This window comes from Mustelus asterias, chromosome 13, assembly GCF_964213995.1.
Source record: "Mustelus asterias chromosome 13, sMusAst1.hap1.1, whole genome shotgun sequence".
In the NCBI taxonomy this organism is placed as follows: Eukaryota; Metazoa; Chordata; class Chondrichthyes; order Carcharhiniformes; family Triakidae; genus Mustelus; species Mustelus asterias.
Window position 1 is genome coordinate 88,044,433 of NC_135813.1, and position 288,358 is coordinate 88,332,790.

General features: G+C 46.4%; 1 protein-coding gene across 4 annotated transcripts in view; it reads right to left on the reverse strand.

The window, feature by feature from the left end:
• tbx1 (T-box transcription factor 1) overlaps positions 1 to 6,775 on the reverse strand; it is a 25,134-nt gene extending 18,359 nt beyond the window's left edge. For 2 of the 4 annotated variants that reach the window (XM_078227239.1, XM_078227237.1), the window contains exons 1-5: positions 6,085 to 6,775; positions 4,601 to 4,775; positions 3,770 to 3,925; positions 1,107 to 1,223; positions 1 to 38 (exon numbers count right to left, since the gene is read on the reverse strand). The exon at positions 1 to 38 is cut by the window's left edge and continues 329 nt beyond it. In XM_078227239.1, coding sequence (XP_078083365.1) covers positions 1 to 38; positions 1,107 to 1,223; positions 3,770 to 3,848 — 234 coding nt within the window. In that variant the 5' untranslated portion in view covers positions 3,849 to 3,925; positions 4,601 to 4,775; positions 6,085 to 6,775. Of the gene's footprint in view, positions 39 to 1,106; positions 1,224 to 3,769; positions 3,926 to 4,600; positions 4,776 to 5,743; positions 5,756 to 6,084 lie in introns of those variants that run through there. The other 2 variants (XM_078227238.1, XM_078227240.1) reach the window with 2 other exon arrangements.
• Positions 6,776 to 288,358: the final 281,583 nt, after the last annotated feature.

Sequence of the window (288,358 nt, forward strand, 5' to 3'; positions counted from 1 at the left end):
GGACGAGTTCAAGCTACTGATACTGTTGGCCGTGAACGCTGCAACATCACAGAAATGGGAGAGTTGCGTTAACCAGGGGCTGGAGATGGCGGAGATCATTTCCCAATATTAATTCCGGGCTTTCTTTAAGAGGGAGAAAGAGAGAGAAAAATGTATTTCCCCCTTCTTCTATCTCTTCTTCTCCCCTCCTCGTCCTTTCTCCCTCTCTGTGTCCTGTACAACTCCTCCGCCTCGGGACCTCTCAGAGCCTAACCCCCGGGGTGACAGCGAGCTGAGCTCTGAGTTACTCTGCTCTGAATCAAGCCCCTGTGTATCGCTCTTATCTTCAGCAAAGGGCCTCCCCTCACCATGAAACCGGTTCCTTTTTTTTCCCTCTCTCTCTATTTAGATAAGGGCCTACAGGTAATGTGGATTTGGTCGCCCTGGGACAGAGGGGTCCCGATGGTTGTGATTGACAGAGCACAGCGCAGCTTGGAGAGGAAAAAAAAACATTGCTTTTTGGGACACCCATTACTTAAAAGTGGGAGGAGGGGGAGGAGGGAGGAGGGGGCGAGAGACTTGGGTCACACCCGCTACCAAAGAGAGAAAAAAACAATTTAAACAATGGGGATCCACATTTGCATTGGAACCTCGTCCCTGCAATAACAAACAGCAAGCTCCCATCAGTAAATAAATGTCATCAGGCAAATTAACCCCCAAACATCCACACTTTTCACACATGGGGTGGGGAGGTGGGGGGTAGTGAGGGACGTTTTCCACACTTTCCATACCCCAGGCTAAGGAGAGGATGGTGGGGGTGGAGGAGGGGTGGGGGGGGTGGGGGGTGGAGGAGGTAAATAAATGACAGACATTCACACACACCAGATCCAATGTTCATATCGGGACTAGTCGGTGGCACACGGTTCGCCAGCGAATGGCAGCGCTGGGGGCTGGAGCCCCTAGTGTCGGCGGGCAACACGTCCCTGAACATTGCGTAACCGGGAAGGGGGGGGGGGGGGCGGCGGTTTGGGGGGGCTTCGGGGGTGGGGGAGGGGAGGGGAGTTCAGCCTTTCCTCTTAGTTAAAATGAAAGGGTTTTGCGAGAAGCGCGCTTGGTCTAGCACCTACCTTCCATGTCTCTTGTCACCGTGCTAAAATGCATCCTACTGCAAGTCAGACTGGGGTCGAAGTGCTTGCCGAAGGCTGGGCTTTGGAGAATGGCTTCGTTTCCTGGTTGCTGGGCCGCTGTAATCAGAGAGGCAATACTGAAAGCGTTTGCCTTGGGAGAGAGAGGACTGTTTGCGTCCATAGGAGCAGAGTGTAAAAGCGCTGGGATTCTCCCTTCCTTCTTTCTTGCCTCCCTTTTTACAACTGCAACCAAACACAACAAGAGATCCCAGTTTAACCTGGTGCTTTCTTTCAGCCACGGATCTCTCTGAGATTTTTCGTTTTGCTTTTAAAAGCTTTCTCGTCTTTCCCCAGAAAGACAGACGGGACAGGTCCTCAATGTCCGAGAGTTATTTTTTTTTTGCCAGGCCAGTTTTCTCTGGTTTGTTTTGTTGCTATATGTTGGTCGATTCGCCGACAAGGATGTGTTCATTTTGGGGAGGGGGTTGTAGGGGGAGGGAGGGGAGTGCATTTTTAAACTGCTTCATTCCACACGGTTAATTCTGCCCCCCCCCCCCTCCTCCCCTCTCTCTTCCCCGAAAGCCGGGGTTGTGGATCGGGGAACTCTCTCATTCACAGCTCCGGGGTAATGTCAGCAGCCAGTGGTTGGGCCCTATCTTTAACGCAGGAGGTGACAGCGAGAAGAATGTCAGAAGCGGCTGATCCCTCCCCGCCCTCTATCTGCCCCCCTCCTCCCTTCCCCTCCCCCCCCCCCCTCCCCCGGGCAGTGCATAGCAATGTGCTTCCCATGTGATGTTTTATTTGAATAAGTTGCAGTCAATCAGAGGGCAAATATATTTTTTCATATTAAATCCCGGCTATCGAAGACCCAAAACGGGGAAGAAAATTACGGGGGATGTCCCCGCCTGGAGAGATTGATTCGAGTCCTGGCTACCTCCACTAAAACACCTTTGTCATGTTCCCGCGCTGGGGAGATGTGGGGGGGGTGAGGGGGGGGGGGTCGTTTCACCTCTCACTCAGAAACGCCAAGCACGTTGATGCATTTGGGGGAAGAGAGCTGGATGGGGGTGGGTAGGGGGTGGGAGGGGGATGGGGAGATGGGGCTGGGGTGGAGGAGAGGGGGGGGGGGGAGGGTGTGGCAGCGAAGATTCGGATCTCGCTTCACCCGCAGTGTCTGCAATGCTGGAGACGAATTCAGGACAGAGTCTCTACCAATGCGAACTCATACCTAAAATGTGACACTGACACATTCACCAGTGTGGAACCTGTCCTAGCTCAGACTGACTTTAGCCACCTCGTGTTTGTTTTTCACTCAATCCGCTTCAATAAGCTATCGAAATCCAACATTTTCGAGGCGGGATGTCCTGTTTTGCACAATTCTCAATGGAATCGGACCTCCCCCCCCCCCCCCCCCCCGCCCCCGCCGCCAATTCCCTGATAGAAAACTCAACTCTGATTCTAACAGGAATCCGGACTGTGTACTGAAGGAGGGCACACGGCAAAGGCGAGACATGTTCACGACGCTCTCCCCCACTCCCAGACAAATACCCACATTACCTCCTGATTGCCACCAGTATCTGGAGAAATGTCAGCACCGCGCTTTTCTTAAAGTAAAGGGAGGGGGTTGCAGACAGTACATAATGCACCACGATCTTATATTAAACTGTCAGCACGCAACCTGGCGTTAACTCCAGCGTTCACATTCCAGAAAATCGTATTTAATTAAAATAACGGAGGCAGTTGCGAGATTTCACGCCTGCCTTAATGCAGAGTTTGCACAGTTCTCCCGTATGCTCCGCGAATTTGAAATCACCAGCGCTTGTTTCATTATCAAATTAACACCGGCTCAAAATTACTGTAAGCTTTGGGCTACTGTGCAGTCAGCTGTTAGAGATGGGCTCAATTTCAATCGGTGAAGGTGGAATAATAACACCCTCCAGCCCTACCCCAGAGCAGAGGGATCCCCAGTGCGGCATCTCCGAATCCCATTTTCTGATTTACTTCCATTTACGCCCATTCACCCCTGGCATAAGTTGGGTCGAGAGGATTGAGGGAGGTGTAGGACTCGCTCCCAGGTCAGGAGATTGCTTGTCTGGCTGTACCGTGAAAATGAACACGGTCAGTTGAACGGGAAAAACCTCTTAATATATGTTTTGCACGCTCACTCAGAATATGTTAACGAGTGTAAGTTGTGTGCTAACATTGTTTAAGGACTCGGGGCGCCCTTAGCGTTCTCCCTTGCGTTGTACAGACCACATAGAACCGCCGGTCGGTGCAGCAATTTAACCATGCAGGGCTAGAATGTTCCATCTCTTCCATACGACCTTCGGGATGAACATACCCCACTTTTCTTTTTGAACAGATCGGCGTGTTTTTTCTGTTTTATGGTAGACATGTTATGGCAAGATATTGTCAACAAAAAACACCACCGGGCCTGCATGAGTTAAACCATGTTTGTTAAAGCACCTCCAACTCTTAATAAAAGGGGACTGCAGGAGGCACCTACACCTGAAGCGGGACATTCCCTCTGCCAAGCCGTTTAAAACTACCGGAGCCGACTCCCTTCCATGGTCGAATATCCTGCTGTGAGTCCCATCTGTGTGTGTGTGTGTGCGGTGCTGAGCCCCGAAGCACAGAATTATGTAGACACATGTTAAGATCACCTTGTGAAAAGGTCTCATCTGCTTTAAGCATCAATTGGTAGATGTTCATCGTGGCTTCCACTTCCCTCAATCCCTCCATCCAGATTTATTCGGGGTTTAGGAAAAGGGCGGTTAATCTGCTCGAGGTTTGACTGAAGTATTTATTCCTTAAAGTAGCTGAAAGCAAAACCGTACAGATAAGAAAGACACGGTGATCCATGTTCTGTCTGTGTAATGTACGAGCCAATTCCGACGCTTTTAATCATTGCCACGTCGGAAGTGCCTTTTTTTTTCTGACTCTGAAGGCGTTAAAAGATAAAATGCATTGCCCGGGTACAGAGGAACTGCTTAACTAGTCTCTTTATACGGGACTTCCCAGAGAGCAACATAGCCGGGGCCGAACCGCCGCAGACCGGGGCCATACAGTAAATGCGAGCCGGGTCGAGCGACTACTGTCCAGACCCAGAGGCATTTGGCACAGAAACTCGTGTGGTTTTGTTTTGCTCAGAAATTCGGAACTTTTAAAGAGAGAGAAAAAACCCTACACAATTAGTCCATGCAAACTATTCTCTCTCTCTATTTGGGTCTGGATCAGTCTTCTAGTTGAAACCACCACCAATCCTGCACTACATTCAACCCTAAATATAATTGAGTGAAATCAACATGGAAAAACTCCAGGCCAAAAAAAAAATCTTTAAACACAAGAGATCCTATTGGAAAAGTAATACATTTAAACTACATTCTAAAGGCTATTGTCAATTTCTGCCAATGCAATTGTCACAAATGATTAATGAAAACCTTTCTTAATTCAGAACTAGTTGACATTATTGTTCAGAGTAAAGGAGTACTTACATTGCAACTGGTGATAAACAAACATTTCTTTCGGCACAGATTCTTGCCAACCTCTCTTGCAACTCCCCAAGGTCTCTGCTCAAGAATGCCCTTTACATTCTCATGTTTTTTTCGCCGTCCTTGCTATTGGCTGTGCGAGTGCCTCGGGTCTCTGTCAATGACGCATCAATTTTACCTTAACCATAAAGTTTTAATTGACTCATTAACGATCAGTCGAATAGTGTGGTGCGTCATGTTGCATTATATTTTAGCCTTACACCTCCCCTGCATATCCAATCGACGAGCGCGTTAAGCAATCGTTGTTTTCGAACGCTAATATCCATCGAACACCAGTACACCAGAGCGCCTGAACACTATCCGTTTGGTACATTTAATATGCACTTCAAGATATTAATTTAAGATGGCATTATTAAACTAGACCTGACATTTTCATTGGATGTGTCCATTGTAAATGGTCCAGTATTGGTACACGCGTGTTCTTCTTTATGCAACACGCACACAATCTGTCTAAATTTGTCTAAATGTAAACCCTTCGCTGTCTACAAAAGCAGCCATGGAATAGAAACTCCCATTGTTGACAAGGGACCTTTATAAATGAAATCTTTAAACTGAAAACCGAGCTTGATTAATGGGCCAGTGCTTTTTTTTTTACTGTCACGTTGAAACTGGGAACCCTCAAAACCATTCAAATAAACAGAGGTTTTATTGTGAAAAGGCAAATTTGTAACATTCATTTCTCGTGGAGGAGAATAGCAGAGATTTGGAGGGGGGAAGGGGGGGGGGCAGCAATGTGGACAGTAGGATCATTCCAAATACCTGAGAGGTTTCTATATTGTGCAGTTGGTGAGGGGTCTCTAACACGATTAATTAAAGCCTGGCCATCCCGTCCTTAGGCAGGAACTGAGCGAGAGGTCCATTTGAAAGGCCGCTCTGGATATACATTAGACTTTTAAACAATCTCTATCATATTGCCAGTTTACTGACAGCCCATATCAGACTCTGGGCCCGATTTTATTTGGTAAGGCCGTGCAGGGATTTCAGAAATTTACATTCAAACTCCACGGGCAAGTCTAAACACAACATGCCTCTGTCGCCCATTCTCCTGAATGTACACAGGCACCTCTCTCGGCAGCAGATACATACCCAGCCATGAACTTCACATGCGAATGAAATTGACCCAGTTTCGCAAGTCAGCAACCACTTATTTAACTCGGGATTAACCCATGCATCGACCGCTCTGTCTGTAAACACAGGATCTGCCTAGGTTGCAGAAAATCGTTCGGAGATCGATTGGAAACACCTCGGCTACTGCCCCTCTCCACCCCAAGCTTGTTAATTTTAGGTTGAATTTACGACCCGCATGTCAGACAGCCCGCGATCTTCCATTGCTATGTTTAAACCATATTCAAATACACTGAATAGACACCGATTCGCCCGTTTGGAAGTATAGAAGCAGCAAAGGTTTGCAAAACGGCGACACTTACATGGGGTTAAAGCACTTGAAGATTCGCGCGATCTCGCTGGAAGGTTTGGGGGTCAAATGCTTTTTAAATTCTCTCTGCAAGATGACAGATGCTCCATCTCCTGCTGACTCAGCGCGGTGCTTCCATGCGGCCCCGGAGCCGTCCCTTTGTTTTCAGAATGGCCAGCAAACTCCCATCCCTTCTTCAGAGCTCCAGATCTCCCAGCTGAGTGTCCAGATGCAGACTGCGAGAGTGTTCTGCCCCTCAGCCACCAACACCCTCTCACTCAATCATTCACTCACACACACACACATTCACACTTCACTTCAAGGCTATATTCTGATCCAATATCAGAGGAATTTTCATCCGAAGAGAATTAGCATTGTCTGTGACTTCCTCCAGACTCCCAGCTATGTAAGAAGTGACATCATTACTTACTGACCCAGAGGGTGGTTGTAACTTGCAATGAGAATTATGTCATCATTCGGTAGAATGAGACATTCCTGATTCCCTTAACAGTGGCGAACATGTCAAATGTATACATTCACTCTAATGTTCGCTCTCTCTCCTTGTCCTCTCTCCTCCTCCTCTCTCTCCTTGTCCTCTCTCTCTCCCTCTCTCTCCCTGTCCCCCTCTCTCTTCTCTCTCCCCTCTCTCTCTCCCTGTCCTCCCTCTCTCTCTCCGTCCTCTCTCTCTCTCCCCCTCTCTCTCCCTGTCCCCCTCTCTCTCCTCTCTCTCCCCCTGTCCTCTCTCTCTCCCTCCCTCTCTCCCTGTGCCTCTCTCTCTCTTCTATCTCTCTCCCTCTCTCTCCTGTCTCTCCCTGTCCTCGCTCTCTCCCTGTCTCCCTCCCCCCTCCCTTTCTCCCTCCCTCCCTCTCTCCCTCCCACCCTCTCTCTCTCTTCCTCCCCCCTCCCTCTCTCCCTCCCGCCCTCTCTCTCCCTCTCCTCTCTTCCTCCCTATCCTCTCTCCCTCTGTCTCCCTGTCCGTCCTTTCCCTGTCCCCCCTCTCCCTCTCCCTACTATCTTCTCTCCCTCTCTCTTTCTCAATCTATCCTGCTTGCGTTCCTGTGCCACTGGCTTGTCCGCACCAGGTGTTCGCGTTTAGTTTGAATGCAATCACCGTAACATTGTTTGTCTTTTACTTTAATTGTTATTTCCTCACTCCCTCCGCCCCACCCCCAACTCCCACCCTATCTGTTTTTATCTGTTTAATAAAACTCCAATGTAAACATAAGACGGATTTAACTGGATGAGCCAGGAATCGCAGTGACAAGTACCCAAAACGTCAAATTCCTCACGGTTACCTATGTAAAATAAACAGCAAAAGGCGAGGCCGCCTTCACATTCTGTTTTACAGGCGGAAGCGGGAAAAGATAATAAAGTGAAATAAAGCGCTTAAAGGCGCGCTTGTCCCGTCCCCAGGCTTCTGGGAGATGGCAGCTCATGTCCGAATATTGGAGTGGTCCAGTGACTTTCAGACCTGAATCCAGAGAGAACCAGCTTTCTGTATCCAACTTGTGTTTGTGTTTTTTTTAAACTGAAAAGTCATTGGCATGGCGGGATTTTAAAACGGAGGAGGTAATGAATAACAGTGCTAACAAAAAGTATAAATTTTAAAATATACATTTTAAAATTGTCTTTTCGAATTGCTGGTGGCTACACTGCCTCTCTCTCTCTCTATAAGCCCTGGGTGATCTTTGCAACTTCGGTAAGATTATTTCCCTATATCTCACGTTCTGCCTTTTTTTTTACACTGTCTACTTTTCCAATCAGCGCCCATTCTCGCAGTGAATTACAACTGTTTTTGCTATTCGTTACACAAAGGCAACACACACACGCTCACACACATATATGTATATGCGTGTGTGTGTTGCCTTTCTGTTATCGAGGGAGAGAATATATGTGTGTGAGCGTGTGTATGTTACCTTCGAGTAACGAATAGCCAAAACAGTTATAATTCTCTGTGAGAATGAGCGCTGATATGCTATATATATATATATATATATTTATATATGTATTTATTTATCAAAGTATTGTAAAATACCGTTCTTCACTCAATTATTTATTATAGAAACTAGATGAACTAATAGATTTTGTAGCATTAACTTTGTATCTAATATTGCTGATCACTTCTCACCACTATCCACTTGACTGGCCAGAGAAGGTTCACATTGCGATACTCGGGACGTGAGTTTGGGGCAGATTTCAATGTGTTTTCGATCCGATCAGGCGCAAGAAGCAATTTGCATTTATATAGCGCATTAAACACAATCAAAAGTCCCAAGGCGCTAAATGTATGTCATTTATCCTGACACTGAAAGTATTATGGCAGATGTAAGGTGGCCAAAGGCTACCTGATAACAATCTAACACATGTAGAAAGAAGCGATCGGCAGTGCTGACAGGTAGTGGAGTTGACGTGTTTACCTATTAAAGAAAGATGCCGTTTCCTTCCCCTAAAGGGGGAAAAAAGACTCAAGATGCGAAAATAACAACCCGGGCAAACGGATCATCGGATCAGATCACTGACATCACTTTATGAAACTGCAATGTGAAATCGGGAACTGTTCCAATTGCAAGCTAAGGTATTTAACATCGGCCTTCCAGCATATTTAACATAGGTGGGACTTGATTTGAAACGTTGCTCTTTTCCTGAATGCTTAACAGTCTTTAAGATAACTTGGGCGCAGGGAAAAATGGTGGGGGTAGGGTTGGGAGGGGGGGGGGGGTACTACTGAAATTAATCGGCTAGCAATGGCAAGAGAGAAATCAGAACCGCCTAACCTTTTATGAGCAGCTATTTTCCACCGAATTTCTTAGCGAGGAGATTGCAAGGAAAAGCCGGGCGCACTCGGGGCTTTGAATATGAAACTGCAACCGAGTACTTCACACGCAGAGGCTTAACCAGCCCAGCGCCACGACTTGCTCCTTACCTCTGGTCACTTGCAAAGGCAACAAGTACATTTTGAGTGTGCATTTTTTTTTAAAAAACGCCTGTTCTGCTGTTGCTGTCACGCCGCAAAGACAAGGAAGACAATACTCATCAGAACGCAGTGGGCAGGATTACCAATCTGGGTGGGCACTCGCTTTTTCCTTCTTGCCTTAATTCAGTCTTGAGGAGCCGCTGATCTATTCAATTGCACGCTGCAAAATCGCGTTGGAATTTCTCCCAATCTTCCATTCTCATCTCAAATGAAATACACTCCGGAGTAACAATAAATGCCCGCCAGTTAAAATCGCACCCATTTCACTCACCTTTGTGCCCACGAAAAACGCTGTCAGTCATTGAGTGATCTATTTTAGTCCGTCTTCACAGGGGACTGCCACAGTGGTTAGCATTGCTGCCTCACAGCGGGTTCAATTCCAGCCTTGGGTCACTGTCTGTGTGGAGTCTGCACGTTCTCCCCGTGTCTGCGTGGGTTTCCTCCGGGTGCTCCGGTTTCCTCCCACACTCCAAAGATGTGCGGGTCAGGTGCCATTGGCCGTGCCCCTTAGTATCAGGGAGACTAGCTAGGGTAAATGCATGGGGTTATGGGGATACGGCCTGGATGGGATTGTGGTCGGTGCAGACTCGATGGGCTGAATGGCCTCCTTCTGCACTGTAGGATTCTATGATTCTGATGCCCATATGATATTAGAGTTGCTGTCTGTTTGCAGTGGGCAAACTCTCTGTAAAGCAATGGAAAGGCGCCGATTCTAATATGGCCCCACTCATAGCACGTTCGCAATCGATATTGGCGATTCTGGCTGTGCAATCGTGGATTTGGGGGCGCTCACCCTTCAGTAACTTAAACAATCCATTCAAAATAACACTTTCCTAAGATCAGTCCCTTTCGCAATGCCTCGGTGCCAATTTCTTCCCAGACTCTGCACTTAAGGCAAATCAAGACACCCCCGCAGGCGAATTCATTTAATATCAAAACCACACCAGGAAAAATATCAGATCTCCAGCCGGCAAATTGCTAAATGTTTGTCCAGCTCCTCCTGAAAGTGTTGAATCCTCTTTCTTCGTAATTGACATTTATTTAAAAAGTCATTTTCAAGATGCAATATTTAACAAGTCCCGATTATAAATATTACCCGAGGAACTACCCCCTCCCCCCCTGCCCCCCTCCCCCCCCCCCCCCCCCCATCACAACATGGTACCAAAACCCAGGAAGAACTTGGAATCTCACTTATACTATTTTACGCGTTGCTTTCATGGCGGATATTTTCCGATGCTTTTTGTCGTTACAGAACAATACAAAACAGAAGAGGCCACTCGGCCCGCCGTGCCTGTGCAGGCCTCACAGTAACTCTTAAAATTTAATCTATACCGTCGTTGCGTGCCAGTTAGAGGCTCGCTGCAATTCATATTTTTTTGTAAAGATTACTATTGTAGCCGCTCAGATAATTGGAAAGCGCTTCGCTCCTTCTGACCACAAAGACTGGGAGCACTTATAACAATTATCACAGGACGCATCCTGTAAAGGACACAATAATTCCTCGTCTGGAAGTTCTTTATTCTTAAATAGAAAGGTGGCACGCTGGCCCATCTTTGTCGCCAGTCCCATTGTCCGTCTGCTAAAGATGCCTGGGTTAAAAAAATAACCTTTTCTTTGCCGTGAAGCCTTTCCCATTGAGTCGCACTTCCTAATTAAGCAGGTGTGTAGATACACGCGATTTGCTACAGTTAATGTGCCTTTTATTAAGTGTTTGTTGTGCCTGAACATTTTAATAGGGCAATCAACAGCACCACTCCAAACTTTTCTTTACCCATTCACGTGTCCACTATCAAGAATGATTCATGACCCTCTAAGTTTCCTGAGGAGACTGATAGCTTAATCAGATAAAGAAATCACCTGAAAGGTGGCCTGACCTCAAATAAACTCAATTTAACTCCAAGTTTGGTATAAGGAAGACAAACAAGGGAGACGGAGGGGATTGAGGAGGGGGGGGGGGGGGTGGAGTTGGGGGCGGGGGGGGGGGGCGGAATGGTGGGGAGGTGAGTTAGCCAGGTCACTGAAATCGCCTAATAGGCAGTCTGATTTAGTACCGATTTGTTGATACGATATTTCGATGGGAAAGGTAAGACAGGGTAAAAGTTAACTGCAGCACAATTGTCTCAGAGTGCAGTGGAGGCTTTTAAAAGCCACGCGGCGGTTAAATCAACAGAAGACAAACTATTGGGGGGTGGGGGGTAGGAAAAAAAAGGTACATCTTTCCTCGTCCCAGAGTTACCCGGCGGATCAACTCCCATCTCTCACGCACCATTTTAGGATGTTAATCCTGTTTTCAGAGGACAAAAGGAGTTCGCAGTCTTTGTGAGCGAACTTCTTGTGTGTGTGTGTGTGTGGGGGGGGGGGGGGGGGGTGGAGAATGGAAGGAATCTTTTATGGCTATTTAGTGTGTCTTTCAGCGTCAAGTCACCTGGAAATATAAATGACCACTAGAAAAGATTATCGGTGCTCCTTGAGAGTTTAAGATTTCCAGCAGCTAGTACACTTGAAACAAACGACTGGTGGATTTCCTTTCTGTATAAGCAATGCACTATCTGTCAGTGAGTGTTTATCTACGCGTCAAGAGAATAAAAGTTCAAAATAGTAAATATCTCGACGTCTCCGAATTGGAATAGTTTGTTAGATTGCTTTATCCTTCACTGTATATGTTAGTATTTCTGTTTGAGGGCATTGTTATATTTACAGACGCTGTTTTGTGTTGTTCCATATTATGTCTGCTAACAACAGCAATGATTTAACTTTCTGATTGTATTCGCCGCTGAGGTTCTTTGTAGTTCGTGTAAACATCAGCACACAATCGCAAGCAGGAAAACGCTGCCGTATCGACCATTATTCTCCGAGGAAGCCATCAATGACAATTAACCAAAAAATGTTTCAAATCTCAACTTGTCCGTTATGCAGAATTAACTATAAGTTATGTGAGCGTGGTATAGCTTAAATGTGTTTTACTGGATTACTACAGGACAGCGATGAGAAACTGGTTGTTGACTCTCGTATGAATTGATGATTAAATAGTTACCGTATCTTGCAATAAATAAGGTGCAATTATGTCAACAATTAACAATGCATAATGTTGGGGAAATCACTTCCCAATTTTTTTGAGAGTGCTTCACTATGTACAATTAATTCTGGCAGTTTTGATTCTGTATAAAATTACATGTAATAACTATTAATGTTTTTTGATTTGATTTATTATTGTCACATGTATTCGTATACAGTGAAAAGTATTGTTTCTTGTGCGCTATACAGACAGAGCATACCGACGGAAAGGAGAGAATGCAGAATGCGTTGTTACAGGCAGAGCTAAGAGGTAGGTCCATTTGTGAAAGCAGAACTGTATTCAAAAGCCCGCTGATATTACCAGCAATATTAAAGCACACACAGTTTGGGTGCATCCTGATCACTGCCTCCTGACTCCTATCGGAGTGCCCAGTTTTAACGGCCACCTTTCCTCCTTCCGTACTTTCGAGTACAAACAGTTATTTTAAAACCTTTTTCGTTCCCCTTTGGCGCAAAAATAAAGGCAACCCATTAAAAGCACAAAACCAGGCAGGACTCAGACACAAAAGTTGCCGAAAAGCACTCCACGCAAAAACACTCCGCGCAGTTTCCAGAGATATTCGGAGATATTTCAAAAATGATTGTTAATTCGCTTTGGTAAGTACCTCCAACCTCCCTTAATTTGTAGTCTTGGAAATTTTCAGCCCAGCGAAATGATACACAAAGTGAAATAGAAGGTCTTCCCTGGGATGTATGAACATGCATTCTGAAGCCAGCGCATCAACACATCGAGTGTGAAATCATTTCATCAACTGAAATGTGTTCGGAGGCGCCAGTCAAATTCAAGGGAGCAGAGATCTGGGAAATGTTAATTTTACACATTTCATTATCAGGTATCCCTCTCTGCGTTATGTACCCAAATTACACATATAGCCGAAAAATGTATGTGCAGGTATATGGGATGGCACAGTAAGAAGTCTCACAACACCAAGTTAAAGTCCAACAGGTTTATTTGGTAGCACGAGCTTTCAGAGCTTTCGGAAAGCTCCATGGTACCAAATAAACCTGTTGGACTTTAACCTGGTGTTGTGAGACATCTTACTGTGTTTACCCCAGTCCAACGCCGGCATCTCCACATCATGTATATGGGATGTGAAGCGAAAGGCGGTGGTGCAGCCTTTGCCTGCAGACTCCATCTTGGCGAAGGAAATTCGATAAAATCTGTGTTTATTCTAAATATTAAGGCGGCGTACGTCGTTCTTGCACATTAATTCCGCCTCAAATAACCCCCCCATTTCATGTTTCGTTCGATTACTCCGATGTATGCTTTAACCTGTAGACATGTCACAAGCTGTTTGTAGTGTTAGACATCTAAGGGTTCAATATTGCCATCCAAGGATCTCTTCTCTTTATTTTATTTGTTATTTATTAGTCACAAGTAAGGCTTACATTAACACTGCAATGAAATTACTGTGAAATTCCCCTATTATTTCGGCTGTTGCTGATTTTATCAGGTTAAAGTGCGCGGTTTTAAATACCTTCCAATGTGAGTGAATGTTAATACGGAGGGTGATCTATATATTGTGAAGTCTGCCGCAATCATTTAATCTCCATTTCTATGTTATTGATGCGTGTACAGGTTTCTTATTTTTCCTGTTTGCTCTCGCAAACCTTAACTTTAATTAAAAAAAACGAAAACCGTTTAAAATGTGCGTCAAACCATTATTTCTGACCATCTATCAGTCAATATATGCAGCATCTGAGAGGCGTGCCTTCATTATCCGTCCCATTATTATATATAGTATCACATCGTATTATGCAACATATTACAATATCATATATGATATATTACATCATGATAATATGTAATTATATATAGGTACATGTGTGATATACATGGTTTATATATATTACATATACACCATATATATGATATCATAGAATTCCTACAGTGCAGAAAGAGGCCATTTGGCCCATCGAGTCTGCACCAACCACAATCCCACCCAGACCCTACCCCCATATCCCTACATATTTACCCGCTAACCCCTCTACCTACGCATCTCAGGACACTAAGGGGCAATTTTAGCATGGCCAATCAACCTAACGCGCACATCTTTGGACTGTGGGAGGAAACCGTAGCACCCGGAGGAAACCCCGCAGGCACGGGGAGAACGTGCAGACTCCACACAAACATATGGCCCATATGTCTATATGGGTTAAGTAATCTTTCCGTATTTTCTAAAATAAATGTAATTTGCTAGTTTAAACTTTGTTTTACTTTAGAATCGTTGGTGAATATCCCATTGGCCCTTCCAGCAAGGTTTTATTCTATTTAAACACGTCACAGTCATCCATTGCACCGACGAAATGAAGTTCACGCCATTACTCCGAAATTCCTCTCGGCTCCTATTTTAGCGCAGGTATTAAATCTGCCCAGGGTATCAGCGCGCACGCGAACATTTTGAGCTATCTCCGCTGCTATGGGACGGTATGATATAACACGAACGTTATTTCTCCGACTTTCGCAGAAGCCTGTTAATTAGATATTGTAACCAGAAGAACAGGGAGATCAAATACTGAGGCCAAGTGGATTGAAATCGAATTTTATGGCTCCTTACCGAAATGTCACAAAACAATAAACCGCGGCTTGCTGCTGGAATTTTTATTTAAATAAGCACCACCAACAGATAGTTTAATAAAACGGATCTAAAACTGCAATAACCATGATATTATTCAAATCAGCCTCAAACTCCTAGGATATGTTGGGCCACGTCATGATTCCAATATTCCAAGATAGAATATGTTGTGAGATTACTTATTGGAATCATATTAGAGTTAGAGTAAGGCAGGACTTCTGTATTTCTTAACATATTGAGTTAGTCATTTCCTTTCCAACCTTTCAGCTGCTAACTGTGGGTTCAACCAGCACCTGAGGCTGGCTCTTTTCTCAGCCGAATAACAGGAATTTCTGTCCAGCTGTGGGGCAGTCCTATTATCCTCAACAATTAAAATAGACGAGTTGTGTTAAGGTTTAAAGAGATGTTCTGGCTTTTAGCGTTGCTATTAAAGATGAACTGTAGAGGAATTGAGAATCCTGCCCTTTTCGTTCCCCCCCCCCCTCCCCCCTCCCCTCTCCCCTAGGCACAGTAACAATTTCTTAGGTCTTTCACCAGCCCATTCTTTCATTCTCGTTGATTTGGGGAGGGAATGCTTTTGCATCATTTAAAAGTTAGAACGGGGCAGATTGAGTCTGACTCCCAGACAGACTGGGACTCGCAGAGAGTGGAGTAGAGCAGGAAAGCTGATCCCGCCTGGGATTTGGAGACTGGGATACATTGACACTTTTTCAGACATCTCGCAACCGCTTCAGCATGCGCTAAATTTACAACCAACCGGTAAACGTTAGCACACATGCCTATTTCCAGTTTATGTCCGTCTGCTTATTACAGTAAGAGTTTTAACAACACCAGGTTAAAGTCCATAAATGGACTTTAACCTGGTGTTGTTAAAACTCTTACTGTATTTACCCCAGTCCAACGCCGGCATCTCCACATCATGACTACCGTCCTCTGCTTATTAGGCAGAGGTAGGTGCGGGAGGCGAGAGTGTGAAAGATATATATCATATTCAGCAAGATAACGGACTCATCCTTTCCCTCAAAATTCGGTCTATACCGAGGATTTGATTGCAAAACAAAATCCAAGAATAGAGCACTTCGTTCGGACTGTTTACAGCAAACAGGTCGATTTGACAATTTATTAAATAAACACGCACGCTTCCAATTCAATTCCAACTCACTGAGGACTGTTGGGATATAGGAAGTTATGGAACAGGGAGCAGTATGCATTTTGCTGCGAAAATGCACACGAATAGTCAATTCCAGCCTCGGGTCACTATCTGTGTGGAGTTTACACGTTCACCCCGTGTCGGCGTGGGTTTCGTTCGGGTGCTCCGGTTTCCGCCCACAGTCCAAAGATATGCAAGGTTAAAGTTTTAAAGATTATTTATGGGTGTCACAAGTATGCTTACATTAACACCGCAATTAAGTTACTGTGAAAATCCTCTAGTCACCACTCTCTGGCGCCCGTTCGGGCACACTGAGGGAGAATTTAGCATGGCCAATGCATCTAACCAGCGTGTCTTTCAGACTGTTGGAGGAAACCGGAGCACCCGGAGGAAACCCACGCAGACACGAGGAGAACGTGCAGACTCCACGCAGACAGTGATCCAAGCCGGGAATCAAAGGTCCCTGGAACTGTGTAGGTGGATTGGCAATGCTAAATTGCCCCTTAATGTCCCAAGATCTGTAGGTTAGTGGGATTAGGGATAGGACAGGAGAGAAGAGGATAAGGACGTCAGAGACTCAGTGCAGACTCGGGTCGAATGGTCACTTCTGCACGGCAGGGATTATATACAATTCTATGAAAAAAATACTTTGAAACGACCTTTGTTAATTAGTTGAGAAAGGCTTACAGTGTGTGGTTACTGTTTAAACACACACATTTTATTGAAGACTCGTTCCATTTTAGGTCCTATCTTTTCGAGAAAGAATTCTATCATAAAGCATCACCCTATTATAGCAATCGGTGTACGAGATTACACCTAACGCTCCGCTAGTAAAATACTGAGCTAAGTATTAACCGTGAGTCTGGCATGCTTCATGGAACATTCATGTGTACATTTCAGTGATTTATGAGACATTCAATTTATATAGACATTAACGAGGTGCATAATCAGACATCACACTGACTCAAAGCAGGAGACTTTAGGACAGGTGACCAAATTGTTCCTCAAAGAGGTAGGTTTCAAGGTGGGTCCTAAAATAGCAGAAAAGTTCAGGAGGACATTTCAGAGCTGGAGGGGTGTGCTGGCGGAAGGGACGGAGGTGCCTCGGCAGTCAACGCCATGGCAGAAAGGCGAGGTGAAAGAAATGATGGATGCATAAGCATCCCAGGACTGGAGCAAGCAGAAATCTCGGAGAATGTTGGAGGAGGACTTAGAGATGATGATAGAGACATATAGTTTTACAAGAGGCCGTTCGGCCCATTGCCAAGGCCATGGAAGGATTTGAACACGAGAATGAGAATGTTAAAATAAAAGCAAAATACTGCGGATGCTGGAATCTGAAACAAAAACAAACAAAAAAAATGCTGGAAAATCTCAGCAGGTCTGACAGCATCTGTGGGGAGAGAAAAGAGCCAACGTTTCGAGTCTAGATAATCCTTCGTCAGAGCTCTGACGAAAGGTCATCCGGACTCCAAATCATAGAAGCCTATAGTGCAGAAGTAGGCCATTTGCCCCATCGAGTCTACACCGACCACAATCCCTAAAACCCCATGTATTTACCCTAACTAGTCCCCCAACACTAAGGGGCAATTTAGCATGGCCAATCAACCTAACTCGAACATCTTCGAAACGTTGCCTCTATTCTCCCCCCACACATGCTGTCAGACCTGCTGAGATTTTGCAGAGATTCTATTTTTTGTATGGGAATGTAAAAATTGATGCATCTGGAGTAGGGTGTGTTGAACATCCCTCTCCCCTTTTACCCTTCCGACTTGAGTAGGGACTAGCTCAATAGGCTGCCGCGAGAACAAAGTGGAATGAATAGTTAATGGGCCGGCTCAAATTGGACCTTCATCCTGTTAAGCGGGAAACTCACCTGCTTTGAACCAGTAAACATTCCCACCAAGCAACTCGCCCCATTTACACTTTAACTCATTGTTTTAGGTTGATTTTCACGGACAGGTGACCGCATTAGACTTGAGGTCGTCAGTTTAATAAAGAAAATATGGCGCTCATTGCTTCCTGATGGAAAGCATTTGCAGGAAATATCCGATTAGTAGCAAGTCCTGAGGATCAGTTGTGGATTTCCCGTGGTCTCAGGGTCAGTTTGAGTAGGTCAGCGAGGAATGAAATATATTGAAAATTCTTGTCTGTAAGCCACACATCTCCCTTTTAATCGATACACTGTTCCACAGACCAGTAGAAGGAGCAATGCTTTAACTGGGAAAGAATTTTCTAATTCTAATTTCTAATCTACTTTTGGAATGTTTTAGAAAATTAGATCTCCTCATCTCTGAGTGCAAAGGTGGTTCGAGTCCCACTCCAGAGATGTGAATACACATTCTCGGCGAACACTCAAGTGCAGTACTATCCGAGGGTGGAGTCTTTCGGATACGATTGTTAACACTTTTCTGCATTGTTATTTAGACATGCGATGCCTTAGTGGTGTTATCGCTACACTATTAATCCAGAAACTCAACTAATGTTCCAGGACCCTGGGTTCGAATCCCGCCACATCATATGGTGGAACTTTTTAAAGGGCGTCTTGACAAATACATGAATAGGATGGGAACAGAGGGTTAAGGTTCCCGGAAGGGTAGGGAGTTTTAGTTCAGCCAGGAATCATGGTCAGTGCAGGCTTGGAGAGCCGAAGAGCCTGCTCTTGTGCTGTAATTTTCTTTGTTCTTTGGAATTTGAATTCATTAAAAAATATCTGGAATTAAGAATCTACTGATGACCATGAAACCATTGTCGATTGTTTGAAAAACCCATCTGATTCGCTAATGTCTTTTAGGGAAGGAAATCTGCCGTCCTTACCTGGTCTGGCCTACATGTGACTCCAGAGCCACAGCAATGTGGTTGACTCTCAACTGCCCTCCAAGGGCAACTAGGGATGGACAATAAATGCTGTGATGTGGAGATGCCGGCGTTGGACTGGGGTAAGCACAGTAAGAAGTCTCACAACACCAGGTTAAGGTCCAACAGGGTTATTTGCAGGTCAAAGCTGGACAAAGAGTCATCTGGACTCGAAACGTCAGCTCTTTTCTCCCCTTACAGATGCTGCCAGACCTGCTGAGATTTTCCAGCGTTTTCTCGTTTGGTTTAACATTTCGCAGTTGCTGCACCCGGATACTGATCACTAACCTTAGGCAGACTGATCGCTGCACGCCTGTTGTGTCTTTCACCGCTCACTTTGTTGATTCAGTTGCGAGAACCGGCGGTAAGAATGAATAATAATAAACACCAATCAATTCACAGCCTCCACTTTTTACAAAAAAATCATTTGATATGCGTACAATTCGGGACCTTTGGATTGCCTGAGGGTTCGCCAGCACCTTGCTGGTGCGTGTGCTGTGGACACGCGACACGTGCAACGTTGGGGAAAATCCGTTTTATCGAGGCTGGTTTGTGAATTGAAGGGAATGCATCGCAGTGAATCCACCCATAAATCAGCCCCCCCTCCCCTCCCTCACTTACTCACATTCACTGGCAATCTATCGATAGTGAATGCCAACACAAGTTGCGTGGCTGAGCAAGGGAATAAAAACACCAGAGAGAGAAAAAAGCATAATTCTCGGAGATAATGAATGTGTATGGAATATACCAGTAAATGTGTTATCCGTTATTGAATGCATTGCAGGAAAATCTTCCACTTTGCAGAGATTTATAAATAAATTGTCTCCCCTACAATAACAATGTCATGTTACGATCTAGTAAGAAGTCTTACAGCACCAGGTTAAAGTCCAACTGTACACAGCCCTGTTGGACTTTAACCTGGTGTTGTGAGACTTCTGACTGTGCCCACCCCAGTCCAACGGCGGCATCTCCATATCATGTTACGATCTAACTTATTTTCCAAGGCATTGCTCTCATTACAACAGATGATATCTGTCCTCACTGCATTAATCTCTGATCTCTAAGTTGCAGTGATCTGTGCCAGTTGATTCCCGCTTTCTGTCAGATTGCGGGTAAACATTGCTATCGACGGCCTAATTTGAAGAATTATTGACATTGTTTAGTTATTAAGCAAATTAATGTTTCTGGTTCCCTGCTTGCGAAGATATTGGGGAATGGTGGCTGGTTTGTAAGTGTATAGAATAAACTGAGCACAAATAAAGTGAACTCATATTTCGAGGTTGGGTCAAGAAGGAACTAAATCTCTCCCTGACCTCGACGGGAGGAAGGGGCTAGTCTATAGCGGGTTAACAGGACTATTGCTACGACCCAAACACTGAACAATTCTAATTCTAATTCTATCTTTTACTCTCGTTTTATGCTTCTAAAACTTAATTCTAACTCTTTTAAACTCTCTAACAATGCTCACATCCTAGCTATGACTGCAATACTACATTCTGCACTCTCTCGTTTCCTTCTCTATGAACGGTATGTTTTGTCTGGATGGCGCGCGGGGAACAATACTTTTCACTGTATGTTAATACATGTGACAATAATAAATCAAATCAAATCAAATCAATGGGGCTTTCTTTAATCCTCAGGGTTCAGAGTCCACCCCAAACCCTAGGAAAGGGGAAAACAGACACAGAAGGTCTGCTCCAGCCGGGACAAATACAGAAACTGCAGGAAAAACTCAGCAGTCTGGCAGCATCTGTGTGGAGAGAAAACAAAGTTATCGTTTCAAATCCCAATGACTTTTCTCCAAAACCTATTCCCGCAGTTGGATTTGACCCCACTCACTATACACCATTGCCCGGGAGAAAGGCAAAACCTCGGGTGCACATTTTTAGTCACATTTCAGAAACGAACTACCCGGAAGCACCCCTCCGTGGTTAATAATAGAACAAGGTTAACAGTCCTTGACACCAAAGTGGTGACACCGGTGAGTACCAGCCGTTAGGCAGGAAACAGGGGGTCAAGTTACAACAACACTTTTATTTCCTGAGTGATTTTACTAACGATATGTGGACTGGATAGAGTCAGTAATTCCTCCATTCCCACCCAGACAGCAGGTTGCAAGCTCTGTAACCCATGCAAACCAGTAGGGTTGACAAAATTCGAGCGCAAAATCGGCATCCAGAGAGAGAACAGAACAGTTTGATATTATTTGCAGAGTTCCACATTAAAATTCGTGGGATGAGCGCGTCACCAGCGTTTGTTGTTCGGCCCCAGTGACAACTAGTAAGGTTCTTCCCAGCGCGTGAGCCACCCCAGAGCCGTTCATTTTTGTTTAGCTATTCCAAGTAAAATTCAGGAACTTGAAATCGAAATATATATCCAAATGCTTTGCCTTCGTTCACACAATATGAAAAATAATTGGTGTTAAATTATTACCAGTCCCGGCACATGCGGAAGGCACTATTTGATTTCTAAACTCCAGAATGTAACAATAATGCTGTTTTATATTGAAACCGCTTTGTTTAGAATCAGAGGCGATGTTTTGTTATCACTGAACACAGCAGAACCCATGAAGCCAACTCATTCGTTTATTACAGTGTGAATTTCTGATTTAATTTGCTTTATTATTGTCACAGGTATTGGTGTACAGTTAAAAGTATTGTTTCTTGCGCGCTACACAGACAAAGCATGCCGTGAGAAGGAAAGCTGGTTCATTATCTGGAGTTCTTTTAACAGTTTCGCTCACTATATCTGGAATCACATTCGTTCAGTAAACACCCAAAGGGACTCACTTTGTTCTGTTTCCTTTCTACATCACTTTCTCTAAGCTAGTGAATAGAAATTCGATCCGCTCAGTGTAACAAAGCCCTATCAATCATCTCAGCACCCAAATTTGACCCGTTGGATGGAGAAAGGTTGACATTTTGAGGAGACACCATCACCCTCTTACCCCCACACCCCCTTATCCCGCACTTCCTCTGTGGCACTGTTGCTTCACAGCGCCAGGGACCCAGGTTCAATTCCAGCCTTGGGTCACCGTCTGTCTGGAGTTTGCACGTTCCCCCCGTGTCTGCGTGGGTTTCCTGCGGGTGCTCCGGTTTCCTCCCGCAGTCCAAAGATGTGCAGGTTAGGTGGATTGGCCGTGCTAAATTTCCCCTTAGTGTCAAAAGATGACTAGGTTAGGTGGATTAGCGATGGTAAATTTAATATGCGTAGTTACGGGGATGGGGGGGTTGGATGCTGAGTAAGATGCTCTCTCAGAGAATCAGTACAGTCTCCATAGGCAGAATGGATTCTATGGATTCTACAGTTACTCCCACATCCTGTTAGCCCGATATCCTGTTACTCCAAGCCCGGTTTCCGCCACACCCTGTTACCCTCACATTCTGTTCCCCTCACGTTCTGTTACCCCACGCCCTGTGATCTCACATCCTGGCTGATCATCAGGTCAGGGAATCATGGGGTGCGGGGACGGAAAGGGAGGGGGGGGGGATGGGGGTGGTGCTGGTGGGGGGGGGATGGATTTCTGATAAAAATGCCCCGTCACCGCAGGAAGTGATGAAGGTTCAGCGGATGATGACTAAAAATTTTAATTGTTTTAACCACGAGAAGCAATCCATTAAAATGCACTTTTAACATTTAAGAAAAACTTGGGCAGGTACATGGATGAGAGGGGTGTGGAGGGATATGGTCCAGGTGCAGGTCAGTGGGACTAGGCAGAAAAATGGTTCGGCACAGCCAAGAAGGGCCAAAAGGCCTGTTTCTGTGCTGTAATGTTCTATGATTCTAAAATGACAGAGATCCATTTAGCATGGGCTTGGAATATAGAAGTTGAACCCCCCCCCCTTTGCATTTATATAACACCTTTTACCACCTAGAGTCATAGAGTCATAGAGGTTCACAGCATAGAGCGCCCCAAACAGCTTTTCAATGTTCTCTGCGGTAATATCATGTGTTTGATATTCCCCCTGAACGGTCTTGGGCAATTAAGCAAATAATATCCGCCAAGCAATAAATAAATAGTTTCCCAGGCCACCTTCAAAAAATACCTAAAATCTCATTGAATTATGTGAAGTTTAAGGACCATCGCAACTGCCACTTACCGATCTGGCAACCCCAGAGGTAAATAGAAATAAAACTTAGGAAACGAATGGTCTATTCAAGCCATCCTCCATCTCTTACATACACCCCCTCAAAACAGATTCAGACACACAGTGGTGAGAATGGGGGCGGTTAAATCCTCTCACGGCCAGACTGGAGCAGCCCGGTGGAGCTGAGTTTGTTTGGCCCTGGCTTTCTATGGGAGATGGGAGTGTCTCCGCGGCGCATAATGTCCCCGTTTTATTTATAGAGTGTTAGCCAAGTCACCAATGATTCTATCATCACCGCAAAAAGCCCTGTCTGCGCCTTACACAATAATGCGAGGATGTTCCCTCCCAGTGAGTTCTCATCCTGATGTTTACTGAATACTTTCACAATGAACCAATCCTCACAAAAATAAAACATTAAAATAGGGATGCCACCGTTTCCTGTATCAAATTGGCTGATCTTTAGGAAACTAGCCAATGGCTTTACAGTCCCGGTATCGGTTACAATATTGCAGCGAATGTGTTAAAAATGCTAACAAAACTAATCGTTTGGGCCTAGTTGAAGGATCTGTGTCCTTGGATAAAACATCAGAGCGATTTATTTTATTTGGGAGGTTGCCTGTCGGTACTGTTTCACAAGAGGGAGAAAGTTTAGGATAAACTGTACCATAAATCGGCCGGGAAGTTCCAGAAAGAATTCAGCCAGTCTGAATCCCCGGCTCCTCGCCTTAAAACTACCCCCCCTCCCAACCTCCCCCAACCTCCCCCCCCCCCCCCATCCCTCACTCAGGGAACGGCATTATTCCTTATCTATTTATGGGATGTGGGCTTCGCTGGCCATTTATTAACCTCCCTGTCCCTCCCCCTCAGTCCCTTCGCAACAATTGCTCCCTAGAGGGGCTTAAATCAGGTGGATCTGGTTTCTCAGGTGGTCAGTGGAGTGAAAGGATGTGGAGTGACTCACCTCATGGCCAGGGGCTGAGTTTGGATTTTTCTGAAGAGTTGAATCTAAAATATTAGGCAAACAAAATATCCGATTTATTACTTCGTAAAGTAAGTCGACCTGTTGCTGGATTGAATAACACGGATTGTTTCATAATGTGTCGGTGCGGACTCGATGGGCCGAAGAGCCTCTTCTGCGCTGTATGATTCAATGATTGAATAAAAACTAGACTGATAGACATGTGTTCACCTTTTAATTAGGGGTTATTTAACACACATCAATTTCAGACGCTGCATTTATTACTTTGGAGAAATTCCCACCCACTGATCAAACTAATATCTTGAATTGTTTTTGATTATGGGGGTTGTTTTGCACATATTATTAACCCTCGGATTAAGATGTTTTTAAAAAAGTGCGAAATTGACAATAATGGTAGTTTGATGTCGGCCGCGCGTCTTGCTGCTAATGTGTAAAGTGCCGGCAAGGCAAACATCGCAAATACTGGAAACCTTCTGGAATATTCTGGGTCCAGCCACCTTCCCCCATCCCCTCTCCCCCCACAGCCTTCCCTTTCTCTTTTTAAGATACCGTTACCTATTCTGGCCTTAAGTGAATTGGAATGCGTTAAGGCAAGTAACTATTGAAGGGGAATTACACAAGCACCCGAAAGGAAAGAAATAATGATGGAAAAGATGTCAGAATATGTGATTCCGAAGCTAACAGTAACAATAGAGTGAATCGCCTCTAATGCAGCAATCAGCTATTTCAGTTTTGCATTATTTGCCTTCATCTATGTTTTAAAATATTATTTAAATCATCATTGCTCTTTTGCCTGGGTCAATAATCTCCCATCCATTGACTCGGTCTACACTTCCCGCTGCCTCAGCAAAGTAGTCAGCATAATCAAGGACCCCACGCACACCCCGGACATTCTCTCTTCCACCTTCTTCCGTCGGGAAACAGATACAAAACTCTGAAAACAGGGACCAAAGGACTCAAGAACAGTTTCTTTCCTGCTGCCATCGGACTTTTGAACGGACCTATCACATATTAAGATGATTTCTCTCTTCACCCTACCTGTAATTGCAACACTATATTCTGCACCCTCTCCTTTCCGCTGTGTACTTTATGAACGGTATGTAATGTCTGTATAGCCCGCAAGAAACAATACTTTTCACTGCATCCCAGTACATGTGACAATAATAAATCAAATCAAACCAACCAGACAATTGTGCTATTTATTGGGGAGAGATTTCTCATTGGGTTGAAGTAAAAATTAAACCAGTTCGCCAACGGGAGTCTATGGAAAGATTATCGTGGCCCCTTCCAGTTTAGGAAGGTCATAGAAACATGTGACTTTAATTTTTTTAAAAACTCATTTGTGGGACATGGCCGTCGCTGGCTGGCCAACATTTATTGCCCATCCCTAGTTGCCAGAGGGCAGTTGAGAGTCAACCACATTGCTGTGGCTCTGGAGTCACACGTAGGCCAGACCAGGTAAGGACGACAGATTTCCTTCCCTAAAGAACATTAGTGAACTAGATGGGCTTTTCCAACAATGGTTTCATGGTCATCAGTAGATTCTTAATTCCAGATATTTTTTATTGAATTCAAATTCCACCAGCTGCCGTGGCAGGATTTGAACCCGGGTCCCCAGAACATTAGTTGAGTTTCTGGATCAATAACCTAGCGATTATACCACTAGGCCATCGCCTCCCCATTGCCTGATCATCGCCTGGCTGGTAGTTTATACACGGGTTTTCTGCCGAATCTCAGGTATTTCTTAGTGAATAACCTTATCTTCAAAGGGCACAGTCCGTGTGTGTGCGGAATATGACACACTGCCTCGTTTCTGACATCGAAAGTGTCGCTTTGCGTGTGGAACATTTGTAACAGAGCCTGGATGACAGGTCGGGGGCAACGCGAGGGTTAAAAGCCACTCTCAGTTCCACGCTCTGCACAGAGCAGAACTCGCTGAGATGTGGCTCTTCCATCTAAGGAATGTCTAAGGATCTTTCCCTCCCCACAGGCTCCAGGTTCGGTTACTCCGAACAATGATCTACAATCATTACTGTCTGCGATCGATTTCTCCCGTCCCAGCAATGTTATTCAGCAGAATTATCATCTGAGTGCAGTGAGATGTGGCCCTCCTGGAATGTTTTAATTCCCTGCATGGACAGAGAGTGGATCGCGGATGGTGCAATGTGTTGAGTTTATTTTTAGGATCGATTACGCACTCACAACCCAAAGCAGCTGGATCCCCAGGTTACCAAACCCTACACCCCACCGAAAGCTTATTTATTTAATTGCCACTCTAAAGAAAGCTGGTTACTGCAGTTATCCAAAACACCGTTGATCTTAAATACTGTGCAAGTCAGCCTGGTTTCTCTAACATGTTAAGCGGATGGACACCGAGTTTCATTGCTGCCTAGCCGGCACATGCCCCTTTTCATTTCGGCAGTAATTTATCTGCGTTTTTAGAATGTCTCACCTCTTCTCCAGTACCTATTCTGTCCTTAAATGAATTGGGAATGGTTTAAGGCAAGTATCTATTGAAGGGGAATTACATAAGCACAAAGAGTCACAAACTCTTTCTGTAAGATTCAAACACAGTCTGTCCGTCAATCCCCCTCCCTCCTCAAACCCGCCTTATCAGCAGCAATATTTCATCCTGGAAGTTTGTAATACCCCCCCCCCCCCCCCCCCCATTCGTGCATAGAGAGAGAACTCCCCCCCCCCCCCCCCCTCGCCCCGCTACCCGATACACCCGCTGTCTCTCGGGGAATGAGTCAGTCAAGCATTCAATTAAAAGCCACTGCGCTATTTTGTGACGACCCTCCATCCACTTACATCAAGGCTGCCAACAATCTAATGTTACCAATCCCTCCCCCTCAACCCCCTCCCTCCTTCCCTTTCCGAAGGTAATGAATAGTCATGGGTCTATGGTGCGGCAAAGCGACATCCTGCAGTGGACAGGCCTTGTCAACGGAGGATAGCTGAGCGATAACTTCCCTTGGTTCAGTGGAAGAGGCGATGTATTGTTGCTCTGTCCAAAAAGGGCACGGCACTCTGAACGGACTGACTTCTTGCTTAGAATAGTTCAGTGAAAAGTTGATGTGTTACAGCCCGGTGTAACGACGGCGTGATATAAATAAATTGTAGCAAAACACACCTCAAAAGGATGGATATATTCTTGGAATATAGAAGTTGTGTTTTAAATTCCCTCAGAACGGCGTTAAGCAAATAATATCCGCAAAGCAATGACTAAATAGCTTCTCAGGCCACTTTCAAGAAAATATCTAAGAATCTCATTGAAATATGCGAAGCTTAAGGACCATCGCAAAAGTGACTTATATATTTGTGTAGGCAATCCCAGGTGTAAATAGAAATAAAACCCAGTAAAAGAATGGTTTATTCAGGCCATTCTCTACCGGGCTCCTCCAGTGTGGGCGTGAGAGAATTTAACCGCCCCCCATTCTCACCACTGTATATCTGAATCTGAGATGAAAAGTGGAATGAAACTCGGTGTCTATCCGCTTAACATGTTAGCGGAACCAGACTGACTTGCAAAGAGTGTAACATCAGCGGTGCTTTGGATAACTGCAGCAATCAGCTTTCTTGAGAATGCTAATTAAATAAATAAACGTTCGGAGTTACCAGGCAGGCAGGCAGCATTTCCCATTTCTTAGACGAAAATTTTCACAGTGACTTCATTGCAGTGTTAATGTAAGCCTACTTGTGACACTAATAAATACACTTAAAAAAAAGTAAGCAGCCCACACACACATTTAAGATCATTGGCAAAAAACCCCCCAGAGATTTTGTTTTCTGAATGAAATTATCTGCAATTCGATATTTCGGAGAGGCGATGGGAGCTGATTCAATCTTAACTTTCAAAAGAAAAATAATACGGGATGGGGGTGCGGGGAGAGGGGCAGGTATGTGACTAATTGTCCAACTCTTTCAAAGAACAGGCACAGGTACGATGGGACGAACGGCCTCCTTGTGTGCTGTAACATTTCACAACTGGAACCTTACGGCATTTGAATGATAATTTAAGAGGCTTTTTCCGGATTGCAGAGTTTCGCGGGGATTCGCTTTGCAGCTGACAGTCAGAATGTGGGCAATTGTCTGGAGCAGATTTCTGTCTGCTATCTGAAGTGAGTTGTACCTTCGGCTGCAAACGATCGCGGACCACCCTCTTATTTAACTTAAACACTGCCTTGGTAACCTGGGAACTCCGTTTACACAACACTGAGTTTACGTAAGTGTAGCAAGCAAAGTTTAAGTTTATTCATTAGTGTCACAAGTAAGGCTTACATTAACACTGCAATGAAGTTACTGTGAAAATCCCCTAGTCGCCACATTCCGGCGCCTGTTCGGGTACACTGAGGGAGAATTTAGCATGGCCTATGCACCTAACCAGCATGTCTTTAGGACTGTGGGAGGAAACCGGAGCACCCGGAGTAAACCCAGGCAGACACGGGGAAAACGTGCAGACTCCACACAGATTGTGGCCCAAGCCGGGAATCCAATCCGGGTCCCTAGCGCTGTGAAGCAGCAGTGCTAACCACTATGCCACCCTGCCGCCCTATAACAAGCTACCATTCCTTGTCTGCATGTGTGGAGTATTTCAATACTAACCTGTATTTTCCAAAATATCACTAACCAATACTTTTCCAATAGAGGTGACCTAATTCAGTCGTCACGTGACACGTTATGATTGGCCGGTAACCTGCGTTACAACCGGTCCCTCGCCATGTGCCATCCTAGATATCTGGTTTGCCCAAGTTTCCACCACTTGGCAATGGAGTTGGATATACATAATGCATTCGAGTCCAATTATTAACAATTCTCACAGAAAATGTTCGGAATCTCAGGATCCAAAGTCCAAAACATTTTTACCAGGAATGTTTCCTGGTTAAAAAAAACATTCACAGGAAATCCTGTAATCCCATGTCATAAAAATAGGAATTCGACTCATTCATTGGACCGGACTTTAACTCAATCACATTTATTAATTTCGAGGTAAAACTGGGCCCAATAAACCAGTGGGAATAATTCAACAAATCACTACCGATGCTGGAATCTGAAACAAAAACAGAAAATGCTGGAAAGTCTCAGCGGGGTTGACAGCATCTGTGGAGAGAGAATAGAACTCTTGGTCAGTGAATTAATTTGAGATTTGCGAGTCCCGTAAAAGCCAAGGGTTCCACGTAATAAAGACAGATTCAGCCCCTTTAGTCGGGTAGTCTAATTGGCAGAACATGCTGGCTCTGGGAATTGGAGAGAATTTTCCAGATTCGCCTCGCTAGGATGTCATCAGCTATGACACGGTTGTGCTACGGATTCTGCACATGACGCCGGGAGCAGAGATAACGAGGCCAGTTAGACTGCAGACAGAGAAAAAAAGAAATCCTATCTGAAAGAAATAATTATCAAAAACTTCTTCCTGGGAATGAACGCAATTCCATTATCTTGGTTTACTGGGAAGGAAAACGTTACAGTTGGAGGCTGCAGCAACTCTCAACTGCAGGTAAGAAGCTCAATGATCATTATTCAGGCATCAAGTTTAAATTTGACACTGGTTAGAAGGTTGGCATCTGTAACAAGCGGAGTGTCTCCCTGCTTCCCCTATTTAATTATGCTCAGAATATGAAGTACAATAGACTTCTCCTTTTCTGACTTGGCCGCAGTGAATTAAATTGTTAGTGAACTAAACTGGGATAAGATTGTGCGCTGATGGGGATAGGATAAGGGCTGGGCAGTGTGTTAAGAGCCAAATCAAAGGCGCATTGACGTGAGGAGGAAAAAAAAGCCTTCCTGACCTTTCGACACGTACCGCGTAAGCGTTCTGGAAAAATCCAGTCATTTCTAAGTGAGCAAGTTCAGCTTCCAGCTCAGGGATGGCAGTGCATCCAGGATAATCTGACATCATTCATTAAGTTTAGGGAAATAAATAAATTTAACTCTGACTTTGCATGGACTCTGTTGAACCAGTCAATATCGTTGCTTAGACTATGTTATAATTGTGCCATGTCATATTCAACTCTACAACCTTGGGTTGGTTAATTTAAACAAAAAAACTTTTGACCAGTCAATATCTTTGCCTGGACTCAGTTGTAATATTAACATGTAATATTCAACTCCACAATCTCGGGATGATTAATTAAAAAAATAATAACTTCTAACCAGTCAATATCTTTGCCTGGACTCTGTTGTAATATTAACATGTAATATTCAACCCTATAATCTTGGGATGATTAATAAAAACACAAACAATATTTAAATTTCAACGTCAACTTTCACTCCAGACATTTTCTTAAGAAAAATATGATCAATCCTCTGTCATATAAACAACTTCCATCACCTTCATTTAGTTCCTAGGCGAATGATTACAGAGAGAATAAAATATTAAGGTGCTTTAAAATGAAACAAAAATTCACACCTTCATCATTTCTAAGTCAGCGAGGCAGCCACAGACCTGGAGGTGGTTACCATTGCTCTTGCAGCACGGTCTGTCCATGAACAAGGCGTTAACTGGAGTGGGAAAAAAAATGAAGGGTTACATGATGCAAAAACTCACCAATATTTGTGCCAAATTCTTGTTAAGATCAGTGGCCAGCTCACTCCAGCATTCCGATTCTCAGAAACAATCGCATCCATTCTTCGGGGGAATCACAGGTGCAATGCTGAAAAATAACACTAGCTCTCTTACAGTTTGCAAACAAATCTCAAATTTATAAAACTCCAAAATAATTCGATGGAATAAGAAATATATCCCCCACCCTACTCCCCACCGCGAACTTGTTAAAACGTTCTCAGAATTTCCTGAGGGTTGTTTTCCAACAATTATAATTTACAACCACGCTTTTGTACTCGTTGCTTTAAAAAGGCGAACGAGTATTTATTCATAAATGGTTATTAATGTAATTATTGTGATTGTTTGAAATTTGCTTTGTCCAGTTGAATACCAGACCGAAAGCTTCAGTGACATGTCTCTCTCGTCTCTTGATTGGCCATGCTAAATTGCCCCTTAGTGTTCCAGGATACGTAGGTTACAGAGGTAAATACGTGGGGCGACGGGGATAGGACCTGGGTGGGATTGTTGTCGGTGTAGGCTCGATGGGCCGAATGGCCTCCTTCTGCACTGCAGGGATTCTACGATTCCATGATCTCTTCAGTGAGATTTTTATCCACTCGAAAGCTTTGAGAAACCCAGCTGACTAACCAAAGTCAGTTTCTCTGTGCTGGTGAACTGAAGTGGATTTTTCAGGTTTCAGAGCACGTAGCGTTCAACGAATGATGGAAGTGGGGAGGAATTCTGAGCTGGTGGAATTGGAGAAATGCAGAGAGACACAGCGACCACGAGGGTCTTCAAAAAATCTCACCCACCATTACCCTCTTCAGCTCTTGCCATCTTCCGCAATGTCGTCCTCATCACAGTTAATCATTTAGCCAGTTATTTACTGCAGGGGCACTAACTCACCACATTCCTTGTTACCATAGAATAGAACCACAGTGCAGAAGGGGGCCATTCGGCCCATCGAGTCTGCACTGACTCTCCGAAAGCGAGTTGTTGCTGCCGACTCTCCCTCAATTCGAGGATGATGTTAAGTTTATTTATTAGTGTAACAAGTAGCCTTTATATTAACACTGCGATGAAGTTACTGTGAAAATTCCCTAGTCGCTACACTCCGGACGCTGCTCGGGTACATTGAGGGAGAATTTAGCACGGCCAATGCACCTAACCAGCATGTCTTTCACACTGTGGGAGGAAACCGGAGCATCCGGAGGAAACCCACGCAGACACGGGGAGAACGTGCAGACTCCACACAGACAGTGACCCAAGCCGGGAATCGAACCCGGGTCCCTGGCACTGTGAGGCAGCAGTGCTAACTAGTGAGTTTCAGCCAATGGGTTTTCAATGGGACGGTACGATGGCACAGTGGTTAGCACTGCTACCTCACAGCGTTGATTGGTCATTAGGTTGATTGGTCATGCTAAATTGCTCCTTAGTATCAGGGGGACTAGCGAGGGTAAATGCATGGGGTCTGGGTGGGATTGCGGTTGGTGCAGACTCGATGGGCTGAATGGGCTCCTGTATTGTAGGATTCTATGAACTATCTATCTATGTGACTGAAGAGCCTTCTTCTCAATCTGACCATCTTTGGACATATGGGGCAGAATGTCCTGGGAGGTCATGGAATCCGGGGTGCATTCCTCAGTCCCTTCCCTTTGCTGCCATGGAACTGCTCCATCTCATCACTAAGCTGCTGTGAAATGTGATGGAGCTGAATGAACAGGTTGGTGCCATTTTGACCCAAACAATGACATTACCCAAGGAGATGCCAATACATTGCTCTTGGATGCTTTCACGTGGTTTTGTATTTTTTCTTCTGGTGGAAGGGGCTGTTTGTTGTAATGGGGCCATGCTGAACACACTTAGGAGGACACCTTTTACATTGACTTTTCCTACCCTATGGGCGGAACAGTGGCACAGTGGTTAGCACTGCTGCCTCACAGCACCAGGGACCTGGGTTAGATTCCTGACTTGGGTCACTGCCTCTGTGGAGTTTGCACATTCTCCCCGTGTCTGCGTGGGTTTCCTCCGGGTGCTCCAGTTTCCTCCCACAGTCTGAAAGGCGTGCCAGTTATGTGCATTGAGCCAAAGAGGCGCTGGAGTGTGGCGACTAGGGGATTTTCACAGTAACTTCATTGCAGTGTTAATGTAAGCCTTACTTGTGACTAATAAATGAACCTTACCCTATTTCGCGCAGTGGTCCCTCTATAGACATCAGAGTCCAGTCAACTCTGGCATGAAGACCTCCCAGAAAGGTAACCTTTTCTTCCTTGGGGATGGCAGTGGGGACTTCCTCAAGGCCAGAATAGAATCTTTCCTTGATGTCGCCATCAGGGAGAAGGGTGTGTTGATGGGGCTGGCACATTGGTTACGGTTGAGCTGTAGGTGGAGAGTCATGAGCCTTTCATTTATACAAATCATGTGAGACAGCAATGCCACCCACTGGCAGTGCATGCATGATCCGGTCCTGGGTGACAAGGCTAACTCCATGGATGCAAGGGTCGCTATCAGCCTTTCCATCAGAAGACACACTTCTTTCCTTCAGCTGCTCCCCGCCCCCACCCCCCAGGAATCTCAATGGGGCGGGCATGCCAATTTGGAGTCTTACTAATGGAACTGATACAATTCATTCTTCTCCAGTCATATCTGAGATAACCCATGAGTGTTCTAACATTTCAAGTTGCAAAATGTAAAGTTTTCTTTCTTTGATCGTGAAGGTATGCCGCTCCCCACAATGGGAAAGATTATTTTTAGGGCATTTTTTTTAGCCTCCTCCCTATCTTGGGCGAGTAGAGGATATCCTGAAAGACTCAGTCACAGATGCTGCTACCCAAAGAGACCTCTGTCCCAACACAGGTCTCCAATGGCCTGCCTGAATGCAGAATCTTGACCAGAGATTCCCATGTTCACAGCCCTGTCCCCTGTTACTGCTGCTCCATCCCCACAGGATTGGCAAGTCGACCTCTTAGAAGCCTGTGCGTGACTTTATTTAATGTGGGGACATTGGGGGCACTGTGATCATCATAGAATCCCTAAAGTGCAGAAGGAGGCCATTTGGCCAATCGAGTCTGCACCAATTCTCTGACAGAGTATCTTACCCAAGCCCACCACCCCATGGTAAATCCCCCTAAACTACATACCTTGGGACACTAAGGGGCAATTTAGCATGGCCAATCCACCTAACTTGCAGATCTTTGGACTGTGGGAGGAAACTGGAGCACCCGGAGGAAACCCACACAGACACGGGGAGAACATGCAAACGCCACACAGACAGTGACCCGAGGCCGGAATCAAACCCAGGTCCCTGGAGCTGATTTGATTTGATTTATTATTTTGATTTGTGATTTTTATTTTGTGATTTTTATTTTTCACTATTTTGATTGCTGTGAGACAGCAATGCCACCCACTGTGCCACCATGCCACCCACTGTGCCACCATGCCACCCACACGATCTTGACCGGTTGCTGATCAAAATTTGGTGAAGCGTCAAAGTACAATGACTGGGACCATCTTGCCTCTGCAACCTTCTTCTGCCTTCCAAGGTGGGCGAGAAGACACTCTTCCTTACCCTGTTCTGCACTTGAGGACTTATTGTGCTGTACTTTCTATGGCACGACCCCCCCTGCCCCCACGCCACCCCTCATCCTTCCCCCCTCCCTCTCCTCCACAACTCCCCCCCCCCCCCCCCCACACACACATACTCGCACCCATGGCTGACCCTAACAGGAGTATGGAGCCTCCGGACAGCATCACTCAAGGGATCGCTAAGCTCCTTCATCAAGTCAAGGTGACAATGTAGGTTAAAAACAGGCCGCACATTCCGACAATAGACTAATAGTGCTGCCTCCTATATTATAAATATTTCCCTAGAGGGAGGTCATGCAATTATGATGATCGTTTGTGAAAATAATGGTCAGTAATTATTTAACGGGAATTGTTACATCATTTCAGGGAGCGGGGAGAAAGATCACCTGGCAAGATTTCCACTCCTGCTATTCTGTAAATCTTGTCAGCAGTTCTTAAGGAGTTGTTGATTATCTTCCAGAATGGTGGCACCGAGATCTGAGGCAGGAGTTCAGTGCGAATTGTTTCTTCTCAAGTCTGATTTATTCTTTGTTTAGACAAGCTACAGATCCACTTGAGACAAACCGTTCAAATTCCGCTGAATATCAAAAGGAAATTTCTCCTGACTCTGGCAGTGTGGAACTCACAGCTGACCCCTGTAATGAGATGGCGAGTTTTAGCGGAGAGGAGAATATAAACAGGTGCCTTTTAAAAATGTTAATCTGTTTGGTGGGATTTACATTTTCCCCATCGCAAGCCTCCACCAGTTTGCAGCAGAACCAGGAAATAATTGCCTTAGAATGATTGACAAATTGCGCCCGACCCCAACCTGTTTTCATACAGTGTCAGAACTATGCTGGTTCCTCTGCCTCCTTATGGACGGTGAGAAGTCTCCACAAAGTTAATTTGCCAGATTTGCTGAGGCTATTAGTCTGTTTTTAACCAGGATTTCCCCAGTAAACCGACTGGGTTCCCCTGGGCTAACCATAGCTCCCCAAGACCAGTGCGTTGGGAATTAGTGGCATTGGGGCGGTTCTTAACCCCAATATCATTGCAACTTTACAATGGCTGCGATCGAGGGAGACTCATGTCCAAAGTGAGGCCCCGCATTTATCCGGGAATGGTCAGCCCCTCCCCCCCGACCCCTCGCGTCCGGGCAGCAGAATTAGAGAGGCCTCATCTCAACATTTTTGTGATTCTATTTCTAAGTCGAGGAAGCTGGATGCGATGGTGGCAGCTCGTTCGGTCCCAGTGTCTCGCAAGCTAAACCGACCTCAATGTGAAATGTGTTGGTAGAGTAGACTTAGCTTTAACCCTAACGGCCGAGATCAGGAAATCACATGGAGTCAGTATCTGGTTCCTAACACCCACCACACTGAGCATTGAGGGAAAGGTCACGTCTAAGTATCGAAACAACTTATAGACTAAAGCTTCAAATGAAACAGAGAGGTGAGAACACCTCCCTTCCAGGACAATATAGTCCATTATTAATAACTAATATCGATAAATGATCATACTGCACCTAGATTCTTATTGCAGTTTATTTATTCTTCGGGAGTTTAATTCTCTGTGAGATACTGGTTACTGTAGGTGTGTTCCCATCTATACAATTTCAGCCAGCAATAACTTGCATTTTAAACCAACAGAACTGCCTCCACTCCGAGTCGTCAGTGAAGCTATTTTAAAATCAGGGTATTATCGGCAGAGTGTGAACGGATAGGGAAAGTGTGAAAGTGTTACAGGGAAAGTGTGACAAAGTGTTACAGGGAAAGTGTGAAAGTGTTACAGGGAAAGTGCGACAAAGTGTGAGAGGGAAAGTGTTACAGGGAAAGTTCAACAGGAAATAAATTTGACATTTACAGAGAGTAGGCAATATTTTATGTAATAGTTACCCTCATAAATAACCGGGATATGATATATGCATAGGCAAATAAACGGTCAACTAAACAGGACAGGAAGGATCTAAATTTCCCCAGAGTAACATGCGGCTGTGAGGAATAGCTACCAGTTGATTATTATTCATAATAGGCACCAACAGTGGCTCTAGGTATTGGCGTATACTGTGAAAAGCAAACTCTCTGCTCCTTTACTTCCAAATGTAATTAAGTTCAGAACTGGAAGTGCAATAATGCAATTTCCAGAATCACAAAATGTACACTTTGATGATGAATTTAAAGGACTTGAGGACAACCGGGAGGCTATCAAACTCTCTGGTCAGTTTCTGGGTTGTATTTGGATGCAAGCCGAAACCGGAAGTTTGAAAATAAGATTCTCCCATATCACACTTTTGGAATCCTCGCCTGCAAAGGGTGGCCCAGATCTGGAACTGGATTCTTCATTCACCAATCAGAGATTCCAGTAGGGTTTGAGATCTATCTTTGCAAAGCTCTCAGTGGCATTTTCTTATTGGACTTCAAGCACAAAATAAAAATTTTGCTCTGTTCCCAAAATGTACGCGTTTCTTTGAGCTGAGTAATGACATTGCATTGAAGAGCAGAACAGACGTTGACCTCAAGGAGATTTCTTTTATTCATTCATGGGACATGGGTGTCGCTGGCTGGGGGGCCAGCATTTATTGCCCATCCCTAGTTGCCCTTGGAAAGCGGTTGAGAGTCAACCACATTGCTGCGACTCTGGAATCACATGTAGGCCAGACCAAGTAAGGACGGCAGATTTCCTTCCCTAAATGACATTAGAGAACTAAATAGAATTTTTCAGAGAATCAACAATGTCTTCATTGTCATCAGTAGATTCTTAATTCCAGATTTTTTTTGTTGAATTCAAATTCCACCATCTGCCATGGCAGGATTCGAACCCGGTCCCCAAAACATCAGCTGAGTTTATGGATTAATAGTTAATACCACAAGGCCATCGCCTCCTGATGTTGCCGCAGCCCAGCAGACCCTTATCACATTGCAACGGTACAGCCCAGTGTGTAGATATTCAGGCAACTGTGCCTGATGGATACAATAGGAAACACGAACACTTCACATTGTAGAATCATAGAATCCCTACATGCAGAAGGAGGCCATTCGGCCCATCGAACCTGCACCAACAACAATCTCACCCAACTCTTATCCCTGTAACCACACTAATTTACCCTGCTAGTCCTCCTAATCTACACATCTTGGGACACTAAGGGCCAATTTAGCATCGCCAATCGACCTAACCCGCACATCTTTTGACTGTGGGAGGAAACCGGACCACCCGGAGGAAACCAACACAGACACGTGGAGAATGTGCAAACTCCACACAGACAGTGACCCGAGGCTGGAATTGAACTCCAGTCCCTCGCACTGTGAGGCAGCAATGCAAGAGATCAGCTTAGTTAAAACCACAGGGCCGATTCAGGGTAATAGTTTTACACATTTTCATTTTCAATTACCTGCAATTGAAAGGAAATGTGTTTAAGAAGCACTTTTTGGGGGGAATGGGTGAACTTTGATGGTCAGTCTTAATGCTTTAAAAATGGGGTGTAACAGATCTCTGTGTTTGGCACAGATTTCTCCCTCTAGTTCTGCTGGTGTGAGTTCGGGATGACAGGAACCTCTGAGCACACAATTCTTTCAGACAAGAAAATAATCTAAATCCACCTTGGGCAAGGATTTCCCCACAGAACACAAACTCAATGGCACATCTGAGGGCCTGAACTATCCTTAGATGATACAATTTACAGTGATCTGCTTAAGTGACCATTCAGTTAAAGTCCTGCAAATGGATTTACATCGGAGTAACACATTTCTGTAGAAGAAAGCTTCTTCCACAACCTCAGGACATCCCAAAGCCTTTACAGCCAATGAATTACTCCTGATGTGTAGTCACTTTTATAATGTCTGAAACACTGCGCAGAGCAAGATCTCACAGAATGTAATGAGATACATCAAGAGATTACCTCCTTCGCTAATGTTGGTTGATGGATAAATATTGACCAGGAAACAAGGATGAATTCGATTGTACTTGTGACAATATCCCCATGCGATCATTTACATCCACCTGAGTTGGGGCATGAAAGACGGGAGCTCTGACAGTGCAGTACTCCCTCAGCACTGCACTGTCAGCCTAGATTAAGTACTCATGACCCTGGGGAGGAGGGACTTAGAATCCCTACAGTGCAGAAGGAGGCCATTCGGCTCATTGAGCCTGCACTGACAACATAAGAACATAATAAGAAATAGGAGCAGGAGTAGGCCATCTAGCCCCTCAAGCCTGCTCCGCCATTCAATAAGATCATGGCTGATCTGATAGTGGGTTCAGTTCCACTTACCCGCCCGCTCCGCATAACCCTTAATTCCCTTAATGGTTAAAAATCTATCTATCTGTGACTTAAACACATTTAACAAGGTAACCTCTACTGCTTCATTGGCAGAGAATTCCAAAGATTCACTACCCTCTGGGAGAAGAAGTTCCTCCTCAACTCTGTTCTAAATTGACTACCCTGTATTTTGAGGCTGTGCCCCCTAGTTCTTGTTTCCATTGTAAGTGGAAATAACCTCGCTGCTTCTACCCTGTCTAGCCCCTTCATTATCTTATATGTCTCTATAAGATCTCCCCTCAACCTTCTAAACTCCAATGGGTACAGGCCCAGTCTACTCAATCTCTCCTCATAAGCTAACCTCCTCATCTCTGGAATCAACCTGGTGAACCTTCTCTGTATCCCCTCCAAAGCTAATATATCCTTTCTTAAATAAGGGGACCAAAATTGTACACAGTACTCTAGGTGCAGCATCACCAGTACCCTGTACAGTTGCAGCATGCCCTCCCTGCTTTTATACTCCATCCCTCTCACGATAAAGGCCAACATTCCATTTGCCTTCTTGATTACCTGCTGCACCTGCAAACTGAGTTTTTGTGATTCATGCACAAGAACCCCCAGGTCCCTCTGCACAGTCGCATGTTGTTATTTTTCACCGTTTAAATAATAGTCCATTTTACTATTATTCCTTCAAAACTGGTAACCTCACACTTACCAACGTTCTACTCCATCTGCCAGATCCTTGCCCATTCACTTACCCTATCCAAATCTCTGCAGACTCCCTGTGTCCTCCACGCAATTTGCTTTCCCACTCATCTTTGTGTCATCCGCAAACTTTGTTACCCTACACTCGGTCCTCTCCTCCAGATTGTCTATGTATGTAGTAAATAGTTGAGGCCCCAGCACCGATCCCTGCGGCATGCCACTCGTCACTGATCGAACAATCCCACCCAGGGCCCTACCCCCGTAACCCCATATATTTATCTTGCTGATCCCCTGACACTAAGGGTCAATTTAACATGGACAATCAACCTAACCTGCACATCCTTGGGCTGTGGGAGGAAATCGGTGTATCTGGAGGAAACCCATGCAGACACAGGGAGATCGTGCAAACTCCACACAGACAGTGACCCGAGGCCAGAATCGAACCCGGGTCCCTGGCGCTGTGAGGCAGCAGTGCTGACCACTGTGCCACCATGCTGCCCATGAACGCACAACTTCCTAACTCAGACATGGTTTTCTCTGATGGGCTGGGGTAAGATGCTCTTTTGGAGAATCGGTGCAGTCTTGATGGGCCGTATGGCCTCTTTCTGCACTGCAGCGATTCTGTGTAAAGGGAAGCAAAGTCGTGGTTCCATGGAGCTCCTGGAAATGAGGTTGTCCCAATTCGTCTCTTAAAAAAAGCTTTGGTTTCTTTACAGATACTTAATATATTGCACCTTGGATCCACCAATTGTATCCTTCAAGGGAGGTGGCAACCAATTCCAATTCGATTCCAGTCTTTAGGGGCACACACTAAGCCAACATGGAATGGAAGCAATTGTGATGTGGTTATGGGTCCTTTTTGTAATGTTTAACAACACAAGTAAATTATTGAACTTTTCACACTTAAACGGACATTTTTGCCAATGAATGCGACCTCCTTTGCTAGTTTAAAGTTTATATATGTTGTCACAAGTAATGCAATGAAGCCACACTCCGGCAGCTGTTCAGGTGTACTGAGGGAGAATTTAGCGTGGCCAGTGCACCAAACCAGCATGTCTTTCGGATTGTGGGAGGAAACCGGAGCACCCGGAGAAAACCCACGCAAACTCCAAACAGACAGTGACCCAAGCCGGGAATCGAACCCAGGTCCCTGGCACTGTGAGGCAGCAGTGCTAGCCACTGTGCCACCATGCCAACGCCTGCTAGGGGGATTCCAATTGATCCTGCCCAGTTAGAAGTAATTTAATGGTTAGGCTGAGTCTCCCCATTCACAGGTAAAAACTCCCTCTGACTTGATTCCAGAGATCCGAATATTTTACTGATCTCTTTACTCTTCATGGCAATATCTTCCCTTTTTGATTTCACTGTGAAATATTAACAGATGTTATGCCGCAGAACATATTTCAATCGCCATTTGAGATACTTGCAGCCACACATGCATTCACTTCATGTTGAATTTATTAAGCATTTGCAATGGGAAGGAAAAATTAAATTTCGCAGTTTGTGCTGCTGACATTTTTCAAGCCCTGCTTCTTCCGCTAGAGTTTACATAGACACGTTGGGGACAAACGGAGGCCATTCAGCCCCTCTAGGTGGTTCCGCCACTTCAGTAGGTGATCTGTACCTTAACTCTATCTAAATACCTTCGTTTTCTTAATAGTCTCGCCCAAGAAAACACGTTCCGCTGGCTCAAACAGTTTGAGAATCACAAAGATCTCGCAACTGCGATAGAAATGAGTAGTCTCAATGCGGTGAATCTGGCAAAGTGTTGAAAGTAGGGGGCATAGGGATGACACGAGTGCTTGGAAATGTTTATAACTTGACTTCGAGGAATCTGTCATACGTTTGGAGGCCAATTCGCTGCTGACAGTGTCAGCATCGGGAAGGCAGGCAATGGCAGGAAGCTTTATCACTGCTATTTGGATTAGCAAAGAGAGTAGGAGGTGCCCCTATTGACACCCATCTTAATCATCCCTTCAAAAGCCAGGCGCCGTTGCTGCTTTCAATGGGAGCCAGCTTTCCGTTGCTGTCAACAGTGTTGCTAATAACTTAATGCCTAATATTTCACAAAGGAATTAAATGAATTGGCAGACCCTCAGAACGACCTTTCACAGTGTGATCACACCCCACCTTTAGCATTCTCACCCTGGTTTTGTAGTTAAGCAGAAGGTGCGCACATACAGACTTCACTGTCGAAACGCAGCCAGTTTTTTTTTACATTTCTCCTCTTCAGTTTGGGCTCATGATCCAAGGAAAGGTTGACCTAGAAGAAAAAAAATCCTTACTGAAATGCTCCCTTAAATATAATGTCGAACCAAGGTTTTGCATCCTTCAGATACAACCATGTAAATCATATATTTGGTGTTTAAGCAGCGGGTAATTAAGAAGGCAAATGGAATTTTGTCCTTCATTGCTAGAGGGATGGAGTTTAAAAACAGCGAGGTTATGTTGCAGCTGTATAAGGTGCTGGCGAGGCCACACCTGGAGTACTGTGTACAGTTTTGGTCTCCTTACTCGAGAAAGGATAAACTGGCACTGGAGGGGGTGCAGAGGAAATTCACTAGGTTGATTCCAGCGGTGAGAGGGTTGGCTTATGAGTAGAGACTGAGTAGACTGGGACTATACTCATTGGAATTCAGAAGAATGAATAGGATCTTATAGAAACATATAACATTATGAAGGGAATAGTTAAAGTAGAAGCAGGGAGGTTGTTTCCACTGGTGGGTGAAACCAGAAGTGGCCTCAAAATAGGGGGGAGCAGAGTTAGGACTGAGTTGAGGAAGAACTTCTTCACCCAAAGGGTTGTGAATCTGTGGAATTCCCTACCCAGTGAAGCAGTTGAGGCTACCTCATTGAACGTTTTTAAGGCAAAGATAGATAGATTTTTGAACAGTAAAGGAATTAAAGGTTATAAGAACAGATGGCAAAACTTTCTACCAATATATAAAACAAAAAAGGAGTGGCTAAAGTAAACATTGGTCCTTTAGAGGATGAGAAGGGGGATGTAATAACTGGAAATGAGGAAATGGCTGAGGCATTGAACAGGTATTTTGTGTCGGTCTTCATAGTGGGAGACACAAATAAAATGCCAAAAATTGATGATAGGAAGGCTATGGCAGGTGAGAACCTAGAAACTATCATCATCACGAAAGAGGTAGAGTTGGGCAAGCTAATGGGGCTAAAGGTAGACAGGTCTCTTGGTCCTGACCAATGGAATGCATCCCAGGGTACTAGAAGAGATGGCGGGAGAAATAGCAAATGCATTAGTGGTAATTTACCAAAATTCGCTGGACTCTGGGGTGGTTCCCGCAGATTGGAAAACAGCAAATGTGGCGCCACTGTTTAAAAAAGGAGGTAGACAAAAGACAGGTAACTATAGGCCGGTTAGCTTAACTTCTGTAGTAGGGAAAATGCTTGATTCTATCATCAAGGAAGAAATAGCGAGACATCTGGATATAAATTGTCCCATTGATAAGACGCAGCATGGGTTCATGAAAGGCAGGTCATGTTTGATTAATTTGGTGGAATTCGTTGAGAACATTACATGCGCAGTGGACAATGGGGAAGCTGTGGATGGTGTGTTTGGATTTCCAGAAGGCATTTGACAAGGTGCCGCACCAAAGATGCTGCCTAAGATCAAGGTGCACGGTGTTACGGGTAATGTATTAGCATGGATAGAGGATTGGTTAACTAACAGAAAGCAAAAAGTGGGGGTAAATGGATGTTTTTCTGGTTGGCAATCAGTGACTAGTGGTGTGCCACAGGGATCAGTGTTAGGACCGCAATTGTTTATGATTTATGTAGATGATTTGGAGTTGGGGACAAAGTGTAGTGAGTCAAAATTCGCAGATGGACTAAGATGAATGGCAGAGCAAAGTGTGCAGAGGAGGCTGAAAGTCTGTAAAGGGATATAGATAGTCTAAGTGAGTGGGCAAGGGTCTGGCAGATGGAGTTCAATGTTGGTTAATGTGAGGTATAACAGCAAAATGGAGTATTATTTAAATGTAAAAAATTGCAGCATGCTGCCGTGCAGAGGGACCTGGGTGTCCTTGTGCATGATTCATAAGAAGTTGGTTTGCAGGAGCAGCAGGTAATTAAGAAGGCAAATGGAATTTTGTTCTTCATTGCTAGAGGGATGGAGTTTAAAAACAGTGAAGTTGCAGTTATATAAGGTGCTGGTGAGGCCACACCTGGAGTACTGTGTACAGTTTTGGTCTCCTTACTTGAGAAAGGGTATACTGGCACTGCAGGGGGTGCAGAGGAGATTCACTAGGTTGATTCCGGAGTTGAGAGGGTTGGCTAATGAGGAGAGACTGAGTAGACTGGGGCTATACTTATTGGAATTCAGAAGAATGAGGGGAGATCTTATAGAAACATATAAGATTATGAAGGGAATAGATAAGATAGAAGCAGGGAAGTTGTTTCCATTGGCGGGTGAAACTAGAACTTGGGGGCATGGCCTCAAAATAAGGGGGAGCAGTTTTAGGACTGAGTTGAGGAGGAACTTCTTCACACAAAGAGTTGTGAATCTGTGGACTTCTCTGCCCAGTGAAGCAATTGAGGCTACCTCATTGAATGTTTTTAAGGCAACGATAGATACATTTTTGAACAGTAAAGGAATTAAGCGTTATGGTGAGTGGAGCTGAGTCCACGAAAAGATCAGCCATGATCTTATTGAATGGCGGAGCAGGCTCGAGGGGCCAGATGGCCTACTCCTGCTCCTAGTTCTATGTTTTTATTAAGCAAATATAAACTAGGTAAAGTAAACAAAAAGGAAAAGAAGTTGCATTTCATGAAAGTATCTATCATGAGGACAATGCTTTCACAGCTCTTGCTGTGTTGACGTAATGTTACAGTTCCACATAACAGGAACGCTAAACAACAATGTGTTAATCGATTTCATGGGATAAATATCTACCAGGATATCAAATTGGACCTCAAAATAGTGCGATGGGGTCTTTTATAAATAAAGGAGAGAGCAGGCAGGACCTCAGTTTTACACTTTACTCCAAGGACTATTCTCAATTACGTGAAAACAGAAAATGCTGGGTAAACTCAGCATGTCTGGCAGCATCTGTGGAGAGAGAAATAGAATTAACATTTCAAATCCAATGTGACTCTGAAATCTGCTACCCTCATTGTACTGAATAGAGTCACGGACAAAATCCTGTGTTGAAACCTAGAGTGCAACTTCCTGTGTTTAGTGTAAGGTCACAGTGGTGAGCGCCAGGGACCCGGGTTCAATTCCAGCCTCGGGTGACTGTCTGCGTGGGGTTTGCACCTTCTCCCCGTGTCAATGTGGGTTTCCTCTGGGTATTCCAGTTTCCTCCCACAATCCAAAGATGTGCAGGTTAGGTGGATTGGTCGTGCTAAATTACCCCTTAGTGCCCCAAGATGTGAAGGTTAGATGGGATTAGCCATGGGAAATGTATGGGATTACGGGGATAGGGTGGGGAAGAAGGCTTGGGTAAGATACTCTGTCTGAGAGTCAGTGCAGACTTGATGGGCCGAAAGGCCTCTTCTGCACTGCAGGGATTCTATGAAAGAAAATACATGGCCACTGGTTTCTCGTGAATTTCCTTTACATTTTTCACCGAGGGAAATATACTGAGTGAAAGTGCTACTCTGTTTTCAAGCCAGTATTACTTCTGTTGATGTATAGTTTTCAGCTACTGTTGATGTTGAATGCAGTAATTTTAAACTTGATTTAGATTGAACAACAGCTGGAAACAAGTTGCACCGAAAGATTGCAGCTATTTTAACTTTGAAAAGTAAGGTTGTGTTGGACATTGCAGCATTAAAGACCCTGGGACAAAGCTTTGCACCTTTGGTGCAATCAGGAAATTGCACCCAAATTGCATTTGGAATTGTGCTGATTAAGTTGCAGTTCATTAATTTTAAAAAGTTTGCATAATTACAGATGGAAAACCTTCCATGAACCAACAATATCCTACCCCCAATTCCTATGGGGGTAGGAATTCTGTTTCATTTTAAAAACATTCCTTGATGTTTGGCTGAGAATCCAGTGCAGCAAATTGGGTTAATTACCAAAAATATATTTTTAATAATGATATCCAGTCCTCCTTCATCTGTGAGTAACCTGGTTTAAAATCACTAACATGATATTTAAAAAACTATTCCAAACAACTTCTTACATTAGTCAGTGTGTGCTAGCCAGTGTCTTAAGCAATTACATATTTTGAATATGAAACGCTTCGAGGGTAAATACATGGGGTCAAGGGGATAGGGCCTGGGTGGGATTGTGGTCAGTACAGACTCGATGGGCCGAATGCTCTCCTTCTGCACTGTAGGGATTCTATGAATACCGATTGAGCTTCTGAAAATGAAGCCTCAGTTTGAAGATCCTTCCCAAACCAACTCAACCGGCGAAATCTCTCTGTCCCCTCCCTCCCCCCGAGCATGGCCAGTTTATGGAGGGGCTCTGACTCGGGTGATCAAAATCTTGAACCAGTGCAAAAAGATTGTGGGAAACACAAATGGAAGGGTTTAAGGCGTAACACGCTTACGTTTAAAATCCCCTCATCTTATTTTTTGGTGGTTTGGCCACTTGCTTTGGAATATAGCAGGAGAAAGTGGAAACCCGACAAACTCCCTCCCTTTTTCGCAAGAAGGTGGCAAAATGTTGCAACCAAGTTCAAAAATAAACCAAGGTTGCAATTTGATTTATCTACAGAACAAATAGACTAATAAATTAACTAATAGACTAATAAATAAACTTTACTTAAATAAAACCTATGTATTTACATAGCGCCTTTCTTGGTTGTTCCAAAGCACTTCCTGAAGTGCAGTCACTTGTAATGTTGGAAACACAGTAGCCAATTTATGCACAGTAAGATCCCAAAAAGTAACAGTGGGATCAATTGCCAATCATCTGTTTTGCGATGTTGGTGGATGGATCAATGAATTCACGCTCGTATTCAAAACATGTGTTGGGATTTTTAAAAAATCCATGGAAGGCAGGGCTTCGGTTCAATGTCCCATCCCAGAGATGGCACTTGAGACAGGGTGGCACTCCCTCGGTACTACAGTGTGATACTGTGACCAATCCCTTTCGGATGAGGGTGCTACTCCTAATCACAGCAGACAAACAGATGTACAACAAATGTATGTATTTGTGGGATCTATCACAGAATGTAACACTGCCTTCAAATCTATCATTCATTCAATAATTTAATCATATCTTTCGTTCTTGCTCCGTATGATCTCTGCTCCACCAAAAAGTAGCTCAAGTTGTTAAAGGCTCATGAACAAATTTCGGCAGGAAATTGTCAGCTTTTGGCATGAAAAATCTTCATTTTGTCGGTTGTATTTTGCAACTCAAAATATGTTCATTTTTGTAAAAATATGCAAGGAAACCAACAACTTGGATGTTGTGTTTGCCGGTTCCACTCCCCAACAATTAAAATAATTGTCGAGTGAAGCACAGCAGGGCACCAGAAAAACACGTTAATAACCAGTTCGCAAATCAGATTCCAGTTGGATGATAATATTTATAGACTGGAGAGAGTTGTTATGAATGGATGATTCAGATGCGGTTCAGAGTGTTGCCGCAGGTGTTCTGGGCTCCTTGCTGCAAACAACTTCGCAATCACTTCCGTGGAAGCAGAATGCATGGTGCAGGGAGGGCATTTCAGCTGTCCTGGGTGCAATCTCCTAAAAAAGTTGTTTTTCCAAAAACAGGAACCTTCCCATAAATTGTGACAGATTGAAACCGTATGATGTTTGCAGACTGACATATTGCTTTAGATAGGGCAACATAAATGAACCTCCAACCAGGCTGCCTTCATTGAAGGTCCTTCCACTTTGTGAATTGGATGTGTTCAGGCAGTTTGTATGTGCGAATGAGACGTTTCATTTAACCCTTTCACCGACTCATTCGCTCATTCAATCCATTCTCTGCTATTTCGCGAGAATGGCACGGTGGCACAGTGGTTAGCACTGCTGCCTCACAGCGCCAGGGACCCGGGTTTGATTCCCGGCTTGGGTCACTGTCTGTGTGGAGTTTGCATGTTCTCCCTGTGTCTGTGTGGGTTTTCTCCGGGTGCTCCGGTTTCCTCCCACACTCCAAAGATGTGTGGGTTAGGTGCACTGACCATTGCCCCTTACTGTCAGCGGATTAGTAGGGTAAATAAGTGGGGTTCTGGGGATAGGGCCTGGGTGGGATTGTGGTCGGTGCAGACATGATGGGCCGAATGGCCTCCTTCTGCACTGTAGGGATTCTATGATTCTACTTGGTGCCACCAGAGCCCCACCTGGGCGCAACGGTGTCTATCTCACGCAGCAACACAAGGTGAACAACATGGCTGCGATTAAACATTGTCAACTTTATGTTGGAGATGGGGCTTTCCAGGGAAGGTGACCTCGCTCAGCTTTCCGGCGCCTGCTGAATAATTCTGAATGTTTTGTAACTGGGCAACATCGAAGAAGCCATTTAACAGCCCAGTCTATATATTCAGCAAAAGGAGAATAAAATCTCATTAAACAGTGCACTCTTTCACAGGAAACAGACCATCATTCCAACAATTAAAAGAGTCTCTGTGAACTACAGCAAAGTTGCCCAATAGGAAAGAAGTAATTTATTTGGCAGAAAGGAAGTGAGTGAATGAAATTACATTAAAATGCATGCGGAAACTCGAGCCTGGTCTCCAGTGACAGGTGGTTGTAGAGGCAACTATCTAATCATTCCCATTCTGGCCAAGTATAGTGGTGTCACTTATCATAGAATCCCTACAGTACAGAAGGAGGCCAAACAGCCCACCGAATCTGTACCAACCATAACCCTACCCAAGGCCCTATTCCTGCAACACCCTGCTAATCCCCCTGACACCAGGATCAATTTACCATGACCAATCAACCGAACCTGCACATCTTTGGAGTATAGGAGGAAACTGGAGCACTTGGAGGAAACCCACACAGACACGGGGATGTGGGCATCCAGAACTGATTTGCTTATCCCTAATTGCCTTTGAATTGAGTGTCTTGCTAGCCCTTTTTGGAGGGAAATGGTGGTGTAGTGGTCATATCACTGGGCTGGGCTCAGGCTAATGCTTTGGAGACATGGGTTCAAATCCCACCACGGCAAATAGTGAAATTTAAAATAAGTTAATAAATGTGGGATATAAAACTAGCGTCAGTAATTGTGACACTGGGAACTATCATTGATGCCAATGCAAACCCATTTGGTTTACTAATGCCACTTTAGCTAAAGGAAATCTGCTGCTCTTTCCTGGCCCACATGTAACTCCAGACTCCAATGTGGTCAACTTTGCAATGTAGTGGTTATGGCATTAGCCTCACATGGGTAAAATCCCCAGTTTGAACCTGGGCAGAAACATTTCCAAATGCATTTGGTTTAAGAGTAAGGGAAAAGTTCAGAGGGCAGTTGCGTCAGGAGTCACATGTAAGCGAGGATATCAGTGAACCTGATGAGCTTTTACAACAACTGATGATAGTTTAGATGGACTAACTTTCAACTCCAGAAGTATTAATTGAATTTAAATTCCACCAGCTATCTGTGACTCCAGGGTGTGAGCTTGGGTCTTTTGATTACTTATCCAGTGGCATCATCACTACACCATCATCTCCCCAATATATGCACCCCCTTGCAATTGACATCCTTACATTTCTTGCAGTAAGTATTTCACTGATAATCACATTCGTGTTCATAGAGATCACTGATCGAATTAATAGAGCCTTTTTTCTGACCCATGGGTGTTGCAACTGGGACAATTCATTTTGAGTTATTAGGAGAGGCTGGATAGACTGGGACTTTTTTCTCTGGCGTGTAGGAGACTTAGGGGTGATCTTATAAAGGTCTATAAATTAATGAGGGGCACAGATCAGCTAGTCAATATCTTTTCCCAAAGGTAGGGGAGTCTAAAACCAGAGAGCATAGGTTTAAGGTGAGATGGGAGAGATACAAAAGGGCCCAGAGGGCAATTGTTTCGCAGAGGGTGGTGAGTGTCTGGAACAAGCTGCCAGAGGTAGTAGTAGAAGCGGATACAATTTTGTCTTTTAAAAAGCGTATAGACAGTTACATGGGTACGATGGGTATAGAGGGATATGGGCCAAGTGCGGGCAATTGGGAATAGCTTAGTGGTTAAAAAAAGGGGCGGCATGGACAAGTTGGCCTGAAGAGCCTATTTCCATGTTGTAAACCTCTATGACTCTAATCAAACTCATTGATGTTTGCCTGGAGCATTTAAAATCAGAAATGTTCTGTTGGTCAGGCATCTATAATCTAATTCATCAGACATTACTCTGCAACATACCTTTTCTTTGGTTTTTGTTTATCTTCTAGGCTTTATCTGTCTGATTGTAGTTTTTTATGGGGGGGGGGTATAAACATTGGCTATCCTCAGCATACCTTTTCATAGACAATTCATTCATCCACCGTGATGTCCCACAAAATCCTTCATTCCAAGAACATGGAGATTTTCAAATTAGTGTAAATCAAATTCTTAACCTGAATAGGTTTACCAGGCTGATTCCGGGGATGGCGGGACTATTGTATGAGGAGAGATTGACTAGGTTAGGATTGTTTTCGCTGGAGTTCAGACGAATGAGGGAGGACCTCATAGAGACTTATAAAATTCTAACAGGATTGGACAGGGTAGATGCAGGGAGGATGTTCCCAATGGGGGAGTCCAGAACCAGGGGTCACAGTCTGAGGATTCAGGGTAGACCATTTAGGACGGAGGTGAGGAGATATTTCTTCACCCAGAGAGTGGTGAGCCTGTGGAATTCATTACCACAGGAAGTAGTTGATGCCAAAACATTGAATGTATTCAAGAGGTGGTTGGATATAGCACTTGGGGGTGAATGGGATCAAAGGTTATGGGGAGAAAAGCAAGATTAGGCTATTGAGTTGGATGATCAGCCATGATTGTAATGAACAGTGGAGCAGGCTCGAAGGGCCAAGTGGCCTCCTCCTGCTCCTATCTTCTATGTTTCTATTTGGACCAAAGGAGATAATGGTGCCAGAACGTGTGTTTACTGCACAATGTAAGCAAGGAAGCCTTAGTGGCTGTGAGGTGATTTCAAGCAAGCCTGTGACCTCTTTAAACACTGATTATGCTTTATTGTTTGTTTCTATTTTGGCAACTTATCAAACACATGTGCGCCTTGTGTTATTTTTCATCTGCCAACAAGACTTTCTGTGAATATTGAATGCTACATAACACAAAATAGAATAAGAGGAATGTTCAGAACACAACACCAGATTTATGAGAAATGTCTGGTGGAAGATGAAAAGAATGGAATAGTTGGAAGGATAGTGTTAAGAACCAGATCAGAAACTCCAAGGTATGTTATGAAGTTAGCCTACACCCCAACATTTTTTTCTTCTGGCATTAATGAGAGCATAAGATGCTTCACTCCAGATGTGATTCTATTGATCCACGAGGAAGCTTTTATTAAAACAAACTTTATTGAAGAATATGGTTAGATATAACAAAAATAATTAGCTTAATTTTTACCAATTAAAAGGCTTAAACATCACAAAATATAATTCTTAACAGCTGGCTATCTCTATGGTTCCAATTTAAGCAATATCCCCATAACATATATCCTTCTTCAGAACCAATTAGCATCAAAACAGATATGCTCACGTGGATGCTTGATCTCCAGCCTTTTAACCCTTCTGGACAGATACAAAAATGCACCTGCCTTCTGACTCCCATTCAGCAGTTTCCAGAGAAAGATCTACCTTCAAGCAGTAGAATTTCAGAGAAAGAGACCTATTTTCTGGCAGATCTCAGTCTCCAACTCTAGGGAGAGAGAGACAGACAGAGAGCTATTTCTTCTCTTTACAGATTCCAAACACCAACTGAACTGGGCTTCTCTCTGTGAGCTTAGCCTTATCTAGTCACATGACCTTACTTGTCAATCAACCTAATCAAGCCCCACTCTGAAAAATCCCAGGGGAAAACACAAAAATAACAACCCTGCATTAGTCCAGATTAAAACAAACATTCCAGCAATAAGATCAATTATGCTGCTGCAGTAACAATGGGGGCCGTTGGGTACAGACAAAGCAGCACCAATAATAAAAGAGACTGCTAAAGCAAATTCTGCACAAGAAAGATGACACAAAGACATTTCTTAAAGACACAGTGTCACCACAATAAGGACTGAATAGAGATGGGGCCAGCATAAGGGTAGATTGTGTCTGGCCATTTTGTCAGGTTCCTTTGAGGATGACTCAGATTTGATGGACAAGGGTGCAGTTGTCGATGCTATCTATCTACCTAGATTTCAGGAAGATCTCTGTGAAAAAACAGCAAGGCGCGTGCCTATGGGATAGGAGGCACAGTATTATATTGGATTGATATGTGGTAGAAAAGTAGATAGCAAAGAGAATGCAGATTAAATGTTTATCAGTGCTGTAAATGTGTCAGAGTGGATTCCAGGAGGAAGTGGAGTCTCAAGGGTTTACTGTTTGGGCAATTGATTTATTATGTAAAAGATCGCGAGAATGAAATATTTTCAGTTGCAGATAATGTCAAAATGGTCAATGATACTGACCAACATTCAATATTCTAAATGGACTTGGATACCTAGTCAGTGGTGTTAAATATAAATAAGTGCCAAGTCATTCTATTAAATAGGACATTTTCCACTGGCTGTTGACCAGAAGGCACAGACTTAAGTTAATTGGCAAATGAGCCAGACTTGAGATGTGAAAAAATCTACACAACACTGGCCGGAATTTTACCGGCACGTCCAACCCGATTCCGGGGACGGGCGAGGCTCAGAGAACGGCATTCGAAATTCGGGCCGGTAAAATTCCGCCCTATGAGTTGTTATGATCTGGAATGTCCTGCCTGAAAAGTTAATGAAAGCAGATTCAATAGTAACTTTCAAAATGGAATTGATCACATACCTAAAGGGAAAATAATGCATACTCATGGGGAAAGAAACTTCAAAGAATTGGCACAGGCCCAATGGGCTGAATGGCCTCCTCCTGTTCTTTATGATTCTCTGGTTCTTTGATAAGCAAAAAAAGGGATTTGTATCTTAAATGCGTTTGAAGTAACAGCGCGGGAGTGAAGCCTGCAATTAATTTAAGTTAAATTGTTGTTGCAAATGGAAATTTGAAAATTGCCCTGTGCACATGGATTTCCATCCTGGGTCTGATGGAAACCTTCACAACTGACAATGAATAACCAGCCCCTGTCAGGAAAGTATTGACATTATTAATCTTTGCATCTATTATTAGTTTTTAGATTGTTGGAGACAAAACATGGAACGTCCTGGTTGGAAGCTCAGTAAGGAGAGGGGGTGGTGCAGTGATATTGTCACTGTACTAGTAATTGAGCGATACAGAGTAATGCTCTGGGTTCTGGGTTCGAATCCCATCACGGCAGATGGTGAAATTTTGAATGCAATAAAAAACTGGAGAAGTCCAATGATGACCATTAAAGGATTGTTTGTGATTTATGCACGAAGACTCCCAAATCCCTCCGTGCTGCAGCTTTCTGCAGTCTTTCTCCATTTAAATAATATTCAGCTCCTTTATTCTTCCTACCAAAGTGCATAACTTCACATTTTCCTATATTATATTCCATCTGCCAAATCTTTTCCCATTCTGGTTCATGACTGTCCTTTAGGGAAGGGAAGGAAACCTGCCATCCTTACCTTGATGTGGTGACTATTAAATGCCCTCTGAAATGGCCTAGCAAACCACTCAGTTCACGATGGGCCATAAATGCCGGCCCAGCCAGTGATGCCTCCATCCCCTGAACAAACAAAAATATAGAAAGAGTGTGCATTCATATTGCTTCTTTTATGACTGTAGGACATATCAAATCAATGTGAAAATGTAGTCAGTGTACACTTCAGACATTCTGCACACAGTAAGAACCAATATGCAAAAGCAGAATAAATGACCAGCTAATCTGTTTAGACATTGCATTTGACCTAGGTGAGGCTGAACTTAAAACACTGGCTTCAGCTTTGGTCTCCATCTCACAGAAGAGCGGTAGAATTGTTGAGCGAGAGAGGAGGGCTGGGAAACTGATTCCTGGAAATTGCTCACTGTTTATGAAGAACCAACAAATTGTGGAGTGTCACAGGGTTCAGTGCTGAGGCCACAATTATTTACAATACACATTAATGACTTGGATGAGAGAAGTGAATGTACTATTGCCAAGTGTGTGGATGACACAAAATGGTGAGGATGACTCAGAGTCTACAGAGGATAGAGACAGGTTAAGTAAGTGGCCAAAAACTTGGCAGATGGAATTTGATGTAGGAAAATGTGAAGTTATGTACTTTAGTAGGAAGGATTAAGAAGCTGAATATTATTAACGTGGAGAAAGACTGCAGAAAGCTGCAGCGCAGAGGGATTTGGGAGTCCCCATTCATAAATTACAAAAAACTAGCATGCAAGTTCAGCAGGTAATAGCATCTGGAATGTTGGCCTTTATTTCAAAGGGAATGGAGTATAAAAATAGGGAAGTCTTGCTATAGCTACACAGGCATTAATTAGACCACACCTGGAATACTGTGAACAGTTTCTTATCTAAGGAAAGATATACTGGCATTGGAGGCAGTCCAGAGAAGGTTCATTAGGTTGATCCAGGGTTTGGAGGGATTTTCTTATGAGGAAAGGTTGAGTAGGTTGGGCCTTTACTCATTGGAGTTTAGAAGAATGAGAGGCGATGTTACTGAGACATAGTATTCTCAGGGGGCTTGGCAGGGTAGATGCTGAGAGGTTTTTCCCCTTGTGGGAGAGTCTAGGACCAGAGGGCATAATCTCAGAGTAAGGGGGTCACCCATTTAAGACAGAGATGAAGAGGAATTTCTTCTCTTGGATGGTAGCGAATCTGTGGAATTCTTTACTGCAGAGGCTGTGGAAGTTGCGCCATTAAATAGGTTCAAGGTTGAGATAGATTTTTAATCAGTATATGAATCAGGGTTATGGAGATAAGGCAGGAAATTGGAATTGAGCATTATCACATCAGATCAGTCATGATCTTACTGAATGGCAGAGTCGACACGATGGGCCAAATGGCCTACTCCTGCTCCTATGTCTTGTGGTCTTATGGTCTTATGTAATTCAAAAGTCCTAAACATAAAGTAGGTGGAAAGATAAATGAAGTCAGTGATTCTCTGACATGGTCAATTGCTGGTCTTTCAGGAGAAATATGCATCTGGCAATTTGCTACCTATGGTCAGGACTGGCAATTAAACTCTAACTGACCAACTGAAACATAGACATTCCTTCGCACTTGTACATGAAATGATATAATTTTCCTGTCACAAAGCACTGCAAAATTTGAATTTTTTTATTCATTCATGGGCGTCACTGGCTGGCCAGCATTTGCTGCCCATCCCTAGTTGCCTGGAGATAGTTAAGAGTCAACCGCATCATTGTGGCTCTGGACTCATGCGTAGGCCAGACCAGATAAGGGCAGCAGATTCCCTTCCCTAAAGGATGCTAGTGAACCAGATGGGCTTTTCTGACAATGGTTTCATGGTCATCAGTAGATTCCTAATTTCAGATATTTTTATTGAATTTAAATTCCACCATCTGCTGTGGTAGGATTCAAACCTGGGTCCCCAGGACATTAGCTGAGTTTCTGGATTAATAGTCCAGCGGTAATACCACTAGGTCATCACCTCCCACAATTAACCTGAGCATTGCCAGCGGAGATTTGTTAGTTTTTAGTTTCTCTCTCATATCCCATGTCACAAATGTGACGCAAAAGAGCACATATAGTCAGAAAAAAACAGCAATAATAATGAACCTGCACAGAAATGCCCACAGCAACTAAACCTTATAATTAATCTCAGAGCTCAGGATGTGGCTAAGAACAATTGATTACAGGATATCATGCAATTAGATTGTTGGTCTGTTAGACAGGTTAAGTTCCATACAGTTGATTAGCAGCAGAATAATACATTACAATATAATAGCCCGACTTACCATACCATACAATCCCTACAGTGCAGAAAGAGGCCATTTGGCCCATTGGGTCTGCACCGACTCGCCGAAGGAACATCTAATCCAGGCCCATTCAAGTATTTATCCCATTCCATTTTTGAAGATAGTATTGCATCTGCTTCCATCATCCTTTCAGGCGCATTGCATTAACATTTTCTATGTTTGTTGGGCTGGATTTATTGGAAGTGACGGGAGTCTCGGCCGCTAGCTGGACAGCTGGCAAGACCCCCGCGTCACCTCTTATAGAGAGGACCTGCCACATCATGCGTCACTCAAGTACTTGACAGGCTAACGGTTGGTTTTCCCTAGGATCATGTACCCTGAGGGTGGAAGTCCCACCCGCTTAGAGTTACTCTGGGGATGGGGTTGCCAGCAAAGGCAGGGTATGGCTCTCAATGAGTCCTCTCTATTCCTGATGCTGGGTGCCTCAATCAGGCACCAAGAGGCTTTGAGTGTGGGATATACCCCCCCTTCTACTCCACCCCAGGAGCCCACAAGCAATGTGGCAGCATTAACTTATCACACTCCCTGTATGCCCGCTGCTGAGTTAATGCTAGCAGCAGGATCTGACTCTTCAGTGGGCATTAATTGGCCAATTAAAGTGTCAATTGGTGTTGGGTCAAGAAGGCTGTCCACAGGCTTTCCTGTCATGGATTTAAGCAGGGTCCAGGTCGGATGGCGGTGAGGTCCCCATCTACCATCCTCCCACCTGATTAACTGGCCCTGCCACCAAACTCACTGTGGGGGAGGGCACTAAATTCTGCCATTGCCTCTGGTTTCTTATGCCCTCTGTGTCCTCAGGTTACCGGCCTTCTCCCTCTTTGGAAGTGTTTCCTTATTTGCTCTATTAAAACCCTTCATGTTTTTGAACAACTTTATCAAACTCCCCTTAACCTTCTCTGCTCCAAGGAGAACAACTCCAGCTTCTCCAGTCTCTCCACCGAACTGAAGAGGCGGCATGGTGGCACAGTGGTTAGCACTGCTGCCTCACAGCGCCAGGGACATAGGTTTGATTCCCGGCTTGGGTCTCTGTCCGTATAGAGTTTGCACGTTCTCCCTGTGCCTGCGTGGGTTTCCTCCCACAGTCCAAAGATGTGCAGTGTAGGTTGATTGGCCATGCTAAATTGCCCCTTAGTGTCAGGGGGACTAGTTAGGGTAAACGCATGGGGTCAAGGGGATAGGGCTTGGGTGGGATTATGGTTGGTACAGACTCGATGGGGTGAATGGCCTCCTTCTGCACTGTAGGGATTCTAAGTCCTTCATCCGTGGGTTCACTCTGATAAATCTCCTCTGCTTTAACATTGTTATTGCTGATAATCCTCCATCAGTGCCCAGATTGTAATCTGACTCATTTCCCAATAAACTGGTTGCAACTTCTACACAACACTTCATTCATATAAAATTCATCTCTACAACAACATGCCCAGGGCAAATTTTTCTTGCTACACAACACGCAACCCAGGTTTCAGCTGTAATTCAAAGCTATAATAAGTTTCCGGTTGGTGAAAAGGGCTAGAATTGTGATGCAAATTTTATTGATGAAAGATATATAGATAGATTTTATTTCTCAGCAGCAGTTCCCGGCAGTATACAAGAAGTACATGACCCTTCAAATATTTAAGAACATACTCAACACTATATCTGTGGACTTTCTCTACCAAATGATAACTAATGAAGAGGGAATCTTTTTTATTTTGCTGCCTGTTCTATCACCATTCAGTTCATTAAGATTTGTAGCATGTTCCATACTAATCTGTTCGAAAGTATGGCCTAAGGCTTGACTTGAGGTATTTGCACTAAGTAATAGGGGCAGCACGGTGGCACAGTGGTTAGCACTGCTGCCTCACAGTGCCAGGGATTTAGGTTCGATTCCCGGCTCAGGTCACTGTGCGGAGTCTGCACGTTCTCCCCATGTCTGCATGGGTTTCCTCCGGGTGCTCTGGTTTCTTCCCACAGTCTGAACGATGTGCTGGTTAGGTGCATTGGCCATGTTAAATTCTCCCTCAGTGTACCTGGACAGGCGCTGGAGTGTGGCGACTCGGGGATTTTCACAGTAACTTCATTGCAGTGTTAATGTAAGCTTACTTGTGACTAATAAATAAACTTTAAACTAAAATAAAATCAAATGAGAAGAGGATGAATCAACTGAATGGTTATCTGCTTCGACAGGTTAGGACAATGAGTATTGTGTGATGAATCCCACACACAGTGCTGTCACTAACATATTTCTGCAGTACTGCTTTACATATTAAACCCGACATAGATTCTTACAGCAGAGAAGGAAGCCATGTTTCAAATTAATATTGCAACTTTCATTTCACCGCCATGAGTTACGCAACATAGAGCTTTAACAGACATTTTCTGTGTCAGCCATGGTGCAGCACTCTTGCCTCTGAGTCACAAGGTTGTGAGTTCAAATCCTACTCAAGAAACTTGAGCAAAAAGTCCAGGTAGACACTGCAATGCAGTACTGAGGGAATGCTGCACTGTTGGAGATGGGATCTTTCAAATGAGATGTCAAACAAAGGCCCTGTTTGCCCTTTCAGGTGAACATCAAATATTCCGTGGCACTTCAGTGCTGGTCAATGTTTGTCCCTTAATAATCACTAACACAAAGCAGGTTACTTAGAATCATAGAATCCTTACAGTGCAGAAGGAGGTCACTTGGCCCATCGAGCCTGCACCGACAACAATCCCACCCAGACCCTATCCCCGTAACCCCACACATTTACCCCACTAATCCCTATAACCTACACATCCTGGGACACTAAGGGATAATTTAGCACGGCCAATCAACCTAACCCGCACATCTTTGGACCATGGGAGGAAACCGGAGCACCCGGAGGAAAGCCACACAGACACGGGGAGAGTATGCAAACTCCACGCTGACAGTGACCCAAGCCGGGAATCGAACCCGGGTCCCTGGAGCTGTGAGGGAGCAGTGCTAACCACTGTGCCACCATGCCACTCCATTGGTCACTTGGTCATTACATTACTGTTTCTGGGAGCTTGAGATGTGTAAATTGACCACTGTGTTTCCTATATTACAACTGTGACAGCTCTTCACAAAAGACAAAATGCTGGAAAATCTCAGCCGGTCTGGCAGCATCTGTAAGGAGAGAAAAGAGCTGACGTTCCGAGTCCAGATGACCCTTTCCAGCATTTTGTCTTTTGGTTTCAGATTCCAGCATCCGCAGTAATTTGCTTTTATCCAGTGTGACATCTCTCCATTGGCTGTAAAGTGTCTTTATGAATGAAAAAAAACACGCAATTTGAAAGCAAATAATTTTTCAATGGGTCTCAAAGGTAATGTATCAGGGCACACCTGACATGGAAAAGCATTTCAAACTCCTCCAGTGGTTCTGGGATGTAGAGAGCAACTGAAGTATAAAATTCCAAGTCAGACCTGTGTGGAGTTCAGCTGATTTTCAGGAGGGTGATGGTAAGAGAGCCAACATTCAGGGACACAAGACTAACATTTATCATTTACCATTAATAATTTAAGAAGTTTTTTCCCCCCCACTCCTGTGTGTTAAACCTGATGTGGAGATGCCGGCGTTGGACTGGGGTAAGCACAGTAAGAAGTCTCACAACACCAGGTTAAAGTCCAACAGGTTTATTTGGTAGCAAATACCATAAGCTTTTGGAGCACAGCTCCTTCGTCAGATGGAGTGGATATCTGTTCTCAAACAGTGCAAACAGACACAGAAATCAAATTACAGAATACTGATTAGAATGCAAATCTCTACAGCCAGCCAGGTCTTAAATGTACAGACAATGTGGGTGGAGGGAGCATTCAACACAGGTTAAAGAGATGTGTATTTTAACCTGTGTTGAATGCTCCCTCCACCCACATTGTCTGTACATTTAAGACCTGGCTGGCTGTAGAGATTTGCATTCTAATCAGTATTCTGTCATTTGATTTCTGTGTCTGTTTGCACTGTTTGAGAACAGATATCCACTCCATCTGACGAAGGAGCTGTGCTCCAAAAGCTTATGGTATTTGCTACCAAATAAACCTGTTGGACTTTAACCTGGTGTTGTGAGACTTCTTACTGTGTTAAACCTGGGACAGTGTCAGACCCTAGCAGCAGGACAAATGAGTGGCCAGCATGTGGGCAGCATGGCCAGGGGCGGCACAGTGGTTAGCACTGATGCCTCACAGCGTCAGGCACCTGGGTTCAATTCCCGGCTTGGGTCACTGTCTGCGTGGAGTTTGCACGTTCTCCCTGTGTTTGCATGGGTTTCCTCCGGTGCTCCTGTTTCCTCTCACAGTCCAAAGATGTTAAAGTTTATTTATTAGTCACAGGTAAGGCTTACATTAACACTGCAATGAAGTTACTGTGAAATTCCCCTAGTCGCCACAGTCCGGCGTCAATGCACCTAACCAGCACGTCTTTCAGACTGTGGGAAGAAACCCACGCAGACATGGGGAGAAAGTGCAAACTCCACACATACAGTGACCCAAGCTGGGAATCGAACCCGGGTCCCTAGCACTGTGAAGCAGCAGTGCTAACCACTGTGCTATCGTGCTGCTCTCACGTGTGGGTTAGGTGGATTGGCCATGCTAAAATTGCCCCTTAGTGTCAGGGGAACTAGCTAGGGTAAATGCATGGAGTTATGGGGATAGGGCCTGGGTGGGATTGTGGTTGGTGCAGACTCGATGGGCCGAATGGCCTCCTTCTGCAATGTAGGGATTCTATGATTCTATGTTTCTGAGTCTCACTTGGCAGCCTTTAGTCACTGACCATGAGGCAGTGTCCAGCTGCAGCGCGCTGAATGATTAAATATCGATTGAATACGCCTGTCCATCTTCTAAGCTGAGGTGGGCCACTTGGTTAAAAAGAGCTGTGGGCATTATCAATGAACCTCTTAACAATGTTTTCTAGAGGGCGGGGGAGGGTGGGGGCGGGTATGCCAGCGAGGGTGCAATTTCAATTTACAAAGAGTGATGGATCGGCATGTGTTGCAGTGTCATGTTTGAGGCATCCTCCTGAATCCTCGCTCTCCTACTGTTAATGTTTGTTTACAAGTGATGACTAAAAAGGATCTTGGCCCGAGTCAGCCATTAGGGAACAAACACATTGGTGACAGCTGCCAAGTTTCCATTTGACATGCCTGATAGATATCTGAGCAGCAAACCTGCTATCACAGCAGATCAAGTACAGTGCTTAAAATAAAGTGAGCATGATATACCTCTCGCGTTAACTCCCCTGTCTATTTAAACACTTATAGCTGCATATCGGCAAACTTTACACTGCTTCACATAGAGTGACAGAGGATCTACAGCACAGAGACCAGCCACTTAAGCCACCTGATTCAAGCTTCACCCTACTCCCACTTTACTCCATCCCTCCATCTTTTTCTTTCTTTCTTCCTCCTACATTTATCATTTGATTTGATTTGATTTTGATTTATTATTGTCACATGTATTAGCATACAGTGAAAAGTATTGTTTCTTGCGCGCTATACAAACAAAACATGACGTTCACAGAGAAGGAAAAGAGCGAGTGCAGAATGTAGTGTTACAGTCATAGTTAGGGTGTAGAGAAAGGTCAACTTAATGCAAGCTTCCTCGGAAAGGTATCTATGTTGTTTGCCTCGATTGCTCTATATGAAAAGGATCATAGACTCGTCGAATCAAAGAATCCCTACAGTGCAGAAAAAGGCCATTCAACCCATTGAGCCTGCATCACCAACAATCCCACCCAGGCCCTATCCCCATAACCCCACGTATTTACCCTGTTAATCTCCTTGATGCTAAAGGGCAATTCAGCATGGCCAATCAATCTAACCCACGTGTCTTTGGGAGGAAACTGGAGCAGCCAGAGGAAACCCACACAGACACAGGGAGAATATGCAAACTTCACATAGACAGCCACCCAAGGCCAGAATTGAACCCAGGTCCCTGGTGCTGTGAGGCAGCAGTGCTAACTATGGTACCACCGTGCCGCCCATGATTCACATTCTAATCACTCACTGGGTCAAGAAATATCTCCTGAATTATTTTTGGAGTGTATTCATAACTGTCTTAGACTGAACTCGCTCACAAGTGGAAACAGCTTGAATTTGCACTGCAGACTCCTTACAACCGCAGCTTCCCTCTAATCTTTCTAAAGACTATCGTGAAAAGTGCATTGCTACATCAAACTGAAAGAACAGGGTTTTAAATTTATTTTAAGAATTTGACAAATGATGCTTCCTTGGCTCAGCACATTTTGCTGATTCCGATCATTAGCCATCCCCCCTTTTCTGATCTTGTTTGAAAATGAAAACAATACCAGAAATCTGAAAAGGTCGGACACTTTCAAAGAGTTACCAAGTAAAGGAAGACTTGCTTTGCGATATCACCTTTCACAAACTTGGGATATCCCAAAGCACTTGGCAACTGATGCCGTAGTTTTGAAGTGTAGTGACTGTTATAATGCAGGAAACACAGTAAGGAGTCTAACAACACCAGGTTAAAGTCCAACAGGTTTATTTGGTAGCAAACGCCACTAGCTTTCGGAGCGCTGCTCCTTCGTCAGGTGAGTGGGAGATCTCCCACTCACTGACGAAGGAACTGTGCTAATGTGATAATGGACAGATAATCTGTTCACGTGATGTTTTGATTGATGGATAAGTATTGGTCAAGATACTGGGGATAACTCTCTTCAAAATAATGTCATGGGATCTTTTAACTTTGGCTCTGCGCTTTGCTGTGTCGAGTTTCGAATTTATGACGTTGACCTCATATTGACAAGAGCAAAGTTGAAAATGCAGCATTGCAACAATGTGCAATTTATAGCACTTGTAATGGAATAAAACAGGGGTGGCCAAACTCTCCAAAACTTAGAGCTACATATGATAATCTTTAGAAATTTGAGAGCCGCAAGACATTGACAATCTTTACAGGCACATTTTTGTTATCATAGAATAGAATCCCTACAGTGCAGAAGGAGGCCATTCAGCCCATTGAGTCTGCACCGACCACAATTCCACCCAGGCTCTATTCCCGTATCCCCACATATTTACCCTGCTAATCCCCTGACACTAAGGGGAAATTTAGCATGGCCAATCAACCTAATCTGCACATCTCTGGACTATGGGAGGAAACCGGACCAACTGAAGGAAACCCACGCAGACACGGGGAGAATGTGCAAACAGTGACCTGCGGCTGGAATTAAACCCGGATCCCTGGCACTGTGAGACAGCAGTGCTAACCATTGCACGCACTTACATGAGGAAATATATTTAACAAATATCTAAGTGCACAAAGTATCTGTCTCTTGTTCTTAAATTTGCTACATCCTTTTGGCAATCTCTCCCAGCCACAACGCAATATAAAAAGCAGTTTTCCCTCTCTTTTAGTTCTGATGCGGAGTCAAATGGACTTGAAATGTTAACTCTGTCTTCACTCCCTACGGATGCTGTCAGACATGTTGGCAGGAAGTTTACTGTCTCACCCGCCACGGGAATCGGAGCATTTGAGGGGGCGGATCATGGACAGGTCCATTGACCTTGGGCGGGATTTTACAGTTTTGGGACGAGTGAGGCCATAAAATCCCACCCGCGGAGCTTTTCCAGCATTCTCTGTTTTTGTTTCAGATTGCAGCATCTGCAGTATTTTTGCAGTACGTGCATGCGACCACATTTTTGAATATATGTATTGATTTATCTCTCTACCCTTTGCAACTTGCTTACTTGCAATCCAGCATTCCTCCCCTCAGCTCAACTTTAATCTCTGCATCAACCTTAGGCACAATGACAACTTCCTTCTTCTCCAGCCCACTGATTGTAACTCAGTGCCCTGTTCTGCAGCTGGAAGGTCCACTATTTTCAGCAAGAAATACATTGTGTGTTCAGGTAGCAGCAAAGGTTTTGCATGCAGTTGCCGAATGGTTAATTACTGAACGAGAAAACAACAAAGACAGGAAAGGGGAGGATCCCAGACGTGGTCACAAGCAGAGGCTGGTCACCAATCAACTCACCAGATCCATGTTACAGTGCGAGGCTGCTTCACCAATTGTCTGCCCAACCCTCTCGCCCTGTTCATGATGCCGCCATCTTCAGTACTGCCATGCAGCATGGGCCTGCTCACTGAGCCACACCTTATAAGGAAAAGTGCTGAATGTGGCTCATGGGCCATGCTTTGGTCACCTCTGGAATAAAACATCTCAAGATGTTTCACAGGAGCAATGACAAATAGAATTTGACACTGAGCCGCATATTGAGAGCGTAGAGTAGATGATCAAAAACTTGGTCACAGAGATTGGACGGCACGATGGCACAGTGGATAGCACTGCTGTCTCACAGTGCCAGGGACCTAGGTTCGATTCCCGGCTCGGGTCACTGTCTGTGTGGAGTTAGACACATTCTCCCCGTGTCTGCATGGGTTTCCTCCGGGTGCTCCGGTTTCCTCCCACGGTCCAAAGATGTGTGGGTTAGGCGGATTGGCCATGCTAAATTGCCCCTTTGTGTCAGGGGGACTAACTAAGGTCAATACATGGGGTTATGGGGTACCGGGATAGGGCCTGGGTGGGATTGCGGTCGGTGCAGGCTCGATGGGCCGAATGGTCTCCTTCTGCACTGTAGGATTCTGTAAGTTCCAAGGAATATCTTAAAGGCGCGCGAGATGGGGAGATGTTTAGCAAGGGAATTCTAGAGCTTAGGGCCCAGATGGCCTAAAGTACGATCACCAATGATGGAGTGATGAAGATCAGGAATGTGCAATAGGCTAGAATTAGAGAAGCACAGAGATTTCAGAGGGCTGAAGGATGTCGAGGAGATAGGGATGGGGTGAGGGCTTGGAAGGTTTTGAACACAAAAATGGGAATCTTCAAATCCCATGGAGAGAACGTTTGTTTTGAAGGTGTGGAATCTGAACAATATTGATAAACCCTCCAGCAGAACATGTATGAAAAATGCAAAGCTCCCATCCATAACATTCATAACTATCATTACAGTGACATTGTTTTGTGGAGGTATGAGTTCTGCTGATGTATTCTTTGGCTTGTGGAATGTTGGCAAAAGAATTGGAATGCACAAGTTGGAGTGTATGACAGACAGGGTTAAAATATTAACCAGCCTCAGAGAACAAACTGACAGATTGAATCTTTCAAAACATATTTCAAAATGAACTTTTGAAAAATTTGTAAATATCCCTCCCCCAATTTCAGAGCATTTGATTGGGTAACATCATTGTGTAGCCGATTTCCGGCTTGGGTAACTGTCTGTGCGGAGTCCGCACGTTCTCCCTGTGTCAAAGAACAAAGAACAAAGAACAATACAGCACAGGAACAGGCCCTTCTGCCCTCCAAGCCTGCGCCGCTCCCTGGTCCAAACTAGACCATTCTTTTGTATCCCTCCATTCCCACTCCGTTCATGTGGCTATCTAGATAAGTCTTAAACGTTCCCAGTGTGTCTGCCTCCACCAGCTTGCCCGGCAGCGCATCCCAGGCCCCCACCACCCTCTATGTAAAATACGTCCTTCTGATGTCCGTGTTAAACCTCCCCCCCCACCTCACCTTGAACCTATGACCCCTCATAAACGTCACTACCGACCTGGGAAAAAGCTTCCCACCGTTCACCCTATCTATGCCTTTCATAATTTTATACACCTCTATTAGGTCACCCCTCAACCTCCGTCTTTCCAGTGAGAACAACCCCAGTTTACCCAATCTCTCCTCATAACTAAGCCCCTCCATACCAGGCAACATCCTGGTAAACCTCCTCTGCACTCTCTCTAAAGCTTCCACGTCCTTCTGGTAGTGTGGCAACCAGAACTGGACGCAGTATTCCAAATGCGGCCGAATCAACGTTCTATACAACTGCAACATCAGACCCCAACTTTTATACTCTATGCCCCGTCCTATAAAGGCAAGCATGCCATATGCCTTATTCACTACCTTCTCCACCTGTGACGTCACCTTCAAGGATCTGTGGACTTGCACACCCAGGTCCCTCTGCGTATCTACACCCTTTATGGTTCTGCCATTTATCATATAGCTCCTCCCTACGTTAGTTCTACCAAAATGCATCACTTCGCATTTATCAGGATTGAACTCCATCTGCCATTTCTTTGCCCAAATTTCCAGCCTATCTATATCCTTCTGTAGCCTCTGACAATGTTCCTCACTATCTGCAAGTCCAGCCATTTTCATGTCATCTGCAAACTTACTGATCACCCCAGTTACACCTTCTTCCAGATCGTTTATATAAATCACAAACATCAGAGGTCCCAATGCAGAGCCCTGCGGAACACCACTAGTCACAGGCATCCAGCCGAAAAAAGACCCTTCCATTACCACCCTTTGTCTTCTGTGAGCAAGCCAGTTCTCCACCCATCTAGCCACCTCCCCCTTTATCCCATGAGATCCAACCTTTTGCACCAACCTACCATGAGGGACTTTGTCAAACGCTTTACTGAAGTCCATATAGACGACATCCATGGCCCTTCCCTCGTCAACCATTCTAGTCACTTCTTCAAAACACTCCACCAGGTTAGTGAGGCATGACCTCCCTCTCACAAAACCATGCTGACTATCATTAATGAGTTTATTCCTTTCTAATTGCGCATACATCCTATCTCTAAGAATCCTCTCCAACAACTTCCCTACCACGGACGTCAAGCTCACTGGTCTATAATTTCCTGGGTTATCCTTCCTACCCTTCTTAAATAACGGGACCACATTAGCTATCCTCCAATCCTCTGGGACCTCACCTGTGTCCAGTGACGAGACAAAGATTTGCGTCAGAGGCACAGCGATTTCATCTCTCGTCTCCCTGAGCAGCCTTGGATAGATTCCATCAGGCCCTGGGGATTTGTCAGTCTTTATATTCCCTAAAAAACCTAACACTTCCTCCCTTGTAATGGAGATTTTCTCTAACGGGTCAACACTCCCCTCCGAGACACTCCCAGTCAACACATCCCTCTCCTTTGTGAATACCGACGCAAAGTATTCATTTAGGATCTCCCCTACTTCTTTGGGCTCGAAGCATAATTCCCCACTTTTGTCCCTGAGAGGTCTGATTTTTTCCCTGACAACCCTTTTGTTCCAAACGTATGAATAAAATGCCTTGGGATTTTCCTTAATCCTGTCTGCCAAGGACATTTCATGAACCCTTTTTGCCCTTCTAATTCCTCGTTTGAGCTCTTTCCTACTTTCTTTGTATTCCTCCAGAGCTCCCTCCGTTTTTAGCTGCCTGCGTGGGTTTCCTCCGGTTTCCTCCCACACTCCAAAGATGTGCTGGTTAGGGTGTATTGACCATGCTAAATTCTCCCTCAGTGTACCCGAACAGGCGCCAGAGTGTGGCGACTAGGGGATTTTCACAGTAACTTCATTGCAGTGTTAATGTAAGCCTACTTGTGACACTAATAAATAAAATAAATAAAAGTAAATCATACTTCTGAACATTTCCAAAGGTGTGCAGGTTAGGTTGATCGGCCATGCTAAATTGCCCCTTAGTGTTGTGGGATGTGTATGTTAGAGGGATTAATTAGCAGGGTAAATATGTGGGGTTTCAGAGATAGGGCCTGGGTGGGATTGTTGTCGGTGCAGACTCGATGGGCCGAATGGCCTCCTTCTGCGCTGTAGGGATTCTATGATTTCTATGATTTCTGGCAATCTTATTTTTCCTTTATCTCCCTTTCTTCCCTCTCCTTCAATCCAATTTTTCTTTCTCTTTCTCTTTTACTTCTCTTCCTGTGCTGGGTTGACATTGAATTCACCGCCAGCTCCTGTCTTCCCTCCCTTCCTTGCTCAACCCAGAAATCTCACTGCTTTAGAAGGCAGTCGCATCATTCACAGATGTCCCGCCGTTCTTGCGTTCACCTTCATACTTCCAGGATAACACGGTGCAAAGGCATTTCAAGCTGAAGGGTGCAGGGAAATATTAGCTCACGGGGCACAGGGAAAGATGCCCTGCTCCAGAAATCCTGGGCCGATGTTTGGCAGGAGTTAAAACGTTTGAGACTGTGGAGTTGAGTTGCACAGGGTGGGGGAGGGGGGACTGGATTTCCTTCATGTTGGCTTGTGCCAGTAAAAACACTGTGCCTGCTATTTGAAAATAAATTACCGAGGCAAGCTCAAAGGACTCCGAAAGTTGTGAGGACTGAGCAATGAAAAAAAACAAGATCTATTACCTTGGTAGAGTTCACTTCTCAATTAATACGGGGTTTAAAGTCCAATATTTAATTTTTAAAAAAGCATGAAAAGGGCTTCTTTTTTCCAGCGTGCCTTAATTAAATTGGAAGCTTACAAAGCCCTCAAGTCCATATCATCGAGTCTCTGCGCCTGGAATGCAAACTATTTTCAGGGAGGCCAGTCAAGAGAATGGCAAGTTGAGGTGTTGATGTTCGTGCGATGTGACTGAAGATGGGGCAAGAGATCTCAGGGTAACAGAAAGTGATTCCTTAAGTATCATGCCCGGTGATTTACTTCTTGTCAAGGGATTAAAATCATTGAGTTACCAGCAACTTAAAAGATCTCATTAACTGAGGCTTTTTTTTTGCATCCTTGATTGCAAGAAATGTTCAGAAGTATGTCGGTACCCGATCCGACTGCTCTAACATTGAGGAGGGAAGTGGGGAGTGACATTTACAGATATAAATATGATGAAAGTAAATTAATTTAACATTAAAGGAGACAATGTTCTGATTGTGCAATACCTAATGCCCAGGAGTATTGCCAATTTGTTTCGGAGACGATTTATTATGGTAACACAAAGTGTGGACTTTGCCTATCATTCATTATCAGTTTGTTTACTACTGGCTGTCAAGTCACTTTCTTTAGAACTAAAAATATTGCCTTGTATAAGCCGACGCATTGAACACATTCAGTTGAAATGAAAAACATGGAAACAGCCAGCAATCAAAACCGACACAGAACTGCAGATCATGACCAATTGGAAACATCGTGGCTTCTGAACCCATCTGGTTCGCTGATGTCCTTCGGGGAAGGAAATCTGCTGTCCATACCTGGTCTGGCCTCCAGAGCCACAGCAATGTGGTTGACTCTCAACTGCCCCCGGGCAACTAGGGATGGGCAATAAATGCTGGCCCAGCCAGCGACGTCCCATGTCCCACAAATGAATAAAGAAATGTCTCTTCAGTTTATTCAACCGCAAAACAGAATGGAGAGCTTGCGACGCTGTTTGTCTTGACCCAAGTTTGTAAATATGAACATTTAAAAACATAAAGCTAGATATTATAATATCATTGTATGAATCATAGAATCTACAGGGCAGAAGGAGGCCATTTGGCCTATCAAGCCTGTACAGACAACAATCCCACCCAAGCCCTATCCCTGTAACTCCATATATTTACCCTGCTAATCCCCCTGTCGCCAAAGGGTAATTTATCATCGCCAATCGACCTAACCCACACATTGTTGGAGGAAACCGGAGCACTCGAAGGAAACCCACGCAGGCACAGGGAGAACGTGCAAACTCCACACAGACAGTGACCCGAGGCCAGAATTGAACCTGGATCCCTGGTGCTGTGAGGCAGCGATGCTAACCACTGTGCCACCGTGCCGCCCCTCGACAAGCATTTTGAATGCTTTGTGTATTCTTATGAAGTTTGGTTCTCAACAGAGACCTAAACGTACTTAAAATAAATGGGCTAACAATTCTGTTAAAATACATAACGGAAGAAGGGCGGCATAGTGGCGCGGTGGTCAGCACTGCTGCCTCACAGAGCCAGGGATACTGGGTTCGATTCCCTGCTCGGGTCGCTGTCTGTCTGGAGTCTGCACGTTCTCCCTGTGTCTGCGTGGGTTTCCTCCGGGTGCTCCGGTTTCCTCCCACAGTCCGAAAGACGTGCTGGTTAGGTGAATTGGCCGTGCTAAATTCTCCCTCAGTGTACCCGAACAGGCGCAGGAGTGTGGCGACTAGGAGATTTTCACAGTAACTTCATTGCAGTGATAATGTAAGCCTTACTTGCGACACTAATAAATAAACTTTTCAATTTGACTGTGTTGTACATTCATAGGACGTGAATTCAAAAGCTCATTTTGAAACCGGTTTTGAAGCACTCAATCTTTCAGTTTGTTCTCTGAGGTTCATTAATATTTTAACCCTGTCTGCCACACACTCCAACTTGTGCATTCCAATGCAATCCACAAGCCAAAAAATACAGAGACAGAGCTCCTAATTTCACAAAACAATGTGACTGTATTGGTAGCTGTGAATGTTACAGACAGGAGCTTTGCATTTTTCCGACACGTTCTGCTGAAGGACTTATCAATATTGTTCAGGTCTCACATATTTGAATAATTTCTCTCCGTGGGATTTGAAGATTCTCATCTTTTGTGTTTAAATCCTCCCCTGGCCTCTCTGTTGCTGTAACATCCTCTCGCTTTACAACCCTCAGATCTTCTCTCGCTCTGGCCCTTCGTCCATCCCTGATTTCGATTGCTCCACCATTGTCTCTGAACAATTTATTACCAGCAGGAATGAGACTTCATAGTTTCAGTTCCTCCCTTTCTGAGACCGAGAGGTCAAGTGCCTTTGCAAGGTTAGAAATCCCATCATAAACTGGTCCTTACGTCATTAAATACTAGCCCTATCTCACTGCAGTGAGGTTCATTCCTATTTACAATGCAAATGCAAACATTTATTTGCAATCCTGAGGTGTTTCTTATATTCATTCTTAGGATGTGAGCGTTGCCGGCATGGTTCATATAGGTGTCCCTGGGGGTGCTCCGGTTTCCTCCCACAGTCAAAAGATGTGCAAGTTAGGTGGATTGGCCATGCTAAATTGCCCCTTAGTGTCCCAAGATGTGTAGGTCAGATGGATTAGCCATGGGAAATAGGTGGGGATGGGGGAAAGGGCGTGGGTGAGGTACTCTGTCAGAGAGTTGGTGCAGACCCGATGCATTGAATGGCCTCTTCTACATTGTAGGGATTTTATAATTCTCATTGCTAATTGAGAAAGTGGTGATGAGCTGCCTTCTTGGACCGCTGCAGTTTATGTGGACTCCCACATAAACACAGTGGCTACAAAAGCAGGTCAGAGACTAGGAATACTGCAACGACTAACTCACCTCCTGACTTCCCAAAGCCTATTCACCATCTACAAGGCACAAGTCAGGAGTGTGATGGAATACTCCCCCCTTGCCTGGATGGGTGCAGCTCCAACAAGACGTTTGACACCATCCAGGGCAAAGCAGCCCGCTTGATTGGCACCACATCTACAAATATTCAATCCCTCCACCACCGACGCTCAGTAGCAGCAGTGTGTACTATCTACAAGATGCAATGCAGCAATTCACTAAAGATCCTTCGACAGCACCTTCCAAACCCACGACCACTTCCATCTAGAAGGAGGAGGGCAGCAGATACATGGGAACACCACCATCTGCAAGTTCCCCTCCAAGCCACTCACCATCCTGACTTGGAGATATATCGCCGCTCCTTCGCAGTCGCTCGGTCAAAATCCTGGAATTCCCTCCCTAACGGCATTGTGGGTCAACCCACGGAACATGGACTGCAGCGATTCAAGAAGACAGCTCACCACCACCTTCTCAAGGGCAGCTAGGGATGGGCAATAAATGCTGGCCAGACAGCGATGTCCCATGAATGAATTTTTAAAAAATGTCCATGTGGTGTAGGTGCACCCACAGCACTGTTAGGAGGGGAGTTTCAGGATTTTGACCCAGTGACAGTGAAGGAACGGCGATATATTTCCAAGTCAGGGTGGTGAGTGGCTTGGAGGAGAACTTACCATCCGAGGTGGGCAGAGGTTGTGGGTTTGGAAGGTGCTATTGACAGAGGCTCGGTGAGTTCCTGCATTGCCACCTCATGCTGACTGCTGCCAAGATGCATCAGTGGTGGAAGGAGTGAAGGTTCAAGGTGATGGAGGGGGTGTTGATCAAGTGGATTGGAGGGCATTCCCCTGCACCCATCCAGACAAGTGGGGAGTATTCCATCACACTCCTGCCTTGTAGATGGTGATGATGTGGAGTTACCAAATAAACCTGTTGGACTTTAACCTGGTGTTGTTAAACTTCTTACGTTGTAGATGGTGGACAGGCTTTGGGGAGTCAGGAGGTGAGTTGCTCAATAATTCCTAGCCTCTGACCTACCCCTACAGGCTCTGCAAGTTGCTGTTTGTTTTTGACAGAGTAAGAGTTTTAACAACACCAGGTTAAAGTCCAACAGGTTTATTTGGTAGCAAATATGGTATTTGCTACCAAATAAACCTGTTGGACTTTAACCTGGTGTTGTTAAAACTCTTACTGTGTTTACCCCAGTCCAACGCCGGCATCTCCACATCATATTTTTGACAGGCCAGAGGTTCACAGCTCACGGTGACCGTGTCCCCCCTTCCTGACAACCAGTATTTTAATGTGCCGATTAAATGTCTCTCTTATACCCTGCCAGTGGGGGAATCCCCACGGTTCTCTGAAAACCTTTCCACCCCCACGGAGATTAACCAAACAGACTGCGGGGGAGCTCTCAGCAACCCAGAGGGAGTAGGTCCACAGGTGAGAGAAACTGGTGAAAATACAGCAACTTCTGACCAAACGAGTCTCTTTTGGGCTGCAGTAAGGGGGGAAGCTGCCTCCAGATGTCCCAGTGTTGATAATGCTAGCAGGGTGCAGGAAATAGATAACTTGTAAATGTTAAAAAGCCTGCGAAGCTCCAAACCTAATATGGTGCAGCCTTCACTGTGTAAGTGCAGCAGATGAAGGCATTCCATCTCCCCATGGAGCACAGATGCCATCGGAGGCAGGAAAATAAAGTGCAATATGGGTTTTTGTTTTTTACATTAAAATTGAAAAAGGAAGGAAAAAATTATATACGTCCCCCCCTCTTCTACCACGCGATCATGCGAAAAGGCAGGAAGCGGCGCACATTAAGAACAATGTGCAGAATGAAGCTATTGTGAAAAACTCAATATTATTTTCCCTGGTGAACTTGGCAGGATTCCATCCTCAGATGGATCTGCTGTGATCAAGGGGAGAGCGCTGCCCTTGCTTTTCATTAGGGCCCCCAAGGTGTTCGCGTTGATTCAGCCGTCACGGCTCAGTGCGTTCACAAGCGGCTCAGCTGTGCTGGGAAACATCCCCATGTTAGGGCTCGGGAACCCACAGCATTCGCCTCAATGTCCTCACTGTGCTTCTAATAACTACGGTTGTTATTCCAAAGGCTGCACTGAATTTCCGCTGTTTGGTAGGTAACGCTTTCAACTCTGAGTGCCCCCCCCCCCCCCCCCCACCTCTGTTACACCCGCAGCCAGATGTGAAATTGGATTTCAGGAAACTCGCATTGCAAGCTCAAGGCATAACTTTAACTCACACACAAAAAAAAACCTCCCCCGATCCTATCAGCTTGGAAAGGATTACTGTTGCACAGTGGGCGGGCACGGTGGCACAGTGGTTAGCATTGCTGCCTCACAGCACCAGGGACCCAGGTTCAATTCCTGCCTCGGCTCACTGCCTGTGTGGAGTTTGCAAATTCTCCCCGTGTCTGTGTGGGTTTCCTCCGGGCGCTCCGGTTTCCTCCCACAGTCCAAAGATGTGCGGGTCAGGTTGATTGCCAGACTAGCTGGAGTAAATGTATGGGGTTATGGGGATAGGACCTGGGTGGGATTGTGGTTGGTGCAGACTCGATGGGCCAAATGGCCTCCTTCTGCACTGTAGGGATTCCATGATTCTATGAAGGGCAGGGGAGCTGACCAATACCTATCCCCCAGGCGGCCACATTGTTAAAGCAGATTGTCTGCCTCACTTGCTGTTTGTGGGTGCTTGCTGTGTGCAAATTGGTTATTGTGTTTTCCTGCATTACTGTGCTTCGAAAGGATCTCATTGGCTGGAAAGCACTTTGGAACATCCTGAGGCCAGGATAGGTGCTATAGAAATGCAAGTCTATATTTCTCCATGTGGTACGGAAGTCTGTAGCGTTGATCTACAAATATCGCTAAGCAGTAACATTTGCATTTGGATATTTTTGAGACTATTCTGTTTAATGGAAATTAGTATATGGCAACATTGGATTCCCACCATGTGGTTGGAGAAATCCTCCTTAAAAACCCATTTCCCACTGAGATCAAGTTTTGAATTGTAAAATGCAAAATCTTTCTGGAGATAGGAAGGAGCTTTTCCCCTGAGCAGAGGGGTCAATAACCAGGGGCGCAGATTTAAGGTAAGGAGCAGGAGATTTAGAGGGGATTTGAGGAAAATCCTTTTCACCCAGATGTTGCTGGGAATCTGGAACTCACTGCCTGAAAAGGTGGTAGAGGCGGGAATCCTGACAACATTTAAGACGTATTTAGAATCTTTACAGTGCAGAAGGAGCCCATTCGGCCCATCAAGCCTGCGCCAACAACAATCCCACCCAGGCCCTATCTTTATAAACCCTCATATTTACCCTGTAAGTCCCCCTGACACTAAGGGTGCAATTTATCATGGTCAAGCAACCTAAGCTGTACGTCTTTGGAGAAGGATAACATACAAAGCTATGGATAAAGTGCGGCAAATTGGGATTAGAATAGATAGGTGCTTGATGGCCAGCATGGACACGATGGGCCAAAGGGCCTTTTTCCACGGTGTAAAACTCTCTGTCTCTATATTAATATTTACAGAGTTAGCTAACAGGGCCTTTCAACAAAAATTGACCTGGTTTCTGTAACTGCCTGTTGGTCCACTTCACGAGGTGTTATGGTTCAGGTTAGAAACTCCAAAGTGTTTTATGAAGCCTGCCTGAATCATAACTTTTGCATTTTGAATTTGGCCAAGATAAGCATGAGATGTTTACCTTCAGGTGTGATTCAAATGACCCACTAGAGAGCTTTGATCAGACAAATTTTGTTTCAGAATATAGTTAACATGTACAGTAAGAAAATTAGCAGGATCTTTAATCAATTACAAACAAGAAACAAAACAATCACTATAATGTATCACTCTTAACAAATATCTCTAACATGTTCCAATTAAAACCCAAATCCAATAAACAAAACCCTTTAAACAGATCTATCACCGCACAGGCTAAAGCTCACTTGATACTGGAATCCAGTTCTCTGGGTTGAATGCTGATTTCAAATGATCTTGAAAATTCAGAGCAGCTTGTAGTCGCCAGCTCCCCAAAATATTGATTCTTTACTGCAGCATGGCAACAAGCCTTTCTTTCAGCTAACTGACAAAACTTTCAAAGCAAAACAGAGAGAGAGAGAGATTTCTTCCAGAAACGTTTCTAACACTGCAGCCAAAACAAAACTGAAAACAACCCCTGGTCACCTGAGCTGCACACAGTTTTAAAAAATTTCTCCTCTCACCAATGACATCACCTAAGGCTGTGAGCTGCAGAGATCATGATTTTAAAAAAACATCTCCTAAAGGGACACTAACATCATGCTAGGCCAACACCCAAGTGGTGAGATTAAAATTTAGCCGAGCTAACGCTTGGGGATGGAAGCTGGCACTCTGCTCGGTCTGAGCATTTTAGCTCCACATTGGATAGCATCTGTGTCAGGGATGCTGCATGCCCACAGCATCCTCCTATCATCTCCTTTCCATTGACCCCATTTTTACATTGGCCTCGATTTGAAATTTGACCTAATGGGGAAGCAGTTTAGTTTAAAATTTAAATAGAGACTTTATTCATTCTATTCCCGCCCCAATCTGGCTGACCACAATTTTAACCTGTGGGTGGTGAGGACGCCACCCCTGAAACCAGCCGACTCTCCTGCACATCAAGTTCTCATAATTTAATTGCTACCACCCTTCCACCATTTGAGGTTTTAACCTCATGCCTGCGCATTGGGAGGGCAAGTGAGGTGCTGGGTGGAGGACAGGGTGGAAGAGCAGTTGTAGCTTTCCCCAGTGTAACTTTTCCACCTGAGAAAACCCACCAGAAAGCTGGATTAAGGGCCGGGGGATGTTCCTTGGACAGCACCTTCCAAACTTGTGACCTTGTTAACATCTAAAAGAATGATGACAGCAGACGCACGGGAACTCTGCCACCTGGAAGCTGGCCTCCAAGTCACGCACCATCCTGACTTGGAAATATATTGGCCATTCCTTCATTGTCGCTGGGTCAAAATCCTGGAACTTCCTCCTTAACAGCAGTGTGGCTGTACCTACACCATGTGGACTGCAGCGGTTCAAGAAGGCAGCTCATCACCACCTTCTCAAGTGCAATTAGGGATGGCATGGCAGTCTGGCCAGCAATACCCACATCAAGGAGAACAGGAATGTTTCCTTCAACCACACAAGGAATCTTCAAGACTTTCTTGCATAGGGGCTCCACCTTCCTCCTACCCCTGGCATTCATTGATTGCAATTCCCCACTCCGAGTGCCATGGGGATCATTTCCATTCATCACCAGTGATGACCTCCTATACCTGCATCCCCATTCTCTCCCACTGACTAAGCAGTGATATGGCTGTAGAGATTTGCATTCTAATCAGTATTCTGTAATTTGATTTCTGTGTCTGTGCCCTGTTTGAGAACAGAGACCACTCCATCTGACGAAGGAGCATTGCTCCGAAAGCTTATGGTATTTGCTACCAAATAAACCTGTTGGACTTTAACCTGGTGTTGTGAGACTTCTTACTAAGCAGTGATACACAGGAACTGCTGGATGAATAAAGACACAAGCTCACCTTCTATCATCCTTTCAATTGCTTGATTTGCAACAACATGGCAATCCATCACAATCAACTCAGCATCAACATAGAAACGTGGAATCTAGAAGCCGGAGGAGGCCATTCGGCCCTTCGAGCCTGCTGTACCATTCATTTTGATCATGGCTGATCATTGAATTCAATATCCTGATCCCCCCTTCCCCCAATATCCATTGATCCCTTTGCCCCAAGAGCTATATCTAATTTCTTCTTGAAATCACACAACGTTTTGGCCTCAGCTACTTTCTGTGGTCGTAAATTTCACACATTCACCACCCTCTGGGTGAAGAAATTTCCCTTCACCTCAGTCCTAAAAGGACTCCTCAAACTATGACCCCTAGTTCTGGACTCCCCCACTATTGGGAACATTCTTTCTGAATCCATCCTGTCTAACCCTGTTGGAATTTTATAAGTTTCTGTGAGATCCCCCCCTCACTCTTCTAAACTCCAGTGAATATAATCCTAACCGATTTAGTCTCTCTTCATATGACAGACCTGCCATCCCAGGGATCAGCCTGGTAAACCTTCACTATACTCCCTCTATAGCAAGGACATCCTTCCTCAGATATGGACACCAAAACTGCACACAATACTCCAGGTGTGGCCTCACCAATGCCCTGTATAATTGCAGCAAAACATCTCCACCCCTATCAACAGGCCCAGGCGTGAGGTGAGGAAAGCACCCTTAGTAGCTGAGAGAAATGACTCATTAACTGTGTCCCTTGAGGGTCTTTCCATGATCTTGAACTCATTAAAAATCAACTTGTCCATATTTTCAACCCTCTCCACCTATCACATATACATTCCTTGTCTGGAAGTGTGTCGATGTTAAAATTCTCAAATCTCTCCATGTCCTGTCCCCTCCTTATTTCTGTAACAATTTCCAGCCCCACGACATTTTTGCAATCTCTGTGCTCCTCCAATTCTGGACTCCGGTGCATCACAGATTTTAGTCACTGCCCCAATTGGTGGCTGTGCCTTTAGATGTCTTGTCTATAAGCTCTGGAAGTCCATTCTGCTCTTCCTCTCCAAACCCCACTCTTTTTTAAGAGACTCCCTAAAACCAATTTCTTTGACCAAGTTGTTGACCACCTGCCCCAATATCTCCTTATCTGCCCCAGTGTCAAATTTCACCTGATTATGCTCTTGTGACATATCCAGGGTGTGATGTGAGTGTGAATGAACTCTGGCTCAGTTTGTAGCTCTCTGACTCGCAAGATTCTGGGTTCAAATCCCCCTCCAGGGTTTGAGCACAACAAGCAAGGCTCACATTCCAGGGCAGTACTGAGGGAGTGCTGCACTGTTCATAGAGTCATAGAATCATACAGCACAGAAACAGGCCCTTCGGCCCATCATGGCTATGCCGACCATCAAATACCAATCTATATTAATCCCATTTACCAGTACGCGGACCATGGCCTACTATGCCTTGGCAATTTAAGAGTTCATCCAGAGGCTTCTTAAATTTTGCAAGAGTACCTGCCTCCACCACCCTCTCAGGCAGCTCGTTCCATATTTCCACCATTCAGATCCCCCTAAACCACTTACCCCTCACCTTAATCCTATGCCCTTTGGTCTTAGACCTCTGCCATGGGAAAAAGATTCTTACGTTCTACCCTATCTATGCCTCATAATTTTGGATACCTCTATCAGATCCCCCCCTCAGCCTCCTCTGCTCCAGGGAAAACAAACCCAGCCTATCCAATCCCTCCTCCTAGCTGAGACTTTCCATCCCAGGCAACATCCTGGTGAATCTCCGCTGCACCCTCTCCAATGCAATCACATCCTTCTGATAGTGTGGCAACCAGAACTGCACACAATATTCCATCTGTGGCCTCACCAATGTTTTATAAAGTTGTACCAAGACCTCCCTGCTCCTATCTTCTGTGCCCAGGCTAATGAAGGCAAGCATCCGTATGCCTTCTTCAACTCGCTATCTACCTGTGCTGCCATCTTCAGGGGTCTATGGACTTGTATGCCAAGGTCCCATTATTTCTAAATACTCCCTAGGAACCTGTCGTTCATTGTGTATATTCTACACTTATTAGACCTCCCGGTTGGAGGTGCTAATTTTCTGAAGAGATGGTAAACTGAGGCCCCACGTTCCTGCTCAAGGTGGATGTAAAAGTTCCTACAGCGCTATTTTGAAGAGCAGAGGATTTCTTCCCTGTGTCCTAGGAAATATTCCACTTGTGGGAGTTTGCTGTCTGTAAATTGGCTGCTCTATTTCCTCCATTACAACAGCACCTCCACTGCAGAAGGACATAGTTGGTTGTAAAGTGATTTGAGATGTCTGCTTGTTGTGCAAAGCATTATGTAAATATAAGCCTGTGAAAGAAAAGCTCTCATTTCTGTTTGAATGGATGTAGGATCCATTCATTCCTCCAAATAGACCAAGGGCACTTGGTATGATTTTAAAAATGATTTATTGAATATAACTTGAAATTAAAATAATTCCAGAAAGCGGAAAAGAGAGAGAGCGAGAGAGAGGACCCAAGCAGTTGGTCCCGATTACAGACTTGGGGCGGAATTTTCCAGCCGCGCTGGTCTAGAAGCCGGAAATTCCCGCTCGACCATCAATAGGGTTTCACATTCTTCGCAACCCACCCGCTAAAATTCCAGTGGCAGGCGGGATTGGAGAATTCTGGCCTTGAATTCAAACCTTGCAGCATTCGACTGAACAACAATTGAACTGCAGATAACTGTTACCACAATATAGCTTTCTATCTTTTGTTATTAAATCAGCAGGCACACACAGTCCCCAACTTTCAAAAACAATTCACAGCTGTGCGATCATGAAAACGTGTTTATGGCAAAAAAACATTTCAGATAACATTGCACTTTCAAATGTCATCAATTTCTAAGCTAAACCTGGAATTTCAAGCTGAGTTTTAAAATGTGGTCAAGTTAGCGTAAGTTAGCTTTAAAGCTTAGCATAATAAGGTAAAATAAAGTTTATTTATTAGTCACAAGTAAGGCTTACATTAACACTGCAATGACGTTACTGTGAAAATTCCCCTAGTCATCACATTCCGACGCCTGTTTGGGTACAATGAGGGAGAGTTTAGCATGGCCAATGCATCTAACCAGCACGTCTTTCAGACTGTGGGAGGAAACCGGAGCACCCGGAGGAAACCCACGCAGACACAGGGAGAATGTGCAGACACTGCACAGACAGTGACCCAAGCCGGGATTCGAACCCGGGTCCCTGGCGCTGTGAGTGCTAACCACTGTGCCACCGTGCCACTAGTTGCATAGGCAGAAATACCTTAAAATGAAGTCTTTTAACTAATGCAAACCATATAGTGGATCCCACAATGGATCAACACTAACTATCTCCTCTGTCTTCCTTAGGATTCCCGGGACTGACCACATGCTGAAATATCATTTCAGCAGATTAGTTTGGAAGTCATTCTCCTGACAAGTTCCAGTTGTGGGCCCTGGTGCTACTGTTGGGGTCAAGATGTGGGTGTGATTATCTAGTTCTGCATGGCTCGGGCGGGCGTCTGAACCCGCATACGGAGACCAGTCCCAGGAGTTAAAATCTCTCCAGGCCTCAAATGTGTTGCTCACCCTAATCCCTCCCCACATCAGAGGGACTGACTCCTTCCTTTGACGTTGCATTCATACAGTACTGGAGCATCAACAGCTCAGAGAGAGAAGCTTTTGCTGGCACACTGCCATCAAACCGGCAACAGCTCGTTTGAAATAGAAACCGGTTACTATTGAGTCAGTGTCCGAAAATAGGTTGATATCTGTGCTGAGATCATCCAAAGGCAAATGAAAATTTAACTGAGACATGGCCAGGTAAACTCTGCCAAGTAATGATGTCTGCAGCCAGAGCCAATGCAACATGTCTGGGTGGCTTTGATTAGTGCTGAAAAACTCAAATGGGCGGCATTGAACATTCTGTGTTCGCACCTGTTATTCTCCAAGTCTGATAAAAAAAAATGGGTGAAAGGGAAATGGGGAACTGGTAGAGAGGTGGAATTGAGAACAGGAAGAGATCAGCCATGATCTGATTGAGTGACAGAGCATGCTCGAAGGGCTGAATTGCCGATATAAGTCACCTTGTTCTCATAGAATCCCTACAGTACAGAAGGAGCCCATTCGGCCTATTGAGTCTGTGCCGACCACAATCCCACCCAGATCCTGCTAATCGTCCCAACATTAGGGTCAATTTAGCATGGCCAATCAACCTAACCCACACATCTTTGGACTGTGGACGGAAACCGGAGCACCCAGAGGAAACCCACGGGGACAATGTGCAGACTCCCCACAGACAGTGACCCAAGCCAGGAATTGAACCCAGGCGCTGTAAAGCAACAGGACTAACCACTGTGCTACCGTGCCATCCGTTCTGTTCTCAGCAGATATTCTGTGTCATTATTTTCCTATAAGACATAGCAAAAAATAAGAAAGATTGGCATTGATAGAGTGTCTTACACAACCTCAGGATATCCCAATGCCTCACAACCAATGGAGTACTTTTGAAATGTTCACAGTAACACAGTAAGGGAATTTTCACAGTCACTTCACTGCAGTGTTAATGTAAGCCTACTTGTTGACACTAATAAATACATTTTAAAACTTTAAATGTTGTCCCTCTTGTGATCTAGGAAACAATACATCCAATCCAAGCACAGCAAACTCCCCCAAAAGGCAGGTAATCCGTTTGCAATGTTGGGAGAGGGACAAATGTTGGACACTGGAGTGAACTCCCTCCCCCACCTACTCATTTTCAAAATAGTGCCATGGGATCTTTCACATCCGCCTGAGATGTGGACATCTCACCCGAAGGAGGGCAGCTCCGACAGTGCAGCACTCCCTCAGTGCTGCACCAGAGTGGGGACTTGAACCCATGGCCTCCTGTCTCAGAGGTGAGAGGGCACTGAGCCACCAGGAGGTTAAAAACAAAATGAAGGTGGAGGGAGAGAAATGTGGAACGAAAAACGCCGGTAAAGTTTTGGAAGAGTTAAAAAGCAAATGATGCTGTGTACAAATGAAGTCCAGCTATGATAACACCAGTGGAATCTGCTCCTGGAGGCTTAGATCCTTGTTTTGAGATCTGTACATGGTGCTCGGGGCCTCAGAACAAAGCAGGAATTCTTAATGATTTTTCTTTCCCCTTCGCCTCTCCAGAGGAAGCAGCACGTGACTGCAGTTGCGTGCGGGTTAGGGAAGCTCATGCGAGGAGAAACTGTTTTGTATCTTGAGCAGAGGGGCAGTACAGCTTGCAGCTGGTGTCCTAACGTGACAGTGACTAATGGAGAGAGGATTGAGGCTGATGATGTCGGGTACATGTTTTCGGAGGTTGTTTTTTTCTCTTCTCCCCCTAGGTGTAAACAGAGGAAGGAGCAGGCTATCCTCAGTTGTATCTTTGTCCGCTATGATTGAGTGGCTTTGCATACCATGTTTGACGAAAGCAGGCATTCGCTCATCAGCATTCCTGCTTCCATCGTTTGGTCAAATCCACTTCACGTCCAAAGGTTGACCCAATCAAATCTTTGTGCTACCAGACTTCTTTTCAAAGCCAGTCTCCATTTATTTTACATGTTGTGGAATGATCCTCCAACAATTCCAGTCATCTCTCCCAGTGAGTTATTTTTAGGAATGTATTTTTGGATCTGAGTCTGAACGTTTCGGGAAAGTAGAGACTTCAAATCCTGCTCCAGGACTGGAGCTCATAATCCTCCAGTGCTGAGGGCGGGCTGCAGTGCCAGCGGTGCAGCTTTGATCTTCAGCTGAAGTCCTGCTGGTCTGTTCTGGAGGATACTGAAGTGATACTGGGCGGCACAGTGGCACAGTGGGTTAGCACTGCAGCCTCACAGTGCCAGGGGCCCCGATTCAATTCCGGCCTCGGGTCACTGTTTGTGTGGAGTCTGCACGTTCTCCCTGTGTCGGTGTGGGTTTCCTCCGGATGCTCCGATTTCCTCCCACAGTCCAAAGCTGTGCGGTTAGGTTGATTGGCCATGCTCGATCGACCCTAGTGGCAGGGGGATTAGCTAGGGTAAGTATGTGGGGTTACGGGAGTAGAGCTTGGGTGGGATTGTGGTCGGTGTGGCTTGATGGGCCAAATGGCCTCCTTCTGCACTGTTGAGATTCTTTGGGATTCTATCCCACGATACTCCAAAGAGAATTTGCTTCCTCTGGTTGGAGGGTTGGTTAGATTGGACATAGATTTAAGATAATTGGTAGTTCAGACAATTGTCCCAAACCTTAAGGCTATGTTTTATGCTGCCCAACATTCATGGTTTATTGGACAGGATTTGCTAGAGATGGGTATCTTGTGGCATGTTAATTATATTGTCCTTTCCTGGGATGTGGCATCGCGGGCTAGGCCAGCATTTGTTGCCCATCCCTAATTGCCCTGGAGAAGGTGGTGATGCGTTTTCTTGAACCACTGCAATCCATGTGGAGGATTAACACTGGTACAGCCACAGTACTGTTAGGGAGGGGGTTCCAGAATTTTGACCCAGCGACAGTGAAGGAACACTGATACATTTCCAGGTCAGGATAGTGAGTGACTTGGAGGGGTAAGCCAATCAGACATTTCCACTCACCCTGTAGTTTGAAATTACAAGTTGCTAAACTTTGTGCAGCATCAAAGCTTCAGGGGGTTTGTTGAGTCATGTGACCAACACTCCCGCACTTTAACTAATGAGACAGAACGAACCTGTTTAAATCCAGGGCAGCTGAAAGTTTTCATCACCGAGGACTGTCCTCTGGATTTGTGGAAAGAAACAACTTGCCCTCTGGCTGGTTGTGAACTTGTTCATCTCCACCCTTTGATTTGGCATTCCAGCTTCAGGGAGAAAGTTGCCCTAGCACTGGATCTCCCTGTGTTTGGAGACACAGAAGAATGAACGGGAGTCAGTGTGACATCTCTCGCACTTTATTCAGCTGGAGTTACCATCATAGAATTCCTACAGTGCAGAAGGAGGCCATTCGGCCTATCGAGTCTGGCTCTCCGACAGAGCCTCCCACCCAGGCCCCAAAACTCCGACAGAGTTCCCACCCAGACCCTATCCACATAACCCTACATATTTACTGCACTAACCCCTCTAACCTACACATCTTGGGACACTAAGGGGCAATTTAGCATGGCCAATCCACTTAACCTGTACATTTTTGGACTGTGGGAGGAAACCGGAGCACCCGGAGGAAACCCACGCAGACACGGGGAGACTCCGCACAGACAGTGACCCAAGGCCAGAATCGAACCCGTGTCCCTGACGCTGTGAGGCAGCTGTGCTAACCACTGTGCCACCATGCCACCCATGAACCACATCTGCTTGAGGTACAAACCTGCCACCCTCCCTCCCCCACCTCAGTGCAAATCCCAGAAACACTTCGAGCAACACAACTGAATGGAGACTTGCTACCAATTCTCTCTGCTTTTACCCCTCAGCCGTGCCCCAGAGGGGGACACTTGTGTTCAACTCAAAATAGAGAAAAGTCACTCACAAACAGTCACAAGCATTCTCTTTACTTCAATCTGTAGTGCTTTAGTAACAAACTATCAGGCATCCAACGAGCAGGAAAATAAAATAGTTTCTTCAGAACTCGGCACGGTAGCGGCACGGTAGCACAGTGGTTAGCTCCAGGGACCTGGGTTCGATTCCCGGCTTGGGTCTGTGTGGAGTTTGCACATTCTCCTCGTGTCTGCGTGGGTTTCCTCCGGGTGCTCCGGTTTCCTCCCACAGTCCAAAGATGTGCGGGTTAGGTTGATTGGCCATGCTGAAATTGCCCCTTAGTGTCCTGGGATGCGTAGATTAGAGGGATTAGTGGGTAAAATATGTAGGGATATGGGGGTAGGGCCTGGGTGGGATTGTGGTCGGTGCAGACTCGATGGGCTGAATGGCCTCCTTCTGTACTGTAGGGTTTCTATGATGATTTTGTTAATTGTCAAAGGTATCAATGATATATGATAACGAATAATAATTCTGTCAATTAGAAGTAACATATCTTGGCTGAACCCGCGTTACCAGCTTAGGGGAGATGGTGGTGGAGTGGTAGTGTCACTGGACTGCGAATCCACAGGCACCAGGCTGGTGTTCTGGGGACAAGTGTTCAAATCCAACCCATGACAGCTGGTGGAATTTAAATTCGACAAATAATTCTGCAATTGAAAAGCTAGACGAACATTGAATCAAGAGAGGCCATTTGGCCCACTTAGCCTGCACCGACAACAATCCCAACCACATAACCCTCCTCATCCCCATGACACGAAGGGGCAGTTTAACATCTTTCAGGCTGTGGGAGGAAACCAGAGCATCTGGAGGAATAGCAGACATGGGGAGAATGTGCAAACTCCAAGACTGATCCAAAGTCAGAATTGAACCCAGGTCCCTGGCGCTGTGAGGCAACAGTGCTAACCACTGTGCCACTGTGCCACCCCTTCTGCACTCTCTCTTTTCCTTCTCTATGAATGGTATGCTTTGTATAGTGCTCACAAAACAATACTTTTCACTGTATACTAAATAATAGCGAACCCAATTGCTATAAAAGCCCATCTGATTCACTAATGCCCTTTAGGGAAGGAAATCTGCCATCCTTAGCTGGTTTGATCTACATGTGACTCCTAACTGCCCTTTGAAATAAGTGGCAGAGGAAGTTACTCAGGGCAACTAGGTATGAGCAACAAATGCTGGCCTTGACACTGACACCTGCATTCCTCGAAAGAATATTTTTTTAAAAAGCTGCTACGAGTTGCTATCTACTGACCAAGGAATAGAAGCAGGAGTGGCCACCAGGCCCTTCAAGCCTGCCCTGCCATTCAATAAGATCATGGCTGATCTATGCCGGCCTCAGCTCCTTTTCTGTGCCATTTCCCCGAAGCCCTCTATTCCTCGATCTATCAAATATTTCTCCAACTCCACTTTAAATACTTCCAATGATCCAGCCTCCACTCACCCTTTTGGGGCAGAGAATGCCAGAGATTCACCGCCCTCTGCAAGAAGAAATTTCTACGCATCTCAGTTTTAAATGACCGGCTCTTTATCTTGTAGTGATGTCCCCTTGTTCAAGACTCTCCCACGAGTGAAAACACCTCACCCTCTACCCTGTCAAGCCCCCTCAGGATCTTATGTGTTTGAATAAGGTCACCCCTCACTCTTCGAAACTCCAAGGAATACAGAGCCAGGCTATTTAGCCTCTCTCGATAGGACAACCCTCTCATCCCAGGGATTAGCTGGGTGAATCTCATTTGGACTGCCTCCAATGTTACTATATCCTTTCTAAGGTAACCATACAATCCCTACAATGCAGGGCCAGTTGGTCCATTGAGTCTGCACCGACCACAATTCCACCCAGACCCTATCCCCACATATATACCCCAGCTAGTCCCCCTGGCACTAAGGGGAAATTTAGCATGGCCAATCAACCTAACTCGCCTATCTTTGGACTGTGGGAGAAAACCGGATCACCCGGAGGAAACCGATGCAGACACGGGGAGAATGTGTACAGTCCAGACAGTCGCCTGAGCCAGAATCGAACCTGGGTTCATAAGAACATAAGAACATAAGAAATAGGAGCAGGAGTAGGCCATCTGGCCCTTCGAGCCTGCCCCGCCATTCAATAAGATCATGGCTGATCTGAAGCGAATCAGTTCCACTTACCCGCCTGCTCCCCATATCCCCTAATTCCCTTATCGATCAGAAAACTATCTACCTGTGATTTAAACATATTCAACGAGGAAGCCTCCACCACTTCAATGGGCAGAGAATTCCAGAGATTCACTACCCTCTGAGAGAAGAAGTTCCCCCTCAACTCTGTTCTGAACCGGCCCCCCCTTATTTTGAGGCTGTGCCCTCTAGTTCTGGTTTCCCTTCTAAGTGGAAAGAATCTCTCCACCTCTACCCTATCCAGCCCCTTCATTATCTTATATGTCTCTATAAGATCACCCCTCATCCTTCTAAACTCCAACGAGTACAGACCCAATCTGTTTAATCTCTCCTCATAAGCTACACCCCTCATCATAAGCTACACCCCTCATCCTAGCGCTGTGAGGCAGCAGTGCTAACCACTGTGCCGCCCCAAAGGTAAGGGGACCAAAACTGTACAAGAATACTTTGATGATACCTGGGTGGTGGTTAAGCTGGGACATTGCCCGTTGGTGCTGACCCTGGCTGCAGGATTAGGCTGAACTTTATTTGTATGGGGCTGGTTGATGCCTACATTAACGAGAGTGCCTGCCAATCTCGAGCAAAATCCAGTGCCCACCGCCACCATCTTCACCACAGTGAAGTAAAGACTGAATCTGTGCAAAACTCACTCAAGAGGCTCTAAAAGGTGCCATATAAATGCAGGTGCAAGAACAGCTTCTTCCCTGTTGTCATCAGACTTTTGAATGGACCTATCTATAGTGACTTTTAAGGGGCGTCTGGACAAATACATGAATAGGATGGGAATAGAGGGATATGGTCCCCCGAAGGGTAGAAGGTTTTAATTCATACAGGCAGCATGGTCGGTGCAGGCTTGGAGGGCTGAAGAACCTGTCCCTGTGCTGTAATTTTCTTTGTTTTTTTGTTCTACCTTGTATTAACTTGATCTTTCTCTGCACCCTAGCTAGTCTGCACTCTCTTGTTTCCTTCTTTGTGAACGGTATGCTTTGTCCATGAGATGTCAAGAGGAATGCAGGAGGAATGTGGGGGGGGGGGGGGGGGGGGCGGGGGGAGTGGGGGGTGGGGGGGGAGTGGGGGCTGCGGTGGGGGGGAGTGGGGGCTGCGGTGGGGGGGAGTGGGGGCTGCGGGGGGGGGGAGTGGGGGCTGCGGTGGGGGGGCTGCGGGGGGGAGTGGGGGCTGCGGTGGGGGAAGTGGGGGCTGCGGGGGGGGGAGTGGGGGCTGCGGTGGGGGGGGGAGTGGGGGCTGCGGGGGGGGAGTGGGGGCTGCGGTGGGGGGAGTGGGGCTGCGGGGGGGGGAGTGGGGGCTGCGGTGGGGGGGAGTGGGGGCTGCGGGGGGGGGGGGAAGTGGGGGTTGCCGGGCCGGGGGGGGGGAGGGGGGGCGGGGGAGTGCGGGGGCACGGTGTGGGGGGGGGGGCATGGAAATGCCAGGATCCTTTAATTTTAAAACCAGCAAAGTCGGAATGACCCCCACATGGGGATGAGTTACTCGGGACCACTTTACCCTGGCAACGCCTCAACTCAATGGGAAGCTGGTTTCTGGTGCAGTTGCTAATCGAATGCAGTTTCAAGAACATGTTTTTGAAGGTGGCAGTCTTTCACCATCTCATGCTTGAAATTGTAAGAAAAAAACAAGAGAACTGTGAGTGCCACTGCGGACTCGAATCGCCACATCGTGTTTTATGAAATGAACACAACCCTGACTTGCTTTTGTGGCAATTTTGCCGACATCCCTTTGCTATAGATGCCAACTGTAAGTTAATATTTGAAGCCTTGAAGAATCCCTCCAAAAACAGGCACCAACCTATATGCTGTGTGTAAAAGTGAACCGCCCGTGCAGGTGGGGGTGATTGCCATTTTGAAATGTCATCATCTGATATAAAGTGGGGGGAACGGGGGTGGTGGTGGTGGTGGTGGTGGGGGGGTGCGGTGGGGCGGAGGGGTGGGGGGGTGGGGGGCGGGGGTGGGTGTCTCAATCTCCTGCGCATCTTCACAACACAGTCCATATCATCTGCTTGATCCCTTGCATCCAGTTAAAATGTAGCAATAAGTAAAACATTGAACAATTGAGGCTGACTATTAACGCGAGTGTAGCAAGCCGTGGCTGAAAGAGGGGGTTGAATTATACACCAAGTATATGGAAAAGCAGAAAATGCTGGATAAACTCAGCAGGTCTGGCAGCATCTGTGACGAGAAACAGAGTTAACGTTTCAAGACTAGATACCCTTCTACAGAACTGATGTAAGGTAGAAAAGTGAAGAATTACAGAATAGGAAAGGGAACGGAGGAAGTGGGGCAGGATAGATGAACAAGGATAGGTCGGGGCAAAGGAGAGATTGACAAATTGGTCATAGAAATTAGACAAAAGGGAGTGTTAATGGTGCCCATTAAGGAATGAAGAGTTCTCATAGCAGCAAAGGTGAGATAGCAGAACGTGTTAATGGGAGCGACTGAACAGCCAGGGACAGGTGACCGAGTTGGGGAAGGGGTGGAATTGTGTTGGGGCTGGCCAGTCAGCTGAAAAAAAACTAACAACAAAGTACAACAGGGTGGTGGAGGAGAGGGGGAGCGGAGTAAGATTTAAGATTGAGGGGGAAGTTTACTATTTAATGTTGTTGAATCATAGAATCCCTACAGTGCAGAAAGAGGCCATTTGACCCAAGAGTCTGCACCGTCTACAATCCCACCCAGGCCCTACCCCCATAACCCCATGCATTTACCCTAGCTGACACTAAAGGGCAATTTAGCATAGCCAATCCACCTAATCTGCACATCTTTGGACTGTGGCTGGAAACCAGAGCACCCGGAGGAAACTCACGCAGACACGAGGAGAATGTGCAAACTCCACACAGACAATGACCTAAGCCGGGAATTGAACCGGGGTTCCTGGAGCTGTGAGGCAGCAGTGCTGACCCGCTGTAACATGCCCAATGTGCTTAATGTGCTGAACATATTACAGCCTTCGGGACACATTAAGTTCAACAACTTCGCTACCTCACCTTTTTCCACCATTAGCACTCTTCATCCCCTAATGGCCACCATTAACACTTTGACAAGAGCTTTGACAAAGGATCATCTGGACTCGAAACGTCAGCTCTTTTCTCTCCTTACAGATGCTGCCAGACCTGCTGAGATTTTCCAGCATTTTCTCTTTTGGCCACATTAATACTCCCATTTGTCAAATGTCCGTGACAAATTTGTCCATCTCCCTTTCTTACTCTATAATTCTTTACATTTCTACCTTGCTTCAGTTCTGTTAGGAGAGTCATTTAGATCCGATATGTTAACTCTGTTTCTCTCTCCAGACGCTGCCAGACCTGCTGAGTTTATCCAGCATTTTTCGGTTTTCATTTCAGATTTCCAGCATCCGCAGTATTTTACTTTTATCTGGAAAAGCACAATGTTTGGGGCTGGAAAATTGGGTTGTCCCGCGACTTTGAAAAATGCAACCAGTGGCAGGATTGATTTTACTTTTCCAGCACTGTCGTGATCTGATCCAGCAAGTCGAAAGCGTGAATAATATATTACAAAATGCCCAGATCACTGGATGCTTGGGTAAATCTCTTTTCCCACGCTATTACCTCCAGCACACACTGTTACTCTGCGCACCTGAAGAATGCTCTGATGTGCAGTGAGTCCAGCCTCTGATTTCCCACCCTCCAAGCTGTAACATTAGCTTTCTCCGACCTCTCTCCTACATACACACAACACACACAGGTATTTGCTGCTATTTGTTCAAAACTCCCTCCAGTTCAAGGTTGTGTTTACTGTGCTGTGTCTTCAGCCTCGGGAGGGTGCCCTCTAATGTAGGATCATGTGTCCTCATCATTACTACCCCTGTCTGGTATGAAGAGGGATGACTTGGGGAGAGTTTTCTGTTCTTTGATTATGTACCACAGAACATGCCGTCTACCTGGGTGGCAGCCTGTGTACTTGTTCCACTGCCATGACAACACGAGGGTTAGACCAACACACCTATGGCCTCCTGCATTCCTCTTGACATCTCATGGGCAGCAGTCTTTGAAGATTCTGCAATGATATTTACCAATGCAAATTAATCAGTAAGTTCATGCCCAGAAGTTAAGAGTTCTTTCTTAAAACTGCCAGGTAATAACATGAAAAGTAAAAGGTTTTTTCTTCTGTTGAAAAAGAATTCTCAGAAAGCTGAAACCACTGCAGTAGGTAGCTGACACGTTGCTCCTTTTTAGAGGCCACTCTTTATTCTGTTGGGTAAATTCAACATTATTCACCCTTCAGGCTGTGCTCCATGGATCTCAAATACTGTCACCTCCTTTTATTGCCTTAATTTTATCAATATAACGATAGGTATTATTTCTCTTACATTCCTCTAGATTCCAAAAATGCCCTCACTTTCCCTCAGTATCTTCCCTGTATAGTTATAGCTCTGAAAACAGGCACTCACCTGATGAAACAGCAGTGCTCCAAAAGCTTGTGCTACCAAATAAACCTGTTGGACTTTAACCTGGTGTTGTGAGACTACTTACTAATTATAGCTCAACACTGCACACAACACTCTTCCTGTGACCTAACCAATTTTAATTGAAATTTATCATTAATTCTTTACTCTTGTACATCAGGTACACAGCAAACTCCCAGAAGCAGCAGTGAGATAAATGACCAGATATCCTGTTTTAGTGACATTTATTGTGGGATAAATATTGGCCAGGACATTGGGGGGGGGACTTGTTGCTTCTTATGGGATTTGTTACATTCACCCGAGGGGGCAGAAGGAGGGTGTCCATTTGATGTATCATTGCAGCTATGTCTGTCTTATCTTTTACCCATGATGTGGAGATGCCGGCGTTGGACTGGGGTAAGCACAGTAAGAAGTCTCACAACACCAGTTTAAAGTCCAACAGGTTTATTTGGTCGCAAATACCATAAGCTTTCGGAGCACAATGACGAAGGAGCAGCGCTCCGAAAGCTTATGGTATTTGCTACCAAATAAACCTGTTGGACTTTAACCTGGTGTTGTGAGACTTCTTACTTATCTTTTACCCCACGGTTTCTCCATCTTGGGGAGGTCAGCTGACCTCTGCCATTTTCCGAAAATAAAAAAATCGTGCACCGTTTCAGTCACCCGAAGACAGGCCGATAATGACAGGAAGTGACATCAGCAAATGTGCCCCCAAGTTTTCCCACAAAGCTATCAGTTACAAAGCTTCATTTAAAAATGAAGCATAAGTATTATTTCTCAGTCCTGTGTAATCGCTGAAAATATGTTCGAGGAGGATCATAGAAACATAGAAACTAGAAGCAATAGTTGGCCATTCGGCCCTTCGAGCCTGCTCCGCTATTCACTTTGATCATGGCTGATCATCAAATTTAATACTCTAATCCTGCCTTCCTCCCATATCCCTTGATCCCTTTAGCCCCAAGAGCTATATTTAATTTCTTCTTGAAATCGCACAACATTTTGGCCTCAACTACTTTCTGCGGTCGTGAATTCCCCAGATTCACAACTCTCTGGGTGAAGAAATTTCTCCTCACCTCAGTCCTAAAAGGTTTACTCCTTGTCCTGCACAGTGGCACAGTGGTTAACACTGCTGCCTCACAGCGCTGGGGAGCTGGGTTCGATTCCTGGCTTGGGTCACTGTCTGTGCGGAGTCTGCACGTTCTCCCCGTGTCTGCATGGGTTTCCTCTGAGTGCTCCGGTTTCCTCCAACAGTCTGAAAGATATGCTGATTGGGTGCATTGGCCATGCTAAATTCTCCCTCAGTGTACCTGAACAGGCGTCAGAGTGTAGCGACTGGGGGATTTTCACATTAACTTCATTGCAGTGTTAATGTAAGCCGACTTGTGACACTAATAAATAAACTTAAACAAACTATGACCTTTAGTTCTGGACTCCCCCACCATCGGGAACATTCTTTCTGAATCTACCCTGTCATACGAGAAATGAAGGGTGGAGGTGGGGGATTAGCAGGGTAAATGTGTGGGTGGTGGTGAGGTTTAGCAGTTGCGGTCCTCAGGTGGAGCCTCTTCATGTCCTAATAACTTATTGTATGTAGAATAAATCTCTATACCGTCCATTACTATTCCACCCTGTTAACCCCAAATCCATGAAAGCCTTAACAAATTCTTAAAACATGCCGCTGATCTTTGAGGGATTAAAGAAATGGTTTCTAAGAAAGGTTCCAGTTGCATCATTTTCAAAAACAGTATTTGTAAAAGGGCATAGTTACTGAACGCAATAAGAGACACTCTGTTCACTTGCAGGGGAAGGGAAGGGCTTGAATTGCTAGCTGATCCAGTGTGAATATGCTGCTATAATCTCATAACAATTGAATTCTTCAGTTTTAAAATGGTTGATACTCTGTATAACGCAGGCGGTGGTTCATAAGCTGACAGTTGCTCATCAATTATTTAAAGGGAAATATGAAACCTGTAAGCTTTCACTTGGCGAATAAAGACTTTCCAAAATAATGAACCTGGACCAGGGTGGGGAAAGGAATATTGGAAATGGGAGGAGGACTAATTCCATCCCTTCAGCTTATTTCAACATTCAATGAGATCATGGCTGACCTATATCTCTCTTTTATCCACCCAACTTGGCTCTATATTCCTCAATATATATGTCTAACAAAAATCGTTGATCTCAGATTTACAAATAGCAATCGAGCCAGCATAGAAACATAGAAACTAGAAGCAGCAGAAGGCCATTCGGCCCTTCGAGCCTGCTCCGCCATTCATTATGATTATGGCTGATCATCAAATTCAATATCCTGATCCCCCCCATCCTCCCATATCCATTGATCCCTTTAGCCCCAAGAGCTATATCTAATTTCTTCTTAAAATCACACAACGTTTTGGTCTCAACTACTTTCTGTGATCGTGAATTCCACACATTCACCACTCCCAGGGAGAAGAAATTTCTCCTCACCTCAGTCCTTAAAGGTTTACCCCTTATCCTCAAACTATGACCCCCTCGTTCTGGACTCCCCCCACCATTGGGAGCATTCTTTCTGAATCTACCCTGTCTAACCCAGTTAGAAGTTTTAAAGTTTCTATGGGTTCCCCTATCACTCTTCCAAACTCCAATCTCCAGCACCTCCAGCATCTACTGCTTTGTCTGGGAGAGATTCCCTGCACCCCTCAGCATGGTGGCACAGTGGTTAGCACTGCTGCCTCACAGCGCCAGGGGCCTGGGTTCGATTCTCGGCTTGGGTCACTGTCTGTGTGGAGTCTGCACATTCTCCCCGTGTCTGCGTGGGTTTCCTCCGGGTGCTCCGGTTTCCTCCCACAGTCCGAAAGATGTGCTGGTTACGTGTATTGCCTGTGCTAAATTCTCCCTCAGTGTAACCGAACAGGCGCTGGAGTGTGGCAACTAGGGGATTTTCACAGTATCTTCATTGAGTGTTAATGTAAGCCTACTTGTGATAACATGAGAGTCATAGAGGTTTACAGCATGGGAACAGGCCCTTTGGCCCAACTTGTCCATGCCGCCCTTTTTTTTAAACCCCGAAACTAGTCCCAATTGCCCTCATTTGGCCCATATCCCTCTATACCCACCTTACCCATGTAACTGTCTAAATGCTTTTTAAAAGACAAAATTGTACCCACCTCTACCACTACCTCTGGCAGCTTGTTCCAGACACTCACCACCCTCTGTGTGAAAAAATTGCCCCTCTGCACACTTTTGTATTTCTCCCCTCACCTTAAACCTATGCCGTCTAGTTTTAGACTCCCCTACCTTTGGGAAAAGATATTGACTATCTCGCTGATCTGTGCCCCCCATTATTTTATAGACCTCTATAAGATCACCCCTCAGCCTTCTACGTTCCAGAGAAAAAAGTCCCAGTCTATCCAGCCTCTCCTTATAACTTAAACCATCAAGTCCCAGTAGCATCCTAGTAAATCTTTTCTGCACTAGATAGATAGAATAGATAGAAACCCTACAGTGCAAAAGGAGGCCATTCGGCCCATCGAGTCTGCACCGACCACAATCCCACCCAGGCCCTACCCCCATATCCCTACATATTTACCCACTAATCCCTCTAACCTACGCATCTCAGGACTCTAAGGGGCAATTTTTAGCATGGCCAATCAACCTAACCCGCACATCTTTGGACTGTGGGAGGAAACCGGAGCACCCGGAGGAAACCCACGCAGACACGAGGAGAATGTGCAAACTCCACACAGACAGTGACCCAAGCCGGGAATCGAACCCAAATCCCTGGAGCTGTGAAGCAGCAGTGCTAACCACTGTGCTACCCTGCCGCCCACTCTTTCTAGCTTAATAATATCCTTTCTATAATAGGGTGACCAGAACTGTACACAGTACAGTTTAGTAATAAATGAACTAAACTAAAGCCCTCCCCAACTGTCTATCAGTTTGTGTGTGAAGGAATGTTACCCATCCGCAATTCTGAATGAAATAGGAATACAATACCACAGATGCTGGAAATCTGAAATAAACAACAGAAAGTGCTAGTATTACTCAACAGGCCTGGCAGCGGCTGGAGGGAGAGGAACAGAGTAAATATTTCGATTCGAATATGACTCTTCCTCAGAACTGATGGAGGGTAGAAATATGATGGTTTTAATGCCGTCGAAAGCAGAGAGGTGGGAGGAAGAACTAAAGGGAAGGTCAGGGGTAGGGCAGAGGGCGGGAGAGACTAAATGACAAAGATGTCCTGGAACTGGGGTTAGGTGTGTTAAGGAAGCAAAACCTTGGTCCAGGATGAATGCAGATGCCAGAATAATGAGAATTATGCAAAACACATTCGGCACGGTGGCACAGCACCAGGGACCCGGGTTCGATTCCCGGCTTGGGTCACTGTCTGTGTGGAGTCTGCACATTCTCCCCGTGTCTGCGTGGGTTTCCTCCCACAGTCCAAAAGATGCGCTGGTTAGGTGCATTGGCCATGCTAAATTCTCCCTCAGTGTACCCGAACAGGCACCGGAGTGTGGCGACTCGGGGATTTTCACAGTAACTTTATTGCAGTGTTAAGCCTACTTGTGACACTCATAAATCAACTTTTTTTTCAACTTTTTATTTCTCCTGAACAGCCAGGTTCCGATTTAAGTTGATATGTTACACTTTCAGGTTATATTCCTTTGTCTGAGACTATCCCATCAGCAGTAAATGAGGGCAATTTTATAGCCCCAACCCCCCACGCGCATATATGCAGACAGAGGGATGTCAACAGAATGGGTGGCTAACCCACTGCCATCTGTCAGTACAGGCCCAGTGAGCCAAATGGCCTCCTTCTGCACTGTCAGGATTCTATGGAGTGTGGAGTTGAAGCCACAATCAGCTCAGCCATGACCTTATTGAATGGAGAAGCAGGTTCTAGAGGCCGAATAGACTACTGCTGCTCCTGTTCATTTTACCCTGCTGAAATTGAAATGCTGAACACATTCCTGGGACATTCCTCTGGCCACTATTTTAAAGAAATCATTAACCTGTTTCTGCTGAATGATTTTTCAACTGATTTTATTTAGAAACATAGAAAGAAACATAGAAAAACTACAGCACAAAACAGGCCCTTCGGCCCCACAAGTTGTGCCGAACATATCCCTACCTTTTAGGCCTACCTATAACCCCCATCCTATTGAGTCCCATGATAGAAACATAGAAAAACTACAGAAACATAGAAAAACTACCATTTGGTGGCACAGTGGTTAGCATAGTGGTTAGCACTGCTGCCTCACATCTCCAGGGGCCCGGGTTCGATTCCCAGCTTGGGTCACTGTCTTTGTACGTTCTCCCCGTGTCTGCGTGGGTTTCCTCCAGGTGCTCCGGTTTCCTCCCACAGTCTGATAGTGTGCGGGTTAGGTGCATTGGCCATGCTAAACTGACCCTTAGTGTCCCCCCGGGATGTGTAGATTAGTGGGGCAAATATGTGGGACTACGGGGATAGGGCCCAGGTGGGGTTATTGTGGGTGCAGACTCGATGGGCTGAATGGCCTCCTTCTGCACTGTAGGGATTGTATGATTTCTATGCTTTGTGTTCAAAGGAGCATTGGCAGGAGGCATTAAAGATCTGTGCAGTAATGCTGTCTGCAGGAAACTCTAGCTTCTGCAAGTTTTCACATCCACCGCATTTTGTACTAAATTTGGGTTACACAGAAACAAAAATTATACAGCTGATCTTCTAAAAAAACAGGAAATATTTACAAGGTGCAGGCAGAAAAGGGCTAATTGTTAACCTTTGTGTTCCTGGCTTGTTAGATGTTAAACTGTGATCTCCGGGCACCGTGTGGAAGAGCTGCTGTGTTCCCCCTGAGGTCCCGGCCACTAATTATACCTCCACAAAGATCAGAAAGAAAACAAAATATAATCCAGTCACCGTCGCTTTGTCGCTTGTGGGAGTTTGCTGTGAGCCGTGAAGAACTTGCATTTATCTAGCACCGCTCATGATTATTGTCTTCGACTGTCCCTCGAATTTGAAGGTGGCACCCACTCAGCCGTGGGTCTTCACCGGACTGAATCGGCTGATTGTTGGCCCGCGGACGTTGGCCACTTGGGAAGGGACGTCCCCCTGAGCTCCCACAAACAGCAAAGTGACAATGACCAAGATATTCCGTATTCGCGATGCTGATTGAGGGATAACATTGGTCAGATCGCCAAGGGGCATGCCACTGTTCTTCTTTGAAACTGTGCCATGGGATCATAGAATCCCTACAGTACAGAAGGAGGCTATTCGGCCCATCGAGTCTGTACCGACCACAATCCCACCCAGGCCCCATTCCCCTAACCCCATACATTTACCCTGTGAATCCCCCTGACACTATTTGGTCAATTTAGCATGGCCAATTAACCGAACCCGCACATCGTTGGACTGTGGGAGGAAAGCGGAGCACCCGGAGGAAACCCACGCAGACACGGGGAGAAAGTGCAAGCTCCACACAGACAGTGACCCAAGGCCGGAATTGAACCTGGATCCCTGGTGCTGTGAGGCAACAGTGCTAACCACTGTGCCACCGTGCTGCCTTGAGTCTTCCGCCATGGTGCTGCCATGGATCTTCTAGTCCATGCCAGCAGGCAGATGGGACCTCAGTTTAACGCCTCAAAGATGGCACCATGGTACAATGTTCCCTCAGTTCTGCACTGCAGTGTCAGCCAAGGGTTTTAGGCTCGAGCGAAAGCAGAAAGTGCTGGAAAAACTCGGCAAGTCCAGTCACACCTTTTTTTTATTCTTTCACGGGATGTGGATATCATTGGTGAGGCCAGCATTTTTTATGCCCATCCCCTCACTCGCCCTCTGGAGGGAGAACCAGAGGGCAGAATCTTCCCGTCGGGCCCACCACAGGAATCATAGCGGGTGCTACACGGATCATGCAAAGGTCCGTTGACCCCAAGCGGGGTTTTCCGGTCTTGGGGAGAACATGGCGGGAAAATCCCACCCCAGCTTCTTTGTTTCAAGTCCAGTGTGAACCTCCTTCAGAACTGGAGAGGAGTCGAAATGTTGATGGGTTTATATGCTGTTGAAACAAGAGGGGAGGGATAGAAGTGAAACAAAATGGAAGGTAGGTTCGAGGGTGGGCGGAGGTTAAATAACAAACGTGTCAGAAGACACGAGGAGTGTTAATGATTGTGTTAAAGACGGAGGAGGGATTTTCCACTCCCGTTTTCAGGGGGTGAGATCAGTGGCGGGACTGGGAAAGCCCACACGAGAGTCCGGAAATGCAATTTACACTGATGGGATTTCCCACATTGCTTGTCCCTCCCCACCGCATAAGACCATAAGACATAGGAGCAGAATTAGGCCACTCGGCCCATCGAGTCTGCTCCGCCATTCAATCATGGCTGATATTTTTCTCATCCTCATTCTCCTGCCTTTTCCCCATAACCCCTGACCCCCTTATTAATCAAGAACCTATTTATCTCTGTCTTAAAGACACTCAATGACCTGGCCTCCACAGCCTTCTGCGGCAAAGAGTTCCACAGATTCACCACTCTCTGGCTGAAGAAATTCCTCCTCATCTCTGTTTTAAAGGATCGCCCCTTTAGCCTGAGGTTGTGCCCTCTGGTTCTAGTTTTTCCTACTCGTGGAAACATCCTCTCCACGTCCACTCTTTCCAGGCCTCGCAGAATCCTGTATGTTTCACTAAGACCCTCCCTCATCCTTCTAAACTCCAACGAGCACAGACCCAGAGTCCTCAATCGTTCCTCATGCAACAAGTTCTTCATTCCAGGGATCATTCTTGTGAACTGCCTCTGGACCCTTTCCATGGCCAGCACATCCTTCCTTAGATACGGGGCCCGTCAATGTTGTGACGGGAATCCTGATGTTCAATGCTGGGATCTCAATTAGAATGCATCTAAATGTAACTATCAGATCTCAATGCCCTATATTCCCCTTCCCCTGTGACATTGTCCATTTATATTGGCGTGAGGGCATGCCAACAACAACGACGTCGGGTCTCCCACGGTGTGCACCAGGGGGCAGTGCCCGGAGGCATTGACAGGGGGCAATGCCAGGGACAGTACTTCGAGGCAGTGACGGGCGAGGGGGTGTTCGGTTGGGGAGTAGAGGATTCTGTGGAAGGGGGTGTTTGGGGTTGGGATTTTTCGGTGGGGGTGGTTTACAGGGGTGTTTAATTTTTGATTTTTTTATGGGGATGTTAAAACTGAAGTTGCTAGGGTCATGGGATCAAACAAAGCTCACCTCGTCAGCGTGATGTCATGGGACCCAATCCTTGGAACCATTTTGCTACGTTGCTCTCAATACCGCGGAGCAAACTGCAGTTGAGTCTGGTGGCTTGCGCGTCGTTTTTCCTTCCCATTGCCAAACTCTGGAGAAAATAGCGGAGGCCATGGTGCAGTGGTATTGTCAGAGTAATGCTCTGGGGACACGGGTTCGAATCCCAACACGGCAGTTGGTGGAATTTGAATCCAATAAAAGATCTGGAATTAAAAATCTAATGGTGACCATGAAACCAATGTCGATTGTCATAAAATAAACCCATCTGCTTCACCAACGTCCTTTAGGGAAGGAAATCTGCTGTCCTTACCCGGTCTGGCCTACATGTGACTCCAGACGCACAGCAATGTAGTTGACTCTTAAATGCCCTCTGAAATGGCCCCAGTTAAAGGTCAATTAGGGATGGGCAATAAATGCTGACCCAGCCAGTGACGCCAAACCCCCTGAACGATTAAAAACAAAATGAGTAAATTCCGCCCAACAGCTTTGGTCCAGAGTAGCAGGTCAGCAGGGTTTGCTTTTTATTTTATGTTCAAGTGGGTCTTGAACCCATGATTTTCAACCAACTGAGCCATTGGCTGCCTCTGGCTCATGGCCGCTGCATAGCTGGTGGCTTCAACCTGTTTCAGGAGCAACTTTTCCTGTCCAGATCCTGGCTTTCTGATTTTAATCAGACCCTGCTGAACCTTGGTGAAGGTCTGAACCTGAATTGTTAACCTGTCCTTCTCGGCTTGTGCTGCCTGCATTATAAATGATGACAGGGTGATTTAAAAGTTTATTTATTTATTGTCACAAATAGGCTTACATTAACACTGCAGTGAAGTTACTGTGAAAATCCCCTAGTTGCCACACTCCGGTGCCTGTTCGGGTTACACTGAGGGAGAATTTAGCATGGCCAATCCACCTAACCAGCCCGTCGTTCGGACTGTGGGAGGAAACCGGAGCACCCGGAGGAAACCCACGCAGACACGGGGAGAACGTGCAGACTCCATACAGGCAGTGACCCAAGCCGGGAATCGAATCTGGGTTCCTGGCGCTGTGAGGCAGCAGTGCTAACCCACTGTGCCACCCATTTAATTTAATTGAGGTGTTTAAAATGATTTGTGGAATTGAAAGGGTAACTGTAGACCAGGCAGCCATGTGGACGCTGGGATGATGCGGGTACAAAAGGGGTCATGCGCCATACATTCTCTCTGGAGCTTGGGCAGACACATGGGCCCGATTTTATCAAGTTGCGCCCGTTTTTGGGCGCGAAAACTTGGTCAAGTCGGGCGTGAGGCGAGTGGGGTGATCCGCGCCTTCCTCTGCGATGGCTCCCCCTTTACCAAAGGCCAAAAATGGCCGCCATCAGGACCGCACCTGAAATGGGCGTGACAGCTATCTAAATGTATTTGCATACATTTAAATTGACTTAATGGGCTGCACGTCCAACCTTACCGGCACTTTCCTCTTTACCACCGTGTTCGCCCATCCAGATTCGGCACGAAACAGACATGGTCCACAAAGGTCCGATTCGGGTGCTCCAGCTTCTGAGGAGGTAAGTTCCAAGCTTCCAGCAGCTCTCTGACCCAGATAGTTGGGGGGGGGGGGGGGGGGGGAAGGTGGGCCAAATGACTCTCTGACTCAGATCGTTGGGGGGAAGGTGGGCCAAAGACTCTCTGACTCAGATCGGGGTGGCAGGGAGGGGCGGGGTCAGAGGGGACAGGGGGGTCTGCTGCCACTCTGCGTGTGATCAGTGGTGGGGAGGGGGAGGGGCGTGCGATCGGTCTGGGTGGAGGGGAGGTGGGGGGATAAGGGGGTCAGTAATGTTGTGGTGGTGGGGCAATGTCAGTGGGGGCCGGAGGGAGGCATTATCTGGCCCGGGAGCGATGTGGCAGGGGAGCGTTTCTCTATTTTTTTTTCTGTGCATGCGCAGTTGGAGGTGCCGATCGGAGTTGCAGGATTTCGGGCACGTTAAGCCGCGCCCACAAGCTTGTGCAGCGCGATTCAGAATCGCTGCTATTTTTTCAGGCAGAGTGTGTACGGGGGCACCTGAAAACGGGTCTAAAAGTCGGATCTGAAACACTCCCAGATTCAAGTCCGCCCAGCACTTAGAATGAAAATGGTAAAATAGGGCCCAGAGCGTGTAAGAGCCACTCAGTGTTATCCACAAACCTTTGGAGAGAAGTTATATTGTCTCATGGGCGGAGGGGGGAGGGGGACATGGAATTCCTGCACAAGGGAAATTACCCTGAAAATGTGAGCCAGACTGTTCAGGAATGACATCAGCAAACATTTCTTAATACAAAAGGTAGTAGAAATCCAGAACTCTCTCTTCCAAAAAAGCTGTAGAGGCTGGGAAGTGAATTGAAAATTTCAAAACTAAATTTGATTTGATTTGATTTATTATAGCCATATGTACTGGGATACAGTGAAAAGTATTGTTTCTTGCGCACTACACAGACAAAGCATACCGTTCATAGAGAAGGAAAGGAGAGAGTGCAGAATGTAGTGTTACAGTCATAACTAGGGTGTAGAGAAAGATCAACTTAATGCAAAGTAGGTCCATTCAAAAGTCTGACAGCAGCAGGGAAGAAGCTGTTCTTGAGTCGGTTAGAAGTTTGATCATTTTCTGTTAGTTAAAAGGCACGATGGCACAGTGGTTAGCACTGCTACCTTGCAGTGCCAGGGACCTGGGTTCAATTCTGGCCTTGGGTCACTGTTGATGTGGAGTTTGCACGTAGTCTGCTTGGGTTTCTTCTGGGTGCTCCGGTTTCCTCCCACACTCCAAAGATGTGCGGGTTAAGTTGATTGGCCATGTTAAATTGCCCCTAGTGTCAGGGGGATTAACAGGGTAGATGTGTGGGGTTACGGGAATAGGGCCTGGGTGGGATTGTGATCGGTGCAGACTCGATGGGCCGAATGGCCTCCTTCTGCACTGTAGGGATTCTCTGACAGCAGAGCCTAGGGTAAGCTAAAGATCGCGGAGAGTTGAGGCTGGAACAGCATTGGAATCAAGACGGGTGGATGGAATCAAGATGCAGATCAGCCATGATCTAATTGAAAGGCAGAACAGGGCCTGATGGGCTGAATGGTCTCCTCCTGAACCTACGCACCTTTTTCCTTTCAGTTGCGAACCAGCCTGCGCCACTTTCTATTTTTATTTTAGACTCCTTGATGCCGTGATTTTGTTTGTCCCCCTTATTATCACGACAGTGGACAGCACAGTTTGGGTAAACATTACTCATGGACCTTGATTGTTTTGAAGTCACTTCCAGTTCTTATTTGAGCAGAAGTCTCGCAGCACGAGACGGGCACAAAGAGGCAGGATCGAGCTGCATGTTCAAACAACGTGGAACTGGAAATGCAGTTATCAAACTTTCCACATTACTGTGAGAAGAATGCGGTGTGTGTGTGTGTGTGCTCTTTGCAGTGAAGAGCTGAAAGACACTGTGAACAGACAACTCTCGGGAGGAGCCGCTGTGGAACAGGGTCTGAATAGGGGTGTGAAAGGTGATCAGAACAACAATGACGTTGGGAAGGTGTCAAAAGACATTGCTCCGTCCAGATTAAGTGTTAAAAGGTGATGAATACTTTGCATTTGAAGTTGATGAAATTGGCACATCTGGAGATCAGGATACCGCCCTGTTATAATCCAGAGCTCTATCCAAAGCAGCTGCCTGTTTTTGCTCCATGGTTAACACCATGTCAGGTACGGTGCGGGCTGCTTTTACCAGCAGAAGGTGACCGTCACGGACAAAATCATGGCTGCTGTCAATGGGGCGACCGAAACCCTTCTACAGAAAGAAAGACTTGCATTTACGCAGCAACTTTCATAAGCTCGGGATTCGTTGACTCTGAGTACACTTCCCGCTGCCTCGCAAAAGCAGTCAGTATAATTAAGGACCCCACGCACCCTGGACATTCTCTCTTCCACCTTCTTCCGTTGGGAGAAAGATACAAAAGTCTGAGGTCACGTACCAACCAACTCAAGAGCAGCTTCTTCCCTGCTGCTGTCAGACTTTTGAACGGACCTACCTCACATTAAGTTGATAAAAGCAAATTACTGCGGATGCTGGAATCTGAAACCAAAAGAGAAAATGCTGGAAAATCTCAGCAGGTCTGGCAGTATCTGTAAGGAGAGAAAAGAGCTGATGTTTTGAGTCCAGATGACCCTTTGTCAAAGCTTATTAAGTTGATCCTTCTCTCCACTGGAGCTATGACTGTAACACTACATTCTGCACTCTCTAGTTTCCTTCTCTATGAATGGTATGCTTTGTCTGTATAGCACGCAAGGAACAATACTTTTCACTGTATACATGTGACAATAATAAATCAAATGAAATCAAATGTCCAAAAGTGCTTTATCGATACAAGAACAGAAAAACCCAAAGGACATCTAGACTTGAAGTGTTGGCTCTATTCTCTCTCCACAGATGCTGTCAGACTTGCTGAGATTTTCCAGCATTTTCTGTTTTTGTTTCAGATTCCAGCATCCGCAGTATTTTTCTTTTTTCCTAGTGTTTTGTAGACAATGGAATACATTTTAAGTGCGGTCACTGTTATAATGTAGGAAGTGCAGCAGCCATTTTGTGCACAGCAAGCTCCCATAAACCGCAACGTGTTGATGTCCAGATAATTTGTTTTGTGATGTTTCTTAAGGGATAACTATTGTCCAGGACACTGGGAATAACTCCTCTGCTCTTTGATATAGCAGTTTGAGATCTTTTACATCTACCTGCAGGGTTCTTTTTCCCAGGGTGGAAGTGCCGACTACAAGAGGGCTCAGGTTTAAGGGGAGAGGTGGTAAGTTTGGAACTCCCACCTACCTGACGAAGGAGCAGCGCTCCGAAAGCTAGTGGCTTTTGCTACCAAATAAACCTGTTGGACTTTAACCTGGTGTTGTGAGACTCCTTACTGTGTTTACCCCAGTCCAACGCCGGCATCTCTACATCAAGTTTAGGGGAGACATGGGGGAAAGGTTTTTCACACAGTAGGTGGTGGGTGCCTGAAACGCGCTGGAAGCGCGCACATTAGTAACGTTCAAGGTCCATCTTGATAGACACATGAATGGGAAGTGAACAGAGGGATAAAAATCGCGTATGGGCGCAGGCTTGATGGGCCAAAGGGCCTGTTCCTGTGCTACATTGTTCTTTGTTCTTTGTACCTGAGGAAATACATAGGTTCTCAGTTCATTTCATTAAAAAAATTTATTTGTTCATGGGATGTGGTCGTTGCCGGCTAGGCTGGCATTTGCTGCCCATTCATAATTGCCCTTGAGAAGGTGATGCTGAGCTGCCTCTTGAACTGCTGCAGTCCCTGAGGTGTAGGTAAACCCACAGTGCTGTTAGGGATGGAATTTCAGGATTTTGGCCCAGCGACAGTGCAGGAACAGTGATATGTTTCCAAGTCAAGATGGTGTATAGCTGGGAGGGGAACCTCCAAGTGGTGGTGTTCCCACGTGTCTGCTGCCCTTGTCCTAGGAGGCTGGACATCACGGATTTGGATAGTGTTGTCTAAGGAACCTTGGTGAGTCACTGTAGTGTGTCTTGTAGATACGTGGCTGTCACCATGCATTGGTGGTGGAGGGATTGAATGTTTATGGATGGGAAGCCAATCAAGCAGGTCTGCTTTGTCCTGGATGATGTCGAGCTTCTTGAGTGTTGTTGGAGCCGAGCTCGTCCAGGCAAGTGGAGAATATTCCAGCACACTCCCGACTTGTGCCTTTTAGATGCACAAGACAGACTTAAAAACAAATCAGAACCGTCACGTTGAAAATTCTGATTTCTTTTTAAAGCTGGTCTGTCAGTAGCAGCTTCACTCATTGCTGTGCTGCTGCATCTCAACCTTGGGCAAATACCTTGCTCCTATTGTTTTTGAAAAGCCTTCCAGAAGAAATAAGGCCTTTTAAGACAGAGGCGAGGAGATTTATTTTCCCTCAGAGAGTTGTGAGTCTTTGGAATTCTCTCCCACAAAAAGATGGTGAAAGTAGAGTCAATGAATAAAAGGGGGGGGGGGGGAAAGTTTTTTGAGAGTAGGTTGGTATATGGAGTTGAAGTCGCAGGTGGGAATATGGGGTTGAGACCATAAACGCGCGCGCGTGTGTGTGTGTGTGTATACATGTGTGTATGTGTGTACACATGTGTGTGTTTATGTGTGCACACGTGTGTGTACACATGTGTATGTATGTGTACATGTGCATGTGTGCGTGTGTGTATACATGTGTATATGTGTGTATACATGTGTCTGTGTGTTTATGTGTGCACACATGTGTGTGTGCACACATGTGTGTGTGTACACATGTGTATGTGTGTGTACATGTGCATGTGTGTGTGTGTGTGTGTATATATGGATGCGGCGTGAGGTTGGAAGGAGCTTGGAAAGGAAGGGATGGAAGGCGAAGGGGAGGTCAGGGGAATGAATGTTGGAGGGAGTGTGGGGTTGGGGGAATGGGGGGTTTAGAGTGGGGTGGAGCTTGGAGCAGGGTGGGGAATGTTGTGGTTGGGGGGGTAGTGTTGAGGGTGGGGGGTCACTTTTTAAGTTTAGTTACACAAAATTAAATACTATACACTTCTCAAAATTCTCTTTTGAATTTAAATTAAGATTTAAATAGCAGTCTAAACTTTTATTATGCCCTAAAGTAGACACCATTCTGATGACATGCTGTGCTGATGTTCCAGAGGTTTGAGAATCCTGGGCCTTAGCAAAAAAAGGAAGGAACTAAGACCTAGGAGTGATGCAGAAACTCAGGGGTAACTCACGATCGCTTGTTTTATTGTTCTTGCAAAGTCTGGCAATGAAATCCCTATTTGTCACTAACAGATTGCTTAGAGAAATGTTTCACAAATCTCGATTCCATCCTAGGTTTCCCCCACTGCACCATCCTCTTTACAATCTAGCAGTAGGTGCTCACACTGTGGGACTGAAATTTCTCTGAGGGTCAGAATTCCCGATTATCAAAGAACAAAGAAAAAAGAACAAAGAAAATTACAGCACAGGAACAGGTCCTTCGGTTCACCAAGCCTGCACCGACCATGCTGCCCGACTGAATTAAAACCTCTTACCCTTCTGTGGGCCATATCCCTCCATTCCCATCCTATTCATGTATCCGTCCAGATGCCGCTTAAAAGTCACTGTTGTATCTGCTTCCACTATCTCCCCCGGCACCGAGTTCCAGGCACCAACCACCCTCTGTGTAAAAAAAACTACCTCACACATCTCCTTTAAACCTTGCCCTCACACCTTAAACTTATAGTAATTGACTTCCACCCTGGGAAAAAACTTCCATTGTAACTTTGGCAAAAAACATCTATTGAAATCTTAGAGAAACAGCATAAAGGGCATAAAGTGACTGTGTGAATCCCAGGCCTTTGACTAAGTGTTTTTAGAAATTATTTCTCTTGGGATTTTGCAGTCACAGGTTGGAGTTGGAGTTTTTTATTTATTTAAATACATTTTTTCACTTAATTTGCCTGTTTCTCTCACACCTCGAATAACAGTTAGAATAAAAAAATCTATCTCCATGTTTATTTAGTATAAATGTAATGTAGCATCATATAGAGCCTGTGTGCAGGCTGTAAATTACAACACAATTGTATGACAATGACTTGGTGTCAGAGAAGTCAGAATGGTAAGGTTGTATTAGCTACAGAGTTGAATTGTTTTGTAAATGCAGTGATTCCTTTCTAGTGACTTTCCTAAAGTCAGTAGATTGCTCGGTGATTAATTATCCTTCAAAAATCAGCATTGGGCCTCCAATTCCACAACTGCTTCAGTCACTTTGCCTCCTAGATGCAGATGTAATGAAAGAAAGATAAAAACCTACATTTATGCAGTACCTTTTTTGGTGACCTTAGCCAATTAAGTCCTTTTGAGTTGTAGTCACTGGTATGTTTCAAGCAATTAGGGTAGCATAAGTTGCAAAGTGGTTAGCACTGCTGCCTCACAGCGTCAGGGTCCCAGGTTCAATTCCGGCCTCGGGTCACTGTCATAGACTCTACTTCCACCATCTTTTGTAGAAGAGAATTCCAAAGACTGACAACTCTCTGAGAGAAAATAAATCTCCTCGACTCTGTCTTAAAAGGCCTTATTTCTTCTGGAAGGCTTTTTAAAACAATGGGAACCAAGAATTTGCCCAAGGTTGAGATGCAGCAGCGCAACGATGAGTGAAGCTGATACTGGCTTTAAAAAAAATTGGAATCTTCAGCATGACAGTTTCGATTTGTTTTTAAGCCTGTCCTGTGCATCTACAAGGGACAAGCTCACAGCGCCAGGGACCCGGGTTCAATTCCAGCCTCGGGTCACTGACTGTGTGGAGTCTGTACGTTCTCCCCGTGTCTGTGTGAGTTTCCTCGGGGTGCTCCGGTTTCCTCCCACAGTCCAAAGATGTGCGGGTTGGATCGATTGGCCATGCTAAATTGACCCTAGTGTCAGGGTGACTAGCAGGGTAAATACATGGGGGTTACGGGAATAGGGCCTGGGTGGGATTGTGGTCGGTACAGACTTGATGGGCCAAATGGCTTCCTTCTGTACTGTAGGGATTCTATGATTCTATGAATATGTTGCAACGCATTGGTGCTGTGGGGTGCGATAACAAGTTACATAAAGGTGGCACGTGAGGAACAGAAACAGCAATCAGGTTTTATTCCAGAGATGTTCACTGTACAGGGTTACAATCTAGATTGCCCGCAAGCCTCCGGAAGGTCCAATGACATCCCAGTGTGAGCATGTGGCTGTCTTCTTAAAGGGACCATGTCTCAACACAGTAACTATCCCAAATATAGAAACAGTGTTATTAAATAGTGAAGCAGGCTTGAAGGACTGAATTGCCTGCTGCTGCTCCTAATGTTTCGATGTGATTTGGATGGATGAGCTGAGCTGGGTTTGATTGACTTTGTCATCGATAATCATCTTGCAAACAGAGGGTGAAATCATGGCTTGAGTTCTGTTTAATTTGTTGTTAATAATATTTTCTAGTGAGCAAGCTTTGGAGGGTGGTATCAACAAGATGGGAGTGTATAATGGGCTCACAGTGAATCAGTAACCTGCTTTACACTATGCATGATTCTTAAGAGTCTCTTCCATTGACTTCAATCTTGTCCTTCTGTCTACTTACATATTATCCCAAACTATCTTGGTGTTTTAATGAGTATTTGGGGTGTTGAAATATCATGATAAAGTTGTGTTACGCGGTAGAAATTGAAAATATATTGTATGAGGAGCAATAGTCTTCAGTCTTGTTGATCAAAAAAAACACAAATACAATTGTTAGCCATTCAATCTTTGTCCTCTGATCTTTTCAAAGTTGTGTCACACAGAGACACCTGAGGGCTCCAACGCTTCTCACCGACAATGGAGACATATGTTGTTCAATCACTCCACTTGATTGCTCAGGAGGCGTTTGATCTGTGAGATTACTGATAAAATAGAATCCAATTTCACCTCTTGTATGATATAATTATATGGAATGCTATCATACTCCCAGGCTGTCGAAGTCTTCTAGTCTTACAGGATGGGAAAGATGTTCAGTTTATCTGGGTTACAAGTATTGAATCTTTCCCCAAGGGTATATCTACACCGAGTCCACATGGTGGAATGTGCAGAATATATTAATGAGGGCTGAGGCAGTCACCAAAATCAGTGATTATTATCAGCACAGTGTTAGAAATAACTAATGGATATTTTCCTGTCAAATTAACAACATTGCACAATGCTGTTAAAATGAAATCGTTACACTCTGGTTTGTTTAATAGTCACGGTGCGATCATCTAGAGAGTGCACACAATCTATTACTGCATTATAACAGAATCATAGAATCCCTACAGTACATAAAGAGGCCATTCGGCCCATCGAGTGTTTACCGACCACAACCCCACCCAGACCCAATTGCCGTAACCCCATACATTTACCTTGCTAATTCCTCCATTGCTGCTCTCAATATTAATGGCCCACACTGCATTTACATATCAGACAATAACCAAGTGCCAGCAATAGGCATTTCCAATCTAACGGGACCTTTCTGTGATTGTTTCACAAATTGATTGGTGAATCTTGAGGGAGTGGGTGAGGAGGGGAGGGGGGAGAGAGAAATAAGGGACCCAGAAACAGGGAAAGCGCCAGGGCACTGGTGACATTAGAGACCATGATATCTAATACAGGAAAATTCCCAGATTATTTAATGCTGAGGAGGATACAGAACCACAGGGAGCGGGCGGGAGAGTGGGATTCGTTTTGGGTGGTTTTGCAAATGAGACCCCTTTTTGCCTGCCTGGGTAAATACAGAAGATCCAGTGGCACTGAGGCGATGGGCTGAATGGCCTCCTCTGCTGTATGTTCTATGTGAAGCAATGATGCATTCATGCCACAGCAATGTGACAGGTACTCAAACATGTCATTGGCCCTTCCCTACACTGCGACATAGTGCTTCTGAGGAAAGGTTTGTTCTGTGTGCGCAAAGCTATCCCTGACTTCCTTCAACGGTACTGGATTCCTGAAAACAGCACTCAGTCCTCTAATAAACAAAGCTTGATTTTGTTGTTCCAGTGTAGAGAAAGGTAGACTTTCATTTGTATAGCACCTTTCACAACATCAGGACATCCCAAAGTGTTTTACAGTCAGTACTAAGTACTTTCTTTGCACAGTCGCTGTTGTAATGTAGGAGAGGCAGCAGCCAATTTGCACACAGCAAGCTCCCACATACCACAATGAGCAGATAACCAGCTTTATTGATGTTGCTGAGGGATGAATGTTGGCCAGGGAGACCGGAAGAGCACCCTTACTCTTCTTCAGAATGGTGTGCCACTGGATCTTCTGTGTTTACCCGGGCGGGCAAAAGGGGCCTCATTTTAACATCTCATCCAAAAGACAGCTCCTCCAACAGTGCTGCACTCCGGTGACTGGTTAGATCTTGTTCTTATGTCATTGGATTGGGACCTTACCCGTTACCCTTCTACATTCTAAAATTAAGACGGTCATAGATAAGGTGAACAGTTGGAAGTTTTTTCCCAGGGCAGAAATGACAATTACAAGGGGGCACAAGTTCAAGGTAAGGGGGGGAAAGGTTCAGGGGAGATGTGCGGGGGAAGTTTCTTTACACAGAGGGTGGTGGGGGCCTGGAATGGACTGCCAAGTGAGGTGGTTGAGGCAGACACGTTAGCGAGATTTAAGACTTATCTGGATAGACACATGAACAGACAAGGAGGAGAGGGATACAGGCGGCTAGTCTAGATAGGACAATGTGATCAGCACAGGCTTGGAGGGCTGAAGGGCCTGTTCCTGTGCTTTACTATTCCTTGTTCTTTGTTCTTATTAAAAGTGAGAAACCCATAGCTAACTAAGAGTAAAGACTGGGGGCTTCAGTAAACTGTACAGCCTCCTTAGTTCATCAAAGGGTTAAATCAGCTCCCGCTCGATTTACAGATCTTTCCAGGTGAACATCACGCTAACACGTGGCCAATCAGGTCAGTACCATCGTGTCATGGGCCAATAATGGAAGCTATTGACCCATTCAGCATCCTGGGTCAGACAGGGAGAGCACCTCTTCAGGAGAAATGCCTCTCTGACTCACTAACCGCACACAAGCTAATCTTCACAAATCCTCACACAATCTGAGAATCCTGCGGCACCAAAAGAGGTCCTTCGGCCCATCGTGCCCGTGCTGCCTCTTTGAACAATCTATTCAATGAGTTCCACTCCCCTCTGCTCCCTTCCCATTGTCCTGCACTTTTGTCTCCTTGAAGTATTTATTCAATATCCTTTTGAAAGTTGATTTGATTTGAATTGATTTATTATTGTCACATGTATTAGCATACAGTGAAAAATATTGTTTCTTGCGCGCTATACAGTCAAAGCATAACGTTCATAGAGAAAGAAAGGAGAGAGTACGGAGAGTGTTACAGTCATAGCTAGGGTGTAGAGAAAGATCAACTTAGTGCGAGGTAGGTCCATTCAAAAGTCTGACAACAGCAGGGGGAAGAAGCTGTTCTTGAGTCGGTTGGTACGTGACCTCAGATGTCTGTATCTTTTTCCTGACGGAAGAAGGTGGAAGAGAGAATGTCTGGGGTGCGTGGGGTCCTTAATTATGCTGGCTGCTTTTCTGAGGCAGCAGGAAGTGTAGACAGAGTCAATGGATGGGAGGCTGGTTTGAGTGATGGACTGGACTTCGTTCACGACCCTTTGTAGTTCCTTGCGGTCTTGGGCAGAGTAGGAGCCATACCAAGCTGTGATACAACCAGAAAGAATGCTTTCTATGGTGCATCTGTAAAAGTTGGTGAGAGTCGTAGCTGACATGCCAAAGTTAGCCTTGAATCTGCTTCTATCACCCTATCAGCTGGTGTGTTTCAGATTAAGACTATTTATTTAAATCGCTGAGGGGAGCCCGGATTTGTGCATCACCGGTCTGAGGACTGATACCAACGGGTCGAATGGCCTTTCCATATTTCTTGATGCTTTGGCTGATAACAGCCACAAGATTTACTTTCTATTTCTGATTCGAGTCTGCTTTTTAAATCAGTGGCTCCTGAAACATGGTAAATTTAGCCATACTGTGCAGCACGGTGTGACACTAGAAGCTGGAAGGTCGGGGTGGCATTTCCTCTGTAACCTGCCCTGTGTTTCATGGTGATAGAGGTAGCCTGCCATTGGCCTGTGACGGGATTCTCACATCCCGCCATTGGTAATGGTGTTGCCGTGAAACCCACAGCAAGGTGTGCCAACAGCGGCACAGGAAGATCCCATCGGCGTGATTGGCCGCAAAGTTCCGGCCCACATTTGCACATAGCACTGCACATAAATCTGCTATCTGCCTGTTCCGTGTCTTTCTCTCTCTCTCTGCCTGTCTAACCTGCTCCTGCACTGTCTGTTCCAATGTGCCGTCTCAGTGTCAGTTCTGGCTCAGTGTCTGTCTATTCTGCCTCTCTCTCTCTCTCAATGTCTGCGCTTTCCATCCCTCTATATGTCCGCCCTGCCTCGATGTCTCTCTGCTCCATTCCAGCATTATCTGCTCTGTCTCTCTCTGTCTCTCAGTATCTGTCTGCTCACACGCTCTGTGTGTCTGCTGTCTGCTCTCTCTGTCTGCTTTCCTGCTCTGTGTGTCTGCTCTCTCACTCTCTCGGTCTGTTTGCTCTCTCACTCTGTGTGTCTGCTCTCTCTCACTCTGTGTGTCTGCTCTCTCACTCTCTCTGTCTGCTCTCTCACTCTGTGTGTCTGCTGTCTCACTCTGTGTGTCTGCTCTCCCACTCTCTCTGTCTGCTCTCTCACTCTGTGTGCCTGCTCTCTCGCTCAGTGTATCTGCTCTCTCACTCTCTCTGTCTGCTCTCTCGCTCTGTGTGTCTGCTGTCTCACTCTGTGTCTGCTCTCTCACTCTCTCGGTCTGCTCTCTCACTCTCTCTGTCTGCTCTCTCGCTCATAGAATTATCATAGAAACCCTACAGTACAGAAAGAGGCCATTCGGCCCATCGAGTCTGCACCGACCATAATCCCACCCAGGCCCTACGCCCATATACCTACATATTTTACCCGCTAATCCCTCTAATCTACGCATCCCAGGGGCAATTTTAGCATGGCCAATCAACCTAACCTGCACAGCTGTGTGTCTGCTGTCTCACTCTGTGTGTCTGCTCTCTCACTCTCTCTGTCTGCTCTCTCGCTCTGTGTGTCTGCTCTCTCACTCTGTGTGTCTGCTCTCTCACTCTCTCTGTCTGCTCCCTCACTCTGTGTGTCGGCTCTCTCACTCTGTGTATCTGCTCTCTCACTCTCTCTGTCTGCTCTCTCGCTCTGTCTGTCTGCTCTCTCTCACTCGGTGTGTCTGTCTGCTCTCTCTGTGTCTGTCTGCTCTCTCTCACTCTCTCTGTCTGCTCTCTCTCTCTCTCTGTCTGCTCTCTCACTCTGTGTGTCTGTCTGCTCTCTCTGTGTCTGTCTGCTCTCTCTCACTCTCTCTGTCTGCTCTCTCACTCTCTCTGTCTGCTCTCTCACTCTATGTGTCTGCCCTCTCGCTCTGTGTGTCTGCTCTCTCACTCTGTGTGTCTGCTCTCTCACTCTGTGTGTCTGCTCTCTCTCTCTCTCTGTCTGCTCTCTCACTCTGTGTGTCTGTCTGCTCTCTCTGTGTCTGTCTGCTCTCTCTCACTCTCTCTGTCTGCTCTCTCTCACTCTCTCTGTCTGCTCCCTCTCTCCCAATGTCCTTTATTTCCTCTCACACTTTAGCCGAATTGGACTAAGTCAGTTGCCGTGTGAAGAAGGCTGTTTGTTTGGAAGCAAGCTGGCCGGGTTTATAACTAAATGATTGGACATGGTTTCTGGTGTAAATGTGCACTGATAAAATCAACTGCAGTTGACCTGAGAAGTTTGGAAAGCCCACGTGTGTACGGGACCTTTGATTCTTCCAGCAGATGTGGATTTAGAGTTTCAGTGGGAAGTGGGGAACCAGTTTGATTGCGGATTTGCTGAACAAACAAGGTGCTGAGTGAAGGCCGGGGTCTGCAAAACGAGGCACAGTCCAGGGACATGATCCCAGCACCGGGGGCAGGCCGATGATCGACATCTGTCTGTATCAGGTTCATCCTTTGAAATGAAAGAAAGTGCTTTCTGCACAGACAGCTGCTTATTGACTGGAAGTCTGGCCGTGTCAAAACGCTTCTTGGAAGCTAAGCTCAAACAAATCACTTCAACAGATGTTCCTCGGAGTCATTGGGAATCCTACTGCTGCCACCTATGGGCCTAAAGCCACGAGCAATGTTAATCACAATTCTTTCCTTGGTACGATTCTGGAGCTTGCTCCGAATGGGCTGTCAGTTTATGGTAATGAGATGCTAATCTCCCTATCTCCGTAACCCCCTCCAGCCCTACCACCCTCTGAGCTCTCTGGAGAAAGCCGAGGCACGGTGGCACAGTGGTTAGCACTGTTGCCTCACAGCGCCAGGGAACTCGGTTCAATTCCGGCCTCGGGTCACTGTCTGTGCGGAGTTTGCACGTTCTCCCCGTGTCTGTGTGGGTTTCCTCCAGGTGCTCCGGTTTCCTCCCAAGTCCAAGGTCAATTGGCCAGTTAAATTGTCCCTTAGTGTCAGGGGGATTAGCAGAGTAAATACATGGGGTTACGGGGATAGGGTGGGATTATGGTCTGTGCAGACTCGATGGGCCGGATGGCCTCCTTGTTGGGATTCTATGACTCTAACTCTCTGTGTGGAGTTTGCACGTTCTCCCTGTGTCTGAGTGGGTTTCCTCTGGGTGCTCCGGTTTCCTCCCACACTCCAAAGATGTCCGGGTTAGGTGCATTGGCCATGTTAAATTGTCCCTTAGTCTCAGGAGGATTAGCGGGGTAAGTACATGGGGTTGCGGGGATAGGGACAGGATGGGATTGTTGTTGGTGCAGGCTCGATGGGCCGAATGGCCTCATCCTGCACTGTCGGGATTCTATGACTCTATGCCATCTTCTCAGGGTTGCTGCGCTACAGGAATAAATCGAAACGGCCTCACCAATTTCACCCACTTCTCAGGAATTTTTAAAAAAAGTTGCCAAGGATTAAACTAATTAAGAGAAGGAAATTTGCAGCATTTGGGGAGCTGCACATTGTACGGATTCTTGGTTGCAGCTCCAGGTTTCGGTGAAGTTTGATTCAGGGAGTTTATACTCTCAAATTGCAATTCCCTAATCCACTCAGTGGTCTCCAAGACTCCAGATTCTCCCAAGACCTCTCTATCCTATTCCAATTCTGGGCACTCGCCCTTCCCCTGTTTTCTCCTCCCCAACATTGGTGGCCATTTTTTCAGCTGCCAAGGTTCTGAATGCCAAAATGTCCTCCCCTAACCTCTTTACCTCCCTTCAACCCCTTCTTAAAAATCTTGGGCGGCGCGGTGGCACAGTGGTTCGCACTGCTGCCTCACAGCGCCAGGGACCTGGGTTCGATTCCCAGCTTGGGTCACTGTCGGTGCGAAGTCTGCACATTCTCCCCGTGTCGGCGTGGGTTTCCTCCGGGTGCTCCGGTTTCTTCCCACAGTCCGAAAGACGTGCTGGTTAGGTGCATCGGCCATGCTAAATTTTCCCTCAGGGTACCCGAACAGGCGCCAGAGTGTGATGACTGGGGGATTTTCACAGTAACTTTAATGTAAGCCTACCTGTGACACTTATAAACTTAAACTAAACTTCCTCAACAAAGAGCAGTAGTTCTCGGTTGAAAGATCCCCTTCTTAAGTGGAATGGCCATTCTCTTTAAAGATTATTTTGTGAAGGATCCTGAGGGTTCCCATTGGCTGGAAGAATTGAGAAGGATTTCAGATGAGTGACAGTGGAATTTGAGGTGATGTGAGGAAAACGTTTATTCACATACTGAATGGTTGGGATGGGGACTGCTCTGTCTGAGAGTGCGGTGGGGGCAGACTCGATCTTGGCTTTCAAAAGAGAATTGGATAATTTCATAAAGAGAAAAAAATATTGCAGGCCTACAAGACAAAGGTGAGGGAGTGGGAGTAACTGAGTAACTCTTACAGAGAGCCAGCATGGAGATGTTGGGCCGATTGGCCTCACTCTGCTCTAACCGTTCTTTGGTTCAATTCTATATACTTCCTATCTAAATTATAATATTACATCATACCTATAATATAACAGTGCCGCATGCAAAGAGTGTGTTAACAATACCTTTTAGAGATATACTTACAGATCTCAGTGAGACCGGGATGCCTATTTCTTACTACATGTAATACTTACATAGAAACATGGAAAATGGGAGCAGAAAAAGGCCATTCGGCCCTTTGAGCCTGCTCCACCATTCATCACGATCATGGCTGATCATCCAACTCAATTGCCTGATCCTGCTTTCTCCTCATAACCTTTGATCCCGTTCGCCCCAAGTGCTATATCTAGCCGCCTTTTGATAGAGGAAGGTTGATCTCACCTAACCTAAAGGACCTCTTCGCTATGCTGGGGATTGAACCCCAGAAAATTATGTGGCTGCTTTGCCGATTGTTGACTTTCCTGCCATTTTCAGTTTTTAAATTCATTCATGAGACATGGGCGTCTCTGGTTGGCCAGCATTTATTGCCCGAGAGCAGTTGAGAGTCAACCACATTGCTGTGACTCTGGAGTCACATGTCGGCCAGACCAGGTAAGGACGGCAGATTTCCTTCCCTAAAGGACATTAGTGAACAAGATGGGTTTTTCCAGCAATCAACAATGGTTTCATCGTCATCAGTAGATTTTTAATTCCAGATTTGTTTTATTGAATTCAAATTCCATCATCTGCTGTGGCAGGATTTGAACCTGGGTCCCCAGAACATTAGCTGAGTTTCTGGATTGATAATCTAGCGATAATACCACTAGGCCATTGCCTCCTGAATGCTCTACCATGTGGCTTGCCTTAGGAGGTGAGCAAGCCCCCTTTCATAGAATAGAATCCCTACAGTACAGAAAGAGGCCATTCGGCCCATCGAGTCTGCATCGACCACAATCCCACCCAGGCCCTACCCCCATATCCCTACATATTTATCCACTAATCCCTCTAACCTACGCATCTCAGGACACTAAGGGCAATTTTAGCATGGCCAATCCACCTAACCTGCACATCTTTGGACTGTGGGAGGAAACCGGAGCACCTGGAGGAAACCCACGCAGACACGAGGAAATTACACACAGACAGTGACCCAAGCCGGGAATCGAACCCAGGTCCCTGGAGCTGTGAAGCAGCAGTGCTAACCACTGTGCTACCGTGCCGCCCTTTGCACGGCAGATATGACAACCACACTCGCTCTTACTTCTGGCTCACACCATTTCCCTGTCAGTTGGGGCTCAATTATTCTGTGGATCCCCTGGAAATTCTCCTTAGACCCCAGATGTTGTATCCCAGAAAACCAGTTGGTGAAAGATAGAACAAGGACAGCCAATTGCTACACACTTTTATAAGCATTCATTTGCAGGGTTATATCTTACAAGCATACAACTCCGAACACAACCACCACAGATTCTGTTTGTGTCAATAATCGGAGAACAAATGAATCCTCAGTTAACGCTGCATACATTAAACACAATTAATATACAGTTAGCACAAGAAGTCCATGGATCTGGTTTGAGGTCCACAGCACTGGGAAGGGCAATAAAAAAAATGGTCTCATCAGTTCCACTCACATTAAAAAGAAAACTGACGTTGATTCAGAAAATAATTTCAAGGAAACTTCATTTCTTGTAAATGGAGCACATACACGAACGGGTTCCGGGTTTCTGGGATTGAGTGAAGTTTGATTCTGTGGACATGCAACTCGCATGATGTGATCCTCTCTGTGTTTTAGCTCCACCTCATCCCAGAGAGGGAAGGTACTTACATAAAAACAAGGTCAGGGCATCAAGGTGGCACAGTGGTTAGCATTGCTGCCTCACAGCGCCAGAGACCTGCGTTCAATCCCCAGCTTGGGTCACTGTCTGTGTGGAGTTTGCACGTTCTCCCCCTTTCTGCGTGGGTTTCCTCCGGATGCTCCTGTTTCCTCCCACAGTCTGAAAGACGTGCTGGTTAGGTGCATTGACCATGCTAAATTCTCCCTCAGTGTACCCGAACAGGCATCGGAGTGTGGCGACTCAGGGATTTTCACAGTAACTTCATTGCAGTGTTAACGTAAGCCTACCTGTGACACTAATAAATAAACTATGGGATTTTCAGAGTGATTTCATTGCAGTGTTAATGCGAGCCTACTTTTGACACTAATAAATATCAATAAACTTTATAGGAAGGTGAGATCTTGCTCATTGTCAAACAGGAACTTAGAGGGGAGTTGCTCCGACCAGATTTGCATTGGCCATGCTAATTTTTCCTGGAATATGTAAATTAGAGGGATTAGCGGGGTAAATAAGTAGGATTATATGGATAGGGCCTAGGTGGGATTGTTGTCGGTGCAGGTTCGATGGGCTGAATGGCCTCCTTCTGCATTGTAGGGATTCCATGATTCTATCTCAAAAGCTGTTTTCAGCCAATTGCTGGTCACCGTTATAATGTAGGAAACATGATTTGCGCGGTCAGTGCCTCAGAACAGGAACATGGCGATGTCTGCCTCAGCTGTCTTTCTTTTGTAACTGATAAATGTTGCACATGAAACCAGGGAGAACTGCCACACTCTTCATTGCAATATAACCATGGGATCTTCCACCAGGACAACATGGCGCTTCAGGTTAACAGCTCCTCCAACTGGCTGCGATTTTCCCAAGAAATTACTTATAACGGCAGTAAAACCGGAACGATCAGCGCCGATCTGTCTGGCGCGTTCCGGACTGCAATCGTCCCTCGCTTAGTAATTTTTTGGGAAAGTGGCGAGTTGTTTGCTGGTTCTGCGAGGGGTGGGGCCTAAACATGCCGGTTACTCTGGCTACAAAGCGATCGGATGCTGTTTTGAAAGGGCGCCCCGATCTCACAGTGAACTGAGAGCTCCCTCCCTCCCCCCACGAACATCGGGGCTCCCCTATCATCAGCAGCAGGTTTTCCCATCCCCTCTTGGGCCTGGATCGCTGGCGTTGCAGGGCATTGGGGCCCTCTGAATGGGTCCAATGGGTCCCCCTTCATGACCCCTGACACGCCCCTCTTCATACCGTTTGGCGCTGGGCGTTTAACTGATTTTTAGTTCAGCACGCAATTTTCTAGGATCAGTACGATCCACGCCAGTTGTGGCGGGGCTGGAAAATCGCCCCCCAGTACTTCTGACACTGCAGCACTCCCTCAGTTTAGGGTGTCTGCCTAAACCTGGTGCTCAACTGACCCCTGAGCCACAGGTTGTTAAAATCCAGTCTTGTGGTGTGGGCATCACTGGCAGGGGCACTATTTTTGCCCATTCCCTTAAACTATGGTTATGAAGTAATCATATTGCTGTGGTTCTGGGTGATAGATTTCCTTCCCTAAATGGCGTTAGTGAACCCGATGGGAGTTTTTAACAATCACTGGGCATTTAATTCCGGATGGTGATTGAAGTCAACTTTCACAATGGTGGGATTCAAACCTTAGACATTAGGGACTCTGGGTAAATTAGAGCCATAGAGTCATAGAGGTTTACAGCATGGAAACAGGCCCTTTGGCCCAACTTGTCCATGCCGCCCTTTTTTTTTAAAGCCCCTAAGCTAATCCCAGTTGCCCGCATTTGGCTCATATCCCTCTATACCCATCGTACCCATGTAACTATCTAAATGCTTTTTAAAAGATAAAATTGTACCCGCCTCTACTACTACCTCTGGCAGCTTGTTCCAGACACTTACCACCCTCTGTGAAAAAATTGCCCCTCTGGACACTTTTGTATCTCTCCCCTCTCACCTTAAACCCATGCCCTCTAGTTTTAGACTCCCCTACCTTTGGGAAAAGATATTGACTATCTACCTTGTCTATGCCCCTCATTATTTTATAGACCTCTATAAGGTCACCCCTCAGCCTCCCATGCTCCAGAGAAAAAAGTCCCAGTCTATTCAGCCTCTCCTTATAACTCAATCCATCAAGTCCCAGTAGCATTCTAGTAAATCTTTTCTGCACTCTTTCTAGTTTAATAATATCCTTTCTATAATAGGGTGACCAGAATTGCACACAGTACTCCAAGTGTGGCCTTACCAATGTCTTGTACAACTTCAACAAGACGTCCCAACTCTTGTATTCAACGTTCTGACCAATGAAACCAAGCATGCCGAATGCCTCCTTCACCACTCTGTCCACCTGTGACTCCACTTTCAAGGAGCTATGAACATGTACCCCGAGATCTCTTTGTTCTGTAACTCTCCCCAACACCCTACCATTAACTGAGTAAGTCCTGCCCTGGTTCAATCTACCAAAATGTATCACCCCGCATTTGTCTAAATTAAACTCCATCTGCCATTCGTCAGCCCACTGGCCCAATTGATCAAGATCCTGTTGTAATTGGAGATAACTTTCTTCACTGTCCACTATGCCACCAATCTTGGTGTCATCTGCAAACTTACCAACCATGCCCCCTATATTCTCATCCAAATCATTAATATAAATGACAAATAACAGTGGGCCCAGCACTGATCCCTGAGGCACACCGCTGGTCACAGGCCTCCAGTTTGAAAAACAACTCTCTACAACCACCCTCTGGCATCTGTCAAGAAGCCAATTTCGTATCCATTTAGATACCTCACCCTGGATCCCATGAGATTTAACTTTATGCAACAACCTACCATGAAGTACCTTGTCAAAGGCCTTGCTAAAGTCCATGTAGACAACATCAACTGCACTGCCCTCATCTACCTTCTTGGTTACCCCTCCAAAAAACTCAATTAAATTTGTGAGACATGATTTTCCACTCACAAAGCCATGCTGACTGTCCCTAATCAGTCCTTGCATCTCTAAATGCCTGTAGGTCCTGCCTCTCAAAATACCTTCCAACAATTTATCCACCACAGATGTGAGGCTCACTGGCCTGTAGTTCCCAAGCTTTTCCCTGCAGCCCTTTTTAAACAAAGGCACAACATTTGCCACACTCCAATCTTCAGGCACCTCACCCGTGACTATCCATGATTCAAATATCTCGGCTAGGGGACCCGCAATTTCCTCCCTAGCCTCTCACAATGTCCTGGGATATACCTCATCAGGTCCCGCAGATTTATCTACCTTGATCCGCTTTAAGACTTCCAACACCTCCTTCTCTGTAATATGTACACTCCTCAAGACATCAATATTTATTTCCCCAAGTTCCCTGACATCCATGCTTTTCTCAACAGTAAATACTGATGAGAAATGTTCATTTAGGATCTCACCCATCTCTTGTGGATCCGCACATAGATGACCTTGTTGATCCTTAAGAGGCCCTATTCTCTCCCTTGTTACTCTTTTGCCCTTTATGTATTTGTAGAAGCTCTTTGGATTCTCCTTTGCCTTATCTGCCAAAACAATTTCATGTCCCCTTTTTGCCCTCCTGATTTCTCTCTTAACTCTACTCCTACACCCCCTATACTCTTCAAGAGATTCACTTGATCCCAGTTCATAGAAATCATAGAAATCATAGAAACCCTACAGTGCAGAAGGAGGCCATTCGGCCCATCGAGTCTGCACCGACCACAATCCCACCCAGGACCTACCAGTTGCCTATGCACGTCATGTGTCTCTTTCTTCTTCTTGACCAGGGCCTCAATATCCCGAGTCATCCAGAGTTCCCGACTTCTGCCAGCCTTGCCCTTCACTCTAAGAGGAACGTGTTTACCCTGAACCCTGGTTAACACAATTTTGAAAGCATGCCACTTACCAGACGTCCCTTTGCCTTCCCACAGACTCCCCCAATTAACTTTTGAAAGTTCCTGCCTGATACTATCAAAATTGGCCTTGCCCCAATTTAGAATTTTAACTTTTGGGACAGACCCATCATTCTCCATAGCTATCTTAAAACTAATAGAATTATGGTCACTGGTCCCAAAGTAATCCCTCACTAGCACTTCTGTCACCTGCCCTTCCTTATTTCCCAAGAGAAGGTCAAGTTTTGCCCCCCCTCTAGTCGGGCCATCCACATACTGAATGAGAAATTCCTCCTGAATATACTCAACAAATTTCTCTCCATCCAACCCTCTAATACTATGGCTGTCCCAGTCAATGTTGGGAAAATTAAAATCTCCGACTATTACCACCCTATTTTTCTTGGAGCTATCTGTAATCTCCTTACATATTTGCTCCTCAATTTCCCGCTGACTATTTTGGGGCCTTTAGTACAACCCTATCAAAGTGATTTCACCCTTCTTATTTCTTAGTTCTACCCATATTGACTCAGTAGCCGAACCCTTGGATATATCCCCTCTCAGTACGGCCGTGATGCTTTCCCTAATCAAAAGTGCAACTCCCCCTCCTCTCTTACCTGCTGTTCTATCTTTCCTATAGCATCTGTACCCTGGAACATTGAGCTGCCAGTCCTGTCCCTCCCTTAGCCATGTTTTAATCATTGCTATAATATCCCAGTCCCACGTACCCATCAATGCCCTGAGTTCATCTGCCTTGCCCGTCAGGCCCCTTGCTTTGAAATAAATGCAGTTTAATCTGGACTTCCCTTGCTCTCTGTCTTGCTTCTGTCTGATCTGTCTGGTACTAGGATTACTGACACTGCCTTTACTAATTACTGTGCTCTCTTTAACTTCTGTTCTGTCCTCAAACTTCTCTTCTGTCTCCCTACTGCTTTGGATCCCACTCCCCTGCCAAACTAGTTTAAGCCCTCCCGAGTGGCTCTAGCAAATCTCCCCGCCAGGATGTTAGTCCCCCTCCAGTTCAGATGTAACCCATCCCTCTTGAACAGATCAGCCCTTCTCCAGAAAAGATCCCAATGATCCAAAAATCTAAATCCCTGCCCCCGCACCAGCTCTCAAGCCAGGCATTCCTCTGCCTAATCCTCCTATTTCTACTCTCACTAGCACGTGGCACCGGTAGTAGTCCTGAAATTACTACCTTCGAGGTCCTGCACATTAGCCTTCTGCCTAACTCTCTATATTCACATTTCAGGACCTCATCCCTTTTCCCACCTATGTTGTTGGTACCAATGTGTACAACGACCTCTGGCTCCTCACCCTCCCCATTAAGAATGTCCTGCAATCGCTCAGAGACGTCCTTGACCCTGACACCAGGGAGGCAACACACCATCCTGGAGTCTCGATTGCGAACACAGAAACGCCTGTTCGTGCCTCTAACTAGTGAGTACCCTATTACTACTGCTCGCTTGCTCTTTGCCCGGCCCTGTCCCACAGCAGAACCAGCTGTGGTGTCACAGGCCTGGCTGCTGCTGGTATCTCCCGCTGACAGGCTATCCCCCTCAACAGCATCCAAAATGATATACCTGTTTGAAATGGGAATAGACACAGGAGACTCCTGCACCACCTGCCTGCCTCTCCTGGCAGTCACCCATCCACCAGCCTGAACCTGTGGTGTGACAACCTCCCTGTAACTAGTGTCTATCACACTCTCTGCCTCCTGTATGCTCGTCATGATGTGGAGATGCCGGCGTTGGACTGGGGTAAACACAGTAAGAGTTTTAACAACACCAGGTTAAAGTCCAACAGGCAAATAAACCTGTAGGACTTTAACCTGGTGTTGTTAAAACTCTTCCTGTACGCTCCGCAGTGCGTCCACCTGCCGCTCCAACCGAACAATGCGGTCTGTGAGGAGATGCAACTGGACACACTTCCTGCAGCCAAAGTTGTCAGGGAGACTAGATTGCTCCCATCTAGTCTGTGACAGTTTTACTATGCCCTCCTTGACACGATACCTTCACTCAGAAAGGAATGACTACTTCTCTGAATCAATCAGTCAGAAGACTGATGCGCGATTGATTCACACGGGAGGCTAGGACGTACCCGGGAATAAAGGCTTTTATTCACAACAAGATTGGAGCACACTACTTAACAATACTATCCCAGACTAAGGGCTACTAGGAAGTAGCAGTGACCTTTATACTCCTGTAAGAAGGCGGAGCCGAACGGAGTGTACCACATAAACAATAATAACAGGTGGAACACCCAAACCCTAACCCCAACAGTAACAAGAGTAACATATGTACAAGTACCCATAGTGGTAACCATCTATGGTTCACCACAAAGACATTGCTGTCATTTTGGCCTTGGTGGTTCATTGTGATTCCTTTCATAGAATCATAGAATCCCTACAGTGCAGAAGGAGGCCATTCGGCCCATTGAGTCTGCACCGACCACAAACCCACCCAGAAGCTATTCCCATAACCCCACAAATTGGCCCTGCTAATCCCCCTGACACTAGGGTCAATTTAGCACGGCCAATCCACCTAACCTGCGCATCTTTGGACTGTGGGAGGAAACCAGAGCACCCGGAGGGAACACATGAAGACACGAGGGGAATGTGCAAACTCCACACAGACAGTCACCCGAGGATGGGAATTGAACCCAGGTCCCTGGTGCTGTGAGGCAGCAGCGCTAACCACTGTGCCACCGTGCCGTAAGGAGGAAAAAATAATTGAATCAGATGTACCGAAAAACAGTAACATCACCACCACAGTGGATAAGTATTGCTGTAAAAGGTAACATTTTCTGTCCCGGTTAGAGCACTAAAGTGCTTAACCTTAGCTAAGGGCGGCACGGTAGCACAGTGGTTAGCACTGCTGCCTCACAGCTCCAGGGACCTGGGTTCGATTCCCGGCTTGGGTCACTGTCTGTGCAGATTTGCACATTCTCACCGTGTCTGCGTGGGTTTCCTCCAGGTTTCCTCCCACGCTCCAAAGATGTGCAGGATAGGTTGATTGGCCATGCTAAATTGACCCTGAATGTCCCGGGATGCGTAGGTTAGAGGGCTTAGTGGGGTAAATGCGTGGGGTGACGGGGATAGGGCCTGGGTGGGATTGTTGCCTGTGCAGACTCGATGGGCTGAATGGCCTCCTTCTGCACTGTAGGGATTCTATGAATAAACTATGGCTCACCCTCAAATCAATGGTAGTATTCGAATTATGTGGCGGTGTTTCTGAACTATCTTTGACTCAGTCTTAAATATAAAATTTAGAATTAGGCTGCTGGGGTCTCCTGGGGGAGCTGACCCCCCAGCGACAGCACCCCTCTTGTAGGATGGAGAGGGACAAAGAGTTGGCATTAAAGTGGGATTTGTGTCCTGTGACCATTAAACCTCAGTAAAATACTCTGACCTCCTGGGAAATGTTATGCCAACAGCTCCCTCTGCACTTGCAAACTGGAATATTCTCATTGAACCATTGTGACCTGTGGCACATTAAGCTGGCAGTATTATGTTGTCAAGTAGGGAACCATATACTGGTGCACGTAAGGGAATATTCAGTAATGTCACTCCAGTAACAGTGAGATGCATTTGGAGAGAGCATGAGTCAGAGATTGGACTAAACCCTATGTCCCCAACACTGTGACTTCAGCCCTCCTGAGTGCAGCTCCTGTTGGAAGGAGTAAATATACCCTAAAGGACACAGTGGACTAAAATGTGAGCATATTGCATCATTTTAAGGGGGAGGCAATGGCCTAGTGGTATTATCGCTAGACGATTAATCCAGAAACTCAGGTTATGTCCTGGGGACCCAGGTTCGAATCCCGCCACGGCAGATGGTGAAATTTGAATTCAATTAAAAAAGAACATCTGGAATTAAGAATCTACTGATGACCAATAAACCATTGTCGGAAAAACCCATCTGGTTCACCAATGTCCTTTAGGGAAGGAAATCTGCTGTCCTTACCTGGCCTGGCCTACATGTGACTCCAGAGCCACAGCAATGTGGTTGACTCTCAACTGCCCTCTGCAATGGCCTGGCAACCCATTCAGTTCAAGGGAACTGGGGATGGGCAATAAATTCTGGCCCAGCCAGAGACGCCCACGTCCCACGAATGAATGGATACCTAGTCCATCATTTTTACAAAGAATCCCAGCGGAATAACAGGCCCTTCTGCCTAACAAGTCTTTGCTGCAGGAGTTCCTCAGAGTAGTGTCCTAGGTCCAACCACCTTCAGCTGCTTCATCAGCGACCTTCCCTCCATCATAAAGTCAGAAGTGAGAGTGTTCGCTGAATATGACACAACATTCAGCACCATTCCTCAGACACTGGACACTCAGACGTGTCCAAATGCAGCAAGACCTGGACAATATCCAGGCATGGGTTGCTAAATGATGATTAACATTTGTTCCACACAAGCAACAGGCAATGACTATCTCCAACAAGAGACCCCTTTTGATATTCAGCAACATTAAGTAAAATAAAGTAAAATTAAAGTACATTTATTAGTCACAAGTAAGGCTTACATTAACACTGCAATGAAGTTACTGTGAAATTCCCCTAGTCACCACACTCCGGCGCCTGTTCGGGTCAACGCACCTAACCAGCACATCTTTCAGATTGTGGGAGGAAACTGGAGCACCCGGAGGAAACCCACACAGACGGTGACCCAAGCTGGGAATCGAACCCGGGTCCCTGGCACTGTGAGGCAGCAGTGCTAACCACTGTGCCACCGTGCTGCCCCATATCTGATTACCATCGCTGAATTCCCCCACTGTTAGCATCCTCTGGGTTATCTTTAACTAGAAGCCTAACTGGACCAGCCATGTAAATACTGTGGCAACAACAGCAGGTCAGAGGCTGGGAATTCTGCAAAGTGTAACACACCTCCCGACTCCCCAAAAGCCTGTCCACTAGCTACAAGCCAGGAAGGTGATGGAATACCTTCCACTTGCCTGGCTGAGTACAGCTCCAACCACACTGATGAGGCCGGCACCATCCAGTACAATGCAACCCACTTGATTGGCACCCCATCTACCATCTTTAGCATTCAGTCCCTCCAGCACAGGTCCACATTGGCAGCAGAGTGTACCATCTACAAAATACACTGCAACAACTCAACAAAATTCCTTTGATAGCATCTTGCAAACCCACAAACTCTACCACCTAGATGGCGGCATGGTGGCACAGTGGTTAGCACTGCTGCCTCGCAGTGCTCGGGGCCTGGGTTCAATTCTGGCCTTCGGTCACGTTCTGTGTGGAATCTGCACGTTCTCCCCGTGTCTGCATGGTTTTCCTCTGGGTGCTCCAGTTTCCTCCCACAGTTTGAAAGAGTCATAGAGGTTTCCCAGCAGGGAAACAGGCCATTTGGCCCAACTTGTCATACCATCCTTTTTTTAACCACTAAGCCAGCCCCAATTGCCCGCATTTGGCCCATATCCCTCTATACCCATCTTACCCACGTAACTGTCTAAATGCGTGCTGGTTAGGGTGCATTGGCCATGCTAACTTCTCCCTCAGTGTACCCGAACAGGAGCCAGAGTGTGGCGACTAGGGGATTTTCACAGTAAATTCATTGCAGTGTTAATGTAAGTCTACTTGTGACACTAATAAATAAACTTAAGCTTGAACTTAGATGTGTAGGTTGGGTGGTAAATGTGGTAAATTTACCATGGTAAATGCGCAGGGTTACAGGGATAGGGTTGGTGGGCCTGGGTGAGATGCTCTTTTGGAGCTTCGGTGCAGATTTGATGGGCTGAATGGCCTCTTTCTGCACTGTAGGGCATTCTGTGAACAAGGGCAGCAGTTGAATGAGAACACCACCACCTGCAAGTTCTTCTCCAAGCCGCTCACCATCCTGACTTCCCACACCGTCGCTAACAGCAGTGTGCATGTAACTGCACGATACAGATTGCATTGATACAGGATGGCAACTCACCAACACCTTCTTCAGGGCAACTAGGGATGGGCAACAATCGTTGGCTTTGGCAGCAACACTCACTTCCCCAAAATAAATCAGAAAATGCTCTGCACAAACCTCCTCCCATCTCACTTCATATCCACCCAATCAACATATCCTTCTCTTCCTTCCTTCATTATCAGCTTCTCGAGCTTTCCCTTTTCTATTTAGAATAAATTTCCAATCCCTGGCTTGTTGTTTTATATTCGTTCACAGGATGTGGGCGTCGCTGGCTGGGCCAGCATTTATTGCCCATTCCTGAGGGCTGTTAAGAGTCAACCACATTGCTGTGAATCTGGAGTCACATGTAGGCCAGGCCAAGTAAGGACGGCAGATTTCCTTCCATAAAGGACATTAGTGAATCAGATGGGTTTTTATGACAATCGACAATGGTCATCATTAGACTTTTAATTCCAGCTTTTTAATTAAATGGGCAGCACGGTAGCACAGTGGTTAGCACTGCTACCTCACAGCTCCAGGGACCCGGGTTTGATTCCCGACTTGGGTCACTGTCTGTGTGCAGTTTGCACGTTCTCCCTGTGTCTGCGTGGGTTTCCTCCGGGTGCTCCAGTTTCCTCCCACAGTCCAAAGATGTGTGGGTTGAGTTGACTGGACATGCTCAATTAACCCTTAGTGTCCCGGGGTGTGATAGGTTAGAGTGATTAGCAGGGTAACTAAGTGGGGATAGGGCCTGGGTGGGATTGTTGTCGGTGCAGACTCGATGGGCCGAATGGCCTCCTGCTGCACTGTAGGGATTCTATGAATTCAAATTTCACCATCTGCCGTGGTGGGATTCAAATCCGGGTCCCCAGAGCATTGCCCTGAGTCCAGCAACAATACCACTATACCACTGCCTCCCATACAGTTAAATAGCCTTTTCTTAAATTCCGCCAGTAACTTTGACTGTTCAGGTGAGGGCATGGAACATCAACTGACACTCGCAGGATACTACCCAGTGCCAGCCATGGTTCACTGGCTGGCAGTCTCATCTCTGAGTTAGAAGGATATGTGTTCACAGTGCAAATATCTCAGAGATTTGAGCTGACACCCCCACTTCAGCACTGAGGGAATGCTGCACGATTGGAGGTGCTATCTTTCAGATGAGGCCCTGCTTGCCTCTCAGTGGGATGTGAATAATTCTGTAATAATATATGGAAGAAGGGCCAATCTTACCTCTCAGCCAGCATAACTAAAACAGATTATCTGCTCATTATTTCATTGCATTCCTCACACTGCATCACTTCAAAAAGTAACCCATTGGCTGATAATTGCTTTGGGACACCATAGAATCCCTACCTTGCAGAAGGAGGCTATTCGGCCCATCAAGTCTGCACTGACTCTCCAACAGAGCAAGCCAGCCGCGGAGTTGATAGTGTAATGGTAATGCCACTTGGTTAGTAATCCAAAGAACCTGTTCAATGCTCTTGTGACGTGTGTTCAAATCCTGTCACGGTAACTTGTGGAATTTAAATTCAATTGATAAAATATAATCTGCAATATCATGTGAGTCTCAGTAATAGATACTATCAATCATCCTTGATTGCTGCCAAACTCCATCTGGTTCACTAATGTCCTTTAGGGAAGGAAATCTGCCATCCTTACCCGGTCTGGTCTACACGTGATTCCAGGCTCCACAGCAGTAGGGTGGTGAGGTGGCGCAGTGGTTAGCACTGCTGCCTCACAGTGCCAGGGACCCGGGTTCGATTCCTGGCTTGGGTCACTGTCTGTGTGGAGTTTGCATGTTCTCCCCGTGTCTGCGTGGGTTTCCTCCGGGTGCTCTGGTTTCCTCCCACTGTCTGAAAGACGTGCTGGTTAGGTGCATTGACCCGAACAGGCTCTGGAGTGTGGCGACTCGGGGAATTTCACAGTAACTTCATTGCAGTGTTAATGTAAGCCTTACTTGTGACTAATAAATAAACTTTAAAACTTTAACTTTTAAAAACGTAAAAAATTTAGTGTGGTCGTCTCTTAACTGCCATCTGAAATGGCCGAGCAAGCAACTCAGCTCAAGGGCAACAAAGGATGGGCAACAAATGCTGTCCTTGCCAGTGACTCCCATGTGTTATGAAAGCATTAAATAAAAAAAGACCTGGAAAATTATTTTGTGGGTGTGATTTTCCAGCCTCCCCGTGGTGTGTTTCTGGCAGTGGAGGCGACTCATCATTGGACGCCACTGGGATCTTCCAGTCCCGTCGATATCTGTGGTTTTTTGTGTGGCTCGTCCGTCCTGCCATTGGGGAGCCTGCCATGGGAAGGGGTGAGGGTGGGGGAGGAGCGTTGCCCTCAGCGGGACTGGAAAATCTTGCCAGTGGGAAGGACTGGAAAATCCAGTCCTTTGTTTTCTCCAGGGTGTTTCACCAGCAACAGCATTATCATCCGAGCGTGCAGTGGCAATAGGGTCCATGGATGGGGTGTGGATGAGTGAGTCTAATATTACTCCTGAACTCCATTCAAGATCAATCCAAAGACCCAAACAGCAAGGTGCCAGCAGCTAGTCGCAGGCGCTTGGTGCCTGTTGTTTAAAGAGGGGAATAGCATCCGCCAACATACAGAAACTCTCCTATGAAGACTGTACTGCACAAAGTCTTCAAAACGCTCCGAAGAGATTGGATAATTTTATCTCAAGCCTGTATGCCAGGTAGTTGCACCTGCCCTTTAAAGTAAGGGACCGAATCTTCCTGCTTCCCGCTGACTTCCCGCTGCCTCGACAAAGCAGCCAGCATAATTAAGGACCCCACGCACTCCAGACATTCTCTCTTCCACCTTCTTCCATTGGGAAAAAAATACAAAAGTCTGAGGTCATGTACCAACCGACTCAAGAACAGCTTCCTCCCTGCTGTCATCAGACTTTTGAATGGACTTTCCTTGTATTAAGTTGATCTTTCTCTGCACCCTAGCTATGACTGTAACACTACATTCTGCACTCTCGCCTTTCCTTCTCTATGAACAGTATGCTTTGTCTGTATAGCGCGCAAGAAACAATACTTTTCACTGCATGTTAATACATGTGACAATAATAAATCAAATCAAATCAAAGAATCTCAGGGTCGTTTCAAGACTAACTGGCAAAGTAGACAAGCCTGAGAAAGCACAAAGCATTCAGGTGACTGCTGATCTGTGATGGTGACACTCAGTTTTATTAAAGGAAAAGTCATAATCGAAGGAATTCAAATCACCAGAGACACAAATGCAGTATTGATAACAGTACTGAGGCTATTGAGGGGCGGCACGGTGGCGCAGTGGTTAGCACTGCGGCCTCATAGCACCAGGGACCCGGGTTCAATTCTGGCCTTGGGTCACTGTCTGTGCGGAGTTTGCACGTTCTCCCCGTGTCTGCGCGGGTTTCCTCCGGGTGCTCCGGTTTCCCCCCACAGTCCAAAGATGTGCAGGTTAGGTTGATTGGCCGTGGCAAACTCCCCCTTAGTGTCGAGGGGATTCGGAGGGCAAATATGTGGGGTTACAGGGATGGGACCTGAGTGGGATTGTTGTCAGACTCGATGGGCCAAATGGCCTCTTTCTGCACTGAAGGATTGAATGATTCGATTCACAAACATCTGTTACATTGTGCTCTTCACAATGTGGCGATTTCCAGCTCTCTTCCGGGACACCAATATAACTAAAAATGGGAGAGGTGTTAAAAGGGCTGTTGACTTGTTATTGTCTATAAAAAATACCAGCTCCCATCTCTGCAAACTCCTCCAGTCGCGCAACCCTCCAATGTCTCCACACTCCACAATTCTGGCCTCTCAAACAACCCCGATTTCCTTCACAGTGCCATTGACCATCATGCCTTCAGCTGCCCAGGCCCCAGTCCGAGTTCAGGAATTCTCTCCTCAAACCTCTCCACATCTCTTTCCCCCTTTATAAATCTGTTTTTATGATGTTGGTTGAGGGATAAATATTGTCCCAGGACACTGGGGAGAACTTCCTCTTGCTTAGAGTGACTGTTTGTTCAGACTCAGATCCAACTGTTCTCTCCCCAAACCTCTCCGTCTCTCTTCCCCCCTTTGTGCCACTTCTTAAAACCTACCTCGTTGATCAAGGTTTTGGTCACCTGACCTAATGTCTCCTCATGTGACTCAGTCAGCCTTTTTCGGAAAGCACTCCTGTGAGAACTTTGCGATGTTTTATAATGTGAAAAGGGGGCTATATAAATGCAAGTTTCACAAGTGAGTTATAGGTTCCATGAGATTCATTGGCCAGAATTCTCTGACTGTTCACACCCTGCCCTGCTGCCAGCGAGGATGGAGAATTTGGTGTTCCGCCAAGTCTCCGTCTACTGCAACGGGACCAGAGAATCCCACTGGCATGAATGGCTGGAGAATCCCACCTGTTGTATCCAATTTGCATACATAAATGTGCTGATAAATGATTCGGAATTTTGCATCATTGCCTCATTGCAAGAGCAATACAAGTGACCATGATAACAGAATCTTGACTCAAAATGATCCTATTTCCTGATGGTTAAGTAGGTATCTTCAAAGCTTCCTCTTGGTCAGATCCCATGCTGCAGGCATGAACATAAGAACATAAGAACTCGGAGCAGGAGTAGGTCATCTGGCCCCTCGAGCCTGCCCTGCTATTCGATAAGATCATGGTTGATTTTTTCATGGACTCAGCTCCACTTACCCGCCCGCTCACCATAACCCTTAATTCCTTTACTGTTCAAAAGTTTATCTATCCTTGTCTTAAAAACATTCAATGAGGTAGCCTCAACTGTTTCACTGGGCATGGAATTCCACAGATTCACAACCCTTTGTGTGAAGAAGCTCCTCCTCAACTCAGTCCTAAATCTGTTCCCCTTTATTCTGAGGCCATGCCCCCTAGTTCTAGTTTCACCCGTTAGTGGACACAACTTCCCTGCTTCTATCTTATCTATTCCCTTCATAATCTTATATGTTTCTATAAGATCTCCTCTCATTCTTCTGAATTCCAATGAGTATAGCCCCAGTCTACTCAGTCTCTCCTCATAAGCCAACCCTCTCAACTCCGGAATTAACCTAGTGAATCTCCTCTGCACCCCCTCCAGTGCCAGTATGTCCTTTCTCAAGTAAGGAGACCAAAGCTGTACACAGTACTCCAGGTGTGGCCTCACCAGCACCTCATACAGCTGCAGCATAACCTCGCTGTTTTTAAACTCCATCCCTCCAGCAATGAAGGACAAAATTCCATTTGCCTTCTTAATTACCTGCTGCACCTGCAAACCAACTCCTTGTGATTCTTGCACAAGGACACCCAGGTCCTTCTGCACAGCAGCATGCTGCAATTTTTTACCATTTAAATAATAGTTCATTTTGCTGTTATTCCTACCAAAATGGATGACCTCACATTTACCAACATTGTACTCCATCTGCCAGACCCTCGCCCATTCACTTAGACTATTTTTATCCCTTTGCAGACTTTCAGTGTCCTCTGCACACTTTGCTGTGCCACTCATCTTAGTGTTATCTGCGAATTTTGACACACTACACTTGGTCCCCAACTCCAAATCATCTATGTAAATCGTAAACAATTGCGGTCCCAACACTGATCCCTGAGGCACACCACTAGCCACTGATCGCCAACCAGAAAAACACCCATTTACCCCCACTCTTTGCTTTCTGTTAGTCAATCAATCCTCTATCCATGCTAATACATTACCCGTAACACCATGCACCTTTATCTTATGTAGCAGTCTTAGGTGTGGCACCTTGTCAAATGCCTTCTGGAAATCCAGATACACCACATCCACAGGTTCCCCATTGTCCACTGCGCATGTAATGTTCTCAAAGAATCCCACCAAATTAGTCAAACATGACCTGCCCTTCATGAACACATGCTGCTTCTTACCAATGGGACAATTTATATCCAGATGTCTCACTATTTCTTCCTTGATGGTAGATTCAAACATTTTCCCTACTACAGAAGTTAAGTTAACTGGCTTATAGTTACCCGCCTTTTATCAACCTCCTTTTTTAAACAGTGGCGTCACATTTGCTATTTTACAATCTGCGGGAACCACCCCAGAGTCCAGCGAATTTTGGTAAATTACCGCTAGTGCATTTGCTATTTCTCCTGCCATCTCTTTTAGTACTCTGGGATGCATTCCATCGGGGCCAGGAGACTTGTCTACCTTTAGCCCCATTAGCTTACCCAACACTATCTCTTTTGTGATAATGATAGTTTCTAGGTCCGCACCTGCCATAGCCTTCCTGTCATCAATTTTTGACATGTTATTTGTGTCTTCCACTGTGAGGACCGACACAAAATACCTGTTCAATGCCTCAGCCATTTTCTCATGTCCAGTTATTACATCCCCCTTCTCATCCTCTAAAGGACCAATGTTTACTTTAGCCGTTTTATATATTTGTAGAAACTTTTGCTATCTGTTTTTATATTCTGAGCTAGTTTACTCTCATAATCCATCTTACTTTTCTTTATAGCTTTTTTCGTGGCCTTCTGTTGACATTTAAAGATTTCCCAATCCTCTTGTTTCCCACTAATCTTTGCCACTTTGTATGCAAGCCTTCTGACACCTCACTCAAGTGACTATGCACTGTGTTTCTGACTGTGGAGGTAGCTCGCCAGTGGCTGCCAGTGGGATCTTCCAGTCCCACAGATATCTGTGGTGTTTTGCGGGCTTGCCTGTCCTGCCACTGGGAAACCTGCCATGGGGGGGAGGCGGGGGGGGGGGGGGAGCATTGCCCACAGTGGGATTGGAAGATCTTGCCGGTGGGAAGGACCAGTAAATTCGACTCTTTGTGTTACTGAGTCTGGATGGGGATAGAAGCTTGATGTTACAATTGTGGATCAACTTGCTTGGGTTACAGACAAAAGAAGAAACTAACATTGAATGTAGCATCTTCCACAATCTCAGCATATCCCAAATACTTTCTAGTCAATAAGTGCTTTTGGGAGAAATCTTTCCATTCCGCCCACCACGGGTATCGTAGCGCGCGGGGGTGGGGAGGGGGGTGCGGGGGGAGCGGACCATGTAACGGTCTGTTGACCTCAGGTAAGATTTTCCAGTTTTGGGGTGAGCGCGGCTGGAAAATCCCGCCCTTGAAGTGCATTATTGCAATTTTTTAATGTGTTCGTGGGACATGGGCATCGTTGACTGGTCAGTATTTATTATGATGTGGAGATGCCGGCGTTGGACTGGGGTAAACACAGTAAGAAGTTTAACAACACCAGGTTAAAGTCCAACAGGTTTATTTGGTAGCAAAAGCCACACAAGCTTTCGGAGCTGCAAGCCCCTTCTTCAGGTGAGTGGGAATTCTGTTCACAAACAGAGCATATAAAGACACAAACTCAATTTACATGAATAATGGTTGGAATGCGAATACTTACAACTAATCAAGTCTTTAAGAAACAAAACAGCATGAGTGGAGAGAGCATCAAGACAGGCTAAAAAGATGTGTATTGCCTCCAGACAAGACAGCCAGTGAAACTCTGTGGGGGTTACAAATAGTGGGACATGAACCCAATATCCCGGTTGAGGCCGTCCAATTGCAGCCAATTTGTGCTCAGCAAGCTCCCACTATCAACTTTGTTAGAAGGAGCCTGTGGATAATCTGTTTTTATGATGTTGGTTGAAGGATAAATATTGTCCCAGGACACTGGGGAGAATGTCCTCTTGCTTAGAGTGACTGTGTGTTCAGACTAAGATCCAACTGCTCTGAGCTCAGTAAACGGAAATCAACTATTCTCTGAATCCAGCAACCCCCTATCGTAAAGTTTGTGTGTGGGAATGTCCTGAGGGCAAGCAGTGAGGCTCGACATACTGGGTTTGGCTGCTGACACCAGAACCGAGGCTATTGCATAGTCACTGGAGTGAGGTGCCGGAGGACTTCCAGTGCCTGCAGGGCGGGATCCGACCCAGAGGAAGCTTGGGAGAGCAGGAGAAGGAATGGCCGAGGGGCACAGGAATGGACTGGAGGGAAACAAAATCGCCTCTCTTGGTAACGGGACAAGCCTGAGTTTTCGGACACCCTTGGACAAACATCGCTCGAAGCCTTCAGACGCAACAATGTTAAATCTCTGGCCCCTCCTGGTATAAACACGACTGCGGTGGGACTAATGGCTTTTACGGAGAAACTGAGTAGGGCAGATCGTGTCTGGGATCAAGGTAAAATATTTACTGCTAAAATAACAAAGCAAGAAGGTTTGTAAATAGCTTCAAAACATTAAAATACCACTGACATTAATGAGCCATTCGAATAGTTCAGTTCTCACATTTATTTTATTTTTCTGACAAAATAAACTCCAACCTTTTCCCAATGTCTCAGAGGAGTGTCAAGAGTCATTACTCACCGAGACTGAAAGCAAGTTCAGCTGTAGGATATACACACACAACATCATTTCTCAAACTCTCTTGGCGGCCTCATGTTTTGCACGATACCAACAAATGGTGCAAGAGTTTTTACTGTTGAGTATAGCTGGGGTGTCACTCAGCTGCACAAAAGATTAAAAAGAACAGTTTTATCCTTAGCTTTTGAACTGACCTTGTTCAGGGAATCTGTATTCATCACGACTGTCGAGGAGTTCTTACATGGTATAAAGTTGAGATTTGTGTGCAATGTATCGGTCTCATTCTGCCACCCCTGTCTTACGCACAAGCGGCTTTATAAATGTGAGGCCATGCCCACAGCTCCATCAACTTATTCATAAAGGCGTCAGATGCGGCTCAATGAGTAGCACTGATGCGCAATGAGTAGCACATGGGGCGGCACAGTGGTTAGCATTGCTGCCTCACAGCGCCAGGGCCCGGGTTCGATTCAAGGCCTCAGGTCACTGGCTGTGCGGAGTTTGCACGTTCTCCCTGTGTCTGCGCGGGGTTTCCCCTGGGCGCTCCAGTTTCCTTCCACACTCCAACGATTTGCAGGTTAGGTGCATTGGCCATGCTAAATTGTCCCTTGGTGTACCCAAATGGGTGCCAGAGTGTGGCGACTAGGTGATTTTCAGAGTAACTTCCTACAGTGTGAATGTAAGCTTACTTGTAACTAATAAATAATTTTCTTTTGATGCAGAACGCTGTGGGTTTATGTCCACGCCGGTGACATATGTACAAAGTCGAGGTTGACGTTCTAATATTGAGGTGCATAAGAACATAAAAGCTAGGAGCAGGAGTAGGCCATCTGGCCCTCGAGCCTGCTCCGCCATTCAATAAGATCATGGCTGATCATTTCGTGGACTCAGCTCACTTACCCGCCTGCTCACCATAACCCTTAATTCCTTTATTTTTCAAAAATCTATCTATTCTTACCTTAAAAACATTCAATGAGGTAGCCTCAACTGCTTCACTGGGCAGGGAATTCCACAGATTGATAACCCTTTGTGTGAAGAAGTTCCTCCTCAACTCAGTCCTAAATCTGTTGCCCCTTATTTTGAGGTCATGCCCCCTAGTTCCAGCTTCAAGGTAGTAGTGTGGTTACACTTCAGGTAAGACTATGGTAACTATGGTAAAAAAATAGAAGACGCTGTAACTAGTCAGCAAGTCTGGCAGCATCTGTGGCGAGAGAAACAGCGCGTAGACCGAGTAGTCACTTGAGAACATGATGACGTGGCTACAAAAGATGTGGCTGGGCAGGAGCGTGGGAGTTATCCCCGGGAGCACAGGCAGAGCACAAGTGCTGTATATAACTTGATTTTGATTTATTATTGTCACAGGTATTGGTATACAGTGAAAAGTATTGTTTCTTGCACGCTGTACAGAAAAAGCATACCGTTCATAGAGAAGGAAAGGAGAGAGTGCAGAATGTAGTGTCACAGTCATAGCCAGGGTGTAGAGAAAGATCAACTTAATGCGAGGTAAGTCCATTCAAAAGTCTGACAGCAGCAGGGAAGAAGCTGCTTTTGAGTCGGTTGGTACGTGAACTCAGACTTTTGTATATTTTTCCCAACGGAAGAAGGTGGAAAGAGAGAATGTCCGGGGTGCGTGGCAAAGTCATAGCAGACATGCCAAATTTCATTAGCCTCCTAAGAAAGTAGAGGCATTGGTGGGCTTTCCTAACTATAAATTTGGCATGTCCGCTACAACTCTCACCAACGTTTACAGATGCACCGTAGAAAGCATTCTTTCTGGTTGTATCACAGCTTGGTATGGCTCCTGCTCTGCCCAAGACCGCAAGAAATTACAAAGGGTTGTGAATGAGGCCCAGTCCATCACGCAAACCAGCCTCCCATCCATTGACTCTGTCTACAGTTCCCGCTGCCTCGGCAAAGCAGCCAGCATAATTAAGGACCCCACGCACCCCGGACATTCTCTCTTCCACCTTCTTCCATCGGGAAAAAGATACAAAAGTCTGAGGTCACGTACCAACCGACTCAAGAACAGCTTCTTCCCTGCTGCCATCAGTCTTTTGAATGGAACTACCACGCATTAAGTTGATCTTTCTCTACACCCTAGCTATGACTGTAACACTACATTCTGCACTCTCTCCTTTCCTTCTCTATGAACGGTATGCCCTGTCTGTATAGCGCGCAAGAAACAATACTTGTCACTGTATGGCAATACATGTGACAATAATAACTCAAATCAAATCAAATCAAAAATGTCATTCTGGTGGGTTCAGAACAGGTGGTTGGTGATCTGGACACCTAGAAAGTTGAAGCTTTCGACCATTTCCACTTCATTGCCATTGATGTAGACAGGGGCATGTTCTCCACTACGCTTCCTGAAGTTGATAACTATCCAGGGTACAAGATTTGCACTGCCAGGTTGGCACTGCCCAAAGGGCACCCCCACTTGCCCCGACCTCCTGGGGGGGCCTCAATGGCTTCTGTCCTCACCACTGGGGTGAGGACGCCTGTTCCCCATTAGTGGGGAGCTATTGTAAACCCTGCCGGAGTGAGCCACTCCCGATGTGGGGGGTGGGGCAGAGCGGGGGGGGGGGCGGGTATGGGGATGCTAGCGGGCCCAGAGAATACCGAACCTCGCAAAATGCCTCCCGCTGTTGTCTCCCAGTCCACTGTGCTGCTTGAGTAGCACAGCAGGCTTGGAGAATCCTGGCCTGAAGGTTCTGATGAAGTGTTGTCTCAACTCAAAGTGTTAGCTCTATTTCTCTCCCCGCAGATGCTGCCAGGCCTGCTGAGTTTCTCCAGCATTTTCTGCTCGGGGTCTCACAGATTATTATGCTGCTGTCCTCAGCCTGTGAAACACTCCCACGACAGGACCTGCCCTCACCAGCGCAGAGACTCTTTTCCAGGCTGGCCAAGGCTCTACGGCAGCCCAAACCTGAAACCAGCATGAGTGATGCCCTCCTGCAAAGCAGATTGAGAAGCAAAAGGCATTATGATTGAGATGTCCACCAGAATCAGCCCTCTAAAGCCAGGCCAAATGGTCAGGATTCAGACTGCACGTGGTCATGTTCAGTTGGCGGTCCCACAACTGACCAGTGACATTGTAGCCTCAGACGGTGCCCAATATGTACGCAATTCTGTCACTTTCTGCATTTTTCAGAACCAGCACCAACGGATAACACAGCATGTCAATTTACCAGGCTGATTCCGGGGATGGCGGGACTGATGTATGAGGAGGGATTGACTAGGTTCAGAGAATCATAGAATCATAGATTAGGGTTGTTTTCGCTGGAGTTCAGATGAATGAGGGGGGATCTCATTGAGACTTATAAAATTCTAACAGAACTAGACAGGGTAGATGCAGGGAGGATGTTCCTGATGGTGGGGGTGTCCACAACGGGGGGTGGCGGGGTGGGGGGGGGGGGGGGGGGTGGGGTGTCACAGTCTGAGGATTCGGGGTAGACCATTTAGGACGGAGATGAGGAGACATTTCTTCACCCAAAGAGTGGTGAGCCTGTGGAATTCATTCCCACAGGAAGTAGTTGGTGCCAAAACATTGAATGTATTCAAGAGGCGGCTGGATATAGCACTTGGGGGGAATGGGATCAAAGGTTATGGGAAAAAAAGCAGGATTAGGCTATTGAGTTGGACAATCAGCCATGATCGTAATGAATGGTGGAGCAGGCGCGAAGGGCCAAATGGCCACTTCCCGCTCCTATCTTCCATGTTTCTATGTCACCAGCCTATGGCACCAGCCCCCTGCACCAACTGACATGCCAATTCCTACAGAGGCCTCAGCAGGGAATCCTGCACCTGACAAATACACAAATAAAACATCCCATGTTGTTAATAGAGAGGACGCAGGCCACAGAAAGACTCCAACGGCACCAACCAATGTAATCACACACTCAGGGAGTCAAAGCAGGCCCAAACACAAGATTCCTGGGCTTTATTACCGATTAGCTTTGAACTGACTTTTGAATTTCAGTTTTCCTTCCACAGAAAGGCAGGGTGAAGAGGGGAGACACAATGGGCTATGCACCAGCCTAACCTGTGCCTCAATATATTTGTGTAACTAGTTCTGCATTGTCAGTTTGCTTCGTTGTATACCACACAATGGTCCATTGTGCACACTGTTACATCTCATATCACTGGACGTCCAACTAAATGGCGTAGATGTGGTCATGTGAGACCGGGAGTGCGGCGGTTATCCCTAGAAGAGTGGGGGTTATCCCCGGGAGAGTGGGAGTTATTCCCGGGAGTTATTCCCGGACGTATGGGGGTTATCCCCGGGAGAGTGGGAGTTATTCCCGGGGGTGTGGGAGTCATCCCTGGGAGTGCAGGAGTTATCCCCAGGAGAGTGCAAGTTATCCCCGGGAGTGTGGGAGTTATCCCCGGGAGTGTGGGAGTTATTCCCGGGAGAGTGGGAGTTATCCCCGGGAGAGTGGGGGTTATCCCTGGGAGTGTGGGAGTTATCCCCGGGAGAGTGGGAGTTATCCCTGGGAGTGCGGGAGTTACCCCCGGGAGTGCAGGAGTTATTCTCGGAAGTTTGGGAGTTATCTCTGGGAGTGCGGGAATTATTCCTAGGGAGTGCGTAAATTATCCCCGGGAGTGTGGGAGTTATCCTGGGAGAGCGGGAGTTATCCTTGGGAGTGTGGGAGTTATCACTGGGAGTGCGGGAGTTTTATCCCTGGGAGAGTGGGAGTTATCCCAGGGAGTGTGGGAGTTATCACCGGGAGTGCGGGAGTTATCCCTAGGAAAGTGGGAGTTATCCGTGGGAGTGTGGGAGTTATCCCCGGGAGAGTGGGGGTTATCCCTGGGAGTATTGGAGTTATCCCCGGGAGAGCGGGAGTTATCCCCGGGAGTGCGGGAGTTATCACTGGGAGCGTGGGAGTTACCCCCGGGAGTGGGGGAGTTATCCCGGGAGAGTGGGAGTTATCCCCGGGAGAGTGGGAGATATCACTGGGAGCGTGGGAGTTACCCCCGGGAGTGTGGGAGTTATCCCCGGCAGTGTGGGAGTTATCCCTGGGAGTGTGGGGGTTATCCTTGGGAGTGTGGGAGTTATCCCCAGGAATGTGGGAGTTATCCCTCGGAGTATGGGAGTTATCACTGGGAGTGCAGAAATGTTCCCTGGGAATGCTGGAGTTTTCCCCGGGAGTGTGGGTGTTATTCCTGGGAACGCGAGAGTTATTCCTCAGAACACAGGAGTTATTCAAGGAGCGTGGGGAGTTAACCTGGATCTCAAGAGCAGTACAAATGTTGTATGCAACTGTTGAGTTCAATAATAAACCAACTTTGCTAGAAGTCCTTGATGTCGGTTACTTAAGGAACACTCAACATGGAGTTAAAGTTTTGTATTGAATATGATTCTTCTCATTAAATGATGGCCCTGTCTACCCTCTCTGATAATCCATGACATTACTTTCTTGATATTCAGCTGTGTCCTGACCAATATTCATGCCTCCGGTAGCGTCACTAAAACAAATGACTGGCTCATTATCCCAGTGCTGTTTGTGAGAGTTTGCTGTGTGTAAATTGGCTGCTGCAATGTTTACATTACACCAGTGACTGCATTTCAGAAACGCTCTGTTGATTGGGAAGCAAATTGGGACGTCAGAAGGTGGTGAAGTCCTTTCTTCAAATGTTTGGACAAAGTACTCTGTCCAAAAGGATTTCCAACAATTTTGGGGAGGTGTAAAATATGTGCAGGGGGTCTACGAGGCCCCAAGGACTCACTTGAAAACTGGCAAACGACAACTTTAGTGCTTGCATGAAGCAGAAACATACTAAAAGATGAAAGAAAGAACAAGGCCAAGAGTGCAGATACGACCCTGTAAAAACACCTCACATTCTGACAAGTTTATTTTCAATGCAAATAAAAATATCAAACACATGTAATGTAGATTAACCTGAAATAGCTGTGCGTGTCGCGTTGCGCACAGCTCATGCTGTCTTTGTAAGTGCTCCCATTGTCCATACCTCTGTTATCTCATTTTAAGATAACACTTCTGCCCTTGAATTAATTGAATTTGATTTCCTTCGAAGTTCCAAATCAGAAAAAATCTCGACGTTTAGGTCATTGCTGGGCTTGAACCAAATAAATTTGACAGCGCGAATCACGATTGGGCAGTTTGTAAATTGTGGGCGGGACTTTCTGGCCCGCACTCGTCCCGAAACCGGAAAATCCCGCCCGAGGTCAACGGACCTTTCCACGGTCCGTCCCTCGCCCGGTACGATTCCCGTGGCGGGCGGAATGGGAGAATTTGCCCGCTTGCTTCACATCAGATTCTGATTCATTTATTTGTGTTAATAATTTGCAGCATGTTCAGTAACTCTGCTGCACTACAGGAATATAGGCTCAGTGTTACCAATCAATATGAAGTGTATATTTTTATGACCTATGATGCCTCTGATATATATACAAAATTAGCTCTGCCAACCCAGTCTGGTTAACCGTCCATCGTGAAAGTCAGTCCAAACAAACTCCACTGCATGCACTAACTGAACAAAAGATAACTTACACAAGAGTGATAAAATGTCTCACTGCTGACAAAACGTATCACTGAAATATCAAAATTTACCACAGAGAGTGACTCAGGGATTTATAGGATCAGGACAGAAGGAGGCCATCCAGCCCACTGTGTCCATGCCAGCTCTCTGTCAGAGCACCTCGGCTAAACCCAACTTTCTCTTGTGGGGCCTGCAATTCTTTTCCTTCACATAATCATCCTATTTTCTTTTGAAAGCCAAGACTGAATCTCCCTCAGGCCCAGGCACTGCATTCCACATTCTCACCACTCGCTGTGTAAATAAATTGCTCCTCGTGTCTCCTCTGCTTCTTTCGCCAATCATCTTAAATCAATTAGTCCTGTGTTCCTCGAAGCTTCTGCCTTCTTTCAGTTTCCGCCGATCTCCTCTTGTCTAAACTCCTCGAGATTTCAAACATCGAATCTCCTCTTAATCTCCTCCCTTCCAAGGAAGATTACCCCAGCTTCTCCAATCCATCCACGTTACTGAATTTCCTCATCCCTGGAACCATTCGCATCGACCCTCTTTTACGCCTCCACTTCCTTCCTGAAATGTGGAGCCCAAAATTGGACGTATTTCTCCAATTGTGACCGAACTAATGTTTTGTAAATGTTCACCAGAACTTCCTTCCTTCTGTTACTATTGCGAAAGCCCAGGATCCACTCTGGTTCATTCATTGCTTTCTTAACCTGCCTCGCAACTTTCAATGATTTGTGCACACATAGAAACATAGGAGATAGGAGCAGAAGGAGGCCATTTGGCCCTTCGAGCCTGCTCTGCCATTCATCGTGATCATCGCTGATCGTCCAACTCTATAGCCTAATCCTACTTTTTCCCCATTACCTTTGATCCCATTCACCCCAAGTGCTATATCCAGCCGCTTCTTGAATACATTCAATGTTTTGGCATCAACTACTTCCTGTGGTAATGAATTCCACAGGCTCACCACTCTTTGAGTGAAGAAATGTCTCCTCACTTCCGTTCCAAATGGTCTACCCTGAATCCTCAGACTGTGACCCCTGGTTCTGGACTCCCCCACCATCAGGAATATCCTCATAATGGTTACATTGGACGGGATTTTACAGCCCTTCCCACGGCATGTTTTGCGGTGATGGAGGCAGCTTGGCATTGGCCGCTGACAGGATTTTCCAGTCCCACCGATGTCTGCGCGCTTTGCGTGGCTCACCCATCCCACTGCTGAGGAACCAGCTGCAGGGGTGGGGGTGGGGTCATTTTCAGCGGGACTGGAAGATCCCACCGGTGGGAAGGGCTGGAAAATCCCAGCCATTAGGTATTTTTAGCAAACTACTTTTATGCTCTGATTAGGAGTCCCACCTGATGTAAATTAGATAGGAACGCTCGTGCTTTGACCAGAATTACAGCTGGAATAGGAACACACCTTTTCCGGGCAATCAGGCAGGTGAAGTCACCCAGTCAATTCACTCTAAATCTTAAGTATATCGTTAGCCGCTCAGTTTGATGGGTTCACTTAGAAAAATGCCAGGCTTCTCTAGGTCCTGTGAGATTGCCCGTAAGCGTGTATTCTCAAGTGTTGACACAGAAGTGAGGACATATTGGGTTCATCTAGACCATAGAAGATCATAGAAACCCTACAGTGCAGAAGGAGGCCATTCGGCCCATCGAGTCTGCACCGACCACAATCCCACCCAGGCCCTACCCGCACATATTTACCCGCTAATCCCTCTAACCTACGCATTTTAGGATTCTAAGGGGCAATTTTTAACTTGGCCAATCAACCTAACCCGCACATCTTTGGACTGTGGGAGGAAACTGGAGCACCCGGAGGAAACCCACGCAGACACGAGGAGAATGTGCAAACTCCACACAAACAGTGACCTGAGCCGGGAATCGAACCCGGGACCCTGGAGCTGTGAAGCAGCAGTGCTAACCACTGCGCTACCGTGCCACCCATCTACTCTCAGAAGAAGCTCTGTACAGTTACGCTAACAGAATGTCAAGTCATCACTGGGTGAATTGAATAGGGCGCTTGCTGCCCAGCTGAAACAGGAACTGCAGCATAACTGTGTGCTTGTGTTCACCTCCTACTCACTTTCGTCAATATTTGCTGGTAAACCCAATAAGGAACTCAAAGACAAAACTGCTTTTCCCAGAGAGGTGGAACTGTAGGGAGTAGTGGAGCCATATAGCACGGATGTATTTCAATGATAGCTGTATGACTTGTGGTTTTAAGGTGGCAGTCCCCATTCCAGGCCTCCATGTCCACCCTCTACCCCAATCTTGCCCTTATGAGAGCCATCGATGTGGCTGCAGAGCCCATGAATAAAACTGTCCTTCCGCCTATGTGGTGATCAGTTGGAAGCAGATTTCCCCAAAGGCTTGAAATGGGCGTAAGGCCCCTGATTCCATAAATGCTCCAGTTTAAGTTTAAGTTTCAGCAGGTCTGGCAGCATCTGTAAGGAGGGAAAAGAGCTTTGAGTCCAGATGACCTTTCGTCAAATCAACAGGGGCGAAGCCGAAAGGGTCGAGAGCTTCAAGCTTTTAGGTGTCCAGATCACCAACAACCTGTCCTAGTCCCTCCATGCTGACATTATAGTTAAGAAAGACCCACCAACGCCTCTACTTTCTCAGAAGATGAAGGAAATTTGGCAGTTCAGCTATGACTCTCACCAACCTTTACAGATGCACCATAGAAAGCATTCTTTCTGGTTGTATCACAGCTTGGTATGGCTCCTGCTCTGCCCAAGACTGCAAGGAACTACAAAAGGTCGTGAATGTAGCCCAATCCATCACGCAAACCAGCCTCCCATCCATTGACTCTGTCTACACTCCCCGCTGCCTCAACAAAGCAGCCAGCATAATTAAGGACCCCACGCACCCCGGACATTCTCTCTTCCACCTTCTTCCTTTGGGAAAAAGATACAAAAGTCTGAGGTCATGTATCAACCGACTAAAGAACAGCTTCTTCCCTGCTGCTGTCAGACTTTTGAATGGACCTACCTTGCATTAAGTTGATCTTTCTCTCCACCCTAGCTATGACTGTAACACTACATTCTGCACTCTCTCCTTTCCTTCTCTATGAATGGTATAGCAATATAACAATACTTTTCACTGTATATACTAATACATGTGACAATAATAAATCAAATCAAATCAAATCTGAACTCAAAACGTCAGCTCTTTTCTCTCCTTAGAGATGCTGCCAGACCTGCTGAGATTTTCCAGCATTTTCTCTTTCGGTTTCAGATTCCAGCATCCGCAGTAATTTGCTTTCATTTATTAAGTTTAAGTTTATTTATTTGTGTCACATGTCGGCTTACATTAACACCGCAATGAAGTTACTGTGAAAATCCCCAGGATATTTAACAAACAGCATAATCCCATAATAACCATGAGGTGGAGATACCAGCATTGGACTGGGGTGGGCACAGTAAGAAATCTCAGAACACCAGGTTAAAGTCCAAAGGTTTATTTGAAATCATGAGCTTTTGGAGCGCTGCTCCTTCAGCAGGTGACCTGACGAAGGAGCAGTGCTCCAAAAGCTCGTGATTCCAAATAAACCTGTTGGACTTTGACCTGGTGTTGTGAGACTTCTCGCTATAATCTCATAAGGCAGGGGAATGGACTCTGATGCACCCATTTTATGTCCCTGTAATTGATTAAGGGGAAACGAGATAAACACATGAGAGAGGGAGGAATAGGGGGTTCGATCAAGAAGGATCGGAGGACACTCCAGTGAAGCATAAATACCAGCATGAACCAGCTGAGCAGAATGACCTCTTTGTTTGTAAGAAGTTTAACAACACCAGGTTAAAGTCCAACAGGTTTATTTGGTAGCAAAAGCCACACAAGCTTTCGAGGCTCTGTCGAAAGCTTGTGTGGCTTTTGCTACCAAATAAACCTGTTGGACTTTAACCTGGTGTTGTTAAACTTCTTACTGTATTTACCCCAGTCCAACGCCGGCATCTCCACATCACTCTTTGTTTGTTACAGAGACTGCAAACCTATGTAAATTATTATGAGAATTTCTAGTCGTCTAACTTCTAATGATTATCTCCTGTCTCTTTCAGTCTCCCTCTCTTGCGCTTGTGACACGAAGAGCAGGTAACTTGTGGTTAAGACTTGAGGCTCTGCCAATACTGGTTGTAGCCAGACAGTGGAGCAGGTTAAACTTGCCCTCTTGTTTTTCCCTTCTGCCTCTTGCCAAATGTCTCATTGCACATTATAGAAACCAACGCATTGTCTGTCACAGGCCTAAGGGAGAATTACTGAGGCAAAACTAACCTACTTTCTTTTGGATCTCGGTTTAAAAGCCAACACAGACTGCTTGAGTGAAAGACTCCTTTCATTGACAATTGTCAGAATCCAAAGGTAAAGGCACTCAAACAATTGTATTGTGTATGGATGTGTACACCTGCCCTAATTGAACAATCTCACAATAGATTATACACTGGTGGGTGCTACTTAGAGGTGCATACTTCGCTACCCCAAAGTGCGGTGGATGCTGGGACAGTGCCTTGGTTGAGAATGTAGCCCAATCCATCAAGCAAACCAGCCTCCCATCCATTGACTCTGCCTCGGCAAAGCAGCCAGCATAATTAAGGACCCCACGCACCCCAGACGTTCTCTCTTCCACCTTCTTCCGTCGGGAAAAAGATACAAAAGTCTGAGGTCACGTACCAACCGACTCAAGAACAGCTTCTTCCCTGCTGCCGTCAGACTTTTGAATGGACCTACCTTGCATTAAGTGGATCTTTCTCCACACCCTAGCTATGACTGTAACACTACATTCTGCACTCTCTCGTTTCCTTCTCTATGAACGGTATGTTTTGTCTGCATAGCGCGCAGGAAACAATACTTTTCACTGTATGTTAATACATGTGACAATAATAAATCAAATCAAATCAAATCAAAACAAATCAGTGAGTAAATTTAAAGAGGAGTTAGACAGATTTTTAATTGGTAATGGGTTGAAGGGTTTTGGAGGGAAGGCAGGAAAGTGGGGATGAGGAGCGTATCAGCCATGATCAAATGGCGGAGTGGACTCAATAGGCCAAATGGCCTAATTCTGCTTTGATATCTTATGAAGTTATGAACTTATGAACATATAACTAAAGGAACATAGAAGAGGAGGAGGCCATTCAACCCGTCGAGTATCTCCCATCGTTCAATTAGAACATGGCTTTTTTTATTATCATTAACGGGGATGTGGGCATTGCTGGCTAGGACATGATTTATTGCCCATCCCTAATTGCCCTTGAGAAGGTGATGGTGAGCTGCCTTCTTGAACTGCTGCAGTCCATGTGGTGTAGGCACAACCACCGTGCTGTTGGAGAGAGAGTCCCAGGATTTTGACCCAGCGACAATGAAGAAACGGTGATATATTTCCAAGTCAGGATGGTGTGCAACTTCTCGGGGAATTTGCAGGTGGTGGTTGTCCCATGTGTCTGTTGCCTTTGTCTTTCTAGGTGGTAAAGGGTGTGAATTTGAAAGGTGCTGTTGTAGGAGCCTTGGTGCGTTGTTACACTGCATCTTGTAGATAATGATCTGTATCTTAATAAGTCACAAGTCACAAGTAGGCAATACATTCACACTGTAATGAAGTTACTGTGAAAATCCCCTCGTCGCCACACTCCGGCGCCTGTTCGGGTACACTGAGGGAGAATTTAACATAGCCAATGCATCTAACCCGCATATCTTTGGACTGTGGGAGAAAACCGGAGCACCCGGAGGGAATCCACGCAAACACAGGGAGAATGTACAAGCTCCACACAGAATGTGACCCAAGCCGGGAATCGGATCCAGGTCCCTGGCGCTGTGAGACAGCAGTGCTAACCACTGTGCCACCATGCTGTCCCACCCCACTATTTATTTAAGCATTAGTATCCTTACCTAACATATTTACCCTACAGTTGGTGTGGTCGGAGTAGAGGCAGCTCTACAGTGTGTCTGGCTTTGTGTTAATAACGTGTTTGATACAAGCCTTTGGGTAAAAAATAAAAAGTGGCCCCATTCCCTGGCCCTGATGTTACTCACTTTGGTGACCAGAAAAAGATACATAGCTGGATATGGAAAATACAATGGGAAATTATGAACAACATTGAATAGGATTCAAGTGTTTGCACAGTGTGTAACTAAGGCTGTGTGTCAACAAATTGTGACTGACTACCACAGCGAATATTTAAGTTATAACAAAAACCCAAGATGGGGAAAAAGACTTGTACAAGTTCACACTCAACATACATTCGCCAGGGATCCAGGTTCGATTCCCGGCCTGGGTCTGTGCGGAGCTTGCACATTCTCCCCGTGTCTGCATGGGTTTCCTCCGGGTGCTCCGTTTTCCTCCCACAGTCCAAAAGACGCACTGGTTAGGTGCATTGGCCTTGCTAAATTCTCTCTCAGTGTACCCGAACAGGCGCCGGAGTGTGGTGACGAGGAGATTTTCGCAGTAATTTCAATGCAGTGTTAATGTAAGCCTACTTGTGACACTAATAAATAAACTTTAAACTTACAGTGGTTCATTGAAAGCATCTGCTCAAAATGTTGATTTGATTTGATTTATTATTGTCACATGTATTAGTATACAGTGAAAAGTATTGTTTCTTGCGCACTATACAGACAAAACATACCATTCATAGGGAAGGAAACGAGAGAGTGCAGAATGTAGCGTTATAGTTATAACTAGGGTGCAGAGAAAGATCAACTTAATGCAAGGTAGGTGCATAATGGTGGGCTCAAGTCAAGTTCTCAGACTGCTCTCTTCCAAGAACATTTAGATGCCAACAATTGCCTCCGCACTGCAACAGGAAGTCATTAAAATAAATATATTGAGTGAGAACATTGAGTCTAGTCAGATGATTCCAATGTATCCCCTTAGGGCTACAGGTTTCCCAGGGAAAGTTCACCGTTAACAAACAGTTTCTGCCTAAGGTATTAGAAGGATACGAAGTGGCGAATGGAATTTATTTGTTGGTTTTAAGCAAAGGACACTTCCTTTTGAAACATGAACTTTTATTAAAAGGAAGGTTTCAGCGTTAGAACATTGCAGAAATGTACATCTCTATAATTAGTCAGAACTCACCCGTAGACTCGAGGGCAACCCTATGACGGCCAGTAAATAAAATTTATGGTGATGGCTTATTCTTTTGGGTTTTTGTTGGTGTCTGGTCTCCAGCCCAACAGTCGGGATGTCATCACGTTCCTTGTTGGCATTTCCCAACCAATTCCTCCCTCCCTCTCCTGCCACGGGGACGCGGGAGGGTGGGGGGGGGGAGGGGGGGGCTGGCAGGGGGTTGCGGGGGGAGAAGGTAAACCTTGTGGACAACTCAGTCAAGCTGCCCTTTGCCTGTGATCTCTGTGGGTGGGACCAAGACTCTGACTGTGTGGCACTGGGGCTTGGGTGTCGAAGAAAAAATAAACAAAGCACTTCTGCTAATGATGCCTTAACATTGTTTGAGAGGGAAGGTATTTTAAACAGGAATCTGTGGGTGAGAAATGCGGGGTAGAGTTTCCGTTAGCTCGGGCTAAGCACAATTCTACTGACATTGGCCAAACCAGGGTAAAAGATCAAGGAATTTCAAGTGCAGGTTACGAGCCCGAGTTGAGTGCCACCGCCTTTTATGCTGATTTTTAAAAAATCACGCTGGAATCCGCTGGACTGTCCAATATCTCCCTGTCGAGTGAAACACCACAATGGGTTTTTATTAATTCAATCATTCACGGTCCTTTGAGGAACTCTTCAAATTAGGTGCGAAAGCACCTTTTAAAAGATTGCAAATATTAAAATGTATATTAATTTACTAAGGGAGTGGCTCATAAACACCAGTGGTACAGTAATTAGCTCCATATAGTTTTTCAAAATCCATTTTCAATTGTTCAACCTTGGGTTACTCCCAGGAGGCACACATGTGACACTCATTAAAAAATGCTCCTGTTTGCTGATAATTTTTTTTATTCATTTGTGGGACATGGGTGTCGCTGGCTGACCAGCATTTATTGCCCATCCCTAGTTGCTCTTGAAGGGCAGTTGGGAGTCAACCACATTGCTGTGGCTCTGGAGTCACATGTTGGCCAGACCAGGTAAGGACGGCAGATTTTCTTCCCTCAAGGACATTAGTGAACCAGATCGGTTTTTCCGACAATCGGCAATGGTTTCATGGTCATCAGTAGATTCTTAATTCCAGATATTTTGCCGTGGTGGGATTCGAACCCGGGTCCCCAGAACATTAGCTGAGTTTCTGGATTAATAGTCTAGTGATAATACCACTAAGCCATTGCCTCCCCTCTCAAGGTTTATTTATTAGTGTCCATTGTTCATCATAGAGGGTCAACTAACCCTGCCATATTGAGGGAACAGTGATATAAAGTTTAGAGTTTATTTATTAGTTGTCACAAATAGGCTTACATTAATACTGCAATGAAGTTACTGTGAAAATCCCCTAGTCGCCACACTCCGGCGCCTGTTTGGGTACACTAAGGGAGAATTTAGCATGGCCAATGCACCTAACCAGCATGTCTTTCGAAGGAAACCGGGGCACCCGGAGGAAACCCACGCAGACACGGGGAGAACGTGCAGACTTTACACAGACAGTGACCCAAGCCAGGAATCGAACCCGGGTCCCTGACGCTCTGAGGCAGCAGTGCTAACCACTGTGCCACCATGCCGCCCCATTAGTATCCCAGGGACTTGAGCAAGCCAGTCTTTGAAAGAAACTGATAGGGTTTGTATTGTGACCAAACACACCCTTCTGAAACAACGGTCCCATAATTTAAAACTGATCTACTAGCTTGGATAACAATAAGGACTCTTGAAGCTACAGGTCAGACCCCAGTAGTTAGTGAAGTTTGAACGTTGACTTTGTTACATTCCCCAGACACAGTGGACTCAACCTGAGACAGTGGGCACGGGGAAGAGCCCACATTTGGTAACTCTTTTGAAAGAAATTGCAGAACATCTATGACGGAAACATCAAAATCTGTCAGCTGTGACCAAATAGAATTAATAGGCTTCGTATGGGCGGCCTCATTAAACTGGGACTAGGCTGGATGAATGGTGGACTCGACCTTTAGCCCCGTCCTTCAATCATCCTCGCCTTACTGAGAGAAGACTGACGCGAGTCCTCTACGGTACATTTTCTTATCACGAGGTTACATATTTTACCTGTTGTTTTTGGAACTGATGCTCTTTGCCCCACACATCTGTGATGTGAATGTGCCTTCAAAACAAAGCTTATACCTATGGAACATACCAGGAGATAAGTACGTAAGTGGTTCAGTTTGCTGGACTTGATTAAGAGGATTCCATGCAGAGGAGTTAGACTAAAGATGCACGCGCATAGAATTAGGTACGATGCGCAGAAACGGTCCATTTAACAACTGGCCCATGTTTATGGTGCTCATTTGCCTTCTCCTAACCCTCTTCATCTAATCTTTCTGGCATCTCCTTCTATTATTTTCTTCCTTACATACTTAACTTGCTTCCCCTTAAGGGAAGCCGTTCTCCTCTCCTCAGTCACTCCGTGTGGCAATGAGTTCCACGTTGCACCGCAACGTCCCACCAAACAGTTTTAAGGTGACACAACAGCTGGGCCGAGTTGTACAAGCTGAAGCAGCTCAGTTAGGAGAGCGTTAGACTGAGGATCGAAAGGTCCTTGGTTCAATCCTGGGTTTCAGCACAAGCCCACATGCTGGCTTTCTTAGCTATCTGCTAATTGGCACAACCAATAGGTTCATAGAATCCCTACAGTGCAGAAGAGGCCATTCGGCCCATCAGGTCTGCACCAATTCTCTGACAGAGTACCTTACCCAGGCCCTCTCCCTGCAACCCCACGCATTTACCATGGCTAATCCACCTAACCTACACATCTTTAGAGTGTGGAAGGAAACCGGAGCACCTGGAGGAAACCCATGCAGATGCGGACACAAGCCAGAAATTTAACCCGGGTTCCTGGAGCTGTGAGGCAGCAGTGATAACCACTGTGCCACTGTGCCGCCCTTCCTGGTTGATCATAATCTTACCCTCTGCAGATTACAGCAATTTAACCAGGAACATAATTTGCTTACTCATATTTAACATGAATTGCTCACAACTTAAATAGGAGTGATGAATGAATTAAAAATGAGCTGTATCTGAAGTTGAAGCTTCGCTGTAATCGCACAGAGAATTGATCAACATACACGAGCAGACAGCTGGGATAGAAGGTCACACTGGAAATCTTTGGGACAACGATTGTCACGCAAGCTAGCCTCCCATCCATTGACTCTGTCTACACTTCCCGCTGCCTCAGAAAAGCAGCCAGCATAATCAAAGACCCTACGCACCCCAGATATTCTCTCTTCCACCTTCTTCCATTGGAAAAAGATACAGAAGTCTGACGTCACGTACCAACCAGCTCAAGAACAGCTTCTTCCCTGCTGCCATCAGGCTTTTGAGTGGACCTACCTCGCATTAAGTTGATCTTTCTCTGCACCCTAGCTATGACTGTAACATTACATTCTGCACTCTCCTTTCCTTCTCTTTGTCTGTATAGCGCGCAAGAAACAATACTTTTCACTGTATACTAATACATGTGACCATAATAAATCAAATCAAATCAAATCAAAAGTGTCAGTGTGGGGTGATGCGCGATATAACTCACGAGGCTAGAGGTACTCGGGGAAATAAAGGCTTTTATTGACTACAACAATAGAGCTACCATATATAATACACGATCCCAGACTAAAGGGTCCCAGACAGAGCAGTGACCTTTATACCTCTCCCAGGAGGCGGAGCCCGACTGGGATGTACCATAAGAACTATATTACAGGTAGAACAGCCCAACCCTAACCCCAACAGTAACATGTAGAACAGCCCAACCCTAACCCCAACAGTAACATATATACAGACTCATAGTACTGGCCAGACCCTGGCTCAGCACTACCTGGTGGGAACCAACAATGGTTCACCACATGGGGGAACCAGGACAGGTTGTTGATGATCTGGACACCTAGAAACTTGAAGCTTTTGACCGTTTCCACTTCATCACCATTGATGTAGACAGGGGCATGTCCGCCACTGGGCTTCCTGAAGTTAATGACTATCCAGGGTGCAGGACTTGCACTGCCAGGATGGCACCATCCAAAAGGCACCCCTCACCCTTGCCCCCGACCTCCCGGGATGGCCTCAATGGCCTCTGTCCCCACCATGGGGAAACATTATATTCTGCATCCTTCCTTTCCTTCTCCCCTATGTACTCTATGAACGGTATGTTTTGTCTGTACAGCGCGCAAGAAACAATACTTTTCACGGTATACTAATACACCTGACAATAATAAAGCAAATTAAATCAGATCAAATTTTCCAGTACAAAGAACAAAGAACAAAAGAACAAAGAAAATTACATCACAGGAACAGGCCCTTCAACCCTCCATGCCTGCACCGACCATGCTGCCCGACTGAACTAAAACCCCCTACCCTTCCGGGAACCAGATCCCTCTATTCCCAACCTTCACGAATTGCGCATAAATGTCAATTCTAAAATGGGTATTTGTAAATTTAGCACAGATTTTTATCAGACATCCATTGATTGCATCTTTTTGATTTCTGTTTTAAATAGGAAAGAAAGCGAGAGGGAATGTGAGCAGGAGAGAGAGGGACAGGTTACCCTGGTGAGAGTGTCCTACTCTGAAAATAGGTATTTTTATTTAGTCTTGTTTTCGGGTGACAGGCAAGATTTCCCCATTTACCGTCTCAACAGAGAACACAATCTAGAATGAGGCGGTATCTGGTTCCACGTTTTCTTTTTAACCATTATTATCACCATTATTCTTTCAGGCAGTGGAATCTTTTGTTTTATTAAAATTGTTTTTGAGGAAATAATTTCTAAAAATTGCATGTGATATTAAATTGCGGCAACTTTTTTTGGTTGATTTTCAGTTTACAAAATGATGGTTTCCCATCTCAACGTCTAATTGGAACTTCAAAAATCCTGGAAACCAAGAGGTGAAATTGGAGCTCGCAGAGATCCCAGTCTCCAGACTTATTCTGCAGGATGGATTCGCAACGGGTGGGATCACTGGTTAATGAAAAATGCATTTACCTAAGAATTCTGCATTTTCAACCAATCAGAAAGCTCTTGGGTGATATCGTGATGTTTAAAACTTATTTATTAGTTACAGGTAGGCTTACATTAACACTGCAATGAAGCCACTGTGAAAATCCCCTGGTCGCCACACTCTGGCGCCTGTCCGGGTACACTGAGGGAGAATTTAGCATGGCCAATGCACCTAACCAGCATGTCTTTCGGAGTGTGGGAGGTAACCAGAGCACCCGGAGAAAACCCACGCAGACACAAGGGGAACGTGCAGTCTCCGCACAGACGGTGACCCAAGGCGGGAATTGAACCTGGGTCCCTGGTGCTGTGAGGCAGCAGTGCTAACCATTGTGCCGCCCCAATGATGGCGGTGTTGAGGTCTTGTGCGAGGTGCAGGAGCAGGCAAATCTAGTGAGCAGCGCCAGGTGAACATAGTGCTGCTGGGCAGTGTGAAGCTGTAACCGGAGCAAGGGCAGGCTGGGGGTGATAATATTAACTCTTAGTATATGATAGAGGAATAATTCAGCACAGTCTTTTACCTTCAGTAAGTTTTTTCTGATTCCCCACTCAGCATAGATACAAACAGCATATAAAGTCACCCCTACAATTTTCCCAGTTGTGTCCCTTTATACTCTTTTGGAGGTTGAGTCAAGAGCCATTCCGTGTCTTTAATCAGGCAGTTAGCTTGTCACAGCATGCACTTGCTGCTACACTGACACATTGGCAGCGGGAAACAGCTACCAATGAGATTGACAATTATTAGCGATTGTGTGAAAGTGGGACCATTTTAGTGCATCATTTTTGAAAGTTGAGTTAAGGGGTGGATGAGCGCCAAGCTGAAGGTTCGCCGAGGGCACCAAATACTCTTGCGCTGACCCTGGACACCAGACTATACTCTGACTCCAGAGTGAAGTGAATTGAGATTCCCTATAATTCAGGCTTTAATTCTGCATTCACATTACATGAGCTGAATGGTACAAAGTGGAAATGGATTTGAAATTCTTATCCTTTTTCCTTCCAACCCCTCTGTGGCCTTGCCCTTCCCTATCTCTGTAACCCCAGCCCCACCACCCACTGAGGTCTGTTCGCTTCTCCAGTTTTGGCTCCTTGTGCATCATTGAGTTCATTGCTGCACCATTAATGGCCAAGTCTTCTAGGCTCTTAAGCATGGGGAGGCAGTGGTGAGGTGGTATTATTACTGGACTAGTACTCCAGAGACCCAGGTAATGCTCTGGGAACCGGGGTTCAAATCCCATCACGGCAGATGGTGAAATTTGAATTCAATAAAAATCTGATATTAAAAGTCTAATGATGACCATTGTTGTAAAAACCCATTTGGTTCACTAATGCCCTTTAGGGAAGGAAATCTGCCATCCTTACCCGATTTGGCCTGCATGTGACTCCAGCGCCACAGCAATGTGGTTGATCCTTAAATGCCCTCAGCAATAAATGCTGGCCCAGCCAGCGACGCCCACATCCCATGAATGAATAAAAAAATAACCTCCTTAGGTTTAGAATTCCATCCCTAAACTTCAACATCTCTTTCCTCCTTCACGATGCTCCTTAAAAGCTAATATCTCCCTACGTGACTTGGTTTTAAATATCATTGGTAACATTCCAGTGAAGCGTCTTGCCACATTTCAGTATGTTGTAGGAGCTCTATAAACACAAGTTGCTGTTGTTGTTACTGCACGCACACTAACCTTGTAGTGCAATGTTAACCTAGACTTGCTCAGCACTGATCAAAAGCAGGAGAAATGTGGAAAATTGGCCATTCACTTTAAGAACATAAGGAGCAGGAGTAGGCCATCTGGCCCCTCGAGCCTGCTCCGCCATTCAATAAGATCAAGGTTGTTCTTTTCATGGATTCAGTGCCACTTATCCACCCGCTCACCATAGCCCTTAATTCCTTTACTGTTCAAAAATGTATCTATCCTTGCCTTAAAAACATTCAATGAGGTAGCCTCAACTGCTTCACTGGGCAGGGAATTCCACAGATTCACAATCCTTTGAACATAGAACATAGAACATAGAACATAGAACAGTACAGCACAGAACAGGCCCTTCGGCCCACGATGTTGTGCCGAGCTTTATCTGAAACCAAGATCAAGCTATCCCACTCCCTATCATCCTGGTGTGCTCCATGTGCCTATCCAATAACCGCTTAAATGTTCCTAAAGTGTCTGACTCTACTATCTCTGCAGGCAGTCCATTCCACACCCCAACCACTCTCTGCGTAAAGAACCTACCTCTGATATCTTTCCTATATCTCCCACCATGAACCCTATATAGTTCCTCCTCAACTCAGTCCTAAATCTGCTCCCCCTTATTTTGAGTCCACATCCCCGAGTTCTAGTTTCACCTGCCAGTGGAAACAACCTCCCTGCTTCTATCTTATCTATTTCCTTCGTAATCTTATATGTTTCTGTAAGATCTCCCCTCATTCTTCTGAATTCCAATGAGTGTAGCCCCAGTCTACTCAGTGTCTCCTCATAAGCCAACCCTCTCAACTCTGGAATCAACCGAGTGAATCTCCTCTGCACCCCCTGCAGTGCCAGTACATAGTTTTATTATAAACAAGTAAATTAGCACTATTAATGTAGTTCACTCTACAAGGCAGTCAGAGAATGATAGATTTCTGAGTGAAATTAATATGGAACACCCAGATGTAATTCACTCCCAATTTTAACTTCATACATTCTGCATTTACATATTCCCATTACATAACATTTTATGTCCATTATAAGTTTGGAAATTTCCTGTGTAAACAGGTCATGTTGTAACTATATCCTCCAGCCTGTGGTAACACTGGAGAACATACTTCCAAAGGCTGTTCACAAGATAAATATGGACAGAGGAATTTGGAATGGAAAAGGTTTACCACAAACACAAGAAAATAGGAGCGGGAGGAGGCCATTCGGCCCTTCGAGCCTGCTCCGCCATTCATTATGATCATCCAACTCAGTTACCTGTTTCCACCTTCCCCCCATATCCTTTGATCCCTTTACCCCCAAGAACTATATCTAACTCCTTCTTGAACAGAAACAATATTTTGGCCTCAACTGGTAGAGAATTCTACAAGTTCACCACTCTTCAGGTGAAGAAATGTCAAACAAGCGCCTACAGACAATATTTTTAAAATATTGCACGTAAATAAATTCTTTAGCCTATGTTCCATGGTGTTGCTTGTTGGCAGCATATGGTTTAGCGTGGAGTTCTAATGTTAGAGATGATGTGAGCAGTGTCTAACTCTTTTGCAGTCACTGATGTCTTACGTTTTACTGGAAAGTTCTGTGAGGGGCACCAGGCACAGAGGATGAGGAATATACTTCCAGCCAATAAAATAGTTTTGAAGTGTATTGACTGTTGTAATGTTGAAACAGTAATGTTAATTAATGATTTGATGTGATTTGATTTATTATTGTCACATGTATTAACATACAGTGAAAAGTATTGTTTCTTGCGCGCTATACAGACAAAGCATACCGTTCATAGAGAAGGAAACGAGAGAGTGCAGAACGTAGGGCCTGATTTTACCATTTTGAGTCTAAGTGCCGAATCCGGGCGTCAAATAGATCCGCGCCTGGAATCCTCTTTCCAGCGCGCCCATACGCGTTTTGCCGGCTCCGGTCTGATTCGTGCAGTGGGCGGGAATTACTCTTAGATTAATCACAGATTACTCTTCCCTGCAGGGGCAAGAGAGTGGGGGAGATGGCTGTGGCTGGTAGTGTACCAGTGATGGTGTATCCCTTTACAGGCCCAGCCTGGTCCTTCTCCAGTGTCTCCTCTTGGACTTGTACTGATCTTGTAGCCGGTTTTCATGCGGATCCACTGTGGAATCGACCGGTTCTGCTTCATCTTCTTAGCGAGGAATCGCTTCATCCTGAAGGTTTTGTGGGATGGCATGGCCGCACGTCCACTCCGGCAGGAGGGATTCGTTCCTCCGGTGGGGAGGAGGGATCGCCCGCAGAGTGGCGGCGGACCCCCCTGCCCCCTCCCTCCCCACCGATCGGCCGCAGACCGGCAGCGGACACCCCCCCCCCAACCAGAGGATGATCTGGGCCCCCCCCTCCTCCCCCACCCCCCACCCCCCCCCCCCCCGACCAGAGGATGATCTGGGTCCCGCCCCCCTCCTCCTCCCACCCCACCACCCCCCTCACCCCACTCCCCCAGAGGATGGCCTGGGTCAGAGAGCCGTTGCAGACTCTGACCCCGCTCTTCAGAAGTGATGACTTCAGAGTTTTATTTTGCAGGTCGTTTACAGCACGGATGCGGAACAGGCCAGAAGACGGTAAAGTGGGATTTGGTGGTAGGGTTGGGCGCGCGGTTCACTAAGTCGATTTAAATGCATGCTAATGCATTTGAATCGTCGGGCCGCCCGATTCGGGCTCAGGCCGGACCCGTGCCCGAATCGGGTGTCGGCAAAGCGACGATCTGCTTGGAATCGGGTGCAGATCGTGGTATAGACCCGACGCCCAACATTACCGCGATTTCGCACCCGAAAACGGGCGCGAAGTTTTAGTAAAATCGGGCCCGTAGTGTTACAGTCATAGCTAGGGTGTAGAGAAAGATCAACTTAATGCAAGGTAATCCATTAATCAATGATCCCAGGAATGAAGGGTTTGTCATATGAGGAACGGTTGAGGAGTCTGGGTCTATACTTGAAGCGGGGGAGGGGAAGAAGGATGGTACCACCCATGAGTGCACACACTTGAGGCCCAGGACAACCCCAGGGTTGATGAGGAAGACCGTCCAGCCTTTGAGCCTTTCTGTGCCCTCCCCAGTATGCCCTTCAGGCAAAGCAAAGGCTGGCAACAATGGGCAAAATATTTGACATTCGCAAATCTAAAATGATACATGTGCTAATAAAATGAATTAGCTCAGGTGTCAATGCCATTGGGACTAGTATGGCAGGGTGGCTCCCACTAGTGGACAGAGGGAGTGAGAGAGAGTCAAAGGGTGAGATTCTTCGGCCTCTCAGCCACGTGTTTCCCGTCGGCGGGCCTGTTGTTTGCCAGCGGCGAGATTCCCTGGTCCTGCTGCTGTCATTGACGGCATCCCACGCCAGCAGGAAACCCATGGGCGGGCGTGCGCTGCCAGCGGGACTGGAGAATCCCGCTGGCATGAACGGCCAGAGAATTCCGGCCAAGGAATTTGTCTTGGGGTGGTAGCGTATGGCAGGCAACAAGGAATCAATCCTAGGGTTGATTGCACTCCTCAAGATTCTCTTTCCCAGGGTCTCCAATTCATCACAGCTCATTTACCCTCCCGGTTCAACACCCCCCTCTCTTATGAATCGACACAACTTCCCGCCAATGCTTTGCATTGTGGACATCTATGTCAACTCGTAGAGTGGAAATTGGTAGTATGATGTCACTACAACATGACACAGTTTCTCTCAGACAGTGAATATAACAGGGAGATGTAAAACAAGAGTAGAAAGTCTGACTTGAAAAAAAGATTATAACAACAACTTGTATTTTAAAGAATCTTCGATGTAATTAAGTGTCCCAAGATGTGTAGAGAGATGGAGAGAGAGATGGAAAGAGGAGAAAGGTGGAGAAAAAGGGAGAGATGGAGAGGTTGAGAGGGGGAGAGAAAAGGGAGAGGTAGAGAGATGGAGAAAGGTGTAGAGAGGGTTAGAGATGTAGAGAGGGGAAGATGTTTAGCGAGAGGTGGAGCAGTGGAGAGAAGTGTAGAGGGTTGTAGTGCTGTGGAGTGGGGTTTAGAGAGGGGTATAAAGGTAGAGTGGGGGAGAGATGCGGAGGTCGAGCAGTGTATGGAGGTATAGCAAAGCTCAGGGCATCAGCTGTAAGCACAGTCATCCAAGGAGTAGCGGTTAGAACTGTGAGGCCAGAATAGACATATCTCAGAGGAGATTATGGAGAGGATGAGGGTGAGACCATGGAAGGAATTGAAAACAAGGATTTTGAGAATTTTAAAATAGAGACATCGCTTAACCAAAGAACAAAGAACAAAGAACAGTACAGCACAGGAAACAGGCCCTTCGGCCCTCCAAGCCTGTGCCGCTCCTTGGTCCAACTAGACCAATCGTTTGTATCCCTCCATTCCCAGGCTGCTCATGTGACTATCCAGGTAAGTCTTAAACGATGTCAGCGTGCCTGCCTCCACCACCCTACTTGGCAGCGCATTCCAAGCCCCCACCACCCTCTGTGTAAAAAACATCCCTCTAATATCTGAGTTATACTTCGCCCCTCTCACCTTGAGCCCGTGACCCCTCGTGAACGTCACTTCTGATCTGGGAAAAAGCTTCCCACCGTTCACCCTATCTATCCCCTTCATAATCTTGTACACCTCTATTAGATCTCCCCTCATTCTCCGTCTTTCCAGGGAGAACAACCCCAGTTTACCCAATCTCTCCTCATAGCTAAGACCCTCCACACCAGGCAACATCCTGGTAAACCTTCTCTGCACTCTCTCTAACGCCTCCACGTCCTTCTGGTAGTGCGGCGACCAGAACTGGACGCAGTACTCCAAATGTGGCCTAACCAGCGTTCTATACAGCTGCATCATCAGACTCCAGCTTTTATACTCTATACCCCATCCTATAAAGGCAAGCATACCATATGCCTTCTTCACCACCTTCTCCACCTGTGTTGCCACCTTCAAGGATTTGTGGACTTGCACACCTAGGTCCCTCTGTGTTTCTATACTCCTGATGACTCTGCCATTTATTGTATAACTCCTCCCTACATTATTTCTTCCAAAATGCATCACTTCGCATTTATCCGGATTAAACTCCATCTGCCACCTCTCCGCCCAATTTTCCAGCCTATCTATATCCTGCTGTATTGCCCGACAATGCTCTTCGCTATCCGCAAATCCAGCCATCTTAGTGTCATCCGCAAACTTGCTGATTACACCAGTTACACCTTCTTCCAAATCATTTATATATATCCCCCATGTTTCCATTTCACAACTTCCAACATGTAATCAGTCATTCATCAACCAGGAGTCATTGTAGGTCAGTGAGCACAAAGCTGATTGGTGAACAGGGATTGGCGTGACTAAGGACATGGGCAGCAGACATTTGGCTGACGTCAAGGTTACAGAGGGTAGAGTGTGAGAGGCCACTGAGGAGTGTGTTGGAATAATAAAGTGTTGAGGTAACAAAGATATTGGTGAGGGTTTCAGCTGAAGATGAGCCCAGTCCAGTTACTCCCCACTTTCTAACTTCACTTCAACCTGGAAGGTCGGCTTTGTCTTGACTTGGTCTTGTCCTTGCTGAAAAGGTAAAGTGGGTGATAGGAAATGGACAGGATCCTGACACAGCCACATAAAATGCTGGAAAATCTCAGGGCTCTGACAAAGGGTCATCCAGACTCGAAACGTTGGCTCTATTCTCTCTCCACAGATGCTGTCAGACCTGCTGGGATTTTCCAACATTTTCTGTTTTTATTTCAGATTCCAGCATCTACCGTATTTTGCTTTTATCCTTACAGATCAGCTGGACTGAATTTTTACCTTCTGGAAAAAGGAGTGTTTTGGTCCAATGGTAACATATCCAGTGTGATGGCATCGGGTCACATTTCCGACAATGTTCCAGCAGTAAACAATAGTAACTAGTGCCTTGAAATAAGCCTCAAAAACGGGAGTCTGCCTGCCATTTTGGACTTGACTGTAGGGGCAGGGACTATTCATCAGGGATGGTCATTGTTACCTCTCTCCAGAGAGCCTCCTTCTGCTGATCTTTTATGGACTACTTTCATAAGTGGCACAGTGGCATAGTGGTTAGCACTGCTGTCTCACTGTGCCAGGGACTTGGGTTCAATTTCTGGCTTGGGTCACTGTCTATGTGGATGTGGTGAACCATCGTTGGTTCCCACTGGATAGTACTGAGCCAGGGTCTGGCCAGTACTACAAGGATGTACATATGTTACTGTTGGGTTGTGCTATTGTTGCTGTTGGGGTTAGGGTGGGGTTGTTACACCTTTGTACTGTAGTGTTGTGGCACATCCCAGTCGGGCTCCGCCTCCTGGGAGAGGTATAAGAGTCCCTGCTCTGGCCGGGACCCCTTCAGTCTGGGATAGTGTATATAAGTACTGGCTGCTTCATTACAGTAAATAAAAGCCTTTCATTTACCGAGCTTCAGGCCTCGTGTTTGAGTAGCGCATCAGTGGACTTTGCACATTCTCCCCGTATCTGCGTGGGGATGCTCCGGTTTCCTCCCACACTCTAAAGATGTGTGGATTAAGTGGATTGGCCATGCTAAATTGCCCCTTAGTGCCAGGGAGATTAGCAGGGTAAACATGTGAGGTTAAGGGGATAGGGCCTGGGTGGGATTGTTGTTGATGCAGGCTCGACGGGCCGAATGACCTCCTTCTGCACTGTAGGGATTCTATTTTCAAAGCTTTCTTCACTCTGTGGTTCCTCCAACCAACCACTCCAACCTCCAACCACTCTGTGGTTTTTACATCAGTGTCTCTACAGCTGCCACTATGATCCAAGATGGTCATTCTATCTTGGATATGAGGCATGAGACTGGGTTATCAGACAGACTCTCATCATATTCTGATATCTGGCATATGTTTATCCATTTAACATTGAAACAGGTTACAGAATAGACACATTGCTCTTGGGTCTGATTCCGATCTCTGTCTCTCTGAGAGTCTAATGCATGACTGAGTGGTAGAACATCATCCAAATCACATATTGGCACAAGCCATCTTTAACCTCCAGTTACTGCCATTTTCAGCCTTTGAGTTGAGTGCACATAGACATATTTTCTCAACCCCTCAGGCATTGTGAGATCTTAACCCATGTTTCCATTTCACAACTTCCAACATGTAATCAGTCATTCATCACCCATGCATGAGAACGTTCTCACATAGGTGTCATTAAGTCTTATTTTAGTAATTCCTACAAGACATTACGCATCCTCCCGTTGGCCTTGTAGACACATATCTCTCTCTGTTGCATATAATACTGGATAGACTGGGACTTCTTTCCCTGGAGTATTGGAAACTTAGGGGCAATCTTATAGAGGTCTTCAAAATAATGAGGGGCATAGATCAGCTAGATAGTTAACATCTTTTCCCAAAGGTAGAGGAGCCTGAAACTAGAGGGCATAGGTTTAGGGTGCGAGGGGAGAGATACAAAAGGGTCCAGAGGGGTAATTTTTTCACACAGAGGGTGTTGAATGTCTGGAAGAAGCTGCCAGAGGTAATAGTGGAGGGGGCACAATTTTGTCTTTTAAAAAGCATTTAGACAGTTATATGGATAAAATGGGTATAGATGGACATGGGCCTAACACGGGCAATTGGGATAGCTTAGTGGTAAAAACCGGGTGGCATGGGCAAGTTGGGCCGAAGGGCCTGTTTCCATGCTGCAAACCTCTAAGACTCTTTTAGGGGTCTAATACCTCTTTGCAATCTCAGCCCTCCTGGGCCTTGCTCCTACCTTACTGCCCACAGAGGATCAGCTTGACCATTGCATGCCAGCTCCAAAGTCTCCTCCATTGGCACTCTGTCTCCTGTACTCAATCTTTCACGGACAGTTTTTGCCATCTCCACCTGCAAAGAAAATGCAATAAATGGCAATGATTTGGTAGATGTTGTACAATCATTCCTTCATTCTTCTGGCCTCTGTAGGCTGAGAAACCTGCAGCGCCAAATGGACAATGCACCTTTAACACTTCCTCTCTCCCTCCACAAGGCCCAGGGACTGGCGACAGTGGTATCGGTGCCTCAACCCGTCTGGTATACCTGGTCGACGCAAGATATGTTCCTCACATTGAACCTTCCCACATTCCTCCAATCTTCAAAGTGAAGCCTCACTCAGCCTCGCAGACAGCATGAGGTTGTTCCTGCACTGCATCTAAGTTCCATCTGATGACCCAAGGACATTATCATGGAATCATAGAATCTCTACAGTACAGAAGGAGGCCATTTGGCCCATCAAGTCTGTACTGACCACAATCCCACACAGGCCCTATTCCCGTAACCCTCATTTACCCTGCTAATCCCCCTGACACTAAGGTCAATTTAGCATGGCCAATCAACCTAACCTGCACATCTTTGGACTGTGGGAGGAAACCCACGCAGACATGAGGAGAAACTGCAGACTCCGCACAGACAATGACCTGAAGCTGGAATTGAACCTGGGTCCCTGGCGCTTTGGGGCAGCAGTGCTAACCACTGTGCTACCGTGCCGCCATTGGCCTCTGCTGCAACCTCCATCCAGGCTGCTTTGATCAGGCTGGAAGGTTTCCTCTTACCTTTAGTCTGGAACTTACAGTCTGGAGGAGACCTCATACCGAAGCATCAACGAAATTTGGCGCCATCCTTTTCCTTCTGCGCTGGGTCAACAGATCTTTGCTCTTGGCTTTCTTTGGAAACACAAGGAGAAGTTAGAACCTGATTCTCAAGATATCCACGCAATTATGCTTGAAATGCTTTCAGCTTTGTCCAGCCTGCCACAGTTCCATTAATATACCCACAGATAATTAAACACACAAACACATCAAAATCGGTGCTCAACTGTGCGAAGGAATCCAAATCTTTATTAGAGGCAATACATTTTTCTTTGCATGCGGTGCTCACAATGTTGGGGCACTTTCAGGGGCATGAGTGTCCATGACCTCCTCCGAAGACACTGCCCAGACTTCCCGCCCTTCATTACTCCTTGGGCGAGCATCACAGGCCAAAACGCTGTCTGATTTGAAGAATAAATTAGATATAGCTCTTGGGGCTAAAGGGATCACAGGATATGGGATGAGGGGAAGCGGGGGGATCAGGATATTGAATTCGATGATCAGCCATGATCATAACGAATAGCGGAGCAGGCTCGAAGGGCCGAATGGCCTACTCCTGCTTCTAGTTTCTATGTTTCACACAATCAGGAAGTCCTGTTGGCTGAGGATCCATTTGGTGGTTGTTAATTGGCTGATGAGCTTATTAATCCAAATCTATCCAAAATGGGGTGGGAGTTGTCGATTCGACCACTCTAGGGTCAGGCTCCCTGCTCCCCGCCCAATGGAACATAAAATTGAGGCCAATTATTTTCAGTGAAATCAAGGTGGGAACGTCAGATGGACCGCCAACTCGTAATCCCTCATCTTTTTTTAAATTTGATTTGATTTATTATTGTCACATGTATTAACATACAGTGAAAAGTATTGTTTCTTACACGCTATACAGACAAAGCATACCGTTCATAGAGAAGGAAAGGAGAGAGTGCAGAATGTAGTGTTACAGTCATAGCTAGGGTGTAGAGAAAGATCAACTCAATGCAAGGTAAGTCCATTCAAAAGTCTGACAACAGCAGGGAAGAAGCTGTTCTTGGGTCGGCTGGTATGTGATCACAGACTTTTGTATCTTTTTCCTGACGGAAGAAGGTGGAAGAGAGAATGTCCAGGGTGCATGGGGTCCTTAATTATGCTGGCTGCTTTGCCGAGACAGCGGGAAGTGTAGATAGAGTCAATGGATGGGAGGCTGGTTTGCGTGATGGACTGGGCTACATTCACGACCTTTTGTAGTTCCTTGCGGTCTTGGGCAGAGCAGGAGCCATACCAAGCTGTGATACAACCAGAAACAATGCTTTCTATGGTGCATCTGTGAAAATTGGTGAGAGTTGTAGCTGACATGCCACATTTCCTTAGTCTTCTGAGAAAGTAGAGGCGTTGATGGGCTTTCTTAACTTTAGTGTCGGCATGGGGGGAACCAGGACATCTTGCACTGGCACGCAATGTCAAAATCTGCAAGCACCTCCCACTCCATCACCACACCGTCCCACTCCCCCACATGTGATGCCGTCGGGATATTGAGTGCTTAACAGTTAAATACCCTCGAACAAACTACCCAAAAGCCCACATGTTCAAGGGCATTAAATCACCGTGTTTGCTATAAGCTTTGATCCCTGAAATGCTGAGAATTCAAGCGGAGGTTATTTTTTTTCCCCCAATTCCCAATCAATCCCGCTCTCTCAAACGTTTACGCTGAATGCAGTGTGAGAGAATGGAAAAACACACAGAAAAGTCAAGTGTAAATTCCTCCTGCTGATTTATTTACAGCTTTGTGTTTTCACATGCTCACACGGTACCCGCTCAGCGGTGAGACCACTCAACCATAACACATGTCACTCAAACACAATTAAATAAATAACGATATAAATTGTCTAAAACAATAATTGGCTGCATGGGAAATGCCTCTGCAGCTCATCGGGATTGAATGGAATGTTTAAAGAATACGATATCCCTTACTCTGCAGGAGAAATACATCTCTCTTAGGGATCTGTGGCAAGGCCCAACTCCAGCCCTGTCTGTCAGCCACCTGTAATGAGCTGTCTGGGAGACTAGTTTTAGCCCACCCAAACTCTGAGCAAGTCGCAGCAACTGAAGGGGGGGGGGGGGGGGGGGTGGGAGGGGAGGGGGCAGGGGGAGGGTTGTTAGTGGGGGTGATGTCAAAGCTGCTTAACAACATCACAGCCTTTCTTTTCATGTTGAGGAACGCTTAATCGCTCGATGGGCTAGAGAAAAATTATTACCATTCCTTCAATGCAGATTTAAGGAACATTACCTCATTTTCAACCAAAGAGGAAAGGAGTGTATCTCACACCTCATGGCCCGCTTGTTCAGTGTGGGAATGTTGCTGCATCATTAATTCCCTCTCTCAGAGTCAGGGCTACACTTTCAAACAATTGGCACCAGTTTTTACGGAATACGAAATCTGTTTATTTTCTCTGAAACAAAATCCCCATCCAAGTGTCGTTCTTATTAATGTCCCTCATCAACCGCTCGAGCCTTCTTCCTCGCTTTCGGTTTTATTCTCCCTCATTTTCTCCCTAATCCCTGGTTCATCTTACAGTAGATAATTTCTTGTTCCATTACATCTCTCAATGGTAAGAACTTAGGAACAGGAGGCCATTCAGCCCCTTTAGTTTGTCTCACCATTCAATTAGATCATAACTGATCTGTACTTCTGTTCCATTTATATCCAACTTTGTTCCATGCTCCATGGGCGGCACGGTGGCACAGTGGTTAGCACTGCTGTCTCAGAGCACCAGGGACCCAGGTTCGATTCCTGGCTTGGTCACCGTCTGTGTGGAGTCTGCACGTTCTCCTCGTGTCTGCGTGGGTTTTCTCTGGGTACTCCGGTTTTCTCCCACAGTCTGAAAGACGTGCTGGTTAGGTGTTAAATTCTCCCTCAGTGTATCCGAACAGGTGCCGGAGTGTGGCGACTATGGGATTTTCACAGTAACTTCATTGCAGTGTTAATGTAAGCTACTTGTGACACTAATAAATAAACTTTAAAAAAAACTTTAAACCAGTTATCCCCTTCATTGGTGGATCATTAATTTTTGAATTCCTGATAGACCTGGACAGTAGCCTCCTTGCAATGAGGGTCTATTATGATCCAATTGAATGGGGAGGCAAACTAAAGGGGCTGAATGGCCTCCTGTTCCTAAATTCTTACCATTGAGAGATGTAATGGAACAAGAGATTATCGATTGAAAGATGAATGGAAAAAAAATAGTTTAACTTTAAATTTAAAGTTGGAGTGAGGGTGCTTCTGTTTTGAAGCTCGCTCTCTGAACTATTCTTCTGTGAAGCTCCTTGAGCTATTTCTCTATTTTAGAGGTGTTTGATAAATGCTAATTATTGTTGTCAAAATTGAAATCAAGGAACAATGCTATTTGTGTGCTGAAACATTATAATTATACATTTTAAATGTTAATTTCTTAATGTTGTCATGATCCATGTCATGAATTATAATGACCTGTTTTATTTGTATTGTCACCAGTCTGGCATCTGCCACCATGATGTTTTCTCAATAGACCAATTATCTAATTATCTTAACAGATAGGAAGGGCCACACAGTGAACAATAAAAGCAAAATATTGGGGATGCTGGAATCTGAAACAAAAACAGAAAATGCAGGAAAATCTCAGCAGGTCTGACAGCATCTGTGGAGAGAGAATAGAGCCAACGTTTCGAGTCTGCGTGGCCCTTTGACAGAGCTGCTCTGATGAAGGGTCATTCAGACTCAAAATGTTGGCGCTATTCTCTCCCCACAGATGCTGTCAGACCTAATGAGATTTTCTAGCATTTTCTGTTTTTGCACACAGTTAATGAGGAGTCCAGAAGAGGAACAGCAGAAGCCTGAAGGGATTCCAGAGCACCACTCACTTCCAGCTCCAAGATTCATTCATCTCTCTCTCATGCAGGAGGTTTGTACATCTGGGCACTTGTGAACAGTTTTATGTATGGACGCAATGATGGGAAATTGTGACTGAGTGAGATTTAACCCAGAACTTCAGCTAACCAAAAACATATCGAACTGTTTAAAGAGCACTTGTTTTCTAAAAAAAAACTACAAGAAAAGACACTGACCAAAAATGGCTGCCATGAGTCATCTGATATCTGATATTGTAAGTTGGCCACTTTTCTGCATTGTTCCTAAATGGATTGCAGACGCGCCCTGACCTGTTGCATGGAATTTCACATCTAAGACATGTCACGATCCACTTCAAAAGCGGACTTTTGAAAATAAGGCATTAAACATTGTCATGAGTGTGCCAGCCGGTTCAAAGACACCAACATTTCAAAAGGTATTTCACAGGATCTGAATCCCAATAACCAGATTAGCAGTTGTAGACAGACCAAAAGAAATACATTGTCCTGCTTATAGCAAACACTTTGGGTAGACGGTTGCATCATTCAGGGAAGACATACATATGTTAACTTTATAGAACTAACAGAAGCCAAGGAGACAGACAGCCAAATGTACAGAGAATCCTCAAAGGGAAACAATGATATAATTGGCAACCTCTTGCCAAGGGGAAAATCCCATCTAGTGGCCTGAGGCAGATTTCATCGAGCACCCTGTAAGTTGGTTCCAGCTAGCAGCCCAGAAGCAAGAGTGCAGAAAATCTTCGTGGAATCAGTTAAAACCATACCTTCACTGAACCATGAAGAAATGTTCCCCAGAATAACGACTCAATTGTATACAGTGTGGTAACTATAAATTGGCCTTTACTTATAGATCGATTGACTTGGATGTTGGTTGGGCAGAGGGAAGTCCTTGAACTGGTATTTCCAAGTTGGGACACCCTCACAGATAGCCATCAGCTGTGTTGGTGACAACATGCAAAGTGATGACATTTAATCAACTGTAATCCTCCCAATTGGAACGGCTAACAAGCCAGATACCCAATAGACATTCAAAAACAGTTTTGTGCAGTTTTGGTGTCCTTATCTGAGGGAGGATGTCCTTGCTGTAGAGGGAGTGCAGCGAAGGTTTACCAGGCTGATTCCTGGAATGGCAGTATTGTCACATAAGGAGCGAATAAGTCAGTTAGGATTATACTCATTGGAGTTTAGAAGAGTGAGAAAGGATCTGATAGAAACTTACAACATTCTAACAGGATTAGACAGGGTAGATTCAGAAAGAATGTTCCTGATAGTGGGGGAGTCCAGAACTAGGGGGTCCTAGTTTGAGGTTAAGGAGTAATCATTTTAAAACTGAGGTGAGGAGAAATTTCTTCGCCCAGAGAGTGGCGAATCTGTGGAATTCACTCCGGCAGAAAGTAGTTGAAGCCAAAATATTGCGTGATTTCAAGAAGGAATTCGATATAGCTCTTGGAGCTAAAGGGAACAAGGGATATGGGGGGAGGGAAGGATCAGGATGTCGAATTTGTAAAGTTTATTTATTTTTTAGTCACAAGTAGTCTTACATTAACACTGCAATGAAGTTGCTGTGAATTTGACGATCAGCCATGATCACAATGAATGGCAGAGCCGGGCTCGAAGGGCTGAATGGCCTACTCCTGCTTCTAGTTTCTATGTTACTATGTAAATCCCTGTGATGAATGAAATAATTCCTGTTGGTTTCAATTACCTAGAAAAGTGTCAAAGATTTCTGAAATAACAAACCCATAATGTGATTACTTATTCTACACTATGTCCGCAAGACATGCTAATTGAATTCCTTCGTTGAATATACAGACCAGAGGGTTAAGAATTAGTTTTGCCAAGCCAGAAGCAGAGAGAGGAAAATCAAATATTCTTTTAACATTTAGGCTGATTTTTTTGTACTTCTGATATCTATGTGTTCATGTTGTTTTTTAATTATTTTTTATTATTATCACGCATCTTTTATTATCTTTTTTCTAGGGTTTAGTAAATAATAAACTTACTCTTTCTTTGACTCAAGAAAACCTGGGCTTGATTGGTTCCAATTGGTTCCTTATTGAAAAGTAATTACATTTGGACTGGAAAAGACAATTATGAGGAAGATAAATATTTTAAAACCTTTGTTTTAAAGTTGGTGTCCCAACTTGGAAATACCAGTTCAAGGACTTCCCTCTGCCCAACCAACATCCAAGTCAATCGATCTATAAGTAAAGGCCAATTTATAGTTACCACACTGTATACAATTGAGTCATTATTCTGGTGAACAACCGCGTTGAATAATTGGGAGCCGGTTCAAAATTCCTCATCGGGTTGTATCGCCATGGGGGGCTTTTCCCATCCCGCCCATCACACAGGAATCATAGCAGGCGGGGGGAGGGGGGGGGGGGGAGCGGACCATGCATAGGTCTTTTGACCTCGGGTGGGATTTTCTGGATTTGGGGCGAGCGCGGCTGGAAAATCCCACCCATAATCTTCAATTTTCTCCCCATAAATATCCCACCATCTACAGGCCTATCTCTGTGTATGCCAACTCACCATTCATGATAGCTTACTCAAGCTAATGTTAAAACTTTACAAAAACACAGTTTAATGTTTGGAATCATAGAATCTTAACAGTGCAGAAAGAGGCCATTTGGCCCAACAAGCCTGCACCGACCATTCGACAGAGCATCCTATGCGTGCCCTATCCCCCGAACCCCACACATTTACCATGGCCAATCCCCCTAACCTACACATCCTGGGACACTCAGGAGCAATTTAGCATGGCCAATCCATCTAACCTGCACATCCTGGGACACTACGGGGCAATTTAGCATGGCCAATCCATCTAACGTACACATTCTGGGACACTACGGGGCAATTTAGCATGGCCAATCCATCTAACGTACACATTCTGGGACACTACGGGGCAATTTAGCATGGCCAATCCATCTAATGTACACATTCTGGGACACTAAGAGGCAATTTAGCATGGCCAATCCATCAAACCTGCACATCTTTAGACTGTGGGAGCACCCGAAGGAAATCCATGCAGACACGGGGAGAACATGCAAACTCCACACAACTCCACACAGTTGTTCCAATTGAAATGAAAATCCACAGCCAACATCATCATGAGCTTGTTGCCCTATCCTCTGCCTTATCTGAATGTTATCGCAGTGATAGATTGGCGTGAAGTAGCTGGCTGGTCGTGATGATCCAATAGGAAGCTTCTGGAATGCTGGTTGGCTTCTGCTCATTGAGAGAAAGGAAGAAGCTGCATATTTCACAACTCTGGATGTCCCAAAGCTTCTGCCGTCAATGGGGTTACTCTTGAAATAGGAACCTAAGAAATATATGCGAACATACAAATTCAGAGCAGGGGGAGGTCACTCGGTCCCTTGAGCCTATTCCACCATTCAATAAGACCATGGCTGCTCTGCTTGCAACCTCAACCCCACATTCCTGCCTACCTCAATAACTTGTCACCCCATCGTTAATCAAGAAGCTATCCACCTCTGCCTTCAAAATATTCAAAGACTTTCCACTGCCTTTTGAGGAAGAGAGTTCCAAAAACTCATAACCCTCTTAGGGTAACAATTTCTCCTCATCTCTGTCTTAAGTGAACAATCCCTTATTTTTAAACAGTGACCCCTGGTTCTAGATTCTCTGACAAGAGGAAACATCCTTTCCACATCCACCCTGTCAATACTCCTCAAGATCTTAAAGATTTTGATCAAGTCACCTCCTACTCTTCTAAACTCTAGTGCAACAAATCATAGAAATCATAGAAACCCTACAGTGCAGAAAGAGGCCATTTGGCCCATCGAGTCTGCACCGACCACAATCCCACCCAGGCCCTACCTCCATATCCCTACATATTTTACCCACTAATCCCTCTAACCTACGCATCTCAGGACACTAAGGGCAATTTTAGCATGGCCAATCAACCTAACCCGCACATCTTTGGAATAGGGGCAGGGATTCGTCAGACAGCCCCTCGAACCTGCTCTGCTGTTCAATAAGCTACTTGGCTGTTCTGACCTTGACTCCAACTCGACTTTCGTACCCCCAGAGCTCTCTGTGGAACAGTATTCCAAAGATTCACAACTCCTTATTTTGAAAATAAGACCCTACACCTGTGGAGTTCAGTTCTTCTGTCCATATTTGAACCAAGGCTGTAAGGAGGTCAGGAACTAAGTGGCCCTGGTGGAGCCCAAACTGAGAGTCACTGTGCAGGTTATTGCTAAGTGAGTGCCACTTGGCAGCACTGTTAATGACCCCTTCCATCACTTTACTGGTGATCGAGAGTCGACTGCTGGGGTGGTAACTGGCCTGGTTGGATTTGTCCTGCTTTTTTATGTACAGGACATACCTGGGTAATTTTCCACATTGCCATGTTGATGCCAGCTTGGTTAGGTTGCATGGCAATTTCTGGAGCACAAGTCTTCAGTATTATTGTTGGAATGTTGCAGGGGCCCATTGCCTTCGCGGTATCCAATATCTTCAGCCGTTTCTTGTAATCATATGGAGTGAATTGAATTGGTTGAAGATTGGCACCTGCGATTTTGAAGACCTTAGGAAGAGGTTGAGATAGATCACCCACTTGGCACTTCTGGCTGAAGATCATTGGAAATTCTTCAGCCATATCTACAGGGACTACAGCCGTTCGAGAAGGCAGCTCACTACCACCTTCTCAAGGGAAATTAGGCAATAAATGCTGGTCTGGCCAGTGATGCCCACATCCCATGAATGAATTTTAAAAATCTCTGAGTTCTGGCACCATCCTTGTAAATCTTGTTTGCACTTGCCCCGGGGATTCAATGTTGGTTTTACACCATGGAAACAGGACAATGTAGAGCATTTTAACACCAGTCTGACTAGGGACCTGTACAAGTTTAACATCGTAAGAAGTCTCTCAACACCAGGTTAAAGTCCAACAGGTTTATTTGGAATCACGAGCTTTCGGAGCGCTGCCCCTTCATCAGGTGTCATGTTTGTGAACCTACCTCCACTTACCTGATGAAGTGTTCAACTTTAACCTGGTGTTGAGACTTCTCACTGTCCCACCCCAGTCCAACGCCGGCATCTCCACATCAAATTTAGAATCATTTCATAATTTCAAATTCTACAGTAAGAAGTCTCACAACACCAGGTTAAAGTCCAACAGGTTTATTTGGTACCATGAGCATTTGGAGTGTTGCTGGCGAGTGGAGAGGTAGATTTCACAAACATGGCATATATAGACAAAGACACTATTGCAAGATAATGGTTGGAATGCGAGTCTTTTTAGGTAATCAAGTCTTTACAGGTACACACAGTGTGAGTGGAGAGAGGGATAATCGCAGGTTAAAGGGCCGTGAATTGTCTCAAGCCAGGACAGTTATTAGGATTTTGCAAGCCCAGGCCAGATGATTGGGGTTGCATGTAGTGTGACATGAACCCAAGATCCTGGTTGAGGTCGTCCTCATGCGTGCGGAACTTGGCTATCAGTTTCTGCTCAGCGATTCTGCGTTGTTGTGTGTCTTGAAGGCTGCCTTGGAGAACGGTGTTGTGAGACTTCTTACTGTGCCCACCCCAGTCCAACGCTGGCATCTCACATCAAATTCTACACTCCTGGAAATAAATCCCAGTATTTGTTAGAATACTACTTTTAATGATTTATTCACCTCTACCCCGAGCTCCCTTTTTCTCTTCCACCCCATTCAGTTTCTCATTTTCTGGCGTGTAGTTTCTGCTTTTCCTACCAAAGTATGTCACCTCACATTAATGTTCATTTGCCACTTCACTGTTTGGTTTCTAAGTTTTCTAACTTCTTCTTGTTCATGTTACACTCTCCCTTGTTGTCAGGGAGGGAGACAACTTTATAAGATCTACAAATGTTGCTATTGAGTTACTTGTTCCATGTCATTCATGTAAATTATGAATAAGAATGGTCCTAGCCGCTGATCCTTGTGGGGAACCATTTTCTATCTTCCTCCAATCTAAACAACCACCCTTTACCTCTACTCTCTCAGAGAACAACACAGCAGGAACAGGCCCTTTGGCCCACCAAGCCTGCACTGATTGGTTTCTTCCCCTCTGTTTGCCTCCCGTTCATCAAGATAGGCCTTGAATGTGCTGCTTCCACCATCTCCACTGGCAGTGCGTTCCAGGCACCCACCACCCTCTGTGTGAAAAACATTCCCAGCATGTCTCCCCTAAACCTACCCTCTCTCACCTTGAACCCTATGCCCTCTTGTAATTGACCTTCCACCCTGGGAAAAAGCCTCTGACTATCCACCCTATCTGTGCCTCTCATAATTTTGTAGACCTCTACCAGGTACCAATTTACAATGCAGTCAATTATTTGTCACCTGAGTCCACTTTTCTTTCTCTCTTGTTTTCTCTCTTGTTTTCTTTCTTTCTTTCTTTCTTCCTCTCTCTCTCTTTCTTTCTTTCTTCCTTTCTTCCTTCCTTCCTCTCTTTCTTTCTTCCTTTCTTCCTTCCTTCCTCTCTTTCTTTCTTCCTCTCTTTCTTTCTTTCTCTCTCTCTCTCTCTTACTTTCTTTCTTCCTTTCTTCCTTCCTTCCTTTCTTTCTTTCTTTCTCTCGTTTTCTTTCTTCGTTTTTTCTTTCGTTCTTTCTTTCTTTCCTTGTGTTTCTCTCTTTCTCTCTCTTTCTGTCTTTTTCCCAGTTGTTCCAATATCAGTTGTTGTCCAAGCCCCCGGTCTGAAGATACTAGGATGAAAATGGAAGCTTCTCTTTTCCTTTCATATGAACTCTGGAGGGTCTGGGATGTGATGAGTTGGAAATCTCAGACATGTCAGTAGATTAGGGGAGTGGACCATTCGAACCTGAATAAAATCCTTCATTGCCAGAGGAGGCTGTGTTCTGACTGTGTGGCAATCACATTCTCGCCAGCCCCCTGAAACCTGAGATCTGTGTCTTTTTACGATGCCATGAGAGTGCTGTGTGTAGCAAGCCCCAGATTAGACCAGCTGCAGAGCTCAGCCATTGCACGTAACTTGGCTTGTGGATAGCTCCGAGGTGTTGAATGATGCAGCAAATAAAATCTGACAGGTCTTGGAGAGCGGACGATAAATCAGGCCATCTGCCGCTGAGCATTCAGAAGCGTTGTGAGGAAGTGTAGATCAAACATAGCTTTTTTCAAGGGGAGGTAATCAATTTACTTCACTCCAGTTCGACCGTCCGATTTATTCTGTGGTCCAGGTCATTTCTTCAGCGCTGGTTTTGTGACGCCACGTCTCGAATTAGCAGTCGAGCTTTGAAAGCATTGAAAAGCGTAATGAATTCCAGTAACTAATTTGCTGGAAATATAGCATACTTATATCCGCAGTGTCCCCCCATGCTGACGCTATGGTTCAGAAGGCCCACCAACGCCTCTACTTTCTCAGGAGGCTAAGGAAATTTGGCATGTCCGCTACGACTCTCACCAACTTTTACAGATGTACCATAGAAAGCATTCTTTCTAGTTGTATCACAGCTTGGTATGGCTCCTGCTCTGCCCAAGATCACAAGAAACTACTAAGGGTCGTGAATGTAGCCCAATCCATCACGCAAACAGCCTTCCATCTATTGACTCTGTCTACACTTCCCGCTGTCTTGGACAAGCAGCCAGCATAATCAAGGACCCCACAGACCCCAGGCATACTCTCTTCCATCTTCTTCCATTGGGAAAATGATACAAAAGTCAAAGATCATGTACCAACTAACTCAAGACTCACAGGGGAGGCGATGGCCTAGTGGTATTACCACAAGACTATTATCCAGAAACTCAGCTAATGTTCTGGGACCCAGGTTCAAATCCCACCATGGCAGATGACAGAATTTGAATTCAATAAAAAAATCTGGAATTAAGGATCTACTGATAACCATAAACCCATTGTTGATTGTTGGAAAAACCCATCTGGTTCACTAAACGGGGATATCCACTGCCTGCTGAAGTCCAGGTCTGAGGTGTTCAAGTCAGGCGACCCTGACCTATACAAGAAAGCCAGACAGTATCGGACGGAGCTAGAATCCTGGGCTAGCCACACAGACACCCACCAACTATGGCAAGGTCTGCAAGACATAGCAGGCTACAATATAAAATCGCCGGCTCCAATGCACCCCTCCCCAATGAGCTCAATGCATTCTATGCCTGTTTTGAGCAAGAGGTCAGCGTAAGCACGGCCTCCATCCTGGAAGCCTCGGATGAACCTGAATCCGAGGTCACTAAATCAGATGTCAGAGCTGCCTTCTCAAAAGTCAACCCACGGAAACCAACTGTTGCAGATGGAGAACCGGGACGAGTATTCAGGGCCTGTGCAGACCAGCTGGTGGGAGTATTCGCAGGCATCTTCAACATCTCTTTACACTAATTTGAGGTCCTTATCTGCTTCAATAAGATGACCATCATCCTGGTACCAAAGAAATGCCAGGCGGCGTGCCTTAATGACTATTGTCTGGTGGCTCTGACATTCACCATTATGAAGCGCTTCAAAAGGTTAGTAAAGGCACAAATCAATTCCAGCCTCCCGGACTGTCAGGGTCCACTACAGTTTGCCTACCACTGCAACAGGTCCACAGCAGACGCCATCTCCCTGGCTCTACACTCAACCTTGTAACACGTAGATAACAAAGACACTTATGTCAGACTCCTATTCATAGAGTACAGCTCAGCCTTTAACACCATTATTCCTACGAGACTCATCTCCAAACATCGTGGCCTGGGGCTCGGCTCCTCCCTCTGCAACTGGATCCTGAACTTCCTAACCCACAAACCGCAGTAAGTAAGGATAGACAACAACACCTCCTCCATGATCATCCTCAACACCGGTGCCCCACAAGGCTGTGTTCTCAGCCCCCTACTATACTCCTTATACACCTCTGATTGTGCGGCCAAATTCCCCTCCAACTCAATTTTCAAGTTTGCTGATGACACCACCGTAGCGGGTCAGATCTCAAACAATGATGAGATAGAGAATCTGGTGAACTGGTGCGGCAACAATAACCTCTCCCTCAATGTCAACAAAACAAAAGAGATAGTCATCGACTTGACATGCTCCTGTCTACATCAACGGGGATGAAGTAGAAATAGTCGAGAGCTGCAAGTTTTTAGGTGTCCAGATCACCAACAACCTGTCCTGGTCCCTCCATGCCGACACTATAGTTAAGAAAGCCCACCAATGCCTCTACTTTCTCAGTTGTGGCATGTCAGCTACAACTCTCACCAACTCCTACAGAGGCACCGTAGAAGGCATTCTTTCCAGTTGTATCACAGCTTGGTATGGCTACTGCTCTGTCCAAGACTGCAATAAACTACAAAGGGTCATGAACGAAGCCCAGTCCATCACTCAAACCAACCACGCATCCATTGACTCTGTCTACACTTCCCGCTGCCTTGGGAAAGCAGCCAGCATAATCATGGACCCCACGCACCCCGGACGTTCTCTCTTCCACTTTCTTCCATCGGGAAAAAGATACAGAAGTCTGAGGTCACGTACCAACCGACTCAAGAACAGCTTCTTCCCTGCTGCCATCAGACTTTTGAATGGACTTATCTTGCATTAAGCTGATCTTTCTCTACACCCTAGCTATGACTGTAACACTACATTCTGCACTCTCTCCTTTCCTTCTCTATGAACAGTATGCTTTGTCTGTATAGTATAGTCTGTATAATGTCCTGGAGTGGGCTTGAACCCAGAGCTTCCAGCTCAGCGACAGGGACACCATCCCTTTTTCATTCATTCGTGGGACATGGGCATCCCTGGTTAGGCCAGCATTTATTGCCCACCCCTAATTACCCTTGAGAAGGTGGTGGTGAATTGCCTTCTTGAACCGTTGCAGTCCAGGTGGTGTAGGCACACCCACAGTGCTGTTGGGGAGGCACTTCCAGGATTTTGACCCAGCGACAATGCAGGCACAGCGATATATTTCTGAATCAGGCTAATGCACGGCTTTGAGGGGAAATCCGGGGTGGTGGTGTTTCCATGTATCTGCTGCTCTTGTCCTCCTAGATGGCAGTGATCAGGGGTTTGGCAGGAGGGGGCTTGGTGAGTTCTTGCAGTGCATTTTGAAGATGGCACACACTGCTGCCACCGTGTGTTGGTGATGGAGGGAGTGAGTGTATGTGGATGTGGTGCCAATCAAGTGGGCTGCTTTGTCCAGGATGGTGTCGAGCTTCTTGAGTGTTGTTGGAGCTGCGTCCATCCAGGCAAGTGGAGAGTATTCCATCACACTCCTGACTTGTGCCTTGTAGATGGTGGACAAGATTTGGGAGAGTCAGGAGGTGAATTTTTTCACTGCAGGATTCACAACCTCTGGTCTGCTCTTGTAACCACAGTATTTATACGGCTAGTCCAGTTCTGTTTCTGGTCAATTGTACCTCCCAGGATGTTGATATTGGGGGATTCAGCAATGGTAACGCCATTGACTGTCAAGGGGCGATGGTTAGATTCTCTCTTGTTGGAGATGGTCACTGCCTGGCACCTTTGTGGCATGAATGCTATTTGCCAGCCCAAGCCTGGATATTGTTCAGGTCTTGCTGCATTTAGACATGGACTGCTTTAGCATCTGAGGAGTCATGAATGGTGCTGAACATTGTGCAATCATCAACAACAATCTCTACTTCTGATCTTATAATGGAAGGATGGTCATAGATGAAGCAGCTGAAGATGGTTGGGCTTAGGACACTAAAAGTTTAAGTTTATGTATTAGTGTCACAAGTAGGCTTACATTAACACTACAATGAAGTTACTGTGAAAATCCCCTTGTCGCCACACTCCAGCGCCTATTCGGGTACACTAAGAATAGCAAAGGAAGTTATCACCCAAATGGCACATTCCTGCAGAACCTCTTTGCCTGGTTCACGACAGTCTTGAAGGCACGGATTCCCCAGAGACTCTTTTATCTGATCTCTTTAATAAAACTCGTTAAACAGCCTGGTCAGCTCTCACAAAACTGAAGCAGCAACAGTAAAATTGTCTAATTCTCGATCCCTGTTCCAACCCTATCTTCAGCTTCATACTCTGTTGGACTGTATTACACACATAGGGCTCCTTGTAAATGTGCCCTCTCTGTTCTTGCCTCTGCTGCAGCTCTCTTTTGTTCTTAACAGCAGTAGCTTCATTGTTGATCTTCTAGTGTCAGCCCGCATGGCTGTTTTGTATCTTAACTTCCTTTCTGTTGGTATTGCTTCCAGATCAAGAGTCGTTAGGTCACATGGACCAATATTTTTTATTGACCAAGCAAATGACCATTGATCCCCTTACAGTTGATGCCAACTCTTAAAGCTCCTTTTCAAATAGTCTTAAGAACATTTAGATTCTCTGGAATGACTACTTTTCCTGACTGTACAGCTTCTGGGTCAAAGGTTGTCACAGCAGAGACATGTGGGCTAGAATTTTCCGGCAGTTCACGCCTTGCTGCTGCTGCAGGCGAGGATGGGGAAGTTGGCGGTGTGAACTTTGCCAGCCTAAAACTAACATGCATGTTTTTATGGCCAATGAATGCAGGAAATATAGAGCAATATTGGGCAAGAAATATATATACAAGTTTTGAATTGAGTGATTTCAGGTCTAAAGGTTGTTTTGAACCAACTTCTGCAGTCCATGTGTCACAGCATGCTGTAGATCATCTATTCTGATAATAGAAGATTGACAAAGTGTTTGCAGTGTCTCCAATCTGGTCTTCGGATTCCACAGTAAGAAGTCTCACAACACCAGGTTAAAGTCCAACAGGTTTATTTGGTAGCAAATACCATAAGCTTTCGGAGCTTGTTGCTCCTTCGTCAGATGGAGTGGTCTCTGTTCTCCAACAGTGCACAGACACAGAAATCAAGTTACAGAATACTAATTAGAATGCAAATCTCTACAGCCAGCCAGGTCTTAAAAGGTACAGATAATGTGGTTGGAGGGAACATTAAACACAGGTTAAAGAGATGTGTATTGTCTCCAGACAGAACAGCTGGTGAGATTATGCAAGACCAGGGGCAAGCTGTGGGGGTTACTGATAATGTGACATAAATCCAACATCCCGGATTCAATCCTGGAAGTGCCTCCCCAACAGCACTGTGGGTGTGCCTACACCACCTGGACTGCAACGGTTCAAGAAGGCAACTCACCACCACCTTCTCAAGGGTAATTAGGGATGGGCAATAAATGCTGGCCTAACCAGGGATGCCCATGTCCCACAAATGAATGACAAAGGGATGGTGTCCCTGTCTCTGAGCTGGAAACTCTGGGTTCAAGCCCACTCCAGGACATTTTGATTTGATTTATTAACATCTCGGATACCAAACAGGGGAGGCGATGGCCTAGTGGTATTGTCGCAAACTATTAATCCAGAAACTCAGCTAATGTTCTGGGGACCAGAGTTCGAATTCTGCCACGGCCCCTGGTGACTGTCTGTGTGGAGTTTGCATGTTCTCCCCGTGTCTGCATGGGTTTTCTCTTCCCCCTGCCACGGCAGGTGGTGGAATTTGAATTCAATAAAAAATATCTGGAATTAAGAATCTACTGATGGTCATGAAACCATTGTCGATTGTTGGAAAAACCCATCTGGTTCACTAATGTCCTTTAGGGAAGGAAATCTGCCATCCTTACCTGATCTGGCCTATATGTGACTCCAGAGCCACAGCAATGTGGTTGACTCTCAATTGCCCTCCAAGGGCAACTAGGGATGGGCAATAAATCCTGACCAGCCAGCGACGCCCATGTTCCACGAATGAATCAAAAAAATGACACCAGTATTTAAGACGACAATGTGGGAGAAATCCCAGATAAGACCAGAAAAATTAATCTTTAGCTCAACTGACAAGAGACGTTTTGGCAAAAAAAAATGAGTTTGAGAACACACAGTGTGAAGTAGAGCGACCGACGCACTCTTCAGAGTAAAAGACACACGCTGCAGAAATGCAAATGTTCTAACACATCCTGACATCTGCTCTTGCAGACAAGACAATGGGAATGTGGGAGAGCAGTAAATTTGAGTTTGCCTTGGGCTGGTTGACTTGCTGAGTGAGCATGCATGTTCCCCTCACTGCCAACGGGGGAGGAAACGCTAAAGCAAATCTCCTGCACCAGCACCGCAACAGACACACATTTCCTTTACTCCATATTCAATGCATGTTAATATGCTGGCCAGTGTTTAGGGACCACTGTTCTAAACTCACAACCTTCTCTCCAACTTCAGAAGCACCATGTAGATCATCAACACTCCAATTTATCAGTTTGGTTTATTTATTAGTGTCACAAGTAGGCTTTCATTAACACTGCAATGAAGTTACTGTGAAAATCCCCTAGTCGCCACACTCCGGCGCCTGTTTGGGTACACTGAGGGAGAATTTAGCATGGCCAATGCACTTAACCAGCACGTCTTTCGGACTGTGGCAGGAAACCCGACCACACGGAGAAAACCCACGCAGACACGGGGAGAACGTGCAAACTCCACACAGACAGTCACCAGGGGCTGGAATTGAACCCCCGTCCCTGGCACTGTGAGGCAGCAGTGCGAACCACTGTGCCACTGTGCTGTCCATATTGTTGGGCACTTGGGCGGCATGGTGGCACACTGGTTAGCACTGCTGCCTCACAGTGACGGGGACTCGGGTTCAATTCCAGCCTCAGGTCACTGTCTGTGTGGAGTTTGCACATTGTCCCTGTGTCCGTGTGGGTTTCCTCCAGGTGCTCTGGTTTCCTCCCACGGTCCAAAGATGTGCAGGCTAGGTTGATTGGCCATGCTAAATTGACCCAAGTGTCAGGGGTTTAACAGGATAAATATGTGGAGTTACAGGAATGGGGCCTGGGTGGGATTGTGGTCGGTGCTGAATCGATGGGCCAAATGGCCTCCTTCTGCACTGTAGGGATTCTACGAATATGTTGATGGAGTGAGATGAAGAGAGCTAGAAAGAGGCTGGTATATAAGTACCAGGATGGATCAGGTGGGCCAAATGGACTGTGTCTGTGTTGCAAACAGGCCTGATGTTAAAGTGATCTATTCCCCAGCAAAGGAACTAGTTTGCCAAGAGCATGAATCAGAGAATATTAATCGGGAGTGGGACATGTCTAGTATGATGACCTTTGGTTCAATCTGTAGTTTCATCAGGTGAGGCCTTGCATCAGGAGATAGGCCTCAGAACATTTACCCAATGTATCGGCTTGGCTCAAACAGGTCGACTCCCATCTCTGTATCAGGAGATTGCGAGTTTGAGTTCATTGAGGTTGAATTGCGAATCTATGTATACTAACCTACAGACAAAGAAAAGGAAACATTTCATTTGGCAAAGACTGTATAAACCCTAAAGCGTCAGTCAATTTATAAACTTCTTCAGGAACAGGTAGAACCGCAGTGGAAGTAATTTACTCCCACTCCACATCAACACTCAACAAAATGCAGTTACACAGACTCCCTGTCACTTGCTCAATTCCTCTGGCACCGTGGTTAGCACTGCTGCCTCACAGCGCCAGAGACTCAGGTTCAATTCCAGCCTCGGGTGACTGTCTGTGTGGAGTTTTCACTTTCTCCCCGTGTCTGCATGGGGTTTCCTCCGAGTGCTCCGGTTTCCTCCCACCGTCCAAAGATGTGCGGGTTAGATTAATTGGCCATGCTAAATTACCCCTTAGTGTCCAAAGATGTATAGGTTAGGGGAATTAACGGGGTTTACGAGGATAGGGCCTGGGTAAGATGCTCTGTCAGAGAGTCGGTACAGACTTGGTGGGCTGAATGGCCTTCTTCTGCGCTGTAGGGATCCTATGATTCTTTTCACCAACTCCAATTTTCTTCCAACTTCCACTGAAGGTTGTTGATTCCTTACTGCCGGCTGAAGTGGAGTGAAAGATCACATGGCACAACTTTGAGAAAGAGAAGGGGAGTTTTCCCCATTGCCCTGGAATATTTGTCCCTCAATCAATATCGTGAAAATTAAAACCGACCTGAGCACCACACTTTCGGAAGGATGATAAGACACGGGAAAAGGTATGGAAAAGATTCATGTGAATGCTTCTGGGGATGAGGAACTTCAGTGTTGTGGATTGACTGGAGAAGCTGGGGCTGTTCTCGCCAGAGAAGAGAAAATTGGGAAGGAGGTTTGACAGAGGCGTTCAAAATCCTGGGCAGGCAGGGAGCTACAGTTCCTGTTGGTAGAAGCATTGAGGGCAAGAGGACACTGATTGATGCTGATTGGCAGAAGAAGCAATGGCAACATGGGCGGCACGGTGGCACAGTGGTTAGCACTGCTGCCTCACAGCGCCAGGGACCCAGGTTCGATTCCCGGCTTGGGTCACTGTCTATGCTGAGTTGCACGTTCTCCCCGTGTCTGCGTGGGATTCCTCCGGGTGCTCCGGTTTCCTCCCACAGTCTGAAAGATGTGCTGGTTCGGTGCATTGGCCGTGCTAAATTCTCCCTCAGTGTACCCGAACAGGCGCCGGAGTGTGGTGACTAGGGAATTTTCATAGTAACTTCATTGCAGTGTTAATGTAAGCCCACTTGTGAGACTAATAAATAAACTTTAAAACGAGGAAGAACCCAGGGAATGGTTAGGATGTAGAATGCACTGCTTGAGAGTGTGATAGAGGCAGATTCAGCTGAAGCTTTCAAAAAAGAATTGAACAATTATCTGAAGAGAAATTGGTTGCAGGGTTACGGGGAGAGGGTGAGGGGATGCGTTTAGATGAAATACTCTTGCAGAGAGCCAGCATAGACATGACGGGCCAAATAGCTTCATTTTATGCTGCAACCATTCTATGATTCTATTCTATGAAAACAGATAATCTGGCCACTGCCTCTGTGGGAGTTTGCAGTGCACACTGTGCTGTCATCTCTCCTACATAAGAACATAAGACATTGAAGCAGAATTAGGCCACTTGGCCCATCGAGTCTGCTCCGCTATTCAATCATGGCTGATATTATTCTCATCCCCATTCTCCTGCTTTCTCCCCATAAACCCTATCTATCTCCTGCCTTTTCCCCATAAACCCTATCTATCTCCTGCCTTTTCCCCATAAACCTATCTATCTCTGTCTTAAAGACACTCAATGACCTGGCCTCCACAGCCTTCTGTGGCAAAGAGTTCCACAGATCCTCTGGCTGAGGAAATTCTCCTCATCTCTGTTTTAAAGGATCGTCCCTTTAGCCTGAGGTTGTGCCCTCTGGTTCTAGCTTTTCCTAATAGTGGAAACATCCTCTCCACGTCCACTCTATCCAGGCCTCGCAGTATCCTATAAGTTTCAATAGGGTCCCCCCTCATCCTTCTAAACTCCAACGAGTGCAGACCTAGAGTCCTCAACTGTTCCTCATACGACAAGCTCTTCATTCCCAGGGATCATTCTTGTGAACCTCCTCTGGACCCTTTCTGAGGCCAGCACATCCTTCCTTCGATATGGGGCCCAAAACTGCTCACAATGCTCCAAATGGGGTCTGACCAGAGCCTTATACAGCCTCAGAAGTTCATCCCTGCTCTTGTATTATAGCCCTCTCGACATGAAGGCTAACATTGCATTTGCCTTCCTAACTGCCGACTGAACCTACACGTTAACCTTATATAACCTTACATAACAGCAACTGCTTACAAAAGCACGTCATGAGCTGTGAAGCATTTTGAGATGTCCTGAGGGTGCTGAAATATGTTTGAGGGGTACAAATTCTCTCCCTATTTTCGGCCAAAGCAGTCATGAAACAAGCGTAATATCAGTCTTCACGACAGTCAGAGATGGGCAACAAATTCTGCCTCACAGCTGCTGTGCTCATCCTCAGAATGATTAAAAATGCAAAGTAGTGACAGTTGGCAACTTCAGTCAATAGTGGAAACGATATGGTTTGGTTGTGATTATCACCCTGCTGATTCCGTGCTCGGTATTTCGTTTATTCATTCAAGGGATGCGGGTGTCGCTGGCTGGCCAGCATTAATTGCCCATACTTAATTGCCATTGGGAAGGTGGTGGTGAGCTGCCTTCTTGAATCGCTGCAGTCCAGGTGATGTGGGCACATGTGCTGTTAGGGAGGGACTTTCAGCATTTTGGCCCAGCGAAAGTGAAGGAACGGTGATATATTTCCAAGTCAGGTTGGTGAGTGGCTTGGAAGGAAGCTTCCAGGTGGTGGTGTTCCCAGGTATCTGCTGCCCTTGTCCTTCTAGATGGTAATAGTTATGGGGTTGGAAGGCTCTGCCGAAGGAGCCTTGGTGAGTTTCTGTGCGTTTTGTAGATGGGACAGTGGTGGAGGGAGTGAATATTTGTGGATAGGGTGCCAATAAATTGGGCTGCTTTTTCTTGGATGGCTTCTTGAGTGTTGTTGGAGCTGCACCCATCCAAGCAAGTGGGGAGTATTCCATCAACTCCTGACTAATGCCTTGTAGATGGTGGACAGGCTCTGGGGAGTCAAGAGGTGAGTTACTCACCGCAGTATTCCTAACCTCTGATCTGTAGCCACAGTATTTATATAGCTGGTCCAGTTCAGTTTCTTGTCAATGGTACCTCCAGGATGTTAGCGGGAGATTCAGTGAAGATAATGCCATTGAATATCAAAAGGGCGATGGTTAGATTCTCTTGTTGGAGATGATCATTGCCTGGCACTTGTGTGGCATGAATGTGACTTGCCACTTGTCAGCCCAAACCTGGAAATGGTCCAGGTCTTGCTGTATTTGGACGTGGACTGCTTCAGTGTTTGAGGAGGTGCGAATGGTGCTAAACATGGTGCAATCATCAATGAACATCCCATTTCTGAGTTTATGATGGAGGGAAGGTCATTGATGAAGCAGCTGAAGATGGTTGGGTCTAGGACACTACCCTGAGGGACTCCTGCAGAGATGTCCTGGAACCGGGGTGATTGACCTCCAACCACCACAACCATCTTCCTTTATGCCAGGCAGGAGAGTTTGTACAAGGTAGAAGTCAACGCTGGCAAGGCCAAGGTCAGTGCGTGGGTGTGAGTTGTGGAGATTTTCTGCGCACATTTGGTTCCACTTGGGCAATGAGCTCTTCTCTCGGCTGATAGTTGGCCATGCCAGATCTCCCAAAAAATCATCCTCTAATGGGATCTTGATGATGCACGGTAGCAAATTTCCTATAAAATGTCTGAGGACTTCAGTGGGACCTTGGTGCGTTTTCTCAATCTTATCCCAATGTCACATCGGGATTGTTCTCCAGGTGGTGTCAAACCTGAACGCTTTGCGAAGCTTCCCACTCTTTTTCCCAGGGTGGAAGTGTCAATTACAAGGAGGCACAGGTTCAAGGTGAAACATAGAAACATAGAAGATCGGAGCAGGAGGAGGCCATTTGGCCCTTCGAGCCTGCTCCGCCATTCATTACGGTCATGGCTGATCATCCAACCCAATAGCCTAATGCTGCTTTTTCCCCATAACCTCTGATCCCATTCGCCCCAAGAGCTATATCTATAGAAACATTGAAGATAGGGGGAAAATTTAAGGGGGATGTGCAGGGGAAGCTTTTCACACAGTGAGTGGTGGGTGCCTGGAACGCGCTGCCAGAGGAGGTAGTGGAAGCAGGCACATTAGCAACATTTAAGAGGTATCTGGATGGGTTCATGAATAGGGAGGGACTAGAGAGATATAGACCCAGTAAGGGCAGAAGGTTTTTTCTTAGTTTAGTTAGGGCATCCTGATTGGCAAGTCCTTGGAGGGCCGAAGGGCCTGTTCCTTTGCTGTACTTTTCTTTGTTCTTTGTTCAAAGAGTGCTGTAGGTGACGGCAAAACACTTCACTCCAGCCCGAGATCAGACTGGGAGCTGAGGTGACCCATCGCCTGGATGGGCCTGGAGTCTCTAAGAATTAAAGGATTGATAAGGAAGGCCTTGTTATGAATACAAACCCAGGCAAAAAAGTCACAAAGGGCATATTAAAAAATCATATTTACTTTCATTTTCCACTTGTTTAATAATTACAAAATGATTGAATGGGGCAGACTGTTTACGCTGACAGAAGTCAGGAAGTCTGGGAGTATATCCTGCCAGGGTTGGCAAGCCCAGGGTCGACTCGATGTGGAGTTATACTTCGAGATTCAGCGTGATGCTTCAAGCAACCCAGGCGCCTGTAAGAGCGATGTGTCTGCGCAGCATTGCCCTGGACAAATATTTAGTTAATAGATTAAAATCAAGGTATCTTGTCCACAATGAATCTGATCCTGGTTCTGAGGGCAGGCCGACAGGTGCAGCCAGGAACCCAGCTGCACACACAGGCAATCGGCAGACAGCTGGATGCAGCTTTCACAACGACTGTGCCACCCAGTGTTGAGAGATTATTCGGGATTTATCCGTGATTAAGGCACTGATTCCTGCTTTCTAGAATGCGGTGGGCCGGTCAGAAGCAGCAATAAGTGAGGGTGTTGTTAACAACGATAAGGATCAGGGTCCTTCTGATCTACTGAACAGACACAAAGAAACTGACTGACTTCAAATATACTTGACATCACGAGTCAAGCGAAAACCACTTGTCTGCGTGGTTTCAGTTTGATTGTAGAATCAGTCAAATATTTGCACTCCTAAAGCCCTACCATTTGATGGGTGCCAAATTTAATGTATTCAAAATAACCCAGTGAGTGTGTGTTGCAGAGTTTGGGGCTGTTTTGCACGCAGTCTGAAGTACGCTACGTACAGTCTGGTTCCAGTTGTGATCTGATGCGTGATTTTAGGTAGCAGCTAAATGTTCTGGGGACCCGAGTTCCCATCCTGCCACAGCAAATGGCAGAATTTGAATTCAAAAAAAAAAAATATCTGGAATTAAGTATCTACTGATGACCATGAAACCATTGTCGATTGTCGGAAAAACCCATCTGGTTCACTAATGTCCCTTAGGGAAGGAAATCTGCCGTCCTTACCCGGTCTGGCCTACATCTAACTCCAGAGCCACAGCAATGTGGTTGACGCTCAATTGCCCTCCAAGGGTGAATTTTAAAAAATGATTCTGGCTTTACGCTGCTGTGCAGTGGTGCCAACTGAACATTACACATTCCAGTTTAAATGCTTCTGTAGTTTCTATTTTTTTATGAAGTATCCTTAAGGGTTGAGTTTTGTTTGTAAAAATAAATGGAATGGGATCTCTGGACTGTCCCAAACACACGGAAAATGTTTGTTTATTTGATCAAGATTCGCCATTGTAACCAAATGCTTTAGTGACTGCTCCTCATCCATCTCCAGTGCTTTACACTTTCACATTCTGCAGGGCAGTTTAGAGCTTCAACATCATGTTTGTTACTGAATCACACAAATTCTTTATATAACTGCAGTTTATTTGCTTTGTGGCCGTGTGTGTACACAGTCTCTCTCTTTCTGCGCAGTTGGCAATATAGTTTCCTTAGAAAGATAGCGTGCTCAGCAAGGGCCCACTGCCAAAACCCTCTGTGTTTGTGTGCTTTCTTAAATGGTTGATGAAGATGAATTATTGCGGAAAAAAGGCCCTGAGGTAAGCAGTAGGTGTGGATAGTCCAACATTTCCATACATGCACACAGAACACGCCAGTACTCAAGCTTTTAGGTACTTAATTAGATGTGAGCGATTGGTAATGGTAAGGGAACTGGATATTAACAGAGGTATTGTACAACACGGATATTGTACAATACTCAGGCACTTTGTGGTTTAATTGGAGTCATTAAAACGTCTGCTACCATAGTGATTAACATAATCTGTCTAACAGAGAAAAGTGAAGGTTATTGACCTGTCAGTATTGTGGTCCCAACACAAGGCAGGAGTGCATTCATAAAAAAAAACTCTAGATAATACTTAATGTCTATGCAACTGATTCTGGTTAAAATCAGGAAGCAAATGTACATTCCACATTTGTTCAAGTTTGACTTCTTCAACAATATGAGGGGCATGGACAGAGTGGATAGTCAGAAGCTTTTTCCCAGGGTTGAAGAGTCAATTACTGGGGGGCCCAGGTTTAAGGTGCGAGGGGCAATGTTTAAAGGAGATGTACAAGGCAGGTTTTTTACACAGAGGGTGGTGGGTGCCTGGAACTCGCTGCCGGGGGAGGTAGTGGAAGCAGATACGATAGTGACTTCTAAGGGGCGTCTTGACAAATACATGAATAGGATGGGAATGGAAGGATATGGTCCCCAGAAGGGTAGGGGGTTTTAGTTCAGTCAGGCAGCGTGGTCAGTGCAGGCTTGGAGGGCCGAAGGGCCTGTTCCTGTGCTGTAATTTTTTTGTTCTTTTCTTTGTTCTAATACTGGCAGGTCGGCCCTGATCAGGCATGAAGTGAGGCGGCATTGTGGCATAGTGGTTAGCACTGCTGCCTCACAGCGCCAGGAACCCGGTTTCAATTCCAGCCTCGGGTGACTGTCTGTGTGGAGTTTGCATGTTCTCCCTGGTCTGTGTGGGTTTCCTCCGTGTGCTCCGGTTTTCTCCCACAGCTCGAAAGATGTGCAGGTTAGGTTGATTGCCCCTTAGAGTCCCAAGATGTGTCGGGTTAGGGGGATTAGTGGGATAAATGTGTAGGTTATGGGGGTAGGACAGGGGAATGACCTGGGTAAGATCCTCTGGCGGAGAGGACTCAATAGGTCAAATGGCCTCCTTCTGCACTGTGGCAATTCTATGATTCTATGAAATCTGCCGTCATGTGACTCCAGATTCGCAGTAATCTGGTTGACTCTTAAATGCCCTCAGCTCTTGGACAATTAGCAGCTAGTGACGCCCATGTCTCTCCGGGTACTCCGGTTTCCTCCCACAGTCTAAACATGTGCAGATTAGATGGACTGGCCATGCTAGAGTCCCAAAATGTGCAGGTTGGGGGGATTAGCGGGATAAATTTGCAGGGTTACGGGGATAGGGCAGGGGAGGTGGGCCTGGGTAAGATGCTCTGTTGGATAATCGGTGCACTCTCGATGGGCTGACTAGCCTCCTTCTGCACTGTAGGGGTTCTATGATTCTACAGGCATCATATTGAATATCAGGATGTTATTTGTAATCATAGAAACCCTACAGTGCAGAAACAGGCCATTCGGCCCATCGAGTCTGCACCGACCACAATCCCACCCAGGCCCTACTCCCATACCCCTACACATTTACCCGCTAATCCCTCTAACCTACGCATCTCAGAACACTAAGGGGCAATTTTTTAGCATGGCCAATCAACCTAACCCGCACATCTTTGGACTGTGGGAGGAAACTGGAGCACCCGGAGGAAACCCACGCAGACACGAGGAGAATGTGCAAACTCCACACAGACAGTGACCCAAGCCGGGAATCGAACCCAGATCCCTGGAGCTGTGCAGCAGCAGTGCTAACCACTGTGCTGCCGTGCCGCCCTAATGAGAAAAAATTCAGGGCATTCATATTTGACCAGAAAATAGGAGAGCTCAGAATGGCAACGCTAATGTTTGCAATACTGCGAGAGTAATTGATAGACTTGGCCCAGACAAAAAAGTCTTCAAATTCCAAGGCGTAAATTAAAAGGCAGGAGTCAGAGGGGAACATGGAACATTGGGACCTTAAGTAAGTCACTTAGCTGCTTGAGTCTGTTGCACTGTCCAATGAAATCAAGGCCGATCTGTGACCTAACTGCATATACCTGCCTTTCCCCCCTCCAGGTGTGGTGCCCAGAACCACTCACCGTACTCTGGCTGTGGTAGAACAGGATTTTACACAGCTGCAGCATCCACCCCCTTGAATTCTAACCTACAAGATAATAAAGGCCAAGCAATATGATTGATTTTTTGAACCCTGTCCATGAGATTATATTCAAGGACCGCTAGGCTTTTTGGACCTCCACTGTTTCTAACTACACACATTTAGAATGACTTCTTTCTATTTCCTTCAGTCTAAAGTGAATGACCTCACACTTGCCTCCGCTGAAATCCATTTGCCATCATTTTGCCAATCCGTTTAATCCATTAAGCTCTCCTTTTATGTTTTCATCTACACATCTTACAATATCAGGAAGTTAAGTAGAATCTTACATAATGGGTAATAGTCCTGTGGAATAAATTACAAGGGCAGCATGCAGGAGAAAATTAGTGTTGTTTTTAGAAAAGCAAGGATTGCAGAAGAAGATGAAACTGTGGCTAAGGGGGATTGATTTGTTAGAAAGGTCTAACTATACTGTTCTTAAGTATCTTTATATTCGTCTTGTTATCGAGTCATAGAGGTTTACAGCATGGAAACAGGCCCTTCAGCCCAACTTGTCCATGCCGCCCTTTTTTTAACTACTAAGCTAGTACTCACCACCCTCTGTGTGAAAAAATTGCCCCTCTGGAACCTTTTGTATCTCTCCCCTCTCACCTTAAACTATGCCCTCTAGTTTTAGACTCCCCTGCCTTTGGGAAAATATATTGACTATCTAGCTGATCTGTGCCCCTCATTATTTTATAGACCTCTATAAGATCACCCATCAGCCTCCTACGCTCCAGAGAAAAAAGTCCCAGTCCATCCAGCCTCTCCTTATAACTCAAACTATCAAGTCCTGGTAGCATCCTAGTAAATCACTTCTGCACTTTTTCTAGTTTAATAATATCCTTTTTATAATAGGGTGACCAGATGTTTTACTCTGGCTCTGCAATTAAGGATCCATGTGAAACACATTGGGGTAGATTCACATCTACATTGCCTGGGTATCAAGTGTACCAAGCTGGAGGGCAGGATGTAAAACCTGGTGGGCTTGATACCTGGAACAGAACAAGCCGGAACTCCTTCCATTGAGGTTAACCAACGCTGTTGTGTATAGTTTGTTTCATTCTGCACTGTGCATTGTTCACAGAATCATAGAATCCCTACAGTACAGAAAAAGGCCATTTGGCCCATCGAGTCTGCACCGGCTCTCTGACAGAGCATCCCACCCACAACCTGTTCCCTTAACCACATCTGACAATTTAGCATGGCCAATCCACCTAACCTGCACATCTTTGGACTGTAGGAGGAAACCGGAGCACCCGGAGGAAACCCACGCAGACACGGGGAGAATGTGCAGACTCTGCACAAACCGGAATTCAACCCAGGTCCCTGGCGCTGTGAGGCAGCAGTGCTAACCACTGTGCCACCGTGCCACCCTATGCCATACACACGATGAGCTGCTAGGTAGGCACATCTCTCACCAGTACAGACTATTCCATCTGCCCTACGGAGTCTCTAGCACATGACTGCTGACGATATCCATCATTAATTCAGTACCAGGATTAATCTCTGCGGAGATTACCATTGTGATTTCCCGTTGGTGTGGCGCAAGATTGAAAGGCCTGATGGGGCGCTGGTGGGCAGCTGCTTTGATGAGTATGCATGAGATGCACATGGCATCCCCACCATTGGCCAGCGGGAAGACTGACTCGAGACTAACCCGCCACTGGAAGATTTGCAACATGACTTTCTGCCTTCTCGGCTCCCGCCAGATTCTCCACTCCCGCTATCACAGTGACTACATTTCACAAAACATTTCATTGGCCGTGATCAACTTTGCAAAGTCATGACAGGCAGCGTTTACTTTCTTTCTTTCCTTCCGTCTCTCTTTCCTTTTTCCTTCTTTGCTTCTTTCCTCCTTCACCCAAGACAGCTCTGTATCATTTCCTATGCTGGTTGTGTGGCTTGGCCTATCTTGCGCAACTCTGGTCTGTGGGAGGAAACCGGAGCACCCGGAGGAAACCCACGCAGACACGGGGAGAATGTGCAAACTCTGCACAGATTTCCAACGTGATTTCCCACTGGTCAGGCTCAGGAGGATTTCTTCAGATTGCTTTATTTACAAGGCATACACTTTGGCGAAATTCACCCATCCCACCCGCGGCGGGTTTGGTGGTGGGCGGGACTGGAGAATCTGGCGGAAGCCAAAAAAATTGGAAACGCGCCGGCAAAAAAATGACATTGTAAATCTCCCAATGGCGGGCTAATGGCCAGCTGCTGGCCTGAACATCACCTGCATTCATTTGTATCTCATGCATGTTTTTCACACAGAGGGTGGTGGGCGAGTGGAATCGGCTGCTGTCAGTGGTGGTGGAGGCGAACTCAATAGGGTCTTTTAAGAGACTCCTGGATGAGTACTTGGAGCGTAATAGGATGGAGGGTTATAGGTAGGTCTAGAAGGTAGGGATGTGTTCGGCACAACTTGTGGGCCGAAGGGTCTGTTTGTGCTGTAGTTTTTCTATGTTTTTATGTTTCTATGTTGATTAAAACAGCTGCCCGCCGGCGTCCCATCAGGCTTTCCAATCTTGCGTCATGCCAGAGGGAAATCAGGGTCAGTCTAAAACCCGATTGATAAATAATAGTGGATAGTCAGAAGCTTTTTCCCAGGGTGGAAGAGTCAATTACTGGGGGGCACAGGTTTAAGGTGCGAGGGGCAAGGTTTAAAGGAGATGTACGAGCAGGTTTTTTACACAGAGGGTGGTGGGTGCCTGGTACTCGCTGCCAGTGGAGGTAAAGTAAGAAGATACAATAGTGGCTTTTAAGGGGCGTCTTGACAAATACATGAATAGGATGGGAATAAAGGGATATGGTCCCTGGAACGGTAGGGGGTTTTAGTTCAGTCGGGCAGCATGGTGGGTGCAGGCTTGGAGGGCCGAAGGGCCTGTTCTTGTGCTGTAATTTTCTTTGTTCTTTGCTCTAATGGTTTGCACAGGGCAGTTCTCAGTTCGCCAGAGACTTTGCGGGAGGTGTAGGAAAGCCTTTCTGCCACAGTGCTGCGCTGCTCCTGATGCCCTGTTCGCCACTCTGCCGAGGCAGATCGGTTCCTGCCTCCACCTCCATGCCCAGCTGCTCTTCATGGACAGCACCATGCTGCTGGACCCATGGGGAAGTTGATGGACTAGTGGTATTATTGCTAGACTATTAATCCAGGAACTCAATGAATGTTCTGGGGACCTGGGTTCGAATCCCGCCACGGCAGATGGTGGAGTTTGAATTCAATACAAAACAAATTTGGAATTAAGAATCTATTAATGACCATGAAACCATTGTCAATTGTTGGAAAAACCCATCTGGTTCACTAATGTCCCTTTGGGGAAGGAAATCTGCTGTCAGGCCCAAAAGTCAGCCGCAGGTGGGGTGTGAGGTGAGGCCGGGAGGGGGGGGTGGTGTGAGGTGAGGCCGGGGGGGGGGGATGTGAGGTGAGGCTGGGGGGTGGGGGGGGGGGTAGAGTGGAGGAAGGGAAAGGGAGGGGGGATGTTACGTAGCCCGATGAAGACAAGAATATTTAAATACGGCGCTGGGACCTTTGAACTCAACAGCTGATGGTGGGTGGATGAATCAGCTGCTGGTGTTTTGAAGGGCAACCTGCCTGTGAATAATTAATGAGGTTCCAAGCGCAGAATCTGGTGCGGGATCTCGCCATTCCGGCCAGCGGGAAAGATGCCTCGATAACTACCCACCAGCACACTTAGTCTCAGAAATGGAGAATTCCACCTTTTCATTGAATCCCTAGCATGGCCGAAGGAGGCCATTCGGCCCATTGAGACTGCACCGACCACAATCTACCCAGGCCCTATCCCCATAACCCCACTTATTTACCCTACTAATCCCCCAGTCATTCAGGGGCAATTTAGCAATCCCAGCCAATCTAACCCGCACAGCTTTGGACTGTGGGAGGAAATCGGAGTACCCGGTGGAAACCCACGCTGATATGGGGAGAACGTGCAAACTCCGCACAAACCGGAATTCAACCCAGGTCCCTGGCGCTGTGAGGCAGCAGTGCTAACCACTGTGCCACCGTGCCACCCTATGCCATACACATGATGAGCTGCTAGGTAGGCACATCTCTCATGAGTACAGACTATTCCGTCTGCCCTGCGGAGTCACTAGCACATGACTGCTGACGATATCCATCATTAATTCAGTATCAGGATTATTAACCCCTTGTATTCCAGAGGCAAGGCGTAGAGCTACTCTTCAGTGCTAATGGCAGTCTCAGAAGGAAGGGGTTAATACAGGAGAGTGCACAGTGAGTGTAGATTGGGATGTAGGGACAAGAACTTGTTCAAGATTATATTTGGAACAATTGGTGGCCCAGTGGCACGGTGGTTAGCACTGCTGCCTCACAGTGCCAGGGACCTGAGTTCCATCCTGGCCTTGGGTGACTGCCTGTGCGGAGTCTGCATGTTCTCCCCGTGTCTGCGTGGGTTTCCTCCGGGTGCTCTGATTTCCTCTCACAGTCCAAAGATGTGCAAGTTCGGTTGATTGGCCAGGCTAACTTGCTCCTTAGTGTCAGGGGGATTAGCAGGGTAAATACGTAGGGTTACATGGGTGGGCCTGGGTGGGATTGCTGTTGGTGCAGGCTCGATGGGCTGAATGGCCTCTTTCTGTACTGTAGAGATTCTATGAATATAAATGAATAATGTTCAGAACATCACCAAATATTGTTAAATCCGAGAAAGATTCGACAAATTGTACTGGAGAGAGAGAGAGAGAGAGGTTTGGAACTCATTGCCAATTGGTGAACAAGCATTAGGCCACAAGACCATAAGACATAGGAGCAGAATTAGGTCACTCGGCCCATCGAATCTGCCCCGCCATTCAATCATGGCTGATATTTTTCTCATCCCCATTCTCCTGCTTTTTCCCCATAACCCCTGATTATTAATCAAGAATCTATCTATCTCTGTCTTAAAGACACTCAATGACCTGGCCTCCACAACCTTCTGCGGCAAAGAGTTCCACAGATTCACCACTCTCTGGCTGAAGAAATTCCTCCTCATCTCTGTTCTAAAGGTTCATCTCTTTAGCCTGAGGTTGTGCCCTCTGGTTCTAGTTTTTCCTATTAGTGGAAATATCCTCTCCACGTCCACTCTATCCAGGCCATTTTTGCATTTTGTCCAGAGGAATGTGAGGAAGATATCAGTCAGCAAATCTTGGGCGGAACAGGGATTTGAGGAGAGTCAAGAATTGTTTGGTGGGGCGGGGATGAGGGGGGTGAAATGAATGGTGTGAAAGTGGAATTGGTTCCTTGGAGTCATCTTTAACAATGAGGAGATGTGAGGGTTTTACTGAGAGTGAGGATGTGTGCTAGATATTTGAGAATGCGACTGCTCGCTCGCTCTGCTACACCCGAGACCCAGTGTGTTCAGGAGGTGGGGGGGGGGGGGGGGGGGGGGGGGGGGGAATATAGGAGGAGTAGAACTGCAAAGGTTGATAAGTAGTCGCAAGCTTATTGCAACTTTTTATATCCATTCATGGGACATGGGCGTCACTGGCTGGGCCAGCATTTATTGCCCATCCCTAGTTGCCCCTGAGATGGTGGTGGTGAGCTGCCTTCTTGAATCGCTGCAGTCCATGTGTTACAGGTGGACCCACAATGCCATTAGGGAGGGAATTCCAGGATTTTGACCCAGCGACTGTGACGGAACGGCGATAAATTTCCAATTCAGGATGGTGAGTGACTTGGAGGGGAACTTGCAGGTTGTGGTGGTCCCAATTCTCTGCTGCCCTTGTCCTTCTAGATGGAAGTGGTCGTGGGTTTGGAAGGTGCTGTCTAAGGATCTTTAGTAAATTGCATGGAGTGGTAGACACATGTAGAGCAGAAGGAGACCATTCTGTTCTAGGTTCTTGATTGATAAGGGGATCAGGGGTTATGGGAAAAAGGCAGGAGAATGGGGATGAGAAAAATATCAGCCATGGTTGAATGGCGGGGCAGACTCGATGGGCCGAGTGGCCTAATTCTACTCCTGTGCCTTATGGTCATTCAGCCCATTGAAACTGTATTGCTTCTTTGAAAGAGCTATCTAATCAGTTTTATTTAAAGTTTATTAATTTATTAGTCACAAGTAGGCTTACATTAACACTGCAATGAAGTTACTGTGAAAATCCCCTAGTCGCCACACTCCGGTGCCTATTTGGGTACACTGAGGGAGAATTTAGCATGGCCAATGCACCCTAACCAGCACGTCTTACGGACTGTGGGAGGAAACCGGAGAACCCGGAGGAAACCCGCGTAGACACAGGGAGAACGTGCAGACTCTGCACGACAGTGACCCAAGTCGGGTATCGAACCCGGGTCCCTGGTGCTGTGAACTGCCCACACTCAGCTCCACTTCCTAACACTTACCCTGTACCCCTGCTATATTTTCCCCTTCAACTATCCCTCTTTTGATAGTTCCTATTGAACCTTCCAGTTCACAACAAGTCACTGCGTAAGAAAACAATCTCCTCAACTCCCCCCCTCCCCGGTTTTGCGCTAATTTCCTTTAGCAGGGGTCTTGGCCATGAGACCGCTTTACAAAACAACCCGCACGCCATAAATACCACAAGTTACTGTGGAGATTTTTGATCATTAATTACATTCTGATACAATTTCCAGTCTGAGTCAGTACCCTCCATCCATGCCATTGGCAGCAGTGCGCTGTTTATATGACAGCATTGCTTTTAACCACTTTGTAAAATTATAATTGCGAACAGTTTGACCCAGAAAGTGGCTACACAGGAGATGTAAAGCTCTCCGCGCTGCTGTGAGTGCTGTTTCTGATTTATTGTACGCCATTTCCAGCTCATTTAGTATGTGGTTTGTAAATTCTCGGTTTTTCCCCATATATTTTAAAAATTGTATATTTTTTTGTCCTTACTCAGTCACAAGCTGTTTTCATGATTGAGCACTTAGCCATTAATCAAGCTCTTACTGCTCCAGGACACCGTACGCACAGAAATAGCTCAAGTCTTGGAGATTGCAAGGCATTCAAAAGGATTTGACCTTCTGACATTTGTTAGAATGAACAGACCCTCAGAATATGAAACTGTTCAATATATATATATATATATTTCCCTTCAGTTAAAACCTGCAACTAATTCTCCTAACAAGAGATTAAGAAACAAAGTCTCCACCTACCCTGAGGCTCACTTGAGAGTTCTTAGGAAAGTGAGCTAATTGAACATTTTCATCGTGTGGCCTGTGGAAAGAGACTGTTGGGAACATATTTCCATTTGCCACGAGCACTGTAGCTCAGTTGTGTGGGCAGCCAATAGGTCTTGGAAGCCGCAGTTAGTTCTTTGCTTTGGCCCAGAAAGAACACATGGGTGGCTGTGTTTGATTTCCAACCAAAACTTGTAGGGGCAGAGAAATTGGGGGTAGCATTAAACAGGGTCAGAGAAATTGGGGTAACACTGAATAGGGGCAAAGAAATTGGGGTAACGCTGAACAGGGGCAGAGAAATTGGGGTAATACTGAACAAGGGCAGAGAAATTGAGGGTAGCATTAAACAGGGTCAGAGAAATTGGGGGAAGCACTGAACAGGGGCAGAGAAATTGGGGAAACACTGAACAGGGGCAGAGAAATCAAAACAAGTGGAATCGTATTGGCATCCTTGCCTTTAATGGGAGTTCCCTCCCTCTACCTCTCCTATCGAGCTCTCCATCCTTCTTTACGATACTCCCTAAAAATCTACCAGTTTGACTCAGCTTTTGGTAACTTACACGGGTGGCACAGTGGTTAGCATTGCTGCCTTGCAGCGCCAAGGACCCGGGTTTGATTGGCGACTTGGGTTACTGTCTGTGCGGAGTCTGCACATTCTCCTCGTGTCTGCGTGGGTTTCCTCCGGGTGCTCCGGTTTCCTACCACAGTTCGAAAGATGTGCTGGTTAGGTGCATTGTCCGTGCTAAATTCTCCCTCATTGTACCCGAATAGGTGCCGGAGTGTGGCGACTAGCGAATTTTCACAGTAACTTCATTGCACTGTGAATGTAAGCCTACTTATGACACTAATAAATAAACTTTTAAAACTCACATGAACATGACTTTATGTGGCACAGTGTCAAACTTTGTTTAATAACATTCTTGTGAAGCATCTAGGGGTGTTTTTAATCATCTAAAAGGTGCCCTTTTGATGCAAGTTGCTGTTGTTTTATATTCAGTTTTATTGAAGTCAATGGAAGACAATATGATGTGAAGTTATATTGGGCACCAACTTTGCCTATTTTGTGTCATTGTCCATGTCCTATTTCAGCCGCTAAGTGCTTCCCTACTTTTCAAAAATATTCCCTTCTGCTTCCGGCATCACCCAACTTAAGGGCTGCAACATTTCACCACCCACTCTTCAAGGACAAGCCAAAGACGGATTTGTATATACTTTTTAACTTTTATTTTTTGGGCTCACTTCTCATTTCTAATCTGTGCATATGTGTGTTGCATTTTATTATTTTCATCTCATGTTTTAGTAATGAATAAACTCACTCTTTCTTGAACTCAAGAAAGCCTGGTTACGACTCTCACCAACTTTTCCAGATGCACCATAGAAAGCATTCTTTCTGGTTGTATCTCAGCTTGGTATGGCTCCTGCTCTGCCCAAGATGGCAAGGAACTACAAAAGGTCATGAATGTAGCCCAATCCATCAGGCAAACCAGCCTCCCATCCATTGACTCTGTCTACAGTTCCCGCTGCCTCGGCAAAGCAGCCAGCATAATTAAGGACCCCACGCACCCCGGACATTTTCTCTTTCACCTTCTTCCGTTGGGAAAAAGATACAAAGGTCTGAGGTCATGTACCAACCGACTCAAGAACAGCTTCTCCCCTGCTGCTACCAGACTTTTGAATGGACTTACCTTGCATTAAGTTGATCTTTCTCTACACCCTAGCTATGACTGTAACACTACATTCTGCACTCTCTTTCCTTCTCTATGAACGGTATGCTTTGTCTGTGTAGCGCGCAAGAAACAATACTTTTCACTGTATGATAATACATGTGACAATAATAAATCAAATCAAATCAAATCAAATCAAATTAGCTCCTTTTAAAACATAAAAGAACACCTGGACTGGGAAAAGGTATCCACGAGGGAAGGTTTTAAATGAACCTTGTTGTGACTAACCGAGGGGTTTGAATATTGGAGGACAGCCAGTTCATCCCTCCTCACCCGGAGCCATAGATAACGATTTGGACTTGTCTCAGCTGGAATATTAACAAACTGGGGGAACATCGCTTGGGACCAGCCGTAACACTATCCGAGGGCTGATGGGAGGCTAGGCCCGGCATTCAACTGCTGAAGTTAGCAGGCTGCCCCTATGGAAGTGCAACAGGTCCTGACAATTCAACCAACTGTTTGAAAGAAGGCCCGAGGTCCAGGTGTCAGACTAGCCTTGGGCCTTAGGGTTGGGAAGCAAGCCAGGCGAAATCCTACCCAATTAAAATTCAATCTGAAATCCAAAATTGGCTATTGGCAAATGACAGGTGCCGCCTGGGAAGTGAGATGGTCTCGAATTTATTGCTGGGAAGGGAGATATTGAGCACGCAGATTCTTTCCCTAAACAGCATGAGTGAACTAGATGGGTTGTCATGACAATCTAGTTTCTTGGTCATCATGACTCTATCATTCCAGATTTATTTAATTGATGACATTTAAGATTCCTTAGCTGCTGTGCTGAGGATGGTTGGCTGAGGAGGTGGGTATTTGAGCATGTGAGGCAGGAGATGATGTTGGCTTGAATGGGGATTTCAGCTGAGGTAGAGGTGAAATTGGGCAAAGACATGGAGATGGAGATGGTGGCGCCACGGCGGCACAGTGGTTAGCACTGCTGCCTCACAGCGCCAAGGACCCGGGTTCGATTCCGGCCACGGGTGACTGTCTGTGTGGAGTTTGCACATTCTCCCCGTGTCTGCGTGGGTTTCCTCCGGGTGCTCTGGTTTCCTCCCAAAGTCCAAAGATGTGTGGGTTAGGCAGATTGGCCATGGTAAATTGCCCCTTAGTATCAGGGGGATTAGCAGGGCAAATACGTGGGGATAGGGCCTGGGTGGGATTGTTGTTGGTGCAGGCTCGATGGGCCGAATGGCCTACTTATGCGCTGTAGGGATTCTGTGATTTTAAAATTCCTTAGCTGCTGTGCTGAGGATGGTTGGCTGAGGAGGTGGATATTTGAGCATGTGAGGCAGGAGATGATGTTGGCTTGAGTGGGGGTTTGAGCTGAGGTAGCGGTGAAAGTGGGCAATGATATGGAGATGGAGATAGTACTCTTTGTGATATGGGTTCACTAAATGATTAAAATCTACTTCACAACTACTTCACAATGAGCCGCATGGTGGCACAGTGGTTAGCACCGCTGCTTCACAGCCCCAGGGACCCAGGTTTGATTCCCGGCTTGGGCCACTGTCTGTGTGGAGTTTGCACGTTCTCCCCGTGTCTGCGTGGGTTTCCTCCGGGAGCTCCGGTTTCCTCCCACAATCCAAAGATGTTCAGGTTAGGTGCATTGGCCAGGCTAAATTGCCCCTTAGTGTCAGGAAGATTTGCAAGGTAAATATGTGGGGTTATGGGGATAGGGCCTGGGTGGGATTCATAGATAGAAGAATCATAGAATCCTACAGTGCAGAAGGAAGCTATTTGACCTATCGAGTCTGCACCAACCACAATCCCACACAGGCCCTATCCACATAACCCAATGCATTTACCCTAGCTAGTCTCCCTGACACTAAGGGGCAATTTAGCATAGCCAATTCACTTAACCCACACATTATTGGACTGTGGGAGGAAACAGAAGCACCCAGAGGAAACCCACACAGAAATGGGGAGAATGTGCAAATTCCACACAGACAGTGACCCAAGCCCAGGAATCGAACCCGGGTCCCTGGCGCTGTGAGGCAGCAGTGCTAACCACTGTGCCACCGTGCCGCCCAAAACATCTGTGCCAGGTGAGGATTGAACTCACAACCTCGACATAGCCCGCTGGCTGCACTGCTGTACAAGTAGCAAGCGCTAACCGAGTGCACCACTGGAGCACTGCTTGTTGAAGGTGCAGGCTCGATGAGCCAAACAGCCACTTTCTGCACTGCAGGGATTCTATGATTCTATACAGGAACAAGGCTGTCTTCCTGAGATGTACAGGGCCTTGATGACAACACACCTGGAGTATTGTGTGCCACAGAGACAGTGCAGCGAGTGTTCACCAGATGGATTCCTGGGATGACAGGATTGTCCTATGAGGAGAGATTGGGTCAACTGAGCCTGTGTTCACTGGAATTTAGAAGATTAAGAGGGGATCTAATCGAAACTTATAAAATACTGACAGGGCTGGGCAGACTGAATGCAGGGATGTTGTTTCCTCTGCCTGGGAGAGTCTAGAACGTGGGGTCAGGATGTGGTGTAGGCCATTTATGACTGAAATGAGGAGAAACCTGTTCATTCAGAGGATGGTGAACCTGTGGAATTCTCTACCACAGAGGCCTGTGGAGGCCAAACCGCTGAATGAAGATAGATTTCTAAACTCTAAAGGCATCAAGGGATGTGGGGAGAGCATGGGCGAATGGTGTTGAGTAGGGGATCAGCCTTGATCATACTGAGCAAGTTCAAAGGGCCAAATGGCCTGCTCCTGTGCCTCTTTTCTATGTTTATATGTTGAGTAAAGAATGATCAAGGGAGAAATTTGGAGTGTCCTGTATAGGGTGAAACTTGGGACTTAGAGAGTAGATATCCAAAGACAAGGTAGTTGCGAAGTCTGGTTCTGGAGAAGGATGGAGTTGGAGGAAACACAGGAGCAAGGAAGAGGTTCTGAAGATGGTGGAGGAAGAACGATCCTTGGTGAGTCTTCAAATGAAGGCAACAAGGTTGGGTTAGTCATATTTTAAGGCATGTGGCCTTCCTGAAGGAGCTGATCGAAGGAAGATTCGAGAGAGATGTGGACCAAGAGGGAGAAAGAAATGACAATGTCCGACATCTTGGATTTGAAAATGGACAGGTTCTGTGAGTAACTAAAGAGGAAACGCAAAATCATGAGGAAAAGTTTACTTTAAAGTTTACTTATTATTGTCACAAGTAGGTTTAATTAATGCTGCGCTGAGGTTACCGTGAAAATCCACTAGTCGCCACACTCTGGTGCCTGTTCGGGTACACTGAGGGAGAATTTAGCACGGCCAATGCACCTAACCAGCACGTCTTTCGGACTGTGGGTAGAAACTGGAGCACCCGGAGGAAACCCACGCAAACATGGGGAGAACATGAAAACTCCACACAGTTGCCCGAGGCTGGAATTGAACCCCGGCCCCTGTGAGGCAGCAGTGCTAACCACTGTGCCACCATGCTGCCCTATATGAGGTCTGGAGAAGTGAATAGTGCATCTGTCCTGAAGGAGATCACTTCAGATATACTTGAGACCATGAGCCTGAATTGTGTCATGGGTGATTAGGAGTTTTAAAAATCTAATTTCTCTTGTTCTCCATCGTATTTCTGTAATGAGGATTTTAAAAAAGATACAATTTCTAACTTCTCTTTTTCTGGCTGGATTTTTGAAAAAAAATGGAAACCTCCCAAAGATAATGGAGACTGCCCAGATGTCAACATTATACAATTCGCACTCTACCAAATGGGGTGGAAAAAAAGATAGTCGATGCACAGTGGAGCATGAAATATCCCATCTCCTGTTGGCTTTACACTATCCTGAAACTTTACAAATGTTTCTGGGATAATACATCAAAATGCAATTGTCTGTTCCAAAGTGATGCGTACAGCAGACATGGACTAATAGAATTTCTCTGGGATATACAGGCAGCAGGGTACTTTCAGGGACTTTACCAAGCAGGAGGGAGTTGAAGACAATGCTGCACTGAAACAGGCGGCACGGTGGCACTGTGGTTAGCACTGCTGCCTCACAGCGCCAGGGACCCCGGTTCAATTCCAGCCTCAGGTCACTGTCTGTGTGGAGGTTGCACTTTCTCCCCGTGTCTGCATGGGTTTCCTCTGAGTGTTCCGGTTCCCTCCCACAGTCCAAAGATGTACGTGTTAAGTTGATTGGCCATGCTAAATTGACCCTAATGTCAGGGGGATTGGCAGGGTAGCTGAGAGCTACGGAATAGGGCCTGGGTGGGATTGTGGTCGGTACAGGCTCGACGGGCCAAATGGCCTCCTTCTGTACTGTAGGGATTCTATAAATCGCTTTGCCCTTATTCTCTGTCTCTCTCCCTCGCAAGTATTGTGCCCAGATTTGCAATGTAACCATCCTGAGAAGAGAAATCTGTAAACTGAGAATTTTTGGGAATAAAATGTGAAAATCTTCTCCACACATCTACACCCAGGGAGACAACTGAATGAAATGGCTACAATGTGGAATCACCGCATTGAGACCAGCCAAAGAACAGCTAACTGTATCTAACTGTAAAGTCCTTCCATCTTCTTCACAAGCTGTAAAATATCCTTAAGATTATCCTCTCATCCTACCATCTATGCTACTGTGTGTATGGGCATGTGTGTGTGCGTGTGTGCGCACGTGTGTGTGTGTATGGGCATGTGTGTGTGCGCACGTGTGTGTGAATGTGTGTGCATGTGTGTGTGTGTGTGTGTGTGTGTGTGTGAGTGTGTGTGTGAGTGTGTGCGTGTGTGTATGTGAGTGTGTGTGTGTGTGAGTGTGTGTGTGTGTGTGTGTATGTGAGTGTGTGTGAGTGTGTGAGTGTGTATGTGAGTGTGTGCCTGTGTGTGCGTGTGTGTGCCTGTGTGTGTGTGTGTGTATGTGCGTGTGTGTGTGTGTGTGTGCGTGTGTAAGTGCATGTGTGCCTGTGTGTGTGTGTGCATCTGTGTGTGTGTGTATGTGCATGTGCGTGCCTTTGTGTGTGTGTGTGTGCGCGTGTGTGTGCCGTGTGTGAGTGTCTGCGTGTGTGTGTGTGTGTACGCCTATGTATGTGAGTGTGTGTGCGTGTGTGTGCATGCGTGTGCGTGCGTGACAAAGCATACCGTTCATAGAGAAGGAAAGGAGAGAGTGCAGAATGTAGTGTTACAGTCATAGCTAGGGTGTAGAGAAAGATCAACTTAATGCAAGGTAAGTCCATTCAAAAGTCTGACAGCAGTAGGGAAGAAGCTGTTCTTGAGTCTGTTGGTACGTGACCTGAGACTTTTGTATCTTTTTCCTGATGGAAGAAGGTGGAAGAGAGAATATCTGGAGTGTGTGGGGTCCTTAATTATGCTGGCTGCTTTGCTGAGGCAGCGGTAAGTGTAGACAGAGTCAATGGATGGGAGGCTGGTTTGCGTGATGGACTGGGCTACAGAGTGCATTGGGGAGAAGGAAAGGAGTGGGTGCAGAATATGCTGCTACAGTCATAGAAAGATTAACCGAATGTAGGGTAGGTCCATTCAAAAGTATGATGGCAGCAGGGAAGAAGCTATTAGAGTCATAGAATCCTACAGTGCAGAAGGAGGCCATTCAGCCCATCGAGCCTGCACCAAGCACAATCTCACCCAGGCCCTATCCCCATAACCCCACGCATTTACCCTAGCTAGTCCCCCTGACACTAAGGGGCAAATTTAGCATAGTCAAGCCACCTAACCCACACATCTTTGGACTGTGGGAGGAAACCGGAGCACCCGGAGGAAACCCACGCAGACACACGCAGAATGTGCAAACTCCACACAGACAGTGACCCAAGCCGGGAATTGAACCTGAGTCCCTGGCACTATGAGGCAGCAGTGCCAACCACTGTGCCACTGTGCCACCCTCTGTTCTTGAGTCGGTTGGTACTTGACCTCAGACTTTTGTATCTTTATTCTGACAGAAGAAAGTGGAAGAGAGTATGCCCGGGATGCCCAGGGACCTTGATTATGCTGATTGCTTTGCCAAGGCAGCAGGAAATGTAGACGGAGTCAATGGATGGGAGGCTGGTTTGAGTGATGGACTGGGCTTCAATCACGACCCTTTGTAGTTTCTTGCGGCCTTGGACAGAACAGGAGCCATACCAAGCTGTGATACAACCAGAAAGGTCACATTTCACACTCTCCCAATCAGTTTCCCACCAAACCGGGGATGAAGGGGTTGATGTATGAGGAGAGATTCAACAGTTTGGGCTTGTACTCATTGGAGTTTAGAAGGATGAGAGGGGATCTGATCGAGGGATATAAAATTTAAAAAGGGATTGATAAAGTAAATGTAGACCAAATGTTTTCTCTTATGGGGCAATCTAGAACAAGAGGTCACAGGTATAGATTGAGAGATTTAAAACTGAGATGAGGAGGAACTACTTCTCGCAGAGGGTGGTGAATTTGTGGAACTCGCTGCCCCATAGCGCGGAGGAGTCTGAATCATTGAATGGTTTCAAGAAGGAGATAGATATATTTCTAATTAAAAAAAACGGATATGGGGAACACCGAAAGAGAAAACGCTGGAAAATCTCAGCAGGTCTGGCAGCAGCTGTAAGGAGAGGAGAGGATATGGGGAACAGATGAGGAGGTGGATTTGAGACCAGGGAGAGATTAGCCATGATCTGATTGAATGGCAGAGCAGGTGCGAAGGGCAGAACTTGCCCACTTCTGCTCCTAATTCCTATGTTCCTATGTAACCTCCCCCCCCACCGGATCATTTTTCTTCTGTAAGTGCGCAGATTTACAGACCTTACAAAAACATTTTTAAAAATATGGCAAAGATGCGACAAGCGGCAAGCTAATTCCAGGGAATTTTCTTGTATGATTGAGCTGGAATCCCTGTCAGGAAGGAGCCTGAACTCAAATCTCAGCTTATTAAATATAAACATCCATAACACTTGGACCATACTGCTTCCTCTCGCAGAGATATTCTGTTCCTGAACAATGTGATTAGATTAGTTCCCTCAATGGTTGACTTGGCCGCTCTGGTCTGATGGTGTGATGAACTTTCGTGACCTCTCAGCAGGTTTTTCATCATTAACAGCATGCGGTAAAGCGTGTAGGTTCGCCAGCTACCAGGTGGATGCTTGATGTTACTTTGGGCTGGAAGTTAAGGGGTGAGCTGCAGTTTATGTATTGCCAAAGAATTATTTATGATGCCTGAAAATAGTAAGCTTTTCTTCTGGAATGTCTTGCTGCCACATTTCCGATATTTCGAATTGTTCATGTCAGCAGCAAACCTCGGTGAGTTTTAAAAGTGTGGCCCAACTGATTCAGTTTGGAATCTGCTCCAAGTGTAATAGAGGTATATTCATGGCATGGTATGTTTGTACAAGCTGAGGGAGTTAAAGAAACAGAGTCAAAAACAACAAAGTGACCTTGGTTTGATAGCCTAGAGGCCAATCTAAAATCCAATAGTCAAAGCTACGTCCTTCCGACTGCATCATCAGCACTGCCTCCTGTTTCACCCTCCCACTGCATGCTCACACTGAAGGATAGAATCATAGAATCCCTACAGTGCAGAATGAGGCCATTCGGCCTATTGAGCCTGCACTGACTCTCTGAAAGGGGTACCTTCCCGCCTTATCCTCATAACCCCACCTATTTAGCCCCCTAACTCCCCTAACCTACATATCTTTGGACACTAAGGGGCAATTTAGCATGGCCAATCCCCTTAACATACACATCTTTGGCTGTGGGAGAAAACCCATGCGGACATGGGGAGAACGTGCAAATTCCACACAGAAAGTCACCCAACGCTGGAATTGAACCCAAGTCTCTGGCGCTGTGAGGCAGCAGCACTAACCACTGGGCCACCATGCTGCCCCGTGCCCACACAGACACAGGGACAACATGCAAATTCCACAGAGAGAGTGATCCGAGGCTGGAATCGAACCTGGGTCCCTGGCACTGTGGGGCAGCAGCGCTAACCATTGGGTCACCATGCTGCCCCGTGCCCACACAGACACAGGGAGAACATACAAATTCCACAGAGAGAGTGATCCGAGGCTGGAATCGAACCTGGGTCCCTAGCGTTGTGAGACAGCAGTGCTAACCATTGTGCCACCGTGCTGCCCTGTGCCGGGATGAATCAGAACATCCCTCACATCTTTTATAACGACCACCCGCCCTGACCATCTAATAAGGGTGAAATGGGTTTCTGATCCTGTAACAAATGACAGTACATCCACTCAATGGTGTTATCCCCACTCTGGACGATACAATGAAATGAGCTGCTAATTAAAACCCCCTCCAGGTAGGGATGTGAAAAGTCAATCCAATTTTATGCTCTGGCTCAAAGCGCTGTTCCCTCTAATTATTATTTGGAGTATGCTTACGATCCATTTTAAGTTTGTGGTCCCTTTAAATTTTTTGTGTGGCTGCGTTAGTGTGGCAATGTAAAGGTACCAACCTGAATGTGGGAACTTATTGCTTGTGGTTGTACAGCTTAGAGGGAACATTGGCCCAAAGCTAAACAAATCGCCTACAAGTTTAGGATGAATGCAAAGTTGTTTCAGTTCCATATCTATAATACTGGGGCGGCAAGGTGACAAAGTGGTTAGCATTGCTGCCTCACAGCGCCAGGGACCCAAGTTTGATTCCCAGCCTTGGGTGACTATCTGTGTGGAGTTTGCCTGTTCTCCCCCTGTCTGCGTCCATTTCCTCCGGGTGCTCCTGTTTCCACCCACAATCCAAAGATGTGCAGGTTAGGTGCATTGACTGTGCTAAATTGCCCCTGAGTGTCCAAAGATGGTCCAGCGGTATTATTGCTAGACTATTAATCCAGGAACTCAGCTAATGTTCTGGGGACCCAGGTTCGAATCCCGCCAAGGCAGATGGCGGAATTTGAATTCAGTAAAGAACATCTGGAATTAAGAATCTACTAATGACCATAAAACCATTGTTGATTATTGGAAAATCTCATCTGATTCACTAATGTCCTTTAGGGAAGAAAATCTGCTGTCTTACCTGGTCTGGCCTACAATTGACTCTAGAACCACATCAATGTGGTTGACTCTCAACTACCCTCTGAACAAGGGCAGCTAGAGATTGGCAACAAATGCTGGCCAGCCAGCGATACCCATGTCCCACGAATGAATTAAAGGTTAGGTGGATTGACCATGCTAAAATGTCCCTTTGTACCCAAAGATGTGTAGGTTAGGTGGATTAACCATGGTAAATGCATGGGGTGAAGGGGATAGGGCGGGGGAGGTGGGCCAGGGTAAGATGCTGTTTCGGAGAGTCACTAGAGACATGATGGGCCAAATGGCCTCCTTCTGCACTGTAGGGATTCAATGGGAATCTATGGTTCTAAACTTATGGAGGTGGATTTTCCCTTGGGATTTTGGATGTCAGAACCAAACTGGGGACCGAAGCCAGAATTACCTGTTAGCGCTGGTTTTATTTAGAAGCGAATGTATATTTTTAGTGCCTGCCAGCTAAGTACCTTTACCTAGTCTTAAAACTATAATCAATTACAATGGGGTTAGTGTTTACTGACATGGGACCTTATTTTCTGGGAGTTCCACTGATGGGGTGTGGCTTTCCGTCCGTCTTGGCTGGGTCGGGTTGGAGCCTATGCTTTTGTGTTGGAATAATACAGATTTGTCAAGCTACCAAGCACAATATTAAGTGTTTTTGTCTGCGGTATTGACATTGATAGAATGGGCTATATCCTGCTGAAATCCCTGAGAACACAATTTGCCTAATGTGGCCACTGTTCCTGGAGTCTGGGACTTGAAGCACAGCCCAACAACGAGGGGTACAGATGGATACATAAAGCACAGAGCACAAACCACCCTAAAACATACGGCACAAACTGATTGGTGAATCATTGGGCGTCTAAAACTACTGCACCCAGATCTTGTGATGGTGACCTTGGTCTGGAGTGACCTGTGGGGTTGTCTTTCTTGAATATTGCTCTTGGTTACACGTGGGAGCAAGTCCTCGAGGCAATAGGACTGTCGCCAAGATTCAAATTAGCTGTTCCAAGAAAGTTGACAACCGCTCATTATTGGGCAGGAACTGACGGAAGGGCAAGTGCCAACCGGCTAATCCGACGAATTCCGAAAGACGTGAAAGGTCACGGAAAACTGCTGTGTAAAATTTTCAGCACACAACAGTTCACAGATTCCATATGCAGGGTCCATAGTCCCTGGAGTGCAAGTACAATCTATCCTCCTGGGTGTCACAGATATTCTACATCATGGAGACTAAAGGCCCAGTGATCATAGGTCAGCGGTGATGCTGTGCCAGATATTTATGTTTCCCACGAGACTGACGGTGTGTAAAACATATTGATCGCTGATCATCTCATTGTGCACGTCATTGTAACTTTCGAATTTGTCAATTACTTCATGTATATGGGATACAGGATGGTAGGCTTTTTTTTATTAGTGTCACAAGTAGGCTTACATTAACACTGACATGGAGATGCCGGTGTTGGACTGGGGTGGGCACAGTAAGAAGTCTCACAACACCAGATTCAAGTCCAACAGGTTTATTTGGAATCACGAGCTTTTGGAGCGCTGCCCCTTCATCAGGTGAGTGGAGAGTTGGGTTCACAAACAGGGCATATATAGACACAGACTCAATTGCAAGATAATGGTTGGAATGCGAGTCTTTACAGGTAATCAAGTCTTTACAGGTACAGACAGTGCAAGTGGAGAGAGGGTTAAGCACAGGTTAAAGAGGTGTTAATTGTCTCAAGCCAGGACAGTTAGTAGGATTTTGCAAGCCCAGGCCAAATGGTGCGGGTTACAAGTAGTGTGACATGAACCCAAGGTCCCGGTTGAGGCCGTCCTCATGTGTGCGGAACTTGGCTATCAGTCTCTGCTCAGCGACTCTGCGTTGTCGTGTGTCGTGAAGACCGCCTTGGAGAACGCTTACCCGAAGATCAGAGGCTGAATGCCCGTGACCGCTGAAATGTTCCCCGACTGGAAGGGAACACTCCTGGCCGGTGATTGTCACGCGGTGTCCATTCATCCGTTGTAGTAGCGTCTGCGTGGTCTCTCCACTGCATCTTCAAAGCTCTTCTGTACAGTCACTATGCTGCGATTTCAACACTCTCTGACACTGTGACTCTGTTGCCATCTGTAGAAAACATCTCATGTCACATAGTACGATCAAAGGCTCTTCACCATGTTGTACTCTACTTAATTGTGCTGCCAGGCTGATCACCATGTCATTCAGAAGAACCATTGCTGCCACCATGTTATGCGTGTTATCATAGCATCACAGAATCCCTACAGTGCAGAAGGAGGCCATGCTAATGACATAAAGACACCAATCACTCATCATGGATTGTGCAAACGTGTTGTGGGTTCATTTATTTAATTCTAGGAACATGTAAACATATACACACGGATAGAAAGCTGGAAGATTCTAGAGCTGCAAAGCTGTGTGTGCTGCGTTCTGCTCCAGACTGAAGTGAAACTGAGGCTGGATCACATGACACACTTCCCTTAAAGTGATGGCACGCTGCTATCCCATAAAGGCATGTTGCAACACGCACCACCCTAAAAGACAGGGCACAAATCATGCTAAATCACACAGCACGAACTACCCTGAATCACACATGCATAGTAGAAGTCAGTCAAAGCTACACCATAGATGTCATTCTTACAGGTCATGTTACAACTACAACTAATGTGCCCAAAAGCCTGATGCAACATTCTGATGGAAGGTCACTCATCCTGAAACACTAATTTGGTTTCTCTCCACAGATGTTGCCTGATCTGGTGAGTTTTTCTGGTGGCTTTTGTTTTTTTAAAAAATTTCAGATTTCCAGCATCTGCAGTATTTTCTTTTTGTCCAATAGCCTGTTGCTTTTCTTTTTAGCAGTTCAGGAGACTGTGAATTAGTGAAAAAAGAGAAACAACATGATGGAAGTTTTCTGTTGGGCACTCTTTAAACAGATCCCAGTGTTGAAGCGGGTCTCTGAGAATACAGCAGAGACTGTGTTACTGTGTGACACATATCGGTGGAAAAGATAGAACAATTAATGCAGGGAGAACAAAGGATTGTGGATTGGACAATATGTGCTGCTGCTGAAGTGGTGCCAGAGGCCACCAGATTGTTTAGAGGATATAAGAGAGGGAGGCTCTGCAGATTCTGTTCAGCACTGTTGTGGACCAGCTGGGAGAGGGTTCGTAGATGTGTGTCTTTTTGCTGGTAACCCAATCTGGAGAATATGGCTACTGATGAAATTAACTCAAGGTCTGAAATGATTGGATAGGAAGCAAGAAATCCTACAATAGAAATCATAATAGAAACCCTACAGCACAGAAAGAGGCCATTCGGCCCATCGAGTCTGCACCGACCACAATCCCACCCAGGCCTTACCCCCATATCCACCCACTAATCCCTCTAACCTATCCATCTTAGGACACTAAGGGCAATTTTAGCATGGCCAATCAACCTAACCCGCACATCTTTGGACTGTGGGAGGAAACCGGAGCACCCGGAGGAAACCCACGCAGACACAAGGAGAATGTGCAAACTCCACACAGGCAGTGACCCAAGCCGGGAATCGAACCCAGGTCCCTGGAGCTGTGAAGCAGCAGTGCTAACCACTGTGCTACCGTGCCGCCAAATAATGAAGACTGAGTTGGAAAGGCTGAGAGATGACACATGTTGCTACATATGTGTGGGAAGTAATGAGTGTACTTGTGACTATGTCAGGGGTATCTTAGTTATATTGACCATTTAAAGTAAAAAGAAACCTTTTTGTTTGAAATATCCTTCAACTATTAATTAATGCTTGAATGATGTTGATTTTAGTTGGTTTGTTACAGTAAAGGTTTTAAAAAGTGAAATCATGTCCCTGCCATTTTCTTTCCATTGGTGTTGTGGGGATTACTTTTTTAAAAATGCTTTCAGTTTCAATGAAGATCGTAACACTGGATTGATGGAATATTGCAGGGGGTTATACATGTAGCTGGGGGTGTGATACAGCAACAAGAGAAGAGTTAAAGCAATAGATTGCAAGGGTTATTTAAATCTCCTCATGTTTGCCGTAGTACTACGCTGACTGTCAAGTGGGAGAGCAATTATCTCAAGGACTTTCTCCAGGTTCACCAATGTGTGACTCACCCGACAGTGCAGTCACTGAGCCTTTAGAGCAGTCATAGAATCATAGAAACCCTACAGTGCAGAAGGAGGCCATTCGGCCCATCGAGTCTGCACCGACCACAATCCCACCCAGGTCCTACCCCCACATATTTACCCGCTAATCCCTCTAACCTACGCATCCCAGGACTCTAAGGGGCAATTTATAACCTGGCCAATCAACCTAACCTGCACATCTTTGGACTGTGGGAGGAAACCGGAGCACCCGGAGGAAACCCACGCAGACACGAGGAGAATGTGCAAACTCCACACAGACAGTGACCCGAGCCGGGAATTGAACCCGGGACCCTGGAGCTGTGAAGCAGCAGTGCTAACCACTGTGCTACCGTGCCGCCCAGTGGTTTCCAAACTTTTTTCACTGGGCCGCACTTTCGGTATTAAAAATTTGCTCGCGCCACACCGAATTTTTTATTGATAAGAAATACATTCAAAAACAAATAAAAGCAACTCCTAGCAGTGCTTGATTCATAACATAGAACACCACTACTTTATAATATGATCATGGGCCATCCAGAAAGTATAAAACAATGCTTGTTTGAACCATGTTTAAATGTTTCTTTGATTGTCCTTGAATCTTCCCGCCACACTTGCCATCCTCTCTCGCCGCACCAGTGCGGCGCGCCGCACACTTTGGGAACCAATGCTTTAGAGGAACGTGTTCCCATTGTTTACCAGTGGGTGAAACTCCCACATTGAGCACAATGGAAAAATATTCTATCTGGACACGTATTGAATAGAATGCAGTATGTTTGTCGCTAGGTCCAAAGTAAAATAGAAGACCTGCTTCTGTAGCACTATTCATGAGCATAGGATGCCCCAAGACATTCCACAGGCAATCCCAATGAAATACATTTTCAGTGTAGCCACTGTTGTAATGTAGGAAACACAGCAATGAATTTGCACTGATCAAACTCTCACAACCAGCAATGTGATAATGATGAGACATTCTGCACGGTGGCACAGTGGTTAGCACTGGTGCCTCACAGTGCCAGGGACCTGAGTTCGATTCCTGGCTTGGATCACTGTTTGTGTGGAGTCTGCACCTTTTCCCCAGTGGGTTTCCTCCGGGTGCTCCAGTTCCCTCCCACAGTCCAAAGGTGTACAGGTTAGGTGGATTGGCCATGCTAAATTGCCCCTTAGTGGCCCAAGATGGGTAGGTTAGGGGGATTAACCATGGTAAATGTATGGGGTTATGGGTATAGGATGGGGGAAAGGGCCTGGGTAGGGTACTCTGTTAGAAAGAGTCGGTGTTGACTCATTGGGCCGAATGGCCTCTTCTGCACTGTGGGGATTCTATGTTGACTGGGGAATCAATATTGTAAGAAGTCTCACAACACCAGGTTAAAGTCCAACAGGTTTATTTGGCAGCACTAGCTTTCAGAGTCTCAGGCTCCTTCATCAGGTGAGTGAGGAATTGTGTTCACAAACGGGGCATATAAAGACACAAACTCAATTTACAAGATAATGGTTGGAATGCGAGTCTTTACAGGTAAGCAAGTCTTAAAGATACGGACAATGTGAGTGGAGAGAGGGTTAAGCACAGGTTAAAGAGGTGTGTCTCACTAACTGTCCTGTCTGGAGACAATACACATCTCTTTAACCTGTGCTTAACCCTCTCTCCACTCACATTGCCTGCACCTGTAAAGACTTGATTACCTGTAAAGATTCGCATTCCAACCATTATCTTGTCAATTGAGTTTGTGTCTTTATATGCCCCGTTTGTGAACACAACTCCTCACTCACCTGATGAAGGAGCTTGAGACTCCAAAAGCTAGTGCTGCCAAATAAACCTGTTGGACTTTAACCTGGTGTTGTGAGACTTCTCACTGTGTTTACCCCAGTCCAACGCCGGCATCTCCACATCATGGGAATCAATATTGGCCAGGACACTGGGGAGAACTGCATGCAGTGTGAGTCATCCAGGATGTGCATGCGAATTACCTCGGGCCACATGACTCTTGTACCAAGAATCACTCACGTTGCCACAACAACAACATTTCAAATTCTTTTATGTTAATTTGGGAGCAACAGCCTCATTGTTAATTTGCGTGGCTTCTCTATTGTATGATGTGGAGATGTTGGCGTTGGACTGGGGTAAACACAGTAAGAAGTTTCACAACACCAGGTTAAAGTCCAACAGGTTTATTTGGTAGCAAAAGCCACACAAGCTTTCGGAGCGCTGCTCCTTCGTCAGGTGAGTGGGAGTTCTGTTCACAAACAGGGCATATAAAGACACAAACTCAATTTACAAAATAATGGTTGGAATGCGAGTCTTTACAGGTAATCAAGTCTCAAAGGGTCAGACAATGTGAGTGGAGAGAGGGTTAAGCACAGGTTAAAGAGATGTGTATTGTCTCCAGACAGGACAGTTGGTGAGATTTTGCAAGCCCAGGCAAGTCGTGGGGGTTACAGATAGTGTGACATGAACCCAAGATCCCGGTCGAGGCCGTCCTCGTGTGTGCGGAACTTGGCTATCGGTCTCTGCTCAGTGACTCTGCGCTGTCGTGTGTTGTGAAGGCCGCCTTGGAGAACGCTTACCCGAAGATCAGAGGCCGAATGCCCGTGACCGCTGAAGTGTTCCCCAACAGGAAGAGAACAGTCTTGCCTGGTGATTGTCGAATGGTGTTCATTCAGCTGCTGTCGTAGCATCTGCATGGTCTCCCCAATGAACCATGCCTCGGGACATCCTTTCCTGCAGCGTATCAGGTAGACAACGTTGGCCGAGTTGCAAGAGTAGGTACCGTGTACCTGGTGGATGGTATTCTCATGTGAGCTGATGGCATCCGTGTCAATAATCCGGCACATCTTGCAGAGGTTGCTGCGGCAGGGTTATGTGGTGTCGTGGTCACTGTTCTCCTGAAGGCTGGGTAGTTTGCTGCGGACAATGGTCTGTTTGAGGTTGTGCGGTTGTTTGAAGGCAAGAAGTGGGGGTGTGGGGATGGCCTTGGCGAGATGTTCGTCTTCATCCATGACATGTTGAAGGCTCCGGAGAAGATGCCGTAGCTTTTCTGCTCCGGGGAAGTACTGGACGACGAAGGGTACTCTGTCCGCCGTCTCCCGTGTTTGTCTTCTGAGAAGGTCGGTGCGGTTTTTCGCTGTGGCGCGTCGGAATTGTCGATCGATGAGTCGAGCGCCATATCCTCTTCTTATGAGGGCATCTTTCAGCGTCTGGAGGTGTCTGTTGCGATCCTCCTCATCTGAGCAGATCCTGTGTATACGGAGGGCTTGTCCAGGTACACGGTACACACTCTTGCAACTCGGCCAACGTTGTCTATCTGATACGCTGCAGGAAAGGATGTCCCAAGGCATGGTACATTGGGGAGACCGTGCAGGCGCTACGACAGTGGATGAATGAACACCGCTCGACAATAACCAGGCAAGAGTGTTCTCTTCCTGTTGGGGAACACATAGCGGTCACGGGCATTCGACCTCTGATCTTTGGCTAAGCGTTCTCCAAGGCGGCCTTCACGACACACGACAGTGCATTTGCTGAGCAGAGATTGATAGCCAAGTTCCACGCACATGAGGACGGCCTCAACCGGGATCTTGGGTTCATGTCACACTATCTGTAACCTCCATGACTTGCCTGGGCTTGCAAAATCTCACTAACTGTCCTGTCTGGAGACAATACACATCTCTTTAACCTGTGCTTAACGCTCTCTCCACTCACATTGTCTGTACCTTTAAGACTTGATTATTTGTAAAGACTCGCATTCCAACCATTATTTTGTAAATTGAGTTTGTGTCTTTATATGCCCTGTTTGTGAACAGAATTCCCACTCACCTGACAAAGGGGCAGTGCTCCGAAGGCTAGTGGCTTTTGCTACCAAATAAACCTGTTGGACTTTAACCTGGTGTTGTGAGACTTCTTACTACCTTCTCTATTGTAAACAGGCAGCAATATTATTTTGGGAATTATGCCAATTTTAAAGGAATCATGTCCAATTATATTATAAGGTGGGTTTCCTGATATACTCCAGTCTCTCTGGTACTCACGAGCTGTGGAAGGCCTCAAGAGTGTGGGCAGACATTTTATGTTTCCCCTTCCAGGGAAGAGCATCCGTAGCTATGGAGAAGAGGTGGGTAATCATGCCGATTGACCCCCTGGACCTCACGCTGTCTGGATAATCATCCTCGAGGGAACAGTCTCATTAGGAGATCCTTATGCTCTGACTAAGGCTGTAAGAAACGACAAAGGATCGTGAACGTAGCCCAGTCCATCACGCAAAGCAGCCTCCCATCCATTGACTCCATCTACACTTCCCACTGCCTCGGAAAAGTAGCCCGCATAATCAAGGATGTCAGGCACCCCGGACATACTCTCTTCCAGCTTCTCCTGTCGGGAAAAAGATACAAAACTCTGAGATTACATACCAACCGACTGAAGAACAGCTTCTTCCCTGCTGCCATCAGACTTTTGAATGGACCTACCTCATATTCACCTGATCTTTCTCTACACCCAAGCTATGACTGTAACAGAATATTCTGCACCCTCTCCTTTCCTTCTCTACATATGGAACACATTGGGCCCAATTTTACCAAATGGGCACGAAATCGCGGTAAAGTCGGGCGTCGGACCTTAAACCCGATCGGCACCCGATCTGCAACCGAATCTGAGCAGATCGCGATCTGCACCTGAATCCGAGCAGATCGCGGCTTTACCAACACCCGATTCGGGCGCAGGTCTGGTCCGCGCCCGAATCGGGCGGCCCGACTTAATGAACCGTGCGCCCAACTCTACCGCCAAATCCCACTTTACCGTCTTCTGGTCCGTTCCGGATCCGCGCTGTAAGCGACCTGCAGAATAAAAATCCGAAGCGGATTTCTACTCTGCAGGGGAACCTCCGAAGCCCATCCTCCTTGACCATCCTGCGCAGACGCCCCTGCTAACCACCCCGGCAGACCATCCCCCCCTGCCCCGGATCAGACCCCAACCAAGTTCCACCACGGGGACAATTCTTCCAAGTTCACCACATGACTCTGAACATTTGAGCACCTGGCTCATGGCTACAGGGACATCCAACAGGGACAAGTCCAAAGATGTGCGGGTTAGGTTGATTGGCCAGGTTAAAAATTGCCCCTTAGAGTCCTGAGATGCGTAGGTTAGAGGGATTAGCAGGTAAATATGTGGGGGTAGGGCCTGGGTGGGATTGTGGTCGGTGCAGACTCGATGGGCCGAATGGCCTCCTTCTGCACTGTAGGGTTTCTATGATTCTATGAACAATCCAGTTACGGATCACAAATGTATTATACAGGTCACTAATTGCTCACTAGGACACTGTAGTTTAATTACCTTTCCCATAGATAATTAGGCAGCACAAAGAAGATGCTGCATTATTATCAGTTTGCAAGATTCTCCCAAGTCCATCCTCCCCCCTCAGCCTCCCCCCCTCTCTGCTGTTTTTTTCTTTCAAGCCCGGGCGCACTGCTTCAGATTTTTTTTCGAACTGCGCACGCGGAGTTCAGAGTTCCAATCGTTCCGGCAGCGCTAAGCCCCGCCCACTGCGCGGATCGGACCGGAGCCGGCAAAAAGCGTATGGGCGCGCTGGAAAGAGGATTCCAGGCTCGGATCTGCATTACGCCCGGATCCGGCCCTTAGACTCCAAATGGTAAAATCGGGCCCATATTCTGTATAGTGTGCAAGAAACAATAATTTTCACTGTATACTGATACATGTGACAATACTAAATCAAATCAAATCAAAATGACACTTGCCTGCTCCTTTGCACAATGTGTGACCACAGATCAGGGGCTTGAGAAACAACATCTTTGAGGAGGACGAGATCCATTGGTGATGATCCTTCTTTTTCTCATTTCTGCCTCCTCTGGGCCAATCTTTTGCTTTTGTTTACTTGCCCCATTTCCATCTCCTTTTGCTTTGTCCGTCTTCCCATTTAATCGAAAGAGTCATGCTGTCAGACGTGTTGAGATATTCCAGCATTTTCTGTTTTTGTTTAAGATTCCAGCACCCACTGTATTTCGCTTTTATTTGATGTGTTTAATCTCCGTTACCCTCTGTCCAGTTACACAACCGCTCTTTTGTACATTCCCCCGTCTCCCACTTTTCCCGCCTCTGTGCTAGTTAACAACCTGCGACATCTCCAATCTCTTCCCATTCTGCCCAAAGGTCATCACTTTGAACCGTTAACTCTGTCAGTTTTTCCACAGATGCTGCCGGATCTGTTGAGTCTTTCCACCATTTTCTATTCTCATTACTGGAGCTTTGGACGACACAGGGAAGTGTTACTGTCTCAAACCTGGAGACTAAATGGAAGAAACATCAAAAACACCTGCTTGTACATAATGCCTTCTGAGGGGAAACTGGATAAACCCATCAAGGAACAGGAGAACATGTTGATAAGGTGAAGTAAAGCAGGCTGCGATAAGGCTCTTGAAGATCATTGACACTGGGATAGATCTGTTGGACCAAACAGCTTTGATATATGGCCATAGGGCACAATTTTCCAGCATTTACTGCCGGCGGAATCTTCTAGTCCCGCTGACTCACCCTGTCTCATGTTTCCCGGAGGTGTGGGGTGGAATCAGTGGGAAGCCCCATTGACAGCGGCAGGACCAGAAGATCCTGCTGCCTCCTGTCGCTGAGAACATCTCTGCGGGAAGGTCAGAGAATCCCGGTGATAGAGTTTTACAGCAGAGAGAGAGGCCCTTTGGCCCATCGTCTGCACAGGCCATCAAGCACCTATTTATTCCAATCCTATTTTCCAGCACTTGGTCTGCCACTTTGTATGTGCGTACAAGACATTGGTAAGGCCACATTTGGAATACTGTGTGCAGTTCTGGTCACCCCATTATAGAGAGGATATTATTAAACTAGAAAGAGTGCAGAAAAGATTTACTAGGATGCTATCGGGACTTGATGGTTTGAGTTATAAGGAGAGGCTGGATAGACTGGGATTCTTTTCCCTGGAGCGTAGGAAGCTTAGGGGTGATCTCATAGAGGTCTATAAAATAATGAGGGGCACAGATCATCTAGATAGTCAATATCTTTTCCCAAAGGTAGGTGAGTCTAAAATGAAAGAGCATAGATTTAAGATGAGAGGGGAGAGATACAAAAGGGTCCCCAGGGGCAATTTTTTCACACAGAGGGTGGTGAGTGTCTGGAACAAGCTGCCAGAGGTAGTAGCAGAGGCGGGTACAATTTTGTCTTTCAAAAAGCATTCAGACGGTTACATGGGTACGATGGGTATATAGGGATATGGGCCAAACGCAGGCAAGGGACTAGCTTAGTGGTTAAAAAAAAGGGCGGCATGGACAAGTTGGGCCGAAGGGCCTGTTTCCATGCTGTAAACCTCTTATGACTCAATGACTCTAAAGCGTTTCAAGTGTTCATCCAAATGCTTCCTAAATGTTGTGAGACTTCCTGCTTCTACCACCTTTTCAGGCTGTTGGCTGAGTGTCAAATTCTCTGTTCTCATTGGCAGCGGCAGCGGGGCATACGAGACCGGAGAATTCCAGCCAGGCATTGAGGATATATCAGTCACGTTATCTCTGACTCTTCTAAGCTCCAGCAGAATCTAGCCGAGCCTCTCCAATATTTCCTCATAAGACAACCCGCCCATTCCTGATATTAGTTGTAAACCTTCTCTGAACTGCTTCGAACGTAACAGAGTTATTGGCCGGAATTCATGGTGAGGGTGCATTCAATGGGAAACCCCCGTTAACAATGGCGGGAACAGAAGAGTCTGCATCCAGCCAATGGTGGGCTGCCTCCATCACTGTGGGTTACCCGGAAAATCCCGGCCAAGGGCGGCACGGTGGCGCAGTGGTTAGCACTGCTGCTTCACAGCTCCAGGGTCCCGGGTTCGATTCCCGGCTCGGGTCACTGTCTGTGTGGAGTTTGCACATTCTCCCCGTGTCTGCGTGGGTTTCCTCCGGGTGCTCCGGTTTCCTCCCACAGTCCAAAAATGTGCGCGTTAGGTTGATTGGCCAGGTTAAAAATTGCCCCTTAGAGTCCTGGGATGCGTAGGTTAGAGGGATTAGCGGGTCAATATGTGGGGGTAGGGCCTGGATGGGATTGTGGTCGGTGCAGACTCGAAGGGCCGAATGGCCTCCTTCTGCACTGTAGGGATTCTATGATTCTATTCTATGTTTCAGGTCGATGATGACCATTCATCAGAATAATGAGCTAAATTGTTTAAATCTTCCTTGGCCAGTCTGAGAGCGGCTACTATATTTCCCCAGTTAAAAGTTCCTCAAGAATGAAAGCAAGTTCCAATGGGTGGAGGGTTAAGGAGAATGTTTGAGCTACAGAGAGTTGAAAATGTGACAGTGTGACCCAGGGATAAATTCTGAACTTGCCACTCAGATGTCACACTGGCATTACAAATTGACCACCCATTATCAAAGCTACCCAATCTGTATTTCAAACAAAGATCTCAGATGAAATTTTTCCGTCTTGCCTGTCACGCGAATCGTAGCTGATGGGACAGAAAATTCAGTACACCTTGGAAAGGTCTGTTGACCTCGGGTGGGAATTCTGACCTTGGGGCGCGTGTGGTCGGAAAATCCCACCCTTAGTACTGTAGGTTCCACAAGAGATATTCTATACCTTATTGATGAGTCATTCACCATCTTATATTCTACATCTGAAGGAGGTCCATTGCAGATCCCACCCTACTTCTGAGATCCAGATTTAATCTCTCCCTGTCTCTCGACCATGCTCTCCTCCTTTAAGCTACTCATTGAAACCTACAACTTTGACTAAGCCTTTGGTCACCTGTCCTGATATCGTCTTATGTGGCTCAGTTTCTGTAGTTCGCAAGGAACTACAAAAGGTCGTGAATGTAGCCCAGTCCATCACACAAACCAGCCTCCCATCCTTGACTCTGTCTACACTTCCCGCTGCCTCAGCAAAGCAACCAGCATAATTAAGGACCCCACGCACCCCGGACATTCTCTCTTCCACCTTCTTCCATTGGGAAAAAGATACAGACATCTGAGGTCACGTACCAACCGACTCAAGAACAACTACTTCCCTGCTGCTGTCAAGACTTTTGAATGGACCTACCTTGCATTAAGTTGATCTTTCTCTACACCCTTGCTATAACTGCAACACTATATTCTGCACTCTCTTGTTTCCTTCGCTATGAACAGTATGCTTTGTATAGCGCGCAATAAACAATACTTTTTCACTGTATGCTAATACATGTGACAATAATAAATCAAATCAAAAAATTCTGATCAATGGTAACCCCCATGGTATTGATAGTGGGGAATTCAATGATGTTAATGAATGTTGAGGGGAGATGGTCAAATTCTCTCTTGTTGGAGATGGTCATTGCCTGCCTGTTGCTTGTCATCTGTGAGCCCAAGCGTAAATGTTGTCCAGGTCTTGCTGCATTTGGGCATTTTCTGCCTCAGTATCTGCGGAGTTGCGAATAGTTCTGAACATTGTGCAACCATCGGCGAACATCCCCACTTCTGATCTTGTCATGGAAAGAAGGTCATTGCTGAAGCAGCTGAAGATGGTTGAGCCTAGGACACTGCCCTGAGGAACTCCTGCTGTGATGTCCTGGAGCTGAGATGGCTGACCTCCAACAACCATCTTCCTTTTTCTTTATACTTTTCCAATTCAGTCAAATCAAATCCAATTCAGAGTCTCAACAAGTTGAGACATTTCAGATCCAGGCTGACAAGACAGGGCAGGCGACCAAACCACCCTGTCCTGGGCCTGATCTACATGAGCCAAGCTGATTGGAGAAGGGGGAGGTTCCTCCTCCAAGACTTGAGCTCATTTGCATCTTAGCCAAAAGGCCGAGATGCTGCTTTTAAAAATTGCTTCATATGAAACATATGAAGCTTCAGTGTAACCTAATGACCTCAACCAAGTGCGGCCGACCATGGGCTGCCGACCATACTACACTTGATCTTAGCCAAAAGGCCGAGAAGCGAACCATCTTCCTTTGTGCCAGGGATGACTCCAACCTGCGGAGAATTCTCCCCGAGTTACCTTGTTAGTACATTACTGCTCTCTCCTGTTTCACGTTTAGGATTTTTAACAGGGGATCGTGAAAACAAAATGTCTTACAAAGACAACATTTTTTTAAATATACTTTTCCAATTCAATCAAATCAAGTCCAATTTAGAGTCTCAACAAGTTGAGACATTTCCGATCCAGGCTGACAAGACAGGGCATGCAATCCTCTACCCTGCTTTGGGCCTGATCTACATGAGCCAAGCTGATTGGAGTAGGCAGACGTCTCCGCCCCCCCAGGCTTGATCTCATTTGCATCTTAGCCAAAAGGCCGAGATACCGCTTTTAAAAATTGCTTCATATGAAAATGAAGCTTAATTGCAACCCAATGGCCACTACGAAGTGCAGCATCCGCATAACTACACTTGATCTTAGCCAAAAGGAATGTTAATCATTCTCTTTAGCGAGCACAGCAGTAATCTTGGATCACGGTGGCACAGTGGTTAGCACTAGTGCCTCACAGCGCCAGGGATCCAGGTTCAATTCCGGCCTTGGGTCACTGTCTGAGTGGAGTTTGCACATTCTCCCCGTGTCTGCGTGGGTTTCCTCCGGGTGTTCCGGCTTCCTCCCACAGTCCAAAGATGTGTGGGTTAGGTTGATTGGCCATGATAAATTGACCCTAGTGTCAGGGGGATTAGCAAGGTAAATCTGAGCAGCTACGGGAATAGGGCCTGGATGGGATTGTGGTCGGTGCAGGCTCGATGGGCCAAATGGCCTCCTTCAGCACTGTGGGAATTCTATGAAATTTAGAAACCTTGGCTGACAGGTCAGTCCTGGAACGATGAGGTTACAGATGGATAGTTTTAGCAGGAATATCCTGTGATGACAGAATTACACAAAATATGCAGGACAGAAACAGGCCACTCGGCCCAACTAGTCTATACTGATTTCTGTGCGCCACATGAGTGTCCTCCCATCCCACCACCCACATCTCAGCCATTCAACATATCATTCTAGTCTCTTTTCCCACAGGTATTCATCTAATTTCCTTTTGAAAGCATCTATTTGCCTCAACCACTTCCCGTGGTAGCACGTTCCACATTCCAACAACTCTGTGAGTAAAGAAAGTTCTCCTTATTTCCCTATTGCATTTATTAATAATTATCTTGTAGTTAAGCCCCTATTTTTGGATTCTTCTGTAAATGGTAAGGTTTTCTCCACATCTAACCCCCGCCAACTCAGTCCCAATTTAAAAACCTTGGCTGACAGGTCAGTTCTGGAATGATGAGCTTACAGATAGATAGTTTCTGCAGGAATACACAAAATATGCAGGACAGAAACAGGCCACTCGGCCCAACTAGTCTATACTGATTTCTCAGCTCTGGTTACAGTTAATATGCTTCTTTCACTGAACATGCCCTACGCTATGGTGGGCTCTGTCCGATCTCTTCAATTACCTGAGAAGATGCCTTTCACTGCCGCCTGGGGCAATCACTGGGGATGTTTGCTGCCCTGTGTTTATAGAAAGAGAAACTCCAAACTTACATCAACAATCATAGAATTCCTACACTGCTGAAAGAGGCCATTCAGCCCATCGAGTCTGCACCAACAACAATCCCACCCAGGCCCTATCCCTATAACTCCACACATCTACCCTGCTAACCTCCCTGACACTAAGGGGCAATTTAACATGGCCAATCAATCTAACCCGCACATCTTTGGAGTGTGGGGTGGCACGGTGGCACAGTGGTTAGCGCTGCTGCCTCACAGCGCCAGGACCCAGGTTCAATTCCGGCCTTGGGTCACTGTCTGTGCGGAGTCTGCACGTTCTCCCGGCGTGGGTTTCCTCCGGGTGCTCCGGTTTTCTCCCACAGTCCAAGGATGTGCTGGTTAGGTTGATTGGCCATGCTAAATTGCCCCTTAATGGTGGGGGATTGAGGGGATAAATATATGGGGTTACGGGACTGGGGCCTGGGTGGGATTGTTGCCGGTGTAGGCTTGATGGGCCAAGTGGCCTCCTTCTGTACAGTAGGGATTCTATGATTCTAAACAGGAGCACCTGGAGGAAACCCATGCAGACACGAGGAGAACGTGCAGACTCTGCAGAGACCGTGACCCAAGCCGGGAATTGAACCCGGGTCCCTGGTGCTGTGAGGCAGCAGTGCTAACCACTATGCCACCGTGTTGCCCACAAGAACAACATCCACATCTATTCCTCACAAGGAGCACAGAAACAACATTGATCGGAATTCTCTGACCTTGCCTGCAGTTGGGATTTTCCAGTCCCGCTGCGATGAATGAATATCTGGATGAACGTCAAATTCTCTGTTTCTGCCGGCAGTGGTAGCGGGGCGCACGAGACCGGAGACTCTCGGCCAATGATTCCTTTGGAATGTGTGTGCATCTCATGCGATATCCACTGACATCTCTTTGAAACCTGCTTGGGGGCGATTGAAACCCGGGGTGGCACAGTGGTTAGCACTGCTGCCTCACAGCGTCAGGAACCCAGGTTCAATTCCCAGCTCGGGTCACCGTCTGTGCGGAGTCTGCACATTCTCCCCATGTCTGCGTGGGCTTCCTCCGGGTGCTCTGGTTTCCTCCCACACTGCAAAGATGTGCGGGTTAGGGGGATTGCCCATGCTAAATTCTCCCTCAGTGTCAGGGGGGTTAGCAGGGCAAATATGAGGGGTTATGTGAATAGGGCCTGGGTGGGATTGTGGTTGGTGCAGACTTGATGGGCCGAATGGCCTCCTTCTGTACTGTAGATTCTATGATACTCAGTTCCTACTTGAAGAAACGACGCAGCATCAAGTGTTCTTGCTCAGTTTTTGTTTCATTGTGTGGAAGAAACTTATTTTTAGTCTTGTCTTGCTCGAGGCTTAATTTTTAGTTTGTGTTCTCGAGTTCTGTATTTACAGTCTCAGATGAATAACCTTCTTAATTGACAACATCTGTACCCCTCAGCATTTTAAAGCATTTATGTTGTGTCAATTGTGATCGGCAGTGATTGACTCTCCGTATACTCTGACTACTTGGGTGGCAATTGAAGTTAATCTCGTGACTCCACTAAGCCTTTTGGGTATTGTGCTGAGTGTCACTCGCTAAGAGACTTGACACAGGTCACCGTTGAATATAGGGAACCACACTTCCCATCGAGACTCCCTGCATCCTGTAGCGTTCCACAAGTGGATTCATCAGGATTATTTTTGCAGCCTATTTTCACACAGCGGGTTCTCAAAGAGTAAATGAACAACTCGTCCCAAGACATCCCCCTGTTGGTTTCAAGATGGGTTTTTGACCAGGCTGCGAGGAGAACTCTCTTGCTTCTCTGCGAACGGTGCCACGGAGCTTCTGAAGCCACTCAAGCAGAGAAACAGTTTAAGGTCGGATCAAAAGCGTAGCTTCTCTTACACATCGACACTCTCTCAATGCTGCTCTGAAGTGCCTGCATCAATCGTGCCACTTTCCTGCAGTGGTCCCTTCAACCAGCAACCATCCTTCTCCGAGGTGGAACTGCCCCCACTGAGCAACAACACACAGGGCTTGAAATTTTACCAGGCAATATTATTAAAAAAACATGGCAGTCATAATTTAATAGTGAGGTTAACACATGTAAAATAAATAGGTTAATGCCTCCGTTAATCAAGTGCAGAGTGGGACTTGATACAAATATGTTCAATGTTCATGCTGTCAGATCACCAACATAATTAAAATTCACAAGCCTATGTTCAAATCGCTCCGTGACCTTGCCCCTCCCTATCTCCATAATCTTCACAACCCTCGAAGATATCAATGCTCCTCTAACTCTGGCCTCTTCGGATGTGTCGGATGTGGGAGGTCCTGGAGTCAGCGAGCCTCCCAGACGTCCATATCTGCGCCAGGTGCGTCGAGCTGCAGCTCCTAAGGGACCGTGTTAGGGAACTGGAACTGCAGCTCGATGACCTTCGTCTGGTCAGGGAGAATGAGGAGGTGATAGATAGGAGTTACAGGCAGGTGGTCACACCGGGACCACGGGGGACAGACAAGTGGGTCATGGTTAGGAATGGGAAGGGGAAGGGTCAGGTACTAGAGAGTACCCCAGTGGCTGTGCCCCTTAAAAATAAGTACTCCTGTTTGAGTACTGTTGGGGGGAGCAGCCTACCTGGGGGAAGCAACAGTGGCCGTGTCTCCGGCGCAGAGTCCGGCCCGGCAGCTCAGAAGGGTAGGGAAAGGGAGGATGAGCAAACTGACCACAGCACCAAGGTACAGGGAGCCATTCAAGTGGGGGGAGAAACAAGAAATGTAGTAGAAATTGGGGACAGTACACTTTTGGATGCTGTTGGGGGGTCAACTTAGCAGGGGTAAGCCATGGTGTACAGGTCACTGGCTCAGAGTCTGTCCTTGTGGCTCCGAAGGGAAGGGGGGAGAGGAATAGAGGATTAGTCATTGGGGACTCCATAGTTAAAGGGACGGATAGGAGATTCTGCGGGAACGAGAGAGACTCGCGGTTGGTGTGTTGCCTCTCGGGAGCCAGAGTCCATGATGTCTCGGATCGTGTTTTCGAAATCCTTAAGGGGGAGGGGGACCAGCCCAAGTTGTGGTTCACATAGGCACTCAAGACATAGGTAGGAAAAGGGATGGGGATGTAAGGCAGAAATTCAGGGAGTTAGGGTGGAAGCTTAGGGCTAGAACAAACAAAGTTGTTATCTCTGGTTTGTTACCCGTGCCACGTGATAGTGAGGAGAGGAATAGGGGGAGAGAGCAGTTGAACACGTGGTTACAGGGATGGTGCAGGAGGGAGGGTTTCAGATACCTGGACAATTGGGGCTCTTTCTGGGGTAGGTGGGACCTCTACAAATGGGATGGTCTGCACCTGAACCAGAGGGGTACCAATATCTTGGGGGGGAAATTTGCTAATGCTCTTCAGGAGGGTTTAAACTAATTCAGCAGGGGGGTGGGTACCTGAATTGTAGCTCCAGTGTACAGGAGGTTGAGAGTAGTGAGGGCATGGATGAGGTTTCAGGGTCGCAGGAGTGTACTGGCAGGCAGGAAGGTGGTTTGAAGTGTGTATACTTCAACGCCAGGAGCATCCGGAATAAGGTGGGTGAACTTGCAGCATGGGTTGGTACCTGGGATTTCGATGTTGTGGCCATTTCGGAGACATGGATAGAGCAGGGACAGGAATGGTTGTTGCGGGTTCCAGGGTTTAGATGTTTCAGTAAGTGCAGGGAAGGTGGTAAAAGAGGAGGAGGTGTGGCATTGTTAGTCAAGGACAGTATTACGATGGCAGAAAGGACATTTGATGAGGACTCGTCTACTGAGGTAGTTTGGGCTGAGGTTAGAAACAGGAAAGGAGAGGTCACCCTGTTGGGAGTTTTTTATAGACCTCCGAAAAGTTCCAGAGATGTAGAAGAAAAGATTGCAAAGATGATTCTGGATAGGAGCGAAAGTAACAGGGTAGTTGTTCTGGAGGACTTTAACTTTACAAATATTGACTGGAAAAGCTATAGTTCGAGTACTTTAGAGGGGTCAGTTTTTGTCCAATGTGTGCAGGAAGGCTTCCTGATACAGTATGTCGATAGACCAACAAGAGGCGAGGCCACATTGGATTTGGTACTGGGTAATGAACCAGGCCAGGTGTTTGATTTGGAGGTAGGTGAGCACTTTGGTGACAGTGACCACAATTCGATTACGTTTACCTTAGCAATGGAAAAGGATAGGTATATACCAAAGGGCAAGAGTTATAGCTGGGGGAAAGGAAATTATGATGCGATTAGGCGAGATTGAGCTGGCATAGGTTGGGGAAGGAAACTGCAGGGGATGGGCACAATTGTAATGTGGAACTTGTTCAAGGAACAGCTACTACGCATCCTTGATAAATATGTACCTGTCAGGCAGGGAGGAAGCAGACGTGTGAGGGAACCGTGGTTTACTAAGGAGGTTGAATCTCTTGTGAAGAGGAAGACATATGTTAAGATGAGACGTGTAGGCTCAGTTAGGGCACTTGAGAGTTACAAGTTAGCCAGGAAGGACCTAAAGAAAGAGTTAAGAGCCAGGAGGGGACATGAGAAGTCTTTGGCAGGTAGGGTCAAGAAAAACCCTAAAGCTTTCTATAGGTATGTCAGGAGTAAAAGAATGACTCGGGTAAGATTCGGGCCAGTCAAAGACAGTAGTGGGAAGTTGTGCGTGGAGTCTGAAGAGATAGGAGAGGCACTAAATGAATATTTTTCATCAGTATTCACACAGGAGAGGAACAGTGTTGTTGAGGGGAGTACTGTGATTCAGGCTGTTGGACTGGGTAAAAATAGATAAGTCCCCTGGGCCGGATGGGATTTATCCTAGGATTCTCTGGGAGGCTAGAGAGGAGATTGCAGAGCCTTTGGCTTTGATCCTTGTGTCGTCATTGTCTACAGGAACAGTGCCAGAAGACTGGAGGATAGCAAATGTTGTCCCCTTGTTCAAGAAGGGGAGTAGAGACAACCCTGGTAATTATAGACCAGTGAGCCTTACTTCTGTTGTGGGCAAAGTATTGGAAAGGATTATAAGAGAGGATTTATAATCACCTGGAAAGGAATAATTTGATTAGGGATAGTCAACACGGTTTTGTGAAGGGTAGGTCGTGCCTCACAAACCTTATTGAGTTCTTTGAGAAGGTGACCAAAGAGGTGGATGAGAGTAAAGCGGTTGATGTGGCGTATATGGATTTCAGCAAAGCATTTGATAAGGTTCCCCATGGTAAGCTTTTGCAGAAAATACGGACACATGGGATTGAGGGTGATTTAGTGGTTTGGATCAGGAATTGGCTAGCTGGAAGAAAACAGAGGGTGGTGGTTGATGGGAAATATTCATCCTGGAGTTCAGTTACTAGTGGTGTACCGCATGGATTTGTTTTGGGGCCACTGCTGTTTGTCATTTTTATTAATGACCTGGATGAGGGCATAGAAGGATGGATTAGTAAATTTGCGGATGACACTCAAGTCAGTGAAGTTGTAGACAGTGTGGAGGGAAGTGGCAGGTTACAGAGGGACGTAGATAAGCTGCAGAGCTGGGCTGAGAGGTGGCAAATGGAGTTTAATGCGGAAAAGTGTGAGGTGATTCACTTTGGAAGGAGTAACAGGAATACAGAGTACTGGGCTAATGGCAGGATACTTGGTAGTGTGGATGAACAGAGGGATCTGGGTGTCCATGTGCATAGATCCCTGAAAGTTGGCACCCAGGTTGATAGGGTTGTTAAGAAGGCGTACGGTGTGTTAGCTTTTATTGGTAGAGGGATTGAGTTTCGGAGCCAGGAGGTCATGCTGCAACTGTACAAAACTCTGGTGCGGCCGCACTTGGAGTATTGCGTACAGTTCTGGTCGCCGCATTATAGGAAAGATGTGGAAGTATTGGAAAGGGTGCAGAGGAGATTTACCAGGATGTTGCCTGGTATGGTGGGAAAATCATATGAGGAAAGGCTGAGGGACTTGAGGTTGTTTTCATTAGAGAGAAAAAGGTTAAGAGGTGACTTAATAGAGGCATACAAGATGATCAGGGGATTAGATAGGGTGGATAGTGAGAGCCTTTTTCCTTGGATGGTGATGCTAACACGAGGGGACATAGCTTTAAATTGAGGGGTGAGAGATATAGGACGGATGTTAGAGGTAGGTTCTTTACTCAGAGAGTAGTAAGGGCGTGGAATGCCCCGCCTGCAGCAGTAGTGGACTCGTCAACATTAAGAGCATTCAAATGGTTATTGGATAAACATATGGATGATATTGGAATAGTGTAGATTAGAGGGGCTTTAGATTGGTTTCACTGGTCGGCGCAACATAGAGGGCCGAAGAGCCTGTACTGCGCTGTAGTGTTCGATGTTCTATGTTCTTCTGTACCCCCAATTTTAATCACTTCACCATTGGTGGCTGTTCCTTCAGCTGCCCAGGCTCTGAACAGTAGAATTCCCTCCCTCAACATCTCTGCCTCTTTACCTCTTTCTCCTTCTTTAAGATGCTCCTTAAACCTACCCTTTTTGTCCAAGCTTAGAAGAAGATCACAGAATTCCGACAGTGCAAAAGGAGGCCATTCAGCCCATCGGGTCTACACCGACCACAATCCCAACCAGGCCCTATTTACGTAACTCCACATATTTACCCCATTAATCCCCTGACACTAAGGGGCAATTTAGTATGGCTAATCAGCCTAACCAGCACATCTTTGGAGTGTGGGAGGAAACCGGAGCATCCGGAGGAAACCCATGCAGACACGGGGAGAATGCGCAAACTCCACACCGACAGTGAGGTCAGAATTGAACCGGGGTCCCTAGCGCTGTGAGGCAGCAGTGCTAACCACTGTGCCACCTTGCTGCACTTGCAGTCATCTGCCCTAATATCACCTTATGTGGCCTGGTATTAACTTCGAAGCCCTTTGAGACATTTTGGCCGTGTTAAATTTTGGGTATATATTGGTTTCCTTGTTTTTTATACTGGAAACTTTCTGTTTGTATTCTATGTTAGTTTCATCACCACCCTGTAGGTTTAGCCAATTTATTTGCTTTATTATTTAAATTTAAGCAAAATAAAATCTAGGCTGACACCTCAGTAGAATCCCAACAAAGGGCTGCAATGTTAGGGGTGCCATCTCCTGGGTGAGTCGTGACACTGAGGCCCCTATTTGCTTGGCCACTAGGATGTCAACGATCACATGGTACTCTTGAGGATGAGCATGGGAGCATGGGAGCTTCTGGGCCAACATTCATTTGCAGGGAAGCAGTGGTGTAGTGGTATTGCCACTGGGCCAGTAATAAGGAGACCCTGGGCAATGCTTTGGGGACCCAGGGTTCGAATCCGACCATGTCAGATGGTGAAATTTGAATTAACTGAAAATCTGGATTTAAAAATCTACTGATGACCGTGAAGCCATTGTCAATTGTGGTAAAAACCCATCTGGTTCACGAATGCTCTTTGTGCTTACCCGGTCTGGCCTACATGTGACTCCAGACCCACAGTAATGTGGTTGACTCTTAAATGCCCTCAGGGATGGGCAATAAATGCTGGTCCTGCCAGCGACGCCCACATCCCATGACAATTTAAAAAATCAACATCCCAAAAATATGAACTGGGACATTTATTTCATTAGTATTCATGGATCTCAGTGTGGACAAAATTGGTTTGCCTGCACATGTCAAGAGTGGCTATGTTTCAATATGAATTCTGAGGCTGCGGAACACTGGGTCATCCTTGGGATGTGAGAGATACTCTTGAGATTGAGGGTTTAAAAAAAATAAATGCAGTTGGCTACTTCAAACCTGAGATACCATCCCACATGATCTTTGTGCTGCTCTGAGCTGTGATACCTGTTACCAGTTTCTCCCCCACTTCTACTATTCCTGCTACTCATGATGTGACTGAGGGCCAATGAGGGCGGCACAGTAGCACAGTGGTTAGCACTGCTGCTTCACAGCTCCAGGGACCTGGGTTCGATTCCCGGCTTGGGTCACTGTCTGTGTGGAGTTTGCACATTCTCCTCGTGTCTGCGTGGGTTTCCTCTGGGTGCTCCGGTTTCCTCCCACAGTCCAAAGATGTGCGGGTTAGGTTGATTGGCCATGCTAAAAATTGCCGTTAGTGTCCTGAGATGTGTAGGTTAGAGGGATTAGTGGGTAAATATGTAGGGATATGGGGGTAGGGCCTGGGTGGGATTGTGGTCAGTGCAGACTCGATGGGCCGAATGGCCTCTTTCTGTACTGTAGGATTTCTATGATTTCTATGATTCTATTTCTATGCAGAACTCAAACCCCTCACTCTTTCCCAGGTGGGGGCAGCCCTGAATGAGGTCGTCATTAGGTGATGGACAGGGTTAAAGTCACTTACACTGGGGGGTGCACTGACTCCAAAGTTTCCCACATGGCAATCAGTTTCTTCAGCAGAGATGGCTCCAGGGAGAGTGTGTTAACAAACATGGGAAGATAATTTAGAATCACGGAATCATACAGCGCAGAAGAGGCCCTTCGGCCCATCGAGTCTGCACCGACACATTAGAAACACCTGAACTCCCATCTAATTCCATCTAAGTTTAAATTTATTTATTGTTGTCACAAGTAGGCTTACATTAACACTGCAATGAAGTTACTGTGAAAATCTCCAAGTCGCAACACTCTGGCACCTGTTCGGGTACACTGAGGGAGAATTTAGCACTGCCAATCCACCTAACCAGCACGTCTTTCAGACTGTGGGAGGAAACCGGAGCACCCGGAGAAAACCCACACAGACACGGGGGGAACGCGCAAACTTCACACAGACAGCAAACCAAGCTGGGAATCGAACCGGGGTCCTTGGCACTGTGAGGCAGCAGTGCTAACCACTGTGCCACCGTGCTGCCAGCACTTGGCCCATAGCCTTGAATGTTATGATGTGCTAAGTGCTCATCCAGATACTTTTTAAAGAATGTGAGGCATCCCGCCCCTACCACCCTCCCAGGCAGCGCATTCCAGACCGTCACCACCCTCTGGGTAAAAACACATTTCCTCACATCCTCCCTAAACCTCCTTTATTTATTAGTGTCGCAAGTAGGCTCACATTAACACTGCAATGAAGTGACTGTGAAAATCCCCTAGTCGCCACACTCCGGCGCCTGTCTGGGTACACTGAGGGTGAATTTAGCACGGCCAATGCACCCTAACCAGCACGTCTTTCAGACTGTGGGAGGAAACCGGAGCACCCGGAGGAAACCCACGCAGGTACAGGGAGAACCTGCAGACTCCACACAGACAGTGACCCGAGCCGGGAATCAAACTGGGATCCCTGGAGCTGTGAGGCAGTGGTGCTAACCACTGTGCCACCGTGCTGGCCCCTCACTTTGAACTTGTGTCCCCTCGTAAGTGACCCTTCAACTAAGGGGAACAGCTGCTCCTTATCCACTCTGTCCATGTCCCTCATTATCCTGTACACCTTGATCAGGTAGCCCCCTCAGACTTTGCTCCAATGAAAAACAAAGTCTAAACTTACCCAACCTCTTTTCATAACTTAAATGTTCCATCCCAGGCAATTTAGAGGTAAACGGGTGTGAATTCATATGTACAAGGAAAGCAATCCATTGTGTTGTATCTATCACATCAAGCTGATGTAGGTGGTTCTTTGGAAGGGTGACAATGTTGTTGTTTTAGCGCTGCCAAAGCCTTGAGGATAAGTGTCAAATTTACCAGTAAATTTACAGATAGGGCTGAGGGTGATGATTCGACTCGTTCCAGTTGGAATTCAGCCAACACAATGTTTCGCCATTCCGTTCAAGGAGAGGTTTGGGATCTTTCCAACATGTCATCATTAAAACACCACTGTTTTGTCAAAATAACTGCTGTGTGATTATACAGTTCTCGTGACTGGCGCTGCAACTGGGGGCCATTTACCTTCACAATGGAGAGCAAGGCAATCCAGGATTCCTAAATTGGAAGACAGAATTTCAGAAACATTAACCCAAAGTCATTCTTAGATGCTTAATCCCAACACCATTATTTAATTGAACTTCATCAGATCCAAAGCTGTTGAGTGGGCCATATCTGGTAACTTAAATCCATTTTAAAAATTCATTTGTGGTACATGGGCGTCGCTGGCTGGCCAGCATTTATTGCCCATCCTTGGAGGGCAGTTGAGAGTCACCCACATTGCCGTGGATCTGGAATCACATGTAGGCCAGACCAAGTAAGGATGGCAGATTTCCTTCCCGAAAGGACATTAGTGAACCAGCTGGGTTTTTCCCGAGAATCAACAATGGTTTCATGGTCATCAGTAGATTCTTAATCCCAGATATTTTTTATTGAATTCGAATTCAATTGGGGTGGCACGGTGGCACAGTGGTTAGCACTGCTGCCTCACAGCACCAGGGACCCGGCTTGGGTCACTGTCTGTGCGGAGTCTGCACGTTCTCCCCGTGTCTGCGTGGGTTTCCTCCGGGCGTTCCGGTTTCCTCCCACAGTCCGAAAGACGTGCTGATTAGGTGCATTGGCCATGCTAAATTCTCCCTCATTGTACCCGAACAGGTGCTGGGGTGTGGCGACTAGGGGATTTTCACAGTAACTTCATTGCAGTGTTAACATATGCCTGCTTGTGACAATAAATAAACTTCTTCTTTAAGAATTCCACCATCTGCCGTGACGGGATTTGAACCCGGGTCCCCAGAACATTAGCCGAGAATCTGGATGAATAGTCTAGCGATAATACCACTAGGCCATCGCCTCCCCTATAATCAAGTCAATAACAGTGCAGCCTTCATATAGTAAGCGCATATTATTCCCCCCCGCCATATAATACTTTAACCTCCATTATCTCTTTTTCAGTGATATGGGCTCCTGCATTGGTGGGGGAAAGCATGGCCTTGGGAGGTCCCCCCAGGCTCCTGCAATTCCTCTGTAGTTATTTCACCAACAAGGAATGTCGATGAATCAACAGAACCCAAATAGGAGCTCCTGTACAGTAAATGTATTGGAATTGCTGTTGGAGCAGATTCTAGTCAAGCTATTAATGGAGAATTGCTATTCAGTAGACAGGTCGTGCTGCTGAAGAATGAGTCTAACAGAGTTTATCCATTTGTACTGTTAGCCGCTATGTATGGGACTCACACTTGGCATGTGGTGATCCTACTCTACAATGTAAATTCCCCCTGCTCCATTCTGATCTGAAGCCAAAAATCTACAAGCATCTGCCAATCTACAGTTACCAATTAGCTTGCAATTGGCCTCAGGATTTACAGACCGGGTGGCCGTTCAGGCCAGATAAACACAGCCAAACATCAGCAACAGAATCATAGAATCCCTACAGTGCAGAAGGAGGCCATTCGGCCCATCGAGTCTGCACTGACAACAATTCCACCCAGGCCCTATCCCCGTAACCCCCCATATTTACCCTGCTAATCCCTCTAACCTACACATCCCAGGAGACTAAGGGGCAATTTAGCACGGCCAATGTACCTAACCTGCACATCTTTGGAGTGTGGGAGGAAACCAGAGCACCCGGAGGAAACCCATGCAGACGTGGGGAGAACATGCAGACTCCGCACAGACAGTGACCCAAGCCAGGAATCGAACCCGGGTCCCTGGCACTGTGAGGCAGCAGTGCTAACGACTGTGCCACTGTGTCTCCCTACATTGCTACATTGATAATACATTGTCCATGACGTAAAGATTTATTTTAACCAGGTGGGTAGGGGCCTTGCTCAGAAATTCCTTGCTGTTCTCGATTTTGGCCTGTCGAAAAGCAGCGGAGGTCCTAAGTGTCTGGAAGATCAGGGTCCAAAGATGCCTTTGGGGTCAATGGGGGAGGTTTAGGGCTCCCTTACCCTGGCCCTCCTTTGCTGCATTGTAAAGACCAACCCCCTCTCTCCAGAAGGACCCCTCCCCTCCCTATAATTTACCTGAGAGGTGGGCGCCATTGTTGATGATTCCCAGTGAGTGACTCCCTCCTGCCCAACTTGTCACCTGCTGGCTGGTTTTGGATGAAGAATAGACCCGGGGAGGTGGGGGGTGGGTTTGCAGGGGAGGCTCGGGGTGGGAGGAGGGTGTTTAAAATTGCCCCCAGGTCACTTGCTGCCAAGGTCAGGGTTAGTTTCCGCCTAGCAAGGCCACTTGGCCTACCTGATTCCGACATGAATGGAAATCTGGGTGACAGTGCAATGCGTCTGTTGTTACAGATCACCGCACTATCAAACCCACCAGGAGCAATGTCAATGGTCTATCCACATAAACACGTGCATCTGAACTCACTTCATATTGGGAGTTGAGTGGACAGCAGGCAATATTCTTGAACTTGCCAAATAAAAGGTGGAAGCAACAACAATAACATGCATTTATATAGCGTCTTTAATGTAGCAAACTATCACAGAAGTAAAATCAGACAAAGTTTGACACTAAGCCGCATAAAGAGATTTCAGAGCAGATGACCAAACTGTTGATCAAAGAGGTAGCTATGATTTTTATTTATTTATGGGAAATTTGTGTGCGGCACGGTGGCACAGTGGTTAGCACTGCTGCCTCACAGCGCCAGGGACCCGGGTTTGATTCCCGGCTTGGGTCACTGTCTGTGTGGAGTCTGCACTGTGTCTGCATGGGTTTCCTCTGGGTGGTCCGGTTTCCTCCCACAGTCCAAAGATATGCAGGGAATGGGAAATGGTGGGGGGCGGCTTACAAAGATAGGGAGGGGCAAGGCCATGGAAGAATTTGAAAAGAAGCATGAGAATTCCAAATTAGCGAGATTCCTGGATTGGGAACGGACGTAAGGCAGCAAGCGCAGGGGTGATCGGTAAACAGGACCTGGGGCAAGTTAGGATACCGACAGCAAACGTTTGGATGGATAACTGGAAAACCTCATGGAACATTGAACGCAGGGCAGGCAGTAGGAAGGGATCTCCCTTTTTAAACCCTCTTGAGATATTACAACGCGGAAAAGGATAATAGCACACGGCCAAATCACAGCTCCTCCTTATTCAGGTGAGATTTCCATTGGAAGGTCTGTAAACTACCCTGGGTAAGGGACACAAATTGATGTACATACGCGTATTCCCACAAGAAACAGATGCACTCTGTCATCTCAAGCTGTCATTGAGTTAATTTTTTTAATATAGATGCAGTTTAGGATTTGCATGAACAAGATAATCAACCCATTAACTTTAGGAAGTCAATTATTCTCTACACTGTCCACCCTACCCACAGGGATTACCACAAATTCCATTTGGATCAGTCATTTTATATGCCTTCAATCTGCAGCCATAAAAGGTATGCAGGCCCGATAGTTAAGAAACCCACAAATACCTTGATTTGCAAATAAGCAGATGGCGCAATGGCATAAAATGGAAACCACTTGCATTCCAAATGTAATAACTTATCACAAAATATTTAATTGCTCACAGTGTCACTGGAGGCACAATCTATTGCCTTATCTTGTCTTAACATGTCACCATATTGCCAACTGGTCCAGTTCTCCTGTGTATATCAGGGCATTGAGTACACTCTGGAATGGTTGGGTTTGTGGTCCCATGATCTTAACTTCTTTATTAATTCGTGGGACATGGGCGTTGTTGGCTGGCCAGCAATTATTGATGTGGAGATGCCGGCGTTGGACTGGGGTGAACACAGTAAGAGTTTTAACAACACCAGGTTAAAGTCCAACAGGTTTATTTGGTAGCAAATGCCATTTGCTACCAAATAAACCTGTTGGACTTTAACCTGATGTTGTTAAAACTCTTACAGCAATTATTGGCCATCCTTCATTCAGAGAGTAGTTGAGAGTCAACCACATTGCTGTGGCTCTGGAGTCACATGTAGTCCAGATCAGGTAAGGACGGCAGATTTCCTTCCCTAAAGGACATTAGTGAACCAGATGGATTTTTCTGACAATCGACAATGGTTTCATTCTCATCAGTAGATTCTTAATTCCAGCTTTTTTTTTTCATTGAATTCAGATTCCACCATCTGCCGTGGCGGGATTCGAACCCAAGTCTCCAGAACATTAGCTGAATTTCTGGATTAATAGTCCAGCAATAATGCCACTAGGCCATCACCTCCTACATCAATGTATAAATGAACCTTATTGACAGCCATCCGACTTCAGTGCAGTACTGAGGGAATGTTCAGTTGTAGTGTTGGAGGTGCCGTCACTTGGATGAGAAAATTAAGCCCTCTCAGATGGGCCTACCTGATTACCAGGAGCGTCAACCTCGCTTCTCGCTGCTGAGACCTCACTGACTGCTCGGTGCATAGTCAACAACAAGCAGTGGTTTCGGAGTGACTGAGAAGGCCTCCTTGGCCCAAGCACACGCCGTTCAAAAATACACTATAATGTTCCTTTGGGAAGAGGCCTCCAACACATCGTCCTCTTTACGGACCACCAGCAGCTGAGGATGTGCGGCTGCCATGTTCTCTGCTTGCTTCCCCCGTTTGGCTGTCTGGAAAGATCCTGATTTGCAGCTTGGGCAGCCTCTTGCCTGTTTTGGTTGGCATTGCCCCGCGCCCAGGTTAAAATTCATTCGGCCGTTCACGTCCATTCAACTGGCAAAGACTTCCACCAGGTTTACCACTGCTTCTGTCAGATTATTTCTGGGGAGAAATCTGGAGGTTACATCAGATCAAAAGGACATAGGGCAGCACAGTGGTTAGCACTGCTACCTCACAGCACCAGGGACCCACGTTCGATTCCCAGCTTGGGTCACTGTCTGTGTGGAGTCTGCACATTCTCCCCGTGTCTGCGTGGGTTTCCTCCGGGTGCTCCGGTTTCCTCCCACAGTCCAAAGGTGTGCGGGTTGCGTGGATTGGCCATGCTAAATTGTTCCTTAATGTCCCAAGATGTGCAGGTTAGTGGGATTAGCAGGGTAAATATGTGGGATTACGAGATAGGGCCTTGGTGGGATGCTCTGTCGGAGAGTCAGTTCAGACTCAATGGGCCGAATGGCCTCTTTCTGCACTGTAGGGATTCTATGATTCTATGACATACGGCTCAGAAACAGGAACAACCAGCCCAGGCCAGTGTTTATTCTCTACCCTAAAAAAGTTAAAAAGTTGACTGATTAGTGTCACAAGTAGGCTTACATTAACACTGCAATGAAGTTACTGTGAAAATCCCCTAGTCGCCACACTCCAGCGCCTGTTTGGATACACTGAGGGAGAATTTAGCACGGCCAATTCACCTAACCTACCCGAGCCTGTCTGTGATCTGCCATGATGCCCTCTACTCCCTTCTCCCTCAATACTTATCTAGTCTCCACTTCCATGCATCTATCAATCACTTTCTGTGGTAGCGAGTTCCACATTCTTGCTAAAGAGGGAGTGCAGCAAAAGTTTACCAGCTGATTCCTGGGATGGCAGGTCTGTCATATGAGGAGAGACTAAATTGGTTAGGATTATATTGATTGCCAGTCTAGAAGAGTGAGAGGGGATCTCATAGAAACTTATAAAATTCTAATAGGGTTATCACAGCTTTGTATGGCTCCTGCTCTGCCCAAGACCGCAAGGAACTACAAAGATCATGAATGTAGCCCAATCCATCACGCAAACCAACCTCCCATCCCTTGACTCTGTCTATACTTCCCGCTGCCTCGGCAAAGCAGCCAGCAAAATTAAGGACCCCACGTATAGGGTAGATTCAGTAAGAAGGTTCCTGATGGTGGGGGCGTCCAGAACTAGGTGTCATAGTTTGAGGATAAGGGGTAAACCTTTTAAGACTGAGGTAAGGAGAAATTTCTTCACCCAGAGGGTGGTGAATCTGTGGAATTCACTGCCACAGAAAGTAGTTCATAGAATCATGGAGTCCCTACAGTGCCCGATACGGCCCATTAAACCTGCACCACCACAATTCCACCCAGGCCCTATTCCTGTAACCTCACGTAATTAGTCCCCCTGACACTAAGGGGCAATTTAGCATGGCCAATCAACCTAACCCCCACATCTTAGGACTGTGGGAGGAAACTGAAGCACCCGGAGGAAACCCACGCAGACACGGGAAGAACGTGCACACTTTCACACAGTTGAGGCCAAAACATTGTGCGATTTCAAGAAGAAATTAGATATAGCTCTTCGGGCAAAAGGGATCAAGGGATGTGGGGGGAAGGGGGGGATCAGGATATTGAATTCGATGATCAGCCATGACCAAAATGAATGGCAGAGCAGGCTTGAAGGGCTGAATGGCCTACTCCTGCTTCTAGTTTCTACTAGAGGGCATAGGTTTAAGGTGAGAGGGGAGAGATACAAAAGGGTCCAGAGGGGCAATTTTTTCACACAGAAGGTGGTGAGTGTCTGGAACAAGCCAGAGGTAGTAGTGGAGGCGGGTACAATTTTGTCTTTTAAAAGTCGTTTAGACAGTTACATGGGCAAGATGGGTATAGAGAGATATGGGCCAAATGCAGGCAATTGGGACCAGCTTAGGGGTTAAAAAAAGGGGCGGCTTGGACAAGTTGAGCCAAAGGGCCTGTTTCCATGCTGTAAACCTCTATGACTCTATGGCTACTGCAACTTTTATTGACACAGGTCCCAGAGTGCTAAATGCCTTCCCTGAACAAAAAAGATTAGAACAGTTTAAAAGACCCCCATCAGAATTTTCCTATCTCGTCCACCACGGGAATTATAGTGGGTGGGAGGGGAACGGACCATGCGAAGGTCCGTTGACCTCGGCAGGATTTTCCAGTTTTGGGGCGGCTGGATAATCCCCTCCCCCTTCCCCCCACCCCCCCCCTCCCCCCGCGCCCCCCCCCCCATCTATGTAGTTTCCAACTCAACATGATGGCCATCTGTAGTTCTGTGCTTAGCACTCTGTGACGACACTGTGCCTTTAAGAAATTTATTTGCCTCATGTATCTTGTGCAGGATATTTTTTCGCAGTCAGTTCTATGTTGATGCTGCAGAAGCATTGATTGGGTCCTAATGCAGACCTCACAAGCCCTCGCTACATCGTCTGTACAGACTCCAGAATAAACACATGCTAAAGGAGTGTGGAAAAAAGGAAGACCTTGGCTGAGATTCTCTGGGCTCCCCTCAGTGTGTTTGCAAGGGCGGGAGGCAGCGTGCTGGTGGCGGGATCCTCTGGTCCCACCGCTGTCAATGGGAATCCCCATTGGAGCCGCTCCACACGGCCAGGAAATCCACGGCAGCGGGTACACCGCCGGCGGGAACGGAGAATCCTGCCGGCTTGAATGGCCGGAGAATCCGGCTCTTATATTTATGACAATCTCAAACGCATTCTCGAGGCAGGTCCAATGCGTTTTACATCCCATGGAGGCCATTTTGACTTTTGCTAATGGTGTGAAACAAATTAATCTCGGATAGGTTTCCCGTTAGTCATCTCTGCCAATGTTCAGGCAAAGTGAGTAACTGGCGACCTGTCCAATGTTGCCCATTTTAAACCCTGGACCTAAGTTAAAATGACAAAGAAAGACTTGCATTTATATAGCAACTTGGGCAATGCTCTCAGGTGGCCACAAAGGACCCCAGGCGACTACTTTGAAGAGGAGCAGGAGAGTTCTCCATAGCAACAATCAATCAACATCACCAAACTACAAATATGGGCGGCACGGTGGCACAGTGGTTAGCACTGCTGCCTCACGGTGCCAGGGATACGGGTTCGGTTCCCGGCTTGGGTCACTGTCTGGTTGGAGTTTGCACATTCTCCCTGTGTCTGCGTGGGTTTGCTCCGGTGCTCCGGTTTCCTCCCACAGTCCAAAGATGTGTGTGTTAGGTGGGCTGGCCATGCTAAATTGCTCATTGTGTCCCAAGAGGTGTTGGTTAGATGGATGATCCATGGTAAATGTGTGGGGTTAGTGGGATAGGGCAGGGGGAGAGGGCCTGGGTAAGATGCTCTATCAGAGAGTTGGTGCAGACTCGATGGGTTGAATGGCCTCTTCTGCGCTGTAGGGATTCTTTGATTCTATGAAACGAGGACTGATAAGCTGGACATGTTTGTGGGATCTTGCTGCGCACACAATTGGCTGCTGCCTGACAGCGGTGAGTCCACTTCCAAGCTACTTCATTGGCTATAAGAGATTTTGGGGATGTAACAAGATGGCGGAAGGTGCAGCGTTGGATCAAGGTACTCCCTTATTCGATTGGGCCTTGTGGACAGTAAGGTAAGGAAAAGATTACTAACGGATCCTTTAGTCTGCAACAGGATCAGAAAAATGGTGACACTTATGGTGGGTCAAAGTCTGATTGCGAGTGTTCGGAAAACTTAAGTAGAATCACAGAATCCCTACAGTGCAGAGGAGGCCATCCGCGTGTGCGCTGAACTGAAGTCTTCAAATGGCGGAGAGTTTATATTGAAAGAGATTGATTGCGTTCCTTCTGCTCGGGTTCACACTCCAGGCTGTCAATCAGGAAACTCGCGCGGAGCAAGTCACGGCTCACAGCCGCCAACCACTTTTTTCAAAAAATGCTTTCCCCCGGCTTTAGACTAAGCACAAATCGCACATCTTAGATTTCTTCAGTGCGGGAGGTACTCAGGCACTCCCAATGGGAATGGCTGTTTGAGAGAAAACAAACAAGCGTTCTGCTGCCAGCAAATTGGTTTGCCTTCAACATTTTTTTGAAACGTTAAAGTGCTGAGTTGCAGTTAATACCTTCACTTTTCTTTCCTCAAGAAGTGTTTAATGATTTTTTTGAGGGAAGTAAATTGCGTGTGGGGTTGGAAGTCGGGGGTGGGGGAGTTTAATGGCTGATTACTGTTACGCTGGACTTGTTAGGTATCCACTTTCTCACAGGGGCACACGCTCCCACTGCTGTGATTCACATACCTCTCTCTCCCCTCTTGTGGCAGTCTTAAAGGCACAGGCCGGAAAGTTATCACTGTTCACGCCGGCGGGATTTTCCCAAATGGAGATTCGGCCTGGGCGCCGTGTTCTCCGACCTCGCTGCAGCGGGAGTGTGGCGTGAGCGGCGGGTCAGATCGTGCCCACCCTCTCCCGATTACACTGACCTACACTGCAGGAAAAACAGAAAACTCCCACAGGTCTGGAAGCAGGGATAACGGGCGGGATTCTCCAGCTTCCCAGCTGCATGTTTCTCGGCAGGGAGGTGGGGGGGGGGGGGGGGGGGGTGGGGGGGGGGGGGGGGAGGTGGGGGGGGGTGGGGGTGGGGGGGGGGTGGGGGGGGGGTGGGGGGGGGGCGGGGGGCGGGGGCACGTCATTCGCTGGCGATCGGATGCTCTGGATCCACCGCTGTCAATGGCATTTCCCACTCATGTCACACCACTTTGCCAGGGAACCTGTGGGCGGGGGCTGCCGGCATCACCAGAGAATCCCACCGGCGTGAATGGCCGGAGAACAAAGAACAAAGAACAATACAGCAGAGGAACAGGCCCTTTGGCCCATCAAGTCTGTGTCAACACAGCTGCCTCTCTAATCTAATATTTTCTTGCCTCTACTTGGTCCATATCCCTCTATTCCCCACCTATTCATGTATCTATCCAGATGCTTCTTGAATGTTGTTATAGAATCTGCTTCCACCACCTCCTGCGGCAGCGCGTTCCAGGCATTCACCACCCTCTGTGTGAAAAACTTGCCCCTTACATCTCTTTTAAACTTTCCCCCTCTCACTCTCAACCTATGCCCCTGAGTAATTGACCCTTTGACCCTGGGAGAAAGACTCTGACTATCCACTCTATCCAAGCTTGTAAACCTCTATCAGGTCCCCCTCATCCTCCGACGCTCCAATGAAAACAATCCAAGTTTGTTTAACCTTTCTCCATAGTCCATAATCTTCCAAACCAGGCAACATCCTGGAGGAATCTGGCCCTCATTTCGGCTCAGAAGCTGGGTAAAAGTGGTTTGAAGCCTGGGGCAGGGTTAGCAGGGAAGGAGAAGGAAAGAACTGAATGGAAGTGGGAAGGCGGAAGAAACTAAATGATGGAGGGGATGATGGTGTAAGTCGAAAGGAGATGTTAATGGGATAAATGAGGAAATAAAAGATGGATCACGAGGAGGCGTCAATGGGAAAAGCAGAATCAATACCAACAGCTGCTCCCTAAAATCAAACTGGAGAAATAGGGGAGGCAGAGATTCGGATCTGAAATTCTCAGACTCAGTGTTGAGTCTGGAAGGCTGGAAAGTGCCAAATAGAAAGAATAGTTTGGACCAGGGAGCGGCGCGGGCTCTAGTTTGGACCAGGGAGCGGCACGGGCTTGGATGGCCGAAGGGTCTGTTCCTGTGCTGTATTGTTCTTTGTTCTTAAGAACTTTTACTTGGGATATTCCCTGAGTTTACGTTGAGCTTTGCGATGGCAGTGTTTTCAACGCTTCATCCGTGGTTCACTGATTATTGTCCCACTGCATTTAAAGTGCACAATTCATGGGTGGCATGGTGGCACAGTGGTTAGCACTGCTGCCTCACAGCGCCAGGGACCCTGGTTCCATTCTGGCCTCGGGTCACTGTCAGTGTGGAGTCTGCACGTTCTCCCCGTGTCTGCGTGGGTTTCCTCTGGGTGCTCCGGTTTCCTCCCACACTCCAAAGATGTGCGGGTTAGGTTGATTGGCCAGGGTAAATTGACCCTAATGTCAGAGGATTAGCAGGGTAAATATGCGGGGTTACAGAGGTAGGGCTTGGGTGGGATTGTTGTAGGTGCAGACTCAATGGGCCTCCTTCTGCACTGTAGGGATTTTATGATTCAATGAATAACTTACACTTAACTCATGTAAGAGTTTGTTAAGAGGCCGGAGAGTGACGGAATCAAACTTCCAAGCTCAGTAACGGGAATAATGAATGGTCTGGAACATGATCATTTCCATCTTTCAGGAGTACAATGGGGAGCCGTTATTCACTGTGGCTGCCGGGAAGAAATCCTGTCTGAAAATGGAATAGACAAACGGAAGTGCTCTTGTGGTGGCACAAGGCTGGCATCTCTTGTGCAGAGCACACTGAGTACCTGAGGAGAGAGGCTGTGGGCACTTGGACCGTGACGCTGCTCACACTCTGCTCTCCTGCCTGCTCTTAAAGTCATCCTCCAGAACTGGATCCCACCTCCTCCCTGCAACCGCCCCCCGAATTGGCATCAAGCTCACCTCAGAGCCTTTTTCACTGACAATTATGTCACATGACAGACATTGACACAATGCAGGGTCAGGACTCCTGGCACGAACCGTCAGTGTTTGTGGGATCTTGCTTTACACAAATTGGCTATGGAGTTTCCTGAAATGAAAATAGCAAACACATTGGTCATGAAGTGCTTTGAAACATCCTGGGGTCATGAAAGGGGCTATATAAATGCAAGGTCTTTTTAAAAAATACTGATTTGTTTACACAAGATTTTGTTTTGGTTTGCAAGTTAGAAACTGCTACTAACAATACATCACTAAAACTGTGCTAGCTCTGTGGCATACCTGACTATGACAGGCCTATTAACTATAGATTGTAGAACCTAATATCCATTTTGTGCTCTGTGTTGATCCAGAGCTGCAGGAAATCTCTCAATCTCCCCTCTATTGCATTTATTGCAAAAGGACTGGACTTTCTTAAAGTTTATTTTAGTTTATTTCATTAGTGTCACAAATAGGCTTACATTAACACTGCAATAAAGTCACTGTGAAAATCCCCTAGTCGTCACACTCTGGCGCCTGTTCGGGTACACTGAGGGAGAATTTAGCATGGCCAATGCACCTAACCAGCACGTCGTTTGGACTGTGGGAGGAAACCGGAGCACCCGGAGGAAACCCACGCAGACACGGGGAGAACGTGCAGACTCCGCACAGACAGTGACCCAAGCCGGGAATCGAACCCAGGCTCTGGACACTGTGAGGCAGCAGTGCTAACCATTAAAAGTTGGGAAGCGTTGTTCCAATTGTGTAAGGCATTGGTGAGACCACTTCTGGAGTATTGTGTCCAGTGTTGGTCTCCTTACTTGAGGAAGAATCTGGTGGCACTGGAGGCAGTTCAAAGAAGGTTCACCGGACCATAAGTTGATCTTTCTTTACACCCTGGCTATGACTGTAACACAACATTCTGCACTCTCTCCTTTCCTTCTCTATGAACGGTATGCTTTGTCTGTATAGCGCGCAAGAAACAATACTTTTCATTGTATGCTAATACATATGACAATAATAAATCAAATCAAATTAAATCGATTCCGGGGATGGAAGGGCTATCGTATGAGGAGAAATTGGATAGCTTGGGCTTGTACTCGCTGGATTCAGAGGAATGAGGAGGATCTGATTGAGGTATATAAAATGCTGAAGGGGATTGATAAGGTGGATGTTGGACAGATGTTCCCTCTTGTGGGAGAGTTTAGAACAAGCGGTCATAGATATAGGGCAGAATTTTACCATCCCGCCTGTCACAGGAATTGTAGCGGGTGGGACACGGATCATACAAAAGCCCGTTGACTTCGGGCGGAATTTTCCAACCTTGTGGCGAGCGTGGCTGGAAAATCCTGCCCATCAAGTGAGAGGAGGCAGGTTCAAAACTGAGCTGAGGAGAAACTACCTCTCTCAGAGGGTTGTGAATCTCTGGAATTCTCTGCCCCAGACAGCAGTGGAGGCAGAATCAATCAACAGATTCAAAAAAAGAGATAAATATGTTTCTGATGGAAAGTAGGGTAAACGGTGATGGGGGGAGCAGGCAGGAAAGTGGAGTTGAGACCAGGATAAGATCAGCCATGATCCTGTTACACGGTGGAATGGGCTCGAAGGGCCGAATTGCCCACTCCCGATTCCTACTGAATGATAGTAAAAGCAAGTTTCCTCATTGTTGAAAGGAACTGCAGCCAGACGCACTGGGCTTCTCCTTCAAGACCGGACTTGCATCTGTAGCTTCATTTAACCGTGTTTGACAAAGAATTATGAAAGGGTTCAATTATGATTCATTGTAACCTAGCAGGTAATTTTTAATTTTTTCAAATTGTTAATAGGACGTGAGCACACATTATTGTCCATCTCTAATTGTCCCTGTGATGGTGAACTACCTTCTCGAATGGTTGCAGTCCGTGTGACACAGCACTGTTAGGAAGCGAGTTCCAAGATTTCTACAACTCTCTACTTTCCCAGCGTACGTTTATTGAATTGTGACTGTATTGTAAGCTATTTTCATAGGTTCATAGAATCCCGATAGTGCAGAAGGAGGCCATTCGGCCCATCGAGTCTACACCGACCACAATCCCACCCAAGCCCTATTCCTGCAACCCCACATATTTACCCTGTTAATCTTCTGACACTAAGGGGCAATTTAGCATGGCCAATCAACCTAACTCACACAGCTTTGTACCGTGGGCGGAAACCGGAGCACCCGGAGGAAACCCACACAGACGTGGGGAGAATGTGCAAACTCCACACAGACAGTGACCCAAGGCGGGAATCGAACCTGGGTCCCTGGTGCTGTCAGGCAGCAGTGCTAATCACTGTGCCACGATGTGCTGCTGATATTCATTATGATGGTTGTTAAAACTTCATGAATAGTCAAAAAGGGATATTCTTGCCAATTGCGTGAGTGTTTAACTGTTTCAGCGTTGTGATGATGAATGACATGATCAGACAGGTTTTCTTCAGTGCCAAAAAAAGAAAAGGATAGTTTTTATTGTAATTAACTCAGACTAAATGTAATAATAAAAAATGCTTTGACCACACACACAGACACATACATTCTGCCCTCCCCACACACAGAGACTCACACACACCCTCACACACACACTCACTCACACACACACATACACACACACTCACACACACTCACACACACACTCACACACACCCTCACACACACACTCACACACACACACCCTCACACTCACACATACACACACTCACACCCTCACACACACACGCACTCACACCTTCACACACACATACACACACTCACACCCTCACACACACACGCACTCACACCCTCACACACACATACACTCACACACACACACACACACACACACACACTCACACACATACATTCACACACACACCACACACACACTCACACACACACACACGCACTCACACACACACCACACACGCACTCACACCCTCACACACACACGCATTCACACCCTCACATACACACACACTCACACCCTCACACACACATACACACACTCACTCACACACTCGCACACTCACACACATACCCAAACACACAAACACAGACACGCACACAAGAAATGAGGCTGGGAAATGTGGTAAACCATTCTACAATCCATTTGCTTTGGCGGGAGCACAAAATCTCCAAAATCCTGCTGCCAGAAAATTCCCCCCAGTTGGCCAAATATTGCCATGGCTAGTGTATTCCTGTTGTAATTTGATCAGATGGCGGCTGGGAATTCCTCTCTCAGCCAGGGTCCCATCGTCCAAGTGATTATGTCCAATGGTTTGCCTCCGCTCTGAGTAATCTGTGATTATCTGGATGCTTTGTGGTTGGGACAGGGCCATTTCTTTCCTAGTGCAGCTTTACAGACTGGCCGTCTCCATTTCAATGCTTTTGGAATGTAAAGGGTACAGTGATGCAAATGTGCAGCCACCTTTGACTGTGAACTCAAGTCACTGGAATATGTCTTTTTGGAATCTGAGTTTTTAAAAAATTCAAGCAGGTGTTTCCAGCCACTAAATTCATTTTTGATAGAAAGCAGGGTTTTACAGAACAGTCCAGGCCTGAATTTGTCCAGTTCTTGCTGCATATGGACATGGACTCTGCAGTAACTGAGCAGTTGCAAATGGTACTGAACATTTAGGCCAGGTGGTTAGGTGCATTGGCCATGTTAGATTCTCCCTCAGTGTACCCGAACAGGCGCCGGAGTGTGGCAACTTGGGGATTTTCACAGTAACTTCATTGCAGTGTCAGCCTAATTAGAGTGGAATTTTACTGGCACGTCCACCTGAGGTTCGTACGATCCCTCCAGAGGCCAACAGAGAATGCCGTTCTCTAAGCTTCGCCTGCCCCCGGAATCAGGGAGGGCATGCCGGTAAAATTCCGGCCTTAGAGTCATAGAGGTTTACAGCATGGAAACAGGCCCTTTGGCCCAACTTGTCCATGCCACCCATTTTTACCACTAAGCTAGTCCCAATTGCCCCCATTTAGCCCATATCCCTCTTACCCATTTTACCCATGTAACTGTCTAAATGCTTTTTAAAAGATAAAATTGTACCCGCCTCTACTACTACCTCTGGTAGCTTGTTCCAGACACTCACCACCCTCTGTGTGAAAAAACTGCCCCTCTGGACCCTTTTGTATCTCTCCCCTCTCACCTTAAACCTATGCCCTCTAGTTTTAGACTCCCCTACTTTTGGGAAAAGATATTGACTATCTACCTTGTCTATGCCCCTCATTATTTTATAGACCTCTATAAGATCACCCCTAAGACTCCCACCTTCCAGGGAAAAAAGTCCCAGTCTATCCAGCCTCTCCTTGTAACTCAAACCATCAACTCTCGGTAGCATCCTAATAAATCTCTTCTGCACTTGGGACACTAATAAATAAACTTTAAGACTTTAAAAAACTTTTCAACTTTAAAAACATGGTGCAATCATTCCTGTTTATGTACCCACTACTCTAATTGGTTAAACAAAAAGATGGGGGAGAGACAAAAACAGAAAATGCTGGAAAATCTCAGCAGGTCTGACAGCATCTGTGGGGAGAGAATAGAGCCAGCGTTTCGAGCTCTGACGAAGGGTAATCCATACTCCAAACGTTGGCCCTATTCTCTCCCCACAGACGCTGTCAGACCTGCTGAGATTTTCCAGCATTTTCTGTTGTGTTACAGATTCCAGCATCTGCAGTATTTTGCTTTTAAATTAAGTTGGGGGAGAGGATGGAGTAGAATGGATTTTAGGATTGCAATGCGAAAGGGGGTGCTTTTTTATTTGATATTTATTTATTTTGTTTATTATTGACACAAGCGGGCCTACATTAACACTGCAATTAAGTTACTGTGAAAATCCCCTAATAGCCAATGCACCTAACCAGCACGTCTTTCGGACTGTGGGAGGAAACCAGAGCACCCGGAGGAAACCCACGCAGACACGGGGAGAACGTGCAGACTCCGCACAGACAGTGACCCAAGCCGGGAATCGAACCCGAGTCCCTGGTGCTGTGAGGCAGCAGTGCTAACCACTGTACCACTGTGCTGTCCTATCAGGTGTGAATGTTGCTGACTGGGTCAGTATTTGTTACCCATCCCTAGTTGCCCTTGAGAGGGTGGTGGTGAGCTGCCTTCTCGAACCGCTGCAGTCCATGTGGTGTAAGTACACCCACAGTGCTGTTAGGGAGGAGGTTCCAGGATTTTGAGCCTGCGACAGTGAAGGAACGGCGATATATTTCTAAGGATGGTGTCTGATTTGGAGGGGAACTCGCAGGTGGTGGTGTTCCTATATACCTGCTGCCCTTGTCCTTCTAGGTGCTGGAGGAGGTGGGTTTGGAAGGTGTTGTTGAAGAAACCTTGGCGAGTTGCTGCAGTGCATCCTGTAGATGGTGGGAGGTTTTGGGGGAGTCAGGAGGTGAGTTCTTTGCCTCTGGCTGATTCTTGTAGCCAATCAGATACTCATTTCGCACTCCGCCTGATTTTCTTTTCTGTTGCAACCAATGAGAAAGAATATCTCCCCCTTTATCACGTTATTGACCAAAGACAAATTTCACGCCCTGGGTCCCTATCCCGTAATGACCAACAGTAACAAACTGCCCAGGTATAAAGCAAATTCGTTGGTTGAACTGGGTAGCACAGAAAACAAAGAGAACACAGAGGGCAAGAAAGTTGTGGAATTTTGAGCTGAATGGCATTTGCACTTGTCAGATTATTAACCCCTTCAAGTCCTTCGCCAAACCGCCACCCGAAGCCCCTCTCCTAACAGCGCAGTTCAGACTGACATCACGCAAACCGGCCTCCCATCCATTGACTCTGTCTACACATCTCTGTCTGGGCGGCACGGTAGCACAGTGTGGTTAGCACTGCTGCTTCACAGTAAGAAGTTTAACAACACCAGGTTAAAGTCCAACAGGTTTATTTGGTAGCAAAAGCCACACAAGCTTTCGGAGCTGCAAGCCCCTTCTTCAGGTGAGTGGGAATTCTGTTCACAAACAGAGCATATAAAGACACAAACTCAATTTACATGAATAATGGTTGGAATGCGAATACTTACAACTAATCAAGTCTTTAAGAAACAAAACAATGTGAGTGGAGAGAGCATCAAGACAGGCTAAAAAGATGTGTATTGTCTCCAGACAAGACAGCCAGTGAAACTCTGTGGGGGTTACAAATAGTGTGCCATGAACCCAATATCCCGGTTGAGGCCGTCCTCGTGTGTGCGGAACTTGGCTATCAGTTTCTGCTCAGCGACTCTGCGCCGTCGTGTGTCGCGAAGGCCGCCTTGGAGAACGCGTACCCGAATATCAGAGGCCGAATGCCCGTGACCGTGATTTGCTTTATACCTGGGCATTCGGCCTCTGATATTCGGGTACGCGTTCTCCAAGGCGGCCTTCACGACACACGACGGCGCAGAGTCGCTGAGCAGAAACTGATAGCCAAGTTCCGCACACACGAGGACGGCCTCAACCGGGATATTGGGTTCATGGCACACTATTTGTAACCCCCACAGAGTTTCACTGGCTGTCTTGTCTGGAGACAATACACATCTTTTTAGCCTGTCTTGATGCTCTCTCCACTCACATTGTTTTGTTTCTTAAAGACTTGATTAGTTGTAAGTATTCGCATTCCAACCATTATTCATGTAAATTGAGTTTGTGTCTTTATATGCTCTGTTTGTGAACAGAATTCCCACTCACCTGAAGAAGGGGCTTGCAGCTCCGAAAGCTTGTGTGGCTTTTGCTACCAAATAAACCTGTTGGACTTTAACCTGGTGTTGTTAAACTTCTTACTGTGTTCACCCCAGTCCAACGCCGGCATCTCCATATCATGACTACCATAGGCTTCACAGTGCCAGGGACCCGGGTTCGATTCCCGGCTTGGGTCACTGTCTGTGTGGAGTCTGCACGTTGTCTGTGTGGGTTTCCTTCGGGTGCTCCGGTTTTTTCCCCACAGTCTGAAGGGCGTGCTGGTTAGGTGGATTGACCCGAACAGGCGCCGGAGTGTGGCAACAAGGGGAATTTCACAGTAACTTCATTGCAATGTTAATGTAACCTTACTTGTGACAGTAAATAAACTTTACTTTATTTTACACTTCCTGCTGCCTCGGAAAAGCAGCCAGCATAATTAAGGACCCCACGCACCCCGGACATTCTCTCTTCCACCTTCTTCCGTTGGGAAAAAGATACAAAAGTCTGAGGTCACGTACCAATCGACTCAAGAACAGCTTCTTCCCTGCTGCCATCAGACTTTTGAATGGACCTACCTCACGCTAAGCTGACCTTTCTCTGCACCCTAGCTATGACTGTAACACTACATTCTGCACTCTCTCCTTTCCTTCTCTATGAACGGTATGCTGTTTGTATAGCATGCAAGAAACAATACTTTTCACTGTATACTAATACATGTGACAATAATAAATCAAATTAAATCTTGACTATTTATTTGTCCACTCGGAACTCGCTTTGAAAATATTGTTGAAATGGACTGAACCCTCTCTTTACAAACTGATTACCTTCATCCCCTTAGCCACCACAGTCCTTTAGACCCAGCAGTCTAAACAAGCCTGGCCCAGCGAACACTAGCTTCACCCCGCCTGCACCATCTCAATATCACAGGCCTATTTTCGTTTCAAATAAAAGCTTTAGTTCAATATGCTTTTAGTCTTAATTAAATAGTCATTCTGCGGGATCCTCTATTTTGCTATCCGTTCCAGGCGTTTAGTGTCCGTGTGTCTGTTCGCTGTTATTACCAGGGCCGCTTCATTTGATTAATGCGATTAAAAGCTTTGGAGCTGAAGTCTAATGTGTAATCTTATCCTTTATTTGGAGACTTGAGCAGATGGCCGGAGCTGGAAGAGTTGAATCCATTTCAGAAAATCCAAGACTTACTGGGGTGGGCAGTCTAAACACACGACTAGTCCCTGATATAACAGGGGTTAGCTTAGCAGAGTCTGACTCCGGGACTCTCGGAACGCAGCAGCAATGTTGTTGTTGTGGGGCAGGCAGAATGGCTGAGAGAGAGAGAGCGGCAAAACACAGAGCTCTGAGCTGCTGTTGTTCTTGGCAAGGCTGCATCGCAACTTAGGCCGACACTTGACAGACCTGCTGTCAGCCGTAAGTAAACGATTCTTTATACCTCACTGCATTCCGTGCACTGCCTGACAAGCACACAATTGTGCAAACTGGAGATGAAGGATTGTCCGAGGCAGCCTTGGGACTTTCCTCTGGGAAATCAGAGGGTTCTATAAGGATCACACACAAAAAAAAGAAGTAAAACGGGGCGGGGGGAGAATAAAGACATACATTAAAACAAGAGCATTAAAGACTGTAGGAATGGCACTCACACACACACACAACCACCACCCCCCACACTCACACACACATATATACACACACACAGACACACACACAACCATCACCCCCCCCCCCCCCCACACACACACACACAACCATCACCCCCCATACACACATACACACACATATACACACACATACCAATACACACAAACACAGACATACCCACCCACACACACACACCCACACACCAGACACACACTCAGATAGACACACACACACAAAGTCACACATGCACATGGAAATACAGACAGACACACACAGACAGACACACACATACAGACACATACAGACACACACACACGCACACACACATACAGCCACACACACGCACACATACCGAAACATAGACACACACACACTGACACACACAAACACACACACACCCACACACCAGACACACACTCAGATAGGCACTCACACACACAAAGTCACATATGCACATGCACACACAGACACATACACATGCACACACGCATACGGACACACATACAGACACACATACACACACAGACACGCACACACGCATGCACACACACACACACTGATACACACATAGACAGGCAGACACACACACATCGACACGCATACACACATTGACACACACACACACACTCACTCACACATAGATACAGGCACACACACTTCTGATTTCAAGAAGAAATTAGATATAGCTCTTGGAGCTAAAGAAATCAAGAGATATGAGAGGAAGGGGGGGATCAGAATATTTAATTTGATGATCAGCCACGATCATAATGAATGGTGGAGCAGGCTCGAAGGGCCGAATGGCCTATTCCTGCTTCTAGTTTCTATGCTTCTATGACCCACACAGACACATACAGGCACACACCGACACATACAGACACATACAGGCACACACACATACAGACACATACAGGCACACACACATACAGGCACACACACATACAGGCACACACACATACAGACACACACGCGCACACACATACATAGAACATAGAACATTACAGCGCAGAACAGGCCCTTCGGCCCACGATGTTGCACCGACCAGTTAAAAAAAAAAACTGTGACCCTCCAACCTAAACCAATTTCTTTTCGTCCATGAACCTATCTACGGATCTCTTAAACGCCCCCAAACTAGGCGCATTTACAACTGATGCTGGCAGGGCATTCCAATCCCTCACCACCCTCTGGGTAAAGAACCTACCCCTGACATCGGTTCTATAACTACCCCCCCTCAATTTAAAGCCATGCCCCCTCGTGCTGGATTTCTCCATCAGAGGAAAAAGGCTATCACTATCCACCCTATCTAAACCTCTAATCATCTTATATGTTTCAATAAGATCCCCTCTTAGCCGCCGCCTTTCCAGCGAAAACAATCCCAAATCCCTCAGCCTCTCCTCATAGGATTTCCCCTCCATACCAGGCAACATCCTGGTAAACCTCCTCTGCACCCTCTCCAAAGCCTCCACATCCTTCCTGTAATGTGGGGACCAGAACTGCACACAGTACTCCAAGTGCGGCCGCACCAGAGTTGTGTACAGTTGCAACATAACGCTAGGACTCCTAAATTCAATCCCCCTACCAATAAACGCCAAGACACCATATGCCTTCTTAACAACCTTATCTACTTGATTCCCAACTTTCAGGGATCTATGCACACATACACCTAGATCCCTCTGCTCCTCCACACTATGCAAAGTCCTCCCGTTAGCCCTATACTCAACACATCTGTTATTCCTACCAAAGTGAATTACCTCACACTTCTCCGCATTAAACTCCATCCGCCACCTCTCGGCCCAACTTTGCAACCTGTCTAAGTCTTCCTGCAAACTACGACACCCTTCCTCACTGTCTACCACACCACCGACTTTGGTGTCATCAGCAAATTTGCTAATCCACCCAACTATACCCTCATCCAGATCATTAATAAATATTACAAACAGCAGTGGCCCCAAAACAGATCCCTGAGGTACACCACTTGTAACCGCACTCCATGATGAATATTTACTATCAACCACCACCCTCTGTTTCCTATCCGCTAGCCAATTCCTGATCCAATTTCCTAGATCACCCCCAATCCCATACATCTGCATTTTCTGTAGAAGCCTACCATGGTGAACCTTATCAAACGCCTTACTAAAATCCATATATACCACGTCCACTGCCTTGCCCCCATCCACCTCCTTGGTCACTTTCTCAAAAAACTCAATAAGGTTAGTAAGGCACGACCTACCTGCCACAAAACCATGCTGACTATCACCTATCAATTCATTACTCTCCAAATAACTATAAATCCTATCCCTTATAATTTTTTCCAACATCTTGCCGACAACAGAAGTGAGACTCACCGGTCTATAATTCCCGGGGAAGTCTCTGTTCCCCTTCTTAAACAATGGGACAACATTCGCTAACCTCCAATCTTCTGGTACTATACCAGAGGCCAACGACGACCTGAAGATCAGAGCCAGAGGCTCTGCAATCACTTCTCTTGCCTCCCAGAGAATCCTTGGATAAATCCCATCCGGACCAGGGGATTTATCTATTTTCAGACCCTCCAGAATATCCTGCACATCCTCCTTATCAACTGTAATACTGTCTATTCTACTCCCCTGCAACCCAGTGTCCTCCTCAGCTATATTCATGTCCCCTTGCGTGAACACCGAAGAGAAATATTGGTTCAATGCTTCACCAATCTCCTCCGGTTCCACACATAACTTCCCTCTGCCATCTATAACTGGCCCTAAACTTGCCCTAACCAACCTTCTGTTCTTGACATACCTATAGAACGCCTTAGGATTCTCTTTAACCCTATCCGCCAAAGTCTTCTCATGTCCCCTTTTAGCCCTTCTAAGCTCGCTCTTCAACTCCCTCTTAGCCAATCTAAAGCTTTCTAGTGCAGTACCCGAGTGCTCACGTCTCATCCGAACATAAGCCTCCTTTTTCTTTTTAACCAACAAAGAAACTTTTTTGGTGCACCACGGTTCCCTAGCCCTACCAATTCCTCCTTGCCTGACAGGGACATACCTATCACAGACTCGCAGTAGCTGCTCCTTGAAAAAACTCCACATGTCGGACGTTCCCAGTCCCTGTAATCTCCTAGTCCAACCTATGTTTCCTAATTCTCTCCTGATAGCCTCATAATTACCCTTCCCCCAGCTAAAACCACTGGCCCGAGGTTCATGCCTATCCCTTTCCATCACTAAGGTGAACGTAACCGAATTGTGGTCACTATCACCAAAATGCACACCAACTTCCAAGTCTAGCACCTGGTCTGGCTCATTTCCCAGCACCAGATCCAATATAGCCTCACCTCTAGTTGGCCTGTCTACATACTGAGTCAAAAAACCTTCCTGCACGCTTTGAACAAAAACTGACCCCTCTAACGAGCTAGAGCTATAACAATTCCAGTCAATATTAGTCAAGTTAAAATCCCCCATAACAATTGCCCTATTACTTTCACTCCTAAGCACCCCTACCACACACATACAGACACACACACGCACACATACACACACAGACACGCACATATGCACGTGCACACACGCACACAGACAGACACACATATATACAGACACACAGTCATACACACATGCACACACACACACAGACACACAAACACAGACACACACACAGACACACACACACATGCACACATACAGATGCACGCACACACAGACGCATACACACACGCGTGCGTGCACATACGCACACATACACACACACATACAGACACACACGCACAGACACACACACACACACACACACTCTGTCATGTTTATCTAACATGTGTGATATGAGCCGTGCGTTCTGGAGTTACCAGATACACCAGTGATATTTGGACACTAATCTTCAGGGATATATTTTTTAGGGAATAGCAGGAAAGCTGTTTACTTTTTCAGGTGATGAGAGCTGACATCTGCGAAACTAAGTAAATAAAATGCAGAGGTTGTAAAACCAGTTTGCCAAGTAAGATTTCTGCTGAGATTTCCAACGCTGCTTAGACTCCAGCTTGAGAAATATTCACAGAGACGCCCGGGGTTAAAGGGAAAGAATAAAATCAGTTATTTTAGTTACAAATCAAAAACAACGGTGCCATTGGCGTTAACAAGAACCTGCCTGGCTGGATTGGATATCCTCTGCACAATGTTTTACTGGCCTCCGTGGGGGCTGTTACTCTCTCTTCCTCTCACACTCAGGGGCGGCACAGTGGCACAGTGGTGAGCACTGCTGCCTCACAGCGCCAGGAACCCGGGTTCAATTCCCAGGTCGGGTCACTGTCTGTGTGCAGACTGCACTTTCTCCCCGTGCCTGTGCGGGTTTCCTCCGGGTGCTCTGGTTTCCTCCCACAGTCTGAAAGACGTGCTGGTTAGGTGCATTGGCCATGCTAAATCCTCCCTCAGTGTACCCGAACATGTGCCAGAGTGTGGCGACTAGGGGATTTTCACAGTAACTTCATTGCAGCGTTAATCAGATATACGACAACGCAGAATTGCCGAGCAGAAACTGATAGCCAAGTTCCACACACATGAGGACGGCCTCAACCGGGATCTTGGGTTCATGTCACACTACTTGTAACCCCCACCATTTGGCCTGGGCTTGTAAAATCTTACTAACTGTCCTGGCTTGAGACAATTCACACCTCTTTAACCTGTGATTATCCTTCTCTCCACTCGTACTGTCTGTACCTGTAAAGACTTGATTACCTGTAAAGACTCGCATTCCAACCATTATCTTGCAATTGAGTCTGTGTCGATATATGCCGTGTTTATGAACCCAACTCCCACTCATCTGATGAAGGAGCAGCGCTCCGAAAGCTCGTGATTCCAAATAAACCTGTTGGATTTAAACCTGGTGTTGTGAGACTTCTTACTGTGCCCACCCCAATCCAACGCCGGCAAGTCCACATCATGCAGCGTTAATGTAAGCCTACTTGTGACCAATAAATAAACATTCACTCATGATCAACCACAATTATTTGGACTACAAAAAAACCCCAATGGTGAAAAGGCCGCCAGAATTGGGTTAGCTTTGCACTTTGAATAGACGGTGAACCTGCAGTCTCCCTAGGACACTGCCCTGCCCGTGGAAACATGAAGCATTGTCGTCCTGGGTGCGCTGGTAGAGATGATGGGATCACTTGTTGTTTGCCCCTCATACTCTATGCTCACACCCGTCAGTCCCAGAGAGAAAGACAAGCGTGTATGGAATGTTCTCCTTCACTGGCAGAGTTATAGAATATAAAAGTAAGGATATAGGGGGGGGGGGGGCGATTCTCCCAGCCTGCTGTGCTGCTTGAGTAGCGCAAGGGGCCAAGTGACATCAGCGGGGGCCTGAAGTAGGACTCGCGACTGGCGTCCAGCACGAGACTGATTACAATATGGAAATTCACATTTCCATATGATTAGCGAGCCCGGGCTCACTAATGTCTCCCTCGGGAGAGGTTCCCCTCAGCGGGCATTGAAACTGGTCCCCATCAATGGGAACCAGGCATGATCACCCTATTAGTGGGGACAGGGGCCATTGAGGCCCCTTCGGGAGGTCGCGGGCATGGTGGGGGTGCCCCTTGGGCAGTGCCATGCTGACATCCTGGCAGTGCCAGCCTGGAACCCTGGCACTGCTCACCGGGCACTGGGCAGTGCCAAGGGGGCAGGGCCCAAGGGGGGATGGGGCCCACGGGGGGTTGGGGCTGATCGGTGGTGGGGGGGACCTGCTGCACACTTTGCATTAGGAATCGGTGAGGTTGGGAGGGAGGACAGCGATTGGGGTGGGGAGAGGATTGGGGCTGCACAGGGCGGGGGGATCGGGCTGGCCATGGGGGCTGGAGATTGGAGCTGGTCCGGGGGTGGGGGTGGGTGGCGTTGGTTGGGGAGGCCAGTGATTGTGGAGGGGTGGGGGGGGGGGGGGGGGGAGAGTGGGGCGGCTGGGAAGCAATCAGCAGGCCGGCGATGGGGGGGCCAGTGCCTATATGCTGACCTCCACTCTGACAGATCGACGCATGCGCAGTGGCGCACTCAGTGCATCAATGCCGGCCTCTCGGGCGGGTTCAGACTCCGTCCGTCCCCCTCACCCTCACCAGAGTGAACCATGTTACCTACTCTGTGAAGCACAGAGTCCCGGAAATTCATTCCCCTCAGCTCACCCACAAAACAGGCAGGAAAACATTGGGCACTTAGTTTTTTTGGGAGAATCGCCCCCACTAAGTTGGAATTGTATGAGACACTGGTGAGGCCACAACTGGAGTATTGTGTGCAGTTCCGGTCACCACATTACAGGAAGGATGTAATTGCTCTGGAGAGAGGGCAGAGGAGGTTTACAAGAATGTTGCCAGGGGTGGAAAAGTGTAGCTCTGAGGAGAGATTGGATAGGTTGGAGTTATTTTCCTTGGAACAAAGAAGGCTGAGGCTGACTTGCTAGAGGTGTACAAAATTATGAGGGGAAGAGATAGAGTGGACAGGATAAAATTGTTTCCCTTGGTGGAGAATTCTAGAACGAGGGGACATAGATTCAAGATAAGTGGCAATAGCTGTAGAGGGGACATGAGGAAGACGTTTTTTATGTAAACGGTAGTGGGTGTCTGGAATTCGCTGCCCGAGTTGGTGGTGGAGGCAGAGACCCTAAATTGTGTTAAAAAATACTTGAATCTGCACCTTAAGTGCTGTAAGTTACAGGGCTATGGGCTGGGTGCAGGAAGGTGGGATTAGAAAGGGTCTGGGTGTTCTCAGGCTGGCATGGACAAGATGGGCCAAATGGCCTCCTGCTGCGCTGTAACGTTTCCATGCTTCTATGGTTCTAACTTGCATTTATATAGCGCCTTTCACAAACTCAGGACATTCCAAAGTTAGAGATGTTCAAAATTATGAGGGGACAGGGAGAAACTGTTCCTGCTCATAAAAGGACCAAGAATGAGGGGGGCACAGATTTAAAGTGATTTTCAAAAGAAGCAAATGCGATGTGAGAAAAAACTTATTCACACAGCGAGTGGTTTGAGCCTGGAATGCGCTGCCTGGAAGTGTGATGGAGGCTGCTTCAATTGAGGCATTCCAGAGGGCATTAGATGTTGGGGGAGGGGGGTGGGTGGTGGGTGGGTGACGGCCGACTCTGACTGTAGGGGGGAGGTTGGGGAAGGGGCCGATGATCGGGGAGAGAAGTGCTGACTCCTCCCAAGGGTGGGGGAGTGGATCCCCTGAGACCTCCGTGTTGGACTGGGAGGGAGGTTTACTCAGGTTATGCCCTTTAAAGATGGCGCCCCCAATCTCAGTGCAACCGGGTTTTGCCAGTGTGTTGAGGCCCCGTCTCCCTCTTGATTTTTTTTTAGGCTGAGTGTCATAAGATCTCCCACTCACCTGACGAAGGAGCAGCGCTCCGAAAGCTAGTGGCGTTTGCTACCAAATAAACCTGTTGGACTTTAACCTGGTGTTGTTAAGACTCCTTACTGTGTCATAAGATCGGCAGAGAAACATGGCGGTTTGCTCGGCAGGGACAACAATGCCATTCTTTGGTCAGATTCCCCCCATGGCCTCCAATTGTGCAGCGTTCCCTCAGTATTGCACCGAGTATCAGACTGGATTCTTCCCCAGAGCAGGTTTTGAACAACTAATCCTTGGAATGGGTGGCTGGAATACTCCCAACTGAGCCACGCCTGGTGCTGTAAAGGTCTGTGTTGAGAGACTGATCCATTCGCACGTGCTAACATTTCAAACACGCTGTTCTGGTCTCACCTACAGAAAGAGAATGTACCCCCTCGAACAATGTTAACTTTTAAAGGAGTCAGATCTTAATTTGTTGTTATAATTGGTGAGGGCAGATTTCTGAAATTTTGGATAATTCTGTTCTTTAGAACATTGTTAAGTATCAATCCAGGAGAGGGCAGACTGATGGATGGGCGAGTTTGCTGTTGAGCTCAGTATTTATGCCCCTTCACTATTGCCACTCCAAGGCTGCAAGATGTGCGACCCGCTGTACGGGTCGCAACAAATCATGAGGGTTACTTCACCCTGCTGTCCTGTGAGCTCTGTCACTGAGTCGGGCCCGGGCAGCAATTGTCACTGGGCCAGTGTCACAGAATTCCCAATGCACCAGTCTGCGCAAGCTCCTTCACCGAAGCCAACAAACGCAACAGTTTACTGAGAAGGTCTACCACCTGCAGAGGCAGTGGTGCAGTGGTATTGTTGCTGAACCCGTAATCCAGAGACCCAGGCTAATTCTCTGGTGACCTGGATTTGAATCCCACCGTGGTAGATGGTGAAATTTGAATTCAATAAAACTCTGGAATTAAAAGTCTAACGATGACCATGAAACCATTGTCTTAAAAAACCATCTGGTTCACTAGAGTCATAGTGGTTTACAACCTGGAAACAGGCCTTTTGGCCCAACTTGTCCATGCCGCCCTTTTTGTTAACCACTACGCTAGTCCCAATTGCTCGCGTTTGGCCCATATCCCTCTGTACCATCTTACCCATGTAACTGTCTAAATGTTTTTTGAAAGACAAAATTGTACCCGACTCTACTACTACCTCTAGCAGCTTGTTCCAGACACTCAAAACCCTCTGTGTGAAAAAATTGCCCCTCTGGACCCTTTTGTATCTCTCCTCTCTCACCTTAAACCTATGCCCTCTAGTTTTAGACTCCCCTACCTTTGGGAAAAGATGTTGACTATCTAGCCTCATTATGATCTATGCCCCTCATTATTTTATAGACCTCTTTAAGATCACCCGTCAGTCTCCTACGCTCCAGGGAAAAAAGTCCCAGTCTATCCAGCCTCTTCTTATAACTCAAACTATCAAGTCCCGGTAGCATCCTAGTAAATCTTTTCGACACTCTTTCTAGTTTTATAATATATTTTGTATAATAGGATCCTTTAGGGAAGGAAATCTGCCGTCCTTACCTGGTCTGGCTTACATGTGACTCCAGAGCCACAGCAGTGCCCTCAGGGATGGGCAATAAATGTTGGACATCCATATCTCATGAACTAATAAAGAAATACCAACTCTTTAAGGGCACTGAGGGATGATCAATAGGACTGCCTTTACAGTGATGTCCACACTCATGAGAACAAATGATTAATAAAAGGAGCATGCATTCATTAATGTGATGTCCTGCTGTCCCTTTCTTCAGTCTTGTCAACTTATCAACTCACTACTGGCTCACTCACTACAATTTTAAAATCCCCATCCTTGTGTTCAAACCCCTCCCTAAATCGGTAACATCTGTTAGCCCTACAACAAGTTAAAAACTCTACGCTCCTCCAGCTCCGGCCTCTTGTGTATCTTCGGTTTATGTCCCACCACTGGCGGCTTTACCTTGAGATCCATCCCTCCCCTGAGCTCTAGAATTCTCTCTCATCAATCCCATTGCCTCATGACCTCTCGCACCTTCTTTAAGAGGCTTCAAAGCACCTTTGGACATTAAACATACGTGGAAATGCAAACTTTTGTCGTTGGAAGCATTCTTGCTTCTAAATAAGAAGGTCACAGGTTCAGGCTCCATTCAGAGACTTAGATGTTTAAGTTAATTTCAGTGCCACAAGTAGACTTACATTAACACTGCAATGAAGTTACTGTGAAAATCCCCTAGTCGCCACACACCGGCACCTGTTCGGGTACACTGAGGGGGAATTTAGCATGGCCAATCCACCTAACCAGCACGTCTTTCTGGTGGGAGGAAACCGGAGAACCCGAAAGAAACCCACGCAGACACGGAGAGAACGTGGAAACTCCACACAGACAGTGACCCAAACTGGAAATCGAACCCGGGCCCCTGGCGCTGTGAGGAAGCAGTGATAACAACTGTGTCACTGTGCCGTCCTTTGGACTATGGGAGGAAACCGGAGCATCTGGGGGAAACCCACGCAGACATGGGGAGAATGTGCAGACTGCGGACAGACAGTGACCCAAACTGGAAATCGAACCCGGGTCCCTGGCACTGTAAGGCAGCAGTGCTAACCACTGTGCCACTGTACCGCCCCAAGATAATTGTTTCCTAGGATTGTCCTATAATCCGAATACACATGCACCAGGGCAGCAACCTCACACCTCCAGTAGAACCCGTTCTATTTACCTTCCTCCTAAAACAAGACTTTGAACACAAGTCAATAACTTTGAACTGTGTGAGCAGGAGTTGAGTGTTCACAGATCACCTTAATGACCGTGTTCCATGGATTGATTGATGTGGCACTGTGTGACCAGAGGAACAGTTCTTCGTTCACTCTCCAGCCCACGAAAGCCAAATTCATCTGATGCCCATTGAAGAAACCAAATGAAGAAATTCTGTGTGTAATCATGGAAGTTCTGTGCTCCTCCAATCAAAAGACTCAAGACCGCAAGGAACTACAAAAGGCCATGAATGTAGCCCAATCCATCACTCAAACCAGCCTCCCATCCATTGACTCTGTCTACACTTCCTGCTGCCTCGGCAAAGCAGCCAGCGTAATTAAAAACCCCACGCATCCCAGACATTCTCTCTCCCACCTTCTTCCGTCAGGAAAAAGATACAAAAGTCTGAGGTCACCTACCAACCGACTCAAGAACAGCTTCTTCCCTGCTGCTGTCAGGCAGTTGAATGGACTTACCTTGCATTAAGTTGATCTTTCGCTCCACCCTAGCTATGACTGTAACATTACATTCTGCATTCTCTCCTTTCCTTCTCTATGAACGGTATGCTTTGTCTGTATAGCGCGCGCGAGAAACAATACTTTTCACTCTATGTCAATACATGTGACAATAATAAATCAAATCAAATCAAAAATCATAATCTCACAGTTAATCAGATAGTGGAAGATTCGCACAAGTGAATTTTACTTTTAGACCGGCCATCAGCTCGACAGACTGGCTGGCTGAGCAGAAAGTTCCCATCATGCCACCAGGTCTAAGCTCCACTGGGAGTGAATGTTTTGCATTCCTCAAATTTCACCTCATCAATTAACCAGCCTCATGGGGACACTCCTAACACAACCCCATCCAGTTTCTAAAGCAAAGCTTGCAGCTTAAGACCAGAAAGTTGCACGCATCTCAGAGGAGGTTAATCATTTTGAGCCAAACGCATTTGCAATGCAACGGCTTCTTATAAGACATGCAACTAACTGATGTGAAATTTCTCTCATATTTGGAAAACCTTTAAAGAGCTTAGATTTTCCTCATCACAGCAGAGGGAAGCCTTGCTGAGAGATGGTTTGTGCTTTTATGATATGTGCATGTGAAGGGCAAGGACTCGAGAAATCTGCCTTTCGATGTCAGTTTCAGCTCGGAGCCAGAGAAGTCTATGGGTTCAAGGACTTGAAAACTCAAGCTCGGCAAAGTCTCCAGTGCAGTAGAGAGTTGACTGGATTGTCGGAGCTAATGTCTCATGGGACATGATGGGATTGCAGAATCCACAGTGCAGAAACAGGCTATTCGAAAATTAATTAACACAAGAAATAGATGGGGGAATAGACCAAATGGCCAGTCAGAACCTGCTCCACCATTCTTTATTTTAATTCATTTATGGGACATGGGTGTCGCTGGCTGGGCCAGCATTTATTGCCTATCCCTAGTCACCCTTGAGAAGGTGGTGGTGAGCTGCCTTCTTGAATCGCTGCAGTCCACGTGCTGTGGGTTGACCCACAATGCCGATAGGGAGGATTCGAATCCCGCCACGGCAGATGGTGGAATTTGAATTCAATAAAAAAAAATCTGGAATTAAGAATCTACTGATGACCATGAAACCATTGTCGATTGTCAGAAAAACCCATCTGGTTCACTAATGTCCTTGATGGAAGGAAATCAGCCGTCCTTACCTGGTCAGGCCTACATGTGACTCCAGAGCCACAGCAATGTGGTTGACTCTCGACTGCCCTCTGAAATGGCTCAGCAAGCCACTCAGTTGTACCAATCGCTACAAAGTTTCAACAATTCAATGCGGGCATGGCTAGTCTTGGGCTTCAACTCCACTTCCCTGCTCGCTCCCTATTTCTCCTAATTCTCTGAGATACCAAACATCTGTGTATCCCGGCTTAAGTGTATTCAGCGATGGAGCATCCGCAACCCTCTGGGGTAGAGAATTCCCAAGATTCACAACGCTTTGAGTGAAGTAATTTTTCCTTGTCTCAGTCCTAAAGGATCAACCTCTTATCCTGAGGCTGCGCCCCCATATTTTAGATTCCCCAACCAGCGGAAACAATCTCTCAGTGTCCGCTCTTCAGAATTTTGGAGGTTTCAATGAAATCATCTCTCATTCTTCCAAACGCCACAGAATGTGAGCCCTATTTACTCAACCTCTCGTCATAGGACATCTCCTTCATCCCAGGGACCAATTTAGTGAGCCTTCGCTGTACCGTCTCCAATACAAGTATATCCTTTTCTTATTCCTCTGGTTGTTCTTTGGCATTCTGCACCTTTGTTCTGCTATTCACACATTCCGATCTCTTAATGGACGCTGTTAGCACCTTTCTCAGCCTTTATCATCACCATTTACATTCCCTTTGCTCAATTACAACCCCCAACCCTCCCCGACCCTCAAGGTATAAATCCTGTCCGGTTTTCTTTGACTTCAACTCTGAAGAAGGGTCATCCAGTCTCGAAACATTGGCTCTATTCTCTCTCCACAGATACTGTCAGACCTGCTGAGTTTTTCCAGCATTTTCTGTTTTTGTTATCCTTTTTGGAATATGGAGACCAAAACTGCCCACGGTGGTCCAGAATGCATTTCTATAGCACCTTTCTCATCCTCAGGCCATCATAAAGTACTTTTGAATCAAAGAATAGTCTTGAATAGTAGTCATTGCTGTTTTTGTATAGGGAAACAATGTGACCAGTTTGCAAGTAGCAAGGTTCCCACCAAAAGATACTCCCTGATATTAGTCCAAAAAATGCCATGGTGGCTTTTTAAGTCCTCCAAAGCAAATGAGCGAACGATATCTTCTTTTTCCTTGTTGTGTCAATACCCCTTCCCCCTGCCTAGCCATTGTTCCATTCAAGCTTTGGCTCAAGTGCTGAAGATCTTCATGGTTGCGTGGCCATGGTGGTAGCAAAGTTCATTCTTGGCAAGGCTTTCTTGTTTGCAATGCCTCTTGGCAGTCATAGTCAATGGACTTTCTTTGGCTGGATCCTGGTTTCTGCATAAAGGCTTTGCAGAAGCCAACTGACACCCATCCTGAGAGTGCCTTCAATCAACTAGATTGCCTCATGAAGGGGAATATAAGGTCAATGATTTGGAAACGCAGTAGAACTCTTTCAACAACGCACAGAGTAATAATCGGATAATATTCGAGTATCAGAAAGAAGTATATTTCTTTTTCGAAAACTGAAGGTCATTGTCCAAGGAAATGCTTTTGAGATTAGTAATTGTGTTTTATGAATCCTATCGCTGTAATGCCTTTACCTGAGACTGTCAATGGAATGAAAAGTTCACTGCCTGGCTCTCGTCCAATGGTGATTAATGAATAATTATTCGGTGAGCAGAATCCAGCCCAGCCACAAGCCTACAGGAACTGAAAAGTTTCTAGAATTATAGAAAGAAACCCTTCAGCGTATCAACCCTGTGCTATCTCTTTCAAAGACCTCTCCAATTAGGCCCAACCCCTCCTTGCTCTCTCCTCCTGTTTCTGCAAACTGCTTCAGAGATTAGTGAGTTTCCTCCGGGTGCTCCGGTTTCCTCCCACAGTCCAAAGATGGGTTGGGTGGATTGGCCAGGCTAAATTTCCCCTTAGTGTCAGGGGGATCAGCAGAGTAAATATGTGGGGTTACAGGCATGGGGTCTGGGTGGGATTGTGGTCGGTGCAGACTCGATGGGCCGAAAGGCCTCCTTCTGCGCTGTAGGGATTCTCTGATAACTGAACAATTTCTCCAGCCAAAGCAAAGATATTTGAGGTTATTTTTGAATTCAGTCAGCTGCTTGTGCAATGGCAAAGCTGGATTAGTCTTTAGAACAAGGACCCGTAAATGTTTTGGATCTGGGTGTCAATTTATTTTGTCCGAATGCTCACAGTTCTGGTCTCCATATTATATCGAGGCACTACAGAAGGTGCAGAAAAACTTCAGAGGGATGATCTCTAAACCAGAGTACAAGAGAGGAACGGGGGAGTGAAGCTAATTATGGCGCTCTTCAAAAGAGCCAGCACAGACTCGATGGGTGAAAGGTCTCCTTCTGTGTCATAGCAATGTATGAGAGAACTTATTACCAGAAAAAGATGAACAGGCTGGAGTTACATTCCCTCGTCAAGATAAGGCTGAGTGAGGCCCTCTAAAGATCTTTAAAATTATCAAAGGGTTTGTGAGGGTACTTGTGCAGAGCAGACATTTTCACTTGCGGGCGGCACGGTGGCACAGTGGTTAGCACTGCTGCCTCACAGTGCCATGGATGCGGGTTCAATTCCGACCTCGGGTGACCGTCTGTGTGGAGTTTGCACATTCTCCCCATGCCTGCCTGGGTTTCCTCCAGATGCTCCGGTTTCCTCCCACACTCCAAAGATGTGCAGGTTAGGCAGATTGGCCATGCTACATTGCCCTTTAGTGTCCCAAGATATGTGGGTTAGAGGGATTAGCGGGGTAAATACGTGGGGTTGCAGGGAGAGGGCCTGGGTGGGATTGTTGTCGGCGCAGACTCGATGGGCCAAATGGCCTCCTTCTGCATTGTAGGGATTCAATGATTTGATTTGATTTATTATTGTCACATGTATTAACATACAATGGAAAGCATTGTTTCTTGCGCGCTATACAGACAAAACATACCGTTCATAGAGAAGGAAACGAAACTGCAGAATACAGTGTTACAGTCATAGCTAGAGTGTAGAGAAAGATCAACTTAACGCAAGGTAAGTCCATTCAAAAGTCTGACAGCAGCAGGGAAGAAGCTGTTCTTGAGTCGGTTGGTACGTGACCTACGACTTTTGTATCTTTTCCTGATGGAGGAAGGTGGGAGAGTGTTCGGGGTGCGTGGGGTCCTTAATTTTGCTGGTTGCTTTGCTGAGGCAGCTGGAAATGTAGACAGAGTCAATGGATGGGAGGCTGGTTTGCATGATGGATTGGGCTAGATTCATGACCTTTTGTAGTTCCTTGCAGTCTTGGGCAGAGCAGGAGCCATACCAAGCTGTGATACAACCAGAAAGAATGCTTTTTATGGTGCATCTGTAAAAGTTGAAGAGAGTCGCAGCGGACATGCCAAATTTCCTTAGTCTTCTGAGAAAGTAGAGGCATTGGTGGGGCTTTCTTAACTATAGTGTCGGCTTGGGGGGAACCAGGACCTGTTGTTGCTGATCTGGACACCTAAAAACTTGAAGCTCTCGACTCTTTCTACTCTGTTCCCGTTGATGTAGACTGATGATTTATTAACACGAGATAATCATCAATGAATTTAGTTGGGAATTTGCGGGAGTCCTCTGTACGTCGAGAGTGGTGAGAATGTGGGAGTCGCTCAGGGAGTGGTTGAGGCGAATATCAGAGATGCATTAAGGGAAAGTTAAATAAGTACATGAGGGAGAAAGATTAAGAGCATATGATAATAGGGCGAGATGGAGAGGGGTGGGAAGAATGAAGAACAAATAAAATTACAGCGCAGGAACAGGCCCTTCGGCCCTCCAAGCCTGCACCGACCATGCTGCCCGACTGAACTAAAACCCCCTACCCTTCCAGGGACCATATCCCTCTATTCCCATCCCAAGAGGCTCGTGTGGGGCACAGATGACCAGTTGTGTGGAATGGCCTGTTTTGGGATTTGACAGGATTTATTGCGCATCCCGCCACAGGGGAGGCATCCGTCATTGGCTGATGGTGGGATCTTCCATTCCCAGTGTTGTCACTGGGATTTCCCGTTGGATGTGCCCCTCGGAGGATCATGTCAGTGATGCGCATCAATTGGGCACGAGGCTCAAAGCTTCGGTAAAAGAAGGCTTTTATTAACTAACAATGGAACTATCAGAACTTTAACACACTATCCCAGACTGAAGGGGTCCCGTCCGAGCAGGGGGTCTTATACCTCTCCCAAGAGGCGGCGCCCGACTGGGATGTGCCACAACAGTAGCAACCACAGGTGTATCAATCCCACCCTAACCCAACAACAACATTAGTACAATCCCACAGTAACCTATATACATTCCTATAGTGCTGGCCAGCCCTGGCCCAGTACTATCCAGTGGGAACCAACGATGGTTCACCACAGTCAGGGATACGCCGTCGGTGGGACTGGAAGATCCCACTGGCATGAACGGCCAGAAAGAACCGACCGACGTCTATATTGCACAACGCATAACCTGCAGGCAGACAGATTGTTATGATAGATATTGGAGGGGGAAGGTCTGATTGTGCAAGAGGATTCTATTCTCCTTCAACTCGCCCCATTGACTCTTGTCAATCACTTACTCCAAAGTGATGCCTCGGCTATGTTGAGTCTTACACAATCGCCTCTGTAGCAGCATCTACAGTGTGAGAACTTGGGTCATTGGCTCCGAGCCAGGTTTGCCTTCAGACGCTGCCTTCACGTTTGCCCCCGGGGGCTTTGCTGAGATTTTAGCAGTTTGTAAAGGATACGAATGCAGTCAGGAACATGACGAGTCGAGGTCTGTGCTGCTCCCAATTTAGGCATTACTTGCATGTACTCTGTGAAAAATAGTTCTGATGGGAGGCCAGCAATGACTGCCATCAATATTGCCCTCAACACAATGACAGCTGGGCACACTGTAATGTCAGTAAGAAGTCTAACAACACCAGGTTAAAGTCCAGCAGGTTTATTTGGTAGCAAATGCCACTAGCTTTCGGAGCGCTGCCCCTTCGTCCACCTGACGCTCCGAAAGCTAGTGGCATTTGCTACCAAACAAACCTGTTGGACTTTAACCTGGCGTTGTTCGACTTCTTACTGTGTTTACCCCAGTCCAACGCCGGCATCACCACATCACACTGCAATGTGACAGCATGTCACACATATAACAAATTGCAGCCTTGTTAAAATACACCTTATTGTTGCAGAGATCGGAGATTTTGCATTGGGTCAGGGGGCCAGTATTTTGCTCATTCTAGTCTAATACACTCCTCTTAATAACTATCATCACCGCAGCTCCTGTCGACACTATTTGTATCCTCCTGCAGATCGCAGGAAAGCTACAGCTGGAACTAGCAATTAGGGACTCAACGAGCCAATTAGCTGATGTGTGCAGCGCCACTCAGAGTAGAACAAGCCTGGGTTTGGCCCCGGAGTTGGCACAGCCTAATCCGCCTTCAGTCTGATTGGCGTCAGCGACACCTCAATTCAGCTTCCATAGCTCTGGGCTAAAATAAATGGGAAAATAAAAATCAACCACGTTTCCTCCCAACTCCTTTCAGATCCCTCAGCCCACAGACAATCATCAAATCGACAGTTGTTGACCCCCTAGCCACCCAGTGAGGGGAGGAAATCTCACGGTTGCAATGCACTCTTGCCAAATTTATACAGCCCGGCACCTGGACTCATCCCACGTATCTGAAGCAAAATAAACTTGCATTTGCGTAGCACCTTTCACGGGGCGGCACGGTGGCACAGTGGTTAGCACTGCTGCCTCACAGCGTCAGGAACTCGGGTTCAATTCCGGCCTCGGGTCACTGCCTGTGTGCGGATTGCGCGTTCTCCCCGTGTCTGCGTGGGTTTCCTCCGGGTGCTCTGGTTTCCTCTCACAGTCCGAAAGATGTGCGGGTTAGGTTGATTGGCCATGCTAAATTGACTCTAGTGTCGGGGAATTAGCAGGGTAAACATGTGGGGTTGTGGGAATAGGGCCTGGGTGGGATTGAGGTCGGTGCAGATTCGATGGGCCAATTGGCCTCCTTCTGCACTGTAGGGATTCTATGACTCATGACATCTCAAATAACCTTACAGTGCCTTTGAATTGTGGTCACTGTTGTCCCAGAAGAATGTGAGAGCTGGTTTGTGCACAGGAATGTCACACAGCTAGCTGTAAGATCATGGTGATTTGATTTGATTTATTATTGTCACACGTATTATTTCTATGATTTCTATGATTTTCTATTTCTATGATTTGTATTAACATACAGTGAAAAGCATTGTTTCTCACATGCTATACAAAACATACCGTTCATAGAGTACATCGGGGAGAAGGAAACGAAAGGGTGCAGAATGTAGTGTTCCAGTCATAACTAGGGTGTAGAGAAAGATCAACTTAATATAAGGTAGGTCCATGTCGGGGAATCAGTAGGATAAATATATGGGGTTATGGGGATAGGGCCTGGGTGGGATTGTGGGCAGTGCAGACTCGATGGGCTGAATGGCCTCCTTCTGCACTGTGGGAATTCTATGACAGTTAACTTCTATGACTTCTATATTCATCCGGCAGTAGGGATACTTCAGTTGCAAGCAATAAAGGAACTAACTTCAGAAAGTAAAATCAAAGAAAAAGGTTTAATAAAGGTTTAAAAGGTTTAATAAAGGTTTAATAAAGGGCGGCACGGTAGCACAGTGGTTAGCACTGCTGCTTCACAGCTCCAGGGTCCCGGGTTCGATTCCCGGCTCGGGTCACTGTCCATGTGGAGTTTGCACATTCTCCTCGTGTCTGCGTGGGTTTCCTCCGGGTGTTCCGGTTTCCTCCCACAGTCCAAAGATGTGCGGGTTAGGTTGATTGGCCAGGTTAAAGAAAATTGCCCCTTAGAGTCCTGGGATGCGTAGGTTAGAGGGATTAGCGGGTAAAATATGTGGGGGTAGGGCCTGGGTGGGATTGTGGTCGGTGCAGACTCGATGGGCCAAATGGCCTCCTTCTGCACTGTAGGGATTCTATGAATTCTATGAAAAGAAACTTCAATACTTCTTCACAACCCTTTGTAGTTTCTTGCAGGAACCATACCAAGCTGTGATACAACCAGAAAGAATGCTTTCTATGGTGCATCTGTAAAAGTTGGTGAGAGTCGTAATGGACGTGCCAAATTTCCCTAGCCTCCTGAGAATGTAGAGGCGTTGGTGGGCTTTCTTAACTATAACGTCAGTGTGGAGGGAGCAGGACAGGTTGTTGGTGATCTCTTACTGTACTGGTTGACGGATAAATATTGACCAGGTCACTGGAATGAACTCCACTTCTACTCACCGTAGAAACTTGCTGCACAGAAACCCTCGCTTGGGTGGTTCTTTGAACTATCATGTTTTTTAATTGAAACCCTGTAAGCTCAACTTCCTCAATTCCATGCAGACCTTTCCATCCATCTCAGAGAGAAGATGAGGCCAATTGCCAATCAATCAGCACCCCCTTCCATGCAGCATGACTTACTGTACTCTTTGAGATTTGGTATTCTTGTGAATCTGTCCCCGGATGAGTGCAGGATGAAAAGCTTCGACAGCATGTCTCTTTTTTCAGCAATACTCAGGTTCTGTATTACCAAGTGACTATATATTAAACCCAGGCTCCATCTGCCTCTTCAGGTGAATGCTAAAGATCCCATGGCATTATATTGAAGAAGAGTAGAGGAGCTCTCCCTCGTTTCCCAGTCAATATTTATCTCTCAATCAACATCAGACACACACACAGATGATCACAATGCTATTTGTGGGAGCTTGCTGTGGGCAAATTGGTTGCTGCGTATCCTACTCTACAACAACTCCACTCTGGCTGTAAAGTGCTATCTGTCCAGAGGTTATGCAAAGATCGATATAAATGCAAATTTTTCTTTTGAATGGTGATTCTCCTTTACACTCTCACCAGCACTGTGGCACAGTGGTTAGCACTGTTGCCTCACAGTTCCAGGGACACGGGTTCAATTCCCGGCTTGCGTCCCTGTCTGTATAGAGTTTGCACATTCTCCCTGTGTCTGCATGGGTTTCCTCCGGGTGTTCCGGTTTCCTCCCACAGTCTGAAAGATGTGCTGGTTAGGTGCATTGGCCATGCTAAATTCTCCCTCAGTGTACCCAAACAGGCACCAGAGTGTGGTGATGAGTGGATTTTCACAGTAACTTCATTGCAGTGTTAATGTAAGCCTCCTTGTGACAATAATAAATAAACTTTGAAACTTTGCTCCAATAGGTCTCCTCCCACTGAAGACAAGTACAGGTCTTATTGTACATGGGAACATTAGGAACAGGGGAAGACCATTCAGTCTCTCAATCCTGCTGCTCAACTCTACTCCATTTCCCCACCTTAGCTCCACATTCTTCAATACCCATACCTACAAAAAATCAGTCAAACTCAGGCTTAAAAGCTCCAAGCGATCCTCTGTAATGACTTCAATCAGGCTATTGGGGTTGGCCTATTGGAGTATGAACTCGCTGATTAAGGATCTTCGCAACATGGTGCAGTCCGTGGACTATGTCTATGTCCTGTGTTATAGGCTGCACAACCTTTTCAGTGTTCTTAAAAACCTTTTGTTAATGTTTTGTTTGCACTTCAGTCCCCTGATGAGTGCAGGATGAAAAGCTTCGACAGCATGTCTCTTTTTTTCAGCAATACTCAAGTTCTGTATTACCAAGTGACTATATATTAAACTGAGGTTCCATCTGCCTCTTCAGGTGAATGCTAAAGATCCCGTGGCATTATATTGAAGAACTCCTGATCTACGGGCACCCGGTGCGGAGGAGGATGGGGAAGGAGGAGAACCTCCTCGTGAACCTGCTCCTGGGCCTGGCAAGGTGTGCCATCGACGAGGTGGGCGATCGAGGGGGTTGTCCAACCCAACTGTCTGCTTCTCTACCGCGGTTATATTCAGGCCGAGCGTTCCTGGAAAGGAAGCATGCGGTGTCCGAGGGCACAGTTGACGCCTTCCATGCCCGCTGGGCACCACAGGGACTGGGGTGTTTTATTGACCCCCTTAATTACATTTTAATTTGATGTTTTAAGTTTCCTTTCCGCTTTGTCTTTTGTTTCAGGCAGTTCCCCTCCTTTTAGGGAGCTGCCCCTTTTGAGTTGTCCCTGAGTTAATTTGATTTTGTTTATTTGGTTGGACACAAAAAGATGTCCCTGATTAAGGATCCAATTGATGGGCCAATCAGGGAGTCTTCGCCTTGTACTTAACCGGGGCGTGTCAGTTCCTCTGACACCCCCGGAGATAGACTGCTGACTGCTAGCACTCTGTGTTAGAGTTTGGTACAGGGACTTCTGCCTCCGAAGACTTATTACACCCTCCACATCCACAACCTTTCAGGGGGAGGGAGTTCCAAATTTTGATAACCCTGAGTGTGAAGTGAAAGATCGCTGACTGTGGAGTAATTAACAATTAGGAAGAGGGTGAGTTGGTATTTCATGCCAGCATTGTTCATGGCTCACTGTTAATGAAGAGTAGCAGTTATGGGACTGTGGTGCAGACTTCATACTCAATGTTTTGTAAACTAAGCCTTGCTCTTCTTGTCTCCATTTGTTAGTAACATTGACGTTTATTTTGAGATCCTTCAGGGCGAATTATGAAGCAACGGGAGCTCCAAGCAGACCACCCAGGATGATATTCAATCCCATCATTATGTGAATGAATGTACTTTGTTGATTAAAGGTCTTTCAAAAAAAGTCCTTGCCATTTCTCTTTATTAGAAATTTGTTTCCCGGAACTAATCATCTCCGTGATACCTTACAAAAAAAAAACTCCCTCAGCAAATATAAGCAGAGCAAACTAGAATCCAAACATGTTGGGACAGCAATGTGCTGCGTCTTAAACCACAGTGGGGAGGCAGCCGGTGGGCTGTGATCCCGATGGTTATACAGGTCTTGTGCTGCTCCAGTACAGGCACCGCTGGGGTTCGCAGTGTCAGTGGGAGGGACATGGGCCAGGCAGCCCCAAGAGTCACCTGGGCAAGTCTCCAGTGCCCATCTGTAGTTGGGTGGCACGGTGACACAGTGGTTAGCACTGCTGTCTCACAGCGCCAGGGACCCCGGTTCGATTCCCGGCTTGGATCACTGCTTGTGCGGAGTCTGCATGTTCCCCTTGTGTCTGCATGAATTTCCTCCGGGTGCTCCGGTTCCCTCTCACAGTCTGAAGATGTGTGGGTTAGGTGCATTGGCCATGCTAAATTATTTGATTTGATTTATTATTGTCACATGAATTAGTATACAGTGAAAAGTATTGTTTCTTGTGCGCTAGACAGAAAAAGCATACTGTTCATATAGAAGGAAACCAGAGAGTGCAGAATGTAGTGTTACAGTCATTGCTAGGGTGTAGAGAAAGATCAATTTAGTGCGAGGTAGGTCCATTCAAAAGTCTGACAGCAGCAGGGAAGAAGCTGTTCCTGAGTCGGTTGGTACGTGACCTCAGACTTCTGTATCTTTTTCCAATGGAAGAAGGTGGAAGAGAGTATGTCCGGGGTGCGTGAGGTCCTTAATTATGCTGGTTGCTTTGCCGAGGCAGCGGGAAGTGTAGACAGAGTCAATGGATGGGAGGCTGGTTTGAGTGATGGATTGGGCTACATTCACGACCCTTTGTAGTTTCTTGCGGTCTTGGGCAGAGCAGGAGCCATACCAAGCTGTGATACAACCAGAAAGAATGCTTTCTATGGTGCATCTGTAAAAATTGGTGAGAGTCGTAGCTGACATGCCAAATTCCTTAGTCTTCTGAGAAAGTAGAGGCATTGGTGGGCTTTCTTAATTATAGTTTCCTTCCTTCCACATTCACCCTCAGTGTCCCCGAACAGGCGCCAGAGTGTGGCGACTAGGGGGTTTTCACAGTAACTTCATTGCAGTGTCAATGTAAGCCTGCTTGTGACACTAATAACTAAACTTAAACTTACCTGCCATGGCATAGTGGGCAGTGGAGAGATGTGAGCTGAATTCTCCCTTTCCCCCTCATCTGACCCAGGTCACATTCAGGATGACTCACGGCTCCAGTCTCCTTCCCTGGTCTGACCCTTACTGATTGGGACCACATTCAGCCTTCTGGAGACTGCTACCCCTCAACCCACCTGGCATGCTAACCTCCATTGTTACTCCGAGAATTCACTCAGCCAAAGGAGTTGAAGACTCTGGCAGAGGAGGTCGGGCTGTACTCTTCCCCTTTCCATGACTTCCCTATTACGGGCTAAATGGAAGCGTTCACCCTATACAAAAATTCCCAAGGAGCACTGGAATATTGGAAGCAGGAGGAGGCCATTCTTTCCTTCAATCAAACTTGTTCTGCCATTGAATTTGCCATCTTCAGTCAGAAACATCAAGTGGAAGATCCATCTCAGCCTTAATACTGAGGTCCCCGCTAACAAAAGCGACCAGGCTTCAACCAATTTGATTTGCTCCATGTGACAGCAATATGCATTGGTAGATACTGGATGTAGGAGGCAATGGACCCCCTGACAGGATTCTGGCTGTCGTACTGAAGACTTATACTCGATGACTAACTCCGTACTTAGACCAGCTGTTCCAGTACAGTGACAGCACAGGCATCCCCTCCAACGCTGTGGTAAATTACCCAAGTTTGTCCTACCCACAGAAAGCTAGAAAAATCCAACCCAATCAATTTACTGCCCCATCTGTCTACTCTCAAAGTGATGGAAGGTGTCTTTAACCGCGCTTACATATAGAGCCAATGTTTTGAGTCAGGATGTCCCTTCATCAGCACTGAATACAAGGAACTTGGACAGGATTTATACTGTAAGGGTGAAGGCCAACTCACTCCCACTCACCCTCTCACAGTATGAATCCTGTCCGATTTTCCTTGAGTTCAGCTCCGACGAAGGGTCATCCAGACTCGAAACATTGGCTCTATTCTCTCTCCCCACAGATGCTGTCAGACCTGCTGAGATTTTCCAGCATTTTCTGTTTCTGTTTCAGATTCCAGCATCTGTAGTATTTTCCTTTTATGATATAGTTTCTCTGTATGTCCTCTCTCTAACATTTTCAATCACCCCTCGATCTCCTATTCCAAATGGAGGACAAGCCACATTTATACAACTTGCCCTCAGAATTGAATCTTTAAGCCCTGGTCTCATTCTGCTGAATCTCCCACATTGTATCCGGCTTCAGATTCTGAGCCCAGACCTAAGCACAATGTTCCCGATGGGGCCTGAACAAGACTCTGTACAACCAAACATCATTTTCTTCCTTTTGTATTCCACACGTCTTGAGGGGTAAAGGTGGGGTTATGGGTTTGGAATGTGAGATAGTTCCGATTCTGGAAAATGGAGGGGTTATGATGGAAAATTATAGGAACCGCTTGGATTTTGTCCCCTGTTCCCTGCATATTTGACTACATCACACCCGCCCTCATGTCACGGTGACATAAACAGGCCACTTCTTACTTTGCAAGTGACTCGTTAAGGAGCAAGTTTGCATTTTGTGGAAATATTGTTTATTTTAAAAGGTTTTAAGGGACTACTAAAGATTTTATGTATTTGTTGATTTAGCGTTTATTCAGCGTGCACTTGAGACTGTTACAAAACCTGCTGGGCCTCACAGGGGGGAACATTCTGCCCCCGGGCAAATTAAACAGCACTGCCTGGAACTGACCAAGAAAGTGGAGAAAATGGAGCCTGTGGTGTGTTGTCCCTTCAGCTCAATTCGTCACTGATTAATGAGTTTACAGACTGACGTTTTCTGACCAAGAGCCTCCCAATCACTGTCGGTAAAGTTACCATTGCCTCGTTTTTAAACCAGCAACTCCATTTTTGTATGATTAGACATCTTGTGAATCTCTAGTCGTGAAGCCAATGTCAAAATGAGTGTGGCATGGTGGCACAGTGGTTAGCACTGCTGCCTCACAGCGCCAGGGGCCTGGGTTTGATTCCCAGCTTGGGTCCCTGTCTGTGTGGAGTTTGCACATTTTCTCCGTGTCTGCGTGGGTTTCCTCCGGGTGCTCCGGTTTCCTCCCACATTCTGAAAGATGTGCAGGTTAGGTGAATTGACCCAAACAGGCGCCGGACTGTGGCGACTCGGGGAATTTCACAGTAACTTCATTGCAGTGTTAATTTAAGCCTTACTTGTGACTAATAAATGAACTTTAATTCTGCGTTTGCTTGTCCATTCAACACCCTCCCAATTTGCCTTTTCAGCTTTAAAAAATTCTCTCACTGGATGTGAGTGTCGCTGGAAAAACCATCCTTCATTTCCCTCGAGAAGGTGGTGGTGGGAAGCCTTATGAACCGCTGCAGTCCATGTGGTGTAGGCACATCCACAGTGCTGTTAGAGAGAAAGAGTTCCAGGATTTTGACCCAGCGACAGTGAAGGAACTGTGATATATTTCCAAGTCATAAGGGAGTGTGGCTTGGAGGGTGTTACATATGTTGGGGCATGCCCCTTTAAGAGAATGGGTCAAGTAATCCGGGAGGACCTGCATGTTGGCACAGTGGTTAGCACTGCTGTCTCACAGCGTCAGGGGCCCAGGTTCAATTCCAGCCTCGGGTGACTCTGTGTGGAGTTTGCACATTCTCCCTGTGTCTGCGTGGGTTTCCTCCGGGTGTTCCAGTTTCCTCCCACAGTCCACAGATGTGCGGGTTAGGTTGATTGGCCAGGTTAAATTGCCCCTTAGTGTCAGGGGATTAGTAGGATAAATATGTGGGGTTAGGGGAATAGGGCCTGGATGGGATTATGGTCGGTGCAGACTCGATGGGCTGAATGGCCTCTTTGTTCACTGTCGGGATTCTGATTCATAGTCAGAATTATATGATCCTACAGTGTAGAAGGAGGCCATTTGGCCCATCAAGACTGCATTGACCACAAACTCACCAGGCCCTAGCCCCATAACCCCACATATTTATCCTGCTAATCCCCTGACACTAAGGTACAATCTACCATGGCCAATCCACCTAACCCGCACATCTTTGGGCTGTGGGAGGAAACTGGAGACGTGGGGAGAAGGTGCAAACTCCACACAGACAGTGACCCGAGGCTGGAATTGAACCTGGGTCCCTGACGCTGTGAGACAGCAGCGCTAACCACTGTGCCACCATGCCGCCCTCAAGTCGCACCTTGGGTGGAGCTTGCCTGGGCAGTCTTGTGCTGACTGTTCTAGGAGATAAACATGTAATAAACTGTTTTGTTAGTTGACTGTCACTGATCTTGTGGTCTTTATTAGTCTTCAATATTAGACCTCAAACATAATAGAGGGGAACCTCCAGGTGTTGGTGTAACCTGGTGTACCCATGTGGCTGCTGCCCTAGTCCTCCTAGTAATAGAGGTAGGTGGTGAATCCGGAAGGTGCTGTCAAAGGAGCTTTGGCAAGTTGTTGTATGGTACACACTGCTGCCACTGTTGGTCGGTGGTGGAGGGAGTGCATGTTTAATACATCTCAGACAGGGCTTTTGGTGAGACCCACAACTGGAGTGCTGCATACACTTTTGGTCTCCTTATCTAAGGAAGGATCTACTTAATACTTATCCTAAAGTTTCACTGGATTGATTCCTGGGATAAGAGAGTTGTTCTCTGAGGAGAGTTTGAGTAGAATGCGTCCACATCCTCTGGCAATCCGTGGAATGGGCGATAATCTCATTGAAACATGTAAGATTCTGAGAGTGCTTGACAGGGTAGATGCTGAGAACCCGTTTGCCTGGCTGGACAGATTAGAACTCGGGGGCCATCGCCTCAGGATAAGGGCTTGGCCAATTGGGTGTCCCAAGATATGTAGGTTACGTGGATTTACAGGGTAAATACATGGGTGGGTTACTCTGACGGACAGTCAGTTCAGACTCAATGGGCCAAAAGACCTCCTTCTGCACCGTAAGGATCCTATGAGACTGAGTGAGATGAGGAGAAACTTCTCCACACTGAAGACAAGACCAAAAACTCAAGACTTTATTTCATTCCTTTCCACCTGGGTAACGGGGATGGTGTGTCACCTGGGTAACAGTGTTGGAGTGTGTCACCTGGGTAACAGGGGTGGGGTTATCGCCTGGGTAACGGGGGTAGGGGGTGACACCTGGGTAACAGAGGTGGGGTTATCGCCTGGGTAACGGGGGTGGAGAGGTATCACATGGGTAAAGGGGTGGGGAGGCATCACCTGGGTAATGCAGACTCAAAAGGGAATGGCCAAATCTTGCACCAATCCTGATATTCCTGTGTTCTTGAGGGCCGGCAATCCTATGTGAATGCTGTAAGTGGAGTTTCTCACTACTCCAGAGAGGAAGAATCAGCAAACAGCCGTCTATACAACCTTCTGAGGGCAGAATTAAGGCTGGTGCCAGAAAATACCTCAGGGATATCTTACAATCAATCATCCCCACAAAGGGTGTGGTGTATGATGCAGAACATGAGAAAGACCTAGTGAGACAGTAGATACTCATTGGCCAGATCCCACACAGCACTGGGACAGTAGCTGCTACGTAGATGAAGATTGATGTGGAGATGGGCGTTGGACTGGGGTAAGCACAGTAAGAAGTCTCGCAACACCGGGTTAGAGCCCAACAGGTTTATTTGGTAGCACGAGCTTTCAGAGCGCTGCTCCTTCATCAGGTGAGTCAAGAATGTTCATGAACCCTTTTCTCCGTGTCACCCCTGCTCCTGAATATCAATTCACTCCACATCTTCCTGCGGCAATTGAAACTGCACGCTGATAAATGTCTGAAGGGTTTTGCAAACAGATTTAGTCATAGAGTCATAGAGGTTTACAGCATGGAAACAGGCCCTTCGGCCCAACTTGTCCATGCCGCCCTTTTTTTAAACCTCTAAGTCAATCCCAATTGCCCGCATTTGGCCCATATCCCTCTATACCCATCTTACCCACGTAACTGTCTAAATGCTTTTTAAAAGACAAAATTGTATCCGCCTCTACTACTACCTCTGACAGCTTGTTCCGGACACTCACCACCTTCTGTGTGAAAGAATTGCCCCTCTGGATACTTTTGTATCTCTCCCCTCTCACCTTAACCCTATGCCCTCTAGTTTTAGACTCCCCTACCTTTAGGAAAAGATATTGACTATTTAACTGATCAATGCCCCATTTCTTACAATTGAGCTGGAGGCAGGTCAAGGGGGGGGAAAATGCCTTTGTAAAAACCTGGCAATGCCGAGTTCCAAAAGCCATAGTTTCAGATGTGGACGAGGAATTGGATCAATTCTATAAAGGATGGCCAATTTACAATTCCAGTTCCACACTCAGAAGTCAAGTCAAGAATCTGCCCTTGGGGTATTGACTGAGAGCCTGGTATTAAATTGGAGTTTGCAAGCTGGATCTGCATTACAAATTGAATGGAGTTGGAGAGGGCCCACTGGACCCATTCCAGCTCATTTATCCCGAAATATCCCATCCCCATCAGCTGCCTCTTATGGGCTTCCCAGCAGACAGACACATTCATGCTCCAGTTGCTCTTTGCGTGAAGAAATTCCTGACATCAGTCTTTGGTGCCGCTGCGTTCTGCACTCCTGCGTTTGGAGTTTTCCTGCCATTTCTGCTCCATGCTTAAAATGCTGTTCTTGTATATCTGGTAACACTGAAGTTAAATAGAACCAGCCCTCGACCATATCCCATCTGGACGCTGCCTCGAGAACTCGGAACGCTGCTGGTTGCAATGTGTTATTGCTCTGAGCTTTCTGTTTGGACTGGCTGGCTGAGCGAATGATTGAAGGGACTGGAGGTCAAACATTTACAGGGAATAAATGGGAATATACTGAGGGGGATAGGTGGATGAAGTGAGAAATCTTCATGTGCAAGTATACAGGTCCCTAAAGGCAGCAGTCCAAGGATGTAAAGAAGGCAATGCTCTCCTTCATTAGCAGAGATATAGGCCGGAGTTCTCCCAAAGAAATTCTGAGTGTCGAATTCGCGTGAAAACTGGAGTAATTGACGCTGGTGGGAGTTCAGAGAAGAATCTCCCACACTCTGTGCACTGCAGAGGCCTCCAGTGTGAATATCATTAAAAATGAGGGGGCAGGGCCTATCCCCGCTGCAGAGGCTGAAACCAGCAGGCTGAGTGGGCCACTGCGCTGAGTGAGCCACTGCGCATGCACCTATCTGTCAGTGCCAAGATCGGCGCATGCACAGTGGCCCCTCATTGATGTCCTCCCGATTGCTGGCCAGCTCGATCACTGGCCAGCTCCAGGATCCTCGCAATGGCGACCCTCCGAACCCCCCCCCCCCCCCCCCAACAATGCTCGATCGCTGGCTCCACGACCATTCCCGGATTCCCGGGCCCAGCCCCGAACCCCCCCTCCTGGCCCTCACCGATCTCCAGCGACGCCCCCCACCCCCACTGATTCCTCCACAAAAGTTACCGCCCCCCGCAGTCCTGACCGCATCCCCCCCCTTCCCCCGTAGTGCCGACCCTCCCAGCAGGCTGACCGCTCGTCCGGCTGATACTACCCCTCCCCCCAACCCGCTCCCATCGCTGGCCTCCCTCTTTCCCCCACCAATCCCTGTACAGAGTGGCAGCGGGATCCCCTAAAAAATTAGTGCAGCGGGTTGGGAGAATCGCGGCCATCAAATATAAAATTAAGGATATTAAGTTGGAATTGGATGAGACACTGGTGAGGCCACAACTAGAGTATTGTGTGCAGTTCCGGTCACCAGATTACAGGAAGGATGTAATTGCTCTGGAGAGAGGGCAGAGGAGGTTTACAAGAATGTTGCCTGGGCTGGAAAAGTGTAGCTCTGAGGAGAGATTGGATGGGTTGGGGTTATTTCCCGTGGAACAAAGAAGGCTGAGGGGTGACTTTACGGATGTGTAAAAAATTATGAGGGGAAGAGGTAGGTTGGACAGGATAAAATTGTTTCCGTCGGTGGAGAATTCTAGAACCAGCGACATAGATTCAAGATAAGTGGCAGTAGGCGTAGAGGGGACATGGGGAGGAATTTCTTTACGCAGAGGGTGGTGGGTGTCTGGAATTCACTGCCCGAGTCGATGGTGGAGGCAGAGACCCTAAACTCTTTTAAAAAATACCTGTATCAGCACCTTAAGTGTTGCAAGCTACAGGGTTATGGGCTGGGTGCAGGAAGGTGGGATTAGAAAGGGCACATGGGTGTCCTTGGGCTGGCATGGACAAGATGGGCCAAACGGCTTCCTTCTGTACTGTCACTTTTCTATGGTTTCGATGGAGTAAAAACACTGTCAATTTGATCATTTTCCACCTGCATGTTACAGCAACCCTGCTCCAATCATAAAACTTCTTGGCAGAGGAGTATGCTTACAATGAATGGGCTTCATTAAGCTTGAGCTAATACCCTCAGAGGTGCAGGCACTAAACGTAGCATCCTCTGAGACTAGAGCTAGAATAATGGCAAGCTAATGGCACAGAAAGTGGCCATTTGGCCCACCGTGTCAGTGCCAAAAATCCAATTCAATCAAATCAAGTCTAATTCAGAGTCTCAACAAGTTGAGACATTCCCGATCCAAGCTGACAAGACAGGGCTCTCACCTCCTGTCTTGGGCTTGATCTACATGATCCAAGCTGATTGGAGTAGGCATTGCACCTCCTCCAACGCTTGATCTCATTTGCATCGTAGCCAAAAGGCCGAGATGCCGCTTTTAAAAATTGCTACAAATGAAGCTAAAATGTAACCTGCAGGGTACGATACCTGAGGTGCAGAACCAGACATCTTTTAAAACGAGATGAGCATTTCTGCCTCTACCACCCTCTCAGGCAGTGACTCCCAAAGCCCACTGAACAGAACGAGGTTGGTCACATGATGCTGCGCCTTTGACAAATTGGAATCCTTCCGATAAAAATTATACAATCCCTACAATGCAGAAGGAGGCCATCTGGCCATCGAGCCTGCACTGACCACAGTCCCAAGCAGGCCCTATTCCCATAACCCCACATATTTACCTTTCTAATCCCCTTGACACTAGGGTTAATTTAGCATGGCCAATCAACCTAACATGCACATCTTTGGACTGGGCAGCACGGTGGCACAGTGGTTAGCACTGCAGGCTCACAGCATCAGGGACCCTGGTTCGATTCCCAGCTTGGGTCACTGTCTGTGCGGAGTCTGCACATTCTCCCTGTGTCTGCGTGGGTTTCCTCTGGGTGCTCCAGTTTCCTCTCACAGTCTGAAAGATGTGCTAAATTCTCCCTCAGTGTACCCGAACAGGCGCCAGAGTTTGGCAACTAGGGGATTTTCACAGTAACTTCATTGCAGGGTTAGTGTAAGCCTACTTGCGACACCGATAAATAAACTCTTAAACTGTAGGAGGAAACTGGAGCACCTGGAGGAAACCCACGCAGAGAACATGCAGACTCCACACAGAGAGTGACCTGAGGCCGGAATTGAACCTGGCTCCCTGGCGCTGTGAGGCAGCAGTGCTAACCACCGTGCCACCCATGATGGCATTGTGAGATTTTAGTCATTTGTGTTACAGACAGGATTGTGAAAACATGGTTTTCAGTCGATGACTTCCTATAAATACGGTCAGGATTAGTGAGGGGAAATCCTCCTCGTTGGTGACATTATAGCAGATTGATTTGGTCAAATTCAGATTAGCTGAGGGATGAGTTTACTAAAATCCAAAACTCAAACGACTGGCTTTCATTTCTTAAAGTATTCATTAATACACATCCCCATTCCCTTCACATTGCCCTTTCGTCACAACTTCACTTTTGCATAGGTCGGCAATTCTCTCCCACAAAAGGTTGTAAATGTCGGGACAATTGGAAATTCCAAGAGTGAGATTCATTCACGTGTGGGAGGTAAGAATATTGAGGGAAGGGAATTGGAATTTGGTTGACTCTCAACTGCCCTCCAAAGGCAACTAGGGATGGACAATAAATGCTGCCCAGCCAGTGACGCCCATGTCCCACGAATTAATTTTTATAAACTGGAAGTGAGTAAATGGAGATGAGGTACAGATCAGCCGTGATCCAGCTGTGGCACATTGGGTTAGACTCTTGCCTCCCGAGTCTAAAGGTCCTGGGTTGAAATCTCACGACAGAGATCTAGGAGGAGGGATCTAAGAGGAGGCTAAGGAAATTCGGCATGTCAGCTTTGACTCTCACCAGCTTTTACAGATGCACCATAGAAAGCATTCTTTCTGGTTGTATCACAGCTTGGTATGTCTCCTGCTCTGCCCAAGACCGCAAGGAACTACAAAGGTTTGTGAACGTAGCCCAGTCCATCACGCAAACCAGCCTCCCATCCATTGACTCTGTCTACATATCCCGCTGCCTCGGAAAAGCAGCCAGCATAATCAAGCAGTCCACGCATCCCAGACATTCTCTCTTCCACCTTTTTCCATTAGGAAATGAGAACATGTACCAGCAAATTCAAGAACAGCTTCTTCCCTGCTGCCATCGGACTTTTGAATGGACCTACTCACATTAACAAAGAACAAAGAACAATACAGCACAGGAACAGGCCCTTCGGCCCTCCAAGCCCGTGCTGCTCCCTGGTCCAAACTAGACCATTCTTTTGTATCCCTCCATTCCCACTCCGTTCATGTGGCTATCTAGATAAGTCTTAAACGTTCCCAGTGTGTCCGCCTCCACCACCTTGCCCGGCAGCGCATTCCAGGCCCCCACCACCCTCTGTGTAAAATACGTCCTTCTGATATCCGTGTTAAACCTCCCCCCCTTCACCTTGAACCTATGACCCCTCGTGAACATCACCACCGACCTGGGAAAAAGCTTCCCACCGTTCACCCTATCTATGCCTTTCATAATTTTATACACCTCTATTAGGTCACCCCTCATCCTCCGTCTTTCCAGTGAGAACAACCCCAGTTTACCCAATCTCTCCTCATAACTAAGCCCTTCCATACCAGGCATCATCCTGGTAAATCTCCTCTGCACTCCCTCTAAAGCCTCCACATCCTTCTGGTAGTGTGGCGACCAGAACTGGGCGCAGTATTCCAAATGCGGCCGAACCAACGTTCTATACAACTGCAACATCAGACCCCAACTTTTATACTCTATGCCCCGTCCTATAAAGGCAAGCATGCCATATGCCTTATTCACCACCTTCTCCACCTGTGACGTCACCTTCAAGGATCTGTGGACTTGCACACCCAGGTCCCTCTGCGTATCTACACCCTTTATGGTTCTGCCATTTATCGTATAGCTCCCCCCTACGTTAGTTCTACCAAAATGCATCACTTCGCATTTATCTGGATTGAACTCCATCTGCCATTTCTTTGCCCAAATTTCCAGCCTATCTATATCCTTCTGTCACCTCTGATAATGTTCCTCACTATCTGCAAGTCCAGCCAGTCTTTCTCTACACCCTAGTTATGACTGTAACACTACATTCTGCACCCTCGCCTTTCCTTCTCCCCTATATACGTTTTGAACGGTATGCCCTTCTCCCTTATGTACTCTATGAATGGTATGCTTTGTCTGTATAGCGCAGAGAAACAATGCTTTTCACTGTATACTAACACATGTGACAATAATAAATCAATGCTTCAGTGCGATGTTGTCCATGAGTACAAATTGGTGCTATGGAAATGCAAGTCTTTCACCAATTAGTTGAATAAGGGCAGGTTTGAGGAGCTTAACTTGTTGCTATGTGTCACACATTGGGCGGGATTTACTGGCTTCCCTGCGGCATGTTTCTCGTGGTGGGAGGTGTCATGCCATTGACTGGCAGTGGGATCTTCTGCTCTTGCTGACGGCGTACCCCTGCCATGGTTCTCCCAGTGGGATGGGCGGGAGTCAATGGGAAACCCCATTGACAGCAGTGGGACCAGAAGATCCTGCAGCCGTCAATGGGATTTTCCATTAACTCCACCCCACGCTGCCGGGAAACCCATGGTGGGGGTGCACCATCAGCAGGGCCGGAAGATCCCGCTGACGTCAACAGCCAGAAAGTCCTGGCCACCGTCTCTAGGTAAAAGAAGCAAATGAATTTCCAGGTCTCGTGGAATATTCGGGAATCGTCCCCAAAGTGATTCAGAGCCAATGGAGTACTGTTCAAGCATGGTCACTGTTGCAATGCAGGAAATGTGGCAGCCAATGTGTGCAGAGCACAATCCCACAAACGGAAGTGATATCATGGCCAGATCATTTGTTTTTAGCAATGTTAGTTGAAGGCTACAGCTTGGAGAAAACAAGTAATCTCCTTTGTTCCTCTTTGAAATAATACAAGGGTATCTTTTGCATCTTCTTGAGAAGTTAAATGGGGTTTCAGTTTAGTGTCTCATCCGAGTTATTGTATTTTAAAAAATTATATATATTTTATTGGCGTTTTGACCATTTTTACAACAAACACAACACATCCTCAAAACCAGTACAACGTGATGATTTCCGGTGGCACAGCGGTTAGCACTGCTGCCTCACAGCGCCAGGGACCCGGGTTCTGGCCTTGGGTCACTGTCTGTGTGGGTTTCCTCTGGGTGCTCCGCTTTCACCCCACAGTCCAAGGATATGCGGGTTAGGTGGATTGGCCATTCTAAATTACCCCTTACTGTCAGGGGGACTAGCTACAGTAAATGCGTGGGGTTATGGAGATAGGGCTTGGGTTGGATTGTGGTCAGTGCAAACTGGGTACAGATGGGCCGAATGGCCTCCTTCTGCACTGTAGGATTCTATGATACTATGATTTCTCCATATATAAACATAGGAATAGACAGGAGGAAACCAACACAGTATGTTCAGTATACCCAGGACTTACACATATACAAGAAAATAGAGGGGACAAGTAACAGGATGGGGGAAAAGAGGATAAAGCCATGGAAATGTGGCAAAGTGGTGCACACCCTCGCGTACAGTATATTAGAGGCAATGCTACATAGTCTACAGAAAGCCTAGTAGGTGTAAAAAGCTTTGTCAAAGAGGTAGGTTTTATAGAGTGTCTTAAAGGAGGAAAAGCATGGGGTGGCACAATGGCACAGTGGTTAGCACTGCTGCCTCACAGCACCAGAGACCCCGGTTCAATTCCGGCCTTGGGTGACTGTCTGTGTGGAGTCTGCACGACCTCCCCATGTCTGTGTGGGTTTCCTCCGGGTGTTGTATTTGCTGTTTCCTCTCATTGTCCAAAACTGTGCAGGTTAGGTGGATTGGCCATGCTAAATTGCCCCTTAGTGAATCAAGATGTGTAGGTTGAGGGGGGGATTAGTGGGGTAAATACAAGAGACTACTGGGATAGGGCTTGGATAAGATGCTCTGTTGGAGAGTCAGTGTAGACACTGTAGGGATTCAATTATTCTAAGAGAGTGATGCACGTAATGAACCCCAGAATACTGAGAGAGACAAGGAAGGAAATTGCTGGGGTCTTGAGAGAAATCTTTGTATCCTCACTGGCTACAGGGGAGGTCCCAGAGAATTAGAGAATAGTCAATGTTGTTCCTTTGTTTAAGAAGGGTAGCAAGGATAATCCAGATAATTACAGGCTGGTGAGTCTTACGTCAGTGGTAGGGAAATTATTTGGAGAGGATTCTTCGAGACAGGATTTCCTCCCACTTGGAAATAAGTGGACATATTAGTGAGAGGCAACATGGTTTTGTGAAGGGGAGGTCGTGTCTCACTAACTTGATCGAGTTTTTCAAGGAAGTGATGAAGATGATTGATGAGGGTAGGGCAGTGGATGTTGTCGACATGGACTTTGACATGGTCCTTCATGGCAGACTGGTGCAGAAGGTGAAGTGAAGGTGAAGTCGCATGGGATCCAGAGGTGAGCTGGCAAAATGGATACAGAACTGGCTCACTCATAGAAGACAGAGGGTAGCAATGGAAGGGTGCGTTTCTGAATGGAGGGCTGTGACAAGTGGCGTTCTCAGGGATCAGTGCTGGGACCTTTGCTGTTTGTAATATATATAAATGATTTGGAGGAAAATGTAACTGGTTTGATTAGTAAGTTTGCGGACGACACAAAAGTTGGTGGATTTGGGGATAGTGATGAGGACCGTCAGAGGATAAAGCAAGATATAGATCAGTTGGAGACTTGGGCGGAGAAATGGCAGATGGAGTTTAATCCGGATAAATGTGAGGTAATGCATTTTGGAAGTTCTAATACAGATAGGAAATATACAGTAAATGGCAGAATCCTTAAGAGTATTGATAGGCAAAGGGATCTGGGTGTACAGGTACACAGGTCACTGCAAGTGGCAATGCAGGTGGAGAAGGTCGTCAAGAAGGCATACGGCATGCTTGCCTTCATTATCCGGGGCATTGAGTTTAAAAATTGGCAAGTCATGTTGCAGCTTTATAGAACCTTAGTTAGGCCGCATTTAGAATATAGTATTCAATTCTGGTCGCCACACTACCAGAAGGATGTGGAGGTTTTGGAGAGAAAAGATTTACCAGGATGCTGTCTGGTATGGAGGACATTAGTTATGAGGAGAGGTTAGAGAAATTGGTTTGTTCTCACTGGAATGAGGGAGGTTGAGGGGGCAACCTGATTGAAGGTTTAAGGTGCGAGGGGCAGGTTTAAAGGAGATGTACGAGGCAAATGTTTTACACAGAGGGTGGTGGGTGCCTGGAACTCGCTGTCGGGAGAGGTAGTGGAAGCGGATACGGTAGTGAGTTTTAAGGGGCTTCTGGGCAAA